The sequence below is a fragment of the Pleurodeles waltl genome, chromosome 7 (genome assembly GCF_031143425.1).
Source record: "Pleurodeles waltl isolate 20211129_DDA chromosome 7, aPleWal1.hap1.20221129, whole genome shotgun sequence".
Lineage (NCBI taxonomy): Eukaryota > Metazoa > Chordata > Amphibia > Caudata > Salamandridae > Pleurodeles > Pleurodeles waltl.
The window spans coordinates 1,435,324,514-1,435,612,871 of NC_090446.1; the positions used below are offsets into that span (position 1 = coordinate 1,435,324,514).

A 288,358-nucleotide genomic window follows, 5' to 3' on the forward strand; every position below is an offset into this window, starting at 1 on the left:
GTGACCTTGCACTCCCCAAGATCTGCATCACAGGGCACGATGCCCCCCCACCAGAACCAGTGGGGATGACACCCACTCACCCCATCCTCCCCAGGATGAAGATCACTGGGCACGATGGCCCCCCCTGAACCAGTGGAGATGCCATCCACTCACCCCATCCTACCCAGAATGAAGCTCACTGTGCACAATCCCCCCTCCAGAACCAGTGGAAAAGCCATCCACTCACCCCATCCTACCCAGGATAAAGCTCACTGGGCACGATGCCCCCTCCAGAGCATGTGGGCAAGTCACCCACTTGAGAGACTGTGGCATTGCGCTCCCCAGGACAGAGTAATGGGCATGTTGCCCCCTCCAGAGCATGTGGGCAAGACACCCACTTGAGAGACTGTGGCCTTGCACTCCCCAGGACAAAGCACAGGGCATGTTGCCCCCTCCAGGACCAGTGGCATTGTACCATGTACCGGCTGAGGTGCCCCCCGTTACCCGTCCCCCGGAGGTGCCTGCCTATATTCAACCTGATGCCCCTGCAGTGTTCTCTCCGTGTTGTTACAGGAGTAAAGTGGGGCCTTGGACTTTGTAATGTGGCCCTGTGGCCAACGAGCATTGAGGACTGGGCAGTGTCCCTAAATTTGTATATATGTATATACTTTATGATTTGGATGCATGTATTGCTACTATTTTATGTTATTACACTCCTTTTAATCTATTGTAGTAGTCCTTGCATTATTCCTGAAGGGTACGGGGTAAATATGTTATGTTGCTGCATCTGCTTGTGTGTATGGTGTTTGGGGGTGGGGGTGTTGCGTGTGTGTGTCACTCCCTTTTTCCTCCCCCCTCCCCTGTGTGCTAGGTGACTGTACTCACCGTGGTTGTCTTCGCCATCGTTGGTGTTCGCAGTGGAGCAGGAAGTAGAAAATCATGGGGAAGATCTGCAGTTCTGGTTCCATGGCGGCATGGTTCTTCCTTGAGTCTCCACAGGTGAATCCATTAACTTCTGAGCTCTGTTTCTGCCAGGCTTTTGATGTTGTTGGTACTGTCCTGGAAAAGGTGGCGATTGGACTGTCTTAATACAGTGGGCGGAACAATATCTTCCGCCTGGCTGTAGGCAGTTACCGCCGTAGTGCCTGTTGATTCCACCCTGGCGGTCAGTGTGTTTAAGTGGCCGTCTGTCTGAGCTCTTTCCGCCATGCTCATAATTTGGAGGTATTTATCGCCAGCCTTTTGGTGGTATTACCACCAACTTATCACCAACCGCCAGGGTTGTAATTACCCCCTAAGTCTATTTGGCCCTGAGACTTCAGAAAACCGGAGGCAAGCTCAATCCAAGCCCTTGGAGAGCACTTCTCAGCAAAGTTAGAGGGCAGCAAGGTATCTGGGCAACAGCAGGGCAGCAGTCCTTCTCAGCAGTGCAGTCCAGAGGAGTCCTCTGGGCAGCCAGGCAGTTCCTCTTGACAGGTTGCAGGTTCAGGGTCAGGCCCAGAAGTGTCTGGGTTGGTGGGGGCAGGGACCCAGCTTACATACCCAAAAATGCCTTTGAATTAGGGGGGACTTCAAAGAGAGGTTTTGAAGTGCACAAGTTCCACTTTCAGTACAAGTCTGTCTGCCAGGGTCCCAGTAGGAGAGTTGGCAGTCCATTGTGTGAGGGCAGGCCACTAGCCTTTGAAATGTAAGTGTCAGGCCCTCCACCCTTCCAGCCCAGGAAGACCCATTCAGTATACAGTGCAGGTGTAACTGAGTATTTTGTGTTTGTGGTTGTCTGGGTGAAATGCACAAGGAAGCTGTCAACCAGCTCAGCCCAGATGTTGACTGGAGACAGGCTGTAAGGCACAGATGTTTTTTTAAGTGCAGAGAAAAGCTCACTTTCTAAAAGTGGCATTTCTAAAATAGTAATATAAACTCCACCCTCAACAATAAGCAGGATTTTCTGGCCATACTAAATATGACCTGTTTACCCCTTTCTGATCAGAATCTAACACTCAAACAATATATGAGTGCAGCCATAATGCTAGGCTATGAAAGAAGCAGTCCTCACAGTAGTGGAAAACAAATTTAGGGTTTTTTTCACTACCAGGACATATAAAACTCACATGTACATGCACATATCCTGCATTTTACTTACATAGCACCCTGCTCTATGGTTTACAGAGGGCCTACCTTGGGGGTGACTTATATGTAGAAAAAGGGGAGTTTGAGGCTTGGCAAGTACTTTTAAATGCCAAGTTGAAGTGGCAGTGAAACTACACACACAGGCCTTGTAATGGCAGGCTTGAGACATGGTTAAAGGGCTGCTTATGTGGGTGGCACAATCAGTGCTGCAGGCCCACTAGAAGCATTTAATTTACAGGCCCTGGGCACATGTAGTGCACTTAACTAGGGGAAAAGTAAATCAAATATGCCAATTGGGAATGAATCAATGTTACTATGTTAAGGGAGAGAGCATATGCACTTAATCACTGGTTATAAAGTGTGCAAAGTCCTAAAACCAGCTAAAACAGTGTCAGAAAATTGGAGGGGGCAGACAAAAGCTGTGGGATGACCATCCTAAGGTTGTCAGGTCTAACAGGAGCTTATCTAAGTATTGTGCATTTTGGAAGTGTTATGTATTTTTATGTCAGATAGCTGAAGATAGATGCTGGGCATATATGCTTTGGGAATATAACAAAAATACTAGTAGCAATGCGGAAAATGTTCTATGTGTTTACTTCAATGAATGAAGCTAATGGTATTCTATACTTCCAGTGTGTCAAGGCCATTACCTCCCGTCCCTCCCTCGCCTTCCTTTAAACCAATGAGGCTTCCTGCCTCCCACTAGACCCTCCCTTCCCCTTTTAAAACCCCACCCACCTCTATCCCCTCCTGTTCTTTTTGTCTAGCCCACGCTAGACTTACCTTTTCTCTTGCTTCCACGGCGGGGCCTGGGGGACATCGTTTTCTGCACTCCTTGGTGCGCGGAGCTCCGCAAGGTGTGCTTCGGCCGGGCGCGTCTTTTTGGAGCAGGCGGGGCTGCTCGTCAGACGGGTCCTGGGATTCGGCTGATGGGGTCAGCCGGATCTTTGAGGCTGGGGCGTCAAGTTCCGGTTTCCTCCACCGCGGAGCCGCGTAGAGGTGCCGAGGAGGATTTTTTGAGTCTCTGGACGGGTAGGACGGGCGTTCTGCCCGCATATTTGATTGCATTCTTCGATTTTGACCTTCGTGAGGATTGGTTAATGGTTGTGTTGTGGGAGGACCTGGGCCCTGTATATTTGGGGTGTTTTAGGGTTGGTGATAGTGTGTTCTTGATTCTACCATGCCTAAGGTGCCTGCTAAGAGACGGAGGATTGTTTCTTCCTCCTCCTCAGAGGAGGAGGGTGCTGCTGACATTTCGAACCCTGGGGGCCCCCAGGTTCAGGGTGGTGGTGCTGCGCCTCTCATGTCCAGGGTGGAGGTGCAAGAGATGATCGAAGTGGCTGTTTCCAGAGCTCTTCAAGCGGGGATGGCCAGGCCTAGTCGGTCTAAGGCTACCCATACACCTGCGTCTGCAGGGAAGTCCTCCTCAGAGAGTGAGGAAGGGGAAGCTCCATCTACGTCCTCTGGGGGGAAATATGTCTCCAGGGAGGAGATGTGGGATGTGATGGCACATGTACGGGACAATTTAGGGTTTCCAGTGTTTCAACCTACGAACTCGGACTCTCACTTATTTCTGCAGTATCAGACGCCTTCTAAGTTTGCCATGCCTTTTCAGGGACCTGTGAAGGATATGGTGTTTCGAGAATGGAAGGATGTGGATAAGGCTCAGATTCCACGATTCCTTCAGAAACTTTATTTACTTGAGGGTGAGGAGGTATTACCTTCCTCGGTCCACCTGGATTCAATTTTGGCTACTCTGATTGGCAAAACAGCAGTCAATCCGGAGGATTGTGTGCCTACTGATGCCACGGACCGTAAGGTGGATTCTGGGCTCAAGAGGGCTTTTGCGGCTGAGAATCTGGCTCTGATAGCAGGTATATATTCTGCTTATGCGGCCCAGTCGTTGGTGCAGGACTTTGATAAGCTGGCAGTAGCTGTTCAGGAAGGGGCGGAGTGTTCAGAGCTCCTGGCTGGTATAGAGCAGCAGGCCAGATTGTTGGCTGATGTGTCGTCTGATGTGGTCCGTACTTCGGTTCTGGCGTCTGGAGCTTTGAATGGGGCCCGTAGGTCCCTCTGGTTGCGTTCCTGGAAGGCCGACCCTGGGGAGAAGTCTGCCTTACTGTGACTGCCTTTTGAAGGTCGTAGCTTGTTTGGGGATCAATTGCCTTCCATGCTTTCCAATGCGTTTAAGGAAAGGAAGCATGCCTTGCCTTATAAAGGGGGATCTGCTTCAGGAAAAGGGTGGTAGAAACATTCCCGTTCTTCTCCCAAGATGGATGCAAAATCTTTTTCTTTTAGGAAATGTTGTTTTCAGCCTCGTTTTTCTCCTAAGAAAGCTGCTCCTTCGAACTGGGGTGGGTTCACGAAGGGGTCCTGGCAATCACTGTGGGCCTGGCATAGGGCAGGTTGGGGGAAGGCTGAGGCACTTTCTTTCAACTTGGCAGGAGAGTGTCAGCGATAATTGGGTGCTGGACACTGTGGCCAATGGTTACAGATTCAGGGGTACGTCCCACTCCTCTGCCTACAGGAGGGGCACGGAAAAAGGCATTGTTGGACGGAGGCCGGGACTTGCTGTTAAAAGGGGCCATTTCCCGCGTTCCCCTGGAAGAAAGGGGTCATGGCACTTATTCTGTCTTGTTTCTGGTTCAGAAGGTATCAGGGTGGTTTCGGCCTGTGCTCAATCTGAAAGAAGTGAATGCTTGGATCAAGACGGTGCATTTCCGCATGCTGTCAATTCAGACTATCTTCCCATTGGTCAGTCAGGGGGACTTTCTGGTGTCACTGGATCTGCAGGATGCTTACCTGCATGTGCCAGTGGCAAAGACTTCTCAGAGGTTCCTGATGTTTGCTGTGGATCAGGAGCATTATCAGTTTTGTGTACTGCTTTTCGGCCTCAAGTCTTCTCCTCTGATTTTTACAAAGGTACTGTCCCCCCTGGTGGCTTTGCTGCATTCAGAAGGGGTGTTTATTCATCCATATCTGGATGACATCCTACTTCATGCACCCTCGCGGGACCTGTTGCAGAGGCAGGTGGCCCGGGTTCTGGTGGTCCTGCAAAACCACAGGTTTTTGATCAACTGGGGGAAATCAGGTTTAGTCCCATCCCAGGATCTGGTTTTTCTAGGGGCTCGGTTTCGGACTCTTCTAGGTTTGGTGACAGTGTCAGAAAAGAGGTTAGGTGTCCTCCAGTCCATGGTGACAGAGGTTGTGTTACGGACTGCCCCGTGCTCTTCTATAGTTGCATTTGCAAGGTCATTTGGCGTCTGTGATATTTCTGGTCCCTTGGGCGCGTTTCCATCTGCTTTGCTTGATGACCTGGTTCCTGAGAAGGTGGGCACCAGGGTACGGTTCTCTGATGACCAGGATTCCGGGGTCAGGGTTGACTCACAGAGAGTTGAGATGGTGGTTGGATTCCAATCATCTTCGGGTAGGGGTGTCTTTGTCTCCTCTGAGCCCGGTGGTGGTGACTATGGATGCCAGCCTCTCCGAATGGGGTGCTTGGATGGGGTCGGCACAGATTCAGGGGTTCTGGTCCCCGCTGGAGGCCAATCGGTCGTCGAATTGGCGCGAGTTGAGGGCTGTATTGTTGGCTCTGATACATTTCCAGGGGTCCCTGAAGGGAGCTGCGGTTCTTGTTCGAACGGACAACTTAGTAGCCAAGGCTTATGTCAACCGACAGGGGGGGACCAGGTCAAGGGCTTTGTTCAGTCTGGCCAGGAGGATTTTTTTGTGGGCTCAGGAGTGGGTTCCTTCTCTCAGGGCTATGTAGCTGAGCAGGGTGATTCCTTCCTCTCAACTTTTCAACTTTTCTCCCTCCGGAAGTCACTGTTTCTTCATCTGGTTCGTCTCTGGGGTCTTCCAGTGCTGGATGTGTTTGCTTCTGCGGAAAATGCGAAGCTCCATCGATTCTGCTCCCGGTTTCGTTGTCCTCAGGCTTGGGAGGTGGACGGGATGTCGTGTCCTTGGCCGAGGGGCCTTTTGTATGCTTTCCCGCCGTTTCAGCTGATCAGGTCTTTTCTGTTGAGGGTGCGGCATCTGGGGGCCAAGGTTGTCTTGATTGCGCCCCATTGGCCGAGGGCGAATTGGTTCCCATTGCTGCAGCTGATGGCATCCGGCTGGATGTGGCCTCTTCCTCTTTGTCTGTTGCCCCTGGAGGTTCCCTGCCTCTCGATGGGGTCATTGAGGAGGTTACACTTGACGGTCTGGAAGTTGAAAGCCGGGGTTTGACGGGTCTGGGGGTACCAGTGGCTTTGAGTGCTACTTTACTGGCTTCCAGGCGGCGTTCCACTTTGCTTTCATATGGTAGGCAGTGGAAGGTTTTTTCTTCTTGGTGCTTATGGCATGAATTGGATCCTACCTGCGCGTCTATCTTTGATGTGATGCAGTACTTACCGGATGGGGCACATTTGGGGTTGTCAGTGGCATCTCTGCAGGTGCAGTGGGCGGCCATTTAGGCGTTTAGAGGTCCGTGGCGTAATCTTCCAGATGAGGGTCATTTGATGCCTAGATTTTTTCAGGGGCTTCTTAATTTGTTTCCTCGCCCTGTATGTTCTTTTCCTTCATGGGATCTTTCTTTGGTTTTGGAAGCATTAACTGCTGCCCCTTTTGAACCACTGGGGGACTGTGATTTACGCCATCTTTCATTGAAAACGTTCTTTTTGGTGGCCATTACTTCGGCCCGCCGTTTAGGGGAATTGGGGGCCTTGGCCTGTTCTTTTCCTTTTTGTAAAGTTTTTAAGGATCGGGTGGTTCTTGTTCCGGTGCCTTCTTTTATCCCGAAGGTTAATTCTTCTTTCAATGCTCGCCAGGAGGTCATCCTTCCTTCCTTTTGTCCGAATCCCTCCTCGGTGGAGGAGGTTCGTTTACATTCTTTGGATGTGCGCAGGGCTTTGGTGGAGTATCTGCGTGTGGTGGCTCCTTTCCGTAAGGGTGATTTGCTTTTTGTGAATTTCGATCCGGCCCATAAAGGGGAGAAGCCTTCCACAGCTTCCTTGAGTCGGTGGGTGAGATCATTGATTCTGTTGGCTTATTCCTTGAAAGGGGTGGTTCCTCCGCAGGGGATTCAGGGTCGTTCTATCAGGGGTATGGCGGCTATGGTGGCTGAGCTTCAGGGGACTTCAGTGGTGGAAATTTGCAGGGCCGCCACTTGGACCTCTCCTTCGACGTTTGTTCGGCATTATAGACTGTCGGACTTGGGTGGTTTGGAGTCGGTATTGGGTCACCGAGTCTTATCCTCTATGAGGTAATAGGGGTAGGGTATTGGTGGCCTGTGTGCATTGTAATAAACTTCTTGCAACTCAGTGTCCATCTCCTGTGTGTTTCTTGCTATGTCTCATTGGTTTAAAGGAAGGCGAGGAAAGGACGGGAGGTAATGCGTCCATTTTCTGACGATAATGGCATTACTCCTACTCCTACTCCCTCGCCTTCCTTTCCGTTCCCTCCCGCCCTCCCGGTACGGACTGTCTGAGTTGCTACTTGGGCTTGTTTTTTGTACAGGAGGGGATAGGGTGGGGGGTGGTTAAAGGGGAATGGAGGGTCTAGTGGGAGGCAGGAAGCCTCATTGGTTTAAAGGAAGGCGAGGGAGTAGGACTAGGAGTAATGCCATTATCGTAAGAAAATGGACGCATTGTCCGTTATGTTGCAATGTATATCAACTTGCTTCCCATTCGATTCAGGATACGTTACAAATCATGTCCTTGGAGGGTTTTCAGTGCATTCAATAACTTGCTCAGCCACAGTGGTCCATTACTCTTTTAAGTATTTATCCCATGCTCTAATAATTCGCCACCAGGACATTGACAATGCTATTCTGGAAAGTATTATTCACTCGTCACCTTAATCACTCAAAGCCATCCCAGATTCTACAACCAGACGGCTCCTCTCTTCCATATGTTTGAAAATTGACTGTCTGGCATTTCTGTCTGCCCTCTGCCCCGACAGTGGTTGTCAGTCATTTAGCAGAAGTGATGCCAATCGGTTTCGTGCACTGAGCGATACAGGAGACTCGTGTCCAGTAGCCAAAGGATCCCGTTCTATTTGTCTTTCAAGCCTGAGAGCACCCGAAGGCGATGATGGCTGTCTCACTTCGTGTCATCGGGGCACTGCTTTCAGTCCCGGGCTTTTAACCTACAATTCATTGTAAAGTAACCTACAAAGGGCTTCTACTACGTGTCAGTATGATTAGTTAATTGTATGCAAACCAGGACAACACCCAGATACATTAGGATGTCCAATAAAAGCCCTGGACTAGTGTTCGGGCTGACATGGAGTGAGGTGTTCACGTTATTGAAAGGGGTCTTCAAGATTAAGAAGTTCGAAAGTTGGGTATTTCCCAGCGACACCGCCTAAGAATGGAATGCCACTCCTCTCATCCTCAAGTAGCGAAGATCAATTGTCCTTCCAAAAAAAAAAATGAACATCTCGCTCTTCCAGTCCTAACCCCGTCTGATTTACCACTAAGACCTGAACTGATGTGTGAGCTGGTAAGTTCGGTTTCGTAATGCCGAGAGGGCTGAAACGGTTCTGTGTTAGTTTCTCACATCCTGTTGGATAACTCACTAAACAAGCACTAGCCTGAGTAACAGTATTTCAGCGCCTGTCAGTCATGTATATAAAATACTGCTATCCTCCGGATCCTCACCTCAAAGGATAAGGGCGTGTGTAAGAGGCAAGATGCCATCTTCAGCGTCTACAACGGGGTGTAACAACTAAACAGAGGTTCATGTTCTCATCCATCACTGACACAATTATGAAAATGATGCCTTTATGGTTGTTATGGAAACTAATGATCTAAACATCTATTGGTCTTATAAAAGATCCTGTCTGTGCCTTGACAGACTCACTGCCGTCCTTCAGTCGGACTCCACTGCTTCGTACGCAGGGCAGCTCTCTGGGCATTAAGGCGCTGCCTTTCATCGACTCACTTTCCATCCATCATTTCAGCGTCTGCTGGTCAAGCAGGACATCGCAACTGCAACAGTAAATTGTACTTTTCTCATTTGTTCCCTGCTACAGAATTACTAATCGTGCAGCTGTATTTTGACTGTGTGGTATATAGGTTTTTTGTCGATACTGTATTTTATGCGCCGGATAGTACAGTTGTGGAATCTGTACTGATCTGTATTTATTCTTGTGATGTTATGTATTGCTGCATTATTGTTTAACCAGCTTGTAGATCGTTGAAATGCATAAACTAACCTGATTGTTTCATAGCAGAGGATACGATGTAAGGAGGTGCTTTTCGGTCAATGAATAATGTTTTAATGATGAAATTTGTGTTCACAATTGAAAAGCAATGAATATCTAAGGGAAATCACTTGCTGTAGGTGAGACATGACAGATTGCAGTAGGCCTCACATTTGGCCTCATCTCTGGTGACTTGATAGTGATGCATGTTATATCTATTTTGTTAGTATTAGTTTTATTGAGCTCGCAAGTACCTGAAGTCTCTTGTTGGTACCAAAGTTATACACTATACAAAGCAACTCGCAAACTCAACGGTGCCGGGCAAAGTCCAGGTAAACAAATGGGTTCTAAGATCCCTGCGGAATTTTAAGATATTTGGCGCCAAGCGTAACTCTGGGAGCAGCATTCTCCATGCCATTGCTCTAATCAGTGAAAAAGCCCGTCCTCTTAATCTTGCTCTCCGATATTTAGGTACTGTGATCAGGCAAGTGCAAATAGAGCAAAGCAGTCTGGGAGGAATGAATTATTTACACACATCATACATAGGAAGACCATGCTAATGGGTAACTGTTGAGGATGTCTAGGAATAAAAGGGGGATCTTCTTTAGTTGTTTCATTAGCAGGAAGCACATAGACATTCATTTATTAATCTGATACTCTGATACTCAAATCCGAGTTTTCTAGCAAATAGCACACCCTGATTGCGGACATTGAATGCTGTTCCAGACACTCTCCCAACAATTGAGGCCACCACATAGAGGACCAGATTGAGGGATTACCAAATATCATAATCTCAGTTTCACCTGAATTTAGCTGGAGAGAATTAACATTCAGCCAGCTAGCTACATGGATCAAACAGCATTTGAACTCTCTCCTGGAGTTGGGAAATGTTGCCTTCTCTGTAGCTGATTATTTGGACATCATCCGCAGAGCCACATAATCGACAGACAAAAAAAAGCAATCAAATCTGCCTGGGGTGGAACATATATATTAAAAAGAGTGTGACTGAGACAACATCCCTGATGAACACCACATGCAATATCTTTAAAATCGGAGAGAGAAGTAGCCATTTGGACGGCCTGAGTTCCGTTTCCTAGAAAGGATTGAACCATCTGAGTGCCTTGTCTTTCAGGCCAATAGCAAATAACCTTTTTTTGTAATATAGAATGACAAACCGTATTGAAGGTGGCTGACAAATCACGGAGGATGAGTTCCACCCAACTTCCTCCATCTAAGATCATACGGATGTCATTGGTACCCAACATAATTACGGTTTCAGTACTAAGGCAGGATTGTAAACCAAATTAGTGCTTATTAAATACACCTTTTCCTACATTAAGAAGCTAGTTGTGTATTTCTCCAGCTCTCCAGGATTTTTGCAAACAAACGGAAGAAGAGAAATAGGCTGATAATTAGAGGAAATGCTAGGATCTAGAGTCTCCTTCTTAAGAGGGTAGTGACTAATGCTGATTTACAAAAAGCAGGTACCACGCTCCTCTCACCTCTGTTAACCATGGTCGAATAACGTGGTTACCCTTCATTAGTATCTTGAGGTAGGTTGCTCTTGAGGTCTGGCTGTAGACCAAACTTCCATTTACGTGGATAGTGCATTGATGGTGGTGCTTGCTAAGCATTGAACAAGACGTGAGGTCTAAAAGGTTAGGCTTTCTGATTCAAGAATGGTGAGTTGATTCTCCTGCCTGTTTTACATGCCTGAAAGCTGTGCATACTCTTGAAAGAGGGGTTGCCGTAGACCAGATAGGGCAGCCCAAGAATAATGCTTTCATGATGATTTACATTATGCATTTTGGAAAGCCTTGCATACCTCTGAGTAGAGTGGGTGCTCCTGCAATGTTTTTACAAGCTGAGGTGTAAAGTTTAATAATAGTCGATTAACTGACTTAGCATTGCCAAATCATGTTTACCCCTGATTTGTCCCCTACAATGGGTTGGCAAAAGGCTCATCTCACACATTTTTATTTGATGGCCCTGATGACAATTTCCCGCAACAGGCACATTCATGGTTCTGTTTTTTTTAGAACGAATAGTGAAGACTTTAACATAGTGGTTTCATAATGATTGCTTGGTACAAGTGTTGAACCTTGTTTAACTTAGGTAGGTTTTTCCACAACTAGTGAGATAATTCTGGCTGGAAAACATCACAAGAGTAATGGACTGCAGCATCAGCCATGCCTTATTCCATATTTAATTTTTGTGTATGTTCTAGAAAGTCTTGCAATCTCAAACGATTGTTAATCACTTTGCAGACTTCATTTAAATCTTCTTATTTAATGCAATGAGTGATTCAGAACAAGTGTTAATTGTTCATTTACCAAAGAAATAAGCCCTACTTGCCTTTCAGACATGTTGAATCATCCAACATCCAATTTGAGTGGCCACCTCACGTCATACCATCAGGGACACTGTCCCCAGTCCTAGGCGTTTAAATTATAAATGATTGTTAGGAGTAATTGAGCAAGTCACAAATCAGTGACGTGTATGTTAGTCAGATTAGTTCAATGGAAGCACACCAGTGACCATAATACATAAATCCTGTGGGGGTGCAAAAGGTGTAGTGCCAGCACTATCTGGAGATGGCATTCCTTCATTTGAATGGAATCTCTTTGCCTTTGCACCTGTGCCGTATTATGGATGTGAGTGCAAAGAAACTTGTGAAAAGCTCACTGACAGTGGGACCTGAAAATCTGGTGTACTGTCGGGGTGCACCGTGGAGGCAGCCCTCCGGAGGGGACAAAAGGATCCCATTGACCCCCAGACAACCTTCAGAAAGTTGGTGCAGTTTCTCACTGCACCCGCCAGCAAAGGGATCTCTGTCCCTTCTCTAAAGTGGAGGTGGGTGCCACCTGCACGGTGAAACACGGAGCGACTGATTATAGCAGCTGCTCAATATTTCACTGGCTGCGTGGCCCCAAGGGCAGTCCTGAGCTCATTCATTGTAATCCAACATACTTGTGATGTTTGAGCATGGTGCACAGGTGTAAAGGTGCGCTGTGGTGCAAAAATATTCTATGCTCCAATACGGGCTCATGATTACAACACGTAGAATGTATTAGGCTGTTGAATAAAATGCAATGACTTAAACTAGTGTCCAGGTTAGGTAGGGTGGAATGGTCAACCTACTGAGAGCAAGATCTAAAAGTCCACATTAATAAGCTGTGCATTTCCTAGTTACACCACCCAACGTAGGAATGTCTCAATGCAGTAGAATAACATTTCCAGAAAAATTTGAAAACCTCGCTCTTTCAAGATAAAACAACTTCTGGTGTACCACTTTGACCTGATGAATTTATTCTGTAAGTTTGGTTTCTTGATGGAAAGAGGGCCTCAACCTGCGCTTTGCAGAGCAAGAAAATAACATCAACTTCTCGTAACCTGTTGAAAAACTCACAAAACAAGTACTAGCTTGTGGAACACCTCAATTCATCACCCTCTCACTGCAAAGAAATTCCATTTAAATCACACAGAAGTACAATTATATTTTTTAAAATGAATGAAGATTTGTCCCTTAAGATCAATACATAAGTCAAAAGCATTTGTATGTAAACTGCCTCAGAAATAAGACACCATGACCATGATTCATCAGCTTGGATGCCAACGCCAAGCATTTGCGCAAGTTCCTGTCTTATGCCCTTATTGTTGCGTCTCTGGCTTTAGGGTTGTTCTGCAAATTAATCGTGCAAACATTTCATAATACAAATCCGGTCTCTATCTGTACCCTTCCAGGCACACTGCCTTCCCTCAGTTAGGCTCCAGCGAGCTGCACGCAGGAGATCTCTCTGAGCACTAAGGAGCTGCCTTCATCGACTTTCCACCCACCAGCGCAGCGGCCGCTCATCATGCAGGAAGACGCACCCACTGCAACAGTAAGCTGTACTTTTTATGTGTTTCCTTCTCTAGAATTACGACTGATGCAGCTGTTTTTAAACTGTGGGGCAGTAGACGTGTTTCAGCAGGAAGATTGTCCTCTGTGCACATCAGCAGAGAATATCAATTGGGAACCCTCATGCTTGGATATCAACATTTATAGCACACAGTTTTGCTCCATATCCGAATATAAAATGAACACAATTACTGTATTTCTTAAAATGAATTACACTGGAATATACGATATTTGATGCTGTGGGCTCTCAAAATATAGAGGAAACTATCAAGATGAATAATTATTCCCAGGGATCCATTTCACCTCCGTCTGCAGAGTGCTGTGGATCATTCTACAGGTGTAGTAAATGAAACACATTAAATGCTGTACTCCATACAATTTCATTATCACTTTGCAAAGCGAAGATTGCACCATTACCCTGCCTTATAGTTGAGATTATCATGTCATAGTCCACTGCACTTCATTCCTTCAAAAGCACTTGCATGTGAATCGGGTCATGTTAGGCCAATGGTCTCCCTCAGAATTAGGGGTTTCAATGCACTATTCCTATGTGTGTCCTTATGTTGCCAAATGCACACTCTGCCCTAATCGAGAGCATTTCAATATTTTAATACAGTGAGGGTAAAATGATCCTTAGGGCATGTGGCTCCAACCCCGTATCTCTATGTGAGGAACGTTTTTCCAGTATTACAACAGTGATAGGCGGTGGGCTAAAATATTCATAAGAGTTTACTCCTTTATGAATTTCGCCCGGAAATATAATGTGTTATTAAGGTTGGCGGTGCAGGGGTTACAATATTGTGTTTGAAGTATCAAGCTGCAACATTTTCTCAATCCACAATAATAACTTTCATGCCATTTATTTGCAGCGTTATAGTGCTAGTAAATATTGTGAATGATGTATTGTTGTTGCCGTTAGAAAGCCATCCTTTTGGCCAACATAACCCACATTTAACTGATACTGGTGGTTACTGACTCTGACTGTGCCCTGGGCTCTGTTACCCTGGCCCAAGGCAAGTTCTTTGTTAAAAAGGTATCAGTAAATAGACAGAATTACAATTGGTTCTGACAACTTGCCTGTAAATCCATAGTATATGGCAATGCATGTAGGTTTAGGCACCACAGAAGGGTTAAGGCACTTGTGGGTGCACTGCTGAGGTGTCCTGTTGTAGTGAATCCTATTTGGTTTTATTGGGAATCAGGAGATAGCTTAGCCTTCTGGCTTGCAGGCCTGTGCCCCTGTCACCTAGTGACTATAAACCTACTTAGCCTGTTCTATTTAAGAACATTTGTTTAAATATTTCTTCCAAAATGGCTGCTATGTTTTGAGTTAGGAAGATGTTTTGATTTCACGTTATCAGTGCCACTCTGTGAAAGCGTCACTGTCAGGGTAAAAAACAAACGAGACCGATAGGTATCCACATCATGTACTGTTCCACTTATGTGTGGCAGTAAAATAATGTTCCTTTTCAGGGGATTGTTTATATAAGTTTTGCCCCAAGCATGCCTTCTAATCTTTTGTTTGGGAACATACCTGCTTCTGGGGGTCCTACAAGATCTGTACAAATACATCTCACACAGAAAAGGCTATCAGGGCGATTTCTACCAGATGTCATCAACTCTATCTATGCTACACGTCGCCTTGATCTAGAGACCTCATTCCATAGTAACTAGGGTTGGGGGACTCTTCAACTAGTAATGGTACTGGCAGATTAGGGTTATCACACCTAGCTCTCTTTAGGTTAAAGAATAGGCTCATCACGTTAGGGAATTAGGGCCTATTTCACATCTATTTCAAATCTGATGTTATTGCAAGATTTGTATTCAAGACTTTCATTTTTACAATTCTGTTTCTTGCATTGTTCATTATCCTAATCATTGCAGCCCATGCATTTTACAGTAGATTGTTATCAAAACCTATTGAAAACTTTACTGCATCTCCTTCATTGCCTGTGTGTGACTGCGACTTGTGGCTCATTTGAGAAAAGGGTAATCTCCGTTTAACCATGACTCTCCTGAGATGTTGCATTCTTGAGTCCATGCGTAAAGGCTGACACAATTCACCATGTACTATTTGGGTTTTTAGTGAGTGCTTGAAATGGGGTCTTTGGTTGACAGTCAGATTGCCCCCTGCTCAAGCAAGGACCCTCACTCTAGTCAGGGTAAAAGAGAATCACCCTCAGCTAACCACTGCTTACACCCTTGGTAGCTTGGCAGAGCAGTAGGCTTAACTTCAGAGTGCTAGGTGTAAAGTATTTGTGCCAACACACACAGTAACTTAATGAAAACACTACAAAATGACACAACACCAGTTTAGAAAAATAGGAAATATTTATCTAAACAAAACAAGACCAAAATGACATAAATCCGACATACACAAGTCAAGTTATGAATTTTTAAAGATTAAACTAAAAAATAGCACTTAGAAACACAAAATGCTTCGATGAGGTGTTAACACAGCATCATGACGGAGTCGTTCCCAAAAAGTTGACACCAGCGGCGCCAGACACGGAGTCGCGCAGACCCCCAAGTACAGTACCTTTGGTGAAGAGAGAAAACAGGTCGATGCACGAAGTCGGGGATCACCGCTTCTGTGCGAAACGTTGAATCCGTGCACTTCGATTGGAGTCGGTCACAACGTGGTGCGGAGACTTCCACAGAGTCGCGGACTTCAGCGGGGCTGCAGTTGTGTTGGGCCTGCGAAGGTTGTCGCGTTCCAGCGAAGATCACGGAGTCGGTTGCAGGCGGTATCGACGGATTCAGCAGCAACCAGCCCAACTACCAAAATGACCCAGACAGGGAATCTACAAACAGGCAGAGTCACAGAAATGCTATAAGCAAGAAAATGCTCACTTTCTAAAAGTGGCATTTTCAAACACACAATCTTAAAATCAACTTGTTGGACTTTTGCTTATGCAGGGTCATCCCCAGTCTTTTTGCCTCCTGCCTCCTATTTTTTCTGACCTGTTGCTGTTGGCTTTTCAACTCTGAGCACTTTACCACTGCTAACCAGTGCTAAAGTGCCTATGCTCTCCGTGTAAAATGTGTACGTAATTGGTTCTCCATGATTGGCATATTTGTTTTACTGTTAAGTCCCTAGTAAAGTGCACTAGAGGTGCCCTGGGCCTGTAAATCAAATGTTACTAGTGGGCCTGCAGCACTGGTTGTGCCACCCACACAAGTAACCCGGTAATCATGTCTCAGACCTGCCACTGCAGTGTCTGTAAGTGTATTTTTACACTGTAAATTCGACTTGGCAAGTGTACCCACTTGCCAGGCCTAAACCTTCCTTTTTCTTACATGTAAGGCACCCCTAAGGTAGGCCCTAGGTAGCCCCAAGGGCAGGGTGCAGTGTATGGATAACGTGGGACATATAGTAATGTGGTTTATATGTCCTGACAGTGAAATACTGCCAATTTCGTTTTTCACTGTTGCAAGGCCTGTCTCTCTCATAGGATAACATGGGGGCTACCTTTAAATATGATTAAAGTGTAGATTCCCCTAGAGAGTAGATGGACATGTGGAGTTTGGGGTCCCTGAACTCACAATTTATAAATACATCTTTTAGTAAAGTTGATTTTGAGATTGTGCGTTTGAAAATGCCACTTTTAGAAAGTAGGCATTTTCTGGCTTAAACCATTCTGTGACTCTGCCTTGTTTGTGGATTTCCTGTCTGGGTCAGTTTGACACTTGGGCTGTTTTTCACCTCGCACTAGACAGTGACACAAAGGGGGCTGGGGTGTAACCTGCATTTCCTGATTAGCCATCTCTGCTAGGAGGGAGAGGTGGAGTGGTCACTCTCATCTGAAAGGACTGTGCCTGCCTCTGACAATGCCGGCTCCAACCCCCTGCTGTGTGTCTGATGCCTTGCCTGGGCAAGGCAGGATTTCACAAGTAGGTGTGAGTCCCCTTTGAAGAAAGGTGACTTCAAAGACTAAAATGGGTATAAGAAGGGCACCCAAATCTATAGACTTTAGAAACACTTCTGGAACCAAGAGGAACCTCTGCCTGGAGAAGAGCTGATAGCTGAGGAAGAAGTGCTGCCCTGCCTGTGACTGTGCTTTGTGGAGCTTTCCTGCAGTGCTGCTTCTGCCAGAGTAAGAGGGCAAAGACTGGACTTTGTGTGCCTTCCATCTTGTGAAGAAATCTCCAAGGGCTTGATTTAGAGCTTGCCTCCTGTTGTTTGAAGTCTCAGGGACAGCAAAGACTTCTCTCTGCCAGCACCTGGAGTCTCTAGAGAGACTCCTGCCCCGACAAGTGGTGCCCTATCCAGTCCCTGGGCCCTTGAAAGGAAAGTTGGTGGAATCCAAGGAAATCGACTTCGGACGACTCCAGACCGACGCCGCTGCTGAATCCGGTAACGCCGCCTGCACCCGACGCCGTGACCTTCGCTGGAACGCGACGCTCTTCGCAGCCCCGACGCCGCAGCAGCCCCGCTGAAGTCCGTGACTCCGTGGATTTCGCTGCACCACGTCGTGACCGTTGCCGCTCGAAGTGCACAAATTCAACGTTTCGCACAGACGCCGTGATCCCCGACTTCGCGCATCGGCTTGTTTTCACTCTTCACCAAAGGTACTGTACTTGGGGGTCTACACGACTCCGTGTCCGGCACGGCTGGTGTCGGCTTGTTGGGAACGACTCCGTCACGACACTGTGTTAACATCTCATCGAAGCATTTTTGTTTGTAAGCGCTATTTTTGAGTTTAATCTCTAAAAATTCATAACTTGACTGGTGTATGTCCGATTTTTGTCATTTTGGTCTTGTTTTGTTTAGATAAATATTTCCTATTTTTCTAAACCGGTGTTGTGTCATTTTGTAGTGTTTTCATTAAGTTACTGTGTGTGTTAGTACAAATACTTTACACCGAGCGCTCTGAAGTTAAGCCTACTGCTCTGCCAAGCTACCAAGGGGGTAAGCAGGGGTTAGCTGAGGGTGATTCTCTTTTACCCTGACTAGAGTGACGGTCCTTGCTTGAACAGGGGGTAACCTGACTGTCAACAAAAGACCCCATTCCTAACACAACTTTACTAAAATATGTATTTTTAAATTGTGAGCTCTGAGACCCCAAACTCCACATGTCCATCCGCTCCCAAAGGGAATCTACACTTTAATCAGATTTAAAGGTAACCCCCATGTTAACCTGTGAGAGGGACAGGCCTTGCAACAGTGAAAAACGAGTTTAGCAATATTTCACTATCAGGACATATAAACCACATTACTGTATGTCCTATCTTAACCATACGCTGCACCATGCCCTTGGGGCTACCTAGGGCCTACCTTAGGGGTGTCTGGCATGTAAGAAAAGCGAAGGTTTAGGCCTGGCAAGTGGGTACACTTGCCAAGTCGAATTTACAGTTAAAACTTGCACACACAGACACTGTAATGGCAGGTCTGAGTCATGATTACAGAGCTACTTATGTGGGTGGCACAACCAGTGCTGCAGGCCCACTAGTCACATTTGACTTACAGGCCCTGGCACCTCTAGTGCACTTTACTAGGCACTTACTAGTAAACCAAATATGCCAATCATGAATAAGCCAATTACATACACATTTTGTAATGGAGCAGTTGCACATTATCACTGGTTAGCAGCGGTAAAGTGCCCAGAGTAACAAAAACAGCAAAATCTCAGTCCAGCACACATCAACAACCTGGGGAACAGAGGCAAAAAGTTAAGGGAGACCACGCCAAGGGTGAACAGTCTAACAGTGAGGTACTGCTTGTGAGCCAGGAGGGCTGGACTGACAGTTGCGACTTGTTGTAGGATTGAGCTAGTCGCCTACAAATAAAAGTGCTGTCATCCCTAAACCAGCAGTCTTGCCTAGAGCAAGGGTCCAACTACTACATGGCGCCGCCAATGACAGTGTGATGGCACTAATTTATGGATGCCCTGAGTATCACTGTCTCACTCATAACAGCTACCCTGAGTACCATTATACAGAGACATCCATGGTCTGTGGGAAGATCCTCCTCAGCTGAACAGGGAGCGCCTAACTAGGATGTAGGTTGTTCGAGCTCAAACTCTTAAAAGGACTTTTACTCCCCATTTGGTGTTCCATCTCTTTACCCATTTCATAATATGTCTAATGCCATAGGCATGCCTGAGAATTTCAGACATGCATTAACACTCCATCTGATAGCTCATAGCTTGCCAGATGAGGGTTGTGATTACATTCATTTTAGAAGCTAATGAAACTTACCAAACAGAAACATTCTATTCCTGGGTTCCCTTTCCTGAGGAGGATAACACTACATTTACATTCCACCCGTACAGAGTTGCAAGCGTACCACTACGGTACCAAGCATACCAGTATCTTGAAATACGGATTACTTATGAAGAACATCAGAACTGGTTTAATGGCGCCCTACCACATGTAATACAACACGTAAGAATAGATCCTTTAGTTAATGACCGACCACTGTGGCCTTTGTTTGCCACATATACACCACACCCCGGTGTACAAAACATACAGGCAGCTGATCTGCGCAATTTATATCTTGAACTAGTAAAAATATATGGATGACTCATTCAGTTCATAATGTGAACTGTGAAGACCATACCAGGGCGTTCAGCACCGCTGGATATCAATTGGTTACTACTGGGATTAACCCCCCAACAGTCCATTCTATTATGGGAAAGTGCCCACAGAACAAGTTGTTCTTGATAGCTCAGAAAACTAATCAGCAGGAAGCTGTGTTTCCCCATATTCGACCACAGGACAAGCATAGAATTCTCACGATGTGCTTGCCATTCAGAATAGTTCCTTCAGAGGGTGATTGTGCCACATTGGGTAGATACTACCACACATGGTACCCAGACACTTGCCAATTTAACGGAAGTGTTAAAACATTCAGAATGAGCACAGGAGTGTTAGCTGCTCTAGCCCCAGATTTGGGGATGAAATTAATGAGTAACTTCGATGCAGTCTCCTCAAGATACTTAGTAATATTAAAGTGAAAGAAGTAGTGTTGGCTATACAGCAGCGGCTCCAAGAGATTCCACACTTGAACAGGAGAAACAGCTACCGAAAATAATTTCCGATACCTAAACTAGTATAGGATGGGATGGTTTGGGAGACAACCCAAAAAAGCCTGAAATGCAGAGTACCACCCCCAAGCAAAGTACCAAACAAGCACAGGAGGGTTCTAAAAAGTGATGGGATAAAAAAAAGCAAATTAGACACAGGAGAAGTCAGAGAGCAGACTTTCCACATCCGGAGAATTCCAAAAGGAGATATAGGCCCTCATTTTGACTTCAGCAGACAGAAAGCCCGTCTGCCAAAGGCCCCTATTACTAGTTTGTCGCTAGGTCATGGGGCGGAAACAAATTTCCCGCCCGGTGGCACAGCGGGAAACAGCCCACAACATTGACGCCGGCTCATAATTGAGTTGGCGGCAAGATAGAGGTGCGTAGGGTGCACCAGCCCTGTTGCGATTTTCACTGTCCGCAAAGCAGACAAGGTCAAGTGTGACAGGGCTGGTCATGGGGGCCCCTGCACTGTCCATGGCCTTGGGAACCCCTGCACCCTGTCTCTGCCAGCAATTACATGGCAGTGCAACTGCTATGCAAACGCCGGCAGAGAGAGGGATCGTAATCCCCAGGGCACTGCTGCTCTGGCGGTTTGAGACTGCCGGCACCGTCAGGCCATCGGCTGGCGGAAACGTTGTGGTGCCAGTGGTCCGACAGTGGTGCGTTTGCCACAGTGGTAATGTGGAGGCCGCCGCCACCCTCATAATTAGGGCTATAATCTCAGGAATAGAGAAAACATAAAAGCTCTTGACAGATATACTGATTCACATCCGTCTCGTTCCTTTCAGGAAGCAATGGATAGACGTAGCAAGAGAGTGGGATGGTCAGGGCAACGTCCTGACTACATGAAACAGAAGAAAGATTCACCACCGTCTTCAGACAAAAAAGAAGACAAATCCCCACAACAAAAGCCACAGTTTAAAAAGAGAAAAGGTGGCAGCACTGTCAATTAAAAATGCCAGTACTCTTGAAAACGTTGCTGAAGAACAAGACACGGGCAGTGACACTGTCAGACAGCGCGGCAGAAGTCACAATATGTTGCCAGGGTCTGAAACATCATCTTGATGCGACTGCAACTAGCAACTCTATTGCAGTTGAGAATGCAAACGGGCGTGTTCTTCCACTTACACGGGTTTATGATCCAAATATCCAGATTTAGGGAGACATAGAGCGCACCATTAGTGTGATATTCTGGGATGAACATAGTTGTGATATCCTACTGGCCAAAAGGGACAGGCCACCTGAGCAGGTCCGTAAGCTCCCACATGGTGAATATGTAATTATGCCTTCTTTCTCTGATCTTGTTCCAGAAGCAGTAAAACAAGCCTACGCTGTCAACTAGGCTTCAGCACAGGCACCTGCATTATACCTTAACCATGTAGGTTGGGATAAGGATTCTTCTTCCCATATAATACCGATCAGGTCTACACCCCAGCCTCAGCCTCAATTTCCTGTTAAACACAAAGCCAAAGCTCAAATGAGGGAGATCCTTACTCAGCTTGAGTACTAGGGTGTAACTGAGCCCTGTGTCTCTGCCATGAATAACTCATTATTCCCCATTGCAAAACCAAACCATTCATATAGAATAGTCTTAGACTATAGACATTTAAACAGTCATATACGCACATACACAATCCAAAATTCACACAGCACCGCACTAATAAACAACACAATGCGTAAAAAATACAAAACAACCTTGTATATCTCCAATGGTTTCTTCTGCCAGAACTCAGCACATGAAAGTCGGGACCTGAGTGCATTCTCATTAGACTCACAAACGTGCTTCTGTTGTTTGCCCCAAGGCTATAAGAACAGCCCAGGGCTGTTCTCAGCCTATGTAAGATCAATATTGCGTTATATTGACCCCGAGACGTTGTCCTATGTGGATGATATCTATCTCACAGATGATGACCTCAACGTTAATCTTGCCAGGGTCTATCCGATTGTTCTAGAATTTGCAGCCCTTGGCTACAAATTGAATTTTAGGAATACTAAAATAGCCTTTCTCAGTGGATTGTTTCAGGGATACGAGCTATCAAATGATGGCAAGAGCTTGACCTGCGCTCCAACCACCAAACACTATTTGGAAACTACTGTCTTTACTAGGTTTCTTCAACTTTGGCAGAACTTACATTGCTGATTATGCAAAACGCAGGTTTGCTGAGGATTCTAGGTAAGAAAACACTGGGGGAGCCACGCAAGTCACACGTCCCTGGACTCCCTCAGGTGTCTAGTTTTCAGAAATGTCCCAGGACCAAAAATGCAGGTGCCGCCCTTGATAAAACAGAAAGTTTTGTAATAGATCATTTTGATGTGTCCATGTCGTGTTTTGGACCCTTCCCTGTCGCAGGCAATATTTCTACCCACACAAGTGAGATACTATTTTTATCAGGAGTTGTGGAGGAATGCTGGGTGGAAGGGAGTTTGTGGCTGTCCTCATATTCCAGAACTTTCAGCACTGAAATATGAGGAAAAAGTGTTTTTGGCCACATTTTGAAGTTTGCAAAGCATTCTGGGTAAGAGAAATCAGTGAGAACCCTACAAGTCACCCCATCCTCGATTCCGCTATGTGTCTAGGTTTAAAAAATGGACAGGTTTGCTAGGTTTCCCTAGGTGCCGGATGAGCTAGAAGCCAAAATCCACAGCTAGGCACATTGCAAAAAACAGGTCAGTTTTCATTAGAAAAATTTGATGTGTCCACGTTGTGTTTAGGGGCATTTCCTGTCGCGGGCACTAGGCCTATCAACACAAGTGAGGTACCATTTTTATTGGGAGACTTGGGGGATGCTGGGTGGGAGGATATTTCTTGCTCCTCTCAGATTCCAGAATTTTCCATCTCTGAAATGTGAGGAAAAAGTGTTTTTTTTTGCCAAATTTTGAGTTTTGCAAATGATTCTGGGTAACAGAACCTGGTGAGATCGCCACAAGTAGCCCCATCCTGGGTTCCCCATAGGTGTCTAGTTTTAAAAATTCACAGGTTTGGTAGATTTTCTTAGGTGCCGGCTGGGATAGAGGAAAAAATACACAGCTAGGCACTTACCAAAACAACATCAGTTTTCAATGTAAAAATGTTATGTGTCCATGTTGTGTTTTGGGTTGTTTCCTGACACGGGCACTAGGCCTACCAACACAAGCGAGGTACCATTTTTATCAGGAGACGTGGGGTAATGCTGGGATGAAGGAAGTTTGTGCTCCTCTCAGATTCCAGAATCTTTCCAAAAAAATTCCAGGGACATTTCCTAGGACTTTGTGAGTGCGGGGACACCATTACACGCGTGCACTACATATAGGTCAATACCTGTATGTAGCTTCACAATGGTAACTCTGAATATGGCCATGTAACGTGTCTAAGATCATGGAATTGTCCCCCCATTCCAAATCTGTTATTGGGGTGCCAATTCCATGCATCCCTGGGGCTCCACTATGGACCCGGGTCCTGCCAAATCAGCTCTCTGGGGTTTTCTCTGCAGCTACCACTGCTGCCACCCCATAGACAGGGTTCTGCCCTCCTGGGGTCTGGGCAGCCAAGTCCCAGGAAGGCAGAACAAAGAATTTCCTCTGGGAGAGGGTGTTACACCCTCTCCCTTTGGAAATAGGTGTTAAAGGCTGGGGAGGGGTAGCCTCTACCAGCCTCTGGAAATGCTTTGAAGGGCACGGATGGTGCCCTCCTTGCAAAAACCAGTCTACACTGGGTCAGGGAACCCCCAGTACCTGCTCTGGCATGAAACTGGACAAAGGAAAGGGGAGTGACCACTTCTCTGTCCATCACCACCCCAGGGGTGGTGCTCAGAGCTCCTCCAGTGTGTCCCAGACCTCTGCCGTCTTGGATCCAGAGGTGTGAGGGCACGCTGGAGGCCTCTGAGTGGCTAGTGCCAGCAGGTGATGTCAGAGACCCCCCCTGAAAGGTGCTTACCTGACTGGGTGGCCAATCCTACTCTGAGGGCTATTTAGGGTCTCTCCCGTGGGCTTTTCCTCAGATAGCGACTTGCAAGAATCCACCAGAGTTCCTCTGCACCTCTCTCTTTGACTTCTTCCAAGTATCAGCTGGTGACTGCTCCAGGACACCTGCAAAACTGCAACAAAGTAGCAAGAAGACTACCAGCGACATTGTATCACCTAATCCTGCCGGCTTTCTCTACTGTTTCCTGATGATGCATGCTTTGGGGGCTGCCTACCTTCATCCTGCACTGGAAGCCACGAAGAAATCTCCCGTGGGTTGACGGAATCTTCCCCCTGCTTCAGCAGGCACCAAACTTCAGCATCACTGGTACTTTGGGACCCCTCTCATCCTGACGAGCATGGCCCCTGGAACACAGGTGGTGCACCCAAGTGACTCAGACTGTGACTTGTTGCAGGATCTTCAGCTTCTTCCATCCAAAGGCAGCCATTGCGCACCTTCATCCGGGGTATAATGGGCTCCTGCCCCCATGGACACTTTCACGACTCTTGGACTTGGTCCCCTTCCTTTGCAGGTCCTCAGGTCCAGAAATCTATCTTCAGTGCTTTGCAGTCTGTTGTGGTCTTTGCAAAATCCTCTATCACGACTTTAGTGTGTTTCTGGTGAAATAGTAGTACTTTACTCTTACTTTCCAGAGTCTTGGGGTGGGGTAACTTGGACATCCTTGGTGTTTTCTTACACTCCCAGTGACCCTCTACACACTACACTAGCCTAGGGGTCCATTCGTGGTTCGCATTCCACTTTCTTAGTATATGGTTTGTGTTGCCCCTAGGCCTATAGCATCCTATTGTATTCTACAGTGTTTGCACTACCTTCTGACTGTTTTACTTACCTGATTTTGGTTTGTGTGTGTAATTTGTGTATTTTACTTACCTCCTAAGGGAGTATATCCTCTGAGATATTTTTGGCACATTGTCACTAAAATAAAGTACCTTTATTTTTAGTAACTCTGAGTATTGTCTTTCTTATGCTATAGTACCTATATGATATACGTGCTCTGGTGCAGCTACCTCTATCAGACTAAGCTGCTAGAACACTACTAATCTACTAATAAGGGACAACTGGACCTGGCACAAGGTGTAAGTACCATCAGGTACCCACTATAAGCAAGGCCAGCCTCCTACACTCCGTGACAGTAGGAGGGGTATGATGTGTCTCAATGGGGCATCAACTGGCAGGATGGGGGGCAGAATTGAGCATAGCCCCACTTGCACATGTGGTGTGTCCTGTCTCCTCACAATAGACCTATAAACCCTGTATTGTCACTGCAGCCAGCTTGGAGTCACTGCCGGGGAATCAAAGAACCTTTACAGAAACTTCTATCACCATCCAGGAGAAGGGCACTGTTAGACTTTTCATCCTTGGCGTGGTCTCCCTTAACTTTTTGCCTCTGTTCCCCAGGTTGTTGATGTGTGCTGGACTCTGATTTTGCTGTTTTTGTTACTCTGGGCACTTTACCACTGCTAACCAGTGCTAAAGTGCAAGTGCTCCTGTTTAAATTGTATGTAAGTGGTTCATCCATGATTGGCATATTTGAATTACTAGTAAGTCCCTAGTAATGTGCACTAGAGGTGCCAGGGCCTGTAAATCAAATGCTACTAGTGGGCCTGCAGCACTGGTTGTGCCACCCACATAAGTAGCTCTGTAATCATGTCTCAGACCTGCCCCTGCAGTGTCTGTTTGTGTATTTTTACACTGTAAATTCGACTTGGCAAGTGTACCCACTTGCCAGGCCTAAACCTTCCCTTTCCTTACATGTAAGGCACCCCTAAGGTAGGCCCTAGGTAGCCCCAAGGGCAGGGTGCAGTGTATGGATAAGGTAGGACATATAGTAATGTGGTTTATATGTCCTGACAGTGAAATACTGCCAATTTCGTTTTCACTGTTGCAAGGTCTGTCTCTCTCTCATAGGATAATATGGGGGCTACCTTTAAATATGATTAAAGTGTAGATTCCCCTAGAGAGTAGATGGACATGTGGAGTTTGGGATCCCTGAACTCACAATTTAAAAATACATCTTTTAGTAAAGTTGATTTTAAGATTGAGCGTTTGGAAATGCCACTTTTAGAAAGTGAGCATTTTCTTGCTTAAACCATTCTGTGACTCTGCCTGGTTTGTGGATTCCCTGTCTGGGTCAGTTTGACAGTTGGGTTGTTTTTCACCTCACACCAGACAGTGACACAAAGGGAGCTGGGGTGTGATCTGCATTTCCTGATTAGCCATCTCTGCTAGGAGGGAGGGGTGGAGTGGTCACTCTCATCTGAAAGGACTGTGCCTGCCTCTGACAATGCTGTCTCCAGCCCCCTGGTGTGTGTCTGAGGCCTTGCCTGGGCAAGGCAGGATTTCACAAGAAGGTGTGAGTCCCCTTTGAAGAAAGGTGACTTCAAAGACTAAAATGGGTATAAGAAGGGCACCCAAACTTACAAGCTTTAGAAACACTTCTGGAACCAAGAGGAACCTCTGCCTGGAGAAGAGCTGATAGCTGAGGAAAACGTGCTGCCCTGCCTGTGACTGTGCTTTGTGGAGCTTTCCTGCAGTGCTGCTTCTGCCAGAGTAAGAGGGCAAAGACTGGACTTTGTGTGCCTTCCATCTTGAAGAAGAAATCTCCAAGGGCTTGATGTAGAGCTTGCCTCCTGTTGTTGAAGTCTCAGGGATAGCAAAGACTTCTTCCTGCCAGCACCTGGAGTCTCTGGAGAGACCCCTACTCTGCTCTGTGGTGCCCTTCCAGTTCCTGGGACCCTGAAAGGAGAGGCTGGCAGCCTAAGGACAAAAATACACGCACCGAGCGCCGTGCGGAGAAAAGATCGACACGAATCCGATCGCGGCTGAGAAAACGACGCGACGCCGGTTCCGCAGCTGAGAAACGACGCCGCAGGAAACGCGACCGAAAAAACCGACGCCCGGAGCAGGAGAAACAACGCGCAGCATCGCTGACGGAGGCTGAGAGATCGCACCCTGCGCCGCGGGACTTTCGGATCGTCGTGTGGCTGGCTTTCTCAACACGCACCGCCGTGCCGAGTGGTTTTCGACGCACACAGCCGTGCAGGGGTTACTTTCGACGCACACCGCCCGTGCGGGGTTATTTTTGACGCAAACCAGGTACATTTACACGCTAGCAGCGCTAGTGTGTTGTTACAACTACCTAAAGACTCTTTTTATTTTTAAACCTTTAAAAAATCATAACTTGACTTGTGTATGTTGGATTTTTTGTCGTTTTGGTCTTGTTTTGTCTAGATAAATATTTCCTATTTTTCTAAACTGGTGTTGTGTCATTTTGTAGTGTTTTCATTAAGTTACTGTGTGTGTTGGTACAAATACTTTACGCCCAGCACTCTGAGGTTAAGCCTACTGCTCTGCCAAGCTACCAAGGGGGTAAGCAGGGGTTAGCTGAGGGTGATTCTCTTTTATCCTAACTAGAGTGAGGGTCCTTGCTTGAACAGGGGGTAACCTGACTGTCAACCAGAGACCCCATTTCTAACATTGGTGACCAGCGGTCGGGATTTGAACTTGTATTTGTACTTGACATACAGTAATTAAGTGTACACTACTGTTTTGATCTCAGACCACTACGTGACCACATACTACTAGTCTTGTGATTTTTGTTTTTTTACTTGGACTGTTTTTCTCTGCATTCAGTTTCTTTTTTTTCGCTGATCCCGTGATTGACTTTTCTGGAACTTCATTTGAGAACTTGCTTTTCTGTTTTTGGAACTGTGCATATTTTTTTAACCTCTCATCATGTCTCAGTCTGGAGATGCCCTAGCTGAAGCTGCTTTTGACTTGGAGAAATTGGAGAGCTACAAAGTGGCTCAGTTGAAGCAGTTTTGTAGTAATGTTGGCTGTCCCATTAAGAGCTCATCCAAGAAGGATGAGCTGCAAAAGGCGCTGAGGGCCTGGGTGACAGCCAAAGCAGCTGAGGGGCACACAGATGAGGAGCCAGAGGGGGAAGAGGAGTTGCAAGTCACTCACACTGATGTAGTGGGTGGGCCTGCTATGTCTCAGGGGAGAATCTCCAGGGCAGGTAGCAGTGTGTCCTCCAAGAGTCTGACACCTGGAGAGTTACAGGACAGACAGGCAGAGAGGGAGTACCAGTTGGAGCTGAAAAAGCTCAGTCTAGAGGTGGAACAGAGAAAGCTGGCCCTTGAGGAAAGGAAGATAAACATGGCTCATGAGCTCAGTTTAAAAGAGATTGATCAGAGGAGTCAGTCCAGTAGGGATGGTGGCAGCAATTCTACAGTGCAGCCTGAGAGAAGGGTACACATCCCAAAAGACCTTGTGAGGGATTATAAGAGGGAGGATGATATCTACTTGTGGTTCAAGGGTTATGAGTCAGCTCTCCACATGAACCTGGTCCCTGAAGCTCATTGGGGGGCAGCCCTGTGGAAGCATTTTGAGGCAGAGGGGAGGGACACACTGACGGCCTTAGGGGATGCTCAGAGTCTCACCTACCCTGCCATGAAGGAGGCCTTACTTACCAGGTATGGTCTCACCCCTGAGCAGTACAAGGAGAAGTTTAGATCCTACAAGAGAAAGGAATCCCAAACATGGTTGGAATGTGTTGATTCTTGTTGCAGGTCACTGGATGGTTGGGTGAAGGGCAGTAAGGTAAACACGTATGAGGGGCTTTACAATTTAATTGCTTGGGAGCACTTGTACAGTTTATGTTTTCCAGAGCTGCGCCAGCACCTCATTGACAGCAAGCTGACTGACCCCAGGAAGCTTGCACAGGAAGCGGACCGCTGGGAGAGCACCAGGGTCCAAAAGAGGTATGGGGGAGACCACGCCAAGGGTGGGCAGGGTCCCTCTCAGAAGAAAGGGGGGGGTAAGGGCAAACAGGATGAGTTCTCTAAAGGGCCCCAAACTGATTCCCAGGGTAAGGATTCCCAACCCCCCAGTGAAAAGAAGCCATGGTTCTCCAAGGGGAAGCCAATGGCTGGTGGTCCCCTACGTAAGTGCTATTCATGTGACCAGGTGGGTCATGTGAGGGGGGACCCCAAATGCCCCAAAAGTACACCGGCACCCACTGGTGCACCGTCCCAGGGTTTGGCCAGTGTAGCGCTTGGGGAGGAGTTGGTTTCAGGTGGGGGGGAACCAGCAGAAATGACCCTTGTCTCACTAGGGGACAGTGAGATGGTCCAGAGAAACCTAGTGCCTGATAACACTAAGAAGTACAGGCAATGGGTGACCATCAATGGACAGAGGGTGGAGGCTCTAAGAGACACAGGAGCCAGTGTGACTACAGTGAGGAGTCACCTGGTGTCTGAAGAGCAGATTGATCCCCGGGTACTTCACCAAGTAGTTGCAGTAGACAATTCTGAGCGCCTCTGCAGAGTGGCGCAGGTTCCCTTTGAATGGGGGGGGGTCTCAGGTTCCTGGAAAGTAGCTGTGAGTCCAACCATGCCCGTTGATTGTTTGCTAGGCAACGACCTGGAAGATTCCCCTTGGAAGGAGGTGGAACACAGGTCTCACTTGGAGATGTTGGGTCTGCCTGGGTGGGTATGCGTATCCACCCGGTCTATGGCAGCCAATCAGGGTAGTCAAGAGCCCCTGGAGCCTGAAACAGTGGCCCAGGGGACCGCCAAGAAGAGGAAAGGCAGGAGGCGCGGGAAACCCGCCCCAGAAGTTCCCACGGTCCGGGAGGAGGCAGAGCCTGAGGGTGATGCCCCGGAACCTACAGGGGAACAGGTGGCTGAACTGGGGGAGGTCCCTGAGCTGTCGCAGTGGCAGCAGGAAGGGGGACCCACCAGGGAAGTATTCTGCACAGCGCAGAAGGAGTGCCCTACTCTTGAGGGACTGCGGCAGCAGGCTGCAGCCCAGGCGGCTGGCGGGGCGCCAGGTACTCACCTGATTTATTGGGAGGATGGCCTCCTGTATAGTGAGCCTAAGGTTCCTGAGCCGGGGTCAGCTCGTATGCTGGTGGTACCCCAGGGCTTCAGGACCTTCCTACTGGGTTTGGCTCATGATGTGCCTTTGGCAGGACATCTAGGGCAGGACAAGACCTATAAGAGGCTTGTCTCCCACTTTTACTGGCCCTTGATGAACAAGCAGTCAGCTGCTTATTGTAGATCTTGTCAGACTTGTCAGGCAAGTGGCAAGAGTGGGGGGAAATGCAAAGCTCCCCTCCAACCTTTACCGGTAGTCAGTACTCCCTTTGAAAGGGTAGGAATTGACATTGTGGGGCCTCTGGATCCCAAGACAGCCATGGGCAACAGGTTCATCCTGGTCTTGGTGGACCATGCCACACGGTACCCAGAAGCTATTCCTCTAAGGACGGTCACCGCCCCCGTGGTGGGACGTGCCTTGATGGGGGTTTTTACCCGCATGGGGTTCCCCAAGGAGGTAGTATCTGATAGGGGTACAAACTTCATATCCACTTATATGAAGTCTCTGTGGAAGGTGTGTGGGGTAACCTACAAGTTCACCACCCCTTACCACCCCCAAAGTAATGGTCTGGTTGAGAGATTCAACCGCACCTTGAAAGGCATGATTCAGGGCCTGTCAGAGCCCTTGAGGCGTAAGTGGGACGTCCTCTTGCCATGCCTTCTGTTCGCTTACAGGGAGGTGCCTCAAAAGGGACTTGGCTTTAGCCCCTTTGAGCTCATCTATGGCCACCCTGTGAGGGGACCGCTCAGTCTGGTGAAGGAGGCTTTGGAGAAAGCTCCTAGTAAACCACCCCAGGAGGTATTTAGCTACATGCTGGCACTAAGAAACCAGACTGCCCGCTTCAGGAGTCTCGCTCAGGAGAACCTGGAAGCAAGCCAGGAGGATATGAAACGGTGGTACGACCAGAATGCCACTCTGGTTGAGTTTCAGCCTGGACAAAAAGTGTGGGTCATGGCACCAGTGGAGCCTAGGGCTCTCCAAGATAGGTGGACTGGGCCTTTTGAGGTGGTGGAAAGAAAGAGCGAGGTCACCTATCTGGTAGACTTGCAATCCCCCAGGAACCCCTTGAGGGTCCTACATGTCAACCGCCTCAAACCACACTTTGAGCGAACTGAGCTATCCATGCTCCTAGCGACAGATGACGGGGTGGAGGAAGAGAGTGAACCTCTTCCTGACCTCCTGTCTGCAGGAGAGAAAGATGGGTCTGTGGAGGGAGTGATCCTCTCCCCCTCCCTGACTGAGGAACAGCAGAGGGACTGTCGCCACGTGCTGGGACAGTTCGCCTCGCTGTTTTCCCTGATCCCAGGAGTCACACACCTGTGCACACATGATGTGGACACTGGGGACAGTACACCTGTTAAACATAAGGTTTACAGGGTGACTGACAGGGTGAGGGCTTGCATTAAGGAGGAAGTCTCCAAAATGTTAGCCCTCAGGGTTATTGAGCACTCCAGCAGTCCTTGGGCCTGCCCAGTGGTCTTGGTTCCAAAGGCTGCTGCTCCTGGTGCCACTCCAGAACTTAGGTTCTGTGTGGACTACCGGGGTCTCAATGCGGTCAGCAAGACTGACGCACACCCCATCCCCCGAGCTGATGAGCTCATTGATCGGTTAGGAGCTGCCAAGTACCTCAGTACGTTCGATTTAACATCTGGGTACTGGCAGATTGCCTTAACTGAAGGGGCAAAGGAGAGGTCAGCATTCTCTACCCCCGATGGGCACTTCCACTTCAATGTGATGCCCTTTGGGATGAAGAATGCCCCTGCCACCTTTCAGAGGTTGGTCAACCAGGTGTTGGCAGGACTGGATGAGTTCAGTGCCGCCTACCTGGATGACATTGCTGTGTTTAGTTCCACATGGGAGGAACACCTGCAACACCTCTGGAGAGTGTTAGAGGCCCTGCAGAAGGCAGGCCTCACTATTAAGGCGAGCAAGTGCCAAATAGGGCAGGGTTCTGTTGTGTACTTAGGACACCAGGTGGGGAGTGGCCAGGTGGCACCCCTACAGCCTAAGATTGACACGATTCTGGCTTGGGAGCCTCCCAAGACCCAGACTGAAGTGAGAGCCTTTTTAGGTCTCACAGGATACTATCGGAGGTTCGTTAAGGGATATGGTACCATTGTTACCCCCTTAACTGAGTTGACTTCTAAGAAGCAACCCAAGAAAGTGATCTGGACAGAGGCTTGCCAGAACGCTTTTGATGCCCTGAAGGCTGCCATGTGCACAGCACCTGTGCTGAAGGCACCTGACTACTCCACGGAGTTTGTTGTACAGACAGACGCCTCAGAGCATGGTATTGGAGCAGTACTCTCACAGCTGAATGAAGAGGGCCTAGATCAACCCGTAGCCTTCATTAGCAGGAGGTTACTACCCAGGGAACGTAGGTGGAGTGCCATAGAACGTGAAGCGTTTGCTGTGGTCTGGGCACTGAAGAAGCTAAGACCCTACTTGTTTGGGACTCATTTCCGAGTTCAGACCGACCACAGACCCCTCAGATGGTTAATGCAGATGAGGGGTGAGAACCCAAAACTGTTGAGGTGGTCCATTTCCCTACAGGGGATGGACTTTACGGTGGAACATCGACCCGGTACAGAGCACGCCAATGCTGATGGTCTGTCCAGGTTCTTCCGCCTTAGTGATGAGAACTCCCATGAGGTTGGGTAGTTGCTCCCCACTTTTAGCTGGGGGGGACACGTGTTAGACTTTTCATCCTTGGCGTGGTCTCCCTTAACTTTTTGCCTCTGTTCCCCAGGTTGTTGATGTGTGCTGGACTCTGATTTTGCTGTTTTTGTTACTCTGGGCACTTTACCACTGCTAACCAGTGCTAAAGTGCAAGTGCTCCTGTTTAAATTGTATGTAAGTGGTTCATCCATGATTGGCATATTTGAATTACTAGTAAGTCCCTAGTAATGTGCACTAGAGGTGCCAGGGCCTGTAAATCAAATGCTACTAGTGGGCCTGCAGCACTGGTTGTGCCACCCACATAAGTAGCTCTGTAATCATGTCTCAGACCTGCCCCTGCAGTGTCTGTATGTGTATTTTTACACTGTAAATTCGACTTGGCAAGTGTACCCACTTGCCAGGCCTAAACCTTCCCTTTCCTTACATGTAAGGCACCCCTAAGGTAGGCCCTAGGTAGCCCCAAGGGCAGGGTGCAGTGTATGGATAAGGTAGGACATATAGTAATGTGGTTTATATGTCCTGACAGTGAAATACTGCCAATTTCGTTTTCACTGTTGCAAGGTCTGTCTCTCTCTCATAGGATAATATGGGGGCTACCTTTAAATATGATTAAAGTGTAGATTCCCCTAGAGAGTAGATGGACATGTGGAGTTTGGGATCCCTGAACTCACAATTTAAAAATACATCTTTTAGTAAAGTTGATTTTAAGATTGTGCGTTTGGAAATGCCACTTTTAGAAAGTGAGCATTTTCTTGCTTAAACCATTCTGTGACTCTGCCTGGTTTGTGGATTCCCTGTCTGGGTCAGTTTGACAGTTGGGTTGTTTTTCACCTCACACCAGACAGTGACACAAAGGGAGCTGGGGTGTGATCTGCATTTCCTGATTAGCCATCTCTGCTAGGAGGGAGGGGTGGAGTGGTCACTCTCATCTGAAAGGACTGTGCCTGCCTCTGACAATGCTGTCTCCAGCCCCCTGGTGTGTGTCTGAGGCCTTGCCTGGGCAAGGCAGGATTTCACAAGAAGGTGTGAGTCCCCTTTGAAGAAAGGTGACTTCAAAGACTAAAATGGGTATAAGAAGGGCACCCAAACTTACAAGCTTTAGAAACACTTCTGGAACCAAGAGGAACCTCTGCCTGGAGAAGAGCTGATAGCTGAGGAAAACGTGCTGCCCTGCCTGTGACTGTGCTTTGTGGAGCTTTCCTGCAGTGCTGCTTCTGCCAGAGTAAGAGGGCAAAGACTGGACTTTGTGTGCCTTCCATCTTGAAGAAGAAATCTCCAAGGGCTTGATGTAGAGCTTGCCTCCTGTTGTTGAAGTCTCAGGGATAGCAAAGACTTCTTCCTGCCAGCACCTGGAGTCTCTGGAGAGACCCCTACTCTGCTCTGTGGTGCCCTTCCAGTTCCTGGGACCCTGAAAGGAGAGGCTGGCAGCCTAAGGACAAAAATACACGCACCGAGCGCCGTGCGGAGAAAAGATCGACACGAATCCGATCGCGGCTGAGAAAACGACGCGACGCCGGTTCCGCAGCTGAGAAACGACGCCGCAGGAAACGCGACCGAAAAAACCGACGCCCGGAGCAGGAGAAACAACGCGCAGCATCGCTGACGGAGGCTGAGAGATCGCACCCTGCGCCGCGGGACTTTCGGATCGTCGTGTGGCTGGCTTTCTCAACACGCACCGCCGTGCCGAGTGGTTTTCGACGCACACAGCCGTGCAGGGGTTACTTTCGACGCACACCGCCCGTGCGGGGTTATTTTTGACGCAAACCAGGTACATTTACACGCTAGCAGCGCTAGTGTGTTGTTACAACTACCTAAATACTCTTTTTATTTTTAAACCTTTAAAAAATCATAACTTGACTTGTGTATGTTGGATTTTTTGTCGTTTTGGTCTTGTTTTGTCTAGATAAATATTTCCTATTTTTCTAAACTGGTGTTGTGTCATTTTGTAGTGTTTTCATTAAGTTACTGTGTGTGTTGGTACAAATACTTTACGCCCAGCACTCTGAGGTTAAGCCTACTGCTCTGCCAAGCTACCAAGGGGGTAAGCAGGGGTTAGCTGAGGGTGATTCTCTTTTATCCTAACTAGAGTGAGGGTCCTTGCTTGAACAGGGGGTAACCTGACTGTCAACCAGAGACCCCATTTCTAACAGGCACCATGTTATAAAAATAGGACCTTCAGACCCATTCTTCAGTTCACTAATGGACCTGTGGAAGGACTCTCAGAGGACTGCCTGCAGCTGTGATCTGCTGTGCACTTGCCAACTGCTGCTGTAGCTGGAAGGACTGCTTTGCTTCCTGGAGGCTGCTTTAAACCCTTAGAGTCTGAATCTGCTGTTGAGCCCTGCAACTACACCTACACCCAGGTCTATAAGAAGTGACTCCAAGGGCTAGTGTGCTGGCATCCTGTTAAGAGCCACAGGGAAATATCAGGCTCTCACCAACTGGACCGGGTCTGAGTGAGTCCTGAACCTCCAAGAGGTCTCCATCCACTCCTGGACCTTAGGATGTGGTGCTAACAGTGCCAAGATGGCCATTTTCCAACACTGAGGAAATTTGGTCAAAAACGCTCTGAGAACCAGGAGAGGACTGGGACCAACCTGTTCGCCTATACACCTGGAATGCAGCACCACTTGGATTCACTTTGTGGCTTCTCCCACTACATTCTTCTCCACAGCAGCAAATTGGTTAAATAGTCTTTCACCAAGGCGGTATCTGACCTTGTGGAAAAGTTTTCAGCTACAGCCCACTGCTTTATCCCACTAGAGATTTTCGATTTCCTTTTAGATTACTAAGTCCAAAGATTAAAATCTTCACAATGGTTTTGCTCCACGGCCATCGAAGATGAACATCCTTCCTCAGCCATTCCTGCAGCTTTGCCTCACTGAACTTCTACCTTCTCAGACATTTTTCTTTCAAAATGTTTCTAGTCCTGAAGGTATTCGCTGGTTGGGCCCTAATCACTTCTTATATCCAAAAACTTCTCCATCAAAGTCGGTCTTAACTTTCAACTTTGACCCAGTCTTGCATGAGCAAGAAGTTGGGGCTCTTATCCTATAGGAGCTATTTTGAACCTTAATCTTTAAATATTCATAACTCTGGTTCTACAAATTAGATTTTTGTTGTTTTGGTGTCAAACAATTTATTCAAATGTACTCTATTGTCCTAAATTGGTTTGGGATTTTTCTTGTGCCATATTTTCACTTCATAACTGTTTGTATGCTGCACAAATATTTCACACACTACATTTAAGTTAAGCCTGACTGCTTTTTGTGCAAAGCTGCCCAGGGTTAAGCACAAGTTAATTTAGTGATGTTTTGTGGTTCACCCTGCAGGGGGTTGTGGCTGGTGCTTGACCTGGTATCACACCCCAGTCAACCAACAATCCAATTCCTCACACCTAGAAACTGATCTATTCCAAAGCATTCAGTGAGCTTGCTTTACTACAAATTTTGAGGAAAGATTGTCCGCACCAAAGATGCCACACACTAGCTTCTCTATACAGTACCTGAGTTGTTTCATTGCTTTTAACTCAGGAATCTTGGCTATAGAAAATCTTCTTCTTCGAGGGCACACTTTGAGATCTTCATTTTTATGCTGAACGTTTGCCATCTCCACTTCCCGATCTTTTTGCAGATTTGCTTGCATTTTAGTCACATCTTCCACATCTGATATCCTCTATTCAGATAGGTCCAGTTGCATCTGCTGTTACTCCAGGTCATCATAACATGAAGGTGCATTGCGTCTATTGTAGGTAGGCAGCCTTTGATTTCTAGCAGAAATGTCCTTACAGTAGCTCTGAGGAGGTGTTTCTGACCATCTAATTTGTCCAGTTTTTCTTTTCTTTTTGATTACCTGGTTTTAGACCTTTTACTGTGGTACAGACCCATAACCGGGGACTCACCCCCCATAATAAACTCATGGTATATGGATTGCACATGTTTACTGCCAGCGTCCACCTTTTAAGATAATGCTGCTGTGACGCACCGAAGGATAAGAGGCACGTGGCTGGTGACATGTGAACATGTGTGCACGTGTACACGGGTGTGAAAGCTATACGTGGGAGACTCCTGACGTGCACAGCCTGAGAACTGTGTGCAGGTAGCCTGGCACAGAAGGGGCTATGCAAGGTTGAGTATAGACCTGGGATAGATCTTATAATGTGGGTCTACACAGACAGAGAAAGTCAGTGTGGTTTACTATCCTGAGTGACACTCCATTATACACTTATGGGAAGGCTGCCATAGGGCGCAGCTCCACTCACCTTTGGACTACATACTCCAAAGTTGTAGTAATGTACATTGTAACTTTTGTGAAAAGAACAATTCTGTAAAGTCCAAAGACATATCTGTACCACGTGTGGGTCAACCAGGGATGCCATATTTCTCTGGCTCAGCTCAGGATCCGAGCCCAGGCCTTTTGTGACCCTGCTTGGCTGGATTAGTTACTATTCTTTCTAGCTGAGGGAACATAGCCTCCCCCCTCCACAAAAGGAGCAACTAAGACTCAATCAAGGCAAATGTGGTGCCTGGCGGGGCCTCAGCTATCAGCAAGCCTGAAGGACAGATACCATGACTGAAGCTGGGCTGAAAAATTCACACAAATAAGGTGCAGCCCGGGCAGCTCATATATAGAAATAAAGTGAAAAATCGATTCTCTTTCGGGCCCGCTCACCCTCTTGGATACTTTGTAAGTGCTGATCTCTCTTTTCTCCAGCAGCACTGGGTTCAGTGCTAACTCTGATGTTATAATGATCAATAATGATGGTTTTATTTCTACATGCTCCACTGCACATTAACTTAATGTGATCTGCAGGTGAAATAAAACAAGCATTAACAAATCCAATTAGTATAGCTTTCCTTAGTCAAACACTTTGAAACTCAGTGGGGTATATTTTCTGTATTTGTGTGTTAATGGGTCAGTGAATGATCTTGAGTGGTCTTGAAGGTTGACTAATTGGGTGTGTAAGTGACTTGAGTAATGACATGAGGAAACAATCTAGATGGATGAATATGAGTATGTAGGTGAACGGAGGCAGTTGAGTGAAAGTGAGTGAATTGTTGAATGCAGGTGGGTGAATGTCGCTAGGTAGGTGAATGCCAGTAAGTGCTTAGGTGAGTATGAATAGATGGGTGGGTGTATGTGGGCATGTCAAAGTGGGCTGGCAAAAGTGAGGTTAAGCACCATGAAGTGACTGAAATGCAGCACACAACCCATAAATTAAGTATCCTAATAAAGAGAAATGCAACAGTTAGGGGGGGTGAATGTGCTTCAAGAGAATGTGTAGGAGGGTGGGGGAATGAGACTGTGTAGTTGGGTGTGTGAGTAGACCTAAAAATGATAATGTTGAATATAGAATGGGAATATGGTTAGTCAAATCCTAGTCCCTATTAGCAGGGTCTCTGAATGCTCACTGGACCAATGCATCCGCCCCAGAGATTTGTGATTCAATCAATGGTTACGGGTTTGAATCCTGGCAGCTCTAGTCATCCTTTTATGCTGCAATGGTCAATAAAATAACAACTGTTGACCTTGTTGTAAGAATTAATATATGTTACTCTGATCCAACTTTTCCAAGGATAAACTTGTTCTCCACACACACATATTTTGGGTCGAAAAAACCCTCAATCTTTCTGATGCTAGCTTTTTTCTCTCATTGGGACCATGACTCCAACTTCTGCTACTGGTACTGGTAAATAATAAAGATGCTTGATCTTCAATTTAAAATTAATTGAAGAAGGCATTCTCATCGCAGAGCACTGTTGTGCCTCTGCAATTATAACATACATTGTCACAAAACAGACAAATGGAGTCACAGCCATTCACAGTCAGATATACATAGGAGTAGGCAAGCAAACAAACATTTAGACCTAAATAGACTCACACAAATATTTGCACATTCACACATCAACATAGACAGAGAGGCGCACATAGAGAAAAAAAAAACAGGCACAGACATATGTACATAAACACATCTAAGAGAATTGGCAAGGCATTCCACTTATTTCATTCTCAGACTATAAATAAGTGCATGAAAAAATGCCTGACATTGTGCCTGAATCATGACTGGGAAAGGCGTATCAGTGGTCCAAGATAGCTAAATCGCTGATCATTTAATGTTGCATATGCAGATACTACATGCCAGCAATGATCACTTCCTTCACTGATGTGTAAAGAGTGAAACTGGTTTTCAAGCGGATGGTTGAAGGTCAGTTTGCAGTGAGGCCTGTTCTGCTTCTGAAAAGTGGACATTTAAGAGTGGAATGACTTATGATCTTGCAGGTCCTCTTGTCTGGTGCACACACCCTTAATGGTGGTCCTATTCACTTGGCCAACCAGGAATTCATTAAAATAATTAATGCAGTTTCCTTCAGAAATGCTTATTAAAAGTAAGGCATTTTGATAAATTTCTTAGTTTAGTACTGCAGGAAAATGCCCAATTTTACCCAAAATTTAAAAAAAAGGAATCTCAGGGCAGACCCTCCCCAAACCCTTCTTAGGACTAGCATTTTTGCTCGTTATACTCACTCACACAGTGCAATTCCATACATGGACTTATGCCCCACCACTTTTTTAAATCACCAGCCGCCAGAGTTCAGTGTTCCGAAACCCTATCCTACTAACATCCTCAAACAACTCATCAATAAATGACTGGCAGCTCACTTCAGTGACAACCACTTACTGGACCTAAATGAGCCCACAGGTCCCCTAACGCCTGCCCTGACCCAGTCATTATTTAGCGCAATTGTTTATGCCCGCCTACCTCCCGTGCCCCATTTTTGTACGGGAGAATAAATCAGGCGCTAGGGCCATAGAATCATTTTTTGCTCAGGAACGCCTACCTTGCATCTCATTGACACCAGGTAGGTTTTCACAGTAAAAAAAATGACTTTAACTCTATAACTTTGGCGCCAGACGTGTCTAGCTCCAAGGTATAAATTACGCTAATTCAGTGCAAACAGAGTATAAATTTGTCCCTAAATGTCTGCAGCGCAACTCAGACAAGACAGAGGTGGGTAGTTTCCAGAAAATACGTCTTGCTGTGGATGTGTCCTGGTCGCCACAACTGGGACAGACACAAAATCAATCAGTAAGTAAATGGAGTATGAGTTGAGACTGTAACTAGTTCATTCATTCATCATTCTTTTGCAGGTCAGGAAGATTTATATCCTATATAAACTCTCAAATCAGGCCAAAATCTCCTGCTAGTAAATCCTGTGATAACTCCATCATGGAGATAAGGATTTCCTGACTGGTTGGCCCACACCTAAAAGTATGCAGGCAGATAAGAATTGAGGCCTTTTCAGCCGATGAAGCATGCCAGAGACCGGTGAAAGTAAAATAGCACTGATGGTTGATGCTCAGCTATTTAAAAATCCATGCCCATATTTGTGGGTTTTTCACACAGGGCAGCACAGCAAGCCATCTTGCTACACTGCCCTGCATGAAAGGGAAGGAGTAGGTATGTGCAGTATCTATTGCATGCAGAGCTTTCCTGTTCTTTTCTACTGCACTGGCACCATTGTAGCAGTCTAGCACCAACACAGGCACCCTTGCACCGTGCTGCAAGGGTGTCTGCATTGTAGGCAGGATTGTTTTAGGCAGGAAGGGACACCTTCCTGCACAAAAACAATCCTGGGAGGCTTGTTCCCCTTTCTATTTGTGCTGCATAACGCAGCACAAATAGAAAGAGGAAACAACAAGGAAAAATAAAGATATTTCTTCTTGTTGAGCCTTCTTTGGGGAGGTGTACGACTTAGCTGCATCTTCAGGTTCATCCCCAGGTTGACGCAACTGTGGCACAAAGGGCTCATAATATGCCCTTCAGTAAGCAGGAACGGGTTACTGGATGGTCTGGTCTATAACACATTTTAGAGTGCACTAGAGTGCAGCGAAAGATGGGGTTTGTAAAGCAAGTTAGAACAAGACTAGCAATCTAATAAACATAGAAGTTGCGATAGCATGCAGACAACAGGACAATAAACCAGATAGTATTTACTCCTGTGTTCCCAAGCATGTCATAGGCGAAAAAACATTAAGTAAATCAATGAGTTTGTTACTGTTCTACTGGTGAAGCAAAATTAAATGTTCTAAAAAAGCATTCAGCATAAAAACAAACTAAAAACATTTATTGATATAATCTGTACTCAATGCAATGAATAAGGAAGTACTCCTGTCGTAATACATTTTGTTTCCTGAGGAAGTAAACTCTAGTTCTTGGAACTATAGGATAGGTGTTTTTTTTAGATGGGCAACAATCTTTGTAAGGTCAAGACAAATCTCAAACAGTGATGACTGTGAGAAGGAGTACTAGGACTCGCAGTAATGAAGATTACCAGTAAGTAACCAGGTCATCAGGTAGTCACTACTGGAGACATAAATCGCTGCAGACAAACTCAAGGCATTTAGATGTAGAAGGGTTTCATCCATCAATGTATTAAAACAGAATGAAGTCTGATTGTTCACTTGAAACCTCTGCCACCTCGGAGTAACTGGTAGTGTGTGCAATAGTTTTTATGAGCAAAGTTCAAATGCTTTAATCTTGCCATACTATGAGTGAACATATGTAAAGAATATTCTAGTATTTAAAAGACATGTAATGGCACTTATTGGTGGATTTAGCGAAGAGAATAGACTCTGGAGAGATGAATTCTAACAAGGGAAGTGTTCTCCAGAGTTAGTAAATAGTATTATAGAAGTGAAACTTTTTCTTCTGTATTTAATGAGGGATCTATTTATTGATAATTGATGATAGAAAGTGACTGAACTATTGTTATTGGTACCCTAGACCAAATCCATCATCTGCCACATAATCCGCAGATTTTAACAAAAACAAATGTTTCTACCTCAAACGGTTCAAGTTACTAAAAGTGCAGCAACACATTTTGTCTCATAGTGGAGGGCCCTTTGCAAATCTGGACCCATCACCTTTTTGTTGCTCATCGCTACGTTTGGGTATTAAAATGGTACTAACAAGGTGCAACCAATGCCCATACAGTTTTATGTAGTTTAAGAATGTTGAGATAATGTTATATTACTTCAAAATGTGCCATATTATGCTGCATGATTTGCTGTTTCCCACCGCATAATTTACTAAATGCTGCCGAATAACTTGACCCTCTCAAGGCGCATAATTCCAGTGACCCTGCTAATATCTGTGACATGGCATACACCTCTTCACTTTGAACATACCCCACTTTGTCTAACAAGCTAAGATCAATGTACACTTCTCTGCCTCTGAGCAAAGTTCTCTGCGGCAGACTGTGCAAAGTAAAAGTAGTGGATTCAGATATCTAACCCAGCTCCTGTGAAGACGGGAGTAGCAAGCCTTAGCCTTTATTACATACCCTCAACTCACTAAGCAGTGTCATAACAAAGGCCTCTGAAGCCCCTGCAGTGCGGGTCCCCCTTCCGAGCTCTAGGGGGCCCCCTCAGCACACAACACTGTGCAGGGGCAGCAGGTCTCTGATTGCATCCCTAGGGGAGGGGGCCCCCGCCTGCTCCTTTGCAGGGGCCCCCCCTCACCTTTCGTTACGCCACTGCTACTAATAGGTGTGCATTGACAAATCCCTCCAGTTTATTTCTGACACAGCACAGTGCTGCTCAGCAGCCAAGCGCACGGCTAAGCTATGGCCTGGAAGTCCTGAAACCCATGTACACAGTGGAGTTAGGGCTAAACATATCACCGATCCACACTACAGTACCATCATATAAGCAGAGAGCTCTGCCAAAACTCTTACTTGCATGTACCCAAAAGGGCTAGAACTAGTGGCTTAAATATTGCCTTTTTTCTTTGCACTGCAGATGCCTCGTCGATTCTTTGAAACAAAAGAGCACGCGTCCCTCTATCAGAAATACATGATTTGGGCGCCCGAGGAGGTCATTAGTCTGATCCTCTCCTACCTGGAGACGAAGGTAAGAAGAACATTTAGAAACCCTAATTTAGTCTAGAGGTTGACCCTCACATTGGTTGTGGCCGTAAATAGTCACGAAAAAGTCATTTTCATCTGGATTATGCTGCCTAAGAATTCTGAAATCAAAAAGCAAATGCATGTACAAATTAAAAAACTTTGATATCTGATACTACAATAGATGTTTTAGAACTCAGGGACAGTAATGTCCCATGAATGGTGTGCATCCGTATTCCCTTCTCGGAGTGCGCATCTGATTGTATCTGGAATCCTGGTTTTTGTTTTTTTAGCCCCAGCCTCATGCTACTCTAGTGTGTGTGTAAACGCCTAGACCTGTTTATTGATGTGACTGTGGTCCTGGATCCGTCCTGGACCTAGAGCACGTGTACTCGCAAAAATGTTCCTAGGGGCCACAAAGTTTGGTCTGTGATGTGACCGAGGGCCGATTGCTGGCAGCAGTGGAGTTGGGCTAGTTTTTTTTTGCCAGAAAGGTGGGTGCAGAGGAAATAAAGCATATACATCTTGTGGCAGAATTGAACAATGAAAAACCAGAAAACCTAGGATTAATCCGGGCTTCCTCAGTTTACCAAATTGTGTGGCCCTAGGCAATTGCTTTATTTTGCTTTCCCTCCTTTTTATAAAATTATCATATATAAAAGAACCTCAAAACTGCAGGATGGATGCTGTACGAATCTTTTCATGTGTTTGCTTTAACAAAGTTTAATGTTGTTCATGGATAATAAGAATCCAGGCCATCCAAAGAGTGCACATCACAACTAACTTGCCTTTTATTGCACTCTTGGCATTGATGCCTGGGTGGGGAGAAACATTTATGTTTCTAATATCATGCTTAAAAGCTATCACTTTTAATTAGTACTTCTCAATGCACTCATATAATCTAATGCACTAAGATGAAATGATTCTCCTTGCTAATGAAATACACTTTTTGAATTCTATAGAGACTTCACCACATTTTTAAACTTTACCTGCAAGATAGCTTGAGAAATGAAGGTGTTCCTTAAGTAAAGCGGTGCACAACTCTCTGGTCACTTTCTCTATTTTTAACATTAGATAGTGTTTAAATAAAAGCATGCCGGTTTATTTAACAATCTTTTTAACATTTAGTGCTGAATCGAATATAGAGCAGTCCTGTTCTGCTGTTGACTAAGGTGCCACATTTTAAGGTCAGGAGGCCACGCGTACGTCCAGGCCGTACTTTCAGTATCAATGAGCTAGAGGGTGCACCAAGTGTGCTCTTTTTAATGACAGTGGACTACCATTCTTGTTACGGATACGACCATATGAAGTGATGGTTGCAGGATACTGTGTTTCAGTGGAGATACAGTCATAGCCAGACATGTTCCTCTGCTTCAAGCTAGACCCGGACCCTTTCACTAACATCACAGTGCATGTGCTAATATGTATGTGGATAGTTAATGTGGTAAACGCAAAATGTGTGTCTGAATGAACCAGAGTGAAGAAGGCCTGTGAGTTCTCTTTTGCAAACCCTTGACTTGTTCATGTGCACAAGATGGAGGTGATGTTACTTTCCCAGACATTGGAAGTGTATTCCAGACTGGAACGAGGGAGCATAAACATTGAATTGGGAAAGAAAAGACAAGCTTTCTCTTGGTAATTCAATGAGATATTGATTAGTCTTTCTACATACAGCAATTCTGTGTAGAGAACAGCAGCAGCTCCAGTATTATTTCCTGAAAGTGTCAAGAGTCCTTTAGAAAAGGCCAGCCATTTCTATTGCCTCCTGTTCACTCTCAGTGAGGAACTAAATTACCAGATAAAAAAGGCTTCCATCTCTTTTTGCTTATGTTGTGGGTTAACCAGCCTGGAAACAACCCCCTATGGAAATCAGCCTGAGAAGAACACATGAAAGGATAATTGATCCAAATCAATTTTGAAAGTGAAGATGGAGGAAACACATCTGTGGTCCATGTATATGTATAAAAGTGGAAGCTATTGAAACACATTTTGCTCTAGTTTTCCCTAACCGAACAGATGGTATCCCAGAGTTCTACTGTTCAACCTGGGCTGGTTTTTGCCAGACAGCCAGCTTCTCAGAGATGGGGGGACATCACCTGGAGTGTGATCTAAAGGAAGAACTGCCTTGCCTCCCTGCTGTGGAACACTTGGAGATTACATACCTAAGGGAAGAAGAAAAGATCAACTAAGTATTCAGTATTTGATAACTGTAAGCATGTAGATGAGTGGTTGCTGAGGGTCTGACCACTAGAAACTCGCAAGAACGTGACCGAAATGCTTACATCTCAGAACCTGTCAACCCAATTGAAGTGGAAGCTGTGCAGAAGGGGTCACCCTGGCAAAACATGTCTATGGCACTTACCTAAAGTGTGCACTATTGTACACCAATTGACATAGCCCATACCATTTACCCAAGGGTACCCTAGCAACGTATGCAGCTGAAGAATTACCTATCACCAAGGCCCTGGACCTTGTCCAGGTGTATCAGAATGGACTTAGAGTGGTTAGCCAATGGCACTTGCCTAGAAGTTAGACCGAGCAAAAGATGTCAATGTATTTGAAGCTGCTACATCGAAGAACGTTTCTAATATGTGCCTGACTGACCATGCAGCTGCCTGAGATGTGGCTGTTTGAAAATTATTGCTGCAGCTGAACTGTTAAGCAGCTGAAAGAGGCCTCAAATGTTGCAACCCAGTACCTGGACCAAAAGAAAATTACATTGTCATCCAGACCCACTGGAGGTCTTCCTAACAAACGAATTCACCAATGTCTCACCAATGACTCACCAATGTTTAGCCAACTCACAATGTGAAGAGACTCGGAGGACTTCTTATCCAAAGACTGGGAGGTGCCTGACGAGTTGAGGGGATACTCTAAAAGTGCAGAGGCAGACTTCAGATACCTTGGAATCAAGGTTACAGCCACCAGCAAGACATTCCAGAGACAGACCCTAAACAGGTTGCTAGAGGTACTGCGGGGTCATGTGGGTAGATGGCGTACTTTGTCACTCAATCTTCTGGGCAGGGCTGTCCTATATAAAATGACAGCTCTTCCAAATTTTTTATATGTACTGCAAAATATCCCCCTGGAGGTGCTGGAGGCGTACATAGGCAACATAGATGAGGAGTTGCAATGATTGCTGTGGAACAGCGAAACCGCTAGGATAGCACTACAGTCACTCTATAAGTTGTTGGACAATGTCAACATTGCCCTCCTAGACCTTAGATTGTACTGTAGAACAACTCAACTTCAATTAATTAATGAGTGCGGATGTGCCCCACACAGCATGCTCGCTAACTGATTAGAGAGAGCCAGGATGACACCAGGGGCATACATTCACTATTTTATGGTGTAAGAAAGTCAGTTTTTTGGCCTTGATCACCCACAAATTTTTTGATTGATACTGGTGGTTGCTGACTCTGGCTCTGCCCTGGGCACTGCTAACAAGTCCCAGGGCAAAAGGTATATGTAAATCAGGCATAATTATAATTGCCTTTGACAACCTACCTATAAGTTACTAATATATGGTAGGGCATGGAGGTAGGGTACTCATGTGTGCACTGCTGTGGTGTCTCAAATTAACCCCAAATTCAGCTTTGGAATAAAAAATACTTCCAAAGTCTCAAACTACCTTATTTTTACATATAATTCACCCCTAAAGGTCTACCCTAGGATCCCCTAAGGATTGGATGCAGAGTAAATATAAGCAGGGACATTTGAAAAGATGTTTGTTAAGCCCTGGTGAGCGAAAAATAGCAAAATTCATTTTTCCCCATTGTAGTACATTATCTCCATAGGGTAACATTGGGAGGCTTTAGTTAAAAATAATAAAGTCTCATTTCCGCTAGAAACTAGCTAAATATTTCATGTTTGGTATCAAATTACTCGCTAGATTAAATCCAATAACTTGGCAATGTTCGAGCTATTATAACTAGTAAAGGGAAAGAGGTTTAGAACTCTTTCTGAAATATGCCAAAATCAGCCATGTAGTGCACTTTCCTGACTGGTCAGCCGCTGAGGTGTGAAGTGGCCTGGGCTAAAACAAAGGAAGCATCTTGTGGGAGGAGAACCGCTGTAGCAGATGCCAGGGAAGGAAAGGGTAGGGTGGACAAATTGATTTTCAAAGGAGGAAAAGCCCTCTGGGACAGAAACCAGTCTGCTCCTCTAGCCAGATGACAGCCCCAGTAATTAGATTAGGAGAGGGGCTGAAGGCGGTGTGTTAGGAAAACGTAGCCACACCAGTGGGTGGGCTCAGCCAGATTTAACTTCCAAAGAGAGATTTATGAAGAGTGTTGCTTCCTGGGATTGATGTATGCCACACTTTGTATGAAATGGTTACCCTAGAGTCACCCCAGAGGGTGGCACCCTCCATTGTACTGGTCAGGAGTACCCCCCTGCTTGCTAACCCAGGAGCAAGGATACATCTGGAGTAGCTGCACAACAACTCAGATCCCTGCCTGTAAGAAGAATAAGGACTGCTGTTGGACTGCACAAGAGAGGCCTGCACTTATAAGGACTGCACCTGCAGCACCCCCAAGGCTTCACAACAAAAGGACTTTGCCTGTCTTAAAGGATAAGGTGTGGACTCCCTAATAAGCAACAGGTAGAAAAGTGCCATAGGGGCTACCTGCAACATCAATAACAAGGACAACTCCAGCTGACAAGCTTCGCTTGGATTTTACTTACATTGACTAGATGCAATGTGGGAGTTGTAGTCCCAGACTCCAAAGGGCAAACCAGAACTTCTGAACCTTGGGGTGGGGTCGTGGACCACTTTCCTGCTTCAAGAAACACTTCTGGTGGTAAGTGTAAAAGTGTTACATTGCTGGCTGCTGGAACTCTTAACTTTGTCCCGGTCCAGCTTTAATGTTACTTTTACTCTTGAAAAATTCATATCCCTGGTTCCCTACATTGAATGTTTGTCAATTTGGTGTCATTTTAAAGATAAAAATGGTTCCTATCTTTATAAATTAGGGTTGGATTTTTATTGTGTGTTGTGCTTTACTTATTCACTGTTTTGTTGATATAAGATGCTTTACACGCCTGTGTCCTAAGCTAAGCCTAACTGCTCGCGGGCCAAGCTACCCAGGGTTGAGCAGGGATCACTTTATTGAGACCTTGCCTGGACCTAATGTGAGATTGTGACATATTACTAAGTGTAGGTACTTACCGGCCCTTACTAATAATCCACCTTCCAACATATGGGCGATCAGCCAGGAAGGTTCTTCCCATTCTTCTAGGGCCACGCTGAAAGGGTGGGATGACACCACCAAAGCAATGGGATGGAGAGGGAAGATAACTCTAGTGACACCCGTATGGAAGGGTGAAGGACTCAAAGAGGTCAGCAGATTGCCTGGGTTTGCCTAATGGGAACTTGGAGGTATAGAAACATTAGATGGGGTGGAAATAAGTGTTCAAATTCCTCTAGGAAGAATTCAACCTGGCACACACCCAACAATATTATTAATATTTACAATTGACCCATGCACTGCAAGCTGAATCTGAAAAACAGCCCCCTGAAGCATTAGGTTCTGAGGGGAAAGACCACCTGGTCTCACAACATTATCGAACCAACAATACACCAGAGAACCTGCACGCACTGAGGGCTAGATGGGAGAGAGTGGTAGGCACTCTGGAAAATATAAAGTGGGAGGCAGCCCTTATGCACCAAAGTGAAGTGGCAATTCAAGCAAAGTTGAGGCTGAGCATCTGAAAATACTTAATCAAATCTACCATAACAGAGTTGTACTTTATAAAATGGGATGGGCTGAGAACCCCAATACCAAATGCTTTATCACAGGGAAGGGCACATACCTAGATACTATCTGGATGCCCCAAACTTGCAGGGTGTTCGTTGAGGACATAGAGATCCATGGAACACCCCAACTGGTGATATTGTGAATGCTCAACGAAGCTGACTTGCCTAGGGCAACACTGAGCTTTTGCATGTTGGGCTTTATAATGACAAAGAGGGACATAATACAAATGTGGGGAAAGCTGCAGGTTCCTACATTAGACAAATGGAATGTAGGAATGAATATGTCCATGGAACTATGGCATGGGTAAGGGGTCTGTCGATCCAGAGAAAGCAAAGACTCTTGAGTGACATTGGTTGGGAAGTTGGGAAGAAGGCGATGACTGGAAGAGACAAGATGGGTAGAGTGTTCAGAAATGACAGGTCAGGAGCCGGTGAGAGAAGGAAAGACCTCTATTTGATGATTGTATTTAATGTATCTAAGGGAATTGGATGCAATGTTATGTGCAATTTAAAATCAAGAAAAATATGTTATAAAAAATAAACACCAAAAAGTGTTGACCAATACCTTGGTGCACAATAAGGCTGACCGCAATGGAGCACAAGTCAGATAAAGAAACCAAGTTCAACCCAGTCAGACGTTTCAACTTTGGACTTAGTCTATGGAATCGCAGTCTAAAATCCTCAGCAAGGCAAAGTATAAGGCTGTGACCAAAGAGGGTTCCACGTCAACAGATAACAGTTGGATGAGGTCTCAGTGAAGCTGAGCTGAAATTTGACAGGCAACCTCAGAGCAGGAGAAATTTATATTTTCTCCACCTGCAGTGGTTCATATTTGCGCTTTTGCCTGGTGATTAGGTCTACCTTTGGACTTGGTCACTTTTATGGAGCTCGGATTCTTCTAGTGGGGCAAGACTGGAAGTTGTAGACGAAGAGGGCTCCAAAAGAAGGTTATACCATATCCACAAGGTACCACAGAATCAGATTTGCTGCTGCAGTGAAGATAATCTTACAGTTACATGGACCTCTGGCCGAAAGGTAAAGCATCCTCACTGTGTCAGCTAGGCAGGTTAATCCCTGTCCCCTAATGGTTATCAGAAGAAAAAGTTGGTGAAATGTTTCAAAGTCCCAGGCTTCACAATTCATAAGGTAATGTACACTTTGATACCAGCCAAGAGTCATTGACCTTGTGGACAGTAGATGGGGTTCAAGACTCACTCCAGCAGAGGCAAACAGCAGGGTCAAAGGCAGGTCCAGTTGTAACTGGTCAGCTGGGTATGCAGGAAAAAGACCTCTGGAAGCTTTTTTGTTTCCCTGTAACTAAATCAGGTCAGCCTTATGACCCTTTGAGTCACTTCTTTTTCCTGGATTTAAAAGGTAGAGCATCTTTAGTCATCAGGGTTCTTCTCAGGTCACAGACAGGAGGCACAGTGGTCTTCTTTTCTTCCACCAATCCAGAAAGTGTTCTGAGGATGGTTCCGACTATTCAACATTGATGCCCAGTGTCAGTCTGCAGGTGGGGAAACTCCTAGCCACTCTCTAACTAGTAGAATAAAGGTTCCCAGGGATGCTTCTACCCAGGTTTGCAGCACTTCCTTTTGGTTTTACTGCAAACAATCCCAGTGCCACTCTCTGCCTAAACCCATAATGACAAAAGCTTATTTCCCCTACGAAAAGCTAAAAGCTTATCTGCGCGCCCCAGAGCTATATCCAGGGAAATGAGCAATAAATCCCCTGTAGTCAATCTAAACGAGTTCTGGGGCAGCTCTTCACCCACTGAGCCTGATGCCGGATTAGCTAGAGCCACAAAGAAAAGGTACAGGCGTATGTGTTACCTACATCGGTCTGTGAAATGGTAGGCCTCCTTGAGGTTAATTAACTTCCTCTGTACAGATGGTCGTCTTACCAAAGGATCAGGACACTTCCCCACAAGCTACAAATAGCAGGCCTGCAGCCAAGTTTGTATAGTCACTGCAGTGGGTGATACAATGAGTGTTGCAGCCCACTGGTAACATTTAAAGGCACTGGGCCTGCTTTGGGCACCATTACTAGGGATTCAACTATCAAACTATCCACGTTAAATGCAGTTCGGAAATGCAATAATTTTGTCTGCAAATTCAACTATGCACATTCATTGTCTTGTTCATAGATCAGGTACACCATTAAAGCTGTTTGATTGAGGGTGTATGTAAGCTTGAGGCCATGCGAATGGCTTGGCTTGTTTGCACCTCACAGTGAAACTGAGCATTGCATTCTTAGGCAATGGACAGGAAGTACAAAAGCTCATCTGCAGAGCTTCACATTGATGTACTGGCCTGACTTCATGACTGTCTAGTACTTACTGGCAGGTTTCCAGCTAATAGTAGGTCATGAGATACACGTTGAAGACACACTCTTAGTATGTCAACTTAATAGATGAGTATTTTAAAGATAGTTAATGCCATTAGTGACTACATAAAAAGAGTCATATTTGACAACAATATGGGGAGTGTGATCATGCTTATAACAGAGTCAGTAGGTGTTCTTGATTTCTCCCTTGTTTTCTTTTTTATACACTCTCACTTTACCGTGTGACTCTGCTTATCCTATTCATAAATGCCTCTGAGGTATCAGAAGCTAAGGCAATGCAACTGTGGTCATCAGTGAATCTTCTGAATGATGTGGATCAGCCAGTTCTACTTTCTGGGTGCAATTCACAAAGGAGAAGCAAAAAACACATTACAGTATGACACTGGTCTACTGTTGTTCTCCTTGTAGGAGGCTGGCCTGGTTTGTAGTGTGTACCTTGGGTATAGCAGAGCAGCTTAAGCTGAACTAGGATACATGCAAAGCTCATTCAATACCACTTATAGTTACTTATGCACAAGTAAAGACAATACTCTGTGTTACTGTAAGGAAATGCCTCCTTGGCATGGTTGCCCCCTGACTTTTTGCCTTTGCTGATGCTATGTTTACAATTGAAAGTGTGCTGAGGCCTGCTAACCAGGCCCCAGCACCAGTGTTCTTTCCCTAACCTGTACTTTTGTATCCACAATTGGCAGACCCTGGCATCCAGATAAGTCCCTTGTAACTGGTACTTCTAGTACCAAGGGCCCTGATGCCAAGGAAGGTCTCTAAGGGCTGCAGCATGTCTTATGCCACCATGGAGACCTCTCACTCAGCACAGACACACTGCTTGCCAGCTTGTGTGTGCTAGTGAGAACAAAACGAGTAAGTCGACATGGCACTCCCCTCAGGGTGCCATGCCAGCCTCTCACTGCCTATGCAAGTATAGGTCAGTCACCCCTCTAGCAGGCCTTACAGCCCTAAGGCAGGGTGCACTATACCATAGGTGAGGGTACCAGTGCATGAGCATGGTACCCCTACAGTGTCTAAACAAAACCTTAGACATTGTAAGTGCAGGGTAGCCATAAGAGTATATGGTCTGGGAGGTTGTCAAACACGAACTCCACAGCACCATAATGGCTACACTGAAAACTGGGAAGTTTGGTATCAAACTTCTCAGCACAATAAATGCACACTGATGCCAGTGTACATTTTATTGTAAAATACACCCCAGAGGGCACCTTAGAGGTGCCCCCTGAAACTTAACCGACTGTCTGTGTAGGCTGACTAGTTCCAGCAGCCTGCCACACTAGAGACATGTTGCTGGCCCCATGGGGAGAGTGCCTTTGTCACTCTGAGGCCAGTAACAAAGCCTGCACTGGGTGGAGATGCTAACACCTCCCCCAGGCAGGAGCTGTAACACCTGGCGGTGAGCCTCAAAGGCTCACCCCTTTGTCACAGCCCAGCAGGGCACTCCAGCTTAGTGGAGTTGCCCGCCCCCTCCGGCCACGGCCCCCACTTTTGGCGGCAAGGCTGGAGGGAACAAAGAAAGCAACAAGGAGGAGTCACTGGCCAGTCAGGACAGCCCCTAAGGTGTCCTGAGCTGAGGTGACTCTAACTTTTAGAAATCCTCCATCTTGCAGATGGAGGATTCCCCCAATAGGGTTAGGATTGTGACCCCCTCCCCTTGGGAGGAGGCACAAAGAGGGTGTACCCACCCTCAGTGCTAGTAGCCATTGGCTACTAACCCCCCAGACCTAAACACGCCCTTAAATTTAGTATTTAAGGGCTACCCTGAACCCTAGAAAATTAGATTCCTGCAACTACAAGAAGAAGGACTGCCTAGCTGAAAACCCCTGCAGAGGAAGACCAGAAGACAACAACTGCCTTGGCTCCAGAAACTCACCGGCCTGTCTCCTGCCTTCCAAAGAACTCTGCTCCAGCGACACCTTCCAAAGGGACCAGCGACCTCTGAACCCTCTGAGGACTGCCCTGCTTCGACGACGACAAGAAACTCCCGAGGACAGCGGACCTGCTCCAAAAAGACTGCAACTTTGTTTCAAGAAGCAGCTTTAAAGAACCCTGCAACTCCCCGCAAGAAGCGTGAGACTTGCAACACTGCACCCGGCGACCCCGACTCGGCTGGTGGAGAACCAACACCTCAGGGAGGACCCCCGGACTACTCTACGACTGTGAGTACCAAAACCTGTCCCCCCTGAGCCCCCACAGCGCCGCCTGCAGAGGGAATCCCGAGGCTTCCCCTGACCGCGACTCTCTGAAACCTAAGTCCCGACGCCTGGAAAAGACCCTGCACCCGCAGCCCCCAGGACCTGAAGGACCGGACTTTCACTGCAGAAGTGACCCCCAGGAGTCCCTCTCCCTTGCCCAAGTGGAGGTTTCCCCGAGGAAGCCCCCCTTGCCTGCCTGCAGCGCTGAAGAGATCCCTTGATCTCTCATTGACTTACATTGCGAACCCGACGCTTGTTCTAACACTGCACCCGGCCGCCCCCGCGCCGCTGAGGGTGAAAATTCTGTGTGGGCTTGTGTCCCCCCCAGTGCCCTACAAAACCCCCCTGGTCTGCCCTCCGAAGACGCGGGTACTTACCTGCAAGCAGACCGGAACCGGGGCACCCCCTTCTCTCCATTCTAGCCTATGCGTTTTGGGCACCACTTTGAACTCTGCACCTGACCGGCCCTGAGCTGCTGGTGTGGTAACTTTGGGGTTGCTCTGAACCCCCAACGGTGGGCTACCTTGGACCAAGAACTGAACCCTGTAAGTGTCTTACTTACCTGGTAAAACTAACAAAAACTTACCTCCCCAGGAACTGTGAAAATTGCACTGTGTCCACTTTTAAAATAGCTATTTGTGAATAACTTGAAAAGTATACATGTAATTGAAATGATTCAAAGTTCCTAATGTACTTACCTGCAATACCTTTCAAACAAGATATTACATGTTAAATTTGAACCTGTGGTTCTTAAAATAAACTAAGAAAAGATACTTTTCTATAACAAAACCTATTGGCTGGATTTGTCTCTGAGTGTGTGTACCTCATTTATTGTCTATGTGTATGTACAACAAATGCTTAACACTACTCCTTGGATAAGCCTACTGCTCGACCACACTACTACAAAATAGAGCATTAGTATTATCTCTTTTTACCACTATTTTACCTCTAAGGGGAACCCTTGGACTCTGTGCATGCTATTCCTTACTTTGAAATAGCACATACAGAGCCAACTTCCTACATTGGTGGATCAGCGGTGGGGTACAAGACTTTGCATTTGCTGGACTACTCAGCCAATACCTGATCACACGACAAATTCCAAAATTGTCATTAGAAATTGATTTTTGCAATTTGAAAAGTTTTCTAAATTCTTAAAAGTCCTGCTAGGGCCTTGTGTTAGTCCCTGTTAGCATTCCTTTTTAGAGTTTAAAAGTTTGTTAAAAGTTTGAATTAGATTCTAGAACTAGTTTTAGTGTCTTAAAAAGTATTCCAACTTTTAGAAGCAAAATGTCTAGCACAGATGTGACTGTGGTGGAACTCGACACCACACCTTACCTCCATCTACAGATGAGAGAGCTAAGGTCACTCTGTAAACTAAAGAAAATAGCAATGGGCCCCAAACCTACCAAAGTACAGCTCCAGGAGCTTTTGGCAGAGTTTGAAAAGGCCAACCCCTCTGAGGATGGCAACTCAGAGGATGAAGATAGTGACTTGGAGGGAAATTCCCCCCCTCCAGTCCTACTTAGGGAGAGCAGGGCTTCTCAAGCCCTGACTCCACAAATAATAGTCAGAGATGCTGGTTCCCTCACAGGAGGGACCAACAACTCTGAAATCACTGAGGATAACTCCAGTGAAGAGGACATCCAGTTAGCCAGGATGGCCAAAAGATTGGCTTTGGAAAGACAGATCCTAGCCATAGAGAGGGAAAGACAAGAGATGGGCCTAGGACCCATCAATGGTGGCAGCAACATAAATAGGGTCAGAGATTCTCCTGACATGTTGAAAATCCCTAAAGGGATTGTAACTAAATATGAAGATGGTGATGACATCACCAAATGGTTCACAGCTTTTGAGAGGGCTTGTGTAACCAGAAAAGTGAACAAATCTCACTGGGGTGCTCTCCTTTGGGAAATGTTCACAGGAAAGTGTAGGGATAGACTCCTCACACTCTCTGGAAAAGATGCAGAATCTTATGACCTCATGAAGGGTACCCTGATTGAGGGCTTTGGATTCTCCACTGAGGAGTATAGGATTAGATTCAGGGGGGCTCAAAAAACCTCGAGCCAGACCTGGGTTGACTTTGTAGACTACTCAGTAAAAACACTAGATGGTTGGATTCAAGGCAGTGGTGTAAGTAATTATGATGGGCTGTACAATTTATTTGTGAAAGAACACCTGTTAAGTAATTGTTTCAATGATAAACTGCATCAGCATCTGGTAGACCTAGGACCAATTTCTCCCCAAGAATTGGGAAAGAAGGCGGACCATTGGGTCAAGACTAGGGTGTCCAAAACTTCCACAGGGGGTGACCAAAAGAAAGGGGTCACAAAACCTCCCCAGGGGAAAGGTGGTGAGACAGCCAAAAATAAAAATAGTAAAGAGGCTTCTACAGGCCCCCAAAAACCTGCACAGGAGGGTGGGCCCAGAGCCTCTTCACAAAACAATCCTGGGTACAAGGGTAAAAACTTTGATCCCAAAAAGGCCTGGTGTCGTAGCTGTAATCAGCCTGGACACCAAACTGGAGACAAGGCCTGTCCCAAGAAAGGTTCCACTCCAAACTCCAATCCAGGTAACACTGGAATGGCCAGTCTCCAAGTGGGATCAACAGTGTGCCCAGAGCAAATCAGGGTCCACACTGAAGCTACTCTAGTCTCTGAGGGTGGGGTGGATTTAGCCACACTAGCTGCCTGGCCGCCTAACATGCAAAAATACAGGCAGCAGCTCTTTATTAATGGGACAAGTGTAGAGGGCCTGAGGGATACAGGTGCCAGTGTCACCATGGTGACAGAGAAACTGGTTTCCCCTGGCCAATACCTGACTGGAAAAACTTATACAGTCACCAACGCTGACAATCAGACTAAAGCACATCCCATGGCAATGGTAACTTTAGAATGGGGAGGGGTCAATGGCCTGAAACAGGTGGTGGTCTCCTCAAACATCCCAGTAGACTGTCTGCTTGGAAATGACCTTGAGTCCTCAGCTTGGGCTGAGGTAGAACTAAAAACCCATGCAGCCATGCTGGGTATCCCTGAACTGGTGTGTGTAAAAACAAGAGCACAATGCAAGGCACAGGGTGAAAAAGTAGAGCTGGAGTCTGGAAAAATGGCCCAGCCTACCAAGAGAAAAGGAAAGTCAGTTGGGAAACCAACTGCAACACAGTCAGAAAAAGAGAACCTCTCTTCTCAGGAAGAAGTTCTGCCCTCTGAGGGAACTGAGCCTTTGGAGCTTGAACCTTATCAGGTTGAGCTCTTAGGCCCAGGGGGACCCTCAAGGGAGGAGCTGTGTAAGGGACAAGAAACCTGTCCCTCTCTTGAAGGCCTTAGGCAGCAAGCTGCTGAAGAGTCCAAGGGCAAGAAAAATGGAACACATAGGGTCTATTGGGAAGATGGACTCCTGTACACTGAGGCCAGAGACCCCAAACCTGGTGCCACTAGGAGAGTGGTAGTGCCTCAGTCGTTCAGAGAGTTTATTCTGACCTTAGCCCATGATATTCCCCTTGCTGGGCATTTGGGACAAACCAAGACGTGGGAGAGGTTAGTCAACCACTTCTACTGGCCCAATATGTCCCAGAAGGTTAAGGAGTTTTGCCTCTCCTGCCCCACCTGTCAATCCAGTGGTAAGACAGGTGGACACCCAAAGGCCCCCCTCATTCCACTTCCAGTGGTGGGGGTCCCCTTTGAAAGAGTGGGTGTGGACATAGTTGGTCCACTGGAACCTCCCACAGCCTCAGGAAATATGTACATCCTAGTAGTAGTGGATCATGCTACTAGGTATCCTGAAGCTATTCCCCTTAGGTCGACTACTGCCCCTGCAGTAGCCAAGGCCCTCATTGGTATCTTTACCAGAGTGGGTTTCCCTAAGGAGGTGGTGTCTGACAGAGGTACCAACTTCATGTCAGCATACCTAAAACACATGTGGAATGAGTGTGGAGTGACTTACAAATTCACTACACCATACCATCCACAAACTAATGGCTTAGTTGAGAGATTCAACAAGACATTAAAAGGCATGATCATGGGGCTCCCAGAAAAACTCAAAAGGAGATGGGATGTCCTCTTGCCATGTCTGCATTTTGCTTACAGAGAGGTGCCACAGAAGGGAGTAGGATTCTCACCCTTTGAACTTCTGTTTGGTCACCCTGTAAGGGGACCACTTGCTCTTGTTAAAGAAGGCTGGGAGAGACCTCTTCATGAGCCTAAACAAGACATAGTGGACTATGTACTTGGCCTTCGCTCTAGAATGGCAGAGTACATGGAAAAGGCAACCAAAAACCTTGAGGCCAGCCAACAGCTCCAGAAGTTTTGGTATGACCAAAAGGCTGCACTGGTTGAATTCCAACCAGGACAGAAAGTCTGGGTTCTGGAGCCTGTGGCTCCCAGGGCACTCCAGGACAAATGGAGTGGCCCTTACCCAGTGCTAGAAAGGAAGAGTCAGGTCACCTACCTGGTGGACCTGGGCACAAGCAGGAGCCCCAAGAGGGTGATCCATGTGAACCGCCTTAAGCTCTTCCATGACAGGGCTGATGTGAATCTGTTGATGGTAACAGATGAGGATCAGGAGGCAGAGAGTGAACCTCTCCCTGATCTTCTGTCATCAGGCCCAAAAGATGGCTCAGTAGATGGAGTGATCTACTCAGACACCCTCTCTGGCCAACAGCAAGCTGATTGTAGGAGAGTCCTACAACAGTTTCCTGAACTCTTCTCCCTAACCCCTGGTCAGACACACCTGTGTACCCATGATGTGGACACAGGAGACAGCATGCCTGTCAAAAACAAAATCTTTAGACAGTCTGACCATGTTAAGGAAAGCATCAAGGTGGAAGTCCACAAGATGCTGGAATTGGGAGTAATTGAGCGCTCTGACAGCCCCTGGGCTAGCCCAGTGGTCTTAGTCCCCAAACCTCACACCAAAGATGGAAAGAAAGAGATGAGGTTTTGTGTGGACTACAGAGGGCTCAACTCTGTCACCAAGACAGATGCTCATCCAATTCCTAGAGCTGATGAGCTCATAGACAAATTAGGTGCTGCCAAATTCTTAAGTACCTTTGACTTGACAGCAGGATACTGGCAAATAAAAATGGCACCTGGAGCAAAAGAGAAAACAGCATTCTCCACACCTGATGGGCATTATCAGTTTACTGTTATGCCCTTTGGTTTAAAGAATGTCCCTGCCACCTTCCAAAGGTTGGTGAATCAAGTCCTTGCTGGTTTGGAGTCCTTTAGCACAGCTTATCTTGATGATATTGCTGTCTTTAGCTCTACCTGGCAGGATCACCTGGTCCACCTGAAGAAGGTTTTGAAGGCTCTGCAATCTGCAGGCCTCTCTATCAAGGCATCCAAATGCCAGATAGGGCAGGGAACTGTGGTTTACTTGGGCCACCTTGTAGGTGGAGGCCAAGTTCAGCCACTCCAACCCAAGATCCAGACTATTCTGGACTGGGTAGCTCCAAAAACCCAGACTCAAGTCAGGGCATTCCTTGGCTTGACTGGGTATTACAGGAGGTTTGTGAAGGGATATGGATCCATTGTGACAGCCCTCACTGAACTCACCTCCAAGAAAATGCCCAAGAAAGTGAACTGGACTGTGGAATGCCAACAGGCCTTTGACACCCTGAAACAAGCAATGTGCTCAGCACCAGTTCTAAAAGCTCCAGATTATTCTAAGCAGTTCATTGTGCAGACAGATGCCTCTGAACATGGGATAGGGGCAGTTTTGTCCCAAACAAATGATGATGGCCTTGACCAGCCTGTTGCTTTCATTAGCAGGAGGTTACTCCCCAGGGAGCAGCGTTGGAGTGCCATTGAGAGGGAGGCCTTTGCTGTGGTTTGGTCCCTGAAGAAGCTGAGACCATACCTCTTTGGGACTCACTTCCTAGTTCAAACTGACCACAGACCTCTCAAATGGCTGATGCAAATGAAAGGTGAAAATCCTAAACTGTTGAGGTGGTACATCTCCCTACAGGGAATGGACTTTATAGTGGAACACAGACCTGGGACTGCCCATGCCAATGCAGATGGCCTTTCCAGGTTCTTCCACTTAGAAAATGAAGACTCTCTTGGGAAAGGTTAGTCTCATCCTCTTTCGTTTGGGGGGGGTTGTGTAAGGAAATGCCTCCTTGGCATGGTTGCCCCCTGACTTTTTGCCTTTGCTGATGCTATGTTTACAATTGAAAGTGTGCTGAGGCCTGCTAACCAGGCCCCAGCACCAGTGTTCTTTCCCTAACCTGTACTTTTGTATCCACAATTGGCAGACCCTGGCATCCAGATAAGTCCCTTGTAACTGGTACTTCTAGTACCAAGGGCCCTGATGCCAAGGAAGGTCTCTAAGGGCTGCAGCATGTCTTATGCCACCCTGGAGACCTCTCACTCAGCACAGACACACTGCTTGCCAGCTTGTGTGTGCTAGTGAGAACAAAACGAGTAAGTCGACATGGCACTCCCCTCAGGGTGCCATGCCAGCCTCTCACTGCCTATGCAAGTATAGGTCAGTCACCCCTCTAGCAGGCCTTACAGCCCTAAGGCAGGGTGCACTACACCATAGGTGAGGGTACCAGTGCATGAGCATGGTACCCCTACAGTGTCTAAACAAAACCTTAGACATTGTAAGTGCAGGGTAGCCATAAGAGTATATTGTCTGGGAGGTTGTCAAACACGAACTCCACAGCACCATAATGGCTACACTGAAAACTGGGAAGTTTGGTATCAAACTTCTCAGCACAATAAATGCACACTGATGCCAGTGTACATTTTATTGTAAAATACACCCCAGAGGGCACCTTAGAGGTGCCCCCTGAAACTTAACCGACTGTCTGTGTAGGCTGACTAGTTCCAGCAGCCTGCCACACTAGAGACATGTTGCTGGCCCCATGGGGAGAGTGCCTTTGTCACTCTGAGGCCAGTAACAAAGCCTGCACTGGGTGGAGATGCTAACACCTCCCCCAGGCAGGAGCTGTAACACCTGGCGGTGAGCCTCAAAGGCTCACCCCTTTGTCACAGCCCAGCAGGGCACTCCAGCTTAGTGGAGTTGCCCGCCCCCTCCGGCCACGGCCCCCACTTTTGGCGGCAAGGCTGGAGGGAACAAAGAAAGCAACAAGGAGGAGTCACTGGCCAGTCAGGACAGCCCCTAAGGTGTCCTGAGCTGAGGTGACTCTAACTTTTAGAAATCCTCCATCTTGCAGATGGAGGATTCCCCCAATAGGGTTAGGATTGTGACCCCCTCCCCTTGGGAGGAGGCACAAAGAGGGTGTACCCACCCTCAGGGCTAGTAGCCATTGGCTACTAACCCCCCAGACCTAAACACGCCCTTAAATTTAGTATTTAAGGGCTACCCTGAACCCTAGAAAATTAGATTCCTACAAGAAGAAGGACTGCCTAGCTGAAAACCCCTGCAGAGGAAGACCAGAAGACAACAACTGCCTTGGCTCCAGAAACTCACCGGCCTGTCTCCTGCCTTCCAAAGAACTCTGCTCCAGCGACGCCTTCCAAAGGGACCAGCGACCTCTGAACCCTCTGAGGACTGCCCTGCTTCGACGACGACAAGAAACTCCCGAGGACAGCGGACCTGCTCCAAAAAGACTGCAACTTTGTTTCAAGAAGCAGCTTTAAAGAACCCTGCAACTCCCCGCAAGAAGCGTGAGACTTGCAACACTGCACCCGGCGACCCCGACTCGGCTGGTTGAGAACCAACACCTCAGGGAGGACCCCCGGACTACTCTACGACTGTGAGTACCAAAACCTGTCCCCCCTGAGCCCCCACAGCGCCGCCTGCAGAGGGAATCCCGAGGCTTCCCCTGACCGCGACTCTCTGAAACCTAAGTCCCGACGCCTGGAAAAGACCCTGCACCCGCAGCCCCCAGGACCTGAAGGACCAGACTTTCACTGCAGAAGTGACCCCCAGGAGTCCCTCTCCCTTGTCCAAGTGGAGGTTTCCCCGAGGAAGCCCCCCCTTGCCTGCCTGCAGCGCTGAAGAGATCCCTTGATCTCTCATTGACTTACATTGCGAACCCGACGCTTGTTCTAACACTGCACCCGGCCGCCCCCGCGCCGCTGAGGGTGAAAATTCTGTGTGGGCTTGTGTCCCCCCCGGTGCCCTACAAAACCCCCCTGGTCTGCCCTCCGAAGACGCGGGTACTTACCTGCAAGCAGACCGGAACCGGGGCACCCCCTTCTCTCCATTCTAGCCTATGCGTTTTGGGCACCACTTTGAACTCTGCACCTGACCGGCCCTGAGCTGCTGGTGTGGTAACTTTGGGGTTGCTCTGAACCCCCAACGGTGGGCTACCTTGGACCAAGAACTGAACCCTGTAAGTGTCTTACTTACCTGGTAAAACTAACAAAAACTTACCTCCCACAGGAACTGTGAAAATTGCACTGTGTCCACTTTTAAAATAGCTATTTGTGAATAACTTGAAAAGTATACATGCAATTGAAATGATTCAAAGTTCCTAATGTACTTACCTGCAATACCTTTCAAACAAGATATTACATGTTAAATTTGAACCTGTGGTTCTTAAAATAAACTAAGAAAATATATTTTTCTATAACAAAACCTATTGGCTGGATTTGTCTCTGAGTGTGTGTACCTCATTTATTGTCTATGTGTATGTACAACAAATGCTTAACACTACTCCTTGGATAAGCCTACTGCTCGACCACACTACCACAAAATAGAGCATTAGTATTATCTCTTTTTACCACTATTTTACCTCTAAGGGGAACCCTTGGACTCTGTGCATGCTATTCCTTACTTTGAAATAGCAGATACAGAGCCAACTTCCTACAGTTACCAAAAATAAAGGTATTTATTTGGGTGACAGAGTACCAAAAATATCTTAGAGACAATACTCCTTCTGGAGATAAGTATTATACACAATATAGACACTAGACATCAAAATTAGACAAGTAAATAGTCATAGAACAATGCAAACAGTAGGAAAATAGGTCTAGGGGCAACACAAACCATATACTAAAAAAGTGGAATGTGAATCACGAATTCCCCCCTAGACAACTGTAGTGTGTGCAGAATCGCTGGGAGAGTAAGAATGCAGTAAAGGTAAGTAAATGACCCTACCCCGGAGCCCAGAAAAGCAGGAGTAAAGTACTGGAAGTTTCCTTAGGACACACTACACCTCGTTTTTGGGATTTTGCAGCAGCCAACCAAGTCTGCAAAGAACAACTGCTGGATTATTGGACCTGAAGACCTACAAAGGAAGGGAAACAAGTCCATAAGTCGAAATAAGTTCCAAGAAGGACAAGAGCCCCTTTCAACTCAGAAGAGGGTGCAAAAGAAGAGTCTCTTGTTAGTAGAATACTGTAGAAATGCACCCTAGGAAGATGCCAGCGGGTTTCTGCATGATGCAAAAGACGTCCCATGGCTAGAAGATCATTGCAGATGAGACTTTATGTTGGAAGGCGCCAACAAGCCTTGGCTATGGCAAAAATGCATTTTTCATCAAAATGGTGCTGGATGGATCCAGGAAGGACCTGCGGGTGTAAACTCTGTGTGATGAAGAAGAGGGGGCTCTCAGCACTTCAAAGAGCCCTCAGGATGCCAGCCAGCACCCCAAGAAGCCACAGAATCTGGGTTCAAAGGAGGTGCAAAATGCAGTTGATGCAGCACAACAAAAGAAGGTCCCACGCCTCCGGACAACAATTCAGTGAGTTGAGCGTCACAGTGTGGATTGCTAGGGACCTGGGCCAGGCTGTGCATGAAAGAATTTTGCAAAGAGTGCACAGAGGCCTCAGGAGGCGAAGAAGACACAAAACACAGGAATACCATCGTTCTCAGGGAAGGCAAGGTCCTACCTCCTCCAAATTACATCAGCAAGATCTCAGGATAGTCTACATTGATGATGTTCACCCTCTGTGTCCTTAGGAGCATGCTCGTTGCAGTGAGAGGAGTCCCAGTGTACAAGTCATCACCTTGGAAGGTGACTTCTTGGAGCAGGGGAGTGACTCCATCACTCCACAGGAGATTTCTTCGGTCTGGATGAAGACATGGAGTCCCCAGAGCATGCACACCGTCAAAACTGTTGCAGTTGCTGACTTGGAGCTGAGGTTGCAGAAGAAACGTGTCTCTTATAGACACTTTGTTGCAGTTACAGTGTTTCTTGGAGCAGGCTGCGGTTGATCTGAGGTCAGAGGATGCTGAAGGAAACTTGTAAGCTGAATCTGAAGAGAACCCACAGGAGAGACCCTAAGTAGCTCTGAGAGGGGGATAAAAAAAAATCTAGCTATCGCGTCAAGAATTTTCAATTCTATTAAGGACACGGAGGCGAGGATTATGCTTTCTCTTTCTTTACTAACTTAAACAGCAGCCAATGAAATACAAGTAACAACAAAAACTACACCACCCAGGATACCTAACATCTTATCACATGGTCCAATCACCATCCATGTCCTCTGCCATGAGTCCTTTGACTTATGAAGTCACTTCCTCTTTCTCTGGTCAGAACAGATAAGATCAACTTGAAAACTAAACTTCCTACAACATCCCGAAATCCGGAGTCATGAACTTCTTCTCCTTACTGAAGAACCGAATCTTGGATAGCTCCATGCCGGAGAAACAACCGGGTAGAACATTAAAACCAAACTTCCTTGAGGTTACGAATTTCAGGAGTTCTTCTGATCAGAAGCTGTAACAACAGGTAGGTAATATCCCCATAAAATAGAAATGTCTCAAACTTTACAATTGACAATAAATGGGAGGGTTAAATGACAATGTATCATAAATATGCACAATAATTGATATTCAATATTTATTGTAAATATAAGGGGGGGATAATCCTCGCCTCCGTGTCCTTAATAGAATTGAAAATTCTTGACGCAATAGCTAGAAACATTTTTATTCTATGTCAGGACCGGAGGCTCCGATTATGCTGGTTTAAAGCTGTTTCATCACAACAGTAGCTACATCCAATACCGGTTTATAATAAAACTTACGAAAAGTATTCTCTGAAGACCAATCTGCCGTCTTCATTATGTCCTCTAATCGGGAACCTAAGGCAAACGATTTTGAAGCCATAGCCCTTCTAGCAGAATGGGCCCCAAATACAGAGGTGTCAATACCTGCTTCACTCATCAACCATGTCATCCATCTAGCTAAAGTAGCTGAGGAAACTGGTTTAAAAGATTTTTGCAAAGCAATTAACAATTGACCTTTAACATCCTGTCGAAATTCTTCTGTGACAACTTCATAATCCTTTAAACACTGAACAACACATAATTTCGAATTTTCAGTATAAACTGGATAGGATACTGACCTGTAATTTGTTTTGATTCTTTTTGTCACCAAAAAGGTGACTCTTTCTGGTGAAAAGGTTCTACCTGCTAAATCTAAGGCTCTGGCGTCAGAAACTCTTTTACAAGAGATAAGACATAAAAGCACGGTCAGCTTGGCTGAAAGTTGCTTGTGAGACAAATACCTGTTGGTAGGTCAAGAATCTAGGAATTTTAACATAATGCTAACATCCCATAACACAGTATATTTAGCTTGAGGGGGATTTGAAAGACGTATTCCCCTCAAAAGCTTGCAAATTAGTGGATGTTCTCCAACGGGCTTACCTTCTAAATCGGAATGTTCTGCTGAAATAGCAGATCTAAAATTGTTGATCGTCCGATAAGCTAAACCCAAACTAGCTAGTTCTGCTAGAAAGTTAACAATCATACCAATATGTGCTTCCACTGGATTGGCACCCCTTCCATCACACCAACTAGACCATCTGCGCCAGGCTGAATCATATCTCTTATGGGTACTACCGGCCCAGGCCTGTTTTATGTACTCCGCAGCTTGTTTCGAAACATCCGGGGTACTCCATCTAGACCTGAAATTAACCAGACTAGAAGAGTTAACTTCCCCGACAAGACCAGTGGATGTTGAAGGCCCTCTGGACTCAAGAGAAGATTCGGACGAGGAGGAATCAGAAGAGGAGAGGCACAGGCTAAATGAGGAGCAATGGGGAACCAAGGCTGTGCTCTCCAAAAAGGAGTCACCAGAACAATCTCTTTTTTCTGACTCCACACTTGAGACAAAACCCTGGCAATCATCAGAAAAGGAGGAAATGCATAACCTCGAAATTGGGACCAGTCCTGAAGAAAGGCATCTGTCTTTAATGCATAAGGGTCTGGACGCCAACTGTAAACTTTTTGAATTTGACAATTGAGCCGGGAGGCAAACAGGTCCACTTCGCTATTGCCCCATTCCCTGACTATCTGAGCAAATATCAGGGATCCAACTTCCAGTCGCTGGAGTCTGATAGGTATCTGGAATTCCAGTCTGCTATGATGTTCTGGTCCCCAGATAGGTAGTCCGCTATGACTACTAAACGTTGAGTTAGGCAATAATGCCAGAAATACTTGGCAATCTCCGCCAGGATTCTGGATTGCGTACCTCCCAATTTGTTGACATACCTCACTGCTGATACAATGTCCATCCGTAAGAGTATGCAACAATCTGTTTTCTGTGGGGAGAGGCTCTTTATGGCAAAGGAACCCGTTAGAAGTTCCAAGCAATTGATGTGAAGGGATTGTTCCCATTCTGACCATCTGCCCCCCGTCACTAGGGAGTTGCAACGAGCTCCCCAACCCCATCTGCTGGCATCAGATTCTATCACTACCTCCGGGTGAGATCCGAAAATCGACCTGCCATTCCAAGCTTCCATGTGATGAATCCACCACTGAACTTCTGATCTTACTTCAGTGGTCAATGGGATTTGTTCTAAGTAACTCAGACCCTGTTGTAAATGCCTGATCTTGAGTCTTTGAAGTGCTCGATAATGTAGGGGTGCAGGGAATATCGCCTGAATAGATGAAGCTAGTAAGCCCACTACTCTGGCTATATTCCTCAATGAGACGGTCTGGCAGGCTAAAACCGATCTCATTTCCCTCTTGATGTTGCGTATCTTCTGAGAGGGAAGAAGAAGTTGACATAAAATGGAATTTATCTAGAATCCCAGGAACTCTATCACCTACGAAGGTTTCAACAATGACTTCTGTACATTGATCAGGAAACCTAAGTCTTGCAGGAGACTGATGGTCCAATCCAAGTGCAAGATTAGGACTTGAGGGGACTGAGCCATCAGCAGAATTTCGTCCAGATATATAATCAATCTGACTCCCTTGGCTCTGAGGCATTCCATCACAGGTCTCAGGAGCTTCGTGAAGCACCAAGGGGCTGACAATAGACCGAATGGGAGTGCCAGAAACTCCAGACACTGGCCTCTCCACTGGAATTGTAGGAATCTCCTGTGGGGAGGAAAAATTGGAATTGACAAATAGGCATCTTTTAGATCCAGACAAACCATCCAACCCCCTTCTAACAGGATGTCCCTTAGCATGTGGATACCCTCCATCTTGAAGTGTCTGTATAGGATCCACTGATTGAAATCCTTTAGGTTCAAGACTAAGCGGTGACCTCCTCCTTTCTTGTCTACTACAAAAATAGGACTGAGGAAACCGAAAGGATGAGGGGAAGCAAATTGTACGGCTCCTTTGTCTAAGAGAGCTTGAACTTCTTTGTCTATAAAATCTTGATTTGCTGCTTGGGAAAAACACATTAGTAACGGAGGGGAGAGTTGTTTGGGAGTACTGACGAACTCCAGTCGAAATCCTTCTACTGTTTGGAGAACCCATGAATCTCCGGATATCCGTTTCCAATTTGCCAAGCAAGATGCAACCCTGCCCCCAAGTTTGACCTGAGAAAAATGAATAATGCTCACCTGTGAAACCTGAGTCTTGAATCGCTCCTTGTTGTCCTCTGCGATGACCCCTGCAGGAACAGGGTTGACCTCCTCTGGGTCGTGTGGGTTAGAAGGTGGAGTCCTGATCTCCGTACCAGCCACCTCTGCCTCTCGGGTAGTAGTTTTGGGGACTGTTAAAGGAGCTGCGGCCGGATATACGTCCCCCGTAACGACCGGCCCTGACAAAAAGGCCTCGTTTAAAAACCTTCTTCAGTGGCATTTGTGCTTTGTCAAGGGAAGAAAAAGTGGAGCAGAACTTGGCTAAGTCTTTGATAAATGAGGATCCAAAGAGAAGTCCTTCAGCCGAAGGGCCCGCTACTGAGGACGCAAGATCCTATAATTTGGGATCAATGCGCATAAGCACAGATTTCCTGCATTCTGCCAAAATGGCGCAGTTAGAGTTTCCTAACAGGCACACAGCTCTTTGTGCCCATCCGATAAGGACATCGGTGTCCACCGGAGAGCCAGATTCCTTGGCTACATACGACAACTCAAGGATCTCAGTCAAAGGTCCTGAAAGATCCAACTGTTTGTCTTGGCAACTACGCCAGGGGCGGTCCAAACCTTTTTTGGGGTCCTTAGCGAATTGTTTCATAAATGTGACCATTGTGGGGTCTATTTCTGGAGTATCAGAGACCTTGCTCTCCAGGTCAGGTCTGGGGCACTCAGCTTTCAAGTGTGACCTAACTTCTTTATCAAAACTTTTTCGTAAATTGGCTTGAACATATTGAGCTACTTCGGGAGGGGGAACCCAATTGGAGGACCTGGGGTGAATGATTTCTGTGGGATCAAAGTCTAGAACCTGGAAGGGAGGGGGCTCTTTCTTACTTTTCTTACCAGGTATAGGAACGTCGGAATCATCTGAATCGTCAGAGGAGGAATTTTTATCAGAGGAAGAGATAGAAAGGGAAGTTTCAGTTTTTGAACTGTAATTATGTTCACCACTGCGTTTTTTACACAGTTTCTCGAAAGCGTCAGCATGGACACCACTGACCTCTGCTCCGGTTTCCAGGTTTTTTGCTTTGTCTTTTACTTTTTTAGGTTTGTGTTGAGGTTGTTGTCCCTGAGTCCAACCCTGTGATCGAGTGAAGTCAAATATTTGCCCTAAAAAGGGGCCCAGAGCTCTCACTAGAGCATCATTTACTGATTGTTGGACCCTGGTATCAAGGACTTCCACCAGATCAACTTCAAGTTGATTGCCCAACTCCTCTGTATAGTACTCTGCTTCTTGTTCATCCCATTGAGCCATGACTAATATAAAGTAACAAAAGTACGGAAGAGAAAATTTAAACAGGGATCCAACAGGGGGAGTGCAAAACCCCAAGTTCAGGCAAGGAAAAAAGGAGCCCTTAAATTAAAATGTGGAGGAAGCAGCCTGAAAGGCACTCTAGGCAGCAGCCTGATTGATATTTTACAACCCAGTCAGAAAACTGCTGGACGTCAGGGAGCAAGATTTAACTGCAAGGAGGAAAGGCACAGACGAGCATGCAGCATACACGAGCCGATCATTTCCAAAACTGGAAGGAGATCGGCTTGATAAGGCGCACGCGTGCGTGTGTCAAAAATAGAAAAGGAGACTGCCCGAGAGCAGCTCCGCTCCCGCTCCACAAAACAAAATCGGGCTGAATTTTGGCAAAACGCCAAAAACACGAAGCGCGAGGGCGCTTAAACAAACATATTGAAAGCGCGCTGAATCGCGATGCATAGCTAGGCAATTTTTATAAGTTTTAACAATAATATATATCATGGAGAGAATAAAAACGTGTACTTATCTGCTGCGAAGTAGCAAAGAAAGAGGAAGTGAATTCATAGGTCAAAGGACTCATGGCAGAGGACATGGATGGTGATTGGACCATGTGACAGGATGTTAGGCATCCTGGGTGGTGTAGTTTTTTCTGTTACTTGTATTTGATTGGCTGCTGTTTAAGTCAGTAAAGAAAGAGAAAGCATAATGGGAGCCTCCGGTCCTGACATAGAATTAGCTACCTTAATAGGTATGGACCTATCAATAGGGGTCTCTGACATCCCCTGGTGGCACTGTTCACTCAGAGCCCTCCAGCGTGCCCCCACACCTTGCAGAGCAAGATGGCTGAAGTCTGGGACACACTGGAGGAGCTCTGGACACCACCCCTCCACCCCTGGGGTGGTGATGGACAGGGGAGTGGTTACTCCCCTTTCCTTTGTCCAGTTTCCCTCCAGTGCAGGGGAGAAGGGGTCCCTGAACCAGTGTAGAATGGGTTATGCAAGGAGGGCACCATCTGTGCCCTTCAAAGCATTTCCAGAGGATGGGGGAGGCTACCCCTCCCCATCCTGTAACACCTATTTTCAAAGGGAGAGGGTGTAACACCCTGCTCTCAGAGGAAATTCTTTGTTTTGCCTTCCTGTGACGGGGCTGCCCAGACCGCAGGAGGGCAGGACCCTGTCTGTAAGGTGCCAGCACCTGTAGCTGCAGTGCAGGCCTCAGAGAGCTGGTTTGGCAGTACTGGGGGTCCATGGTGGAGCCCCCAGGATGCATGGAATTGGCTCCCCAATACCATATTTGGAATGGGGGGACAATTCCATGATCTTAGACATGTTATATGGCCATATTCGGAGTTACCATTGTGAAGCTACATATAGGTATTGTACGATATGTAGTTCACGTGTGTAATGGTGTCCCCGCACTCACAAAGTCTGGGGAAATGGCCCTGAACTCTGTGGGGGCACCTTTGCTAGTGCAAGGGTGCCCTCACACTTAGTAACTTTGCACCTAACCTTCAGCAGTGAAGCTTAGACATATAGGTGACTTATAAGTTACTTAAGTGCAGTGAAAATGGCTGTGTGCACTATTTCACGCAGGCTGCAATGGCAGTCCTGTGTAAGGGTTTGTCTGAGCTCCCTATGGGTGGCAAAAGAGATGCTGCAGCCCATATGGATCTCCTTGAACCCCAATTCCCTGGGTGCCTAGGTACCATATACTAGGGACTTATAAGTGGGGTCCAGTGTGCCAATTAAAATTGGTATATGTAGTCACTGGCCTACAGTGACAAATTTAAAAGCAGAGAGAGCATAAGCACTGAGGTTCTGATTAGCAGAGCCTCAGTGACACAGGTAGGCACTACACAGGCATACACATTAGGCCACAACTATGGGCACTGTGGTCCTGACCATCAGGATCCCAGTGAGACACGCAAAACACAGACATATACATTTTTATCTATGAGCACTGGGGTCCTGGTTAGCAGGATCACAGTGACACAGTAAAAACACACTGACACACACTCACAAACAGGCCAAAAGTGGGGGTAACCATGATAGAAAGAGGCTACTTTCAGGGCATACTCATTCAAGTTAGACCTGTATTCTAAAATAAAGGGGGCTCAGTTTATTTAACCCTGATTGGTCCTTCTGAAATCTGGGGATCCCTGTATCAAAACATTTGCTTTTAGTATTCACCTTTCTTTATGAATCCACATTCCACAGTAATCTGCTTCTCTCTAATTCCCATTTCTGTGCAAAGAAGTATTGTTACAATCTTTAATATCTGGTGTCATCCATTTACTGTTTTGTTCACTTTCAGCAAAATCTGAGCTTTAGTTAGTTTGAGCATCTAATGTGTCATATAATATGCATTTTTTTATTTTTTTAAAAATGTTGTCTGTAGCTCAAATGAATAAACATATAACTTCCAAAGAATATGCATCATAATTTGCTTTTTTCCTACATAGTTCAGATAACTTTGTGGCATAATTTGGCCCTTCATGCCACATAGTTGTGGTAGTCATGACAGTGACAAAACTGCACATTGGTTTGGGACTATTATTATGATGAGAAAATTCATATTTTTGAAAGAGCAGTGAAATCAGTTACCCCTCTAAAAATGGACTTTGTATCACTTCATTCTGTGCAGTAATATAATTGCAATGCCCATTGCACATTAGCCCCACCCCTATCAGCATCTATGAAAAAGAAGTTAAGCCCAAACCAGTTAAATGCAGATAGCTATTTATACAAGCGCAGGGAAATTAATCAATGGTGCAGAAGCCTTAGATGTTTTGGCCCGTGAAATGTACCTTGATCATTATTGTGAGGTCCTTTTAAGTTATGATTGACCTCAAAAGTAGCATTCCTGAAAATCAACAACAAAAACTTTGGCCTGAAGACATGCTTTTCATTGTTATTTTATTGTTGGCACACTAGGTGATGCAACTTATATGCCCTAGGTACACTGGGTACCATATACTAGGGACGTATGGGCAAGTTAAATGGGTCAGTTTGAATCTGTAACCAATCTGACAAGTTTGTAGGGGTTGGAACCCATACACTGGGTCCTGGTTAACAGGGTCCCAGAGTCCAAAGACCTACATCATCTGTTAGAAAAATGGGGTGAATTATGCAAAAAGAGACATGATCTTATATGTCTCCCCCAGATAAAAGGTGAGGAGCAAATAACCTTTCCCCTGGTAGTTCTCATCTTTGAACAACCTGGAAAGGCCACCTGCTTTGCATGATCAGCCCTAGGTCGATGTTTCACTTTAAAGTCTATTCCCTGTAGCAAAATGGACCAGTTTAACAGTTTTGGGCTTCATCAGCATTAAACTTTTGAGAGACCTGTGGTTGGTTTGAACATTGAAATGAGTTCCAGAAGGGTAGGATCTCAATTTCGTCAGGGACAAAAGCACAGAAAAGATTTCTCTATCATTGATACTCCAACATTGTTCTCTAAGGAGGAGTTGCTTACTAATACAGACAAATGGTTTATCCTGGCCCTCATCAATCAACTGTGATAACACTGCCTGCCCCCATCCTATGCCCCAAAGCATCTGTTTGGACCTCAAACCTTCTGCTATATACAGGTGATTTGAGTAAAGGTGTTGTGCACAGGGCCTCTTTCACCTTGTCAAACACATTCTGACACTCTTCAGTCCAAATAACTTTCTTGGGCTGTTTCATTGTGGTGAGTTCTCTCAGGGTAAGCAATAGTTCTATGCCCTTTCACAAATGTCCTGTAGGAGATTCCCAAGCCATTATATTTTGGCTCTTTGGTTGTACATGCTGTATATATTCTACACCAACAAGGTGGCTAGGTGCACCACAGAGTCTTGCCCTATCTGGCCCTTGCTGAACTTGGCAGTCAGGCCTGCCTGTTGCAGAGGGCCAAAAGCACTTTCCTGAGGTGGATCAAGTGGTCCTACCAGGTGGAACTAAAGACAGCTGTAGCATAATGATATCCTTCACCAAAGGCCACCAATCCAGACAGCAGCCTCTGAAATGTGGCAGGGGCATAATATTAAAATTAAAGTGGCCCTCAGGAGTGGAGAATGCTGACTTCACATTTGCTCCCTTAACGGTAATTTGCAAATGAGAATAAGTGCACTAAGGTATTGGAAGCCTCTACTTCTTCTAAAAACTAATCAGGTCTGGGAACACGGTAAGCATCAGTCTTGATGTCAGCAGTGAGTCCCCTAAACTTTAAACAGAATCTCAGTTCTTACTTAAAAGGACCTCACAATAATGATCAAGGTACATTTCACGGGCCAAAACATCTAAGGCTTCTGGGCTCCTCTTTCAGGTTGGCCTTAGGCACCAGCTCAACAGGATAAGCTCATGGTCTACTAGAGGGCTCAATCACTCCCAGGACCAATATCTTCTCAACTTCTTTCTTAATGCTGGTGTAACCTTATCTGACAACCTGCAGATCTCACTTTTCACAGGCAAACTGTCACTAGTGTCTATGTCATGAACGCACCACTGTCTTTTTCCAGGTGTCAGAGAGAACAGCTCAGCAAACTGTTTCAGTAATTGGCAACACTCCTTTTGCTGCTGTTCAGTCAGTGTGGGAGGACAACTCCCTACATTGACCCTTCCTTGGCATTACTGGACAAGAGGTCTGAGAAAGGTTCACTCTCATCCTCCTCTTCATCAGTCACCATGAGCAAGGTCTTGTCAGCCCTGTCCTAGTGTGGTTTAATTAGTTTACATGGATCATCATCTAGGGGTGTCTGGGAATGCCCAGGACAACTAGGCAGGTGTTCACTTCCAACTTCTCCAACGCTGTTCAACTCCAAGTCAACTTGTACTGAAGTGCCTTGGGAACCACATGCTCCAGCACCCACACTTTTATGCCCTGGCTTATACCCCACCAAGGAAGCTTTTTCACATACCAATGCTTAACAAACTTCCGATTGTCCTCTTGGTTTTTAATTAGTCTTCTTAATGCACTCTGCCATGGGGGAAGCCTGGCCTAGTATGTTGGACTTGGCCCTTTAAGCAGGGTCATCCCCAAACCTTTTGCCCTGCTTGGTTTCTGAACTCATTTAGTTAGCTTTTGGGCTTCTGTGCACTTTACCACTGCTATTAGTGCTAAAATGGTTGTGCTTTCTCCTTAAAACATGGGGGAACCTATTAATACCTAATTGGCAAATGTAATGCCCTTGTAAGTCCCTAGTAAAGTGGAACTACATATGCCCAAGGTCTGTAAGTCAAATGCTACTAGTGGGTTTGCAGCACTGCTAATGCCACCCACTTAAGTGGCCTGTTCAAACATGTCTCAGGCCTACCATAGCAGTCTGCATGTGCAGTTGTAAGCTGACAATTTGACCTCTCCAATCCTTCCTTTTTATTACATAAACATCACCTGTAGGTAAGACCCTGGACAGCCCAGTGGGCAGGATGCAATTCCGTTTTCACTACTGCAAGGCCTGCCTCTCCCATAGAATAGCATTAGAGTTACCTTATTACATTTAATAAGCTGTAACTTCCACCTGGGACCAGGTAGACAGGTTGACAAGGGGGTTAAAGAATTGTAATTAAAAGCACTCTTTAATGGTAAAGTTGGATTTTTTATAGGGGTGAACAATATAGTCTGCGCCACCTGTGGAGGTGGTTGAGTTTTGGCCACTCCTTTTTACCACTGTAACATAGAGTTCTGGCCAAATTCTGCCAATTGCTATGTGGCAGAGTTTTTTTAAATGCACAGCTCATGTACAGTAAGTCAGTGAGCGCAAGGGAGATTTGGCATTCCCTATTTTCAGTTGCTAAGATGGCACTCGCTGAGATTTCTCTAATTTGGGCGGTCGCAGGAGGTTGCGACCGTTCGTGGTAAGAAAGCTGATGATCGAGTAGAAAAGCTACCTGAGTGGCAGTAAAATCAACTTGAGAAGTTGCACCCTCTGACGCTCTACTTTAATGCCATTCATGCTGATTTTGCAGCTTAAAGGGCTCCTTGTGCTAAATCACGGTGCAAGTAGATCAACATGCCTATTTCTGCCTGTTCACAGAATTCTACAGTACTCAGCGAAAGCTTGCAAACTTCTTTTGTAACTCCATTGAATTCCACAGAGTTAAACTCCACAAGTTCCGCTCAGACCTATTTCTTAATCAAAATTCTTAAAACGTCACTTTGAGAAAGTTGGCATTTTCCTTTCCTAGCCATTTGGTGCCTGCAGCCTGATCCTTGGTCACATGACCAAGTGCAGCTGGTGGCTCATCTTTGTGTATTGCAGTCAAACATTAAGACATAAGGAAGATAGGTGTTGGCAGGATGGGCCGATCTGAGTTAACAAGAGGGAGGAGCTATCACATACCACACTTGCATATCACAAAAGCTATGTAGAGCACTCCAGCACAGCTGGTGCAAGAACAGGGAGGGAGAGGATCCCTCTCATCATAGGGGGGTGGGAACGTCCAGACACGTCTCCACCTTCAAAGTTGGCACTGGGCATATATATTGGACCTCATACACCAACTCTGCAGTACATGTTTGAGCCTGTGGGTATTCTGCCAGGAAGAAAGACTGCTGCACTGCTAAAAGGAATGCCACTCTGCTGGATTGCTGACATGGAGGAACTGCTGCCCTGCTGCCCGCTTGCCTGGGTTAGAAAAAAACATAATCATCAAGGACATAGAAGGCTTGCAACAACCCTACTTCTATACCTGGCTCTGCCATCTGTAAGTCTTCAATGTCAAGTGGTGCCTCCCCAGATTTGGATCTTTGGAAGTGGGCCTAAGGAGCATGTCGGCCTCTGTGGATCCAGCAGAAATGATGCATCCCTTCTATTGCGAGGCACAACCCCGAGCAGAACTGATGCATTGGTGATACTAAGTGGATTGGACCAATCGCAAAGACCTGCATCACCTCCGGAACCTCTTCAGAACCACCACTGCACAATGTATCCTTGGTGCAGGCCCTTGCATTCCTCATGTATGGCTGTGTCAATTCATCATCTGCTCTGAATTTTCTTTTGCAAGCTCTTGCCAACAGAATCATCTACGATGGTGCACAACCTTGCATTGTGGCATCGCTGCACCATGAAACTGACTTGTTGCCTTGGCTGCGTGTTACATCTTCAACATGGGTCTTCAACCACACCACAAACCAGCCTGATCATGTGACTTTGACCCAGTTCAGTGAGACCAGATGTCCACAGTTCCCTAAAATTGTTAAAATTGCAGATATCCGGTTCTACTGTTTGGATTTTTGTTGTTTTGCCTTACTTTATTTCCAAACGTTCATTGAGCTGAGTCCTGCTCTCTTTTGGGGTACCTCCCTGTAGGCAATTAAAGGTATGGGAGTAAAGCATTCCACTTCCTATGGTGTTTCTCAGATCCCATAACCAGGCCTTTTAATGTCTTGCGATACAATTTGCTTGGTGAACGTTTAGGTCACCCCATACACATCCCACATAACATTGAAATATGTAGACATGCTGTTTGTGCCTCTGTTGAATATTTCCTCTTTGGCCCTGGCCACTGAAGATGTAGTCACTTTCATCTGAGGTTTTCCTTCGTGATATCTGTGAGAAGGTAGCCTCTTTCTAGCATTATTACCCCCACTTTTGGCCTGTTTGTGAGTATATGTCAGGGTGTTTTTACTGTCTCACTGGGATCCTGCTAGCCAGGACCCCAGTGCTCATAGTGAAAACCCTGTTTTTCAGTGTTTTTTATATGTCTCACTGAGACCCTGCTATCCAGGACCCCAGTGCTCATAGTTTGTGGCCTGTATGTGTATTCCTGTGTAGTGCCTAACTGTGTCCCTGAGGCTCTGCTAATCGGAACCTCAGTGCTTATGCTCTCTCTGCCTTTAAAATGGTCACTGTAGGCTAGTGACCACTTTTACCAATTTCAATTGGCACACTGGAACAGCCTTATAATTCCCTAGTATGTGGTACCTAGGTTCCCAGGGTATTGGAGTTCCAGGAGATCCCTATGGTCTGCAGCATTTCTGTTGCCATCCATAGGGAGCTCAGACAAATCTTTACACAGACTGCCACTGCAACCTGAGTGAAATAATGCACATGTCATGTCACAGCCATTTTACACTGCACGTAAGTAACTTGAAAGTCACCTATATGTCTAACCCCCACTTAGTGAAGGTTAGGTGCAAAGTTACTAAGTGTGACGGCACCCTGGCACTAGCCAAGGTGCCCCCACATAGTTCAGGGCAATTTCCCCAGACTTTGTGAGTGCGGGTACACCATTACACGCGTGCACTACTTACAGGTGAATACTTATATGTAGCTTCACAATGGTAGCTCTGAATATGGCCATGTAACATGTCTAAGATCATGGATTTGTCCCCCCATGCCAACTCTGGTATTGGGGTGCCAAATCCATGCATCCCTGGGGCTCCACTATGGACCCCGGGTACTGCCAAACCAGCTCTCTGGGGTTTTCTCTGCAGCTACCGCTGCTGTCAACCCACAGACAGGGTTCTGCCCTCCTGGAGGCTGGGAAGCCCGGTCCCAGGAAGTCAGAACAAAGAATTTCCTCTGAGAGAGGGTGTTACACCCTCTCCCTTTGGAAATAGATGTTAAGGGCTGGGGAGGAGTAGCCTCCCCCAACCTCTGGAAATGCTTTGAAGGGCACAGATGGTGCCCTCCTTGCATAAGTCAGTATACACCGGTTCAGGGATCCCCAGCCCCTGCTCTGGCTCGAAACTGGACAAAGGAAAGGCGAGTGGCCAATCCCCTGTCCATCACCACCCCAGGGGTGATGCCCAGAGCTCCTCCAGTGTGTCCCAGACCTCTGCCATCTTGAATCCAGAGGTGTGAGGGCACAATGGAGGACTCTGAGTGGCCAGTGCAAGCAGGGGACGTCAGAGACCCCTCCTGATAGGTGCTTACCTCTCTAGGTGGCTAATCCTCCTCTGAGGGCTATTTAGGGTCTCTCTTGTGGGCTAATCCTCAGATAACGACCTGCAAGAATTCACCAGAGTTCCTCTGCATCTCCCTTTTCGACTTCTGCCAAGGATCGACCTCTGACTGTTCCAGGACACCTGCAAAACTGAACAAAGTAGCAAGAAGACTACCAGCGACATTTTAGCGCCTAATCATGCCTGGCTTTCTTGACTGTTTTCTGGTGGTGCATGCTCTGGGGGCTGCCTGCCTTCACCCTGCACTGGAAACTCCGAAGAAAACTCCTGTGGGTTGACAGAGTCTTCCCCCTGCTACCACAGGCACCAAACTTCTGCTTCACCGGTCCTCTGGGTCCCCTCTCATAGAGACGAGTGTGGTCCCTGGAACACAGGTGGTGGATCTAAGCGACCCCGACAGTCCAGTGGTCCATCTATCCAAATTTGGAGGAGGTAAGTCCTTGCCTCCCCTCTCCAGACAGTAGTCCTGTGTACTGCGTGAACTGCAGCTGCTAAGTCTTCTGTGCACTTTTGCAAGGAATCCTTCATGCACAGCCAAGCCCAGGTCCCCAGCACTCTGTCCTGCATTGCTCAACTCACTGAGTTGACCACCGGCTTCATGGGACCCTCTTTTGTAGTGTTGAGACGAAGTTTTCTTGAACCCGTGCTCAAGTACTTCTGCGGGAGCTGCTTCTTGAGCATGGGCTTTCGGTGTTGCTGAGGGCCCCCTCTGTCTCCTCTTCCAAGTGGCGACATCCTGGTCCTTCCTGGGCCCGGGCAGCACCCTTTTTCTTCAAACGCGACCTTTGCATCTAGCAAGGTTTGTTTGCAGTCGTTCTCCAAAGAAACAATGCTGCACCCTCCAGCACTCCATGGGACATCTTCTGCACAAAGGAGAAGTTCCTGGCACTTTTCGTTGTTGCAGAATCTTCAGCTTCTTCCTCCCGGAGGCAGCCATTTTGCACCTTAATCCGGGGTTTAGTGGGCTCCTGCTCCCCCGGACACTTTCATGACTCTTGGACTTGGTCCCCTTCCTTTGCAGGTCCTCAGGTTCAGGAATCCGTCTTGCAGTCTGTTGTGATCTTTGCAGAATCTCCTATCACGAGATTAGTGTGTTTTTGGGGAAGTAGTATCACTTTACTCCTACTTTTCAGGGTCTTGGGGTGGGATATCGTGGACACCTTTAGTGTTTCCTTACACTCCCAGCGACCCTCTACACACTACACTAGAATAGGGTTTCCTAAGTGGTTTGCATTCCACTTTCTTAGTATATGGTTTGTGTTGCCCCCTGGGCCTATTGCATCCTAATGTATTCCACAGTGTTTGCACTACGTTTCTAACTGTTTACTTACCTGATTTTGGTTTGTGTGTATATTTTGTGTATTTTACTTACCTCCTAAGGGAGTATATCCTCTGTGATATTTGTGGCACATTGTCACTAAAATAAAGTACCTTGATTTTTAGTAACTCTGAGTATTGTGATTCTTATTATGTAGTGCTATATGATATACATGTATGGAAGGAGCTTTGCATGTCTCCTAGTTCAGCCTAAGCTGCTCTGCTATAGCTACCTCTATCAGCCTAAGCTGCTAGAACACTACTAATCTACTAATAAGGGATAACTGATCCTGGCACAAGGTGTAAGTACCATCAGGTACCCACTATAAGTCAGGCCAGCCTCCTACAATATCTTATGGCATGGTCCCTCACCACTAAAATGTACTTATTTTCTTATCCAGTTGGAAGGTCCAGGGGATCAACAATGTCAATCCCCACCTTCTCAAAGGCATCACAAAGACAGGCAGTGGTATTAACAGAGCCTTAGGTTGCCCTTCAGGATTGTCATTGGCTTGACAGGTGGTGAAAGAGTCACAGAACTCCTTTAACATCTCAGACATCTGGAGCCTTTAAAATAGTTGACAGCCTGTCCCAGGTTGTGGCATGCCCCAAATTCCCAGCCATGGGGATATAATAGGCTATATTCAGAATGGATGCCCATATACTTTTGGGGAAGTACCAATATCTTGATGCTCCAGATTTTGGGTCCCTAGTATTAATGTATTGGGCTCTGTCCTCCCAGTATATCCTGTGGGTTCCACTACTATGCCACTGTGCATGTGCTTTACCTTGGCATTGAAGGCCTTTAGGAGTAGAAATTATTTTCTTTTTCTTGGCTGAAGTCTGTTCCGTAGAGGGCTCTCCTGTCTTTTGCAGTACAGCAAGCTCTGTCTGGCCTCTGAGGATGGGCTTCTTCTACCTTAGGGTCTTGATCCAGTCACTAAGGGTCAGGTTCCTTCAGGGTTGTGGGAACATTTGAGGAGTTTCTCTCACATCTCTTGCCCTACTTTTGGGTATGGGAGTGTGAGAAAACATGGCTGATTGCAGAGGCCCCCTAACTTTTTGCCCCCATTTTCAACTTTATGCTGGTGTTTTCCTGACTCTGATGGTGCCTGGGTACTGCTAACCAGTCCCAGGGCCTGTGCTCTGTGTAAAATGGATATGCAAATTAGGCTAATTATAATTGGCTAAGTTAACCTACCTATAAGTCCCTAGTATATGGTAGGGCATGTAGGTTTAGGGACCACAGCATAGGTGGTGCACACCTAGGTGCACTGCTGAGGTGCCCAGTGTCATTTTAAAGGCAGGCCTGCCTTGCTGGCTGCTTTTAAATTAAAGTTATATGCAAATTCGACTTTGGAATTAAAAGTACTTCCAAAGTCTTAAACTATCTTATTTTTACATATAAGTCACCCCTAAGGTGTGCCCTATGTGCCCCTAGGGCTGGGTGCCATGTAACTATAAGCAGGGACTTTATAAAAATAGATTTATAAACCCTGGTGAGGTAAAAACAGCCAAAATCGTTTTTCCCTCATTGAAGTAAATGGCCTTCATAGGCTAGAATGGGGAGACTTTGTTTTAAATTTTAAAGTCTCCTTAAATGTTGCATACCAAGAATTTGGTATCAAATTAATTGTTGTAATAAATCCCACAACTTCCAGTTGTGGGATTTAATATAACTTGTTCAGGTAAAGAGTTATAGACTTTACCTAAAAAGTTGCCAATTTCAGCCCTTCATTGTTTTTGCTGCTGTGCTCTGATTGGCCAGCCTGCAGCAGCTTAGTCAAAGCTGCCTTGATGAGGTGTGAAGTGGCCTGGCTTCACACAAAGGAATGTGCTTGGGGGAGAGAATCTCCTCTCAGCAGATGGTGAGGCAGGAAGGGGGAGGGCTGCCAAACTGGTCTTCAAAGGCAGAGAAGGACATTTGCAGCACCCAGCAACACCCCCACATCCTGCAACCCCAGACAATTAGGTCCCCCCTTGATTAGATTAGGAGAGGGCAGGAGAGGGGTGTGTTTATGATTTTTAGCCACACCAGTGGGTGGGCTCAGCCAGATGTAACCTCCAAAAATCAGATTCATCCATGTTGGATTTTTAGAGACTGTTGCCTACTGGGATGGATTTTTGCCACACTTCCCAGGAAGTGGTCATCACAGGGGGACGACCCTGTCCCTGATTGGAGAACCAGGGCCCCCCTGCTTTTCACCCAGGAGCAAGGATAAAACTGGCAGACCTGCCCCCACACCTCAGATCCCCACTAAATTTCAAGAAGAAAGAACTTAAGGAGAAGAAGGACTGCCCTGCTGGACCCCTGGCCTGCACCTGGAACCTGCACTCAGAATGACTGCACCAGCTGCACACTTGGGCTTCACCACAAGAAGGACTTTGCCTGGCTTCAACTGGTTCAAGGAGGGACTCCCTGTTTGCTACAGGTGAAAAATTGCTAAACCAGGGTCCCCTGCACCAACTCCTGAAAAAAAGCGACCAGCTGACCACTGTCCAGTGGCCAAAAAGGAGTTTGCGCCAGGTGCATTCTGGGAGTTGAAGTCGGCACCCCCCAAGGACCATCACAGAACTTCTGGACCCTTGGGGTGAGCTGAGGACCCCAAAAGAACCTTAAAAGAACATCTGGGTGAAGCCCCAGAAGTTTGGAAAAGATTTGAGAATTTTTGGAAAAAAGCTCCAGAGAGGGACCGACCCGCCGCCGAAATTCTAGCCGGCTTGCCTCAACCGCGACCCGGCCTGACTTCGTGGTTCGTCCCGGTAAAGAAAAACATCCAAAAAAGAGACTAAGTCCGAAGGTAAAAAGTTGACTAGGACCTCCCAGCCATCGTATCCGAGAAGGGCTCCATGGACGTCGGATCAAGATCTAGGTTTACCCCGGTCGAAAGATTTTCATCTCGAAAAAACGACTAAGTCCGAAGGTAAAAGTCTCCACCGAGGAAACCCACATCGCGTATCCGGACAAGGGCTCCAGGAGGTCGGATTCAACTGGCAGGTTCGTCCCGGTGAAGAAAAACTTCAAAATAAAGACTAAGGCCCTCATTCGGACCTTGGCGGGCGGCGGAGGCCGCCCGCCAAAGTCCCGCCGTCAAAATACCGTACCGCGGTCGCAAGACCGCGGCGGGTATTTTGACTTTTCCCCTGGGCTGACGGGCGGCCGCCGAAAGGCCGCCCGCCAGCCCAGGGGAAAACGACCTTCCCACCATGAAGCCGGCTCGTAATCGAGCCGGCGGAGTGGGAAGGTGCGACGGGTGCTACGGCACCCGTCGCGTATTTCACTGTCTGCTATGCAGACAGTGAAATACTAGCGGGGCCCTCTTACGGGGGCCCCTGCAGTGCCCATGCCATTGGCATGGGCACTGCAGGGGCCCCCAGGGGCCCCGCGACCCCCCCTACCGCCATCCGGTTCCCGGCGGGAGAACCGCCGGGAACTGGATGGTGGTAGGGGGGGTCGGAATCCCCTCGGCGGCGCAGCTAGCTGCTCCGCCTTGGAGGATTCCAATGGGCGGCGGTACACTGGCGGGAGACCGCCAGTGTTGCCGGTCCGACCGCGGCTTTACAGCCGCGGTCGGAATGCCCATTGGAGCACCGCCGGCTTGTCGGCGGTGCTCCTGCGTGCCGCGGCCCTGGCGGTTCTATACCGCCAGGGTCGTAATGAGGGCCTAAGTCAGAAGGTAACTTTTTAACCGAGGCCTCCCGCGACCTGTAGCCGAGCAGGGCTCCATCGCGGTCGGCCTGAAAGTTTGACTTTGCCCCGGTCGAGGTGCAACCAGATGACCCGATTGGCGCTTTTTGTTTCTAAGCGCTAGAAAAGTAATAATTCTTTAAAAAATCATATCTCCGGTTCCCCTCAACCGATTTTAATCGTTTTTGTGTCATTTTAAAGATAAAAATATAAACTATTTTTATAAATTGGTTTTGGATTTTTAAACTGTTTCCTGTGTTTTATTTAATTACTGTTTTGTGATATTTGAATGCTTTACACTTTGTCTCCTAAGTTAAGCCTTGACGCTCGTTGCCAAGCTACCAAGGGTTGAGCTGGGATTAATTTACTGAGACCTAACTGTACCTAGGTGGAGGTTAGTGGCTTGTTGCTAGGTGTAGGTACCTACCTGCCCTACCAATAACCCATTTTCCAACAGGGAGCCTAGGTCACTGTTCCAGACTCCATGCTACCCCCATTACCCTGCGATGCTGTCTGGGCCCCTACTGTCTAGGCCCTTGTGTTTCAAGGACTTTTTCCTACAGACACTCCATTGGGATGGCAGGGCTCACAGTTACCTTCTTCAGGCCAGTTAGTAACCCCTTGCTCATTCCGCAGGCTCTCTCAAAGGAGGAAAACCATTTAACTAAATCATTCACCAACACAACGCTAGGCACAATGCCCTTAGGCAGACAAGGGTTGTGTGAATCCCCTAAAGACGTCTCTTCTTTGCTACCACCAATGGCAGTGGACCTCAAGCCAAATCTCTCCTTCTTCTCCTCTAAGGCCAGTTTCTTTTCTTCCATCGTAAGTAACTGCTCTTTAGATCGGTGACATCAGCATCTAGTGAGCGTCAGAAAGCTTGGTAAGACAGCTGATGAGTGGGCGCGCACATTTTTATCCAAAAAGTCCCCTGGTGGTGATCCTAAGAAAGTGGGTCAGGCCTCCCAATAGGGGAAAAAGAGGAAAACCTGGCTTATGACAGGAGCCAGTGGAGAGATTTTAGCCATGATTCAGCTGAAAATAGCATGATTGACACACAAAGCCCTGTACCATGTTGAACCCAGATCCGTGGCAGAGCTCACAATGCAGAAGACAGCTGCTCCCTCCAAGCCCCAGCATCCTTCAGCTGGAATCGCAAAGATTAAAAAAAGAAAACCTATGCCTGCACATTCACTTAATCTGCTCAAGGATATGGAAATCCCTCCTTATCAAGGTTTGGTCAAATCCATCAAGCTCCATTTTCAAGAATGAAATCAAATTCCATGAAACAGGTTCCTAACTTAAAGATCTGGTCTAGAGAACACTTCCATATGGTTTGTCACCTGTGGCCCTTTTCACTGTGAAGTAACTTTCGCTAGTGTCATACATTGGCCAGCCAGGATAATAACCAATAAAAAAAAACGATTGTTTTACACGTCTATTGTTAAATAATGTTAGACCTGACAGCCTTAGGGTGGTCATCCCCCAACTTGTATCCTGCCTCCCTCCAGTTTTCTGATCCTGTTTTTGCTGGTTTTAGGACTCTGTGCACTTTAGCACTGCTGACCAGTGCTAATGTGCATGTGCTTACTCCACTAAACATGGTAACACTGGTTCCTACCCAATTGGTATTTAATTTACCTGTAAGTCCCTTGTATAGTGCGCTAGAGGTGCCCAGGGCCTGTAAATGAAATGCTACTAGTGGGCCTGTAGCACTGATTGTGCCACCCATGTTAGTAGCCCCGTAAAAATGGCTCAGGCCTGCCATTGCAAGGGCTGTGTGTGCAGTTTCGCTGTCATTTCAACTTGGCATTTAAAACTACTTGCCAAGGTTTAAACTCCCTTTTTCCACATGCAAGCCACCCCTAAGGTTTCTCTCTACTGCGAGCCCTTCTCCTTTCATAGGCTAGCATTAAAACTGCCTATATATACTTTTAAGTGGTAGATTTTGATCTGAAAGGAATAGCCCTGTCATACTTAGTCTGGCCAGAATGGTAATAGAACATACTGCTTGCTGGTGAAGTTGACTTTAATATTAGAAAAGCCACTTTTAGAAAGTGGGCATTTCTCTGCACTTACTGCCATGTGTGCCTTACAGCCTGTCTCCAATCCACGTCTGGCCTATGCTGGTTGACAGCTCCCCCTATGCAATCCACACAGACAGCCATAAACACAGGACACTCAGTCACATCTGCATTCATCTGCATACTGAATGGATGTGTCGCCTTGTAGCATGGAAAGAAATGACGCATTGTCTGTGCCGTGCCGGAAATCCAACACAGTGCCTTTGTTTTCAATGAATCTCCTCAGAACCAAGGCTGCGCTGCTGTAAACTGAAGCATCACCTTGCAGTGTGGGAAGAAACAATGCATCATCTGTGCCGCACCAGAAAATCTGATTCAGTGCCTTTTTTTTTACACATCTCCTCCTGTGCGACTCCATGTGACGTTATTTTTGGCGCATCCTAGGTACTGTGTGTTGCAAGGATACAACCACTGATTCTTAAGGATTAAGACTCATTTAAACCTTTAAAAAGTGCTATCTTGACTTGTGCATAAAGGATTTTTGTCATTTTGTATTATTTTATTCAGCTAAATATTATCTATTTATCTGAACTGGTGTGGAGTACTTGTTGTGGTGTTTTCACTGTGTTACAGTATGAGTTATTGCACACATACCTTACACATTGCCTTCTAAGTTACGCCTGCCTGGTCTCTGCCAAGCTACCAGAGGGAGAGCACAGGATACTTTATGTTGTGTAGTTACTTACCCTGACTAGGATTGTGGTCCCTACTTTGACATGGGTGTATTCCTATGCCAACTAGTGACCCAATTTCTAACAAATATGTTATGGATATTTTGACTGTATATGATTTTTCTATGTACAGCTTCTGATAGAGGTTGGGTCATTTTTGTTCTATATAAAACTCTCCAAATAAAAAAAAATGCAACTTATATCAGTGGATCTTCAATTATTTAGTAATATTTCATTTATGTACATCCATTACAATCCTATTCCCTTACTTTGGAGCTTAAATGTATATGACTAAGATCCACTCATTCGTATATTTTGGCTCATGTCTTGAGAATGCAGAAAAATGTTAAGCTCTTAAATACATGTATTGGTTCTTGAGAAATGTGAATGTGGATTTGTGACAAAATCATTAACTTGAGGAGTACATTAGGTGTCTACTAAACTCTAAAGATATTGTAAGGTCTATGAAACGTTCTTTCGTAAATACACGTTAACACTTTATGTTTTCATATGTAAGAAGTAAAAGCTATACATAATAATCTTGTATAAATGCAGTTAATTCATGTTATTAGTGCCTCACAAGCAAGGCAAGCCGTCATTTTTTTTCACAACCTTCACCAGTGGCTTGCAGATGTTCCGTGCTCTCCAATACAAAAGTGAAAATACAAAGAAAATAATATATCACCAGAATTCGGCAACATGCTATGAAATCATAGAGAAGCTGTCTGAAATTTGCTCGCATTTCATTGTAGGAGGTTGAGAGAGATCACATTGAAACTAAAATATGAATCTTGACATAAACCTACTGAAATGTGACCCCGCTGTATATGCATTCTGCATAGAATGAACCTGCCTCACATAATGTTCTTTAATCTGTCATTGTTTAACAGAAAGGGAAGCCGTTTGAGCTGGCAGTGGATGTTGGCTGTGGCACTGGATCGAGCACTCGTGTATTGGCCTCACATTTCCAAAAGGTGGTTGGGATGGACATCAGTGAGGCTCAGCTCCAAGAAGCTAAAAATGTTGGCTTTTCCCCCAATGTGTCATATGTGTAAGTTGAACATAAACATAACTAGATAGTAACTTTTTTCAGATTAACAAAATGCCATAATGAACTTTTCTCACAGAAATTATATGTGGAGAATATATTGTTTTTATACACAGAACAATTTCATTTCAGACATTAAACATAGACTTCTTAGAGTTCATTAGTACTACAAAAACTGTTTGAGGGCCTTGTTAAAATCATTTATGTACACTGGAAATAGTACTGCATAGGCATTCCTTTACCTACTCTTCCATCTTTTACATACCTTTGTTAATCAGTCCTGAAATGTCAAACTCCCTACTAGTAAAAGTGCCAGAGGCAACAGTATTTTCTGTCTGTGAAAATTGTATATGATAAAGTCCCATTTTAGATGCTCTGGGGACACATCACAAAGGGATTTAGGAGTGTGTAGAACACTATATGATTACGACTTTCCAAACTAAAAAATGCCTTTGTGAATAGGTTCCATTGAATCCATATAGAAAACGATCTGTATCAAAGGACATTTTTGTACGTTTAGATGAAAAGGCCATATTTAGCAACTGTAGTAATGGATTGTGACACAGAATAATTATTCATTCCTATAGTGATATAAACTGTGATGAGTAAAGGATCATGAGAGGTGCACAGGGAGCATAAAGATAACCATCTATTATTGCAAATCTGTATGGCCCTTATATCGCTCATGAAATAATATTCACTTTAGGAAATCGTAAATTGAAGAAAATAATACATCTCAATGTGTTTTCTTAAATAGAATGTATGAATAAGCATTCCGTAGAAGTACTGGCAATTTGCACACTGACCTACTGAATGCATTAATATTTTGCACACTGACCTGTATACTAATATGTTGGTTCTTAAAATATAGAATAGTAGTGGGTCGCAATTCGAACTACCTCATTAGTATTCATTGGCTTCATTTATAAGCATAGTAGCCTGCTGGGGTAAGCAGACCACTTTGTCTATGATGGCTTTTAAATAATATATATGTTTTTAAAAATGCAGCCCATGTACTCTTAAAAAACTTCCCATGGGGACCCCATCAATTTTGGAATAACTTACCACCATCTTTAAGGAGGTGGTAAATTATTAACCTGATTTTTGCGTCAGAACATTAATTCATACTGCAAGGAATGTATGCCCATACTACATACCTCAAGGAATGAACATTTAACACGCCCCTTTCAAATACCAATATGGTATGTATTCCCTAACCCAAATTCTGATTCAGTGACCTGTTACTGAATTACAATTTGAGTTATGTAAATACAAGAATGCCTTTTGTGGATGCAAAGGCTCTAATTTTATGAATCAGAACCTTTCCAACCATAAAATAGCTTTGTACATAAGGTCCTAGGTGCTTGTAAGGTGAGTGAGTTTGCATGTCATTGTTGATCCTCTGTATTAGATGCCTGAAAACAGTTTGGATACTACTGGAACTCAATATATACTTCATTGCAAGTCTCTTTTTCAATGCAGGACTCGGATGAAGGAAATTACAACAATTTCCATTTTTACAGAAATTCTCAATGATGTCAGTTGTGCCAGTGATATGAGAATTAACCTTTGCAGTCAAGATGTGCTATTTATTATGTTATCTGTGATTCACATTTTATCCGGAGGAGTGGGCTAAGAACTAGATTGTAATGTTTGTCTCAGCACCACAAACCAAATTCATATATGCAATTTTATAAAGTTAAACTGCACAGTCTCATGTTTTAATGCCCTAGTCTCAAGATATCACCTGCTTCCACTCACACCCTGGTTACTACAGTATGGTCTCAACCATCCCTTTCACAGTAGAATGTTCCATGTTGAAGCACCTGACATTTGAGATGATACTGCTCATGTAATGATTTCTGAAAATGAAAGCACTGCATTGAAAGGAAAGGAAGGTCTGCACTACATCAAATGCCAAAGCAATGTGTGATGTCAGGAGCAATGCAGTGGCATAATTAGGGTTGCATAGCTTATCACTACTTGGAAATTCTTGTACAGAGCCATTATTTACCTTAAGACTTGATGTATGTCTATGCAGAGGCAGCAATATGAATAATCTTCATTGAACCTGTAGCAATTCAATTAATTCACCCAAATATTTTAAGAGTTCTTTGCTCGCACCACATTATATACATTCACCATGACTGTCACAGGAATCCCTAGCATGACTTTGGAAGTAATTGAGGAACTAAAGGTCTCATTATGAGTTTGGCGGTCGGATAAGCTCACCGCCAAACTCAAGGGGGTGAGGAACCTGTCAACCCGGCTGCCTCACCCAATGGTGTATAACGATGTCCCCACCTGGCTGACCGGCAGGAACATCGTATTATGACATTCCTGCCAGTCAGCATGGCGGGAACACTACTTAAGGGATCCAAGGCCAATACCGTATCACACCAGCACCCTCGGAATATGCACTGTCGGCAAAGCACTGTTCCAGAGATGCTGGGCAGGGGGGCCAGAGGGGCCAGAGGGTCCAGGGGGTCAAGAGTGTTGGCAGTGCAAGGGCCCCCCTGTGGCCGCCTGCACTGTGTTTCAGCAGGCCTTTTCATGACAGGGTTCCAGCCAGGAAAAGTCTGGGGGAAACTGGACTTGTGATCAGAGCGGTGGCGCTGAACTCAGCCACACTTTGACCGCAGACCACCAACTCTGACCGCTGTCAGCCCGTCAGTAACCATGTTCCTGGCGTGGATGGTGGTCACCCGGCAGTCCAACAACCAGGATGATAATGTGGTGGTCGGACTGCCAGGAGTGTGGCGGTCCCACCGCCACTGCAGCATTGGCGGACCTAGGACTGCAAATGTCGTAATAAGGCTCTAATTCATTAAAAGACACCAAAATAAAATAGAAAAATACACGCCCGTACTAGCCAACCAAATCTCAAATCTGTACCAGAAGGCTTCCTGCAATCTAGCACAGAGAGGCACTCACTATTCTGAACTATATTTTGCCATATACATCACTCATCTTTAATTACCACAGGGACTATACAACACACATACAGTGAACAGATTTTGTTGCAGAAAGCAAACTATGATCAAGTATTTGGCTTTTGGCAACTCAGTAAACAAACCTAACATTCCCTTCAAGCTGAGCAAGCCAAACTATCCAGGGCAGACTCTTGAATGAAAATGTCAGTTCATTTCCATAACCAGTTATAAACAGTACATTAATTCATGTTGTTTTAACAAATGTGCATCCAAATTATGCATGAATTATGCATGAAACACTTCTTTGCACAGCACATTTAGCAAAAAGTGTAATTTACTAGTTTCTGTAATATTTTAGTGGCACAAGAGGGACCTAAATAACCTTGAACAGTCCTCCCCATAAAAATATGAAGGGGCATATTTATAATGCCCTAGTGCCACCTTGTGCCACATGAACGGCATTATTTTTTATTTTAATGTGGCCCAACGAGGCCGAAATCCCTGTGCAGTAATGCATGCATTGCGCCACTCTGTAACCCTTTGCGCTACATTATGCCTGCGGCATGCATAATGTATGCAAAGGGGGCGTTCCCCCATTAGGGGAGCCAGGAAAATGACATAAGAAAATCTCTGAGATTTCCTTTTGCCATTTTTTACGGCACTTTTATTGCATACTCAAGAGCAGGCATTAAAAGGGGGCTTCCATTTTTTAGAATGGGGCCCTATAGACTCTGCATGAGTAGCGCCAATATTTTGGCACTACTCCTGCAGAGTACATCAATAGCGTCATTAGAAATTATGCTATTGCCCCCTACCCTGCGCCATGGCACACACATGGTGGCGGTAAGGGGATGCTAAGGGACGACGGGAAAGTGGTGCTGCACTTGGTGCAGCAACACTTTCCATAAATCTCCCCCGAAGTCTCTTCTGTTGTGAAGAATAGAAACTCTTTTTGTATCTGCACTTAGTTAATTACTTTTGAAAGTGGACTATTGTTAGGGGCAGATAGGTACTAAACTTAGCAATAGTCCACAATCCTCCCCTACATCCAGTCAATGCCTTAATAAATTAATCCTTGCTCAACCCTTGGTAGCATGGCCCACGAGCAATTAGGCTTAATTTAGGAGACAGGTGTGTATAGAATTTAATATCAAACAGTAAATAAGTAAAACACAACACACATTAAAAATCCAACACCACTTTATAAAAACAGGACATATTGTTATCTTTAAAATGACACCAAAATAGTCAATGTAGAGAATCAGAGATATGAATTTTCAAAGATTAAAAGTAAAACTAGTGCTTTGACGCAAATAGCAATAGCGCTCAAAGGGATTAAAAAAGGTCTCACTGGACATGGACAAAGTCCAGAGTTGAGTCCACCCACGATGTAACACTTTTACACTTACTTTCAAAAGAGGTTCTTGATTTAGGAACATGGTCCACAGCACCAGTCAAGGGTTCAGAGGCTCTGGTTTGCCTCTACAGCTCCCACATTTCACTTCTTCAACTTATGGATCTTCTTACAACAGTTGCTCCAAACGTCTGCATTTTCTTCAAGAGGTTTTTTGGGTCCTTGAAGCATCCACAAACTTGATCCCAGGTTCCAAAACCTCTGATTTGATCTATGGGATTTGGGACTACAGTTCCGAGGATGCACTTGGTGAGAATCCTCGAATGACTACTCTTCTTGCAGGAGTTAATGCAAGGAACACTGGTCAGCTCCTTTGTACCTGAAGCTTACAGAGACTCCACTCCTGGAGTTGCAGAAGCAAGGCAAAGTCCTTTTCTTGGTGAAGCCCAAAGTGTGCAGCTGATGCAGTCCATGTGGGTACAGTCCTTCAGGTGCCGACCAGGGGTTCAGCAGGACAGTCCTTCTTCTCCATTATCTTTTTCCAGCAAAGATGTTATGGGTGACATATGTAAAAATAAGATTGTTTAGGTCTTTGGAAGTGCTTTTAGTTCCAAAGTCGAATTGGCAGAAGTTGAGGGGGCATGAGGCATCCTTTTGTTGGAGTATCCTGGCTGGGAGCTATCAGGAGCCTTACACGTAATTGCAATGCAGGGAAAACAAAGGCGCACAGCTTATATCTTCACAGGCACTTAAGAAAGGCATGCCTTTGGCTTTGTTGAATCCATGTATATAAGACATATGCATGCGCTGTAAGAATGTCAGATATGTTGGTCTTTACCAGTATTTACATAAATAACATTATAACTACCACTGTTTAATTCTTTTATAGCTCTGTAGCCCTATTAATCCCATTGCAGGGTATCAAGGCAGTTTACATAACATATACATATTGTAGACTGACAATAAAATATATGTTTGTCAATCAATGTACAGGATGTGTTGAATAACACAGTGAGGGTTAGAAGATGTAGGAGTCGCATGTCCTTCATAGCTCAATGTGCTATAAAAGAGGGATTACAATTTATTATGCCAAGTAAAAAAAAGAAGGATCTTTGTGTTAAAAGCAGTAACCCTCAAACCCATTTACATAAAATTAAAAATATGTTATTTGTGTGTTACATAACATGCTTTGCAAGATAAATATTAGCCCTGTAGAGTGCTGTGGTTCAAAAAGTGGGACTAGACAAAACACAGATCTCTCAGGAAATACCTTAACCTCCAGAATTGTTTTACCGTTTTTATTATTACCTGAGATTTAATTGCCACACAAAGATCTCTGGAACAGGTACCTTAACCCATAAGATATTTTTTAATGCAGACTTTGCAACCAATACAGCAACCAATACAGCATATCAGATTTACTGCCACATTTCTCCTTGTTGCCAGTTTCTTTTTGACAGAGTTTTAAAAATGAAATGTAAAAGTTGAGGCCCAAATTGTGCATCAGGGTTGAGTAATGATTTTGTCACAACCCCGATGCAAAATCTCATTTGATACATTTTGTAATGTGCTCAAATGTACTCATGATAGGTTTGCTAAACATATGTGTGAGGTCTTAATATCTGATGTCACTTCTTGCATGTCAGTGCCTGTGATGGTTTGTGATGGCACTTTCTGTGATTCCACGTGCAATGTCACACGCTGTGATATTATGCACCACGATGTCACTTGCATACTGTCTAACATGGATAATCCCTAATTCTTTTTTAGAACTTGTGCCCTGCAAATAATACAAGTCTAAATAAATATATGGTCTATTTACTGTCAAAAATAAACTGGAAGGTTCCAGGTAAAGTTCCACCTAAGGGTTCCTACTGGGATTGGATAAACATGTTGTTTTTATATTATGCTTGTTAAAATTGTAAAAAAAATTTTTTTTTTAACCTTTTTTACCTTCTGTACTTTAACATACATAATGGCTTTGCTGTTGGACCTCACGGTGTGGATAACAGCCTTGGTCCTTTGAGCCCGGTAAAATTCCTTGCAAAATCTTTGGTCCCAAACATACACTCCCCCACCATCCCAGCCCAGCAGTCCATTAGTCCAGTAGCTTCAGGCGTGGAGCAGGCCTAGTGCTCACGTGGGGCATACAGAGGGGGCATCGGAGCAGCAGAGCATGCATTGCAGTAAGGGCTCAGGCACTTGGGGTTTTCCACCATGAATGGCAGCAGCCAGCAGTGGGTTGGTGCAGCTTGTTTGCTCAGAGTCAGCTGCCCACCTACTATTTTTTTCCCTTCCTACATGTCACGCCCACTGTCCATCACCCCCATCCCATGCTCAACTATTTGTCTGCGGCCCAACCCAGTACTGAGCCCATTTTTCCATCACTCCTTTCTCTAATCTTGCGACAGACTCAGTGCTTCATTATTCAATCGTCTCTGCGGGACTCCGGGAAGAATTAACAAGTGGAACTAGCCACCTACTAAGAATTTTTTTTAGCATTTAGTGAGCAGGAAAATACTCTTTTACAAGGTGTTGTGCCCCCTGCATCTATCGGATCTTACTATAAACTTCATTCGGCCCCATAATGCATGCCAAGCTAGCAGCGGACTACTAAAGTGAGGCGGCATTCGCAACACCACACAATACCCAAATTAACAAGCAATAGGTCTTGCATTTTCTTGAGTTAGAGCTCCTGGCATTCTTAATTCATAACTGGACTTTTCTATTCACATAAATTGGTCAACCCTGCCTCATAATTTCGTCTTTTTCTTTCATGTAATTCCAGAGACCCATCATTTAACTAAAGCACTTCCATTTACCTTCTTCCTCTATCTTAAAACATATACAATTATCATATAAACCTTTATCAGAAATACGTTTTTGACATTAGAGTGTAATGCTCAAAACACCATAACAAAAATATAATTTGATACGGATTGGAGGGTGAAAGGAAAGAGGGAGTCGGGAGTAAAGATGGAGAGGACAAGTGGTGTGGTAACGGTGTCATGGGCCCTGGAGTAAGAAAGTAAAATGGTTGACTGGAATTTTGGTTGGAAAATACAGCAGTAATTAGAGTTGAATGAGGTCCATAGGTCTCTGTGCCCTACTGACACTGCACCTGTTGCTCCATTGATAACTAGACTTCAGGAGAGAATGTGGATGGGGCAGAAAAAGAGAAGCAAAAGGAATGCAACAGACAAAAGGAAAAGAGGGAAGGGGGCGCAAAGAAATATAAGAAAGAAGGGAAAGAAAGAACGAGAAAATTAAAACACAACTAAGAGAAGTAATAGTGCAAACGTGTGAGACAAAGAAAAAAGGGAAGCAAACAAAAGCTAAAGAGGAAAAATAATGAAAGAAGTGTAAAAAAAAAGAGAAAAATGAACATTAGAGAAAAAAGAGAGATAAAGAGAGAAATAAGCAGTGAAGGAAATAGGGCATGTATGTACTGACACATTTCCCACAGACACAGAATGGAAAAAGCACTTTGACACTTCGGGTCCCAACAAGTCACTTGTGGCTTCCACATATACACGGGGAAAAGAGGGATTTATAGTAAAATATGAATTGACCGATAAAGATAAGAAAAACACCAGAGAAAGGAAGGAAGAAGGATCTAAAAAAAGGTGAAAGTACACATATCGACTCAATGGAAAGAACAAATAAAAAATACAAAGAAGGGAAGAGAAAAAATAGTGATAGAATGACCGCCTGATGAAGAAAAAAGAGAGGAACGAAACAAGGAAATAAATATTTAAGTTTTTGCAATTTTGAAAGAGGAGGTACCAAGAGGAAGAGGGAAATAAAAAGGGGAGGAGTAAAACTAAACAGTTGACAGAAAGAGCAAAGCTGTTAATCTGTGGAATTTAAGAGCTGGAAAGAGAAAAGTGGGGGAGAAAGAAAACATTGAGAGTAAACACAGTAAAGTAAAGAACGGAGTGAGATAGGTGAAACAGACCTTCCCAAATAAAGATGGAAGCTAATAATAGATTTAATTGGCTCCCCCACATCCCCAAACAGACATCAGATTGTGAAACAGCAGAGAGCACTGCAGAATAGCAGGAGGTGCATTAGCAGGAGGTGCATTATGTGAACCCCAATACAGAAATATTGGGGTGCTTCAGATCAGGATTGGGGGTATAGACAGAGCTGTGTCCAGGCCCATTGCTGGAATAACAGAAATGCAGCGGGTGAGGAATGACAAACGGAGCCCTGTGTAATTCCTGGTATTAAAATAATTGGGTGATGCAGGTTAGAGTTGAGGTGCACCAACAGAGTTGTATGTGGGCTTCAGTAGTGGAATAGTAACAGATACACAAAGTCAGAAGTGAAGTATGTTAAAGGAGCTATGTGTGGACCTAGTATTGGCGTGCCAGTGTTGCTGAGTGTTAGCTTGGAGGTGCCCTGGTGAAGCTGCAAGTGGAGCCCAGCATGGGAGTGGCATTGCCTCTGAACCCCAGAAGTGAGGAGCCCTGAAGGGCATGTGTGTGAGCCTTAGTACTGAGAAGAAATGTGCACTGAATGTTAGAAGTGATGGATTCTGGTAGAGCTATGGTGGTTCCCATCAACAGTGGTGTTGAATGTTAGACTTGAGGTACACTGGCTGAGCTGTGTTTTGATCTTTTGGGTCCAGTATTGGCTTGGCAGTGGGACTCAATATTAGAATTGAGCTGCTGTAATAGAACTGTATGTGAGTGGGGTCCCATCATAGGAAAGGAAGTGATCTTGCTGGAGTAGAACTGAGGTGCAATGATGGACCTGGGCCCATGGTCCCAGTACTGGAATAGAAGAGTGTACTGACTGTAAGAACTGAGGTGCTCTGGCCGACAGCATGTGTGGGGTTCTGGCATGGGCATTGCTGAGGGCTTGGAGTGTGTGCACTGAGGTGCACTGATGGAGCAGCACCTGAGATCCCAGTACTGAAACAGCAGAGTGTACCAACTGTGAGAACTGAGGTCCTCTGGCAGATGGTGTGTATGAGGTTCTGGCACAGCTGAGGGGCTTCGAGTGTGTGAACTGAGGTGCACTGATGGAGCTGTGCGTGAGGTCCCACTACTGGAACAGAAGAGTGTACTGACTGTAAGAACTGAGGTGTTCTGGCAGCAGCATGTGTGGTTCTGGCACTGGCACAGAAGAGGGCTTAGAGTGTGAGAAGTGAGGTGCAGAGTGTACTGACTGTAAGAACTGAGGTGTTCTGGCAGACAGCATGTGGGGTTCTAGCACTGGCAAAGCTGAGGGTTTGGAGTGTGTGAATTGAGGTGCACTTTTGGAGCTGTGCGTGAGGTCCCAGTACCGGAAAAGCAGTGGGTATTGACAGTAAGAATTGAGGTGCTCCTGCTAACAGTGTGTGGGGTTCTGGCACTGGCACAGCTGTGTGCTTGGAGTGTGTGTATGGAGGTGGACTTCTGGAGCTGTGACTGGGACCTCAGTATGGAACAGAAGTGGGCACTATTACTAAGGATTGGGGAGCAGCAGTGTTTACTGACTGCAGGGACAGATGTGCTCTGGCAGACAGCATGTGTGGGGTTCCAGGCACTGGCACGGCTAAGGGCTTGGAGTGTGTGAATTGTGGTGCACTGATGAAGCTCTGCCCGAGGTCCCAGTACTGGAGCAGCAGAGTACACTGACTGCAAGAACTGAGGTGCTCTGGCAGATGTGTGCACTGAGGTGAACTTATGGAGCTGCACCCGAGGTCCCATTACTGGAGCGGCAGAGTTTACTGACTGCAAGAACCGAGGTGCCCTGGCAGACGGCATGAGTGGAGTTCCTGACACTGGCATGGATGGGAGCTTGGAGTGTGTGAACTGAGGTGCACTGATGGAGCTGCACCCAGGGTCCCCGTACTGGAGCAGCAGAGTGTACTGACTGCAAGAACTGAGGTGCTCCGGCAGACAGCGTGTGTGGGGTTCCTGGCATGGGCACAGCTGAGGTTTTGGAGTGTGTGAACTAAGGTCCACTAATGGAGCTGCACCCGAATTCCCAGTCCTGGCGCAGCAGAGTGTACTGACTGCAATAACTTAGGTGCCCTGGAAGACAGTGTGTGTTGGGTTCTGGCATGGCTGAGGACTTGGAGTATGTGAACTGAGGTGCACCCGAGTTCCTAGTACTAGAGAAACAGAATGTATTGACTGGAAGAACTGAGGTGCTCTAGCAGACTGCATGTGTGGGATTCCTTGCACAGGCACGGCTGAGGACTTGGATTATGTGAACAGAGGTACACTGATGGAGCTGTGCCTGAGATCCGAGTACAGGAGCAGCAGAGTGTACTGACTGCAAGAACTGAGGTGCAGTGGCAGACAACATGTGTGGGGTTCCTGGCAGTGGCACAGCTGGGGGCTTAGAGTGTGTGAACTGAGGTGCACTGATGGAACTGTGACGAGGTCCCAGTACTGGAGCAGCAGAGTTTACTGACTGCAAGGACAGATGTGCTCTTGCAGACAGCATGTGTGGGGTTCCAGGCACTGGCACGGCTAAGGGCTCGGAGTGTGTGAATTGTGGTGCACTGATGGAGCTCTGCCCGAGGTCCCAGTACTGGAGCAGCAGAGTACACTGATTGCAAGAACTGAGGTGCTCTGGCAGATGTGTGCACTGAGGTGAACTTATGGAGCTGCACCCGAGGTCCCATTACTGGAGCGGCAGAGTTTACTGACTGCAAGAACCGAGGTGCTCTGGCAGACAGCATGAGTGGAGTTCCTGGCACTGGCATGGATGAGAGCTTGGAGTGTGTGAACTGAGGTGCACTGATGGAGCTGCACCCAAGGTCCCTGTACTGGAGCAGCAGAGTGTACTGACTGCAAGAACTGAGGTGCTCTGGCAGACAGCGTGTGTGGGGTTCCTGGCATTGGCACAGCTGAGGTCTTGGAGTGTGTGAACTAAGGTCCACTAATGGAGCTGCACCCGAAGTCCCAGTCCTGGCGCAGCAGAGTGTACTGACTGCAATAACTTAGGAGCCCTGGAAGACAGTGTGTGTTGGGTTCTGGCATGGCTGAGGACTTGGAGTATGTGAACTGAGGTGCACCCGAGTTCCTAGTACTAGAGAAACAGAATGTATTGACTGGAAGAACTGAGGTGCTCTAGCAGACTGCATGTGTGGGATTCCTTGCACAGGCACAGCTGAGGACTTGGATTGTGTGAACAGAGGTACACTGATGGAGCTGTGCCTGAGATCCGAGTACAGGAGCAGCAGAGTGTACTGACTGCAAGAACTGAGGTGCAGTGGCAGACAACATGTGTGGGGTTCCTGGCAGTGGCACGGCTGAGGGGTTGAAGTGTGTGAAATGAGGTGCACTGATGGAGCTGTGTCTGAGGTCCCAGTTACTGGAGCAGCAGAGTGTATTGACTGCAAGAACTGAGGTGTTCTGGTAGACAGTGTGTATGGGGTTCCTGGTATGGCTGAAGGCTGGGAGTGTGTGAACTGAGGTGCACTGATGGAGCTGCGTCTAAGGTCCTGGTACTGGAGCAGCAGAGGGTACTGAATGCAAGAACTGAGGTGATCTGACAGACAGCAGCCGGGTAAGTTGTTATCTGCCACAATGCCAACAGTTATCACTATCAACATCCAGGTGCAGAACAGCTCTCAGAAAGAACATAAACATCAGCCCCCTCAATACATTAGCAAATCATCAGGAAAGCCAGCTCTATAACCAGGTCATGGCCGGAAGGTCACCAACAGAAACAACCAGGGACATTCATTCAAGCACTACCTAAGAGAAATTAAGAGAACGGAAAAGAACAGTAAGCCAAGCTTACAGTTTATGCAGACCAGCTGAAGAGAAAAGAGGAAGACTGGAGCTAGTTAAAAGCCATGTTGGCGGGTACATCCAGATATACCATTAGCACTGCTGGAAAAACAAAGACCCTGCACTATAACAATTATGAAAGATTGGGCAGCAGACATGACCGACTGCAAGGAGACATGTAATTGCAGAGACAAACCCTCAGTGCCAAATGTTAAGGAGCTGGGAAGGATGAGATTAACCTCTACCATCACTACACAGGTTAATGAGAGGACACAGAAGACCTTGCACTAGTATCATGGAATGTTGTAGGCCTCTGGCATACATCGGCTCTACCCGACACACATGAGCAGGGACAACATATGTGTGCAGGAAACCAGGGTGGTCAATTCAGTTCCTTTATTGGGCTACCACGATTTTGAGAAATTAGAAACAAAGCCTAAGCACTAAAAGTGACACTCTGGTGGCGAAAGGACCTTTTAAATTTGGCACTTTGTGTGCCCATCAGAAGGTTTCTCCATATATGTTTCCACAGCTCTGATTCGCAGGATAATAGAAGTAGACCATAACAACTTATTGGTACAGGCAATTGGTACAGGCAATACTTATTAATGGATGCCACATTGATTGCAGACTGACAATACTTCAGGTAACGTCTACATAAATATGCACGGGCAATAGGGAAATCAAACTGAATGACTACTGCGATGTCTTGGATGATCTTTTTTGACAATACTCAAACACTGAGATTATCTAACCAGATACTTCAACCTTCATTACCTTGTCCAGCCTCACTCAGCAGACCAACAATGAACCTTAAATGAAAATTCAAGGAGGATGACTGACTTGCTGTCAATAAACTGTCTAATCCCGCTGCAATGATGCATGTACCCCTCAAGTTGACACCATGCCTCTCCCTATCTTCAGAGGTATCTCCACACTAAATTACACTTTTGTAACCATAGCAATACAGAGTACTCATAATGACTTAAATAATGCAAGTTTTGGCTAGCAATCATCTTCTACAGTATATCATTTTTTGGCTATCAACCCATGCAGCCACCCAGTTGAACTCTACAGGGACCACACAAGATAATGAGTGACATGACCTATTAAAATGGCTCAGATTTGGTAAGATCAGCTTAACCAGACTTACTCAGTGGACGTCAACCTTCAGATGTCCCAAAAACGTAAAGTATTCTGCAAGGTTGATGTTTATCATTCTGGGATAATACTTTGGAAATCATGTATCAGACTTTAAAAGAAAGACAGAAAATTAATGAACCAAACAAAATCTACCTGGGTCAACCAAAAACACCATGAAATACTGTAAGGAAATGCCTCCTTGGCATGGTTACCCCCTGACTTTTTGCCTTTTGCTGATGCCAAGTTATGATTGAAAGTCTGCTGGGGCCCTGCTAACCAGGCCCCAGCACCAGTGTTCTTTCCTTAAACTGTGCCTTTGCTTCCACAATTGGCACAGCCCTGGCACTCAGATAAGTACCTTTTAAATGGTACCTCTGGTACCAAGGGCCCTGATACCAGGGAAGGTCCCTAAGGGCTGCAGCATGTCTTATGCCACCCTGGGGACCCCTCACTCAGCACATGCACACTGCCTCACAGCTTGTGTGTGCTGGTGGGGAGAAAATGACTAAGTCGACATGGCACTCCCCTCAGAGTGCCATGCCAACTTCACACTGCCTGTGGTATAGGTAAGTCACCCCTCTAGCAGGCCTCCCAGTCCTAAGGCGGGTGCACTATACCACAGGTGAGGGCATATGTGCATGAGCACTATGTCCCTACAGTGTCTAAGCAAAACCTTAGACACTGTAAGTGCAGGATAGCCATAAGAGTATATGTTCCGGGAGTTTGTCAAACACGAACTCCACAGTTCCATAATGGCTACACTGAAATCTGGGAAGTTTGGTATCAAACTTCCGGCACAATAAATTAACACTGATGCCAGTGTGGAATTTATTGTAAAATGCACCCAGAGGGCATCTTAGAGATGCCCCCTGAATACCAATCTGACTTCTAGTGTGGGGCTGACCAGTTTCTGCCAGCGTGCCACAACCAGACGAGTTGCTGGCCACATGGGGAGAGCGCCTTTGTCACTCTGTGGCCAGGAACAAAGCCTGCACTGGGTGGAGGTCCGGCTCACCCCCCCGCAGGAACTGTAACACCTGGCGGTAAGCCTCAAAGGCCACTGCCCCCACTTTTGGCGGCAAGGCTGGAGGAGATAATGAGGAAAACAAGGAGGAGTCACCCACCAGTCAGGACAGCCCCTAAGGTGCCCTGAGCTGAGGTGACCCCTGCCTTTAGAAATCCTCCATCTTAGTTTTGGAGGATTCCCCCAATAGGATTAGGGATGTGCCGCCCTCCCCTCAGGGAGGAGGCACAAATAGGGTGTAGCCACCCTCCAGGACAGTAGCCATTGGCTACTGCCCCCCAGACCTAAATACACCCCTAAATTTAGTATTTAGGGCCACTCCAGAACCCAGGAAATCAGATTCCTGCAACCTGAACTAAGAAGAAGGACTGCTGACCTGAAAGGCCTGCAGAGATGACGGAAACAACAACTGCTTTGGCCCCAGCCCTACCGGCCTGTCTCCTGACTCGAACACCTGCAACATCAACGCATCCGACAGGGACCAATGACCTCTGAAGCCTCAGAGGACTGCCCTTAACCAAAGGACCAAGAAACTCCCGTAAGCAGCGGCTCTGCTCAACAAACAGCAACAATAATGCAACTTTTCTGCAACTTGGAAAGATCTCACTCTTCCTGCCGTAAGCATGAGACTTCACCCTCTGCACGTGATTCCCCCAGCTCGAGATCCAGAGAACCTACACCACAGGGAGGACTACCAGGCGACTGCAACCCCGTGAGTAGCCCGAGATCACCCCCCTGGACTCCCACAGCGATGCATGCAGAGAGAATCCAGGTGCTCCCCCTGACTGCAACTACTTGTAACAAGGAACCCGACGCCTGGACCAAGCACTGCACCCGCAGCCCCCAGGACAAGAAGGAACTGATCCTCAGTACAGGAGTGACCCCCAGGTGACCCTCTGCCTAGCCCAGTTGGTGGCTTGCCGGAGAAGCCCCCCTATGTCCTGCCTGCACCGCTAGAGTGACCCCCGGGTCCTTCCATTGTTTCCTATACAAAAGCCAACCCCTGCTTTGCACATTGCAGCCGGCCGCCTCTGTGCCGCTGAAGGTGTGTTTTATATGCCTACTTGTGTCCCCCCCAGTGCTCTACAAAACCCCCCTGGTCTGCCCTCCGAGGACGCGGGTATTTACCTGCTGGCAGACTGGAACTGGAGTACCTCCGTTCTTCATAGGTGCCTATGTGTTTTGGGCTCCTCTTTGACCTCTGCACCTGACCGGCCCTGTGCTGCTGGTGTGGTAACTTTGGGGTTGCCTTAAACCCCCAACTGGTGGCTGCCTATGCCAAGGAACTTAGACTTGTAAGTGCCTTACTTACCTGACAAACTAACCATTACTTACCTCCCCCAGGAACTGTTAATTTTTGCACTGTGTCCACTTTTAAAATAGTTTATTACCATTTTGTCTAAAACTTTATATGTTACTGCTCTAATCCAAAGTTCCTTACTTACCTGTGTGGAGTACCTTGCATTTAGGTATTTACTTCAAATCTTGACCTTGTGGTTCTAAAAATAAATTAAGAAAATATATTTATCTCTATAAAAACTATTGGCCTGGAGTTAAGTTTTTGAGTGTGTGTTCCTCATTATTGCTTGAGTGCACAACAAATGCTTAACACTACCCCCTGATAAGCCTACTGCTCGACCACACTACCACAAAATAGAGCATTAGAATTATCTTACTTCTAAGGGGAACCCTTGGACTCTATGCACACACTCTCTCACTTTGAGATAGTATGTGCAGAGCCAACTTCCTACATTGGTGGATCAGCAGACTAAATTCCAAAAATTCTCATTAGAAACTGATTTTAGAAATGTGAGCTATTTTTCTATATTGCAACTTTTCTGCAACTTTTAAAGACCTCACTCTTCCCGCCGGAAGCGTGAGACTTCACCCTCTGCACCCGATGCTCCCGGCTCGAGATCCAGAGAACCAACACCACAGGGAGGACTCCCAGGTGACTGCGACCCCGTGAGTAGCCAGTGGTGACCCCCCTGGACTCCAACAGCAACGCATGCAGAGAGAATCCAGAGGCTCCCCCTGACTGCGACTGCCTGTAACAGGGAACCCGACGCCTGGACCAAGCACTGCACCTGCAGCCCCCAGGACCAGCAGGAACCGAACCTCAGTGCAAGAGTAACCCCCAGGCGACACTCTGCCTAGCCCTGTTGGTTCCTTGCCGGAGAAGCACCCCTGTGCCTGCACCGGTAGAGTGACCCCCGGGTCCCTCCATTGTCTGCTATACAGAACCCGACGCCTGCTTTGCACACTGCACACGGCCGTCCCTGTGCCGCTGAGGGTGTGTTTAGTGTGCCTACTTGTGTCCCCCCCAGTGCTCTACAACACCCCCCTGGACGGCCCTCCGAGGATGCGGGTACTTATCTGCTGGCAGACTGGAACCGGAGCACCCCTGTTCTTCATAGGCGCCTATGTGTTTTGGGCTCCTTTTTGACCTCTGCACCTGACCGGCCCTGTGCTGCAGGTGTGGTAACTTTGGGGTTGCCTTGAACCCCTAACAGTGGGCTGCCTATGCCCAGGAACTTAGACTTGTAAGTGCCTAACTTATCTGACAAAATAACCATTACTTACCTCCCCCAGGAACTGTTGATTTTTGCAGTGTGTCCACTTTTAAAATAGCTTATTGTCATGTTATCTAAAACTGTGTATGTTACTGCTCTAATCCAAAGTTCTTACTTACCTGTGTGGAGTACCTTGCATTTTATGTATTTACTTCAAATCTTGACCTTGTGGTTCTAAAAAAAAATTAAGAAAATATATTTTTCTATATAAAACCTATTGGCCTGGAGTTAAGTCTTTGAGTGTGTGTTCCTCATTGTTGCCTGTGTGTGTACAACAAATGCTTAACACTAACCTCTGATAAGCCTACTACTCGTTCACACTACCACAAAATAGAGCATTCGAATTATCTAATTTTGCTACTATTTTACCTGTAGGGGAACCCTTGGTCTATGTGCACACTATCTCTCACTTTGAGATAGTATATACAGAGCCAACTTCCTACACATACCTTTGAAATAGTGAAAATCAGCAGAGTATTAAGATATGCCACGAGATGCTACAACAAAAATAGATATAACAAAGCACTGCAGCAATGTTGTCAGACATTAGGAAAACTACATTGCAAGCTGCTATGGTCCACCAAACCTAAATATCTTGAAACCGAAAGGGTTTATATTCCCTCCCTTCTAGGTCCAAACAATCAGGCAAAATTCTGGCAGTTCATAAAAAAAAAAAGACAACAAGGTCAGCAAAAGGGGGAATAGTTATCATGGAGAAATGGATCAACTATGTTGAAGCCTTATAAAATGATCAAGTAGAAGAGAGTAAGTTGTTGGAAAACCAAAAAATAAAAGGAAAAGAATCAGCACCCCTATATGTTGCATCATATTACGCGCCTAGTGAACACCTCAGGGTGATCCTGAATGATTCATGAGATACTGGTAACCTAGATATTACACAAAACTATTGCCTTAACCACAGTGAGACCATGTTCTGCGGTGCGGCTATTTGCAAGGCACTAAACATCATCAGAGAGAATGGAGCACCTGGTGTCTGAATCTATATTTAAGGTAGATATGGAGCTCTGGGAAACTATAGAAAGCCTGCTTTATTGTCACTGCTTTCAATCATGCCAAATACCACACTCTTGGTGAGGTTCAATACTACATCCAATCCATAAAAATCTTCCCAGTCAGACCCATGAAACTACTGACTGATTGCAATGATAGAAGTGGAGGCAAAACCATACGCCAAAATCTATTCAAGCCATGGTCTACTGAAGAAAATGTCATTCCTTACTATCAAACCAGGTTTTAACCAAAATCATCAACAAAAGACAACACACTGGAATTTGGCTCATTGTACCACGCTGCCTCTCAGCCCCTCCTTCACTTACTTCATAGACTATTCAGCCACAATTGTCCATGTGGACAGAAATATACTGGTCCACTGAAATATTCTCTTTACTTTTTGAAGGCAATTATCTCCTTATACTCTAACACATGTATAAGCATAAAGATTGGTAGCAGGAACATGGCTACACCACAAATTCTGACAAACCATGGCCTGAAACACGGCTGTGGGTCACAACAAGTTATATCTAAAGCCAAAACTATGCCTCCATGGATCCCCACCCACAGCCTCAGTACTCCAATGTGTGGATGACTAGATCATCCTGTACCATACAATAATTGGAATGCAGCAAGACCTTGATCAGCTGAGCCTATATAATGCCGGTAATATGCCTACTGCTAAAGCCTGAAGTAAAAAGGTTATGATATTTGGTAAATACAAACATAAACCCAAACAGACCTGCAGACAAGGTAAACTGAAGATTGATAATACCTAGGTGTCTGGTTCACAGTGAACCTTACCATCATCACACATCTGCAGTACCACATCAAAAAATTTCCACAGTCATATTCGGGCTGTGTAATTTAAACACACATTTACACAGTGCATTGCCCAAAGCAATCAGAAAAGGAGTCAGAGTAAAACTATTGCCTATTTTTTCTTATGGGCATTTTTTTTTAACGCTAATTCAACACAAACTTAACTCCATATCTATATATTGACACTAGACCAGTCGAACGTCAAAATATTGGAGTTAGAGTGATTTTTTGGATGCGTGAACCCACCTTGCGTCAGTGAGATGCAGGGTGGGCGTTCCCATTAAAAAAATGACTCTAAGGCCCTTGAGCATTATTTATCCACCCGTACAAAAATGGTGCACGGGAGGGAGACGGGCCTAAATAATAGCGCTAAATCAGCTTAGTGCCATTATTTAATGCCTGAGTCAGGGCATGGCGTTAGGGGACCTGTGAACCTGTTTCCATGGTCAAACACCATGGTAAGAGCCTACAGGTGCCCTCCCTAAGCCCCAGGAACACCCCACCCACACCAGAGTGTTACCACAGGATGGGGGACCCCATCCTAGATAAGTATAGGTAAGTATTTTTATATTTTTTTCAAAGTACCATTGGGGGGCCCTGAAACTGGCATTGGGTGCAATGACCATGTCCAGAGGACCCTTGTCCCCTGTGCTGACCACTGGGGTGGTGGGCATGACTCCTGTCTTTCATAAGACAGGAGTCATGTGGTATGGATGGTTTTGCGTCATGAAATGATGCTAGGCTGGTTAGAGTCATTTTTCTTTTTACTCTAACCAGCCTAACGTAATTTTTTGGTGCAAAACCCCCTTCTCCCATACCACCAGCCCCACCCCGCTAGCATCATTTTCTTTGATGCTATCCCACCCTTTGCACCGGCTTGCGGGATTCCATAAATATGGAGCCCGGCTGAGGCCCTGGAATCACGCAAGCCGCCGCGATAATTTTTGATGAAAAACTGCATTTGCGCTGTTTTGCGTCAAAAAGTATGAATCTGGCCCTAAGTTTGCCCAGGGAAGCTGTCAACTTCATCACACACAGAATAGTGCAGTGTCTATAGGTGAATCTTCAACATACCAAATTAAACAATGCAGTCACTCTTATGCCTGGGGTTTGCACTGACTAAGCAAGGCCTTCAAAATGGAATACAAGACGTCACATATCAAAAATCATTCACTAGTCATCGCTGATTCAGTAACCTTAAAACAGGTATAATTGGAGATCTTTAATGCCCCAAATAACCACTGGGGAGCATATTTTAACCAACGCAACTGTCGCGTAGGCTCTCATTATCCTAATAGACTACTGGATTTTTGGCCGGCAAGATCGTTCGCAGTGTGGGGAACTAAGTCTGACCCATGGTGAAGGACCCTTATCACCCCAAATCCGGTTTTTGCTCCAGCCAACTAGCAGTGCCTCATCTCTCCCGAAGGGAAGAGACAATTGGGCTGCCGAGCGCATGACATCTTAGTACTTCCCAGGGAAGTTGTGGTCACTCAGGTCACAACCGGTTCTCTCATACACAGTACGGTCTCATGTAGAAATGACAAAGGCAGTTTAAGTTTTAAAGATTGGTTAATAAAACGACTACATTTTAGATAACAAAGCGTGAGCTGCAATAACCTGAACTACACAACACAGTAGGATTAAAATAGTAACGATGAGAGTGAAGCACAAGAATAAGGCTATCATAGTGCAACTAGATTATGTTCTCTCTAAGTTATATTCTGAGCACAGCCTGTGAAGCTCTAAGCCTGCCTTTCAGGTTCCCCCGGGAGGACATCAACCCTCATACCTGAGCAAAGGCCTGTAATCTGCATCAGCATCTGCAACGGGCAGTCAGCATCTAGTTGTAGGTTCCTGGTCGGAATCTCCCTCTAACGTGTACTAGGACTAGAAAGTGTTTTTATAACTAACACGCAGATGTCCTAAGAAAAGTCCCTACGTAAGGATGTGTACTTTCTACGAACACTAGAAACTAAACTTCTACCATGTTTACCTGCAATGTACCAGACTGTAGCCTTGACTGAAGCACAGAGCGAGCAAGAATGTATTCTTTGAGAACACGGTGCTGAAATAAGCTAAACAGTGTGATAGAATGAAATAAAAACAAGACCATGAAACTGGTTATCATAAAATAACAGTGCAAGGTTGAATAAAATGCATCTAGGGCAAATTGCACAGAAGCCTAATACGTTAAGCTAACGCGCATAAAACTACATTATAAATGGCTACACTACACAACCAATGACCTAACGTTCATCCTAGAGTCCATGACACCCTCAGCATTAAAGTCCATTTTGAAAAAAACTGGTGTAGACCATTTCTGTAAAAACATGCATGGAGACCATTCAGGACACACCGAATTCACACTCTCATGGAACCACTTTTGAAACAACCAAGATGTAGACTCATCTAAAAAGGGGCCCTAAGCAGAACAGTCAGACATTTTGTATTATGTGCCATATTAATGACCTTGCTAATATTGGAAACCAGGCTCAATTGGGAAAACCTGGATTGCAGGCCGAGTTGCAGGTTTTGCGACTTTAGGCAAGAATCCTTGCTTCATTGTCCAATATTTTTAACCATATGTCATACTGTAATGATATCAGCGTTTTTAGCACAGGGTACCTCTACATGTAAAGAAGCTTAGACCTACTGTCTAAGGACTGATAGTCTGAGGAATCCCGCATGGATTCTCGCCAGTTCAAATACATCTTGTATACCGACATAAAAAATAAATACATTTAAAAAAAATAAACAGTCTATCCTAGTGCAACAGTGGCGCACACAGATACTTTGTTTTATTAGATGAAAAATATTACTGTTTCATTTTTATTCCTTTATCAGTACAACTAGTTTTTAAAAGTGTTTGTAGATCATTAATGTTTGTAATTTCATATGGTATTACTGTAGATTGTATATTGTGCTACAATATGTAATTGTTAAAAATTCTCATGCATGAAAAACATTTTTTATTTTGAAAGTACACAAATATGTGTAGATAATTTCTATATGTATAACCTATATGAAGTTATGCACACATTTTTGCTAAAATACGCATGAACATAATCAATTGACATCCATCATATGAGGTATTACAAGGACTGTAAGAAAAATATGAAATTCTGATATTCAACTGAACATATATGTGTGGAACAATGAACAATTTAATCCTAGCAAGTATTGTTCAATCAAGTGCAAGCACCTTAAAAAAAATACAGGCTCACATATTGAACACTATGACAGAAATCATTTCCTCCTTTATAGTGCCACTAGTACTTCTGCACTGTCTAAGATAGGTTGTAACAGCTTTAAATTTTCTGAACAAGCATGATAAGTGATCAGGGAGGTGTAGATCTGCTACATTTAGATATTGGCGGATAGTTTATTCACAGCAGTAACTGATATTCGGTCCTCTCAAATCTAAATCCAAAAGGACATAATGGGACTAAGGGGCAAATTTATGAGACCCTAGCCTCACCTTGCGCCCCATAAGCATCATTACTTTTTTACGCTAATGTGGCCCAATGAGGCCAAAATCCCCACACTATATTTGCAGAGATGCATGCATTGCACCACTTTGTAACTCTTTGCGCTACATTATGCCTGCGCCAGGCATAATGTATGCAAGAAGGGCATTACCCCTTTAGGGGGCTGAAAAAATGGTGCAAGGAAATCTAAGGAATTTCCTTGTGTCATTTTTTCCAGCACTTTTAAGGCCTGCTCAGAGCCTTATTTGTTATTGACAGCAATGATAGCGAGGTCAGGCTTTGCAGATCTCCCAGGTTTGTGTCTTTGAAAGTCCAAGGATAATGTGACTGCTAAGATTATGGTCTCATATATTCATATTTCTGGTATTATTTTTAGAGTTGCCCCTGCAGAGAAGATTCCATTTGAAGATGGCTCTGTGGACCTGATAACTGCTTCTGTTGCAGCTCACTGGTTTGAAGTTGACAAGTTTTTAAGGGAAGTAGATCGTGTCCTTAAACCCAATGGATGCCTTGCATTGTACTGCCTGTGTCTCCACTATGATCTTCACTACAAAGATTGCTCCAAATCTTTGACTGATACATTTATGGAGGTAAGGGCAGTTGGGGATATCGCTTTGTGATTATTTGGGATATGTTTTGCACGGACTGCAGCCCATTAGGAACCATTAAAATGTTAAGCTTTGCACACAGCAAATATGTGTTTTGTTGATGGTATCTATGTATTAGAGATAAAAGTAAACCATGCTCAATCCTCTCTAAGACTTAATGAACAGCGTATGTGAGACATGAGAGAGTCCACTTTAACATACTATGCAGAAATCTGTACATATGACCGTTGATCTTAAACTATATTTTCTTTGAGGCAGGCAGACAATGATAGAAAACCAGATGTCCTTGCTGTGTCTTTCAGGCCACACATTAAAGGTAATTCATGGCTGTAAGCACCTTGGAGTGCAATTATAAAATGTACAGTCACAGGTTTGGCAGGCATACTTGCATTGATAGAATCATCATAGTGTGTGTGGCCCCGAGATGGCATCTTTTGTTACAACTGTCATTCTGCCTCCTTGGTCAGGAAACAATATGGTATGTTTTTAGGGGACAGAGTTGAAAAGTGTGACACCACAAGCACAAGTATATTTAATATAATACTGGGGCTAAAAATGCTTCCTGGAATGTTTATTGTGGATGATGTAGAGAATGGGTCTCTGTGGAGTGGTGGCTATCTGAGGTTTGCCCTGGAAACAAAAAAGTATAAAAGAATATGTCATTGGTGTTAAACTTGAGCAAAATTGCTTCCATTGGCTTTTGTGTGGTGTGGCCATGGGGCTAGAAAGAGACTTCAAATGTGAATGTCAGATTTGGCATAACAATATACAACTGCACACGTTGTTTTACCAAGCAAGAAGGAGGGTAATTTAGAGTGATGCTATATGCCTTTTCTCTCATGTTTGTGAATTCTTATATGACCAAAAACTAGATGGAGGAAACTGACATATTACTAGTATGTCTGTTTTGGCCAAAGAGACAGTGGTTTTTATTGTTGAGAAAGATGATGGTACTGAAAGTGTGGACTCTTCCAGGACTACCATGTCCAAGTCTCACAGTTCTACATTAAGTGCCAGTTCTACATTAAGTGACCCTTCCATGTCTAATACTATCTGTCGGTCAGTATGTGTGTATGTGGTATTTTTATAGTGTAAACAATTCTGGATGTTAAAGGGGAAGGGGTTGTAAGTTTAAGTCTATGCGTGCAGTGAGAAATGTCCTCTTTTTACATTGACAAATACCAATTTTTAAACTGATGCTTCTGGTTATATACCTCTGCCTACTGTGGCACTACTGCCCAGTCCTTAGTATATATGCGTTGACCACTGAAACAGGTGAAAATAGGTTAACTCCTAACTGGCTTTTTTCGCTTCAAAGTAAGGCCACAGTATATAGTGCTGCAAATATGTAGGTGACATGAGAAAGTTGAATGTCACATGTGGACTACAACACCTGTTGTGCCATCCATTAGGCTGACAAAGGAAAAATGGCTATAGGCTTACAGTTATAGCCTGACTCCTCCAGCTTTTTAAACTGCCGGTGAAACTATCAATATAGCCTTTTTTGACAAGTGGTACCTTACTTTTACCTATGCAGTAATTCATCACTAAGTAGACCTTGTACTGTATAAGGTAGGATGTCTGGTATATAATAGTGGTGCCTGCAAGAGTTTAATGTTGGTATGAACCTATAATGACTAATCCCCAAAAGCTATTTTCACTATAAAGAGCTGTAGATATCCTGTGAGAGAAACTGGAGTTCAGAATCATATCATAAACCTGCTATCTCTAGTTAGTCAAAAACTACAAGTTTCATTCAAAGATTATTTTTAATATTTACTAAAACCTGATTTTTAATACATATGTAGGAAGCCTAGCAGACTGAACCTCCAGTGGGCCAATTAGCTTTAGGCTTCTGGCCGATGGCCGTGCCAGCCTCTCCTTGTAATGAGGCATGAAAAATGCTCCCAGAGCAGCAACAATGATTGAAGGTGAGGTAAGTGACAGATTTCAGCTCTGGAAGGAAGGCTGGGTAGGGTCTAGTAATTTCATTATATTGAAAGGGATCAGAGTAGGGTCTGTTTATTTGTAGTGTAGAGTTAGACCTGGGCAAAATAAAGCCATTTGATCTATAGTTGCTCAGTAGTCCAGTGCAACGGGGAGCTGGCACCAAAACCAGATTGGTGTATCTCAAGAGAAGAGGGACTGCTCATTTCCAAAAAACGCACCTGCCTAGCATACAAGCTCTATTCAGGGACAGAAAGATTCTGCCATGTTGGATTTACCACAAAATAATTCACTGTTGAATAGTTTGCAGTAGAGCAAAGAATATGTACTAGATAAATTGGAATGATTGTCCTTAGGGACCTTTTGTTTTCTAGGGAGTGACCAGGGATCACCCTACCCACAAACTACAAAGCTGGCACCTCACTCACAGCTCATACTACTCTCTGGACCAGTAGAAAAAAGAAGTGTACATTTTCTGTTTAAGACCTATGTGGAAACCTGAATGGATGAACCTCCCACAAGAGGCCTTTTTCCTAATGCTCCCAGCTGGTAGGTAGCAACTGGAACCTCCTTGTGACCTTTGCTGGAGTGAGTCCAATCCCCTAAGTGCTGTCACTCTGGTGCTGGGTGCCACAGAACTGACCGAGAGGAGCTTCAGTAGAAAATCTCAAAAGATGGGACTTAGGCACTTTTTGATCTTTTAAGACCTCCAGATCATCAGAGGGACCACGTGGCAAAGCTGTCAATTGTGATGTATCTTCATTGTTTCAGATTCCGGCTTTCCCTGCATGATGATTTAGAGTGCCTTAAAAAGACTAAGCCTGAAGTTAGAAGTGTTGACTTGGTAAAGGCACAATAAGTATCCATCTGACACAAGGGCCTCACCAGCTGCAAAATTTGAATTTGTTCTGCTCATAGCTTTTTTGCCAAAATGAATGGCTTCAGTGAGACCTCATCCAGCAGCTATCCAGCTTTGAGAGAATTTTAGTGAAGGCAGACTGCAACCTTGATGTTGGAAATTGTCCTTTTGGTAAGTGACCCTGTCTAATTCCTGTCTAATTCCTGTCTATTCCTTGTGCACATATATTCAGTGGAGCAGAGAGGAAGCTGTTATAGCTAATCAATGCTGCAGAAGCATGGTATAGCCAGCAAGACATGCCAGGACACTCAGACTAATGCCCAATTTATCCATTCTCTATTGCAGTGTTGTATGCAAAGAGCCCACTGTGTACTAGAAAGCGTATTGTTTTAGTCTACTTGCCAGATAGTTGTCTAGAACCTTCACGTCTGAAATAATAAAAGAGATGTGGCTAAATTTCTCACAGTACAGATGGTCTCTCCCTGACTTTGGAATTAAAGAGATCATAACCTGGGTAAATTCCAGTAGCAGAAACCTCTGAGAGATAGCATCAAAGAACTGTTGTACCAGGAGTGGGATGGAGCATTTAACAGTGATCTTAAAAAATTTAATCGGGAGTCCATCATCTCCCAGCATCCTGCCAAAATCAATGCTTTTTTATTGCTTTGCCATTTCTCTGTCCTCAATGCCTCTGTCAATATAGTTTTGGGTATCCAATGTTAGGAATGGTATAGGAACATTCCTGAGGAATTGAACTTCTTGGGCCATATCATCTAGGGGCAACGTGTAGAGAGTAGAGTAGTAAGCAGCAAATTCCTCAAGGTTAACTCCTGGGCACATAAGAAGTCGTCCTGATCCTCCTCCTCATAACTCAGGAATGAACAATTCCACTGACTTTTGCGATAGTTGGAAAGCAAGTAGTTTGCCAGTGGTTTAAAATAACTCACATCAAGCAGCCTATTTAAAATATGTTAACCCTTGTTAAACTGCTGTTTTAATACAGCAGAAGGAACTTTGGAAATTCTTATATGGTGTATGCTATACACCAACAACACATAGCCGACACCTACATCTTTGCTTTAAAAATCACGCAATAAGCACTGTAGAACACATAGGCATACAACATGGCACCTCTGCAGAGGATGATCAGCATTTACTATTATTTTTCCTAAACCTGTTAATTTTCATATTGATTTCATATCCCAACAACAAAAGAATGTAAATTCACATTGCTGATCCAAGAGTTTAGTTATTCCTGTTAAGTGTGCCTTATTCTAAATACTTTTCTAATGCCTAAAACTCTAGTATTAGATTTTGGTATAGTTAATTGTAGTACACTTGTAAATTAAGAGTGAACAATGATGTCTACTCCCTTCTTGGCCACACAATGCTTAACTGTATGTTAAATTAATATTATAGTAGAAATATCTTCTGTCACAAACTGCATACATATATGAAACTGTGTTGTGTTTTACCTGAGCCCAGGAAACTTGTTAATGCAGAACAAAAACATTGTGTGGATTGTAATAAATACAGATCAACTGATCCTTGCACACAGAGTTATTCTTGAATGTAAACATGTATAACATGTTCAATACATCTACACAGCTATGGTACATGAGGAACACATGATTTGTAAACATGTAAACCCATTAGCTGAACACAGGCTGTACAAAATTAGGTAGAAAGTATTATAGTAGTTACCTTCTATCATGTATGAAACTACTGTATTTCTGTGTTTTGTTTAGTTCCAAAATTTAAAGTTGTCACAGGGAAATTCGCCTTACTATAAAGTTACTTTAATCTTTGTTTCAGTGAATTTCTAAGGTTTTTTTTTAAACCCAAAAAGATATTTCATTACACTTTGAGCTATAATGCTACTTTAACCTTTGATTTTTTTCAGTGAATCTGTACATGTGTGTGTGTGTTTGTGTGTGTGTCTGTGTGTGTATTTGTTTATATGGACACAAAACACTGCATCCCAAACCGCTAAATGGACTTATACCAAATTTGGCAGAAAGCTAGATCTTGGTCCAGAAAGATCTCTTTTTGTTTTCTGGTGTAAATCTGTTGAGTTGCTTTGTAGTTATTAAAGAAATTATATCTAGGAATGCAAATCCTTTGCAGATCCACAGGTATCTGCAGGGGCTCTGTGGGTCCGCATGGGTACCTGCAGATCTGGACAAAAAGCAAGGCCCTGATTGGCTGGCTTAAACCTGAATGGAAAGCTGCAGCCCCATTCTGTTTCTTGACAGGGCACCCAAGGAGAACACATAAACACACACATAAGGGTTCAGGATAGAGGTATCCTGAACCCATAGGACACAGTGAGGTGTCTCTGAGAGACTTTTGTTTTCTACTGTCTGATCCGCGGATCCATGGATCCACTGCAGTACACAGTGCCATCCCCAGTGTAAATCTGCGATGGATCCATGGAACTGAAGCCACACAGAACAATAACATCTCACCCACTCACACACAAATACCCTAGCCGCACATGGCTGCAGGCCGCGCTAAGAGTAGGGTTGTGTGCATGTGGGGTTTGGCCGCAGAGCTTGGCTGCAGGCCAGACCCTGCAGCCAACTGCTGCAGCTCAGGGTCCTGTATTAACATACGATAATTATATATTATTTTCCTTTAAAAAAAAAAAATCACTGAAAGAGCAAAGGGTACAGGAAGGTTATAGTTGGGTTCTCATTTTACCCACATAAAACCCTAGAAATTCATCAGTTAAAAGTATGCTTATAGTTTTACTTATCTTAGGAAACTATAACTTGTGCCGTTAAGTAACTTTAGGCCACAAGTTTTAGTTTCTTAACATAAATATAACTAAAACTGTTGAATTTCTATGGTTTTGTGTGGGCAACATGTAAATCTAACTATAAAACCCATGTAGCCTTGTTTTTCTTTAGTGAATATATATATGTGTATGTACAATATGCCTTACAAACAATTATACAAAGAGCGGCCACCTCCACCTATCAGTAACGGGCTTGGCATCAGCTACAATCCCATTAAATATAGAAAACACAAAATCCACATAGGTAACTAAGCTAGCACTTGAGGAAACACTGGGACAGATTTAAAAGCCCCTTGCGCTATAATATTGCCACATTAGCGTAATTCTTTTTATGTTAATGTGGCGATAGTATGCCAGAAATGCCGCACCAGATTTACAAAATGGCGCAATGCATGCATTACTACACATCATGTCCACTTATCCATATTATCCAGGGTTTAACGACCTTTGTTGTTCATTTTCTGATTTTTTTGGAAACAGATGCTGCATTACAAGTGGCAAGAATAATTACATAAGAAACATTGGGCCAGATGTAGCAAAACGCCAATTTGCGAGGTGCAAAGTGCGAGTCCATGCGAATCGCAATTTGCACCTCGCAAATTGGTATGCAGTACGGTGTCTCAGACACCGACTGCAACTCGCTATGGGGTCGCAATGACCCACCTCATTAATATTCATGAGGTGGGTCGCAAATTGCGGCCCCATAGCGAGTATAGGCACTCGCAAACATGGAGGCCTGCTGTCGTCAGCAGACCTCCATGTTCGTGACTGCTTTAAATAAAGCAGTTTTTTTTTTTTTAAAGTGTAGCCCGTTTTCCTTAAAGGAAAACGAGCTGCACTTAAAAAAAAAAACGAAACCTTTAGTTTCGGTATTTTTTCAGGGCAGGGAGTGGTCTCTTGGACCACTCCCTGCCCTGAAAAAATGTTTTTGGGTCCATTCACAAAGTGGAAGGGGTCCCATGGGGACCCCTTCCAATTTGCGAGTGGGTTACCATCCACTTCAAGTGGATGGTAACTGCGACTCCATTTGCGACCGCGTACGCGGTCGCAAATGGAATTGCATCCCACTGCGAGTCGCAAATAGGAAGAGAACACCCCTTCCTATTTGCGAGTCGGAAATGCATTTTGTGAGTCGGTTCCGACTCCCAAAATGCATTTCTGCATAGGAAACTCCGGTTTGCGTTGCCGTTTGCGAGTCGCAAACTGTTTCCTACATCTGGCCCATTGTTCACTATAAATTGGGAAGGTTGTTGTTTATCTAATCTTCAGCAGATGATACTCTAATGAGCCACTGGAGAGGTGTGTTGGTGACGGAGTTAGTGCAGCCTCTCCTGTTGAAATAGCTTTCATCCACCCTGCAGATTTAGGAGACTCACCAACTAAGGCACCTTGTGCCACAGTAAAATGGTGTCTGAGTTGTGATCAGGGCAGTGTTTGTGTAGTAAAATGTTTCTTCTTGAACAAAAACTATTTTTGAGGCATTTTCATCTTTGTATGTGTGCTGCAGAAAGCAACATATAATGAACTCGTATGTCCCTATACATATTTAACTCATATTTCCCTAAACCAACACCAATACTATACTCATATTTCCCTAAACTAATCCACCACTGATCTGGAGTAGTGTGGTACTCACCAAAAGCGTGTTGATGACTCGTTAGGGGTAGTAAGCACTATATAAATACAATTGCAATAACATTAACACACATTCACAAAGGAAATAACAAGGAGAAATAAAGATGCTCCTCTTTATTATGCCAGCCTCAGGCAGGTTCAGCATTTTTATACACAAATCCATGTCTTTGTAGTATGGGTTTGCATCAAAATCTGAGTGGATGCACAGGAATGCTCATGAACTACCCAGGGATCACCTACCTGATGCAAAGTAACGTAAGGTAGTGCTATACACTTCTTACCTTGTTTTATTTTTTACGAAGTTATGCACATAACCATAGTGTGGCTTTCTAAATACCACACATGATTTTATTGTTGGTTCTGTGGCAAATAGGTGACCCAATGCAAATTCTTGGTAAATCGGTTCCTTAGTGTTCTTTATCCAGAACCTCTTAGGAGCATTAGAGAATATAACATTTATTTGAGTACTTGAGAGTTACCCATTGTGAAATAAACTCATTATTCATTCATTGAGTGGAGACTGACGGTAATAGATAATTTTTAGGCTGGAACTTGGAAACGTTTCAAGCAAGAAAGATTTTGTTAAGGTTTTTCATTTTTCATGCCCTTGGAACAGTTAGCTAAGAGTGAGATCACTGCTCCTAGGGTACATATAGTACTGTACCACTTGAGAAGTAGTGGACACTGGGGAAATATTGGCCAGGATGTTATCACTGGGACCCTACATTATCCTGTAATATGGATTGGGTAAAATTAAACATCTGTAAATATGCTCCAAGATTTTTGTGCATACTATTTTAGACACAAAATAGGCAGGTCCATGCATTCACTTACTGCTTGTATCTTTGCAGGCATATAACTTTCTCTTACGCGAACATGGCGATGAAAAGGTTGAACTAATGAAATCTGAATACAAAGATATATTTGATGCGGTGCCTTTTGCTGATAAAACAAGGTAAGTCAAAAATAAGCGTGCTGTTACTATGTGAGGAGGGTTGCAATGTTTTCAAGCCAGTCTCTAAATTAATATTGACCGAATTAAATAGGAAGTCCTTCGACCTGAAATATAACAGTGGTAATTATCTACGAGAAACAGGTGTATTCATGGTCATTGTTTGCAGTGATGAAGATGATTGAAGAGTTTTAGTGTGGAAGAAAACAATATACTATGGGACTCATTTACAAGAAATTGAAGCATCATCATCGATGCATCAGATTTCTTGCACCTGCCGCACATCCCCTAATAATGCCATGGATGCGCTGTATTAATGATGCAGAGCTCCATGGCACACATTTTCACAAATATATCATTAATTCTGACGCATCTGCTGGCACTAAAGTGATGCATTGCTGAAGTTGCATTGTTAAACTGATGCAACTCCAACAATGCAAGGGGAGTCCCATTGGAAAAAGCCTTGTCGCAAGTTTGCGCCTTGTCTGAGCAGGTGGTAAAATTTTGACCCAGTGAAGTCTTAGAGTGATGCAATGAAAAGTTGTAAATTTCACTACGTCATTTCTAAGTGGCTTTTTCTGTGAAAATGCCTACCCTGCATACATTATACCTGGCACAGTTATAATGTGACAGAGGGCTTTACAAACTGATGTTTTGGGGCCAATGTGTCAGTTTCTAATTATGGAGCAGTGTAGCGCAAGGGGCTTGTAAATGAAGCCCAATGTGTTTTCCCTTCTATTTTGTACAAAGTATTGCTTTAATTTCATTTATATGACAAAGCAAATGTATAGGCAAATAAAATCAGTGAATAGAATCGTGAGTTTAATATATGTATGTGAGCCCACACAAGCATTTAGATGAATATGAAATGGGCAAGATATGTATGTTATGCAAAGGGATATATAAGGTAAATGCATTCATTGGAACAAAAAAAGGGTAATGAATTCTCTGAGGTATACCAACCCATCAGAGGTAAAGGTTGTGTTAGTAGAATTGTGGGTCTGAAGTGTTTGTAGAAATTACATGGATGGGTCCAAATAAGGAGTTTTAGAAAGCCGCAGTATTATTAACACTTTATTGGTTTCTTGTTAGTGTGATACAAGTCCTCTCTACTAAGACAGTATGCACAGTTTCATTTGAACTTATCTGACTAATTTTTCAAGCTCAATCAATCAATCAATCATGGATTTGTAAAGCGCGGCTACTCACCTGTGAGGGTCTCAAGGCGCTGGGGGAGGCAGTGGGGTGTTGAGAATCAGTCGAGGAGCTACATATTGAGGTCCTTCCTGAACTGTGACAGGGTGGGGGACTACCTGAGGTGGATGAGGAGGGTGGTCCAGGTCTTGGCGGTGATGTGGGAGAAGGATCTTCATCCAGCTGTGGTTTTCCAGATGCGGGCGACGTTGGCGAGGGCCTGGCCAGCAGAGGGGAGTTGTCTGGCAGGATTGTAGAAGGAGAGTCTGTGGTTGAGGTAGGCTGGTCCCGTATTGTGTAGGGCCTTGCAGGAATGGGTCAGTAGCTTGAAGGTGATTCTCTTGTCGATAGACAGCAAGTGTAGGTCTCTCAGAAGGGCAGAGGTGTAGCTGTGTCATGGGGAGTTCTTGATGAGACGGGCGGAGGCCTTCTGGATGCACTGTAGTCTTTTCCGGGTCTTGGTGGTGGTTCAGATGTAGAGTGCATTGCCGTAGTCGAGGTGGCTGCTGACGAGAGCCTGGGTGACTGTCCTTCTGACTTCGGTAGGGATCCACTTGCAGATTTTTCGAAGCATGCACAGGGTGTGGAAGCAGCCCGATGAGACGGCGCTCACCTGTCGGTCCATTTTGAGAGATGAGTCTAAGATCATGCAGAGGTTACGGGCTTGGTCGGTGGGGGTGGGGGCATTTTTGGGGTTCGGTGAGCCACCAGGAATCGCTCCAGGCAGAGGGTGTGGAGACGAGGGTGTGGACTTCTATTTTGTCCGAGTTCAGTTTGAGGCAACCGGCTTTCATCCAGGTGGCGAATGCTTTCATTCCTTCATGGAAATTGTTCTTGGCAGTGGTCGGAATGTTGATGAGGGTGTTGTCGGCATAGGGGGGGGGCATGATGACACTTCGGTCAACAGGCTGGTGGTGAGAGTAGTGGGGGGACCCTGGGTGGTGAAGCTGTCATAAATGTCTGCGATCTTGCGGTGGAAGTAGTTGGCTAGGTTTTTGCAGAGTTCTTGTGACAGGGGATGTCGGTGGAGTTGGAGTTCGGGTTGGTGAACTCTTTGATGACGGTGAAAAGTTCCTTGCTCTTGTGGGCTTTTTTATTGATGTGTTGTTGCAGGGCAAGTTTTTTGGTGGTCCTAATGAGCTGGTGGTGATGTTTGACAGCATTTTTGAAGGTTGTGTGATTTGCGGGGTCTTGTCGATGCGCCATTTCCTCTCTAGGCGTCTGCAGGCCGGCTTCGATTCTTTGAGTGTGGGGGTGAACCAGTTTGCTTTCTTGGCTGTGCCTCCTTAGTAGGGTGTCTTGAGGGGGGCAAGGGTGTTGGCGCAGGTGGTGATCCATTTGTTGGGGGTTGTGTGCGGCAGTGTGGACGTCGTCGATGGGTTGTGGGGGTGTTGCATTGAGGCTGGCGGTGAGCTGGGCTTCAGTGACCTTGTTCCAATTTCTGCGGAGAAGCTGGGGAGTGTGGTAGTGACCGATGGGTTTCTTGAAGGTGAAGTGAATGCAGCAGTGGTCAGTCCATTGGAGTTTGGTGGTGTGGCTGACAGAGACATGGTTGCTGGCAAAGAAGATGAGGTCCAGTGTGTGACCGGCCAAGTGAGTGGGCGCGGTGACAAGTTGCTTGAGTCCGAGGTTGGTGGTGGAGTTGTTGTCATTGTCATTATGAATGGGTCTAAAATTCTGTCAAGTTGAAGGAAGACTGATGTAAGTGTAGGGTGGACAAAGCCATGAGCTGACTTTAAACATGCATACAATGGGCCTCATTTACAAGGCCTTTGCACCACCGTTGCAACATTTTTTTTGATGCAGCAGTGGTGATAGGTAGTACTTTTTACTGCTCCAGATTTACAAGCTGATGCATTGGCCCCAAAGCATCAATTTGTAAAGCCTTATGTAACATTATACCTGCGCCAGATATAATGTATGCAAGGTAGGTGTTCCCAGCCAAAAAGCCACCCAAAACTGACACAGTGAAATTTACAACATTTCACTTCGTCATTCTGCAACTTCACTACATCAAAACTTTAATGCCTGCTCAGAGCAGGAGTTAAATGACTCAGGGATTTTGTCTATGGGCACCTTCCTCGCATTGCTGGAGCAGTGTTTTTTTTTACGCTAGTCCAGCAATGCGTCAGTTTACTGCCACAGATGCATCAGAATTTCTGACGCAATTGGAAAAATGTGCGCCCTGGAGGACTGTGTTATAAATACAGTGCATCCATAATGTCGTAAGGGAATCGTTGGGCAGTGCAAGACATTTGACACATCGAGGCCTATGCGTCATATTCTTGTAACTGAGGCCCAATTTACCTTATTTACAGAAGTCAGGAGATTTAAATCTGCTGTGAGAGAGAGGAAACTTGATTCAAACAAGGTGTCATCTATGAACTGTCCGACTTCAAGCACTCTGGCCTATAGGATCGGATGGACCTCTCAAGTAAAACTGGAGACAGGTGCGATGTTAGCCCAGGTGAAATTTCATTTACTCTGACATAATTTTCAGTATCTGGCTTTATGATTATTATCATAAGATATCTAGAAATATAGCATTATGCCATATTGTGCAATTGAGATTAATAAATTCTATAAGGGGAGCACAGGAACAACACAAATGTACTGAACCTGAGCATTTGTTTCCTGCATGATTTTGAGTTACGTTTTTAGCATGAATGTGGTCCCCACATTCAGAATTGATGTGAGGAAGCATTCTCAGTTAAAATACTGTGAGATGCCAGGTCAGCATTTCACGTAATAATGCATCATCTTGCAAAATATGTTTGTGCTTTTTGCGTAATTTCTGCAGAGCAAATTATGCACATTTCTTTATTGTGGATTTGATACTCTACTTCAAGACTGAGAGCTCATGATGTAATCACAGTGGGGACGCATGACAGGGAATTCCTTTTCCTCGCTAGTAATCAAAAAACAAGTTTCATGTTTTTGTTGTGGAATCAAATCTGGTCTTCTGGAAAAGAAATGATTGGTTAGTCGTAATGTAATGCATGTCAGATGAGCATGATGAGGCATGTAGTTTTCATGCTAGTAATGTCTTCAGGATCATGCCCTGCCAAACACCACGCATAAGGGGTTAGGCTAACGCATTTTAGTGCTGGTGTGTGCATGACTGTACTCTGGGCTGGCTTTAGCGCTGGTGGTGCCCTGTGTGACAGTCTTTTTTGGCACCCCTCCCACCCGATGACCACCTCCTTGGATTCCCACACTACCACCACCCAAATGTGCCCCTCATCTCTCAAAAGCCCCCCTTTCACATACATTAATTTTAAAGCGCTTGCAAAAGCTGGATTCAGTAATACACTCAGCTATCCTCATAAAATATAGTTCTGTTCTTTGCAGCAGGCACTTTAACCCTCTGCACTACTTTATCGCGAGTCAGAACTGCACTGGACAAAACTCCGATCTCTCTCTCTCATAGTACATTAATCACAAAAGGGATCTTAACATTTTAATTGCTCCCTAAGGGCTGGACGCACAAGAAACTTTACAGCAGGTGCTTTTAAATTGAAAGTTTTGTAAGTTATTGCTAAACACTGTGCCCCCCTGAGGCCACCGCTCGCAATCCAGGCCAGCACCTGGTGTGGCCGCACCTCTTGCATCGCCCTAAAGCCGTCCCTGACTGTACTAAAATGCAGCATTCACACATTTATAGAGCCCCTGGACGGCCACAAGGCGTGATGAACAAGGCTGCAGTCCAATGTGGGACATTTATGCAGGCAGCCCGCACTCCCACTAGTGTAACCACCTACATCTGCCTCTCAGAATAATCTCATGGGGCAGGAGATGAATTCTCCTACGAGTATGACCCAGTTAACCAGTTTTTCCCCCCTCACAAGTACTCTGATTGGGAATTTTCTTGCTAATATCAAATCGGGTTCTCCCTTGGACCCGGCCCCTCCTTCTATTCTTTTGAAGGCAGCAGATATTGTTGTTGGTCCTTTGACAGAAATATTTAATAATTCCTTGTCCTCTGGTATTCTTCCAAGTTCCCTCAAACATGCAATCATAAAGCCTCTCTTAAAAAAACCTAAGCTGGATCCCTCTGTCTTGGATAATTATCGACCCATTGCCCTTCTTCCTATATTGGCAAAAATTCTGGAGAAGCACGTGAACCTGCAATTGACCAGGCATCTTGTGAGCCACGATCATTTACATCCTTCTCAAATGGGTTTCAGAACCCATCACAATACAGAATTGGAACTCCTTACTGTAACTGAATCTGCTCGGCAACTTCAAGATCAAGGTGGTCATGCTGCTATTATCCTCCTTGATCTTAGTGCGGCATTTGACACTGTCGATCATACTCTTCTCCTTGATAGACTTTCCAAGATAGGGTTAGGAGGTCCAGCCCTTGCCTGGCTCTCCTCCTTCCTCACGGGAAGATCCTTTCAAGTTGTGGATCGCTCTTTTTTGTCTGACGTCAGGTCTCTATCTTGTGGAGTCCCGCAGGGTTCATCTTTAAGCCCCACCTTGTTTAACATCTATCTGTCATCCTTGGCCACAGTAGTCGCTCCTTATAAACTCTCTATGGTCACTTATGCTGATGACACCCAATTGGTGGTTTCCCTCTCTCGTAGTAGGGACTCCCCCTCTGCCAACCTGGCCGACTGCATGAAAGATATTGGGGACTGGATGACCCTGTTGAAACTGAAATTTAATGACAGCAAATCAGAGGTAATGATTATAGGTAATGGCGCCCCTACCGCCCCTCTGGCTATGTACTCTGAGGCTTTTAACAGCCTGCCTCCTCCAATAACAAAAGTAACAAGCCTCGGCTTTCTGCTTGACCCACGCTTAACCATGGAGCCACAAGCTAAAAGAATCTCCTCGATCTGCTTCGGCTTAATTAGAAGTGTCAGGAAGATTCTTGGACTTCTGCCATTCGCTGCCAGAAGAATTCTTGTATAAGCCTTAGTTCTCCCCCGTCTGGACTACGGGAACTCTCTATATCTTAGTTCTCCAGATTATGTAATAAAGAGGCTGCAGGTTACACAGAACGCGGCAGCTAGACTTCTCATGAATACCTCAAGGCATACTGTATTTCCGCTAAACCAGCACTTGCTGCTCTTCATTGGCTCCCGATTAAGCAGCGCATTCAGTTTAAAGCACTGTGTCTTGTTCCCAGAGCCTTACACAATAAGTGTCCCCTTTCCCTTAGAAAACGGATCTTTCTTTCCTCGCCCCTTAGACCTCCTAGATCTCGTTCCTCTCGACAGGTTTGCATCCCTTCGGTCAAGAGATCATGGGGAGGTAATTCGTTCTCCATCAGGGCTGCTCGGCGCTGGAATGCCCTGCCCTTTGAATCCCGTCAGGAATCCTCTGAACTTCTCTTTAGGAGGAAGTTGAAAACCATGCTCTTTCCCAGTTAATCTGCCTCCCCTGGCTCTTCCGACATTCATGGTGTACTTTAGCGCTGGGATGCCCCCGGGTAGCCATGCGCTCTACAAATCTATAAACTAAACTAAACTAACTGCTGCCCAGAGCAGAGGCTGCTGTGGTCTCTCAGCACTTGGTGATAAAAGACAATTACATTTGGAGTATTCTGGCAATGCCCACACACAATCTTTCATCCCTGTTTGGAAAGAGAAGAATATTTACATTCATAGATGTTGCTTCAATTCTCAGAAAAAAAAGAAAAAAAACATGCACACACATGTATGCCTCGTGTCCCAGAGGAAATAATGTATGTGAAGGTTGTGCATGTTCTCAAAGCTGCAAAACTGCAGCTTTTTACTTTTTCCTTAAATCCACTTCAGTGTGTTCTACTGCCCTGAAACAATAATTTTCTCTAGAGATTAATCTGAAGGAATGATATTATCCTTAAGCCATTGAGAGAAAACTTTGTAAACTTTTGATGATGTAACGCTTCAAGAGGCAACATGTGCTGCCCAAACATAACTGTGGACATATACTTTGAAAATATGCGGAGGTTGCTGCCCTCCAGTCATATCTTTGCATTCATGATGCAGCACTGACAGACAGGTGTTCCCTATTTATCACACATATCTATTTCCTAGGATGCTTTTATGCGCAAACAGTGTCATCTACCCAGTAAGATGAAGCATATCATTTGCACAGTAACAGTGCCAGGGGCCGGCAGGCAAGCAAGTGAACTGAGCATCACTCACCCTCTGGGTGCAGAAGGCACCTTATTCCCCTGGCCCAGTGCTTTGCACCTAATGCTCCATTCTTAGCCCCATCCCTGAGCAGGCCCCCCTAAATAGAACAATAAAGTTTTCTTGCCCTCATACTTGTGAAGCTGACAATTGTTTTGGCAACTTTTGTGTGCCATTTCAAAGATTTCAGTGTACCTTTGTGTGACATGTCAATGGAAAATGTGCGACACCCTGAGTAGCAATTTTTACCATTAGAACAGAGCAGTAACTTATGAAATTAGTTTTCTGTGAAATGTAATAAACTAAATTGGCCTTAAACATTTTCACAGTGCCCTAAGTGTTTATGCAATGTGTAATATTCTCTGTGTTCTGAACGCAGAGAATCAGAATGTCGAGCGGAGTTCCGACCGAGTCAGCTGGTGTTGGCTGGCTCGGAAGGAAGTTGCGTTGCTTGCTTCACCAAATAAACCTTGTTTTCACATTACCAAGACTCCGTGTGTGTGGCTCCGTTACCACATTTGGCGATGAGGGTGCCAGCCACACTTACAGAGGTGAGCGAGGACGTGATCAGAAGCGGACGCGTGCTGCGTGTGTACTCGCTGCGCGCATTTGCTCAGGGCGCGCTACAGCTTGGCACAGGAACTCGACGGTTGGGTCTCCTTCTCTCACACTGGGGAGCTGGCACTCTACTGAAGGAAGGAGGAAGCAGGAAATAAAAAATAAATATATATATACAATTCCTCTGTGATTGGAGAGTCGGCTTGGTGGTAGAGGAAAGGCCCTTAGCAACCACCCTGGAAAGCACGTTTTTTGTTTTGTTTTTCCTCAATGTGGCAGAAGTAGAGGAATGAACCTTAGCAACCTCCTAGAGACAATATTACTAAAGGTTTTGAAGTGTTATCTTTTAGTATTTGGAGATGTCTTCTGCTATTAACATTCCAGCTCAATTTTTGGACCAAAAAAGTCAATCATTTGTCCAATGGGAAGAATGGATAGATATTTTTGAGAACTATGTTGTAGCTTTAGATGGACAAAACTTCTCTGTACACAGGAACAAGACATTATTGTTAACTACTATTGGCAAGGAAGCTCATCATATATTTAAATATTTGCTGGAGATCTGCAATGATGATGGTCAACCGCTAGGAGATGTTTATGAGGAAGCAAAGCTATGGTTGGAGAAAAGGTTTGCTAAAGAGGAAAACATTGTAATGTTGCGATATAAATTTTACACCAGACCACAAAAAGAGGGAGAGTCGTTAGAAGACTTTATTTTGAGTCTACGTGAATTATCTGTAAAGTGCAAATTCGGTCAAATGACTGATGAGTTGATTCGTGATCAACTCATTGTGCAATGCAGGAGCAAGAAAACTCAGGAACGCTTGTGGGTAGCTAAGAATCCCTCTCTCAAGGATGCCATTACTATTGCAAAAATAGTTGCAGAATCAGCAATTTGTATGCAAGAGATTAACAAGAAAGGAAGTAGTAGCCCGGGAAGCGAAGAAGAAGTTGCAGTTGTCACAAAGAAATCAAATTCTTTTAAACAGGGTGGTGCTACATCAAGTAAACAAGGGATCAAGAGCCCTGCTTTGCCTAAATTGATATTTTGTGCAAGATGTGGGAGTTCAGCTCATACTAGTGATGCTAAATGGTGCTTCGCTGTGAAGAGTGCACAAAATGTGCTCTCAAGGGTCACTTTGCTCGGATGTGCAAGGATGTCTTCAATTTAAGAGTTGCAGTGGCGGATTTGGCTGAAGAAAACGGTGTTAGTGACTGCATCTTAGTTGTCAAGACTTCTGTTTCAGAAAGAGGAAGGGAGAACAGGCCTAAAGGATTGTTTACTATCGCTGATAAGGTAGTGGAACTGATGGTGGATTTGGGATCACTATATACTATTGTACCTAAGTCACTGTTGATCGAGTTATGGCATAAAGTTCCTTTGCTACCTAAAGACATAAATCCCACTGGATATCAAGGGGTAGAGATTGATGTGTTAGGGTATTTTATTTCTCAAATAGAGTTTCGCAATTGTTGCGTTGAGGGAAAAATCTACGTGGCTGAGTCTGGACCACCTATTTTAGGGTGGGGGCATCAATTTGACTTGCATATTATCATTGATCCTCATTCTGACAGCAAGATTCTAATGGTTGAGGATGAGAGTCTGGAGACAATTCTTGAAGACGCTAAAGTTGTCTTTGATGAGAAGCTGGAAGAACTAAAACACTATGGCGGTCATTCTGACCTTGGCGGGCAGCGGAGGCCGCCCGCCAAAGTCCCGCCGTCAGGTTACCGTTCCGCGGTCGAAAGACCGCGGCGGTAATTCTGACTTTCCCGCTGGGCTGGCGGGCGGTCGCCTTCAGACCGCCCGCCAGCCCCGCGGGAAAGAGGCTTCCACGATGAAGCCGGCTCGGAATCGAGCCGGCGATGTGGAAGCTGTGCGACGGGTGCAGTTGCACCCGTCGCGTATTTCACTGTCTGCGCAGCAGACAGTGAAATACATGTAGGGGCCCTCTTACGGGGGCCCCTGCAATGCCCATGCCAGTGGCATGGGCACTGCAGGGGCCCCCAGGGGCCCCGCGACCCCCCCTACCGCCATCCGGATCCCGGCGGTCGGACCGCCGGGATCTGGATGGCGGTAGGGGGGGTCGGAATCCCCGCGGCGGTGCAGCAAGCTGCGCCGCCGTGGAGGATTCAATGGGGCGGCGGTACACTGGCGGGAGCCCGCCAGTGGTGCCGGTCCGACCGCGGCTTTACCGCCGCGGTCGGAATCCCCATTGGAGCACCGCCGGCCTGTCGGCGGTGCTCCCGCGGTCCTCCGCCCTGGCGGTCTTTGACCGCCAGGGTCAGAATGACCGCCTATGTCTATAAATTTGTACTTAAAAAAAATGCAGTCCCCATGAAACACAAAGTGAGGAGGGTGCCTCTGGTGGTTAGGGATGAGGTAAAAAAAATGGTGCAGGATTTGATGGACCAAGGTATTATTGAACCGGTTGAGGCCTCTCCATGGGTGTCACCAGTCGTCATCACAAAAAAAAAAAATGATTGCAAGCTCCGTTTTTGTGTGGATTTGCGTAGCCTAAATCAATTTGTCGTCACAGACTCATTTCCTCTTCCTAACATTAATGAACTCTTGTCTCTACACAAGGGGGGGGATGTACTTTTCAAAGCTGGATATGAGGAGTGCATATCACCAGATCAAGTTACACAACAAGTCTAGAGCACTCACTGCCTTTATTACAATGGAGGGTACATTCCAGTTCACTCGGATGCCCTTTGGGTTGTCCTCAGCAGCGAGTGTATTTCAAAGAATCATGTCAAATTTGTTTTATGGAATGCAGAATGTAACGTACTTTCAGGGTGACATATTGATTTTTGGTCAGACAGTAAGAGAACATAACACTGTTCTTAAGTCAGTTTTGAACAAGTTGGGAGAGGCTGGTCTGACCTTGAGGAGAGACAAGTGTACATTTTTTTTGGGAAGAAATAGATTACTTAGGTCATACTGTTTCGGGAGATGGTTTCAGACCTAAAGAAGATTTGCTGAATGCCATTCGCTCCACACCCATTCCATGCAACAAAAAACAATTACGTTCTTTTATGGGGCTGATAGAGTATTATAACAAGTTCGTCGAAAATTTTGCACAAAAAACTGAAAGTTTAAAGTTATTACTCAGGAAAGGGTCAAATTTCAGGTGGGGAAGAGAACAACAACTTGCCTTCGAAGCAGTCAATAGAGACATTTGTGAGGCAGGTATTTTGTCTCCTTTTGATACTCGCATGAAGACAGTGTTGACTGTGGATGCCAATGCCTGTGGTCTAGGAGCGGTGCTTGCTCAAGTATGTAGAGGAAAAGAGATCACAGTAGTGTTTGCTTCCCGCTCTCTGACGGCTTGTGAACGGAACTATTCAGTGATAGAACGTGAGGCATTGGCCTCTGTATGTGCTGTGGAGCATTTCAGAACGTTTCTGTGGGGTATCGATTTTAGTTTGCGCTCTGATCACAAGCCTTTACTTAAAGTCATGAGTCCGGGTGGGTCAGGTAAAGGGTCTGCTAGACTAGCTAGGTTAGCAGCCAGACTACAAGAGTATTGATTTACCATGTGTTACATTCCAGGATGGGAGAATGCTCGAGCAGATTGTCTATCTAGGCTACCTTTAGACTCTGAGTCTGAAGGTACGTCAGAAGATTCTCTCAAAGAACAGGATGGTGCCGTAGCATGGTTGGATAACATTGAGGACTGGGGCGAAGGTACATTTTCGGCTGATAAATGGACTATGTCTATGCAAAAGGATTTGGTTCTCAAAGGGGTTGTGCGAATGATTGTAGAGGGGAAAAGGAGAGACAGTACCGTTGGCCTGTCATTGAGACCCTATCTAAAAGTGTTGGATGAGTTGTCCGTGGTGGACCTGAACCTAATTATGAGAAATGACAAATTTATTCCACCAGAGGGCTTATGGAAAAAATAATTGTTTTGGCACATGAAGGCCACCTTGGCCAAACCTTGACCAAGAAGAGAGTTAGAGAGTACTTTTGGTGGTCAGGTATGGACAACATGATTGCTAAATGGGTCAAAGATTGTACAACTTGTAAAGAGAGTGAAAAAGGTTGAAAGTTGGTGTACAAGGAGTTCAGGGACATATTGAAGATCCTGGTCTACCCTGGAGTACAGTGTGTTTGGATTTTATAGGTCCTATGCAAAGCGTGGAGAACTTGTACAGCAATGCTGTTGTCATGGTGGATGTAAACTCGAGATGGGTAGTGGTAAAGTTTATTCAGGAAATTAGTACTAAGAGTACCATAGGAGTGTTGAAGAAGTATTCATGGAAGAAGGTTTTCCTAGGGTTCTTATAACTGATAATGGTACCCAGCAAGCCTCACGTGAGATGAGGAAATCCTTGGAGACCTGTGGGATTATTCACAGGTGCACAGCCCTTCACAATCACACAAGCCAATGGAATGGTCAAGAGAATGAATCAACCATGTTAATGGGTATTCAGAGTGGGAAAGATGTCAAAAGATTGGTGGAAGAGATGGTTTGGGCTCATCGTACCACTGTGAATAGAGCTACGGGGACTTCTCCGTTTGAGAGGATGAGAGGCATGAAGCCAGGTTCTAAGCTCATACCGGCATGATTGACGAGTGGTGATGTATGTGATTCGAATAGAATGAATAAACCTGGGAGGGAGAAAGACATAACGGAGGGTGATTGGGTTAAGTTCAGGCATGGTAGAGTTGTCCATGGGCTTTCAAAATTTTGGGGTCCTTTTAGAGTTAAAAAGGTTGGTGTGAGTCATGTGGAGTTGGAGAACGGTGATAAGTGTAATAAAAGAAAAGTGGCACTGTACCAAAGGAAGGAGGATGGGGGAGTGTCAGGGTTGACTCTAATTCAGAGTGGTACAACACCAACAGTTTTATGATGATGAGTGATGATGATTTAGTTTCTAAGTCGGTCGGAAAGGGGAGGGCGGAGCATCAGTTGCTTGTTCCGGGAGTCAGATGTTCGGAATTGGAGAACGTGAGTTCTGAGTCTGTTTCTCATGAAGGCATTTCAAATAGTGGTCGTAGTCAGAGGACACGTAAACCACCATGTTATCTGCAAGACTATGTACAATTTACGTAAATGAGTTTTAATCCTGTCGGGTTGCATTTCCCCAGGAAGATTGTACCCCTTTCTCTGTTGGTACATTTAGTTACATTTCTTTATTGTTACATTTAGTCAAATGTTTGTCTAGTTCCCTTGGCATCGCCTTTATTCATCTTTATGAAAATTTTATCCCTTTCTGCATTAGTACATTTCTGTTACATTCATATTTCTATCCATGTGTGTCATCGTCAGACGTAGCTATGTTTTATTAGTGAAATGTGAAAGGAGGAGGATGTGTAATATTCTCTGTGTTCCGAACGCAGAGAATCAGAATGTCGAGCGTAGTTCCGACCGAGTCAGTTGGTGTTGGCTGGCTCGGGAGGAAGTAAGTTGCTCGCTTCACCAAATAAACCTTGTTTTCACATTACCAAGACACCGTGTGTGTGGCTCCGTTACCACACAATGCCACTGCCTTGCTTCCTTGAATGCAAAATGGTGATGGTTAGTTGTTTTACAAAGAAAGCTAGATTTGGGCCACTTGACAGATATGTTTAGGAGTTACCCTCATACTCACTTAGCACACATGCAAATGTACTCACTGATGGTGAGTACATTTGCATGTGTGTTACATTGTAAATTATTTTATAAGCTTTTATTTAATTTTCGTTTCTTTTATTTTTATTTATTTTATTTGTCAGATGAAATTTAAAATGGTAAATAAATATTGTATTTAATGAAATTATTTTTGAGGTAAACATTAGGTGCTGCAATAAAATCTTGATTACTACTCTCAAACGTATTTTCTCATTGTGGCATGTGAGATCCAGAGACTACTTGGACATGCACTCCAGGGCTAAATGTGCACAAGCCAGCAAACTGCCTGAATGACTGTTAAGAGGCCGTATTATGTGTCACACGTTGAGCTAGGACTGGTGTTTTTGCACATATAAGTATTGCATTATGGGACTTGTAGTTTAGGTTGTTTACATTGTTTAGAATGTGAAATGGTGGGAAGAGTACCTAAAAAGAAAATTGAATTATTTGTGAGAAAAACTATTAAGAAGGTTTATTTTGGATGCACAAGACTGGTGACTGTAAATGTTTAACAATAAAGCAGACATTTTACACAGTTGACACCCATGGTGCCTTCGGTCGTAACCTTTTATGCCCCCTGGTCTTCCTTCTTGCCATTGTAGCCCAACCACATGTCAAGGAAAGCAGCACCATACGCCTGAGCTGCACAGTTGGTTATAAGTGGCTTCAGTGGCTGATGACAATGCCCACTGCCCTATGTCTTTCTCCCACCTGATTGTAAAAAGCCCTCCTCTGTCTAGCCCACTAAGTGTAAGAATCCATCACTGGGAACTCCTGCCACTCAGTCTTTCTTGCTTCAAATGCTAGTTAGTAGAGCCACATAGCACTAACATTGTTATTTTAACACTTTGAAAGGCACAAGGTCTGCCCATCCCAGTCTCCTAGGCGAGAGTGCATGTCAATAGGGCATGAGAGCTTCATGACACTGCACTTTTACAAAATATTTTGCTCACTTGTCTTCAGTAAGCCCGCTGTGTCTGGTGAAAAAATGAGTTTAATATCCTCTGCTAATTTTAACACCACAGCCCTGCCAGTTGCTATAATTTTTTCAGACAACATTCAATCCATGCATCAAAAAAGACAAAAACACAACATAATAAAAAATCACACTCCAATTTCGAATAATGGACAATAATGTAATGAACAAAATGATACAAAAATGACAAAAAGATTTTTAGTAAAAAATAGCACCAATTAACTTTAAGCTCCAATTGTAATCAACGATCACAGTAGGTTGAGACCTGTGGGCAATTTGGAACCAACAACAATATTGGCCAAGTTTGGCTTGGAAAGAGGTTTTACCTCTTAGCTTAGTGGTTTAGTCTTTTTTGTATGGTGATGCAAGATAGGCTGTATTTGAGGAGGTCCTCAAAAGGATAGACATTGGATGCGGTATCATGAAGCTGTTGGTCTTGGTGAAAAATGATCTATGATGTGGTAGGAATCTAAATTTCAAGCCTGAGGAAGTCCTTTCACAGTCAGATACTTCTGGCACTCTCGTCCTATCAAGATTTCTACTTTCTAACTTAATTTCTTTATTGGAACTCTGATACTCCCATAGGGAAAAGCAGTGGGCTGGGTTCGACTGGGGCTCACAAGGCCAGATACTTTTGCAGAGGTCCCGTTGAAATGGTTTGGCTGTTGCAGAAAAGTTCTTATTGAGGGAAACCAGTTTCTTCAGTCCACTAAGGTTGCAACTTGAGCAGATCAGGTTTGGTAGGTTGTACTGGTCATCTAAAGATTTTGAAGTCAATTGTTTTGTTAAGTCTCAAGTTCTCAGAGATGTTAGGAGAAGTCAACTTAGGCACAACCAATTGTCCTAGAACCTCAGGAGCGCCAGGTTCCACTCTGCAAGAAGCCAATGAACAAGGTCAAGGTGATGGCCAGTTGGAATCGGTCAGCTGGGAGTTGCAGGAAAAGTCCTTGTGTAGCCTTTTGTGTCCTTGTAGCGCAACAAGAGGTCAACTAACCCGACCTTGGAGTCCACTCTTTGTGTTGGGTAGAAGAAGGAGCAGGTCCCATCCTTCAGGGCCCTTTCAGGTCAGAGATAGCAAGTCAAGTCCTCTTCTCTTTTTCCTCAGGTCCAGCAGTATTCTGAAGCAGGTATTTTAAAGGGCCAGTTTTATGCCAGCCACTAGCTTGTGGTGACGGTGTCTCCTAACCCCTCCCAAACAAAATTGGGTAAACTTTCCCAGGGGTAACTATACCTACTTTTGCGCAAGTTCCTGTGCACCCTATAGCAAATGATCCCACCGTGCCCTCTGCATCTACACTACATATAAGATGGTCACACTCATCCCTTCATATGTAGAACCTGTGTGCTCATCCAGAGATGTGGCCAGGGTAATGAGCAGCCCCTTCTCTGGGGGCACTGCAAACTCGTTCTAGGGACAGCTCTCACCCTACTGGGTTTGGTGCCTGCTTTATTGGAATATATATGTGGTCACTGGGTAGTTATAGTAAGGACCACGTTTCCATAGAAGAATAATTTTTTGGTTTGCTTGTAACTTTATAGCAAAACTTTCTTCAAAAGTCTCATCCACCTCGTCTCCTTTCTGGAAACTGTCAGGGTGATCCATCAAGAAGGGGCTGAGAAAGGGGAGTCAAAACTCCTTTTCCCTATTCAGTTTTCCAAAGTTAATCAGATACAGCCAATACAGCTGCTTGGAATTACATTTTTGGTTCATAAAGAATGCTTTTTGTGATCAGGTGTAATTGCATTCAATGATATTTGAGAAGTTGAGGATAAAAAAATGAGATATTTTATGCCATTAAGGATCCGCGGAGCTCACAGATCATGAGAAAAGATCTGATTAGCTGCCAACACATCAGAAAAGATGCAGTCACTGGCGGTTTAGGACTTGGGGAATGAGTCATCTGTCCTAGAAATAAATCTAAATAAGATATAAGGGGTAGGGTAGGGATACCATGCTCCCCTAGGCTTGTTGAGTGGGTCTCTGAGGGACTCTCGCTGGGGTAAACAATAACAGTCCACAGATCCACACAGGGTAAAAAAAATATTGATCTCCTGACTTCTATAACCCTTCCCTAGGTTGAGCTGTGGTGCGAGAGTGGTACCCACCTCCCCAAGCCTTTGTGAGACTGAAGAGACCTCATCCCCTGAGCTGTAACATTATAATTAGGGGAAGGGTGTACTGCCCCTCTCGGAACCTTCAACAGGCCCTGATCAATAATCAGTCGAATGAGGCACGCAGCCCTCTCCACCAGCCTTGAACAGGTCTTTGGTACCCCATCCGGTGGGGCTCATAATTCACAAAAGGTTAGGGGGGTTGTGTGGCTCCCTACCCCTGATGATGGGAACCAGAGAACCCATTCTCCCAGGGCCAGATATGGTTGCAGTTTCTGGTGTATCACATCTCCTAGGACACTGCTTTTTTTTCTGACTGGGAGAGTACGGGCACAACCTGCCTCCACTGTCTGGGGCAGGAAACAGAAGATTGCTTCAGCCTGGTGGAAGCACCAAAAAATGCTGCTCCCGTCCTGGTGGGAGCAAACATAGTAAGCCAGCTCCTGCCAGTATTCTGTCTGATGCTGGCCAGGGCACTGGCTGGGGCAACAGGGGACCTGGGACTCCCCCTGCAGCCTCCAATGGACCTAGGCACCCAATCCCCCACTAAAAATGTAAAGCTACCCGGCTTTAGCCAGGGGAGGCATCAGGGCTTGTTGAGACTCTGGGGCTCCCCCACTATCTCAAAACAAAATTAAAGATGTGGGGGTTCTGGGTTGGCACCTGGGCATCCACAAATGTATTTAAAAAAACAATAAATTACTAACAGAAGAAGCTAATTTATTATCCACTGCTCCAGCAAGGAATGCTCCATTATGTAGTGGAACATTTATACATTTTTGTTTGCTGGTGGCTTCCTTAGAATAGTCAAGGACCCCACCAAACATTTGTTTAATGTTGTAGGGACTGCATGGAATACAGGAGTTGCCAAACATTAAATAAACAGTAGGCCTTTTGGGTCATTGAATTGATGACCCCAGGAGAGCTTCCCATATAATTATTAAAGCACTAATTACCTCACATATTACATTACTAATGACACATTTTTTAACAACATTGATTACATCACTACAACATCGTAAATGACAACACTGTGTATAGTAGCGGTTCCCTACAGCGTCTTGTCCAATACTCCTGATTGCCAATGGACCCTTCATTGCCTCGCACCATTCCTTTGCCAGAATATTGCATAGTCTAAAGTACCAAAGCATCAATTGTGCTTTGCCTTTTTTATTCCAATAGGCTGCTAAGCTAATTTTAGCTCTGCAAAGACACTTCCATTATTAGACATTCTAATTGTGTTTGATACTTTAATTTGGGAATGTGGAAGGCGAATGGAGCAAAAGATGGGGTAGACACTGCGGGGTACGTGGTGTTGTTTTCATTTTGGCCAAAAATTTACAGTAAAGCTTTATCTGAGGGCGATTTTACCAAATGTGTTTGAAATCTTTAAGTACCCCAAATCCCCTCAAGCATAATGTGCTTGTGCATGGCTAAAATTTGTCAAGCATGGAGGATAAAAGTAACAACATATAACCTCATAATGTGTGCTCCTGCCTGCTATGCTATGCTTTAATTACCTTGCCATAGGTGGTATCATTAATTCTTTCTTACTTCAAATCAAAACAAGTTATTCCAGTGTGACTTATAATGGCAATGCATCTAGTAGGAGATCCTACGTGGAGGTTTTAAAACATTTAGGTGGTCATTACAACCCCAGCGGTAAAATCCACCTACTGCCATGGAGACGGCTGCCAAAAGACCGTTGCCGCGGCTACCAGCCATACGCCCATTTATGCAGGCAGATTGCGGTAAGATGATGCTGCTGCCAGCAGCAGCGCCACGCCAGTAGACCTCAGTAGACCGTATCATGACCCATGATACGGCCTGGCGGTGTTCTGATGGCGGACCTTGCTGCTGCCAGCAGCGCCCCATCCCGTCTCCTGCCAGAGGACCCCCTGACATCAGGTAAGTAGGGTGCTCCGACAGGGGAGGGGGTTGGGGGGAGTTGTGTGTATGGGTATGTGTGTGTATGTTTGTGCATGCGTGTCTGCGGGTGTGTGATGCGTGTTGTATGTGTGTGCATGTATGGATGCCTGAGTATGTGTTTGTTGTGTTGTGTGAATGCGTGTGTGTTTGTATGTATGTCAGTGTGTATGGATGTGTGTGTGAATGGATGTATGCATGCGTGAATGAATGTGGGTATGAGTGTGTGCATGCATGTGTTTGTGTGTGCATGAAGTTGCGTGTATGTAGTGGGAGGGGTCTGGGGAGAAGGGTGAGTGGGAGGGAAACCAGGGGAGGGGGGCAGGGAAGACCCCTATCAGTGACAGGGAAGGGATTCCCTGTCACTGATAGTGCCTACCACCATGGTTTTCGTGGTGGTACGGTTGCCACGAAAACCATAGCGGTAGGCAGGGTAATAATCCAGCAGGTAGGCAAGTGACGGCTGCCGGGCTGGAGACTGGCGGTCGGTGAGGTACATTGGCGCTATCGCCAGCCTGTTGGCAATACCTTCCTCCATATTAACGCCATCCGCCGGGGTCATTATGACCCACTTAGTGTCACCAGTATTCATTCCACATTGTGTGATTGGAAGAAGTTCTCTGGTTGCATCTTTCTTGATTTGTAGTGCTTGACTAAGTGTCCTATTTGCACATCTTTCAGGTTCCTCAAGTGGGGACCATTGTCTACAAATAGTAAAGCAGTAGTCTAATAGTAGCCTAATTTCAATTTATCAAACCGTGCTGGCCCTAGTCCTTGTAAGAAGGCTATGTTATAGTAAATGTGTCATGTGAGGAAGTAAGGGCTGTCAAATTAATGTTTCTACTGCATCCCAAACTTTTAATGCTGTTTTGTGGATATGTCTTATAGAAGTATTACATGGTCTGCCTGCTTTTGGTTTCCATATTGAATCCCAAATGGTGCAGCCTGTCACTGTTCAGTCCATCAGTAACCAGTGGTTGTCCATTTCTCTGAGTAATCAGTTGGAGATAATTTAACGTTGTGAGATACTGCAGAAGGTTGCAAAGCCTTTTTTTTTTGCATTTCATGACTCTCATCAGATACATGTACCTATTCAGATACTCATTGTAATAGACAAAGAGTGCTTAAAGATGCTCAGTTGTTGTAGAACAGTGTTGTTAGAGTATTACCAATGGAAAATGGCATCTGAGCTTGAGAGTCAGTCTCCACCATCTCCTCTACTAGACTGACAGACCTTTACCTCTTTCAGGACAAAATTAAAAAAGGTGACACTACATATAGTTGTTTTGTTTTCTTTTTCCGAATCAGCAAAACACCTTATTGGCATGCAATATCATCAGTTGGTCCTTGGTTTTCAGTTTCAATATGGTCCATAAAGGGGGCTTGTAGGTTTGCCACCCACTCTGTTCAATAGGTTTAAAAACCCTAACATGCAGAGTAATGCCAGATAAAAGGTAGCAGTTAGCTGAAGGAGTCACATAGGCTCAGCAGCTATGGCTAATATGCTTCTCTGTTGCACCTCCCTGCTTGAAGGCGTGTGCTGGTGGTCCAGTGGGAGGGACCTATATTACAATACTGCAGGTTGGACCTTTGGTGAGGACCCCAACCTGTAAAAGATACACCTTGACATGTTCCTAGGAAAAGCCTATGGACACTGTTGGACTAGTGCTGTAGTTTGGTGATGCTGAGCAATGGTGTTAGTGGGAACTGTGGCAGTCTTGTTTGCAGTCTTTTTACCTCAAGGCGGGCCAGCTACTCGCCCTACCTGTATAGTATATCTTTGTGTGATATATTGCCTGCTGCTGACTACTATCTGTGTGGCGTGACTAAGTTCTAATTTTAGAATGAGAGTGTGAATCACTCACTGTGCTGCACCAAAAATGGATTCTTGAGATGTGTGCCCTCTGTGTGCGACTTCATATTGTGCCCATCAGAAAGCTGAGGTGAATTACTGCCTATCAATAAAACATATACAAAGCACTCGCCAAAAGCTCCATTGGCACTTTTGCTGTGGTAGGGGCAGGTAAATCCTCTACCAACAGTAGCCGCTGGTGGAATTTGATAGTGGTGGGGCACAAGACCAATGAACAATATTTTTACATGAGAGCACGGGAAGCAAGGGAGTCCAACCGTTCTGAGTGAGGCTGATGGGAGCTCCCCCTACCCCCAGGACATTTTTTTAAATGGTGCATCGTGGTGCAAATTGAAGCACTACTTCTTCACTAAATAGACCAAAAATGCAGTTTCTTATTATTTATGAATGAAAACTCATAAATATTTGGGAAAAGAGAATCAGCACCATATTTTAGTAGATATGGTGCTGTCCTTCTATCTCCCTTTCATGCAACATAGAACATCACAGCAATTTTGCTTCCTGCTTTGCATGAAGCAATAGGATAGTTGTCTCAATATGTCTGATCTTTAAGTTTAGCAGTCCAAAGTGCTTATGTACACCAGTCATTTAGCACCACAATCACGGAAGAAAGCAGCAAGCCCATGACCATGTATTATAGGAAGTAATATTGTAGGGTAAAAGAATCTTGCAGGTTACCTCAGTATTCAGTAACCTTGTAATGTTTTGCAATTATTAAAAAAAGTAGTGATTATTGATATCATTCATACCCAAATTAGGTAGCTCTGACCATCACTGTCTGCTGGCTACAGGCCAGCAGATAGGGGGCGTCAGCGTTACAGCACTTCACAAGCTTGCCTGAAGCAATTATTTCTTGATTAACTGATTAATTGGTGTTGATGTCTTTCGGGGTCACATATTGGAGCCTGTCCCTTCCTGGTTAAATTATGCCAGTGAAAGGGTTTGACACATTGGAGATTAACCTCATGCTAAGGGTTTGTAACTTACACCGCAGAGTAAGTATATTTGTTCTTTCTTAATTACCACTGGTGGCCACATCCACTGTGGTGCTGCATCTTTACCTTTGGAGCAGCTTACATATCACAGATAGTTATCTAGCCACCACAGATACATCAATATCAACAATGTCCTTATGTGACCACCATATATTGGTGAGGCTTGAAATCATAGATAACTGAATCACAAAATGTTGTTCGCTATAAACACACACATATTCACACCACTGTCACTATTTGTCTTTACTGCTTCTTGGTTGTGTTTTTTTTCTTTTCTGCTTTGGGGACATATTTCACACACTTTTTGTATGATAAATGGACAGTGTTATTTGGTGAAGATTCTATGATAACAAAGTATCCTTTTATAATATCAAGAGTTGGTCTTCTGTTCAGCTATGAATGTTAGCCTTAATTGCATATATTTCATTAATTATTATAATTTGGTTATGAATTATATCAATAAGAACTAGTGGGCATATTTAACAAAGTTTTACATTACCGCTGTCCACACAAGATAGTGCAAGTGTGAAACAAAACCTAGATGACATTTATCAAGCCAATCCCGACCACCACGAGTGGCACTGTAGTGCTTGCCAAATCTGGAGTGACATAAGGCAGCGCTATTCAGACTCATGAAGGAATTCCATAGGTGGAGCACGGATTTTCTCACACATCCGCCCATGAATTTTGGAGCATTCCCAGATTTATCAATAGTGGCAGACCTGGGAATGCTACACCTTCCCAGGGCATGCGTAGTAAGGAGAAATATCTTTGTACTTGTTTTTTCCTTTCTCAAAGGATTTTTTGTGTGCAGAAAGGTGACTGTAGGAGGCTGGCCTGGTATGTGGTGTGTGCATATGGTACTTACACCGTATACCAGGTCAAGGTATCCCTTATTAGTGTAGTGCAGTCAGTGCCTAGAAGCCAGGCTCTCTAGAGGTAGCTGTGGATGAGCAGCCAAGGCTTATCTAGGAGACATGCAAATCTCATTAAATACTAATATAGTCACACCGTACTTACACACATGAAAGAAAACACTCAGTGTTAGAAAAATAGAGGTACTTTATTTTGGTGACACAAATACCAAAAATACCATAGAGATTGTACTCCCTTAGGAGGTAAGTGATACACAAATTATTTATGCTAGTATGCAGAAATAGGCATAAAAACAGCTAGAAAACACTGTAATTAGTGAAAATCACAACTGTTAGAAATAGTCCTAGGGGGAGCACAAACCATATACTAAGAAAGTGGAATGCGAAAGTCGGTCCCCCACCTAGGTAAGTGTAGTGTGTAGAGGGGAGCTGGGACTACTAGGAAAGCCCAAAGGTAAGTACCACAACCCACCACAGCAACCATTAAAGCAGGAGTAAATCAATGAAAATTCCCCAGATCACACACAGAGTAGAGAAGAAGAGTTATGCAAAGCCCAGAAGAGACTGCAAGACACCAACAGTGGATTCCTGGACAAGAGGACCTGTGGAAGAAGGGGACCAAGTCCAAGAAGCACAGCAGAGTCCAGGAAGGGAAGAAGCCCACACCCACCAGCCTGAAGGTATAAGAGGTGAGCCACCGGTGAAGAAGAAGAGTCAGCATTGCTCCCAAGAAGATGAAGTCGGGTTCCTGGAGGATGCAGGTGATGTCCCATGCCAGAAGGAGTATTGTAGTTGGGTTTGCGTCTTTGGGTTTCCGCCAAGAACCCGTAAAACCCACGGTTACTTCAAAGTAGAACTACGGGAGACCAGGAAGGACCAGGTGGACTCTACACAGGAGGGGGAGTCACAGGGGGCCCTCATCAACACAGAGAGCCCACAGATGCCCAGGCAGCAACCTCAGGAGTTGCACAGGATGGGGACAGGAAATTTGCAGAAGAGGCCAATACAGCAGGACGAAAAAGACTCCCATGCCACTGGAGAACCAGTCAGGGAGCTGTGTGTTGCAGGAAAGGTTTTTGGTGGCTCGAGTTTAAGATGCCTGAAGATCTTGTGAAAGGATATCAACAAGCCTTGGTAGCTGCATGGGATGTGGGTCACGGCGGTACTGTCCTGCGTGGGCAGGCAAAGGCTTACCTCCACCCAAGTTGGACAGCTGGAAGAAAGGACCAGTTCACCACCTGTGATGCAGGATCCATGCTGCTAAGCAGGAGAGAGGATCCACATAGCTGGTCGTTGTTGCAGTTGGTTCCTGCAAAAGCAGGGGAGTGACCCCTTCACCCCAAGGGAAATTCCTTCTTCCTTCTGATGAAGACTGAAGATGGGCTGTCCTCCTCGGATGCACTACTGGGGAAGTGTTGCAGTTGCTAGAAGAAGCCAGAGATACAATGTTGCAGGAGGTGTCTTGCTTCTTTGTTGCAGCTTGTAGGGTCCTGAAGAGTCCAGATGCAGTTTCTTCAGTCAGAAGTCGAAGTGGAGGTTGCTGAGGATTCCTGCTGGAGTCTTGCAATCTGAATCTGAGGATGCACCTAAGAGAGCAACTCTAAATAGCCCAGAAAGGGGGATTGGTCACCTAGCTGGGTGACCACCTATCAGAAGGGGGCTCTGATGTCACCTGCTGGCACTGGCCACTCAGATGCTCCCGGAGTTACCTGCAACCTTGAATCCAAGATAACAAAACCCAGGCACCCTCTGGTGGAGCTCTGAGCACCCCTGGGGTGGTGATGGATAGGGAAGTGGTCACTCCACTTTCCTTTGACAGTTTCGTGACAGAGCAGGGACTGGGGGTCCCTGACCCTGTGTAAGCTGGTTTATGCATGGAGGGCACCAAATGTGTCCTTCAAAGCATTGTCAGTGGCTTGGGGAGTTTACCCCCCAATCCTGTTACTCCTTTTTCCAACGGGAGAGAGTGTAACACCCCTCTCCTAAAGGAAATCCTCTGTTATGCCTTCTTGGGCTCAAGCTTCTCAAGCAACAAAAGGGCAGAAACCTGTCTGGAAGTTGGCAGCTTCTTGGGCTGCCTGGAAACCCTCGGAATACTATAATGGCAATACTGGGGGTCCTCGAAGGAGCCCCCGAGTGCATGGATTCATACAACCAATACTTGCAAAAGCATTGAGGTATAATTCCAACATGTTTTATAAAAAAACACTATGTAGCTGGACATTAGTGTTGACCTATGTCCAGTACATGTGTAAAATGGCGTCCCCACACTCACAAAGTCTAGAAAAATGGGCCTGTAGTTCGTGGAGGGACCTCTGCTAGTGCAGGGGTGCCCTCACACACAGGTACTTTGCACCCTGCCCTCTGGGCTAGAAAGCCTGCCATAGGGGTGACGTATATGTGACCTGGTGCAGTGGAAAATGGCAGTGAAAGGGTGCTTGCACCTTTTCACGCAGGCTGCAATGGCAGTCCTGCCAAACCCTTTGCATGGACTCCCTATGGGTGGCAGAATAACTGCTGCAGCCCATAGGGATCCCCTGGAACCTCATTGCCCTGGGTACCTAGGTACGATATACTAGGGGCTTACATGGGGGCACCAATATGCCAATTGTACGATGAAATACAGTGATAACAGTTACCAACAACTATATTTAAGGGAGAGAGCATAACTACTGGGGTCCTGGTTAGCAGGATCCCAGTATACACAGTCGAAAACACTGACAAACAGGCAAAAAGTGGAGGTAAACAAGTTAGAAAGAGGCTACTTTCTTACATTGTCCCTCTGCAAAAAAACAATCCTGTCTAAAAGACAGGCACTCTTGCACTATGGAGCAGCAGTGGCTGCGTTGGTGCTAGGAAGCCAAAAGTGCACCACTGCAAGGAGAGAGCGTGAATGAGCATTGTTAGAAATGGGGTCTGTGTTTGGCAGTCAGGTTAACCCCATCCAAGCAAGGACCCTCACACAAGTCAGGATAAAGGAGAATCACCCTCAGTTAACCCCCGCTCACCCCATGGGTTGCTTGAGATGAGCAGGCAGGTGCAATGTGTAAAGTATTTGTACCAACACACACAGTAATACAGTGAAAACACAACAAAATGGACACCACACCACCTTAGAAAAATAGGTAATATTTATCAAAATCAAACAAAACCCAAACAGCAAAAATCCAACATACACAAGTCAAGATATGAATTTTTGAAAGAATAAGAGTCTTAGGGTCAGATGTATCAAAGGATTTTACATATTGGGAACCTCTCCCGGAACCCACCCATCAACATCACCGACACTGGTGCAGCTACCCCCAACTTCAGGCAATGGGTCAACACCTGTGCCAATACTCTTGCCCCAATCAAGAATCCCTCCAACAGATGCACCGACAGAAAGGCCTTCTGGTTTACCGCCGACCTCCATGAATCTCAGCAAACCTGCTGAAGACTCGAAAGAATGTGCTGCTAAGATCAGACTCTGTACAACCACACAGCCTTAAAAAACGTCATCCGCAAAATCCACCAACTCATCTGAGCCACCAAGAGAACCGCCTTCTAAGAGCCGAATCAACAGCAATGCACACAGCCACAAGGAGCTCTTCAATGTCGTGAAGGAACTCTCCAACCCCAGCTCCAACGCCAACGACATCCCGCCACCCCAAGACCTCTGCGACTCCCTAGCCTCCTACTTCCACCGCAAGATTTCAGACATTCATGACAGCTTCAGCACCAAGACCCCCCCGGCAACCACCAACACCACAGATTCACCTCCAACCAACCTCCTGCTCTCCTGGACCCCTGTCAACAACACCATCAAATCATGAACACCATCCACTCTGGCACTCCATCTGACCCCTGCCACCACCCCATCCTGAACAAAGCAAGCTCCATCATCGCACCCCAACTACGGAAGATCATCAACAGCTCCTTCAAGTCTGCCGCCTTCCCGGAGAGCTGGAAACATGCCCAGATCAACGCACTCCTCAAAAAACCCAAAGTGGCCCGAAAGGACCATAAGAACTTCTGTCCTATCTCCCTGCTCCTGTTCCCGGCAAAAGTCAATGAAAAGCTGTCAACAGACAACTAACCCACTTCCTCGAGGAGAACTGCACCCTGGACCCTTCCCAATCCGGATTCCGAAGCAACCCCCGTACCGAAACCACCCTCATCGCCACCACCGATGACAGCAGAACCATACTGATAATTAATACACCAAGCACTCGTCTTCAATATAATAATCAAAATCACAAATGAGTCCCAAATTTAATCCAGATATTCTTTTTTATTGCTTCCACTCCAGCTAAGCCAACTCACGTTTTATCTGGGTTATATCTCCCCTCGACTTCCTCAGAGCTTCCTATGGCTGTCAATAAGATACATTATATATATACTTTTCAGTCTACTCACCAAAATATATCTATATGTGCCAACCATAAAACTTGTGCATTATACTTTCTTAAATATTGGTCAATTGGTGGGAACCATTCTACTTTAATATGTGTTTTAACTATGATCCATAAACTTAGAATTTTACATTTTAAATACCCCTTATACGTTCCAAAATTATTTATCTATATGTTCTTAGTATTGTGTCACAACTCATTTGTGCTTCAAACATGCACACACAAGTGAAATTCCCAATCCCATAATTGTGTATTAATTTTGTCTATCTGTGTGAAATCCATGTCTCATATAAGCCATAGTACCTGTTTTGTTATTCTTATATCTCCAAGTGTTTCCTTTTTTCTATATGTTGAATTCCTCCCAAATTTCCGTTCAAATTGTACAAGTCTAATTTCTGTACGTCAATAAAACCATATTGAATAGTTGTTAACTTTTCCTAGACTTATCTCTATAATTAATAACTTATCAAATAAAAGCCTCTCCTCCATTTGTTTACCTCCTTTTCACTTACTTGTTAAATTATCTTCCTTATTAAGAATGCTTCCTAAACAATGTTCAAAGCGTATCCTAAAAATAAATAGTATATACCTCAATAAAAATACGAACCCCGTCTGATAATTATTTTCAATAACTTCACCTTTCTTCCTCATGAACACCGTTACACCCACCTCTATCCTCTAACGAGTTTACTTCTGCACCACGAATACGTTAATGGATAATCAAACAGGGTCCGTTTACTTCCTGATTGTTTAAATAACCGCTCCTACTTGAAATAGAAAGCGGACTTCAGTGTAACCGTGACTACTTTAATAGACTTCCCAATGGAGTCCGTCTTCTTCCTTCTCAAATAACAACTCGCTCCTGCCGAAAATAGAAAGAGGACTACCTATCTCATATGGTTAAATATATAAAGCTCCACACTGTACCTTTTCTTTATAATTCTTATTGTAAATACTTGTCTCATATAAAATCTTCCGCCACAACCACTATTAAGTCAATCTTTACCTATTACGACATATCTCAAATAGATACCCGCTCCTACTAATAGTAGAGGGAGGGCTATCTATCTCATATGGCTGAATATATTATATTCCACACTGTACCTTTTCTTATAATTAATGCCATAAATGCTTGTCTATTCAAATCATTGTCAATTATTATTATTATGATAAATAATTCAATATTATACACTAGATGCTCAGTTCAAATGTCTACTATATATATTTTATTCAACTTCTAAAGGTAATTTATTTATCGTCTGTCCTTCTAAACTAACCCTTCTGATAAGAGTTATTGTAGTTTTATAAAAGGATGATCTATATGAGTTAATAGCTGAATCTCAACATTAATATCTCATATAAAGGTAAACTACACTCTCTTCCCTATATCAGACTGTTAATAATCTCATCAACAATTGTTTTTAAAGCTAGATATTGTCTACCATCTTATAATAATTCCATAATTGAATACTCTCTATATTCTCTTATTATTCTCTTCTTCCCTAATCATTTTTATTAACAATGATCCATTATATTATATTTATAATTCAACTTGTGTGTGCATTTCTTGTTACAAAAATTACTTACAAATCCAACCCCAATGCAGCCTATTATCTTCTCCTAAAACATAAAGACTAAAGTTCACAATCTGTGTTCAATCCACATTCTACTGCTCTTAATCGCATAATCCATAAGGACTCTTTCCACCTTAATGCTAATTCTCTGTTTCCTCCTCGGTGATTTATCCCTACATATTCAAATCCAAAAAAATGTAATTCTTTATGCACATTTTGTGCAGTACAATACTCATATGCATTGCAATAGGATATTGTTCATCCTCTTGTCTAATTGCTCTCCATTGTTCTGCAATTCTAACCCTGAGAGGGTGAATTGTACTAGCTATATACATTTGTTCACATTTGCAGACCAGCATGTATATTACATGAGTCATGTTACAATTTATGTATGTTTGAATTGTATACCTCTTATTTCCATATCCATGAAAATCCTTTTTTGCCCATTTACATACCCCGCAACTTCCACATTTGAAGAAACCTTTATTATGTGTGTCCAACCAATTTGTCCCCATTCTTTTATTTGGATAGCTGGGGCAAAGAAAATTACCCATTTGTTTCCCTTTACGATATGTAGCTATTGGTTTCCTCATTATATATTTTCTCAGTATCTGATCTTGCATTAGAATATCCCAATGTTTTCTCATGCTTTTCAACAATCCAATTTGTTTTCTGTATAATTCAAAATTATTCTTATTTTCTTTTCTCTGTCTATCAAATTCATGTTTGTTTTTAATCCTAAAGTGTGTTCCCGGGAGATCCGAGTTGCTTTTCCCAAGAGATCTTCACAATCTCCTCTTTATATCCTCAAGCTAAAAAGTGTTTTCCCATATCCTGTATACATTCGCAAAATTATTTATCTCTACTGCAATTCCTTCTCGCTCTTATCATTTCTCCATATGGTATTGCTTCTATCTGGCACATTAGATGTGCACTTGTGGCATACAATATTGAGTTGCACGATGTTGGTTTCCTATATAGTTTACTTTCTATCTTATTATTCTCCACGTACAACTCTACATCTAACAATCCTATACGGGTTAAACTTTATTGATATGTAAATTTCAGATTCACCCTATTGTTATTTAGATATTCACAAAACTCCTTTAATTTCTCTAAAGTACCAGTCCATATTATAAAGCAATCATCTATATATCTTCCCCAATAAAGGATATATGTATTCCATTCTGCTGCTCCACGTCCCCATATCCAGGTCTCCTCGAACCAGCCCATGAATAAATTTGCATACGAGTGAGAAAATCTCGACCCCATCGCCACTCCTTGTTTATGCCTAAACCATTCATCATTAAAGACGAAATAGTTATGATTAAGAATAAGTTCCATCATTTCTATCAACATATTTGTATGTTCCATTAAACTTGCTGACCTCTTATTCAACATGAATTTGATCAGAACCATAGTGGACAAAGGCGAAACCACGGCCCTCATCCTCCTGGATCTCTCAGCTGCATTCGACACCGTCTGCCACCACACCCTACACTCGCGCCTCAGCAATGCAGGAATCTGGGACAGAGCCCTTGACTGAGTCACCTCCTTTCTCACCGGCAGAACCCAGAGAGTCCTCCTCCCCCCATTCTGCTCGGAGGCCACCAAAATCATCTGCGGCGTACCCCAGGGTTCGTCCCTCAGCCCCACCCTCTTCAATGTCTACACGGCCTGCTCGCTAACATTGCCCGATCCCACAACCTCAACATCATCTCATACGCCAACGACACCCAGCTGATCCTCTCCCTTACCAAGGACTCCGCCAAGACCAACCTCCACAAAGGAATGAAGGCCATCGCCAAATGGATGAAGAGTAGCCGCCTCAAACTCAATTCTGACAAGACGGAAGGCCTCATCTTCAGCTCCACTCCCTCCGCATGGGATGACTCCTGGTGGCCTGCCACTCTCTGAGCCGGTCCGGCTCCCACCAACCACGACTGCAACCTAGGATTCAACTTGGACTCCTCATTATCCATGACCCAGCAAGTCAACGCCATCTCCTCTTTCTGCTTCAACACCCTCTGCATGCTCCGAAAGATCTACAAATGGATTGCCACCGAAACCGGAACAGTCACCCAAGCCCTCGTAAGCAGCAAACTGGACTACAGCAATGCCCTCTACGCAGGAACCATAGCCAAACTCCAGTAGAGGCTGCAACGCATCCAGAATGCCTCTGCACGCCTCATCCTTGACATCCCCTGCCACTGCCACATCACAGAGCACCTGAGAAACCTGCACTTGCTCCCAGTCAACAAGAGAATCACCCTGAAGCTCCTCACCCACACTCACAGAGCACTGCACAACACCAGACCAGAATACCTCAACAGACGGCTCTCCTTCTACAACCCACCCAGGCATTTCCACTCTACCGACCTCACCCTTGCAACCGTCCTATGCGTCCGCAGAACTACAACCGGCGGTAGCTCATTCTTGCACCTCACAGCCAAAACGTGAAACACTCTTCCCACGCACCTGCACCAGACCAAAGATCTCCTTACCTGCAGGAAACTTCTCAAGACCTGGATGTTTGAGCAGTAGCAGCACCTCCCCCCTTCCCCCGTCCCCCTTTCAGCGCCTTGAGACCCTCATGGTTGAGTAGTGCACTTTACAAATACGAATCAGTAAATTCCACCATTTGGGAATGCAAAATCGCCTTTCATGATGTATAAAAGGAATTTGCAGTGCAATTTTAAGGAATCGCAAAAATAGCGAATTGGGCATTTAGGAAATGCAATTACCACCAAATCCAATTTGGTGGTAGCCATGTGCAATTTAAAAAATGCATTGAAAATTAATTTTAAAAAATTACATGTGGTGCACACATGCCCCTATGGCATCTGTGCGCCTCACATGTCCACTGATATTTTTTGGGGGTGCATCAAAGGGGGTCTCAGATTAACAGGAATTTGCAAATTCAGAAATGCTAAACCATTCACACCTATGGGCCTACAGGCCGATACTGATGAATGGAGTCCCATTCTTTAATTGCGATTCGGTAGTAGGGATTGTGACATTCAAGAAATTGTTATTACCGAATCGCAATTTTCATACATCCCATTTTACATTTCTTAAATAACGATTTCTTAAAATTAGCTATTTAAGAAATGCAAACCGGGAGCTTGATATGTCTGGCCCTTAATCCTTAGAAAACTGTGCGAATGCTGTTGTTACACAAAGTACATGGTTAGTGTAAAAAATAAAGGCGAGCGTGCGTGCATCGGGAAAGGGTAGTGATGCATCAACTCCTTGTGCACAAGTGAGGCCGTGTATCGTTTCCTTCTCCGGTTGGAGATGCATCGTTTTTCTCCATTGCAAGAGAGCAATGTATTGATTTGCAGACTGGGCACCTCAGGTACGCACAGGGCCAGGTTGACTTTGACGCCCAGGCACGATGCTTAGAAAATCCTTTTGCACGGTGTTAGAAAATCATGCTGCGTGGGGTTTGCGTAGTTATCAGCAGCCGCAACCAGGTGTTGCATGTCGTTTCTCCAGCTGCGATGAGTTGATCTCCCAGTGGTGATGCAGGTGGAGCGTTGATTTTAGCCGCGAAGCTGGCAGCACCTTGTTTATCAGCAGCATTGCAGATGGTGCATTGAAAATTTCCCTGTAGGGCATTCTGTGCGTTTTCAGCTATTGTTCTGCCAACTTCACCTTTCAAGGGCCCAGGGACAGGATAGGGCACCACTTGGCAGAGCAGGAGTCTCAGAAGAGAGTCCAGGTGCTGGCAAAGGTAATCTTTGATGACCCTGACACTTCAAAACAGGATGCAAGCTCAGTTCAAGCCCTTGGAAATTCTTCACAAGCAGGAATATACCACAATGTCCAGTCTTTGGCCCCTTTCACAGGCAGAAGCAGCAACTGCAGTATATCCCAACAAAGCACAGCCACAGGCAGCGGCAGCACTTCTTCTCAGCTCTTCTCCTTGGCAGAGGTTCCTCTTGGTTCCAGAAGTGATCTAATTTTCAGGGGTTTTAGGTCCACTACATATGTCCTTTTCGGCCTTTGAAGTAGGCAAACTTCAAAGGAAGGTCTCTCTTACTTGTGAGATGCTGTCTTGCCCAGGCCAGACAGCATCTGACACATTCCAGGGGGTTGGAGACGGCATTGTGTGAGGGCAGGCATAGCCCATTAAGGTGTAAGTGACCACTCCTCCCCTCCCCTCAGCACAGATGGCCCATCAGGATATGAAGGCTACACCCTAGCTCCCTTTGTGTCACTGTCTAGAGGAGAGGTGCAAACAGCCCAACTGCAAAACTGACCTAGACAGGGAATCCACAAACAGGCAGAGTCACGGAATGGTTTCAGCAAAAAAATGCCTACTTTCTAAAAGTGGCATTTTCAAACACACAATCTAAATACAAACATTACTAAAAGATGTATTTTTAAATTGAGAGTTCAGAGGCCCTAAACTCTATATTTCTATCTACTTCCAAAGGGAATCTGCACTTTAATAATATTTAAAGGCAGCCCTATGTTAACCTCTGAGAAAGATAGGCCTTGCACAGTGAAAACCAAATTTGGCAGTATTTCACTATTAGGACATGTAAAACACATTAGTATATGTCCTGCCTTTAACATGCACTGCACCATAGGGCCTACATCAGGGGTGCATTACATGTAAGAAAAGGGAAGGTTTAATTCTGGCAAGTGGGTACAATTGGCAGTTTAATATTGCACACACAGAGACTGCAGTGCGAGGTCTGAGCCATGTTTACAGGGCAACGCACATGGGTGGCAAAACCAGGGCTGCGGGCCCAGTAGTAGCATTTAATTTACAGGCCCCGGGCACCTCTAGTACACTGTACGAGGGACTTACTAGTATATCAGATATGCCAATCATGGAAAGCCAGTTACACATACATTTTACATAGGAGCACTCGCACTTTAGCACTGGATACCAGTGGTAAAGTGCCCGGAGTACCAAAAACAGCCAAAACAGTCCAGCACAAATCATCAACCTGGGAAACAGAGGCAAAGAATTAGAAGACGCCAAAGATGTCAAGTCTAACATGCATATCTTGATAGATATGGTGCATTCCTGTCCTTTCACACAGCGCAGTGCAGCAAGTACCTTGCTGCACTGTGTGTGAAAAAATGATAAATATGGCTCTCAGTTTTTTTGTTAATAATTGCTAATCATCCTGGACCAATGGGTATAAGGACTGCTCTTGTTGCATGAATATCTTATCATGTTTTTTGGACTCTTAGCTCTGTATTTTCAAGGGTAATATCCTATGTTTAATATGAAGCATGTTAAAATGTGTAGCAGCTCCACTTTGGATTCTTCTTAAATTCTTGTATTTACTTAATGCTAAGTGACCTTCCTTGTCATATTGCAATATTTTTTTTACAGAGTTACAAATATCTTGCTAAAGTGTTCCATGTCTCTTACTGCATTCCTGGGGTTTCTGGAATCACATTTCATGTTCCAGCTCTTCTCAAAGAGGGATCCAGAAAACGCAAACGCTTTCCTTAAAAAATTACAAGAAAGGTAAAAACAATCTACATTTTGTAAGATTACAGTATGAAAATATTTTTAAAATAATTTAAGTGAATCTGTAAGCTTGATTTGTTCAAATTAACCAGATATCAAAACTATTACTTCGAAAGAAGGAAGGTGCATCCCTTATGTAAGCAAAAACGTCCTTCAAGATAGTTTTTATAATTCTGAATTGAATTTTTCACAATACTAGACTGCCTCTCTGCATCATGATTCCACAATAATCCTTCTCCAAATCCTATCTCTGGGCCTTAATACCAGCGCTAAAAGTTCTTGTTACAAGTTCGAATGGTAACTCCCTCCAGTGAGTCGGAAAATTGCACCATTATGAAGACCACCCTGAGGAACAACTGAGAAATGAATATTAACTGCGTGAACTGCAGTAATTTGGCCTTATTGTTTCCCATTCCCAGCAACATGTTAGAGATATTAGCTCCTTTTAGTGGACATGGCCTCAGAGGAAACTGTCTGGACTTGCAAGTTGACCTTTTTTTTAGTGATCACATGTCCACACTGGAGTTACTGGGATCATCAGATAACTCACGATAATTCATAATCGGATTCTCTTTCTGCATTTGTAATAATCTGTCACATGTCAGATATTTCTAGAGCTATGCACACCTTTATTATACAAGTTTAATCACTAACATATTTTCAAGAACAACATTTTTATCTATTATGTGCAATTCTCTTTTTACTTGGCATCATCACTCGTACTTGACTTTCATGTAAGGGGCGATAATCAGTCTACTTAAAAAATATTCCAGTTCTCTTCTTTTTTTGCAAATAGGTAAATACTTAGAGCAGGACTCACAAAGCCAATTTATATATTTACACCTGCACATGTACTCCTACCTAAGAGCGTGGAGTTTCCATTTTACCGGTAGTACACTTGGAAAAAGTCAACAGCTGCAGCTTTTCAGAAGTGCTGCACGAAATGACGAACAATTGGATGGCCCAGTAGTGTCAGCGCACTCCGATCCAAATTGTTACAAACTGGACCAACAATAAATAATGGCCATGATTGAGAGCTAAGCAAAGGAGGCAGCAGCCACCGAAACGTTTCCCAAATAGAGGAAATTAAAATCCCTAAAATTACAACTGCATTATTGAGCAGTCCCAAATGTATCACCGGTGAGTCATCATAGTCCATCAGAATAACTCTTCTTTTATTCTGAAGATTTTCTGGCAGGGCATGTTCCAGGCTACCAATGTGTTTCGCCACCTGGTAATCACACAAATGAATGACAGCCCGGGATAGAGAAAATATTATCAAATGTGAAATAATTCCTGTAAGGATGAATACTATCGATAATCTTAATTACTTTCATCAAGGAAAGCAAGTGTGTGTCCACACAACTATCAACCACAGCTTTGGAAAGAACCTAGAAAACACAGTAGGTGTGTGGGATACAGTGAAGTGAGCTAAGCTAAATACAGAAATAGTACTTGTTGGTCCAGTTGTCCATCTCCTATGTATATTACAGTCTCATAAATCAACAGAACATCATAAACTACAGGAAGGATCTAAAATATCATAAATAATAAAACAGATCTAACCGCTCAATTGAGGCGAAAATCATCCATCAATTTAATTTGTAGAGCGACCAACATTGTGAGGCAGAACATATTCCTACATCAGATCGAAAGAGAGTGTGTGGGGGAGGGGTAGTGGATATTGGGGAAAGAAGAGGAAAGAGAAAAAGGTATCCCAGATGCTCAGGGGAGATTGGTATGCGACAATTGCTATGGTGACCTTGAATAAACTAAGTGTTCAAAAATGTACAAAATATAAATGAGAAACTCCTCCAATCCCGATTATGCTAGAAAATCTGAAAGTATAGAGGATGCATAGTATGAACTACTGCTAACAGAGGTATACTAGTGTCCTGGATAATAAACAGCCTTAAAATAACACATTGTCTCTACAAACTCTTGGTGTAAGGGGCAAGAACATGTAACCAAAAGTCTATGTGATCAGTGAGATAAAAAAATACTTGGGGGACTTATATCTTTGCCCAAAATATTCTAGGACTGTAGTTAGAATTGTAAATACGCCTTCTGAATATTCCCCACTATTCTGGGACTGGAGTTAGAATAATACATTTGATGTACCAATGTCCACCACACCTACTGCTGACATTGGGGAGCAGTTCAGGACAAGAAATAAAATAAGAAATATGCTGGCTGTTTTAAGAACACATGCAATAGTAAAAGAAAGAGGACTGGTTGTACACAGTGACAGGACACCTAAGAAAAGGAGGCACCCTTTTGGAAAGAAGTGAATGGAAAAAACTTGTTACTTAAAATTGTCTTTAGAGCTCTCTATCCTGACAGGAAAATATGTATTTGATGAGAGGGCGGAACAAGCAAATAGCAAAAATTGAGGGAAGACATCGTACAAATATTAGAGTTAAAAATGTGTCAGTCAGGTAAATCTAAAGAAAATGAGTCATGCACGCATCAATCAATCAATCAAGCAGTGCTTGTAAAGCGCAGCTACTCACCCGTTAGGGTCTCAAGGTGCTTGGGGGGTGGATGGTAGCGTATATCGGTGAGGTGGTTTAAAAAAGCCATGTCTTCAGTTCCTTCGTGAAGCTGAGGAGGGAGGTGGTTTGTCTGATGTGGATAGGTAGGGCGTTCCAGGCGGTGGCTGCGAGGTGGGAGACGGAGCATCCTCCTGTTCTGGTTTACCTTATGGGGGATATTTCTGTGAGAGAGAGCTGGGCTGAGCGTAGAGCCATGTGGGGTACGTGGAAGTTGAGTCAGTGGTCGAGGTAGGCTGGTCAGGTGTTGTGGATGGCTCTGTGTGCCTGGGTGAGGATCTTGAAAGTGATTATTTTCTCTATGGGGAGCCAGTGCAGTGTACGTAGGTGTTGCAAGATGTGGCAGTGTCCCGGTAGGTCGAGGACCAGTCTGGTGGCAGTGTTCTGGATGTTTTACAATTTGTGGGTGAGTTTTTTGTTCATTCCAGTGTAGAGTGTGTTGCCGTAGTCCAGTCTGCTGGTGATGAGGGAGTTTCTGATGGTCTTTCTATGTTGGAGGGTGATCCACGTGAAGGACTTGCGTAGGAGGCGGAGGGTGCGGAAGCAGGTGGAGGTGACTGAGTTGATTTGATGGTTCATGATGAGGTGATTCCGAGGTTGCGGGCTTGGTTGGCGGGTGGTGGGAGGGATTCCGAGGGTGGGTGGCCACCAGGAGTCATTCCATGCATTGGGTTGAGGGCCCATCATGAGTACTTATGTCCTGTTGGTGTTGAGTTGAAGGCAACTGTTTCTCATCCAGTTGGTGACTGCTTCTATGCCTTTGTGGAAGTTGTGTCTGGCCTTGTTGGGTTCGTTGGAGAGGGAGAGGATGAGTTGGGTGTCGTTGGCGTAGGAGATGATGTTTATTCCGTAGCCTCTGACCAGGGTAGTTAGCAGGGCCATGTAGACGTTGAACAGCGTGGGGATGAGGGAGGATCTCTGGGGCACTCCGCAGGTGTGGGATTTGCAAGGAAGGGAGCGAGTCTCACTCATTGCGTTCTACCAGAGAGGAAGGATTGGATCCAGTCGAGGGCCTTGTCTCTGATGCCGGATTCATGGAGTCTTCTTATCAGGGTGTTATGAGAGACTGTGTCGAAAGCCACCGAGAGGTCTAGTAGGATGAGTGCCGCCGTCTCTCCTTTGTCCAGTAGGGAGCGGATGTCATCTGTTGCATCCAGGAGGGCTGTTTTGGTGCTGTGGTTTGACCTGAATCCTGATTGGGAGATGTTGAGGATGTTGTGGTCTTCTATAAACATGGCGAGTTGACTGTTGACTGCTTTTTCAATTACTTTTGAAGGAAATGGAAGTAGGGAGATGGGCCTGAAGTTTTAAAGGTCGGTGGGGTCTGCCGTGGATTTCTTGAGGAGGGGGTTGATCTCATCGTGCTTCCAGTCATCGGGAAGGTGGCGGCAGCCAGTGAGTGGTTGAAGGTGAGGCGCATCTTGGGGGCGATGGTGTCTGTAGCTCTGTTGAAGATGTGATGAGGGCATGGGTCCGTGGGGGCCTCGGAGTTTGTGGAGTTCATTGTTTTCAGCATATCTTCGGTGGTGAGGGGTGTCCAGGTGGAAATTGTTGGTTTGTTGGTATAAGGGTTTGGTAGAGGGAGTTCTGCGCATAGGTTGTCCTTGCTGAAACTGTCGTAGATGTTCTTGATTTTGAGGTGGAAGTAGGTTTTGAGTCTGTCACAGAGGTCCTGTGAGGGTGGGATGTCCGTTGTTTCACTGTTGGGTTGGTCAGTGAACTGCTCTGCCACCTCGTAGCTCCACTGAATGGAGTTGTGAAGATTTTAACCTTCAGTGGGACAACACTGCAGGTTTTTAGCTGATGAGGGTGCCATGAGGCATGATTCATTCACCTAGAGGTACCGCTAAACAGGATCTGATGCTGCAGAGAAGAACGTAGCAGGAACAACAGTGAAGTCAGACCGACCAGTGATGGACCTTGGGGGGTCAGGCTGGCAAGTAGGTCTTCTGCCTGTAGTCAGGGAACATTTTGATGATAAACTTTCTAAGTCCCATCTTTTAGGCTTAGGCATGAGCAGCACCTATATCACCAATTCCAACGATCCTGGACCTGGGAGGTACAACTTGGGGGGGGTTAGGACTCACACCAGCAAAGTCCATGTGCACAATGCAACATCTCTGGAGCTCTTTATGTCGCTCTAGCTCACACAGGGGCCAGTCAACTAGATCTTGGTGTCACTTCTGGTGGGCCTGGGTTCAAGGAGATGGTCTAGTTCTTCTCAAGCAGCAAGGCAGTCCTCTGAGGTACAGTGCTTGTGAAGTCTTCCAAAGGTCCACAAGTGTACTTAAGAATGGTTCAGGAGGTCCAATATCTGTGCCTGCTGTAGATCTTTGAAGTGGGGGAAACCTTTAGGCGAGCCTCACATCTGTTTCTTGAAAGTATTTCCCTTTCCCTGCCAAGGCTCCAAGAAGTCAGTAGTGAACAAGAACAGTGTTGGGTTCCTTTGTGTGTACTGGAGGCAAACACTTGGAAGTGTAAGTGGGGCAGGGAATAGCTATGTCCCCATCAATCCTGACAAGACTGCTCATACCACAACAATTAGTCCCTCTTTATCTCATTGTTAGAGGAATACACAAAACTCAATAGCAGAGCCATTCAAAGTTCTGTGACTCAGAATGCAGACAGCAGACACCAAATGTTAAAGACAACACATTTTTTAGAAGTAGCATTTTCGGAGTTCTGAATTAAAATTCAACTTTGCTGTAAAAAATGTGGTTGCTGGTAGACTGGGGTGTGAACATTGGTCAAGCAGCAACCGCACTTTTTGTCAGGATAACCCCAAATTAACCTGTGCTCAACCCCTTGTAGCCTGGCACAGAACAGTCGGGCAATGTGTAAAGTATTTGCTCAACACTTCAAACAGTAAAATAATCGAAACACACCACAAAAAGGAGCCCACAACAAAGTTAGGAAAATAGAATAGATTTTAATAAACTAAACAAGACCAAAATGACAAAAATCCAATTAGTAGAACAGAAGATATTGAATTTTAATGCACCGAGGCCCTCATTATGACCCTGGCGGTCGGCGGTAATATGGTGGAAAGTACTGCAACAGGCTGCTGGTACTTTCCACCATGTACCACACCCACCGCCACAGCGGTAACGGCATGCGTGCTGGAGACACTGTACCGCTGGTGGAATTATGACCCCGCCTACAGCCATGGTTTTCGTGGCTTTCTTACCAATGTGGAATCGATGGTTTTGCGTCAGAAAATGACACTAGCCTGGTTTCATTGTGAAAAGAACTATGAAAACAATGATTTATAATCCCATGTTAAAAAATTCTAAATTTAAAACTGCAAGTGCCAGAATGCATAGTGATGTTGAATAAAAAGCTATAACCAGCTTGGGGTTTCTCAGATGATGGTGGATGAGTGTAGATGTATGCGCAAATGTGCACACCACTTGGTCAAATGTACCATGATATAACTCTAAATGTGATAAAGTATAGAATTTCAAAGTGCTGCCAGGTGCATTTGAATAATGTTAATGTACTTAAGATGAATATATTTAATCTGATAGCCATGATTTGAGAGTTATATAGGTTGCTGAAAAAACCTGCAGTATCAAAAATGCTTTTAGAAGACCAAGTATTTTTATTTTACCAACTGATGCAATGCACATTGTGCCTGGGATCCCTTTCACTAAAATTGTAGTGGTGTCGGAATATGTTTTTTCACCTGTCTAGAATAATTCATAGACATCTGTGTTAAGAGGTGTGCCCAGGGACTCTACACCATGGAAAACAAGATGTGGATTGGTCACTGGCCAAATTTCTCACTTTCTGAGTCTGAGGCAGATAACACAAGCACCCAGGGCCAGTTTTAGCATTGGTGGCACCTCCATAGATTTCCTCACTACCATTCCCCATTGGTGCCCCCCATCTGTCCATAGCCCCCTCTCATATTTCATTTCTTTCATAGCACTACCCATCCCTGTATGAGAATGCTTTAAATCACACACACACATACTACACATGTGGGTAGTGCCTTGGTGGCAATCATTGTGGACGCACCCACCCCATCACTGCCATCAAGGATTCCCTCACTATTACTCTCTGTGAGAAACTAGGGCTGATTGCAGAGGCCCCATAACTTTTTGCCCCCATTTTCCACTTTATGCTGGTGTTTTCCTGACTCTGATGGTGCCCTGGGTACTGCTAACCAGTCCCAGGGCCTGTGCTCTGTGTAAAATGGATATGCAAATTAGGCTAATTATAATTGGCTAAGTTAACCTACCTATAAGTCCCTAGTACATGGTAGGGCATGTAGGTTTAGGGACCACAGCATAGGTGGTGCACACCTAGGTGCATTGCTGAGGTGCCCAGTGTCATTTTAAAAGCAAGCCTGCCTTGCTGGCTGCTTTTAAATTAAAGTTATATGCAAATTCGACTTTGGAATTAAAGGTATTTCCAAAGTCTTAAACTACCTTATTTTTACATATAAGTCACCCCTAAGGTGTGCCCTATGTGCCCCTAGGGCTGGGTGCCATGTAACTATAAGCAGGGACTTTATAAAAATAGATTTATAAGCCCTGGTGAGGTAAAAACAGCCAAATTCGTTTTTCCCTCATTGAAGTAAATGGCCTTCATAGGCTAGAATGGGCAGACTTTATTTTAAATTTTAAAGTCTCCTTAAATGTTACATACCAAGAATTTGGTATCAAATTGATTGTTGTAATAAATCCCACAACTTCCAGTTGTTGGATTTAATATAACTTGTCCAGGTAAAAAGTTTAGACTTTACCTAAAAAGTTGCCAATTTCAGCTCTGCATTGTTTTTGCTGCTGTGCTCTGATTGGCCAGCCTGCAGCAGCTTCTGCCAGGCTACCTTGATGAGGTGTGAAGTGGCCTGACTTCACACAAAGGAATGTGCTTGGGGGAGAGAATCTCCCCTCAGCAGATGGTGAGGCAGGAAGGGGGAGGGCTGCCAAACTGGTCTTCAAAGGCAGAGAAGGACATTTGCAGCACCCAGCAACACCCCCACATCCTGCAACCCCAGACAACTAGGTGCCCCCTTTATTAGATTAGGAGAGGGCAGGAGAGGGGTGTGTTTATGATTTTTAGCCACACCAGTGGGTGGGCTCAGCCAGATGTAACCTCCAAAAATCAGATTCATCCATGTTGGATTTTTAGAGACTGTTGCCTTCTGGGATGGATTTTTGCCACACTTCCCAGGAAGTGGTCATCACAGGGGGACGACCCTGTCCCTGATTGGAGAACCAGGGCCCCCCTGCTTTTTACCCAGGAGCAAGGATAAAACTGGCAGACCTGCACCCACGCCTCAGATCCCCTCCAGAATTCAACAAGAAAGGAACTAAAGAAGAAGAAGGACTGCCCTGCTGGACCCCTGGCCTGCACCTGGACCCTGCACTCAGAAGGACTGCACCAGCTGCACACTTGGGCTTCACCACAAGAAGGACTTTGCCTGGCTTTAACTGGTTCAAGAAGGGACTCCATGTTTGCTACAGGTGAAAAATTGCTAAACCAGAGTCCCCTGCACCAACTCCTGAAGAAAGCGACCAGCTGACCACTGTCCAGTGGCCAAAAAGGAGTTTGCGCCAGGTGCATTCTGGGAGTTGAAGTCCGCACCCCCCAAGGACCATCACAGAACTTCTGGACCCTTGGGGTGAGCTGTGGACCCCAAAAAAACCTTAAAAGAACATCTGGGTGAAGCCCCAGAAGTTTGGAAAAGATTGGAGAATTTTTGAAAAAAAGCTCCATAAAGTGACCGACCCGACGCGGAAATTCTAGCCGGCTTGCCTCAACCGCGACCCGGCCTGACTTCGTGGTTCGTCCCGGTAAAGAAAAACATCCAAAAAAGAGACTAAGTCCGAACGTAAAAAGTTGACCGGGACCTTCCAGCCATCGTATCCGAGAATGGCTCCACGGACGTCGGATCAAGATCCAGGTTTACCCCGGTCGAAGGATTTTCATCTCGAAAAAACGACTAAGTCCGAAGGTAAAAATCACCACCGAGGAAACCGACTTCGCGTATCCGGACAAGGGCTCCAGGAGGTCGGATTCAACTGGCAGGTTCGTCCCGGGGAAGAAAAACATCAAAAAAGAGACTAAGTCAGAAGGTAACTTTTTAACCGAGGCCTCCCGCGACTTGTAGCCGAGTAGGGCTCCATCGCGGTCGGCCTGAAAGTTTGACTTTGCCCCGGTCCTGGTGCAACCAGATGACCCGATTGGCGCTTTTTGTTTCTAAGCGCTAGAAAATAATAATACTTTAAAAATTCATATCTCTGGTTCCCCTGAACCGATTTTAATCGTTTTTGTGTCATTTTAAAGATAAAAATATAAGCTATTATCATAAATTGGTTTTGGATTTTTAAACTGTTTCCTGTGTTTTATTTAATTACTGTTTTGTGATATTTGAATGCTTTACACTTTGTCTCCTAAGTTAAGCCTTGACGCTCGATGCCAAGCTACCAAGGGTAGAGCTGGGATTAATTTACTGAGACCTAACTGTACCTATGTGGAGGTTAGTGACTTGTTGCTAGGTGTAGGTACCTTCCTGCCCTACCAATAACCCATTTTCCAACATAATTGGAAGCAGCGACGGGATCCTGTACTTGTGTTCAATATCACATTACAGTTTTGAGTAAAACAAATTAAAAATCCTTTAAATTGTCCTAGTGCAAAAATTGTTTTTTTTTATTTGGATTAATTTCAATTATTGAATTTTTGTAATTTTTCTAAATTCTTGTTTCCAATTTTTGCAAAACGTTTTTGTTGACACAAAACTAGGGAACCATGGAGCTTGATCTGGCTAGCCTACCCACACTGACAGTAGTCCAGCTTAGGGGGTTGTGTATTGAAAGAGGGTTGCCTGCAACCACTGATCTCAGGAAGCAAATCCTGATCACATCCCTGACAGCATGGGCTGAGGCCCAAGAGGTAGAGTCAGAAGAAGCTCCAGAGGAGGGAGAAAGAAGGGAGGATGCAAGCTCTAACCACTCAGGGGAGGGAAGGCATCTGAGCCCAAGTGAGGATGAGGAAGAACGGTCCTCAGTAAATACAGTCACTAGGGGCAGGCCCAAAGCTAGTGGTAGGAAGGGGGTCCTTTCAGGTGGAGAGAACCCATCCATCAGAGAAAGAGAGCTGGAGGCCCAGCTAGCATACATAGCTTTGGAAGCAGAGAAGCTGGCCCTAGAAAAGAAAAAGTGGGCATACAAAGAGAAAAGAGATGGAAGCAGCGATAAAGAAGCTGAGGTGTCCATGGGTGGGGGAGTTTGCCCAAGATTACCCAAGGTGGTAGTTCCTGCTTATGTAGAGGGGGATGACATAGATAAGTGGCTAGGGGCCTTTGAGAGGGCACTCCAAATGAGAAGGGTTAGGCCTCAATACTGGGGTTCCCTTTTGTGGGAGTTGGTCCCCAACTCAGGGAGGGATAGGCTTCTGACCTTAAGGGGGGAGGAGGCAGATTCATACCCTAGTATGAAGAGGTGCTTAGCCAAGAAGTTTGGTCTGACCCCAGAGCAATATAGAATGAAGTTCAGGGACACCCAGAAGGTCAGTACCCAGTCTTGGGTTGACTTTGTGGACATTTCACTAAAGGCACTAGAGGGCTGGATTATTGGTAACAAAGTAGATACTTATGAGGGGTTATACAATCTGATCATGAGAGAGCACATCTTGACCAATTGTATCCAAGAAAGGTTACGCCAGCATCTAGTGGACTCTAAGCAGACCAACCCTAGAGAGCTAGGGGAGGCAGCTGATGAGTGGTTGAGAACCAGGGTGGTTGTCAAGTCCCAGGGGGGAGACTCCAAGAAGGGGGGGTCAGGTCCCCAAAAACCTAAGGAGGGAGGTGGTAAGCCCACCACAGAGACTCCCTCTGTACCCCAGAACCGTAAGAAGGAGGAGAGTAAATCCCACTCCCACTCTGACAAGCAGAGACAGGGAGACCCAGGGTTAAAAAAACTCTTGGACAGTAGGGCTTGCTTTGACTGTCAGCAGACAGGTCACTTCAGAGGAGATGCAGCCTGTCCAAGGAAGGTGGTTAGCACTGGGCTGTCCAGTGTAACCATAGAGGAGGATTCCTCAGATGATGAAGTCCTCCTAGCATTGTGCTGGGAGACAGGACCAGATGGTAAGCTGGTGATCCCTGAGGGTGGGAGTAGGCACTTCCACCACATTCAAGTGAATGGGATCCCTACCACTGGCCTGAGAGACACCTGTGCCAGTCACACTATAGTGAGTGACCGGTTAGTGACCCCAGACATGTATGTCCCAGGAAAGACAAAGAACGTCAGGATAGCCACAGGGGAGGTCACCTCCAAACCTGTAGCCATAGTGCCCCTAGAGAGGGAGGGTATCCTTGACTGGATTAGGGTGGTAGTCAGTGCTGACCTTCCCCTACATTGTATCCTGGGCAATGACCTCCCAGAGGTGAGTCTGGTCACAGATGGGGTGGTCGCCCAGGGCGCCCCCCCCCAACCCAAAGTCCTGGGGAGTCAGTCCCTCCAGTTAGGAGACAGGGGTCCCCAAGAAAAGGAAAGAAGAAAAGGAAGGGTAGGCCACTCTTAAAGAGAGTTCCAGGGAGCCAAGGGCCTTCTGCCCCAGTAAGGGGGGAGCCCAGAGTTGGCACTGGTGAGGCCTCACCTGACCCCAAGGAAGTCCTGAGTAGTCAGGCAGCTGTCCAGATGCAGGGTGTTGCCCCTGCACTGACAGAAGGGAGAGTGGAAAGAGGGTGTCTGCCACAGGAGGTGGTAGCCCCCCACTCTAGACAGCAAGAGGGGTGCCAGGACCCCAAAGATGCCCCTAAAGCAGCTCAGCCACCTGTCAGTGGAGAGCTTACGGTGTGGTTCTGGGTACTGACAGCTGTCAGTAGCTTCTGCTGGGTGCTAGCCTTCCTGGCAGCACTGTACTTGGCCTGGGAGGCAGACCCCAAGGCCAATAGCAAAGTAGGCCCCCTGACCCTGTTGGTCATGGTGGGGTTGCTCAAGTGTTGGGTGACCTCTTTGGGTAAGCTAGGTGTTGCCCTAGCAAAGTTAGGAGTAGGGGAGGTGGGCACCTCACTACCCAAGTTGACAGAGAGAGAGGAGGAAGACCCCCCTAGAGGGAAGTTTCAGTTTGAGTTGGGTCCTTTTACTGTTGGGATGGCTTCACTACCCAGAGGGAGTGACCCTGACAGGAGGATATAAGGCAGAGTAGGCCCTGCAAAGGGACAGCCAGTTTTCTTCACTGTCTTCCTCGCCTAACAAGCCAGGAAGACTCTCCCAGGGTTGGGCTGAGTCTCCTGGGCGTGTGGGCTGGGGGGGGTTGTGTGAGAAACTAGGGCTGATTGCAGAGGCCCCATAACTTTTTGCCGCCATTTTCCACTTTATGCTGGTGTTTTCCTGACTCTGATGGTGCCCTGGGTACTGCTAACCAGTCCCAGGGCCTGTGCTCTGTGTAAAATGGATATGCAAATTAGGCTAATTATAATTGGCTAAGTTAACCTACCTATAAGTCCCTAGTATATGGTAGGGCATGTAGGTTTAGGGACCACAGCATAGGTGGTGCACACCTAGGTGCATTGCTGAGGTGCCCAGTGTCATTTTAAAAGCAAGCCTGCCTTGCTGGCTGCTTTTAAATTAAAGTTATATGCAAATTTGACTTTGGAATTAAAGGTACTTCCAAAGTCTTAAACTACCTTATTTTTACATATAAGTCACCCCTAAGGTGTGCCCTATGTGCCCCTAGGGCTGGGTGCCATGTAACTATAAGCAGGGACTTTATAAAAATAGATTTATAAGCCCTGGTGAGGTAAAAACAGCCAAATTCGTTTTTCCCTCATTGAAGTAAATGGCCTTCATAGGCTAGAATGGGCAGACTTTATTTTAAATTTTAAAGTCTCCTTAAATGTTACATACCAAGAATTTGGTATCAAATTGATTGTTGTAATAAATCCCACAACTTCCAGTTGTTGGATTTAATATAACTTGTCCAGGTAAAAAGTTTAGACTTTACCTAAAAAGTTGCCAATTTCAGCTCTGCATTGTTTTTGCTGCTGTGCTCTGATTGGCCAGCCTGCAGCAGCTTCTGCCAGGCTACCTTGATGAGGTGTGAAGTGGCCTGACTTCACACAAAGGAATGTGCTTGGGGGAGAGAATCTCCCCTCAGCAGATGGTGAGGCAGGAAGGGGGAGGGCTGCCAAACTGGTCTTCAAAGGCAGAGAAGGACATTTGCAGCACCCAGCAACACCCCCACATCCTGCAACCCCAGACAACTAGGTGCCCCCTTGATTAGATTAGGAGAGGGCAGGAGAGGGGTGTGTTTATGATTTTTAGCCACACCAGTGTGTGGGCTCAGCCAGATGTAACCTCCAAAAATCAGATTCATCCATGTTGGATTTTTAGAGACTGTTGCCTTCTGGGATGGATTTTTGCCACACTTCCCAGGAAGTTGTCATCACAGGGGGACGACCCTGTCCCTGATTGGAGAACCAGGGCCCCCCTGCTTTTCACCCAGGAGCAAGGATAAAACTGGCAGACCTGCACCCACGCCTCAGATCCCCTCCAGAATTCAACAAGAAAGGAACTAAAGAAGAAGAAGGACTGCCCTGCCACTGCCCTGGCCTGCACCTGGACCCTGCACTCAGAAGGACTGCACCAGCTACACACTTGGGCTTCACCACAAGAAGGACTTTGCCTGGCTTCAACTGGTTCAAGGAGGGACTCCATGTTTGCTACAGGTGAAAAATTGCTAAACCAGAGTCCCCTGCACCAACTCCTGAAGAAAGCGACCAGCTGACCACTGTCCAGTGGCCAAAAAGGAGTTTGCGCCAGGTGCATTCTGGGAGTTGAAGTCCGCACCCCCCAAGGACCATCACAGAACTTCTGGACCCTTGGGGTGAGCTGTGGACCCCAAAAGAACCTTAAAAGAACATCTGGGTGAAGCCCCAGAAGTTTGGAAAAGATTGGAGAATTTTTGAAAAAAAGCTCCATAAAGTCACCGACCCGACGCGGAAATTCTAGCCGGCTTGCCTCAACCGCGACCCGGCCTGACTTCGTGGTTCGTCCCGGTAAAGAAAAACATCCAAAAAAGAGACTAAGGCCCTCATTCTGATTCTGGCGGGCGGCGGAGGCCGCCCGCCAGAATTCCGCCATCCAAAATACCGCGCCGCGGTCAAAAGACCGCGGCGGGTATTTCAAGTTTTCCCCTGGGCTGGCGGGCGGCCGCCAAAAGACCGCCCGCCAGCCCAGGGGAAAACGACCTTCCCACGAGGATGCCGGCTCGTAATCGAGCCGGCGGAGTGGGAAGGTGCGACGGGTGCATTTGCACCCGTCGCGTATTTCACTGTCTGCCAAGCAGACAGTGAAATACTTGTAGGGGCCCTCTTACGGGGGCCCCTGCAGTGCCCATGCCATTGGCATGGGCACTGCAGGGGCCCCCAGGGGCCCCGAGACTCCCCCTCCCGCCATCCGGTTCCCGGCGGGAGAACCGCCAGGAACTGGATGGCGGGAGGGGGAGTCGGAATCCCCAAGCCGGCGCAGCAAGCTGCGCCGGCTTGGAGGATTCCTGGGGGCAGCGGGAAACCGGCGGGAGACCGCCGGTTTCCCTTCTCTGACCGCGGCTAAGCCGCCGCGGTCAGAATGCCCCGCGGGGCACCGCCGGCCTGTCGGCGGTGCCACCGCGTCCCGCGGCCCTGGCGGTTCTATACCGCCAGGGTCGTAATGAGGGCCTAAGTCCGAACGTCAAAAGTTGTCCGGGACCTTCCAGCCATCGTATCCGAGAAGGGCTCCACGGACGTCGGATCAAGATCCAGGTTTACCCCGGTCGAAGGATTTTCATCTCGAAAAAACGACTAAGTCCGAAGGTAAAAATCACCACTGAGGAAACCGACTTCGCGTATCCGGACAAGGGCTCCAGGAGGTCGGATTCAACTGGCAGGTTCGTCCCGGGGAAGAAAAACATCAAAAAAGAGACTAAGGCGGTCATTCTGACCTTGGCGGGCGGCGGAGGCCGCCCGCCAAAGTCCCGCCGTCAGGTTACCGTTCCGCGGTCGAAAGACCGCGGCGGTAATTCTGACTTTCCCGCTGGGCTGGCGGGCGGTCGCCTTCAGACCGCCCGCCAGCCCCGCGGGAAAGAGGCTTCCACGATGAAGCCGGCTCGGAATCGAGCCGGCGGAGTGGAAGCTGTGCGACGGGTGCAGTTGCACCCGTCGCGTATTTCACTGTCTGCGCAGCAGACAGTGAAATACATGTAGGGGCCCTCTTACGGGGGCCCCTGCAATGCCCATGCCAGTGGCATGGGCACTGCAGGGGCCCCCAGGGGCCCCGCGACCCCCCCTACCGCCATCCGGATCCCGGCGGTCGGACCGCCGGGATCTGGATGGCGGTAGGGGGGGTCGGAATCCCTGCGGCGGTGCAGCAAGCTGCGCCGCCGTGGAGGATTCAATGGGGCGGCGGTACACTGGCGGGAGCCCGCCAGTGGTGCCGGTCCGACCGCGGCTTTACCGCCGCGGTCGGAATCCCCATTGGAGCACCGCCGGCCTGTCGGCGGTGCTCCCGCGGTCCTCCGCCCTGGCGGTCTTTGACCGCCAGGGTCAGAATGACCGCCTAAGTCAGAAGGTAACTTTTTAGCCGAGCAGGGCTCCATCGCGGTCGGCCTGAAAGTTTGACTTTGCCCCGGTCCTGGTGCAACCAGATGACCCGATTGGCGCTTTTTGTTTCTAAGCGCTAGAAAATAATAATACTTTAAAAATTCATATCTCCGGTTCCCCTGAACCGATTTTAATAGTTTTTGTGTCATTTTGTGTCATTTTAAAGATAAAAATATAAGCTATTTTTATAAATTGGTTTTGGATTTTTAAACTGTTTCCTGTGTTTTATTTAATTACTGTTTTGTGATATTTGAATGCTTTACACTTTGTCTCCTAAGTTAAGCCTTGACGCTCGATGCCAAGCTACCAAGGGTAGAGCTGGGATTAATTTACTGAGACCTAACTGTACCTATGTGGAGGTTAGTGACTTGTTGCTAGGTGTAGGTACCTACCTGCCCTACCAATAACCCATTTTCCAACACTCTCAATTTGTGCCCTTTATCTCTCCATAACCCCTCTTTCATAACTACTCTTCCCAATGTAGGGCGTGGGAGTGTGTTACAACCCACACACAGATTAGACAGAGACATGAATCATACAAGTGTGTAATGCAATGCATAGGAAATGTTACATTAGACAAGGAGGGCTATGAGTCACATGTCACACATAACGATACTCATTACATATTAAAAGTTCTTGGTCTTGAGAAACACAGACTCAGAATTCAAAGACATTGGCAAGGATAGTCATTACTAACAAAATGATCTCTGTGTCAAGAGCAGTAACCCAATGAGGTATCTACATAAAGATACAAGTCTGTGAACTGCTAGTTGTTTGAGGCTGGTTATTAGTAGAGGCAAGTATGCACTTACCACTAACAGCAATGCCCCCAGATAGTGTTAGGTGCAGTCAAGGTCTGAAAACATTAGCCCCTGGCTCAGCCACCAGTAGTTTGGCAAAGAGCGGGCAGAAATAATGTAGGAGACAGGCATGTGAAGCATTTAAATACACCAATACAGTAGATAATTAAGACACAACACACAATAAAAATACCACACTGATTTAGAACAATAGTAAACAAGTTTATCTCTACAATTACACTAAAATAACAAAAATCCAATATCGGGAACCAGAGATATACATTTTTAGAGATTTTTTACAAAGTGCTTTCTAGTGCTTAGTATTCAACAGCCCCAAGTGGGGACATCTGGTTATGCTTGATTGGGACAAAGTCAAACTTGGGGGTAACCGCAATGGAGTCAGGCTCGGACACAATGAGTGGGAGACCTTGGTCAAAATTTTACCTTTTGCACTTAGAAATGTTTCTGGAGCTTTTCTCTCTCGATGTTGTGCAGTCCTCCAGAGTAAGGTGGTTTCAAAGTGAAGTTCTCGCACTGCTTTTGTTTGTGACTCGCAAATTGCGAGTCAGAGTGACTCATAATTTGCGAGTTGCAAAACCATATGTAGTATAGTGTCATTGCCACTATTTGCAACTCGCAAGGGGGTCGCAAATGCCCACCTCATGATTATTCATGAGGTAGGTCGCAATACGCGCCCCCCTTGGGAATGGCAGCTGTCACAAGGATGGTGGCCTGCTGGAGACTGTGGACCACTATGTCTGTGACTGCTTTTAAATAAAGCAGTTTTTTTTGTAATGCAGCCTGTTTTCCTTAAAGAAAAATTAGATGCATTACAAAAACAAAACAGGAAACGTTTTTGTTTCATTTTTTCAGAGCATGCAATTCCCGTTAGCGAATGTGTTAGCACCAGTGTGACACTGGTGCTAACTGCAATTGTTTTGCAACCACATTCGCGGTCACCAAAAAATCGTACGTGGGACAGCGAGTCGCAATTAGGAAGGGAACACCCCTTCCTAATTGCGAGTCACAATCCTGTTTTGCGATTCGGTAAAAAGTTTACTGAATCACAAAACTGGGTTTGTGCATCGGGAAGTGCATTTTGCACGTCGCAAACAGCCAGATTCGCTGTTTGCGATGTGCAAAATCGTTAGTACATGTGGCCCTAAGTACCTAAAATGCAGAAAAAGTGCAGTTTTTCCATCACTCTGGCATATAAAACATATTTTATAATTTCCCTACTTAAAGTTACATAGCACCCCACCTCTGTGGCATTAGGGGAGACCTTGGGAATGATTTATATGTAACAATAAGGTAGATTATAACTTTGGAGGTACCTTACATTCAAAGTCAAATTTGCGCACATTTTACTTTTTAAAGACAGTTTGCAAGGCAGTGCTGCCTTAAAAATGACAGCACACTCCAGTGCAAGAAATATACTGGGCCTCTAAACCTCCCTGCCCTATTATATACTATGGACTTATAGGGAGAATCCCCCTTTCCCTATTATCTACTAGGGAGTTACAGGGGTCTGTCGTTGCCAATTGTAATTGTGCTATTTTACCATATAACTTTTATTCAGACCACTGGCCCTGGGCTTGTTTAGCAAAGCCCAGGGCACAGTCAAGGCCAGTAACCACTAGTATCAGTCATAAACAGTGGGGTGAAAATGCTTAAATGCTGGAGGTGGATTAATAATCCCTCACCTCAAAGCCTCAGGTGATAGATGGCAACATTGTTAATTCTGACTGGGAATTATGTCTGAAGACTATATAGGGAACAAGCAGAAGTCACCATCACAAATGGAAATGTTAACGCTAATCGTGGCAGGACCTTGCATCTATCTTCAAAATCATTAAGTTCTGCGGTTGGTGAATTGGCAACAATCAGCCCGGCGTAAGTAACAAAAAGCGATTAAAGCAATGCATCCAAGGGGAGCCCCTAGTTTAAGTGGCATCCCCACTGCGGTATATAAATGGGATCCTAAGAGAACGTCCTCAGTTGTGGCCCCCCTTTTCCAACAGTACCTGCTGGGATCAGTCATCCGTGAGTCATGAAGGGGCTCGCTACTTGTACCAATACACAGAAAGGGACCCAGGTTATTCCCAGCGGATGAAAGGCTAATTGTACTCCTTGACATGCTTGGGCTGAGGGCATCAATGTAATCCTGTTTAGCCAAACAGGCTTTCAAAGTAGAAGCCATATTGAGGGCAATCTCTTCTGTCTGGCCCATCTGAGTGAATCAACTTTGGCCACAAAGGCAAAGGCTCTATTTGCAGGATCTCCAAACTGCTTTTGACAGTGTTTCAAGATCAAGACTCTGGGAAAAAAAATGCAGGCCTGAGAAATTCCAACTAATGTATTAAATGCCATCATTGCACTTTATACAGACACATGGGTAAAAATAAAGGTCAGCACCAGATGGACTACCACAGTAAAATCAGGACTGAAAAGGACCTAAAACAAGGAAGCATAATGGCACTGTTGGTGGATTTGCCAATCCATCTAGAAAGGATGAGGGCATCCCCCCAAAAAGGTGGGCATTAGAGTTCAATTGTAACAATACATAGATGATACTGTACTCCTGGATCAGACATCTATTGGGCTGCAGCGTCTCTTTAATACACTTGCGGTCTATTTCCGGAAAAACAGCCTAAAAAAAAATCACAAAAACAAGTCTTCATAATCTCAGCAAAACTGAAGAATTGCAGGGCTTGATTTATTGAGGGGAGCCTCGTGGAAGTAGTGGAAGCCTACAAATATTTGGAGGTTTGGTTGGACCACAGGGGCTGTACTTCAGCCCATATCCAGGCAAGCAACTGAAAACTCATTGGAGTGGGCCTTCATTAAATTAAGCAAATAATTGGTGAACTCTGACTTAAGTCCACTGCTAAAGGTAATGGGCTGTAAACTACTTCCAACTACAACTCATGGCACAATCATAGATAGACAGAAAATCGCTAATTGGCTTGACAAGACACAATAAATCTGCTACCACAAAGTATTCTCTCTACCAAATTGCACAGCGCACGTCCAAATCCATCAGGAGTTCTGTCCAATTTCCCAGCACTGCGCTCTTAAAGGCAAATTTTTAATATACTGTGCAAAAGCCAAAAAGACAAAAGAAGGCAGATTAAAAAGCATAATTTGGAAAACAATAAATAACCATCAGACCAATTGGCATAAGTATTTTAGTCAAGCACTGGGTACCCTTGAGGCCAGGGAGATCTAGGTAAGTGGCCCCCTAGTGCCAACAGTCTGTAGATTACGGAAGAGGTAATCTCCACGGAGTAGGACTGCAAGGCAATCATTAAACTTGCTCTCATGGAAGGTGGGCGGCCCCTCTTTACAATCTACGGTCTTTGCCGATTTATCTTTTCTTGCCGTTCAACGTGGCTCTCAAGCAGGTGTTAATGAGACAGTGTTTGGGGCTAGTTCCACTAAAAATATATGGGTATGGCTGGTTATATATTTGAAGCTCAGGATAGGTATTGTAGATACTATGCTAGGCATGTGGAATCATTAGACCATAATTTTATGTTTATGCAAGAAGATGCTTCTACTCTCGACCAATATAGCGCGCTCTACATACTTGTACTTGCAGCGCGGCCATGGAAGCATGCCTAAAAAGTGAGTGAAGGTCATGAAGACTGGACAACCAGCAAAAAGAAAGTGAAGCTATTTATTAAGCACTGTGCACAGCTCCCGTGTGGGACCCTACTAGACCTATGTTCACCCCACCTCGAAGAGGCTCTCCCATTCAAATGTGAGAAACTTTTAGTGTTATTTTTTTTAATTATTTAAATTATTTGAAACTGATCTGAAAAAGCTGTGTGGCCTCCTCTGACATGTACGGTGTGCCCCACACTACGGGAATGGCGAAGGTCTCAATTACACCCCTGCTCTGCCTTGTGTGTATTTAACAGTTGAGCAGTATCTCAGCCATTGCATACAGTGTGCATGTGCCCTGTTTCTGCTATGTATGTAAGGCTGCATAACCCTGGTAACATCTAGCTTCATATTTCACTGCTGACCAGCTCTATGGTGAAGGCTAATTGCTGCCAGATGGAATGACTATCCAATCTCCTATTACTGAGACCAACCAGCCTCAGGGCAAGTACCAAGGCTCACCATGGGCTAGGTTCGGACTGGGCTCTCAAATGCTGGAGAATGAAGAATGGGATTTGGTGATGAAGGCAGTCACATCTAGTCTCCTGTGCTTCGGCCTCCTAGGTAAATGACTGTCGACCTCTATTCTCAATCCAGCACTGTTTCTGAGTGCACTTGAGATTCTCCTCTGTGCACAGAAGGGGAGGTGCATGCTGAAGAGTGACAGAAAAAACTGAAACCCACAAACAAGGTGGATGGCGGGTCCATTAACTCTGGCTGAACAGGCATTTGGCAGTCCACTGAGCTCATGATGTCTGTATGTCTCATGTATCATATCTGTTAAAAGGCCATGAAATGCACTCCACTAATTGCTGCGCATATCAAAAACTGTGCACACTCACAAGAGGACTGGACTATGATGTTATTGGTTATGTGATATGTGGTGTAATCACTAACTTTGCAAATATTGTAATTTTTAATATCATCTATTATGTTCTGTGTGAGGTCATGAAAATCTTTTTAGAGGGATGGGTTGCTGCGTATCCTGGTAAATTTAAATGGTTTAGGTTTTATCTCATTGCTGCTGCATCAGGATAAATAGGGTTAAATTTTTCCAGCGCAATCATAACTCAAACTTTGCTCATTGTTTGTTATTTTTTTTCTTGATTTCTTAAAAAATACATTTGACTAATTTATGGGCTCAAGTTACATCATTTTCATGCCATTTGCTGCAGATCTCATCAATTAACATACAATCAACACAGCCAATCCAAGAATATTTTTATTGTTCACATTCCTTAGATGAATACGGGCATTATAGCTTAATTTGTGTCCCACATAACAGAAACAATCACACCCTCATTGAATCAAATTTAAAAGGTAAGATGACACGTTTTTCTCATTTGCATCTGGAGGTGTTAATAAAGACAAGGGTCCTCATTTACAATGTTTTGATGCAGGGCAACACAGGCACGCTTGTATCATGGTGCAAAGGTGCCTGCATTGTGGGGATGATTGTTTTTGTGCAAGATGGGCCACCTTGCTGCACAAAAACAATCACAGGAGGCGTTTTCCTACAAAATGCAGCCCACAGGAAAAACCTGGGAGTGCCCTAGGTGCCCCCAGGGTTGGGTGCAGTGCAAGTATAAAATGGGACCGGATACATTGGGGGTTATTCTAACTTTGGAGGAGGTGTTAATCCGTCCCAAAAGTGACGGAAAAGTGACGGATTTACCACCAGCCGTATTACGAGTCCATTATATCCTATGGAACTCGTAATACGGCTGGTGGTATATCTGACACTTTACCGTCACTTTTGGGACGGATTAACACTCCTCCAAAGTTAGAATAACCCCCATTATGTTTTATAAGCTCTGGGTAGGCAAATAGCTAAATTTGTTTTTCCCTCATTGTAGTAAATAAGCTACATAGGTTAAAATGGGGAGACTTCATTTTAATTAATAAAGTCTCCAAAGGAGCTAGATATGGCAAGTTTGGTCTCAAACTGATTGTTATAATAAATGCAACAACTTGCCATTGTTGGATTCAATACAGTTCTGTAGTGCCCTTCCCTGATTGGCCAACCCCTGGTAGCCTGACCAGGTTGCCTTGATGAGGTGTGAAGTGGCCTGGGCTGAACACAAAGGAAGTGCCTGGGGGAAGAGATCTGCCTCAGCAGATGGTGAAACAGGATGGGGCAGAACAGCCAAACAAATCTTCAAAGGAGAGAAGGACATTTAGAGTTGCTCAGGACCTCCCCAATTACTGCAAACCCTGACAACCAGGTGCCCTCTTGATTAGAATAGGAGAGGGCAGAAGAGGGGTATGTTAAGGATTTTTAGCCACACCCGTGAGTGGTCACAGCCAGACCTAACCTCCATAATTCAGTTTCTGCTATTTTGGATTTTTCAGGAATGTTGCTCTCTGGGATTTATTTTACCACACTTCCCAGGAATTGATCATCCAAGAGGGTAGTGGCCTGCCTGTGATAGTTGACCCTCCTGCTTTTCACCCCAGGAGCAAGGATAAATTTGGCAGGGCTGCACCCACACCTCAGATCCCTACAAGGAAAAATATCAGAAGAAGAAGGACTGCCTTGCTGGACCCCAGACCTGCACATGGACACTGCATTCTGAAGGAATGCACCAGCTGCTCACTTGGGCTTCACCAGTAAACTTTGCCTGTCTTCAATGGATTCAGAAGGAACTCCCTGCTTGCAAAAGGTGAAAAATAGCTAACAAACCTGAAGGAACTGACCAGCTGACCAGTGGGTATTGGTCATTTTTGGATTTGAACCAGATGCATTTTTGGAGTTGGAGTCCTAACCCTCAAGGAGCAACTCAGAGCTTCTGGAACTTTGGGATGAGCTGTGGACCCCAAAGGGACCTTAAAAGACCATCTGGAAGAAGATCCAGAAGTTTGGAGAACTTTTGGAAAAAAGCTCCATAAAGGGACTGACCCGTCGTGGTGAGTCAAGCTGGCTTACCTCAACCGCAACCCAGCCTGACTTGCAGGTTCATCCTGCTAAAACACTCCAGTGCCCCAGACTTCCAGGATTTCATTGGGGGCTCTTGGAAAGGTAATCCCACGACATTGCATCAAAATCAGCTTGCTGAGGAAGGTTGATCCCCTTCAGAAGGAAAAAGCTCCAAAAAAGTGACAAAGTCCGAATGTATAAAGTTGACCAGGACTTCTCACACAGCGTATCCGAGGACGGCTCAAGGGATGTTGGATCAAGATTCAGCTCTGGCGAGACGAAGATTTCCATCCTGAAAAGTCATCTAACTCCAAAGGTAGAATTCTTCACCTAAGTTTCCTGCTACGCCTATCTGAAGAGGGCTCCAGGGAGGTCAGATCGGATTGGTGACTTTGTCCTGCTGAAGAAAATCTTCAAGAAAAAGACTAAGTTGGAAAGTAAGCTTTTGACCAAGGACTCCCGCTTGCTGTAGCCGATCAGGTCAGCCTCAAACTTTGAGTCTGCCCCAGTCTAGTGTGACCAGATTGGCGCTTTTAGTTTTTATGCCCTAGAAAACATGAATTCTTTAAACATTCATGTCTCCAGTTTCCCTTATCCGATATAACTATATAATCATGTTGTATTTTTATTGTGTTTTGTGTTTTACTTATTTACAGTTTTGTCATTTTTAAATGCTTTACACACAAGTCTCCTAAATTAAGCCTTGACACTCGTTGCCAAGCTACCAAGGGTTGACATGAGTTTAATTTATTGAGACCTAACTGGACCTAAGTGCCTATAGCTAAGTGTAGGTACTTTCCTACCCTTACCAGTAATCCATATTCCAACAGTAGGCTTTTGACACATTCCCAGGTTTAAAAAACCTTATAAATCTGGGAAAGCATCAAAATCCATGGATGTTGCTTGGGAATACCCACGCAACACCCATGGAAATGCCTCCCCGAAACAAAGTAAGGAAACACAGCACTAGTCGCTCCATAGTTACAAGTCCATGAAAAGCCACACAAAATGGCTTTGCGTGGCCCTTTCGATATGGATCAGCAGTCTGCTCTGCCGGTGCAACACAGAAAGTGAAGGGACGCTTGTAAAAGAACCCTGAGATGTGCAAAGGTGAATTTTTTGTATCTCAAACCAGATATTTCTTGCAAAATATAAAAAACTGCAAAAATAGTGTTGTCCCATGCAAGTTTGAGTTTCACAATAAAATTATGACTTCTGCCATTATTTTGTATGCAAGTGTGCTTTGTTTTAAGTCACTCACAAGGAATAAATAGGCAAGATACACACTTGCATGCAAAATATTTGACAGTCACAAGCACAATAGAACACTTATGAGATAAAAGTCGACAAATTTGTGGAGAAGTGAAAAACTATGAATTCTGGAAACTGCAATAATCGGAAACACCATGAAAGTGGGCTTGCACAACTAACACGTTACACCCAAAATCCTGAACCACAGCAGATTCAGTCATTGAGTTAGGGGAGGGATTCTTATATGCTTTAATGTGTGTTTATTAAAACCCATCTCTCTCCCACTCTCCTATACACTACCCCCTGACCAACTCCTGACTCATCAATTACAGCCAAATCTGATCTGCAAATCTTATTATAACAGCAACTGGGAAAGTGAGCCATTGCCGGAGACTTAACAAAGGGGGAGACAGTGCACCATCAGTGTCTACATTGAAAGATAGCTAACAGCATGACGTTCTTGTCAGACAGGACACAATGTTGGTGTGAAATATAGATGGGACAAGTGCAGTGCACCAATTTTTGCAAATATAACTTTTGCAGATTCCATTAAATACAATACTCCATAGAAGCTGGTCTGGTGTGTGGTGGGTACCAATGGTACTGTTACGGCGTCTGACCTTAATAAGTAAACTTATAAGGGGACACAAATAGGTCGATTAACCTTTTGACTCGCAATTAAGATGTTCTTACCATAGTTCCAATACATGCAGATCAATAATCAATAAGCAATACCAATAATCAGCAACAATCAATAACATCATTGATCAATGGAGTCAGTAATTATCACGCACCATGACCTTCCAATCATGAATAATCACACCTTTTAGTAAAAGTTTGAATATTTATTTCCCTGTATTAATAATGCTAAGGTAGTAGATTAATCTAAAAATCAAATAAAACACATACAGAAACAATACTGGTTGTCCAAAGCGGCGGAAGAAATGTAATCTAATCAAAGCTTGTACTACAACACATTCTAAGGTTATGGTACAGATTAATAGCAAAGTTAGCTGTGACAAAGTGATTACATACATTCTAATTCAGCAGAGAAATTCATCAAGCATTTTCCTTAATTGCACAATTTCATTAGTAAGGATCCCTAAATAAATTCATATTAGCATCAGCATGTTGGGCTTCATGCAAAATAATTTAGTGACACAAATTTGGAACTATGGCTCTATCGAAACAGTGCAGTTGTTACCTGGAAAGGAAAAGCAAATATGCATAATAATCAACAGTCTAATTCATAATACCTATCGTCAGTGAGGATCAGCAAGGAGAGTCAGTCTTCGTCCTCAGGACATCAGTCGAACAGCAAGGCAATCAGGATTCAGCATCAAAGTTCAGAAAATGCAAAGTCTATACGCAGTAAAGTTAAGCACGTCTCTTGTCGAGAAGCACAAGAAAAGATTGACCGTTCGGTCCACAAGAAAATGAGCAATGAACCCCTCTTCTTTCAGTGCAGTGTTATTAAATCAAAACTAGTAAAACTACTTTCCAAATCCCTATTGGTCAGTTAATCGCATGTTCACATTTTGTCCAATAAAACTAAAACTCCAAATCTATGAATTCTATCATTATTTCGTTCACATTTCATTAATTGGATGTCCTCAATGTCCTCATCATCTGGCTTGTCAGGTAACAATATTGTTGCAGCTTCTACTCCAGTCAGTATCTCCATTGTTCTCCTCCTGAGAAAGCCAGTCTCACATGCATTACACACAAAATGTTACATTAGCAAGAACAGCATCTTCTAGCAGTCGGTTCTCATGAGAACCTTCTGTTGTGAGCACATTTAAACAATAAAAAAGAGGAAAATCACAGTTTAACTCTCTTGGACAGTCATTTATTAAACGTTAAGTAATACAGCTTTGACGTGAGGCCTGGCCATTAGGCCAAGAAAGCTAGAGCATAACGCATGACCCCTAATATGAAATATTACTACATCAGTCAAACATATATTCAACATTTCACAATATTAATCTACTAGTAAGTACACTTCGTGAACATTGGCGGCCACTCTTCGTAATCTCATTTTCAAATGCATGCATTATTTTTCTACATTATTATTTCTTCTACTCAAACCCTTTATTCAGAATACGTGAACACTCATTAATAATTCTACTAAAACACCTGCGCTAGCAGTACTTACAGCTTATACCAGGTATCCGCCCCTCATAGTGAAGTGTAGGCAGTGTCTAGAAGCCATGCTCTCTAGAGACTGCTATGGATGAGCACCCAGGGCGTATGTAGGAGCCATGCAAAGCTCATGCAATACCATTGTAGTCACACAGCACTTACACACATGAAAGAAAACACTCAGTTGTAAAAAAGTAAAGGTACTTTGTTTTTGGGACAAATCCGACCACAAAATACTAGACATGTAACCCACCCTTAGGAGGTAAGTAATACACTAAATATATACACTAGCAATCAGAAAGAGGCATAGAAAATGTTAGAGAACAGTGCAATTAGCAATAACCAATAGTGACCCTAGGGGAAGCACAAACCATATACTAAAAAAATGGAATGCAAACAAGGTACCCCGACATAAGGTAGTAAAATGTGTAGAGGGGAGCTCGGGGTATCAGAAAACCACAAAGGTAAGTAACACAGTACCCCCCAGCGACCAGGAACGCAGGAGGAAAAGAAGAAAAAGAAGACACCCAGAGAAGACTGCAAGAAAACCAGTGGTGGATTCCTGAAGAATGAAGACCTGTGAAGAGAGGGAACCAAGTCAGTCCAAGAGTCACAGTGGAGTCCAGGAGGAGTAGGAGCTACTACCTACCCAGCTGTGGATGCAGGAGGTGATTGATGGTGATGAAGAACAGGTCAGCACTGCAGCCATGGAGCTGGAGAAGAGTTCCTGATGGATGCAGATGAAGCCCTGTGCTGGAAGTAAGATTGCAGATGGGTGTCAGTGCAGGAATTCCACCAACAAGCCTTGGCAAAGGCAAACTCACTGTTAGTGGAAAAGAGGTGCTGCTGGGGACCAGCAAGGCCCATGAGGACTCAACCCAGGAGGGAGAGTCACAGGGGACCCTCAGCGTTAAGAGAGTCCACAGGAGCAGAGGCAGCACCAACAGGAGTCCCAGAGGACGGGGACACAGGAGTCACAGAAGGAGCCCATGCACCACTACAAAAGAGGAACCACGCCACAGAAGAACCACACAGGAGGCTGTGCTTTGCAGGATAGAGTGCTGGGGGCTGGAGCTACATGTCACCTGAAGATCCTTTGGAGGAGATGCAAACAAGCCTTGACAGCTGCAAGAGACAGGGTGCACATGGGTACTGTCCTGCGTGGGAAGGCAAGGACTTACCTCCACCAAAGTTAGACAGCTGGCAGAGAGGACCAAGGGGACTATCCTGGACTACCACCCATGATGCAGGATCCATGCAGGTCAGCCGGAGAGGGGATCCACGCAGCAGGTCGTTGCTTGTTGTAGGTGCATGTGGTTGCAGGGAAGTGACTCCTTCACTCCAAGGGAGATTCCTTCTTCTTCTTGTGCAGGTTGAAGAGTTTCAGTCTTCTGAAAATGAACAGTGAGGGAAATCTTGCAAGGCTGGCAGGAGCCCTGGAAACAATGTCGCTGAAGAGTCATTTCTTCTTGGAAGCAGCTTGTCGGGTCCTGTAGGTTCCAGTCTCAGTTTCGGAGGCCAGACATTGAAGCAGAGGTTGCAGAGTAGTCCTGCTGGAATCCTGAATCTGAGGACCCACCCAAGAGAGAGACCCTAAATAGCCCTGAAAGGGGGATCGGTTACCTGACAAGGTAAGCACCTATCAGGAGAGGGCTCTGACGTCACCTGCCTGGCCTGACCACTCAGATGCTCCCAGAGTTTCCTTCCAACTTTGGAAACAAGATGGCAGAACCCAGGGACCCTCTGGAGGAGCTCTGACCACCACCCCTAGGGTGGTGATGGACAAGGGAATGGTCACTCCCCTTTCCATTGTCCAGTTTCACACCAGAGCACGGACTGGGAGTCCCTGAACCGGTGTGGACTGATTTATGCATGTAGTGCACTAAATGTGCCCTTCAAAGCAAACCAGTGGCTTGGGGAGGCTACCCCTCCCAAGCCAGTCACACCTATTTCCAAAGGGAGAGAGTGTTTCTTCCCTCTCCCAAAGGACATCCTTTCTTAGGATTTCCTGGGCTTGATCAAATCAAGCAGCAGGAGGGCAGAAATCTGTCTGAGGGGCGGCAGCTGTTAGGACTCGCACACACACACACGCTTCTTGCTGCAACCTCACAAAATAAATCAGCATTTATGAAGAACGATGAAACATGTCATATTTTTACAGCACATCACTTCCCTGTAACTTGTGAGGAAAACTACATTGCATGTTTATTTTTGTATAATTATTGTTATTTTGCTGAAAGACTCTGTGATATTTTTAGTTCTTTTGTTTTTGATTTGTTTTTGGTCTTAGGAAATTCCTGCACCAAACCCTGAGGCAACTTTCTTAGAACAACAGTGACACTCTTTTGTGAACCAGTGTTTTTGTTTCTCTTCCCTTCCCAAATCTCTGTTCCATATCCTTTTCGCCCAGAGACTATTCGCTCATTACCAGTTCAGTTCAGATATGAGAGAATAGTGTTTAGGGGTGAGGGTTTTATTCTCTTTGCTCTCGCAGAACCTGGAATCAAGTGAGTGGACATGTTCTTGTCAGAAAGCCAAGCCCACGAAAATTAAGTCCGCCGGAGCGTAGCTGTCTCAGACAGAGGTCAACATGGAGAATCTTGCACAGGCTCTGACGCAGGTTCAGGCTGAGGTAGCACAATTAAGGGAGGAAAATTATTCCTTTAGAGAACAACTTGAGAGATACAAGATTAGAGGGGAACCATGGTTAGGTGCAATTCCTAGAACAGACAAACCCTTTCTCAAACCACCAACCTTTGTTCCTAATCAACCTGAAGAAGCAACACCCATGAAGCTCACTGTAGTGACCAGTACACCAGTTCCATTGGCTCGGCCAGAAAGATTCACTGGAAATAGTAGTACATTTGATATATTCATGAACTAATGTCACTTGCAGTTTTGGTGCAGGCCCGCAGCTTTTCCGGATGATGCCGCAAAAGTTGCTATTGTCCTTTCGTACCTTGCTGGGAATCCTGCCAATTGGTCTATCCCCTTAGTCCAAAACTATTACCTTCTTTTGTATAATTTCCCAGAGTTTCAAGCCCAAATGAATAAACATTTTTTCTCAACACACCTTTATGCAATCCAGTGTTTCTGAGTTATTGAATTTGAAACAACGGAATCAAGTCCTCTTCACATAAGTAACCAGTTTCAATAGATTAGTATCAGAAACCCATTGGCCAGAGAGTAAAAAAAAAACTCATTATTTTATCGGGGACTCCGAGATGAGTTGAAAGACGTTTTGTCTCAGATAGTAGAACCGCCTGAAGATTGTGGCAACTTTATCGATTTAGTCATCGATTGAATGAAAGAAAAGGCAAAAAAGGTAGAAGAGATAAAACCCGTCTTATTGTTGTACGTGCTGAGAAAAAAAAAAAAGGACTAAGAATCAGGAAAGTAGTGAACCAATGCAAATGGAGGTATCCGTTCTCCGTTATCCACAGAAGAAAAAGATAGGAGACGTTCTTTGAAATTATGTCTCTATTGTGGCAAAGCAGGTCATTTTGCATGAGAATGTCCTGTGAGACCCAAGATCAAGGTACCAATATCCAAAAAGACAGTAGCTTCAGTAAACCTTTAGAAATGAAAATTCAGAAAAACTAGATAGCCCAAGGAAAAGTAAGGTCTATCCTTTGGGCGAAAGACAAAAGACCTCAAAGTGTTCCAGATATACTCTTCTTAGACCTCCACATCATTTCCTAATAACAGTGACCATGATTTTCCAAACCCAATTACTAGAAGTCCAATCTCTTTTTCTTGATTCTGGGGCAACATGTAATTTTTTGGATATTTCATTCGCCAAAAGATTAGGGATCACTTTTCTCCCCAAACAAGAACCTGAGGCCGCTTGGGCCGTCAATGGTCCTGAATTATCCTCAGGATTAATAACTTATTATTCCAAACCTATTATAATAGTCTGTAACAATGGTCACTCTGAATCTATTAGCTTTGATTTAATTGACACTCCTACTTTTGTAGTTATCTTAGGAGTACCCTGGCCTCAATAACATAACCCAAGGATAGATTGGGATAGCAGGACTGTGACACTAAATTCTCCATTTTGTCTTCAGAATTGTTACAAAGAGACAACAAGCTGGGATTCTCCCTTGTTATGTCTCATTATCCACTAGTGACAGTTCACTTCCAGAACAATATCAGGAGTTTGCAGATGTGTTTGATACGGTTAAAGCAACCAGTTTACCACCTCATCGTAGTTTTGATTGTAGAATTAGTTTGGTTCCAGGTGCCACATTACCTTGTAGTAGGATATATGCTCTATCGGAGCCAGAAACAAAGTATTTAAAAGACTATCTAGACAAACTCTTGGCAATTGGCTTCATTCGCCATGATACTTCCCCTGTTTCATCTCCTTTGTTTTTTGTCACAAAGAAGAATGGGCATTTTAGGGTTGGTATTGATTATAGAGCCCTTAATAAGGTGACCATAAAAAACAAGTACCTGCTTCCCTTGATTCTGTTCCTTCTTAACCAACTTCACAAAGCCACAATATTTACCAAACTTGAGCTTTGTGTAGCTTACCACATCATCAGAATCCGTGAGGGTAAGAAATGGAAAATGGCTTTTTGCACAAAATACAGTCTTTTTGAGTATTGTGTGATGCCGTTTGGTTTGTGTAATGCCCCGTGGCATTTCAATTCTTTATAAACAACATTCTTAGTGAATTTTTGGATCGCTTTGTCATGGTCTATATAGACAATATTTTAATCTACTTACACAATAAAAAGAACATGAGATATGTTTCCGCTGTGTTACGCAAAGTATGTGAACATAATTTGTATGCCAAGTTAGAAAAATTTCAATTTCATGTTCCTCAAGTTGAATTTCTAGGGTTTGTTTTGTCAAAAAAAAGGGGTCCAAATGGATTAAACAAAGATTAATGCTATTTTACAATGGCCACAACCCACAAACGTAAAAGAAATCCAGATTATACTTTGCTTTGCTAACTTCTATTGAAGGTTTATCTCCCACTTTTCTGACACTGTGGCCCGCTTAATTGATTACGTAAAGGAGTATCTTTTAAGTGGACTCCTGAAGCACAACAAGCTTTTGACTCTTTGAAAGAGAGTTTTACTACTGCACCCAATTAAGGCATCCTGACCCCTCTCTACCTTACTAGGTAGAAGCAGATGCTCCACAAGTGGCAGTAGGTGGAATCCTTTCTCAGCGAGATTCGGAAACTGGTAATATGGATCCAATAGGCTTCTTCTCTAAAAAACTGTTACCTGCAGACCAAAACTATACAGTGGCTGAAAGAGAACTTATAGCAATAAAAGTGGCCTTTCAAGAATGGAGACATCATTTTTGGGGAGCACGTTTTCCCATCACTTTTTATTCAGATCAGAAGAACTTACAGTTGTTTAGATTTGCAAAAGCAGTTACCACACGACAAATGAGATAGGTTTCTTTCTTTAATAAATTTGATTTCATAAATACTTATCAACCCGGTATCAACCATGTAACATCTCCAAAACACCACAATACAATCAGATACATGACAAATAACACAGATTCCAATGATTCCCCCAGAAAAAAATTATAGGTGGTTGTTCGGACGAGCTCCCATTTCTGGACAAATTAAATCAAGAATTGCAGAAGGAAAATATGGAACAATGGTTAGCACATCCAATCCAATCAATTTCTGACAATATATTTTATCATGATCAGGCTTTGTTTATCCTTAAGAATCTGAGGGGGCTGGTTATTCAATGGTGTCATTCAGGAGAGCGTAAGATTAAGGACATGTGCTCACAACGGTTCTGGTAGAATTCCCTAGATGCAGAAGTTCAAACATGTCCCGTATGTGCTTGTAACAAATCCTCACACACCACCGAGTAGGAAAACTCATTCCTCTACCAGTACTTCCAGCTCCTTGGCATAATATTAGTATGGATTTTGTAACCGAATTGCCAAAGGATAAGGGGAATACATGTATACTAGTGGTAGTGGATTTATTCTAAAAAATGTCCCATTTCATTCCTCTCACTAAAATCCCAACTGCTTAAGAACTAGTTGAACCTTTTATAATGCATATTGTCCGGCTTCATGGCCTGCCAACTGTAATCATCTCTGCTCGAGAGACACAATTTGTGTCTAAATTTTGGCAGGAACTATGTTCTTCTCTTAATATTGACCATCAGTTATCCTCTGCACATCATCTTCAAACTGATGGTCAAACAGAGAGAACTAACCAAACCATGGAACAGTTTCTATGTTGTTTATTTATCACCTTAACTAGCAGTTGGTTGCTAGCACTTCCCTTAGCTGAATTTGCACATAACAACGGTATTCATTCGGCTCGTAACATGTCACCTTTTTATTGTAATCTAGGCTATCATTCCAGGTGCATACCATTCCTACCATCCCAAAAGGTACCTACAGTACATGCACATTTATCTGAATTACAAAACATCTGGTATAAGACCCAAAAAACCCTAATTGACACCACACAAAAGATGAAAGAATAAGCAGACAAAAACCGTACATCTGCACCAACATATGCAGAAGGTGATCAAGTATGGCTAAACACCTGTTATTTATCCATACCAAGGGTTCATAAACTAGAGCCTCGCTCATAGGTCCCTTCACTATCGCCAAAGTTATCAACCCTGCAGCTATGAAATTGAACCTTCCCAGGAAACATAATATGCATTCAGTATTTCATGTCTCGTTGCTCAAACCATTTCTCCCCACCACTCATCCTAGTCCCCCACCACCTTCCATACTTAGGGATAATTATGAAGAATTTGAAGTCCATCACATTGTTGATTCTTGTAGATGACAAGGACGTCTCTTTTATCTAATAGACTGGAAAGGTTACCCACCTGGAGAGCAGTCGTGGGAACCAGCTGCCCATGTCCATGCCCCACAGTTGGTACGTTCTTTTCATGCACAATACCCCTCCAAACATGGCCAGTGAAAAGGCCTTTGGGGGGAGGCACTGTTAGGACTTGCACTCAGACATGCATGCTTCTTGCTGCACCCTCACAAAATAAATCAGCATGTATGAAGAACGATTAAACATGTCATGAATGTGTTTACAGCACATCACTTCCCTGTACTTTGTGAGGAAAACTAAATTACATGTTTGTTTATATTGATAAAAGCAAGTGTTGTTCCATTTGTGAACTGTGTGCCAAGTGGTTTATGGAGACATTGAATTCCTTTATATGAATCATCATAATTGATTGATGACTCATCACCGGCATGTCTCTGATGACTCATCACCAGTCTATAAATAGAACTGCAAAGGTGTTTCCTCTGCTTGGCTTCGAGTCTTCCTTCGCTCGCAGGTATTCCCGGTTCAGATGAAGTTTCTGTGATTCTTTCTGGAGTCGTCATTTCAGTGCGAGGCTCCATGGGAGCTTCCCTCTCTGGAGCGGATTACTTTCGCAGTGGCTGGAGAATTTACAAACAGCGTTCCATCTCCCACAAATAATCAAAAACATTCCAAGAGAAGTCGGTTTGTGAGTAATCCCGCTCTCGTTCCCCTGTTTTCAACCTTCTCGAGGTTAGTGACCTTTTGGTGCATTATGAAAAACATTAGTCGATCCTGAGAAAACCGTGATACAAGACTGTTTTCCAAAGACAGCTTGAGAAGTATTTTTAAAGACAGCTTTGAAGTTAAGTGTTGTGAACTCCTGAAAGCATCGCTCGATATCGATTATACATTTATTCTAATTATTTGTGGAGCGAGTCTATTGTGTGAAAAGGACTAACAAATGACAAGTTCATAAGTTTGATTTTAAAACGATTTTGTTGTGAGTTACAAAAGCGTGTTCAATAGTCAAGCATTCCAACGCTAATAATTATTGTGATTTTGCTGAAAGGCTCATTGATTGCTCAATCGAATGATATAATTATTGTTATGTTGCTATAAAACTCTATGATATTTGTAGTTCTTGTGTGTTTGATTTGTTTTTAGTCTTAGAAATTCCTGCACCAAACCCTGAGGCAACTTTCTTAGAACAACAGTGATGCTCTTTTGCGAACCAGTATTTTTGTTTCTCTTCCCTTCCCACATCCCTGTTCCCTATCCCTTTTCCACAGAGACTACTCGCTTGTTTCCTGTTCAGTTCAGATACGAGAGAATAGTGTTTAGTGGTGAGGGTTTTATTCTCTTCACTCCCGTTGAACCTGGAATTCAGGTGAGTGGACATGGTCTTGTCAGCAGCAGCTGGGCTGGCCAGAAAACTCGTAAGACTGGTTGTAGCAATGATTGGGGTCCTCTAAGGAGCCCCCAGAGTGCATGGAATCATACTTCGAATACTTGCAACACTATTGGGGTATGATTCCAACATGTTTGATACCAGGTTTGGTGTTAAAATTACATTGCTGGACATAGGTAGTGACCTATGTCTAGTACATGAGTAAAATGGTGTCCCCGCACTTACAAAATTCAGGAAAATGGATCTGGAGTTTGTGGGGGCACCTCTGCTAGTGCAGGGGTGCCCTCACACACAGGTATCTGCACCCAGCCCTCTGAGATGAGAGGGCCTACCGGAGGGTGACTTGGGGCCATATGTATGAAAAAATAGGCTTGCGAATCGCAAAAAGCGATTTTTAAGAAATCGCTATTTCTGAGTCCCAATTGGCTATGTAACAAAATTGCGATTCGGTAATAGCGATTTCTTAAAAATCGCTATTTGTGGTTTGCGAGGCCCATTCACTGAATCGCGATTTGCATTTTCGCAAATTGCGATTTTTTTGCGATTTTGGAAAAAATCGCAAATTGCGAGAAATTTCTAGAAAGTACACCTGGAGGAGCCTGATGACATCACCAGAAGGAAATGAGTCATCCCAGGCAGTTTCAGGTGCCACACCCAAACCAGCATCCTGATAGAGAGCAGCCCAGCCACACAGAGCAGCAATCAGAAGGAACCAGCACACCTGAGCAAGGATGGGCACCCCAGGCCAAGCACAGGAGAAGGGAGAAAGAAAGCGCAAGCTAAAATTCAGCAAGCAGGGGCTTGAGGTGCTGACTGAGGAGGTGGTCAGGAGCCATGACCGCCTTTTTGGAAAATGCTCACTTCAGGTGCCTGAGAGTGAGAAGAGGAGACTATGGGCAGATATACAGTCAAAAATCTGTGCAAATGGAGTGGCACAGCACTCCATTGAAGAGATCAAAAAGAGGTGGTATTACCTGCGGTCCCGTGCGAAGGAGAGGGTGGCAAGGAGACTTGCGGAGGCCAGGGGCACAGGAGGCGGTCCACCCACAGAGGCAGCATCCACACCATTGGAGGACATAGTCGAGTTCACACTCCTCCCTGAAGTTGTGACTGGGGTCACAGAGATCAACACCTCCGGCACACCAAGTACCAGCCAAGGTAAGTGCAATATTGATTTGTAACCCCATATGTGTATGCACAAAAGCCCCTTAGGAATTAGCAAGTAATGTTAAACAGTGTGAGAAGTAGTCCAGTCCACATCTTAGAAGCAGCACAACAATGCATTATGAGAGTGGCAGTCCACAACCCAGAGCTGAAAGTAGCACATACAATGTATTTAAGTAGAGTGACACCCAGAGAAACACAACACACACAACACAGTGTAGAGAAGTACCTGTACCTTTATTAGCATTGTCTGACCTTAAATGTAACATACATAACTGACATGCTGCATATTGTTGTTGAAGGTGGGCCAGGCCCAGCAGCCACAGCATCAGCACGGGTAGGCGGGACTGACACCCATCTGGCCTCCGATTCAAACACCAGTGTGTCCCTCAACATTGCGACTGTCTGACGCAGGCTCAGGGCACTGCCACTGCCAGAGCTCAGCAACGACTCAGATGAGCAGCAGGAAGGGCCAATTACCCCATCTGCAACAGGCAGGCGCAGCCAGATGCAAGAGGTCAGGTGTCATCAGACCACAGCACCACGCAGGATGGCGATAGATTCCGGGCACAGCAGCATGAGGCAGGTGAGGGTCACTCCTTCTTTGGTGGGCTGGAAGCTGCTATGTTGCAGCAGCAGTGCGTACAAAATAAGAGGATCCTCGGATTAGAAAAGAACTTGCGCAAACATAACCGCAACATGGTGGGCCTGCATCGCCAACTTGACTCCCTCAATAACAACATTGTACAGCTGCGTGAGGGACAGGTGCAGGCATCACAGGACACCAGGGACCTCACAAGTGCTGTCCGTGAACTCTGCCAGGAGCTGCGCCATGAGAGGGTGAGCCAGCGCAGACAGGAGCGCAGATTTCGGAACATGTTTGGCAGCTTCTGTCGTTCATCTAACAGGGTGGCAAATTCAAGAGCACTGATTGCCCATCGTGCAGTGGCTGCGCAGGTGGAGGCAGCACACAGCAGCAGGGATGTTGTGAATGGACTTGTGCAGCTCACCAATGTGATCGAACACATTATGGGACCAAGGTCAGCCACTCCGAGTGAGGTTGCACTGGGGGACACTGAGGACAGTTCCAGCCTCAGCAGTGTAGCTGTACCAGCATCGGACACCAGACGGTGCAGTGCCAGGCACAGAACTGTCACTGAGAGTGACAATAGAGGTGCCAGTGATGTAACTGGGCACCCGAGTGGTGTGCGTAGGTGCAAAAAATGACTATAGCTGCCAGTGGACTTCTGTTTTCACTATGAAGTAATAGTGCATTACTCAGGTCCTTCATTGTTTTGAGTTTCTCACATAACCTTTTTTTGTTATTACTCACACAAATACTACCTGACTTAAGGTAATACATTTATTTCACTACAGATACAGTTGTCAGAGGATTTGTGTCATTTATACTCATGTCTGAAATGGTTGTGTGTGATGTCGGCACGCCTTTGCCTTCCCATTGCTGGACTGGTCCTGTCTGCTGGATGTAGGGGTGGTATGGGATCACCATCCTCATCAGATTCAGTATCACATATTTCTACAGGTATGCCCCTGGTGGTAGCTATATTGTGCAAGATAGCACAAGTAGCCACTATTCTAAATGTGGTCTCTGGACTGTACTGTATTGACCCTCCACTTTTGTGGAGGCACCGAAAGCGACTCTTCAGCAGTCCAAATGTGCACTCCAGCACATTGCGGGTTGCCCCGTGTGCTGCATTGTATCTCCGTTCAGCTGGTGTGGCAGGATTGAGGTAGGGTGTCATCATGTAGGTACGCACTGCATAAGCACTGTCTCCTGGAAGGGACAGAGGGTATATTGAGTAACTGAGCCATCTGACATCAGAACGCCATCAATGCACCAGTGTACAGAGGGACAATACCTAGTAGATATCCTTCACCAAACTCCCCAGCTAGCAGTCGTGTGTGAATCCCGCTGTGGCGAAAGATGTATGAATCATGTGTGCTCCCTGGGTACCTAGCCACGAGATCAGTAATGATGTAGAAGGCATTGCATATCACCTGTATATTCATTGAATGTTGGTATTTTCTGTTGCGGTACACATACTCTGTGGTGGATGGTGGACATATTGCCACTTGTGTCCCATCTATGGCACCTAGGACGTGGGGGAACTGTGCTATCTGAGAAAGTTCAATTTTAGTCTGCTGTATTTCCTGTGGGGTGTGGGGGAATCTGATGTACTGGTGTAGTTTGCTCAGCATGGCGTATATAAATGCTTTGAAAAATCTCGAGAGGGTACTCTGTGACACCCCTCCAGCTGCTGCTATGACCCCTTGATAGCTCCCTGAGGCGAGTAGGTGGAGGGAGCATAATACCTGCACATGGGTGGGTATAAAGTGAGTCCTTAGTTTTCTGCGCTGCAGTATGGGTTGTAGCTCAGCTATCAGATCAAGTATCATGGCTGCGTTCAACCTATACCTCTCATATATTTCCTCCTCTGTTAGGTTAAAAAGTGCGCTCCTGTCTCCTCCTCCCTCTCCTCAAACCTGCTAAGATCCTCATCCTCCTCGCCATGACGTAGAGTGCAGCCATTGTTGAAAAGAATCTGAGGCATTCTGGGCCTCTTTATTTAGGTTGCACCTGGTTACCACCTGGTTTCACTTAGTGCAAAATGCCATTCTGCGAAAAGTCGCAATTTGTGATTTTTTGATGCATCTCTTTGCGACTTGGATTTTGCGACTTTCAATTTGCGATTTGCAATTTCCTACTGGAAATACCGAATCGCAAAATGACTCTCAAAACCAGGTCACAACGCAAAAAATCGCAATTTTTGCGATTTCTTATTTTTGGTCTGCGAATGCTTTTCATGCATCGCAGGCCATTTTTTTGCACTCGCAAACGGACGATTTTTGAGATTCGCACCGTTTGCGAGTGCAAAAAAGTTTCATACATCTGGCCCTTGGTGTAGTAAACGGGTGCATGCACCCGTTTGACACAGGCTGCAATGTCATGTCTGCAGAACCCTTTGCATGGGCTCCCTATGGGTGGCAGAATAACTGCTGCAGCCCAGAGGGATCCCTGGAAACCCAATGTTCTGGGTACCTAGGTACCATATATGAGGGACTTACATGTGGGGGACCAGTATGACAATTGTGGGAAGCAAAAAGGTACAATTTAGAGGAGAGAGCAAAACTACTGGGGTCCTGGTTAGCAGGAGCCCAGGGTCACAGTCAAACATACTGACAACAGGCAGAAAATGGGGGTAACCATGCCAAGAAAGAGGGTATTTTCCTACACTATCCTTGCTCAAGACTGGATGATTTGTGTGTCAGTCTCACTTTCTTTGCTATTATTTCTGGATTTCCTTGCTTGCTCTGTTAGACTTATACAGAGGAGCATTTTGGTTTCACCATTAGTAGATTCTTCATTCTTCCTGCTCCATATGCAGCACTTCACCTGTGAAAACACAGCCACACTTAAACAACAACATTTGTATTGCAACCTAGTGGCCACTAGAAAATAACTTCAGCATAAATGTGGAGGATGCAACTTAGATCTCAACAAATACTGAAGATTACAATAAACAAATATTCGTAATGCCAAGCAGTATCACTTGTATGGAAAGGTAAGAGACCGATTGGCATTCCCAGTGGTTGTTATGCTTCAACAGAACTGAGGCAAGAGATGTCCAAGGTAGTTATAGTTAGGTTGTGTTGTGTTTATATAGATACCTAGATAGAAATGGATATGAAAAAAAGAGCAGAGACTGAAGATATACATGGTTATTCACTTTGATATAGGTACTAACTGAGATATGCTCTACACTTCATCTTTTTTCTGTCTCTTTCATACTACAGGCTCCTACAGATCATGGGAGTGTCTTCTCCAGACACTGAATTGGAGATCCACAACAAATATATCTGTGTTTTGGCCTGCAAGTCAAACTGATACCTGAGAAGACTTGGAAAACGTTGTAAGAGTGTGCTTAATCTAAAGAAACATCAGACAGTTACTCACACAATTTCAACATAATCTATCTTCATTAGTTATACTCATTAATACTGGTGAATGTACATCCAGATACAAGTATATGTAAACTACTGCAGCATGGAATTAATTAGTTATTGTGAGAAAGATGGTTTTTTAACAGGACAGAGGCCTGGAAGAGTAGGTCTGATGTACAAAGACTTTCTTGCACCTGGAACGAATACTGCTTGTATCTGTATTATCATATGTATCTTGAAAGTCAAAAAAGAAACCATTGCACAAGAAATGCCATCATAAAACAATTTGAGCCTCATTATGAGTTTGGTGGACCAACGACCGCCACACCCAAGGTGACAGTTGGACAGCGGCACTCCTGGGGGTCCCACCACCAGATTACAACCCTGGCAGTTGGATACCAGCGGGTTGGAGGTAGTCGGAGTCGTGGTGAGCCACAGCAGCACTGAGTTCAGAGTCGCCATGCTTATCATGAGTCCTCTTTCTGCCAGCCTTTTCATTGCGGGGTCCCTTCCATGAAAAGATTGGTGGAAAGCCAATGCTGGAGGACACATGTGACCCCCTGCACTGCCTATGCCAAGGTAGTGCAGCCCCCCTCTGCTAGCACCCTCAAAATGCACACTGTCTGCTCTTCAGACAGTGCACTTTCTGAGGCTGCTTTTGTGCCATGACTTGGCCTCAGCTCCCTTAAGGGAGCTGCGGCCAATGCCATGGCACTGCTATTGCCAGTCTGACTAGCAGAAATGTTGTAATGCAATGTTTCCACCGGTCAGCACAGTGGAAACATCGTAATATCACTGGGGAGGGGGCACTGGTATGAGGACAGGCTCCTCCCCACGGCTTTGGTAGTTGGGTCATTCCGACCGCCAAAATCGTAATAACGCCCTCAGTGCCTGACCTAAAGAAAAATGCTTCTTTGAAGCTATTTTTTCTACCATGGAGAAATCCACTTTCCTGCTGGCAAAATACTCATTTGGCCATTCTATGAACTATTTCTTTAATTATTAAATGGTTCACATTCTTGCTCTACCTAATGTTTTAATTTGTTATCCTACTGCCTGAACTCATATTTTTCACGTATTTCCATTGAATTGTTTTAGGGAAAGTAGTTTTAGAGAAATTTACTTTTCATACAGATAAGAAAAATAAGTCCAAAAAGATATCCTAAATGTTCCTGCTTTTCAAGTTTGTTTGGCGATTTTAATTTTCTAATCTCAAATGTGTTGGTGATGTGTGCTAGCATTACTAATTTAAGGTGATGGCAATGTTGACTATGAAAGCAATAAAAATATTTAAAAAACACCTTTACCAAGTGGCTGAACAATGTTACCTGATGTATAAGCCTGAGAATGGATTTGTAAATTGAGAATGTTAGGCCACTAATTTTATACATGCCACAGTCACCTGCAGGATAACTTCATAAAAAGTCAGTAAATATTGGAATACCCATATTTATTTTTTATTCCCACTTCTGATACTTTTCTTGAGAATACTGACTATTTTGTTGCCTCTGAGCTCTGGGGTCTCTTGCTAATTTATTCCATTTTTACCTTGTCTTGTGTTTGTCTATTAAATCACCAATTTGTCTTGTGAGATTCATGCTAATATGTCTCATGGTGAATCTACATAAAGGTAATTTGTTCATCAAATTGAGTGCCTTAATTATTACTGGACTTATTCTGTGCAATATTTTCTCTGCTTTTCCAGATTAGTATTTTCCTTTGTTGATGACCAGGGTTTTTTTTCAATGTACATTTAATGATTTATGTTCAAATTCAGAAATTGAGTGACCTGTAGTTTTACTTGTACATTCATGGTTTAATTACTGACTGAAGTGTCAATTAATGATGATGTTCAGCATTGTCCCTCGTGGAGCCTACACTATTATGTTCTATCTAATTCTATTTTTGCATAGATCCCCCACTCTCTCACTGTAGACAATCATTGTCCACTTCTGCTCATTCTGTATAGAACTCCAATATATCGTGCTCATATCTGAAGTTAATTTCTGAAGTTCACATACATCAACAATATGTTAGCATGTACTCTAGCAATAAAAACAGTCACTCGTATTTATTTCCAACCATTCCTCTTTGTTGAAGGTTTGAAAAAAAAGCCATGGATGTTTGTTTTGGATACAATAGACAAGAGTGCTGGATTGAACAATGTTGAATCTCCCAACATTATTTTGCCAAGATTTAGATGCTAGTATAGCCACAGAGGTGAAGATTAAAACATAGCTTCTTCATAAAGAAACACCACACACCCAACATGGGTACCAAAAAAGCAAACAGGTAAACATTCAGACATAACAGTCTAGTATTTTGACCCCTTATTTCACCCCTCCTGATATCATCCATTACACCACTGCACATACAGGCTTCCCTACAAATAGGCTTAGAAGTTCTTACAATGAAGCCTCTCAAGGAAAGCAGTCTGATTACTTGATTATGCAATGAGGCAGGTAAAAGTCCTAATTCCCTTTAAAAAGAAGAAATCACCTTCAGCCTGGTCTTAGAAGGATTTAGAGCAGTCCAGCAACTGCACGATGAAACTGAAGAAGAAAACAGGACAGGTTGGGAGGGATAATCTTTTCCTCGGCCTTCTTAATGGAGCCTAAACCTTGTAGCATGATAGTGTGGGAGGTGTTACCGTAGGTACACAGAAACTCTAAAAGCTTACACCCTTAATATTATGTTACCAGTACTCCCATTGGTGGGTTAATTTTGTGATGGTGTTAAATCTCAATTTCATGAGGAAATATGTCCCAGGGTAAGGTACAAAACAGCACATTAATAGTACAGTCAATTAAGTAAAGACTGACTCAGTAAGTGAGTTCTAGGACAGAATTAGAAAATTCAGAAAATGTTACTACAAAAATGCAAACAAAATTGTAAGTGCATGTGCATAAAGTCATTGACATGAAGGCAAATCAGCAATGAGGCAGTACAGAAATAAAGGCAAAAAGAAGATTATTCTAAGTCCCAAATGAGCACTAGCCTTATTCACATTGGAAAGTCATCTGGCTCAGCCCCAAATTTGAGGGTTTGTATAGCAATTATTCTCATAGGATGTAATAAAAACTGCAGATTCATCATGGTGTGGGCAAAATAATGTAATTTCAGCACAGCAGAGAACAGACGTAATAAGCAGCATACAACCTTACCACCTAAACACTATCCCACTGTATGAATATTGATTCAGCTGGCTGAAATCATCCGCAGGTGGCAAAACAAACTGTTTACAAAACAACAGTGCCATAGTATTGAGTATCTAGGTTTAGGAGGAACCTTAATGTATATAGACTGAAAAGCTCTATGATCCAAGAAATGCTTTCCTAATGTCTCACCCTTCACCAAAACATGGCACACTGAGATGGACAATCTATAGGCACTAGCAACCCTATAAGTTGTCACACAAAAAAAAAAAAATAGAAAGATTACCACTATTATGGGAGAGGCACAAATGGGATAAATGTGGTGTTCCAAGCACCAACCTATACAGGTTGACCAGACATACATGTAGTTCACCTAAATACATGAAACTCAGGTGTCCCTAATGACTGGAAGTGCCTCTTGAAAATAGCCTAGAACATTGCAATATTCCCTGACATTCTCTGAGCCATAAATTGAAGACGGCCCTGTAATCCTAAAGTGTGCTGGAGTCGCATTGGATTCAGAGGAAGATGCAGACGACGAGGTACTAAACTGCCAGAATGGAGTTATCAGAACTAAAAATACCTTCCCTCTCCTGACATAAAGCTGAGTTCTGACTAATACTGAAAAAGAAGGGAAAGCATATCCGGAATGGACCTGTATGACTGAAAAAAGTCATCAATGCCTCTTGTTCCAGATCCAGCCTCCAACTGAATAAACCTTTCTGACTGAGAGGGGAGGAAAACACATCAATTTGAAATGGACCCTAAAGAAACTACAACTGGAACTGACCACAGTTTCCCTGATTCAAAAGATTGATTTTGTTTTAAAGGAATCTCGACCATCCGTCATTTTTGGAATATGCTTTGGAATATGCTGTTTGGACAAAAGTGCCAAAAGTTACAAGCAAGATTTGCCAGACATTTCGAGCAAGCTCCCCAAGCTTGTTGATATACCTGACTGTACTGACATTCTCTATCCATGGGAGAACACAGTGATCTGACCTACCTTGAACAAGGAACCAGAGATCAGGTCCAAGGGGTTTATATTATCCTGGCTTTCATCTGATGACCCTCTTTTGATAAACAACCTCACGACATGTCCTGGAATGTGATTCAAACATGGTATCTGTAGACTGGCTATCACTAGATCTTGCATTACATGCTTCCATATGGAAAAGGTTTCAATTCAAATCCTCTCATGCATCTAGAGAGAGGGAATCTAATGTTGAGTAAGGGAGCTCCCTTTGCAAATGAAAAGCCTTCAGCCACTGAAGATGAGTTGCCAAAATTGCCTGAATGGATGCAGTCAGTACAGCAAAAATCCTGGCTAGCCTGCAAATGGATAATCTATCTATCCTTACCATTGTCTGAATTTCCTTCTTTGGAATTTTGGAAAAAATAAAGATACCCTCACTGAATATATTATGAAACCAAGAAGCTGCATCTTCTGAGAGAGAATGGTTATTGGCCTGTTCTGATTGAAAAATAACACCAGGTTATACAAATCTGTGAATGCCATTTGAGGGTAATGCTGTAGTACTGTCTGGTACTGAGATAGCAACATGCCCAGGTACAAGGTCAGTTTTACTAGTTTCAACCACAGATGAGTGGCTACTAACATTAGGGGCTTTGAAACCACTAAGGGGAAAAAGACAGACTGGTGGACTTGGTCCTCTCTGCAGAATCACTTCCAAACTTTTTGCCTTCACCCCTCCTATTCTCTGAACTTAATTTTTGCTGGCCTTAGGACTCGAGAGACTTTACCATTGATAACCAGTGTTAAAGTGTTTGTGCTCTCTCCTTAAAATATGTGAAAACTGGCTTACACCCAACTGTCATGTTTAATATTCTTAGAAGACCGTACCAAAGTAATACTGCATGAACCCAGGGCCTGTAAATTAAATGCTACTAGTAGGCCTGCATCACATTTTATCTTACACACTCAAGCAGTCCTGTATACCATATATCAGGTCTGCCATTGCTGCCTGTTGGCAGTATTAAACTGCCAGTTTTGCCTGGCAAATAAATTCATTGACAGGCCTAAAACACCCTTTTTTATACATAGCATTCTTAGTTTAGGTCCATAGAGTAGGGAGAAGTATATTTAACAAGTTGGACGTGTAATGTTATGGTTTACATGTTCTGGTAGTGAAAGAAATCCTAGATTTGTTTTTTTATTACCAGAAGATCAACCTCTACCATAAGGGTAATCTAAATACATTGAGCAAGTTACACCTTTTGTTTTTTGCCAGGTAGAAATGTCATGTTTGGTGTCTAGAGAGTTGTAATTAAAAGCCCTCTTTAATGGTAAAGTCAGATTTGTAATCGCTAATCTGAAAATGGGACGTTGGCATTTTCTTGTCCTAACCATTTGGTGCCTGCAACCCCTAAAGAGGAGTTGCAAACATTACCTGAATGGATGCAGACAGTACAACCACAATCCTGGCCAGCCTTTGAATGAAGAACTTATCCACTGGCCTATTGTGACCCAGGAAAACCTGTGCCAGGACAGGGAAGATGAGGATGCCTGACACCTTAGAGGGGTGGAAACCTTTAGAAGCTTCGTCCACTTAAAAGTGGGCACCAGATATAAATATTGGAACTTGGACCTCCACATCTTCAGTATACTTCTGGGCATGTGGACTGTGCAAGGAAGAACGACTGCTGTGTTGCTCAAAGGACTGCCAAAAGGACTGCTTTGTTGCTTAAAAGACTGCCACTTGGCTGGTCTGCTGTTCTGAATGACTCCTGCCCTGCCCTGCCCTGATGATGTGCTGCCCTGCTACCCCCGTGCCAGGGTGAGAAGAAATAGACATGCAACTCTAACCCCAGGACCCCAGAGTGACTCAAAGGGCTAGTTGGCTGGCCTCCTGAACATGGATATAACAGTCTTCCAACAACCTGGAACTCAGCACCTGAACTCGCCATCTGTGAGTCCTACCCTGCCAAGTAGTGCCACACCAGTCCTGGACCCATAGAAGTGGGAGTGAATGTGCTCTGTGATTCTAGCAGAACTGACACATCTCCTCTACTGCCTGGTGCAACCCCAAGCAGAACCGATGCATCTCTTCTACTGAGTGGACTTTCCTGGTGCAAAGACTGCATCACCCTCACAGTATGCAGTCTCCTCAGAGGCACCACTGTGCGATGCATCATCGACATAGGCCCTCACACCTCATGCCTTTCATTGATGTCAGCTTCAACAGCTACCGACGAGTCCACATTGTAAGCCCTGTAGCTTCTTTGGAATCCACCAGTGCGCAGCATATCCTCAACACAGGACTTCGTAGAACGAGCCTCCTCATCAACAGCTTCCTTCACGACAAAGCAGGACCTCACACCACAGCTTCACAGCTCCTCAGAACTGACACAGAGTGATACATCTCTGACCCAGACCTTGTATTGCCTCAGCTGGATGATGCATCCTCAATGGAGAACTGTGCAGCTCTTCACAAGCAGGATTTCACGTACAACTGGCCTGGCTGGGTCCCTGTAGGTGGGCCCCATCCAATACATATGGTCTGAACTTGGGACTTTGTCCTGGTCTAGTGTGACTAGATATCCACAGGTGGTACTTTGTGGTTTTTGGTGCTAGTTTCACTTAAAACTTTAAACTTGCATATTTCTGGTTCTACTGATTGGATTCTTGTCATTTGCTCTTCTTTTATTCATTAAAATTTACCCTGTCTTCCTAAATTGGTATGTATTTTTCTTCTGTTGTGTTTTTACTGTAATACTGTTTTAAGTGTTGTAAAATACTTTACAGGTTGTGTTTTAGGTAAGCCTGACTGCTCTGTGCCAAGCTACCAGTGGGCTGAACATAGGTTAATTTTGGGTTTTCTTGTGCTTTCCCCTGACAAGGATTGTGGTTGCTGCTTGAGAAGGTTTTTACCTCCATCAACCAGTAGCTCAATTTATTACAGTTTCCTTCTATATCATAATTTCACCTAACAGAGACTCAAATGTTCACTCTACCATCACAAAATATATCTCAGGATGAAACATCTGGGAACTGGGAGACGTTTCTAGACAATTACCTTTGATGTGTGTGAAGTTCCCTGCTTCCCCTACCCTGTCTCCAAGCTGCATGAACAATGCAGTGGTGACATGTCCTTTCAGGTAATGAATGGCACAGCCTATTCAGTTGCAAGTGATTCTGTGTCTACCTCACCCCCCGTCCTGCCAGTGATGGCATTTCCAGTCATACCTAATCCCTCTATTGTTGGGATGTCTGGGAGGAAGCAAACCTATGCCCAAGAGAGTGACAAGGACCTTGCAGAGGCAGAACAGTTCTAGACGTGGAACAGTTTAAAGAACAAAAATACTTGAGAAATAAGTATGATGCCTTTGTTCATCCAAGCGTACCCTGTTTCTTTAGTAGATTGTCGTTCCATATAGGACTGTTGAGGATTTGGTTGGTAAGTGGTGGCTTCAAAATACTACAGGCATGAGAAACAGTTCTAGGTAACTAAAATTTTGGGCGGTGGGACATAAAAAGCATATGTTGATGACAAACGTGTGAAAGAAGACCACATTCCAGATAGAGCCATAACTTTTGAGGTACATTATTGGTTTAGACATGTAGGGCTGTATTTGATTGATACCAAATGCCTTATGGTAATTAAGAAAGTCTGGTAAATTTGCACCACCTAGGGAATTAGGAAGTTTTAATTTTGAGAGAGAGATTCAAAAAGACTTACCTTGCCATAGAAATTTGGACAGAATTGTCATCATGAGCAATAAGTTGATAAGGAGAAGAAGCACAATTTTTATTATATCAAAATCCCCTACCACAAGGTACAATGGAGATCATTTCAGGGACCAAGTTCAGAGCGTGTCAGATAAAAAATCGGAGTTACCCTTAACTGTGTCCTTGAAGGCACCAATGTGCCATATACCTAAACATTTAATTTTGAAAGAGCTCCAGGATAGGTCTGCATCAACAAAAACAGATCTGGAACAGTGCATGTTAAGAGATAAAGCTTCAGTTTTAGTGGCATTAAGTTTATAGCCTGAAACATCAGACTATGTATGAAGTTCATGAAATGAGGCAGGAAGCGGATGATCTGGGTGTGACATAAATAAAACAATATTGTTCGCATACGGTGTAAATTTGTTGTGTGCATCATTAATTTGAAAACCAGTAAAGTCCTCTGAAAGTCCATAATTCATGAAGAAAGAGTTCAAAAGCCATAATGAAAAGTATTGGTAAATAGTGGGCATCCCTGGTGAGTACCTCTATTAAGAGGAAAGAAAGGGGATCAAATACTATTTGTAATAAATGAAGAGTATGGTGAGGAATGTAGTAATGATATAAGGTGTTGAAAATTAGGGCCAAAGCCTTACCATTCCAAGCTTTTGAAACACCAGTTAACTTTAAGGCCTCTTCTGCATCTCATGATAAACCACCAAAGGATCTTAGTGTTAAAGGCCTTATTAATGGTATTAAGGAAAGCACAGGAATTATCTGCAACATTCCTATTAGGAATAAATCCAGACCGGTGTACATCTACTAGATCAGATATATAGGGAAGCAAGCGAAGGGCTAAGATTTTTCCATTGATTTTACAGTATGTGTTAATTAAAGATATGGGTCTGTAGTTTGTTGTATTAAGTCAAGTCCTGATCTTTTTTAGGAATCAAAAGTGAAAGATACAGAAGCAGAGTTTGAAATTATGAAGTGAGTAAGTAATGTGAACAGTTTGGGGAAGGGGATTTTGGCATATTTGATATAGAATTTGAACGTGAAGTCATCTGGACCTGGTGCCTTAACCATAGGGAGTGATGATGTAATGAGTCCTGCAAGCTTAAGTGGTTAGTGTAATGACGAGAGATCAATTGTTGACAATATTCTAGGTCTGAGGTGGGAAACATAATTATTGAGGGATTCTTCTAATGGAATATGTTTTGGAGTATATAAATCCTTATAATAAGAAGCAAAACATGTTGCAATAGCTTTATCCTGTTGTCTGTGATGGATTTTATGGTTGTTTTTCTCTTCTATGTTTTAAATACTGAGCTAAGAGGCATACAGCCCTATTGTTACCTCCATAATATCTTTAAGAAAGATGCCACATGCTTGCTCAGTGGTATATGTCTTAAATTCTAATTTGGCTTTAACCAAGGCCTCAAGGTGAATTTTACAATATTTCTGAGCATAGTAATCATGCTCAAGGGATTTTATACGTGCAAGGATGTGAGCAGACTTTTGTTGTGCAGACATATTTTTGCAATGCACATAGCCTATAATAAACCCTCTTGATACTGTCCTGAAGGCATCCAACGCTGTGTGAAATGGTAATTGGTTAGTATAATTAATTTGAAAGTACTCCTCAATAAAAACTGTAGAAGAGGCGATGAATTTTTACATTTCTGGGATGGACATTTCTGTGCACCTGCAAAGATATCCAAGTCTGTTATTACTGGTGAATGATCTGATGTCAGTATAGAACCAATTTCAGAATGAACCATTTGCTGCAGTAGATCTTTATTAAGAAATACGTAATCTATTCTAGATTGAGAGTGGTAAGTGGGAGAATAAAAGGAGTATTCCAAGCAATCAGGGTTGAAAATTGTCCAAGAATCTGACAGAGAAATCAAGTTTTTAAATGTTTTATGAGAGGCATGAGGAGCAAAGTGTGAGGTGGAATGTCTGTCCAAATAGGGATCAAATATTTGAGTACAATCTCCTGGTAGAATTATATTATCCGAAGCATGTTCAGAAATGGTGAGTAAAAGGTTCGGTCAGAAACATGGGTCTGGATGAGAAGGGCCATATATATTTAGGATGGAAAGAACAATATTGTCAATTGTAAATGTAGCAAGAGCCCAGTGACATTCCTTATCTTGGAGTTATGAGAGTGTGGTAGGATTTAAAAATATATGGCATAATATAACAACCACATTTTTATTTGTACTAGAGGGAGAAGAGAAGATTTTGCCTACCCAACTTCTGCAGCTGTAAGGTGTGTCTCTTGCAGTGATGCTCCATGGCATTTCAATATAGCTAAGTGAGATAAAACACGCTGACCTTGGAAGGCTTGGATGAACAAAGGCATCTTACTTATTTTTCAATTATACCATTTAGGCTCCTTCATCTCTTTTTCTGATCTTTCATCAATATATAGTCTCCCAACTCGTAGGCTGCTCCAATATCGTGTTCTTTGATTCAACATGCTCATAAACAGCTTATCTATTCTGATGCTTCTCATCAAAGCTACTCACCTCATTTGTTTTTTACCTGCATCCACCCCAAAACTGCATCTATATATAAACTTTTGAGAACGTCTTGTTCAGCTAGGGTCAAAACACATATTGAGACAATGTGGGAATTAGATTATGTATAGTATTGCCAATCACAGTATGGGATAAACTCAGGGATGAACTCTGGGATAAACTCAAAGGTAAAGTACTTCCACTGCTCCTACAGCTAGCCTCACTCAAACCATATTTTTCTTTTATAACAGACTTTTATATACCCCTGCTCATCTTTTTAAACTTAAACCTCTGCCTCATGACACTTGCTGGTGATGCCATACCCAAAAAGAACAAGTGATGGACGGAATGCTGAACAATGTCAAACACTCACCCCCAGTACAGAGATATGGGCCTAAATCCATTGTTTTTTTTGCCACCCATGCCTTTCTAGTTTGGACCCAGCCATTTGCAAATCAGCCTTGACCCTGTTCCCCATGGGAACAGTCCAGCCCGAAATGCCAAGCCAGGTAATCCCTAGACTGGAAACAAGCATCCTAGGACCGGTTTCAGGGTATCACCCTTCATCAGCCAGGCTAGCTTGACTCCAGTAACATGGGGAGCAAGGGACCCATGTCTGGGCATACCCTTCCCACTTGGGGCAGCAAATGCAAAAAGAACAAGTGATGGACGGAATGCTAAACAATGTCAAACATTCACCCCCAGTACAGAGATCTTGGCCTAAATCCATTGTTTGTTTTGCCACCCATGCCTTTCCAGTTTGGACCCAGCCATATGCAAATCAGTCTTGACCCTGTTCCCCATGGGAACAGTCCAGCCCGAACTGCCAAGCCAGGTCCTCCCTGGACTGGAAAAAAGTATCCTAGGACCGGTTTCAGGGTATCACCCTTCATCGGCCAGGGTAGCTTGATTCCAGTGTCATGGGGCCACTGGCTGTGGCCATGCTGGCGGTATGACCCATAATACGGCCTGGCAGTGTTCTGCTGGTGGACACTGCTGGTGGCAGCAGCAGCCCATCTCCTGGCGGAGGACCCCCTAAACACAGGTAAGTGGGTGGTCCGACAGGGAAGTGGGGTGTTGTGTGTGTGTGTGGGGGTGAATGTTTGTGCATGCTTGTATGCTGGTGTGTGTTTCATGTTGAATGTGTGTGCATATATGGAGGTGTGAGTGCATGTATGTTGTGTTCTGTGAATGCGTGTCTGCGTGTATGTATGTAAGAGTATGCAGATGTGTGTGTGAATGGATGTATACATGCGTAGATGAATGTGTAAATGTAAATGTAAATGTAAAAATGTAATGTGGGACTGGGTGTGTGTATGCGGGTGTGCGTGTGTGAAGATGGGGCATGAATGTAGGGGGTATTGGAGAGGAAGGAGCATGGGGGGAATCTGGGGAGGGGCTGGGTGTGGGGAAGACCTCTATCAGTGACAGGGAAGAGATTCCCTATCACTGATAGTGCCTACCGCCAGGGTTTTCGTGGCGGTAAGGGAGCCACAGAAACCATGACGGTAGGCGGGGTCATGATCCCACACGCAGTCTCTTCTTCCTTGGAGCGCAGCAATCCCCACTGAGTTCCAGCAGCTGCACTTTGCTTGAAAAACTGCTGCAGCAGTTTAGGGTCACTGGTGATCTTGGTTGTCTCATCCACTAATACTCACAGGGTAGAGCATAGCATAGTCCAATTTCAGTTTTTGCAACTTGTGCTTGGCTGGAAAGAACTGCCTGTGCACCTCTTGGAGCTGCTACATGAACTATGGTTAAAGAGGTAGCTCAGTGGCTTCATGGCTAAGCACAGGAAGTTCCCGGTACCAACAGAGTGCAATGTAACGGTACCTGTAGTTCAACAGTCTTGTAATAATTGAGCAAGACTTCACCCTCAGCACCCCAGCACCAGACACCATGCAAGGGAACAATGGGCATGCTCCAAAACAAAATTATCAGATAGTGTCCCATAATATCATTGAGCAATTTTTTCACGCACCTCTCTATGTTGCCTATGTTGGTGGATTCAGCAAGTCCTATGATACGAAGGTTGTTTATCTGAGATTCAGCTTCTAAATCCTCCGTCTTGGCCTGCAGGGACAAGAGTATGTTCTCTATCTGATACTGAGATGCCAAGGCAATAACCTGCTCAATCCTCTGAAATGCACCTCTCGAACATGTCCAAGCATTCTGTATGTTTATCCAAGCACTCCGACATCCGGTCCACTGGAAAGGTCTGGTAGTTAATCTTGTTGAGTTGCATGGTAGTCAATATTTGGCGCAGTTCTCCACCCAACTCTGGCCCTGAAACTTCCTGACCAGTCTCCAGAGCAGTTGTGCCCTCATCACTAGATCTAGGGTTATTCAACAACTCAAATTGTAGTTTGGATTGTGTCTTGGTCATTTTGCAATGATGAATGGGTGAAATAACCCCTTATGAACCTCTCAGTGCAGTCTGTTAACACTGGCACAAACCAGGCCAGGTGGTAAAGAAAATAGCCAGTAACAGCAAAACGTGGTTCACCAATATCATGGGGGTCCCACTAAAGTCCAGTTCAGGCCACCTAGAGCTAATCAGTATAGCCTGTGACTCCGGCATCACAACTGAAATGGGCAGGCTGCCCAAACAAAATCTGCGGCAATAGGTGAATTGATTCCTTCACACCCGCCCACCAGCCAAGTGCGCTAGTGCATCCGAGCCCCATAAAGCATATCACATCTTGGCCCTAAAATACAAAGATACACAACAGGAAAGTTAAATGAGGAAGTAACTCAGAGGTTAGACATAAAAACAATCAGAATAAATAGTAGTCAGGTTTTAGCAGTGGCACCAGTTTTCATGTCCACATGCTGATGTTGACGAAGGAAATTCTATAGCTGAGCCGAGTTTTCAAAAGTATTAGAGTCCTCTGTACGTAACTTTGTAAAAGCACAAATGGACTGGACTGTATCAAAATTTGAAGATTTTAGTTGTGGATGAAATTCAAAAAAGCCTTTTCCGCCTGGAAGCTGTAGCATTGGAGACGTCCTGCAAAAAGTATACTTTGTGACCAGACCATTTCAAGGATCCCACTTGTTTGGCTGCAGAGAGAACTTGCATCAAGTCGGTAAACTGCAAAAAGAGAATAATTATTCTCTTTGGTCACATGTGAGATGCTGATGCAGATGGCATGGGTTTTTTGGGATTCTGAGAGGGCTCTGACCTTGTAAATGGGAAATTGAAGGGAAGGCCCTTTACAGAAAGGAAATCATGTTGGGTCCCCCTAAATATTGTGGAATACTACTATCATGAGGACTCCCGCAAAGTAACGAGACAGCAACTGTCAGCCCAACCCTCTCAGCTCACTAGCAGTATCTCACCAAAACCCAACCGGTAAGGGTGATTTGTGGCAGCCTTGCATGAACTCTGAAAACCACTCAGGGAAATCGTGGTGGAAACAAGTCTTCCCCTTTTCTCTCCACATACACGTCTCTTACACACACACATAGGCACAAAAAGATGCAGGACAGTTTTCAATACATTTATTGAAAGGACAGCAATCTATGATAAAATGCATGAACTGCAATAATTAGGATAATGAGGAGTAACAACATTAGGAATGTGAAAATCAGAGATATAAATGTAAACAACCCCAACAAATTTGTAATAACAAGAATATACAATTCTCACCTAAAAGCCTAATCTCTAACCCCTACATGAGAGCATGACAATGTAAGCCAAATCGGCCCATACAGTGTCCATGAGAAGTACAGCCCATCTTCGTTACCTTGGTACAAGGTCAGGCTGCCAGTCTCCAGATCAGGATCAATGGAGACCCAAACGCTGAGGTCAGCCGTAAATAAGTATGCAGCATGGATGGAAATTCTGGCTGGAACCCACTCTAATGCCCTTTGTACTACAAGATGTTTTTATAGGGTAAATGGTTATGTTCATGCACAGAAGCCCGACGTGGGTATGTACCTAAGCGCTGGACTGTTTATGCAGTCTTGGGGCCTGCAATACAAAATATTATTCTGTGCGCCTCACATTCTGTTCTTGTAATTCTGAGGAAAGAACATGTTGCAAAGTATGTCATCCATATCACTGATAATGATGCTTTTGAAGAATGGCAGTTGATAATGGAATTAAATCAATGCCAGTAAATAAGCAATAATAAAATAATAAAATTGAATACAGAAATATAGAGCATGAATACTGGTTAAAAGGGGACAGGCCGAAAGCCTAAGCTAAGCTATCACTGAGCACAAACCACCAACTAAAGTTGTCCCACAACGCAATACAACAAAAAATGAATCCTCTGGTTCCTGTTTTCCAAATCTTCAGTAACCTTTTTGAGTTGTTCAATTTCCTTTGTCAGCTGGGTTACATCAGGAATAGAGTCCTCCACATCACAAATCTGTCGTTCGACAGCTGTGATACATTGATCATGAGTTGACAATTTCTCCTCAATGTGTTGAAGGGATTCATTGGTTTCCACAACAAAATATTTTAAGGCTCTTATTTTTTCCACAATGTCCTCTAAAGTAGAAGGCGATGTTAATATGGAAGAAGAGTCCAAGCCTTTCTTAGGTCCTTAGATTGAACTAGAAGGTTTTTTTAGAAACAGAACCAGAATCTGAGAAGGCATCCCAAAGGCACTGGTGCCTTCCATGAGGATTGAGATGGTCTCAGGGTTAGGTCCTGTTGGATGCTTTTATGTCATATGAGTTTGTTGGAGGATGGAAGGTGTATGGACTTCTCCCTCTGCTTCAGAGATCTGCCTATGAAGGAAGTTGGGGTTGGCAGGTTAGTCCTATAGCATGTGAATAGAAGGACTATAATTGTATGTTATGATGAACGCAGAAACAGGAAAAAGCAATGAGGCCGATAGAGCTTTTGCAAGGTTTAGAAGCAGAATATACATGTTGTATCCAAGCAACCTGATGCTAAGGATATCTTAGCAACCAATGCCTCTTCACAGGATTCCAGATTGTGGATTCCTGGGACAGAGAGCAGACAGTTCCTGAGCAAGGAGGACTAGCATAGGTTGTTGTCCTACACTTAATTAAATACTTAAACATTGAGGTAAGGAGTCCTTCGTTCTTAAAAATGGCGACGAGGGTGGGGTTGAGGCCAGTGGTACAAGTTAACTTTTGAAGAATATAATTAAAGAGGACAATGTGAAAGAATAAAGAAGAGCAACCCCATGGTCCCTGTGAAGGAAAATGTATGATATGTCGGGCTGTTGGCTTAGCAGATATCGACTAGCACGCTTATGAAGGTGGAGAAACTGGAGTTGTGTTATTGTAAAGTCAACGTGTTACACCATACTGTGAGTGGAACCTACATGTCACAGCACCATCACAGTATCATCCCCAGGTAAAAGTGCATACGAGTAAATTAAATTTTGAGCAGCAGAACAAGGAGCGTTATAGAGTACAATTGGCTTTGTACCTTTTAGAGCACAAGAGTCAAGCCTCAGTAACGCACGGTAACAATATAGCACAGGAATGCTGTAGTGACATTGTCTACATTTAAATATTGCTGCATCACTTACCGGAGGCAGGAATCGATGCACAGAGCGACTGTACCCCACAGGTACCTCATCCGGGATGTTCAGACTGCACCGATTCTCCATTGTTAATGTTTAAGTTATGGTGGCTTCTTTTGAGGTGACGTGGACCGTACGATCTGACGTGTAGTACTACACGGTGGAGTTCAGTATGCACTCCGCAACAACGTAAACAGGAAGTGAAATACTTATGAGCTACAAGTAAAGCAAAATAACAAGGTGTTCCGCAACAGCACACTTAAACAAAAAATATTTATTGGAAATGCAAACAAAATAAAAAAAAATATTTATCTAAGCAAGTAAATCAATCCTGCTCAGAGGTGACAAGAAGGCAAGGCGGCCATTGAGGTAACTGTTATAAACATGATTTAGAGTGACCATTGTGGAACATTTGTCTTTATAACATAAAGTGAACGTGCAGACAGGGGTGACCACATCATTTATTTTAGTTAATTGTTTTGTAGGGGAAGTGTTTCCTTTACATGACTTTTCAAGCACCATAAAATAATAATTTAGTTAGATATATAGTTATAAGATAGTGAATTTCATTTAAAAATTGATGTTTATTGCCCCTCCTAAATTTTTACAGAATCCAGGTACTCCTAATATGGTATGGGAAGATTGGTGTGAATCTTTTGAAACTTACTTGGAAGTGATAGGAGGGGGAGCATTTGAAATTTCATGCAAATTAGCATTTTTAAAGCACAATTTGGGGGTAGAGGGACAAAAAGTTTAAAAAACTTTACCTAAAACTGCCCAAGCAACATCTAATAACATAGAAAGAGAAGGAGACGAGGAGTCAAAGTCAGAAAATGTAATAGCAGCTGAAAATACTGAAGCGATGAAGGCATTAGATGACAATTATGGGAGGAAGATTAGTGTAGTAGTGGAAAGGCATAAAATATTCCCCGAAACCAGTTACCTGGTGAAACTGTAAAATATTACGTACCGGAACTGAGAATGTTAGCTGGCTCCTGCAAATTCAAGGAATTGCAAGAGGAAATAATAAGAGATCAAATCCTTAACAGGCTAAGTAATACCAAAATACAGGACAGACAATTAGAATTAAAGGACCCACCTTTGCAAAAAAAAAACATAAACATAGCGAGACATATATAGAATTTATCAAAGTATTTGAAGGAGCTGAGTATAGACCAGGGCCAGAACGGCAATGAGCATAACAAGGTAAATGTAGATAATAAATCAAAAAAAGAATTCAATAGTACTGGTAAGGTGCAATTAAGTAAAGATAAACGCATGTGTTACAGGTGTGGAAGTATCAACCATACTACAGATGCTGTGAGATGCCCTGCAGTATCTGTGAAATGTTTTAATTCTAAAAATGTGGGGTAGTTTCACACATGTGTAAATCAGAGGGACAACAAGGAAGATAGCAATCAGTGAAGGTAGTTAGAGAGCAGGTTGAGTAATATTTTGATGATGATAAAGATGAAGAAGACAGGATTGAAGTCTTGGCTCTATATGGCGATGATGAAGTAGGAGATATCACAGAAGGGTATTGTCCTCCAAGATGCATAATGAAAGTCAATGACAAAGAGGTAACAGTTTGGGCAGATTCATGTTCACCATACACCGTAATTATTGAACAAATGTGGAGTGAAGTAGGGAAATATAAATTGTCTATACCTAGCATATAACCTGAAGGATATTTTGGAGTTAAGCTACTTTTAATTGGATATTTTAATTGCAAACTAGGTTACAAAAGAAAGCATGCTGAATCACGTGTATATGTATTGAAGCAAGGGAGAGCTCTACTGGGGTGGACAGAACAAAAAGCATTAGGAATTATTTTGGATCTTGATCACCCAAATCAGGTATTATTAATGAGTGAATGTGAAAGAGATAAATGGAGCACAAGATTTCCAAATTGTTTGCAAACAATATGGGATGTTTAAGGAAATTTGAACATTGCATAATTTTGAGAACAGGGAGCATACAGAAAGTATATAAGGTAAGAAATGTGCCGTTTGCATTGATAGCACAATTAGAACAAGTATTAGACAGGTTATTTGGACCCAAAGTTATTGAGCCTATAGAGTCACCAGAGTGGCTCAGTCCCATTATTTTGGCATGCAAATCTAATGGCAAATTGCGCATGTGCATCGATTTGAGAGATCTCAATAAGAGTATTTGGGAAGATCGATATCCCTTAGCACATATAAATGAACTAATATCCAGTGTAAAAAATGCAAATTATTTTTCTTCTATAGACTTATCCAATGCCTATCACCAGATTCTATTACATCCTAAATCAAGACACCTCACATCTTTTATCACACCAGAGGTGCATTTCAATTTAAACGAATGCCATTAGGATTAGCATCTGCATCAGTAGTATTCCAAGCTGACCTTTTGGTTTGGAGAGCAGATATGGCAGGTCATGATGATGTATTGAACAAAGTACTGCAAAAACTGCAAGATGCAGGACTTAGTGTAAGTGCTGAAAAATGAAGGTTTGGGGTGAAATAAATTGAGTATTTGGGACACATGTTGTCAGGGGTAGGAGTGAAACCTAAGAGAAACGTATTAGAAGCCATCAAACTATCTCCAATACCATCTGACAAAGAGCAGTTGCGTTCTTTTCTCGGTCTTGCAGAATATTATTCAAAGTGTTTAACAATTTGCAGAGGAAGTTCACGTGTTGAGAAATCTGACGAAGGCCAGAGTAAAACTTGACATTCAACTTTATAAAAAAGGAAATTGTGAATGAGGTGCCATTAAAGCCATCCAATCCCCAAGATCAGGTAATCATTGTGGTTGATGGTAGTGCATATGGTTTGGGGGCAACGCTATTACAAAAATAAATCGTCAGGAGCTGGTGGTAGCGTTTGCCTCGTGGATGCTTAAAGAAGTGGAACCTACATTGTCTATAGTTGAAAAAGAGGCTTTAGCATCCTGGTGGGGTGTCAATTATTTTAAAACATATATATCGAGAAATAAATTTGAATTGAGGACAGATCATAAACCATTGACAGATGTGTGTTGTATCTTAGCAACTGGATGATTTCTCTACTGGATTCTAGACTGTGGAATCTCAGGAGCAGAGAGCAGGCAGTTGCTGAGAAGGAACGACATGTAAGGGGCTTTTGCTCTTGGCTAATAAAAGTATCATGACTTAAGTAAATTGGATTCTGGGTCTTAAAAATGGCGACGAGGATGGGATCCTGATGCCTAAGAGGAAGTCATGACCTGCGGATTATCATCATTAAGTCACTAAGGGTTCATGGAAGAGTTGGTCTACGAACAACCCCTAGTCCTCAATCAGTGATCGTGAGGCAGCTGGAAAGTGTCTGCCTTGACGTGTGAGTTTCAGCTTTGGAGAGTTATGTCAGAGGAATTGGAGGAAAGCGTGCATGTAATGGTGTGGAACAGTATGGATGACATTGGGTGTGATTCCGTTAGTTGTCCTGAACACGCTTGTATACTCACGTGCAGCCCTGACAACTGACATGAGAAGAATCCTGGCCATCTGTGATCGGCTTTGTGTGTCCGCGTCATAATGCACATCTGCGAGAGATGATAGCGTGTTATTGGACGTAGGCGACGCAGTGACGGCAGTGAAACCAGAAAATACAAAACACATAACCTAGAAACCCGGCAAGCAAAGTCTGTGCAATGGCAACTTTTTGTGAGAACTCATTCCAGGCAACACCGGCAGTGCAGAGGATTTGTGCTTGATCAAAACGGAACAGTTACCAGGAAAGGCAGGATTGCGAAATGGATATACCAGTTACAGGAATATAATTTTAAACTAGAATATGTACCAGGCAACAGGAACAAACATGCTGATTGCTTATCTTGGTTACTATTACAATTAAACAAAAAAGAAGGGGATGAAGACAATGAAGATGTGGCGAGTATGAATGTGTCATGTAAGGGGGCTGTAACGGAAGAAGAATGGAAACAGGCAATTGAGCAAGATGAGGTACTGTGGCAATTGATGTCGGATCTGCCCAAGGGTACATATCAGACTAGAAGTGAGATGAAGGAATATGGAGACTACAAAATGATATTGTTGGAACTGTCCTCAGTGGATAGCATACTAAGGAGGAATGGAAGATTGATAGTGCCCATGGGTTTAAGGACAAGGATGTTAAGTTTATTTCATGAAGGACATTGTGGCATGTCGGGTATGAAAAGGAGGGCCTGTGTCGAATTTCGGTGGACGGGAATTGTGAGAAAGTAGGCTCTTTCTAGCCTTGTTACCCCCACATTTGGCCTGTTTGTGAGTGTATGTCAGGGTGTTTTCACTGTCTCACTGGGATCCTGCTAGCCAGGGCCCAGTGCTCATAGTGAAAACACTATGTTTTCAGTATGTTTGTTATGTGTCACTGGGACCCTGCTAGTCAGGACCCCAGTGCTCATAAGTTTGTGGCCTATATGTATGTGTTCCCTGTGTAGTGCCTAACTGTCTCACTGAGGCTCTGCTAATCAGAACCTCAGTGGTTATGCTCTCTCATTTCTTACAAATTGTCACTAACAGGCTAGTGACCAATTTTACCAATTTATATTGGCTTACTGGAACACCCTTATAATTCCCTAGTATATGGTACTGAGGTGCCCAGGGTATTGGGGTTCCAGGATATCCCTATGGGCTGCAGCAATTCTTTTGCCACCCATAGGGAGCTCTGACAATTCTTACACAGGCCTGCCACTGCAGCCTGAGTGAAATAACGTCCACGTTATTTCACAGCCATTTTACACTGCACTTAAGTAACTTATAAGTCACCTATATGTCTAACCTTTACCTGGTAAAGGTTAGGTGCAAAGTTACTTAGTGTGAGGGCACCCTGGCACTAGCCAAGGTGCCCCCACATTGTTCAGGGCCAATTCCCCGGACTTTGTGAGTGCGGGGACACCATTACACGAGTGCACTACATATAGGTCACTACCTATATGTAGCTTCACAATGGTAACTCCGAATATGGCCATGTAACATGTCTATGATCATGGAATTGCCCCCTCTATGCCATCCTGGCATAGTTGGCACAATCCCATGATCCCAGTGGTCTGTAGCACAGACCCTGGTACTGCCAAACTGCCCTTCCAGGGGTTTCACTGCAGCTGCTGCTGCCAACCCCTCAGACAGGCATCTGCCCTCCTGGGGTCCAGCCAGGCCTGGCCCAGGATGGCAGAACAAAGAACTTCCTCTGAGAGAGGGTGTGACACCCTCTCCCTTTGGAAAATGGTGTGAAGGCAGGAGAGGAGTAGCCTCCCCCAGCCTCTGGAAATGCTTTCTTGGGCACAGATGTGCCCAATTCTGCATAAGCCAGTCTACACCAGTTCAGGGGACCCCTTAGCCCTGCTCTGGCACGAAACTGGACAAACGAAAGGGGAGTGACCACTCCCCTGACCTGCACCTCCCCTGGGAGGTGTCCAGAGCTCCTCCAGTGTGCTCCAGACCTCTGCCATCTTGGAAACAGAGGTGCTGCTGGCACACTGGACTGCTCTGAGTGGCCAGTGCCACCAGGTGACGTCAGAGACTCCTTGTGATAGGCTCCTTCAGGTGTTGCTAGCCTATCCTCTCTCCTAAGTAGCCAAACCCTCTTTTCTGGCTATTTAGGGTCTCTGTCTCTGGGGAAACTTTAGATAACGAATGCAAGAGCTCAGCCGAGTTCCTCTGCATCTCTCTCTTCACCTTCTGCCAAGGAATCGACTGCTGACCGCGCTGGAAGCCTGCAACACTGCAACAAAGTAGCAAAGATGACTACTGCAACTCTGTAATGCTGATCCTGCCGCCTTCTCGACTGTTTTCCTGGTGGTGCATGCTGTGGGGGTAGTCTGCCTCCTCTCTGCACAAGAAGCTCCGAAGAAATCTCCTGTGGGTCGACGGAATCTTCCCCCTGCAACCGCAGGCACCAAAAAGCTGCATTACCGGTCCCTTGGGTCTCCTCTCAGCACGACGAGCAAGGTCCCTCAAATCCAGCAACTCTGTCCAAGTGACCCCCACAGTCCAGTGACTCTTCAGTCCAAGTTTGGTGGAGGTAAGTCCTTGCCTCATCTCGCTAGACTGCATTGCTGGGAACCGCGACTTTTGCAGCTACTCCAGCCTCCGTGCACTTCCGGCGGAAATCCTTTGTGCACAGTCCAGCCTGGGTCCACGGCACTCTAACTTGCATTGCACGACCTCCTAAGTTGTTCTCCGGCGACGTGGGACTTCTTTGTGCGACTTCGGGTGAGCACCGTTTCACGCATCCTTGTAGTGCCTGTTTCTGGCACTTCTCCGGGTGCTACCTGCTGCTGAGAGGGCCCCTTGTTTTGCTCGACGTCCCCTCTCTCTCCTGGTCCGATTTGCGACCTCCTGGTCCCTCCAGTGCCACAGCAGCGTCCAAAAAGCTAACCGCACGATTTGCAGCTAGCAAGGCTTGTTGGCGTTCTTTCGGCGGGAAAACACATCTGCACGACTCTACAAGGCGAGAGGGATCCGTCCTCCAAAGGGGAAGTCTCTAGCCCTTGCGTTCCTGCAGAAACCGCAGCTTCTTCTGTCCAGTAGAAGCTTCTTTGCACCCGCAGCTGGCATTTCCTGGGCATCTGCCCATCTCCGACTTGCTTGTGACTTTTTGACTTGGTCCCCTTGTTCCACAGGTACCCTAGATTGGAAATCCACAGTTGTTGCATTGTTGGTTTGTGTCTTTCCTGCATTATTCCTCTAACACGACTTCTTTATCCTTAGGGGAACTTTAGTGCACTTTGCACTCACTTTTCAGGGTCTTGGGGAGGGTTATTTTTCTAACTCTCACTATTTTCTAATAGTCCCAGCGACCCTCTACAAGGTCACATAGGTTTGGGGTCCATTCGTGGTTCGCATTCCACTTTTGGAGTATATGGTTTGTGTTGCCCCTATCCCTATGTTTCCCATTGCATCCTATTGTAACTATACATTGTTTGCACTGTTTTCTAAGACTATACTGCATATTTTTGCTATTGTGTATATATATCTTGTGTATATTTCCTATCCTCTCACTGAGGGTACACCCTAAGATACTTTGGCATATTGTCATAAAAATAAAGTACCTTTATTTTTATTATAACTGTGTATTGTGTTTTCTTATGATATTGTGCATATGACACTAAGTGGTACTGTAGTAGCTTCACACGTCTCCTAGTTCAGCCTAAGCTGCTCTGCTAAGCTACCATTATCTATCAGCCTAAGCTGCTAGACACCCTATACACTAATAAGGGATAACTGGGCCTGGTGCAAGGTGCAAGTACCCCTTGGTACTCACTACAAGCCAGTCCAGCCTCGTACAGGAATGGACATGGAAATAGAAAGATTTGTGCAGAATTGTGAAGCATGTATGTGCAGTGATAAGTCTCACAAATCTCACCCACCAAATTACCAGAGAAGCCATGGCATAAAGTGGCCATAAACATATGTTGACTTTCAACAGCAAATAGAAGGGAAATATGCCTAGTTATTGGTGGATTATTTTTCCAAACGGCCTGAAGTGGCTTTTGTGAAGGACATAAAGTCATCTAGTGTTGAGTATTTCTGTGAAGAGGTATTCAGAAGAGAGGGCTATCCCAAACACATTGTAACAGACAATGGCCCACAATTTGCGGTGAAGGAATTTCAGAAGTATTTCAAAAAAGCGGGGATATCACACTTTAGAACCGCTGTATATCATCCAAGGGAAAATGGTCTTGTTGAGAGATTTAATTGTGTCATAAAAGAGTATGTACAGTTGAATGCTGAGCGTGGTGATGACTGCAGATTGGCCGTCAGGGATATGTTGTGGAATTATCATAATACGGCACATTCAGCCATGGAAGAAACTCCTTTTTGTTTGCTTAAAGGAAGACATGCTGGTACCAAAGTGATTCCTGCATGGAGAAATAGGTTAGTCAGCAAGAAACCCAACTTAGAGAATTTAGAACGTCTGGAGGTCAAAGTGGTCTAAACCAAAAAAAAGTGAAGATGGTGATTGGAAATAGCGTATGGTTGGACGACAACAAAAGAAGGAACATTAGGAAAATCAGGATGTGTAATGAGCTACAGTGTATGAAAAACAAGGGTTATGATGAGGATCAAATTGTACCTGACGGAAGTGTTAAGCTGAAGTCCAAAGCTGTGCAAAATACAAAAAGTCAAATCAAAAGGAACGACTATGTATGTACATGAAGAGGTCATTCTAAAAATAGTAGAAAAAAAATACTTTTTTTGTTGTTGTTTTATTGAGTTCAAAATTTTATGTTGTATTGTAATATAGTTGTTTTGTTGTAAAGAAGGGAGATGTGTTGTATCTTAGCAACTGGATGCTTTCTCTACTTGATTCTAGACTGTGGAATCTCAGGAGCAGAGAACAGGCAGTTGTTGAGAATGAAGGACATGCCAGTGGTTGTTGCTCTTGGCTAATAAAAGTATTGTAACTTAAGTAAATTGGATTCCAGTTCATAAAAAAAATTTCACCACTAAAGGCACTAGGGGGGTTATTCTAACTTTGGAGGAGGTGTTAATCCGTCCCAAAAGTGACGGAAAAGTGACGGATTTACCACCAGCCGTATTACGAGTCCATTATATCCTATGGAACTCGTAATACGGCTGGTGGTATATCCGTCACTTTTCCGTCACTTTTGGGACGGATTAACACTCCTCCAAAGTTAGAATAACACCCTTGGAAAGCTACTCCGAGGATAGCCAAGTGCTTGTACCAGTTACAAGAATATGATTTTGAGCTAAAATATTTTCAAGGTAACAAGAACAGAACTGCGGACTGTTTATCTTGGCTTACTTTACAAAAGTCAGATGGTGATGACATGCAGGATGGTGAAGAGTGGTTAGTAGCCACTATAAATGAATCGTGTGGATGTGCCATTGATGTAGATGATGGAGGCAAGCCATGAGGGAAAATTACATATTGAGAGAAGTATGTGGATGTTTGTCTAACACAAACATTAGGACAGATAATGTAAAAAGGGAGCTTAGTGGTTACAAAATTATATGGCCTGAGTTGTCATGAACAGATGGAATATGAAGAAGAGGAGTAAGGTTAGTAGTCAATGTAAGTTTTAAGAGCAGATTGCTGGAGTTGCTACATAAGGGTCACAGTGGCATGTCTGTATGAAAAGAAGGGCCAAAATAGTTATTTGGTGGCCTGGGATGAAAAAAGAGATAGAGAGGTGTGTCCGTAATTGTATGGCATGCGTGTACAGTGAGAAATCACTTAAGTCAGAAGAATCCCCCACATCATCTACAAGATTGACAGAAAAACCTTGGTAGAGAGTAGCAATAGACATTTGTGGACCATTTGCTGTCAGTGGGAATGAAAATAAATATGCAATTGTATTAATGGATTATTGTTCTGAATGGCCAGAGGTAGCTTTTATGAGGGAAATAAAAGCAGGTAACATACATTTTTGTGAAGGGGCTTTTAGGAGGGAAGACTATCCAGAATGTATAGGTACAAATAATGGGCCACAGTTTATTGTTGAGGAGTTCAAAGGGTACTTAAAAGAGACAGGAGTGGAACAGCAGACCATTGCAGTATATAATTCTAGAGAGAATGATCTTGTTGAGACGTTCAATCATGTGTTGAAGGAGTGTGTGCAATTAGCTGAGGAGCTGGGGAGTGAATGCAAGAAAGCTGTCAAGGAAATTGTCTGGAGTTATCATAATACACCCCTGTTGGCAATGGCCTTTCTGCAGGGTCATCCCCAAACTTTTTGCCTTCCTCCTTCTCTTTTTTCTGACCTCATTTTTGCTGCTTTTAGGACTTTTCACACTTTACTACTGCTAATCAGTGCTAAAGTGCATATGCTCTCTCCTTAAAACATGGTGACATTGGTTCATACCCAATTGGATTATTTAATTTACTTATAAGTCCCTAGTAAAGTGCACTATATGTGCCCAGGGTCTGTAGATGAAATGCTACTAGTGGCCCTGCAGCACTGATTGTGCCACCCACTTAAGTAGCTCCTTAACCATGTCCCAGGCCTGCCATTGCAAGGCTTGTGTGTGCAGTTTCACTGCCAATTCAACTTGGGATTTAAGGGTACTTGCCAAGCCTAAAACTCACCTTTTCCTACATATATGTTACCCCTAAGGTAGGCCCTAGGTAACCCATAGGGCAGGGTGCTGTGTAGGCAAAAGGCATGACATGTACCTGTGTAGTTTACATGTCCTGGTAGTGTAAAACTCCTAAATTCGTGTTTGCACTGCTGTGAAGCCTGCTCCGTTCATAGGCTAGCATTAGGGCTAACCTCATATACTGTTTGAGTGGTAGATCCTGATCTGAAAGGAGTAGCCAGGTCATATTTGGTATGGCCAGAATGGTGATACAAAATCCTGCTTAATGTTGAAGTTGGATTTTACATTACTATTTTAGAAATGCTACTTTTAGAAAGTGAGCATTTCTCTACACTTAAATCCTTCTGTGCCTTCCAATCCTCATCTGGCTAGGTTTAGTTGACAGCTCCCTTTTGCATTCACTCGGACAACCACAAACACAGGACACAAGCCCCACTTGCATGCATCTGCATTTTGAATGGGTCTTCCTGGGCTGGGAGGAGGGAGGGCTCGACACTTATGAGAGAGCGTAGCTTATAGAATCTATATTAACATGCAATGTTTATGAATTAATGTGTGATAATGCTGCATAGAAACAGATTAAATTTTTGCTTAAACGTGCACTTGAAATGTGACCACGAGGAGTGGCTGCCAATGTATACGTGGACTGATAATGATGACTAAAATGATAGTAAAATATTGTACTAAATAAGTTTTATGCTAACTATTAATAATTGCGTTATTGAATTTGTGCTGAAATCTTTGTAGGCCTTAAGTTAGCATGAGTCGAAGCTTAGCTGCTTGGCTCTCGTAATAAATGTATTTTTCCTATCTTGCAGTGTGCTGACTCACAAAAGGACATGACCTCTTGTTTTTCTTGAAACTAGTAGCTGAAATGTAACCATACTAGACCCTTTCCCATGAATTCCGCATTGCTGGTAGAAAATATTAACAGTGTAGATTAATGTAATGTACAAGGTCATTCAAACTGGTGAAGACAATGAAGTTACTAACCAAAAGATGTGCAAAGAATTACAGAAGGATGAAATCATACCGGATATGCCACCTCTGAAGACGTCAATTATGAGGACCAATAAAATGTCTGTAAAATAATATGGGGTGAAAGATTAATGACATCATTTGTTTTCCCATTGGATAAAGATAGTGGGGTATAACCAATGACCAATGAAATTTTGGGGGGATGTACAACGAAAAAGGGATAAAAACCCATGACATGGGGAGCCATTTAGGTGGGTTAGGGAATGCCATCGATTTTATCCAGAAACTTTGTCACTCTGTTTGGTGACTTATTAGTTTGCTTAAAACCATCCTCGTCTTTAGATTTGCCCATTTTACACTTTACCTCCTTATGAGGGAAGTGCCCATTTTGCCCCGGAGCTGAGTTCTGACTGATGGCGATTTGACTGATGTCCTGAAGACGAAGACTGAGCCTGTGCGCTGATCTAAACCTTGGAGGGTATTTATGCCAATGCATTTGTTATTTGTCTGTTTGCTTTTCCTTTCTAGATACAAACTGCTTACTTTTGACAGAGACCATAGATAGATGTTTTCCAAATTGGTGTTCTAAATTGTTTTACATGAAGCCCAACATGCCAATGCCAATCAGTGGTTAGGACAGGTGTTCACTAAACCGACGCAAATAGACAAACGACTGAAACTATGCTTTGTTGAACTGACTTATTATTGTCACTCTGCTAAACTGATCTATGTTCACGCCGTCTTATGTTTTAATGTTTGTGATTCTCGCCTTAGTGAAATCTTATCAAAGTTGCCATATTGTGACTATGCTATTATGTTTCTTGGTTTTGAGATTAACGCATCTACTTTTAGAATTGTAACCAATAGGGAATAAAACTCATAAAAATTCTACTAAACTGGTGTGGTTATTCATGACTGCAGGTCGTGGCAGTGTTTTGAATTGATGACTGACTTTGACTAAAGTGAAATGTATTGTTGTGATAAATATTGATGACATTATTGACTTATTGATTGACATATTGATTAGCCATCTCGTCCTAAGGTGTCTCTCAACTGGGTCAAAAGATTCATTGGCCTAAAACGAGTCCTGATGTGTAATAAATTATCATAAAGGGACGCGTTAGCACTTACATGCCAAAGAACAGTAGCCTGCCCTCACACAAAGGACTGCCACACCCCCTACTGGGACCCTAGCAGACAGGATGGAACTGAAAGGGGACCTTGTGCACTTCTAAGCCACTCTTTGAAGTCTCCCCCACTTCGAAGGCACATTTGGGTATTTAGGAAGGGTCTCTGACCCTACCAATTTAGACACTTCTGAGGTAGACACTCTACCTGACAAGACACTTCCTGGAGAAGAGAACCTGAACCAGAACCTGTATTGTCCCAAGAAGAACTGCCTGGCTGCCCAAAGGGCTCACCTGACTGCTTTCTGTGAAGGACTGCTGCCTTGCTAATGCCCTGCTGCCTTGATGCTCTCTGGCTGTGGTGAGAAGTGCTTTCCAAGGACTTGGATAGAGCTTGCCCCGGCGCACGGCCCACTGGATTGACGCACAGCCGAACCGGAACGACGCAGCCCGACTTCCAGAGAGGAATCAATGCAGCGCCTGCCGTGCTGTAGAAATTTCCACGCAACGCCCACTGGATCGACACAGCCCCTGTGACTTCATCCTGTTAGCTGGAGAAATCCACGCATTGTCCCCGGGGCATCCAAAAACCCCACAACCCGAAGAGGATCCACGATCGAGCGCCGGAAAACAAAGCACAGCCGTCCCTGCGTCAAAACTAAATGACGCATCGCCTTGTGCGGCCCAAGAAATCAGCACACACCTCCCTGTTTTCCATACATCTCCTCCTCTGCAGCTCTTTGCGGAGATTTTGAATGCAAACCAGGTACTTTGTTCTTGAAAGAGACATATATTGCTTTTAAAAGACTAAAGACAATTTATATCACTTTTACAGTGATATCTCAACATATACTTATTGCATCTGAATCGTTTTGACCTGCATTTTATCGGATACATATTACATATTTTTCTAAACACTGTGTGGTGTATTTTTGTAGTGTTCTACTGTGTTATTGCATGCGTTATTGCACAAATACTTTATACATTGCCTTCTAAGTTAAGCCTGACTGCTCAGTGCCAAGCTACCAGAGGGTGGGCACAGGATAATTTGGATTGTGTGTGACTTACTCTGACTAGAGTGAGGGTCCTTGTTTGGACATGGGGTGACCTGACTGCCAACCAAAGACCCCATTTCTAACAACCCCACTCAGTTACCAAAGAAACTCCTTTTTGTTTGTTAGAGGGTAGATTAGCAAGCACCATGTTGACCCCTGCATGGATGAACAGATCATATATAAAAAAAGGGAAGATATTGAGCTGAGAGTAACATCAAGATAAATATGTGAACAGTCATAATGACAGACTAAGGAACAAAGCACACAGGTTCAAATGTGGTGATTGGTTAAGACCTTTTCCATTGCATAGTCAAAGATGTAGTTTATCAAAATGGTCCAAGCCAAAACTAATCAAGAAAATAGTCAGTATTAATGGATGGCTTGACGATGGTAAGAAATGGAATGTTTGTAAGATAACATTGTGTAATGATATGGAGTATAAGAAGGGTATTGAAGAAAGATCCAATATCCATGTAAAAAATACAAACAGAATGGAACGGATCAAGACTAAACCTATGTGTCAGAACGATTACATTTGCAATTGAAACATATATATATATATATATATATATATATATATATATATATATATATATATATATATATATATATAAATAAATATTGTATAAACATGACATAATATTACTGTTAAATTTATTCCATGTTATTTTGGTTATAAGCATAATTGTTCTACAAAAAGAGATGTGTTGTATCTACGGAACCTGAGGCCAAGGATATCTTAGCAACAGATTCCTCTTCACAGGATTCAAAATTGTGGATTCCTGGGACAGAAAGCAGATAGTTGCTGAGCAGGGAGGACTAGCAGGGAGTTTTGTCCTACACTTAAATAAATACTCAAACATAGAGGTAAGGAGTCATTCGTTCCTAAAAATACCCAACAGGGAATGCGCCTCCTGCCGTCAAATTTAATAAACCAAGTGGGTGAAAGAAGGACTCGTGTAGTATTAGAAAAAAATAAGTCAGTCAGAGCATAATGTTAATTAAGTGAAGGAAGCACTACTGTGAAAGATTCAACTGCTACAGGAAATATCCAATGAGAAAGGATTTAACCATAAGGAAAGCAAAAAGGCCCATTTTTCCTACGAAATCACTGCAACATCAAAGTCACAAATGTAGGAAAGTACTGTCTTGTTACGCTCTGTGGCGCAGCATTGTGTTTCCCTCAGAAGGGCAGGAAGGTCCAAATGGCAGCTTCTTCTGACGTGTGCAGCATAGCATAAGGAAAAATAAGCTGACCCTGCAAGCAAAAGAGATACAACAAATCTTGAAATGTGGTGCACTCCTTCCGGCCACTGATGGCAGGTAAGGGAGAGCAGCCAGTGTCTTGAAAAGCCGTGCTGCAGAGGTTTCACCGGGGCCACATGGGAGTGTTATGAAGCTGTGGCCATCTTGTGCGGCGTTTGCATTGCACCCCATCTTTAATAATAATAAAAACAGATAGTTATATAGCACTTGTAAACACCGAACTTCTCTATTACGAATAACCTGTAGAAATAAGAGCTGTTTAGTTCCAGGGCTCTCCAGAACCAAGAGCACATTTTACTATAAATGTCCATTCTTTCCTCGGCCTCTCTGAAGAGGAGTACATAAAATAGATATTGGTTCTGTCAGAGTTAACACAAAGTACATTTCTTGTATTGCAAGGTATTCTGATGAAGTCATCACCCAGATTACATTTTGATAAATACAAATGTTTGTCAAGCACACAAAAAGAATTCCAAAGTAAAGTTACTCTTTCAGATGGTATATTTATTTGTGGTAGTTTAATTCACTACGTACTCAAAAACATAAAAACTGAGGGTGCTCCTTGCACAGTGTGAAAAGCGCTAATGCATAAATTGAATGCAGGCCGAAACCATAAGAACATAATATTCTGAGAGTAGATGTTTATTTCTTAATTGTATGCAGGTAATTAAAATCATTACAACTATTCAAAACACATGTACACAATAAAACCTTTTAAATCATAATACTAAACACACACAGGTTAAAACCTTGTGCTAATGAAAAGTGCAAATGTAGAAATCAAGGCCAGATTTACCATAAAGTGGGGCAGCCCTGCACCAAAATTGCCAGCGCCGCGCTGCATCACTTTGGAAACGCAGGGATGCGCTGTATTTATTAGAATACGGTGCAGCCCTGCATTTTACCCTGCGCTAGCGCTATATTTAGCTGCCAACGCAGGCATCCTTGCACCATCGTGCAAGGATGTCTGTGTTGAGGGGTTTGATTGTTTATGTGAGGGAAGGTCCTGCACAGAAACAATCTCTAATAGCAGTTTGGCACTTCTGCGTGTGCTGCAGACTGCAGCACACACAGATGTGCCAAAGCATCATTTTGAAAGATTGTTTATGTGCAGGAAGGAACACCTTCCCGCACATAAACAATAATTTCTGGCAATTTGCTCTTTCTGTGCGTGCTGCAGAATGCGGCAAACATAGAAAAAACAAAAATCAGGAGGAATAAAAGTAGATAGGGAGATGTGTTTGGGTGGGATTAGATTTTGGTGCTGCCTCAGGTTTACGAAAAGTCATATGTGTGGGGCAGTGTCAAAATGCAATGGGTGTTGCTGTGGCGTGCCCACAGCAACACCCATTGCATGCCCCTTACATGCAAAGTGCTAATTCTGAAGGGGCCATATTTGCAAGGTGGCGTTAAGCCACAAAAAGTGGCTCAACACCACCTTGTGAATATGGCGCAGGGCATAGCGCCACCGGGGCGCCACGTGAAGTGACGCTCCGGTGGCACTAAGGGCTCATAAAGATGCACACAAATTAGCAGGATTATCTCCATCAAACAGCAGTGTCAAAAGATTACAAAAGGGTGCCTCGGTCATCTGCAAAGTGCTAGTTCAAAACCAGGTAGCAGCAGTGGATGGTTAGACTCATCTGTATATGGTTTTACCCTCATCTAACAGAGCTAGTCAGAGGCAAACAACGTGTTTAAGTGATTCCTCGCTCTTGCCGGAGCCCCTGCAGGTTGATCCTTCTGTGAGGTGTTTTGGGAACAGCCACTCTCCGAGCCTGAAAGTGATAAAGGCTGCCGTCAGATGGCTGGAGTATGTGCAGGCAAGGCAAGCTGAAGGAGATGTTGGCTGGTGAGCACCCAGGCAAGCTTACGCTTAGCTAGGGTAGACCTATCAGAGTGATAGGACTAAAAGGGAACACATTTTTTAATGTTCAATTTAAAGGCCGATTGGCTCAAGTCGGTAAACCAAAGATCATTCACATCCAAGAGTCACTAGAAGTGCTTAAGGAACTGATGATGAGATTGCCTTGGGCTGTTGGCTTTGATTTCAGCCCTCAATAGAGCCTCTAGGCTGTCACCCCTGACAGTCCTTAATTTATGACACAGGTTGAGAAAAGTGCCAGCACTAACTGTTTGCTGGTCCGGGAGGCTTAGTTCCAGCCTGGTCTGGGAGGCAGAAAAAGACCTTGGCAAACAGAGAACATATTTGTATAGCCTGATAATCAGTTTATTCAGCATGCTGCTTTCTTTGCCCAGTAATATGTTGCTGCCATAGGACCATGATGACAGCATTGTTGCTCTCAAGTCACCTGCAGGGCCAAGGCCTTTGTTTCAACTTCCTTCCTTTGTCTTATAAAAGACCTTCTTGAATCGATAAGGACCCCCAAATACTTGCATGATTGGTCTTTTGTGATCCTGTCACCATTATAAAACCAGCTACCCACTGGTACAATTTACTTCCAATTGTTACTACTTTAGTCTTTTTCAGGTTAACTTTCAGGTGTATGTGAAGGTGTGCAGCTGATTTAACAAGCTCTGTAGCCTTACTTTTGTACAACTAAATAAAGCAAAGTCCTCAGCGTATAACAGGTTACTCATTCATTCACTCCCAATCTTGAGGGGGTGACTATTAATGGCAATGAGGGATTGTAACACATTGGCAATGAACAGGTTAAAGAGAACGGGGGGTAGCATGCAGCCCTGATTTACATCCTGCATGGTTGAAACGTCTCTGGAAACACAAGCACCATCACCTAATTAGATATTGATGTACAGCTCAATTATGGGATCTAAGATCTTTGGGAGGATACCCATTTTGTTAGTTTGAACGAGAGTGCCCCACTTGGTACATGATCAAACTCTGCCTTAAAGCCAACAAAATGCAGCACAGCAGGGAGTGCACATAGGTTGCTTTGTCTGCTAGGATTGATATTGCTAACAGGTTGGATAATGTACCAGTTTTGCCATGAAGCCTGTAGGGTTCTTTGGAATGAGCCCCTTTGCCTCCACTCACAGCTGTAGGTCCTTCAGGAGTAAGCTGGCATAGAATTTGGCTTAATTATCAAGAAGGGCACTTTATCTATAGTTGCTTGAGTCTGATCTAGAGCCCTCTTCATAGATAGGATGTAGTGTTACCCCATGAGTCAGGAATTGTCAAGCTCCTCGGGTAATGGTGAGGCAATAGTCAAAGAGCAAGGATAGCCTTCCAGCCCAAATGGAAATGTCCTGCTTTGAAGAAGGGCCTGGGGAAGGCCATAGGCCTATGGGCCCTGTTCATCCTGGCCTTCCACATTACATGTTCTTGTCAGCTCGTCAGTGGAGGTGAATCAGATGTGTTGGAGAGAAAACTGTCATGATCTTTGGGCGTGGCTAGGATGTCGATTGCACAAGGGCTAGGAGGGCTCCCGTCTGATGTACATTCTGCAGCCCCACTTGCCTTGAATTGCCTGGAGAGAAAAGATGCCAATTCCAGTTTGCGTAACCAAGTCTACTGAGTTTATTTCTCTATTCACTAATGATCAAACAGCAGCTTCAAAAGATTACAAAAGGTTGCAGCAGACACCGGACCACCTTTTTAGGATGAACACGAGGTGTGCACTGTCTGCTTTCTTCGTCCTTAGGTGAGATGGGCCTTGCTCTTTTACTTACGGCAATGGGAATTGGTTGCGAGCAGAGGAGAGGTTGCTATTTGTCTTGTTTTGTTACATCTGGAGTCACTTTCTTTTCCTCTTGCTAAGTGGATGGGGTGGCTGAGTTCCATCTGAAGCATTATTTCAAGGGTCTGGCTGTATTGCTGTGGTGAAAGTCACTGCTGTGGGAGGGAGAAATAATGTGCCTGTCTGCTCAGCACTTAAACTTGTTGGCTGGGTGTGCACATCAGTTGGGTGGCAGTCGAGGCCTTTGCAAGCCCAGATGGTGGTTATGTTAGTAGTCAGCCGAGAGCTTACAAGTTCAGGGCAAGAGCCAATGGACATAATGTGCACATCTTGGGATTGGATGTTATTAACTTCCAGAACTTGTAGAGGAGTTGCACTTTCAGTTAGTTTACGCTGTCTGGGACCTACTGTGAACCCCATGTTTTCTGATAATAGATTGTTGAGAAAGGTTGGAAGTGAGGACAAGCTGCCTATGATGTGTGAAGCAAGAACAAACTCACTGAACAAGGTTGGCGGTGGATTGCACTCTAAGAATTTGTTTATTTTAAGTTGTCAAGCTTGCTGTAGAACCCTGATCTAAAGACAGTGAGCAAATGGTTAGAGAGCCCTGTCAAGAGTAGATGGAAAATGTGGTACGTTGGAAAAAGGCTTGAGGGTAAGAGCTGTCGTCAGGCTCCTGACTGCTGTTTACAGAAGGCTGCCAAATGTTACATTGCCGCTATGGGGTAGCCACTGCAAGGTTTTAAGGTACAAGCCTGTGAGGGAGCAGGTTGGCACCAGCCACATCACTGCATGCTAGCTGCTCTGGCCTAACGCCTGCTGCTATTCCGCACAGTGGGTGGTTATGCCTGTGTCCTATCACTTGAGGTACCTACCTCAAGTTAGTGCAACTTAGGGCAATGGTTGTTATAAACTGGAAAAGGACATCACCCACCACACCCAGATGCCTGCTTCTAGTCCGGTCGTGGAGCCAACACATGAAGTCAACACGTGGAATGTAAGGCTGTGTAGACAATGTGGTTAGACTGTTACTTCACCCTCTGTGGGGGATCGCCACACTAAGTAGGCCTTACAGAAGTGATAGGGGTGAACTGCATACCTCAGCTGTGGCCGAGGCCATGGGCCCTGAGGGCAAACATATAAGTGGCAGCAAAGAGCCACACGTCACGTTCCTCACCACTTTGACCAAAGCTTGATACGGAGTAAGAGCTCAGAGTCAAGGGCTCTTAGGAGGCCTTTACCCTATCTCGGTCCAGGAGCTAAGAAGCTGGGGAGCTGAGGAGTTGAAGCCAGGAACCATGACCTCCTCATCCTCCTCCAGCAACAACAGGAACTGTGCGTGACAACAGCACATATCTGCCGTCAACCACTAGGTGGGAGAGCCATAGGCAGCCTGTGAAAAAAAAAATCAATCTGTTAATTTTCTCAATAGTCATTCCACTGATAAGTGTAATCTCATTGGTGCTGGATTGATTTCAAGAGTTCGCTATTCCATTCAAATAATTTGAAGCAATACCAACTCAACATTGTGTCAACATTTTGGCCCCCAGAATTCAGTGTGCTCTTACATGATCAAATGGGCCTTCCTAAGGACATGGAGACACCCTAGTCCCTTGAGTATATTTGCAAAGCAGATATGTGGCAAAGACTTTAAACTGACCAAGTGAGGGTAGAAAATAAAATATTAGGAGCTTCCTGAATCCCACTCCAAAGATAGTGGAATTTGCATCTCTGTCTGCAAAACTAGGATGGATACTGGATAGAAACTGTTGGAAAATGGGTTATTGGTAGGGCAGGTAGGTACCTACACCTAGCAACAAGCCACTAACCTCCACATAGGTACAGTTAGGTCTCAGTAAATTAATCCCATCTCTACCCTTGGTAGCTTGGCATCGAGCGTCAAGGCTTAACTTAGGAGACAAAGTGTAAAGCATTCAAATATCACAAAACAGTAATTAAATAAAACACAGGAAACAGTTTAAAAATCCAGAACCAATTTATAAAAATAGCTTATATTTTTATCTTTAAAATGACACAAAAACGATTAAAATCGGTTCAGGGGAACCGGAGATATGAATTTTTAAAGTATTATTATTTTCTAGCGCTTAGAAACAAAAAGCGCCAATCGGGTCATCTGGTTGCACCAGGACCGGGGCAAAGTCAAACTTTCAGGCCGACCGCGATGGAGCCCTGCTCGGCTACAAGTCGCGGGAGGCCTCGGTTAAAAAGTTACCTTCTGACTTAGTCTCTTTTTTGATGTTTTTCTTCCCCAGGACGAACCTGCCAGTTGAATCCGACCTCCTGGAGCCCTTGTCCGGATACGCGAAGTCGGTTTCCTCAGTGGTGATTTTTACCTTCGGACTTAGTCGTTTTTTCGAGATGAAAATCCTTTGACCGGGGTAAACCTGGATCTTGATCCGACGTCCGTGGAGCCCTTCTCGGATACGATGGCTGGGAGGTCCCGGTCAACTTTTTACCTTCGGACTTAGTCTCTTTTTTGGATGTTTTTCTTTACCGGGACGAACCACGAAGTCAGGCCGGGTCGCGGTTGAGGCAAGCCGGTTAGAATTTCCGCGTCGGGTCGGTCACTTTATGGAGCTTTTTTTCAAAAATTCTCCAATCTTTTCCAAACTTCTGGGGCTTCACCCAGATGTTCTTTTAAGGTTCTTTTGGGGTCCACAGCTCACCCCAAGGGTCCAGAAGTTCTGTGATGGTCCTTGGGAAGTGCGGACTTCAACTCCCAGAATGCACCTGGCGCAAACTCCTTTTTGGCCATTGGACAGTGGTCAGCTGGTCACTTTTTCAGGAGTTGGTGCAGGGGACTCTGGATAGCAATTTTTCACCTGTAGCAAACAGGGAGTCCCTCCTTGAACCAGCTGAAGCCAGGCAAAGTCCTTCTTGTGGTGAAGCCCAAGTGTGCAGCTGGTGCAGTCTTTCTGAGTGCAGGGTCCAGGTGCAGGCCAGGGGTCCAGCAGGGCAGTCCTTCTTCTCCTTGTAGTTCCTTCTTCTTGAAATTTGGTGGGGATCTGAGGTGTGGGGGCAGGTCTGCCAGTTTTATCCTTGCTCCTGGGTGAAAAGCAGGGGGGCCCTGGTTCTCCAATCAGGGACAGGGTCGTCCCCCTGTGATGACAACTTCCTGGGAAGTGTGGCAAAAATCCATCCCAGAAGGCAACAGTCTCTAAAAATCCAAAATGGATGAATCTGATTTTTGGAGGATAGATCTGGCTGAGCCCACCCACTGGTGTGGCTAAAAATCATAAACACACCCCTCTCCTGCCCTCTCCTAATCTAATTAAGGGGGCACCTAATTGTCTGGGGTTGCAGGATGTGGGGGTGTTGCTGGGTGCTCCAAATGTCCTTCTCTGCCTTTGAAGACCAGTTTGGCCGCCCTCCCCCTTCCTGCCTCACCATCTGCTGAGGGGAGAGTTCTCTCCCCCAAGCACATTCCTTTGTGTGAAGTCAGGCCACTTCACACCTCATCAAGGTAGCCTGGCAGAAGCTGCTGCAGGCTGGCCAATCAGAGCACAGCAGCAAAAACAATGCAGAGCTGAAATTGGCAACTTTTTAGGTAAAGTCTAAACTTTTTACCTGAACTAGTTATAATAAATCCAACAACTGGAAGTTGTAGGATTTATTACAACAATTAATTTGATACCACATTCTTGGTATGTAACATTTAAGGAGACTTTAAAATTTAAAATAAAGTCTGCCCATTCTAGCCTATGAAGGCCATTTACTTCAATGAGGGAAAAACGAATTTGGCTGTTTTTACCTCACCAGGGCTTATAAATCTATTTTTATAAAGTCCCTGCTTATAGTTACATGGCACCCAGCCCTAGGGGCACATAGGGCACACCTTAGGGGTGACTTATATGTAAAAATAAGGTAGTTTAAGACTTTGGAAGTACCTTTAATTCCAAAGTCGAATTTGCATATAACTTTAATTTAAAAGCAGCCAGCAAGGCAGGCTTGCTTTTAAAATGACACTGGGCACCTCAGCAGTGCACCTAGGTGTGCACCACCTATGCTGTGGTCCCTAAACCTACATGCCCTACCATATACTAGGGACTTATAGGTAGGTTAACTTAGCCAATTATAATTAGCCTAATTTGCATATCCATTTTACACAGAGCACTGGCCCTGGGACTGGTAAGCAGTACCCAGGGCACAGCCAAGAGTCAGTAACCACCAGTACCTATCCAGAAAGAGTGGGGGTGATCAGGCAAAAAAAAAGGACTTTCCTACACTGCCCCCCCCAGATGAAAGGTGATGGGTACTAACCTACACCCTGGTAGTCCTCATCAGCTAAGTGGAAAAACCTGGAAAGGCCATCTGCATTGGCATGAGCAGTCCCAGGTCTGTGCTCCACTGTGAAGTCCATCCCCTGTAGGGAAATGGACCACCTTAACAGTTTTGGGTTCTCCCCCCTCATCTGCATCAACCATCTGAGAGGTCTGTGGTCAGTTTGTAAATGGAAGTGAGTGCCGAACAAGTAAGGCCTCAACTTCTTCAGGGACCAAACCACAGCAAAGGCCTCCCTCTCAATGGCACTCCATTTTTTCTCTCTGGGGAGTAGTCGCCTGCTGATGAAGGCAACTGGGTGATCATGGCCCTCTTCATTAACTTGTGCTAACACTGCCCCAATCCCTTCCTCTGAAGCATCTGTTTGCACTACAAATTCCTTGCTATAGTCAGGGGCCAGTAACACTGGTGCTGAACACATAGCCTGTTTTAGGGTGTCAAAAGCTTTTTGACACTGTGGGGTCCAAATGACCTTCTTGGGCTGTTTCTTGGAGGTAAGCTCAGTTAGAGGGGCCACTATGGTCCCAAATTTTTTAACAAACCTCCTGTAATACCCAGTCAGGCCAAGAAAGGCCCTGACCTGAGTCTGGGTTTTTAGAGCCTCCCAATCCAGGATAGTCTGGATCTTGGGCTGGAGAGGTTGTACATGGCCTCCACCAACAAGGTGGCCCAGGTACACAACAGAACTTTGCCCTATCTGGCACTTGCTTGCCTTGATAGTGAGGCCTGCTTGAAGCAGGGCCTGAAGCACTTTCTTCAGGTGGACCAGGTGGTCCCTCCAGGTGGAACTAAATACAGCTATATCATCCAGATAAGCTGCACTAAAAGATTCCAACCCAGATAGGACTCTATTCACCAACCGTTGGAAGGTGGCAGGAGCATTTTTCATCCCGAAGGGCATCACCTTGAACTGAAAGTGGCCCTCTGGTGTGGCAAATGCTGACCTCTCCTCTCCTTAGCTCTTGGACTTAAGGCAATCTGCCAATATCCTGAGGTCAGATCAAATGTGCTCAGGAATTTGGCAGCCCCCAACCTGTCAATGAGCTCATCAGCTCTAGGTATGGGGTGAGCATCAGTCCTAGTGACTGCATTTAGACCTCTGTAGTCCACACAGAATCTTAATTCTTTCTTCCCACCTTGGGGATTAGCTTTGGGCACCAGTACCACTGGACTGGACCAAGGACTATCAGAGGGCTCAATTACCTTCAGGTCCAACATCTTAGCCACTTCAGCTTTGATGTTGGCCTTGACCTGGTCAGACAGCCTGTACAGCTTGTTCTTGACAGGCAAGCTGTCACCAGTGTCAACATCATGGACACACCAATTGGTGAGTCCAGGGGTCAGGGAGAACAGACTAGCAAACTGTCCCAAGACTTGCTTACAGTCTTGTTGTTGCTGATCTGTCAATTTGGGAGAGAGTACCACTCCCTCCACTGACCCATCTTTTGCCTTTGAGGACAGGAGGTCTGGCAGAGGTTCACCCTCCTCCTCCTTCCCTTCATCAGTGACCATCAGCATGGTCATGTCTGCCCTGTCCTGGTGGGGTTTCATCCTGTTTACATGTAGGATCCTGTGAGGATTCCTGGGGGTGCCAAGGTCCACCAAGTAGGTGACCTCACCTTTTTTCTCTAGGATTGGATAGGGCCCAGTCCATTTGGCCTGTAGTGCCCTAGGAGCCATGGGCTCCAAAACCCACACCAGCTGTCCTGGGTGATACTCAGGCATGGTAGCCTTTTGATCATGCCAGAGCTTCATGAGCTCCTGACTGGCCTACAGGTTTCGCTTGCCTTCTTCATATACTCAGCCATGCGAGACCGCAGGCCTAGTACATAATCCAGCACATTCTCCTTGGATTCCTTGAGAGGCTTTTCCCAAGACTCTCTCACCAAGCACAATGGGCCTCTTACAGGGTGCCCAAACAGTAACTCAAAGGGGCTGAATCCAACCCCCTTCTGTGGCACCTCCCTGTAGGCAAACAGCAGGCATGGGAGGAGGACATCCCATCTCCTCCTGAGTTTGTCAGACAAACCCATGATCATGCCCTTCAGGGTCTTATTGAATCTTTCCACCAGGCCATTGGTCTGTGGATGGTAGGGTGTGCTGAACTTATAAGTAACACCACACTCCTCCCACATGGCTTTCAGATAGGCTGACATAAAGTTTGTGCCCCTATCTGAGACCACCTCCTTTGGGAATCCCACTCTGGTGAACACACCAAGTAGGGCCCTAGCCACTGTGGGAGCAGTGACTGTCCGGAGGGGTATTGCCTCAGGGTACCTGGTGGCATGGTCCACTACCACCACAATGTACCTGTTACCTGAAGCAGTTGGTGGGTCTAGGGGACCAACAATGTCAATGCCCACCCTCTCAAAGGGAGTCTCAACCACTGGCAGTGGAATCAAGGGAGCCTTTGGCTTGCCCCCTGTCTTGCCACTGGCTTGACAGGTGACACAGGAGCTGCAAAACTCCCTGACTTTTTCTGACATTTCGGGCCAATAAAAATGGTTGACCAGCCTGCTCCAGGTCTTGGTCTGTCCCAAATGACCAGCTAAGGGGATATCATGGCTTAAGGTAAGGAGGAATTCTCTATACTTTTGGGGGACCACTACTCTCCTAGTAGCCCCTTCTTTAAGGGCCCTTGCCTCAGTGTAGAGAACTCCATCCTCCCAGTAAACCTTGTGGGTACCACTGGTATCCCCTTGTTCTTGCCTGGCAGCAGTCTGCCTCAGGCCCTCAAGAGTGGGACACTCTCTTTGTCCCTGGCACAAGTCTGCTCTGGTGGGCCCACCTGCCCCTTGCAGTTCTGCCAAGTCAGGCAGAGTTTGCAGGGAAGGTGTCCCTCCCTCAGAGTTCAGATCCTCCCCCTCAGGGTTGGATTCTTCCTGACCCTCTGTACTTGTTGGGGCTGGCAAGCCAGACCCAGTGCCTTTTCTCTTTTTCTTGGAGGCTTGGCCCATTGTTCCAGGGTCCAAGTGTCCAGCATTCCCCTGTTGTGCCGCCTGTGACCTGGTCACAGCACACACCCATTCAGGGAGGTCCAGCATCTGTGCATGGACCCTTCTTTCCACTTCTGACCACTCAGATGCTTCAAGATCATTCCCCAGTAGACACTCTACTGGGAGGGCAGGAGCTACAGCTACTTTTTTAGGGCCAGTCACACCTCCCCATTCCAGACTCACCATAGCCATGGGATGGAGTTTGGTTCTGGTATCTGCATAAGTCACCTGGTGGAAGACACCAGGTAAGACCTGCTCTGGAGAAACCAGATTTTCTGCGACCATTGTCACACTGGCTCCTGTATCTCTCAGAGCTTCCACTTCAGTCCCATTGACTTTAGGCCTCTGCCTATACCTCTCCATGATGGGAGGTAAGGTGGCCATAGTTGCAATGTCCACCCCACCCACGGATACTAAGGTGACCTCAGTGTACCCTGATTCCACCCCTGGGCCAACTTCCACCCCCAACCCTACACTAGCAATCCCCTGGGATTGCCCACCAGTGGGGGGCTTCTTGGAGCAGATAGCATCTCCTCTTTTATGTCCTGGCTGATGACAGTCAAAACACTTGCCGGCCTTAGCAAGCTCCTGAAACTTTCCTGCTTTAGCAGGATCATAATTCTTTCCCTGATACCCTTTCCCTTTAAAAGTGAATTGGCTCGGGGCTCCCCCTCCCTGAGAAGTTTTTGGGGACTCTTGTGAGGACTCTTTGGGTTTTTTGTCATCTTTCCCCTGGTTCTTCCCCTGAGAAGAACCATGTCCTCCCTTTTTCTGATCACCCCCTGGGGGTTTCTGGTTAACCCTAGTTCTTAACCAGTCATCTGCTGCCTCCCCCAGCTCTCTGGGGTTGGTCAACCTAGAGTCTACTAGATACCGGCGGAGCCTCTCTTGGACACAATTAGTTAGAAGGTGCTCCCTCATAATCAAATTGTACAGCCCCTCAAAGGTACTTACCCTGTTGCCCTGTATCCAGCCCTCCAGTGCTTTTACTGAAATGTCCACAAAGTCCACCCAGGACTGGGTGCTTGTCTTTTGGGTGTCCCTAAACTTAAGCCTATGCTGCTCTGGGGTTAGACCAAACTTTTTAGTCAAGCAACTCTTCATACTGGGGTATGAGTCTGCATCCTCCCCACTCATGGTTAGGAGCCTATCCCTCCCAGAGTTGGGAACTAACTCCCAAAGGAGTGAACCCCAGTACTGAGGCTTGACTTTCCTCATCTGGAGGGCCCTCTCAAAGGCCCCCAGCCACTTATCTATGTCATCCCCCTCTACATAGGCAGGAACCACCCCTTTGGGTAATCTGGGGGCAAAACCCCCACCCAGGGACACCTCAGTTTCTTTCTCGCTGCCTCCATCTTTTTTTTCTTTGCTTGCCCACTTTTTCTTTTCTAGGGCAAGCTTATCTGCTTCCAAAGCTATGTAGGCTAGCTGGGCTTCCAGCTCTCTTTCTCTGATGGATGGGTTCTCTCCTCCTGAAAGGACCCCCTTCCTACCACTAGCTTTGGGTCTGCCCCTAGTGACTGTATCCACTGAGGACCGTTCCTCCTCTTCCTCACTTGGGGTCTGATGCCTTCCCTCCCCTGAAAGGTTAGAGCTAGCATCTTCCCCTTTTTCTTCCTCCTCTGGAGCTTCCTCTGTCTCTACCTCTTGGGCCTCAGCCCATGCTGTCAGGGATTTAATCAGGATTTCCTTCCTGAGATTAGTGGTTGCAGGCAACCCTCTTTCAATACACAACCCCCTAAGCTGGACTACTGTCAGTGTGGGTAGGCTAGCCAGATCAAGCTCCATGGTTCCCTAGTTTTGTGTCAACAAAAACTTTTTGCAAAAATTGGAAACAAGAATTTAGAAAAATTACAAAAATTCTATAATTGAAATTAATCCAAATTTAAAAATTAAAAACAATTTTTGCACTAGGACAATTTAAAGGATTTTTAATTTGTTTTACCTAAAACTGTAACGTGATATTGAACACAAGTACAGGATCCCGTCGCTGCTTCCAATTATGTTGGAAAATGGGTTATTGGTAGGGCAGGTAGGTACCTACACCTAGCAACAAGCCACTAACCTCCACATAGGTACAGTTAGGTCTCAGTAAATTAATCCTGTCTCTACCCTTGGTAGCTTGGCATCGAGCGTCAAGGCTTAACTTAGGAAACAAAGTGTAAAGCATTCAAATATCACAAAACAGTAATTAAATAAAACACAGGAAACAGTTTAAAAATCCAGAACCAATTTATAAAAATAGCTTTTATTTTTTTCTTTAAAATGACACAAAAACGATTAAAATCGGTTCAGGGGAACCGGAGATATGAATTTTTAAATTATTATTATTTTCTAGCGCTTAGAAACAAAAAGCGCCAATCGGGTCATCTGGTTGCACCAGGACCGGGGCAAAGTCAAACTTTCAGGCCGACCGCGATGGAGCCCTGCTCGGCTACAAGTCGCGGGAGGCCTCGGTTAAAAAGTTACCTTCTGACTTAGTCTCTTTTTTGATGTTTTTCTTCCCCGGGACGAACCTGCCAGTTGAATCCGACCTCCTGGAGCCCTTGTCCGGATACGCGAAGTCGGTTTCCTCGGTGGTGATTTTTACCTTCGGACTTAGTCGTTTTTTCGAGATGAAAATCCTTCGACCGGGGTAAACCTGGATCTTGATCCGACGTCCGTGGAGCCCTTCTCGGATACGATGGCTGGGAGGTCCCGGTCACCTTTTTACCTTCGGACTTAGTCTCTTTTTTGGATGTTTTTCTTTACCGGGACGAACCACGAAGTCAGGCCGGGTCGCGGTTGAGGCATGCCGGCTAGAATTTCCGCGTCGGGTCGGTCACTTTATGGAGCTTTTTTTCAAAAATTCTCCAATCTTTTCCAAACTTCTGGGGCTTCACCCAGATGTTCTTTTAAGGTTCTTTTGGGGTCCACAGCTCAACCCAAGGGTCCAGAAGTTCTGTGATGGTCCTTGGGAAGTGAGGACTTCAACTCCCAGAATGCACCTGGCGCAAACTCCTTTTTGGCCACTGGACAGTGGTCAGCTGGTCACTTTTTCAGGAGTTGGTGCAGGGGACTCTGGATAGCAATTTTTCACCTGTAGCAAACAGGGAGTCCCTCCTTGAACGAGTTGAAGCCAGGCAAAGTCCTTCTTGTGGTGAAGCCCAAGTGTGCAGCTGGTGCACTCTTTCTGAGTGCAGGGTCCAGGTGCAGGCCAGGGGTCCAGCAGGGCAGTCCTTCTTCTCCTTGTAGTTCCTTCTTCTTGAAATTTGGTGGGGATCTGAGGTGTGGGGGCAGGTCTGCCAGTTTTATCCTTGCTCCTGGGTGAAAAGCAGGGGGGCCCTGGTTCTCCAATCAGGGACAGGGTCGTCCCCCTGTGATGACCACTTCCTGGGAAGTGTGGCAAAAATCCATCCCAGAAGGCAACAGTCTCTAAAAATCCAAAATGGATGAATCTGATTTTTGGAGGATAGATCTGGCTGAGCCCACCCACTGGTGTGGCTAAAAATCATAAACACACCCCTCTCCTGCCCTCTCCTAATCTAATTAAGGGGGCACCTAATTGTCTGGGGTTGCAGGATGTGGGGGTGTTGCTGGGTGCTCCAAATGTCCTTCTCTGCCTTTGAAGACCAGTTTGGCCGCCCTCCCCCTTCCTGCCTCACCATCTGCTGAGGGGAGAGTTCTCTCCACCAAGCACATTCCTTTGTGTGAAGTCAGGCCACTTCACACCTCATCAAGGTAGCCTGGCACAAGCTGCTGCAGGCTGGCCAATCAGAGCACAGCAGCAAAAACAATGCAGAGCTGAAATTGGCAACTTTTTAGGTAAAGTCTAAACTTTTTACCTGAACTAGTTATAATAAATCCAACAACTGGAAGTTGTAGGATTTATTACAACAATTAATTTGATACCAAATTCTTGGTATGTAACATTTAAGGAGACTTTAACATTTAAAATAAAGTCTGCCCATTCTAGCCTATGAAGGCCATTTACTTCAATGAGGGAAAAACGAATTTGGCTGTTTTTACCTCACCAGGGCTTATAAATCTATTTTTATAAAGTCCCTGCTTATAGTTACATGGCACCCAGCCCTAGGGGCACATAGGGCACACCTTAGGGGTGACTTATATGTAAAAATAAGGTAGTTTAAGACTTTGGAAGTACCTTTAATTCCAAAGTCGAATTTGCATATAACTTTAATTTAAAAGCAGCCAGCAAGGCAGGCTTGCTTTTAAAATGACACTGGGCACCTCAGCAGTGCACCTAGGTGTGCACCACCTATGCTGTGGTCCCTAAACCTACATGCCCTACCATATACTAGGGACTTATAGGTAGGTTAACTTAGCCAATTATAATTAGCCTAATTTGCATATCCATTTTACACAGAGCACTGGCCCTGGGACTGGTAAGCAGTACCCAGGGCACAGCCAAGAGTCAGTAACCACCAGTACCTATCCAGAAAGAGTGGGGGTGATCAGGCAAAAAAAAAGGACTTTCCTACAGAAACCATGATCAGTATGCCAGGATTCTTATTGACTAGATGTAAGACAGACGCAACAGTGCTAGTGATAAATACTTGAGCTCCATTGCTAGGATCCATGATTGCTGGATTCCATCCCAGGTAGGGACATCCTAGACAAGACCCCTACAATACTAGCTGTAGACTGTCTGGAGAAAAAGGAACCATCTACTGGAGAAAGAAAGTAACTGATAGAGCCTGTCTTGTGGAATAATTATTCCAAGTTAAGTAGCTCAGCAAATGACTTGTGTCCTAACCCTGCTAGAGGGGCTTCACCTGCTTTGAGGAAAGGGACCTACATTATGTGAGACGGTTAATACAAATGTGCCACTGCAGGAGAATGTTGTCTAGAAAAGGATACTATAGCTATGCAAAAAGGTCAAAGAACTATCTATCTGGAGTCACCTCTAAAGGGCTGCTCTGCTGAGTGAAGTGCTACTTCCTGCATAAAAATCAAGGAATAATTGTGGATAAACATGCATTTCAAGTTTATGATTTTGTTTTTGTTCAGATTTACTACATATGCCTGGGGGGCTAGGAGCACCATAGGAAAAATAAAAACGTAACCATTAGTAGATCTCCTAGAAAATTGTAAGTATTTATGCATTTTTACCCCAATTTAGATGTGTGCGAAATAAAGCTGTGTACTTTGCCAATGCAAGAGACTAGAATTAACTATTTTCTGTAGTAGGGAGTGCCCAGGCCTCTCTAGCATAGCCCTCTGCATGAGAAACAGGTGCAAATAGGCAGCAGTGCACTCCAAAATGCCCCAACAACGGAAGGTACCGGCCTCATCGTGGTTCGGGATGATGGCACTATTGACTCTGCTGAACTGGGGTTCCAGTGAGTGGCACAGTGGAACAAGTGATGCTCCCTCTCCAATCAGTGACTTTGTTCATGACACTGTGTTGCCTTGAAGTATCTGTGTGCTCTCCAGGGTAATAGTGGGGCACTCCAGTCTTCTGTGTAGAGAGTGCAGTATTTGACAGTGGCTGCTCCTGGTCGCTGATCCTGAGTGGGCCACGAGTACAACTGGACTATCTGACAAGTCCTATGTGTTAATGTTGTTTATTTTCCACTGCATAGCTCATCCTTGGGTTGGGAACCAAGTGATAAATAGACGAGTCTGACGACAGGGGGTGGCTGTGTTCTGCATAGAATGTTGTTTAATATTCGGTTTATTGCTTGTGTGTATCTTGGGCAGCATCTTTGCTACTACAGCGGGGAGGGAGAGGGGGCTAATGGGTTGGGTTGGTTTTTTGAGGTTGGAGTGGAGATGCGGAGAGCCCTGAGGCATCGATCTGTGTGGGCTTGTATTCACTTATGGTTTGTTATTACTTGTCCGGGGTGGCATGTTGGTTATTGTTTTTGTTCTATATTTCTATGGTTCTACTCCCATCTTCTCATAGAGAGGCTGGTGGGACATGCCCAGTGAGTGTTGTACTATCATGAATATGACAGAATCTTTTAAGTATCTTACAGGAAATATCAGGGGTCATATCACTTGATGTTCTCTGAAGGATTGATTATCTGGATTGCCCCTCGAGTCCCTGCGTATTTTCCTATATGATGGCGGATGTTGAGTTTTGTTATTCAGGGCAGAGTAGATAGAGGGGAGGTGGTCTTGGCCAATAGGTATGGGCCCTGTATGGACAAGAAGGCCTTCTACCTGAAAGTGCAAGACATTATCTCACAAGCAGGAGAATCCCTGATTCTATCGGTAGGGGCATAAAGAATGGTACCTTAGACAGACACCTCCCACATCAGAACACCCAGCCTAGAATTACTTTTGCACTTTGGGATGTTACTGCGTTTTTAGGACTTTGTGACATTTAGAGAGCTCTCCACCCCTTGCCAAAAGAAAATCCCTGCTATTCACCGACGCATGTTTCCCATATTTTGTTTACCGCAGCTTTGGGATCCAGCATTCTAACTGTGTCACATCTCTCCTGCTATATGTCTGATTATGCCCCTGTTTACTCTGAGATCGAGTTGGGGGTGGGGGCTTCACAGTCACCAATGACCTGGAGGCTATCTCTGCACATCCTACTGGATCCAGAGGGCATGGAGTTTTGGATGGGGGTGAGGGCCAGAAGGAGGAATTAATAGCACAGTGATTGGTTTCTGAAGTGAGGTATAGACTTGAGAAGTACATGCTAAAATTGGACCGCCAGCTTCTGCATAGGCAGGGAGACAGTTCTGGATGGCTTTGGCAGGAGATGCTTCTCTCTCTTGTTCTTCACCTTTGGTCACCTCGGTACTGGTTTGTTTACATGCAGGGGACCATAGAAGCTATCTTAAAATCACATCTGAAGCAGTTGTATCGAAACAGATACCTACCCCCGGAGGAGATCTTTGATGTCTATCTGATCTCCATGCCTCTCCCTTGGCTGGAAGCAGTAGGTATGCTGTATTAGATGCTGACTGTTGGACTTTTGCTTATGCAGGGTCATCCCCAGTCTTTTTCGCCTCCTGCCTCCTATTTTTTTCTGACATGTTGCTGTTGGCTTTTCAACTCTGAGCACTTTACCACTGCTAACCAGTGCTAAAGTGCATATGCTCTCCTGTTTAAATTGTATGTAAGTGGTTTATCCATGATTGGCATATTTGATTTACTAGTAAGTCCCTAGTAAGGTGCACTAGAGGTGCCAGGGCCTGTAAACCAAATGCTACTAGTGGGCCTGCAGCACTGGTTGTGCCACCCACATAAGTAGCTCTGTAATCATATCTCAGACCTGCCCCTGCAGTGTCTGTATGTGTATTTTTACACTGTAAATTCGACTTGGCAAGTGTACCCACTTACCAGGCCTAAACCTTCCCTTTCCTTACATGTAAGGCACCCCTAAGGTAGGCCCTAGGTAGCCCCAAGGGCAGGGTGCAGTGTATGGATAAGGTAGGACATATAGTAATGTGGTTTATATGTCCTGACAGTGAAATACTGCCAATTTCGTTTTCACTGTTGCAAGGTCTGTCTCTCTCTCATAGGATAATATGGGGGCTACCTTTAAATATGATTAAAGTGTAGATTCCCCTAGAGAGTAGATGGACATGTGGAGTTTGGGATCCCTGAACTCACAATTTAAAAATACATCTTTTTAGTAAAGTTGATTTTAAGATTGTGCGTTTGGAAATGCCACTTTTAGAAAGTGAGCATTTTCTTGCTTAAACCATTCTGTGACTCTGCCTGGTTTGTGGATTCCCTGTCTGGGTCAGTTTGACAGTTGGGTTGTTTTTCACCTCACACCAGATAGTGACACAAAGGGAGCTGGGGTGTGATCTGCATTTCCTGATTAGCCATCTCTGCTAGGAGGGAGGGGTGGAGTGGTCACTCTCATCTGAAAGGACTGTGCCTGCCTCTGACAATGCTGTCTCCAGCCCCCTGGTGTGTGTCTGAGGCCTTGCCTGGGCAAGGCAGGATTTCACAAGAAGGTGTGAGTCCCCTTTGAAGAAAGGTGACTTCAAAGACTAAAATGGGTATAAGAAGGGCACCCAAACTTACAAACTTTAGAAACACTTCTGGAATCAAGAGGAACCTCTGCCTGGAGAAGAGCTGATCGCTGAGGAACAAGTGCTGCCCTGCCTGTGACTGTGCTTTGTGGAGCTTTCCTGCAGTGCTGCTTCTGCCAGAGTAAGAGGGCAAAGACTGGACTTTGTGTGCCTTCCATCTTGAAGAAGAAATCTCCAAGGGCTTGATGTAGAGCTTGCCTCCTGTTGTTGAAGTCTCAGGGATAGCAAAGACTTCTTCCTGCCAGCACCTGGAGTCTCTGGAGAGACCCCTACTCTGCTCTGTGGTGCCCTTCCAGTTCCTGGGACCCTGAAAGGAGAGGCTGGCAGCCTAAGGACAAAAATACACGCACCGAGCGCCGTGCGGAGAAAAGATCGACGCGAATCCGATCGCGGCTGAGAAAACGACGCGACGCCGGCTCCGCAGCTGAGAAACGACGCCGCAGGAAACGCGACCGAAGAATCGACGCCCAGAGCAGGAGAAACGACGCGCAGCATCGCTGACGAAGGCTGAGAGATCGCAACCTGCGCCGCGGGACTTTCGGACCGTCGCGGGGCTGGCTTTTTCGACGCGCATCGCCGTGCCGAGCTGTTTTCGACGCATATAACCGTGCAGGGTTATTTTCGACGCACACCGCCCGTGCGGGGTTATTTTTGACGCAAACCAGGTACATTTTCACGCTAGCAGCGCTAGTGTGTTGTTACAACTACCTAAAGACTCTTTTTATTTTAAACCTTTAAAAAATCATAACTTGACTTGTGTATGTTGGATTTTTGTCGTTTTGGTCTTGTTTTGTCTAGATAAATATTTCCTATTTTTCTAAACTGGTGTTGTGTCATTTTGTAGTGTTTTCATTAAGTTACTGTGTGTGTTGGTACAAATACTTTACGCCCAGCACTCTGAGGTTAAGCCTACTGCTCTGCCAAGCTACCAAGGGGGTAAGCAGGGGTTAGCTGAGGGTGATTCTCTTTTATCCTAACTAGAGTGAGGGTCCTTGCTTGAACAGGGGGTAACCTGACTGTCAACCAAAGACCCCATTTCTAACATTGGAGGCAGCGACGGGATTGGACTTGTATTTGTACTTGACATACAGTAATTAAGTGTACACTACTGTTTTCATCTCAGACCACTACGTGACCACATACTACTTGTTTGGTGATCTTTTGATTTTTCTCTTAAGGACTCTTTTTATTCTACTTCCATGATTTTGCTGATCCCTTGACTGATTCTTTTTACTTCATTGGGAAATTATTTTTTTCTGCCTTTTGGAACTTTGCACTTGTGACCATCATGTCTCAATCTGGAGATGCAACAGCTGGAGCTGTGTTTGAAATGGAGAAACTGAAGGAGTACTCAGTTGCTCAATTGAAACAGTTCCTTAAAGATCTTGACTGTCCCACTGAGAGCTCCACCAGGGAGGGGGAGCTGCAACAGGCACAGAGGGCCTGGGTGACAATCAAGAAGGCTGGAAGGCACACAGAGGAGGAGAATATGGGGGGGGGAGTGCAGAGGATACACAGTGGTGTAGTGGAGGAACCTGTTACGCCTGGGGGGAGGGTCCCCAGGAGGGATGGCAGGGTGTCACCCAAGGGTCTGACTCCTGAAGAGTTACAGGACAGACAGGCAGAGAGGGAGTACCAATGGGAGCTGAAAAAGCTCGATTGGGAGTTGGAAGAAAGGAGGAGGAACTTAGAGATTAAAAAAATGATTTATGCTTACGAGCTTAAATTGAAAGAGCTGGAAGTCATGAGGGCTGAGTCCAGCTGGAATGGTGGCAGCAACAATTGTATATCCAGTGATGCTGCAGAAGTGCACATGCCCAGAGAGGTGGTGCCCTACTTGAAGGAGGGAGTTAACACACGCCAGGAGGTTCAGGGGTATGAGGTAGCTCCAGTGATGCACAGGGTCCCTGAGGTGGATTGGGGAACTGGCATGGGGAGTCATATTCCTACTGGTGGGAGGGACACTCTACTGACTCTAGGTGAGAGTGACAGGGAGAGGGGTTCCCCCCAGGTAGAAGTCCTGGTTATGGAGTGTGAAAACATCCCAGAAGAGTGTGGGTTGAGTGTCAGGGACAGTCAGGTACTGTCTCACCAGTCTCAGGAGGGTGATGTGGGGTGCTTTTTCAAAGCAGAGTCACTGGATGGTTGGGTGAAGGGTACTTTGGTTAATTCATGTGAGGGGCTGAGTGATGTAATTGCTGGAGAGCATATGTCTAGTCCTTATTTTCCAGAGCTATGCCAACACCAGGTGGAGTGTGAGTTCTCTGACCCCAGGGAGCTTACAATGGAGGCAGACTTCTGGGTGAGTACCAGAGAGTCTGAAAAGGCATTTGGGGGTGCTCCTGAGAGGAGTGGTCTAGGTAGTTCCCAACCAGGTGAGGTAGGGAAGGATTGTAGTGTCCCAGGTAGGTCCCAGTGTAGTGGGATGGGTGAGGGACCCCATGTCCAGTCTCAGAGGAGAGGGAATGGGGATGGGTTGAGGCCCAAGGTGCCCGAGATCCGGTCCCAGGTCCTGGAGGGTTCCCTGCGGGAACACCAGGAGGGGAGCCTAGCCTGTACCATAGGGCCATCTGTTGAGGGAGACCCCACAGTGTCAGGAGAACTTGGGGGGGCGGCTGTAGCCAGCGTCCCACCAGTTCTGGTGTCTGGCAGTACCACTCCTAGTGAGGGGGTGCAGAAATCCAGACAGAGGGTTGAGAGGGGGTTGCGGACCCCAGTGGAGAACCTGGAGGGTCAGGGGTCAGCTCTGAGAGCAGAGCCCCCCATGAATGACCTTGGTAAGACCATTTCTGGGTTGGGGGGAATCCAGACTCTGTCAGATGGGCAGAGGTCAGGAGACCTGCGCCAGCCAGACTCTTGTGTGGCCCTTCGGGACAGTGTGTCCCTTGAGGGGGGTAAGTGTGCCCCCCTGGAAGTCCTGGTGTGCCAGGCAATGGTTCAACCGCAGGGTGGTGACTCTGGGTTGAATGATCAGGTTCAGGGGGTAAACTCTGACCTGATGGGGGGTAAGTGTGCTCCCAAGGAAGTCCTGGTGTGCCAGGCAGTGGTTCAACCGCAGGGTGGTGACCCTGGGTTGGATGACCAGGTTCAGAGGGTAAACTCTGACCTGGTAGGGGGTAGGTATGCCCCCCAGGAAGTCCTGGTTTGCCAGGCAGTGATCCAGTCTGTGGGTACAGACCCTGGATTGGGAGGCCAGGTTAAGGGTGTCCCCCATGACCTGGAGGAAGGGGCTACTGCTAACAGTGCCCCTACCATGTTGTCTTCTGGGGGGGCCACTCCTAGTTGGGTGGTTCAGGACCCCAGAGGAGAGGGCAGGGGGAGGGAAGCCTCACCCCTGGCCCTGGTCCAACCTGAAGGTACAGACCCCAGGTTGGAGGATCAGTTGCAGGTTAACATCCCTGCACTGGTGGAAGAATTGTGCAGGACTGCTTCTACAAGCACCCTGACAGTTTTTGACTCTAGGGGTGCCGCTTCTGCAGGGAGGTTACAGAGCCCCAGAGGGGAGGACCAGGGTCAGGTTGTCATCCCTGACCTGGTGGAAGAGAGAGTGGTCAAAGGGTGCCAGGCACCTGGGGCTACCACCCCCCACTCTCCACAGTCACAGTGGTTAGAGAGGCCTGAGGTCGGGCTCTCATCCCTGACAGTTGTCTGGGGCCACTGTGGCTTGCTGTCCTGGTGGACAGAGTTGCCCCTGGGGGGGGGAGGACGAGAGTCACACCCCGGGGGTGGAGTGGGCCACACCACTGTGTTGGCCCTGGTGGTACTATCTGCCCATTGCAATACATCTGTGAGCAAAGTAAAGTTAGGTGTTGCACAGATGGTGTCTGTAGATGTGGAGAAGGGTTCCCCATGGGTTAGCTTAGTGGGCCCTGAGAGTATGGACAGAGGGATCCAACTGGAGTCAGGAAGGCGTAGAACTGGAACATGCCCCTGCTGTTGTGGGCCTGGGTCCCTGTTCTATCGCCCCAATCAGGGAAGTACATCAAGGTATTGATTGTTCTCCCCTGGCTTTAGGCTGGTAGGGGGTCGTGTTGGACTTTTGCTTATGCAGGGTCATCCCCAGTCTTTTTCGCCTCCTGCCTCCTATTTTTTTCTGACATGTTGCTGTTGGCTTTTCAACTCTGAGCACTTTACCACTGCTAACCAGTGCTAAAGTGCATATGCTCTCCTGTTTAAATTGTATGTAAGTGGTTTATCCATGATTGGCATATTTGATTTACTAGTAAGTCCCTAGTAAGGTGCACTAGAGGTGCCAGGGCCTGTAAACCAAATGCTACTAGTGGGCCTGCAGCACTGGTTGTGCCACCCACATAAGTAGCTCTGTAATCATATCTCAGACCTGCCCCTGCAGTGTCTGTATGTGTATTTTTACACTGTAAATTCGACTTGGCAAGTGTACCCACTTACCAGGCCTAAACCTTCCCTTTCCTTACATGTAAGGCACCCCTAAGGTAGGCCCTAGGTAGCCCCAAGGGCAGGGTGCAGTGTATGGATAAGGTAGGACATATAGTAATGTGGTTTATATGTCCTGACAGTGAAATACTGCCAATTTCGTTTTCACTGTTGCAAGGTCTGTCTCTCTCTCATAGGATAATATGGGGGCTACCTTTAAATATGATTAAAGTGTAGATTCCCCTAGAGAGTAGATAGACATGTGGAGTTTGGGATCCCTGAACTCACAATTTAAAAATACATCTTTTAGTAAAGTTGATTTTAAGATTGTGCGTTTGGAAATGCCACTTTTAGAAAGTGAGCATTTTCTTGCTTAAACCATTCTGTGACTCTGCCTGGTTTGTGGATTCCCTGTCTGGGTCAGTTTGACAGTTGGGTTGTTTTTCACCTCACACCAGATAGTGACACAAAGGGAGCTGGGGTGTGATCTGCATTTCCTGATTAGCCATCTCTGCTAGGAGGGAGGGGTGGAGTGGTCACTCTCATCTGAAAGGACTGTGCCTGCCTCTGACAATGCTGTCTCCAGCCCCCTGGTGTGTGTCTGAGGCCTTGCCTGGGCAAGGCAGGATTTCACAAGAAGGTGTGAGTCCCCTTTGAAGAAAGGTGACTTCAAAGACTAAAATGGGTATAAGAAGGGCACCCAAACTTACAAACTTTAGAAACACTTCTGGAATCAAGAGGAACCTCTGCCTGGAGAAGAGCTGATCGCTGAGGAACAAGTGCTGCCCTGCCTGTGACTGTGCTTTGTGGAGCTTTCCTGCAGTGCTGCTTCTGCCAGAGTAAGAGGGCAAAGACTGGACTTTGTGTGCCTTCCATCTTGAAGAAGAAATCTCCAAGGGCTTGATGTAGAGCTTGCCTCCTGTTGTTGAAGTCTCAGGGATAGCAAAGACTTCTTCCTGCCAGCACCTGGAGTCTCTGGAGAGACCCCTACTCTGCTCTGTGGTGCCCTTCCAGTTCCTGGGACCCTGAAAGGAGAGGCTGGCAGCCTAAGGACAAAAATACACGCACCGAGCGCCGTGCGGAGAAAAGATCGACGCGAATCCGATCGCGGCTGAGAAAACGACGCGACGCCGGCTCCGCAGCTGAGAAACGACGCCGCAGGAAACGCGACCGAAGAATCGACGCCCGGAGCAGGAGAAACGACGCGCAGCATCGCTGACGAAGGCTGAGAGATCGCAACATGCGCCGCGGGACTTTCGGACCGTCGCGGGGCTGGCTTTTTCGACGCGCATCGCCGTGCCGAGCTGTTTTCGACGCATATAACCGTGCAGGGTTATTTTCGACGCACACCGCCCGTGCGGGGTTATTTTTGACGCAAACCAGGTACATTTTCACGCTAGCAGCGCTAGTGTGTTGTTACAACTACCTAAAGACTCTTTTTATTTTAAACCTTTAAAAAATCATAACTTGACTTGTGTATGTTGGATTTTTGTCGTTTTGGTCTTGTTTTGTCTAGATAAATATTTCCTATTTTTCTAAACTGGTGTTGTGTCATTTTGTAGTGTTTTCATTAAGTTACTGTGTGTGTTGGTACAAATACTTTACGCCCAGCACTCTGAGGTTAAGCCTACTGCTCTGCCAAGCTACCAAGGGGGTAAGCAGGGGTTAGCTGAGGGTGATTCTCTTTTATCCTAACTAGAGTGAGGGTCCTTGCTTGAACAGGGGGTAACCTGACTGTCAACCAAAGACCCCATTTCTAACACTGACCTTACACTAGGGCAGCCCTGGGTGGGTCCCTGGTGTCAAGACTACGGAAGCAATGGCTTTCCTTCCAAGCTTTACTAGACTTTCATGCCTATTCTTGCCCAATGCTTTATGTAGGTGTACTTGGAGGCCAGGGAATCTGGGATCCGCCCCCCAACTATGCAGGAGTACTGCATCTCTATGATGATAAAGCCTGACACAGATTTTTCAGGTCCGTCAGCGTATAGCCCACCTATGATGAACAATATGGACGCTAAAGTAGTCTACAATACACTTGCCTTTTGACCAATAATTACACAATGATTAATGACAACCAATTTGGTTTCATACCCGGTCGTAGTACCTCTATGAACCTGTGATGCTTTAACCATGTAATACATGAGGTAGAGGGTTGGGAGGAGGAATTAGCTGTAGGCTCTTTAGAAATAGTCAAGGTTTTCATTGTTGAATGGTACCACCTCATGCACATGTTGGAGGCCATCTGGTTCTGAATGCAATTTTGATTCAAGGCATATCTTTTGTTCACAGGACCTACAGCTAAGCTTTGATTCTTGGGAAGTGGGCACGTGCACACACCAGAGCTGTCCACTGTCTCTCTTCCTCTTTGCAGTCACACTGGTGCCCCTACCTGTCCAGATCTAACATAACATAGCTGAGTGGGGGATTAAGTTGGGGATTGCTTCACACTTGTTATCTGTGTACGCTGATGACAAGATCTTCTGTCTTTCCACCGCCCGGCTCTCTTCCCATCCTGTTGACACAGTTCCATATTCAGGAGCTACTGGGCCTTCTATTCCACCATAGGAAATTATTACTGTTGCCGTCTGGATCCCAGGCCACTTGTGAACTGCCCATCGTCCCACCTATACCCATTCATTGGGAGACAGATACATTCAAGTATCTGGCCATGAGGTGGCCCACACACTGCAGAATAGTATGCAATATATTATAGGAGGAATCACAGATGACCATCATGTATCTGTCTAGTTTTGGAATTCTCTCTGTCATTCATGGATCTGTTGCTCGACTCCAAGATGGTTATTTTACCACAATGCTTGCATGTTTTCCAGCACTCATTTAATAATCTACCACATGTGTTGGAATTTTAAAGATTGCATTACCTTCTAACCTGTTTGAAATCAGCCAGGGAAGGACTAGTGTAGCCAGCACTCACATGTTTCTATCATTGGAGGAGGGAGGTCAGGTAGTATCTAATTTAGAACAGTATTACTTAGCTTCTCAAATCTCAAATCACACCCCTGCCATGCACAGTTTTTTCCTAAAAAATGTTAATGCAAAAATGACATTAATATTACCATGGATGTTATCAAAGATGTCATGGATGCCGTCATTTATGTGGTAATTAGCAGTGTATAATGAGGGCATGAGTTGTAGTTACTTTAGGTAACTCTAACTCTAACTGCTGAATTTCTATGGTTTTGTATGTTTGAAATGTAAGCCTCAATTTAACCTTCCTAACCTTTTTTTTTAGTGAGTTTCTATGGCTTTTTTAAAAATCTATTTCCTAACTGTAACGTCCCTGTAAACATTTATTTTTTCAATGAACTTCTATGTTTTTTTTTACATGTAGTAATTTTCATTACTATACATTAATCCAACCACCACCATGCACCCGTGCGCAGGGGCGGTTGCCCGCAAGACGTGGCCTGCAGCCAGACACTGCAGCCAACTACCCCTAACCACTCAACCCCATGCTGTACATAACCCTTTGGCCTCTCTGGGTGTGAGAATAGATGTGAGAGGGTGTATCTGATGGTGGCTGTCAGATTGTCCTTCCTGGTGTGAGAGTGAATACATAAGCTTTTTAGCGGGTGCATCAGTGTGTGTGCTGGTCTGTGAGTTGGTGCATGAGGGAGTGAGTGAGTCTGTGAGTAGGTGCATGTGTGTCTGAGCGAGTGTGAGCGGGTGTGTAAGTGTTTGATTGGGAAAAATTGATTACAGGAGAGAAAGAGAGAAAGAAAGTGAGAGGGAAAGAGAGAGAGTTTTTTTAGGCATCGATATCTCATATAGTTAAAATGAGACATTTGTGTTCAATTTAAAATAAAAAAATGCATTTATTATTTTAAATAAACTATTGTTTTATTTAAAAAGAAATAAGTCCTGCTGGACTTGGACCCCCAAAGCTCAATGTAAAGGTCTGCGACCTTCATACTGAGCTATGGGGATTGGATTGCTAAAAAAAAAAGTTAAAAAAATTAAGACCTTTATGGTGTTTCTGGGACTGTGAAGGGGACCTCAAGGGCTCCTCCGCAGTCCCTACATATTTTTTTTATTATAATAAAATGCCCATATGGGAAATTATACTAAAATGTCCATATGGCTTGCTGAGGCATTTAATCTCTGTCCCCCTACAGACGTGCAGCAGAGAGATGAAACTTCAGGTTTTCACAGCAGGACATGCTTAAAAGGTCCAGCTGTGAAAACCCAAAGTGTTTTCTGTGGCTTAAACAGCTATGTCCCGGGACTGGGCACTCCTGGGACATAGCAGGAGCTGGCCATGGGGAGTGGCAGTCCCCAGGACCGTCTGTTTCTCCAAGAGGGGAGTCACGTGCCCCCCACCACCAACATGAAGATTGTCTCGGGGGGAGGTGGTCCACAGGACTAATGAGGGTCCAAAACTGACCCCCTTTTCATTGTTTTCTATGTGCCCAGGGGAGTGGTGGTTCCCAGGAGATGGGGGTCCACAGGCCCACTGCAAATATCTGTATAGAAGCCTTTGAGGTGGTGGTTCCTAGGGCTCAGGTCCCATAGGGACCCCTATTCTTGGACTGCTGGGCTGACATTTGGAGAAGCTCAGGGCTTCCAGTATTTCACCCGGGCCCCTTTTAAGGCAATCCCATGTCGACTTGAAATTGGCTTGCTATGGAAGGTTGTCCTCCATCAGAGAAAAAGCTCCAAAAAAGTGACAAAGTCCGAACGTAAGAACTTGATCGGAACTTCCCGCGCAGCGCATCTAAGGAGGGCCACAAGGTTGTCAGATTCAAATTCAAATTCGTTCCATATTAAGATTTCCGTCCTGTAAAATAATCTACGTCTGAAGGTAGAATTCTTCACCGAGGTCTCTTGCGTCGGGTATCCGAAGAGAGCTCCAGGGGGGTCAGATTGTATTGGTGACTTCATCCAGGTGAGAAAAATCTTCAAGAAAAAGACCAGAGGTAAACATTTGACTGAGACCTCCCGCTTGGTGTAGCCGAGCAGGGCTCCATTGCGGTCAGACTCAAATTTTGACATTGCCCCGGTAGAGGTGCGACCAGATTTCCTGAGTGGCGATTTTAGTTTCTGTGCGCTAAAAAGCACCTGGACCTACTGGGGTTTAGTGGCCTATAGCTAATTGTAGGTACACTACCTGTAACTGTTGTATATTGGCAATTTTTTGTACACACACAACATACATTTGGGAAGGGGGTGATAGGGCGACACTCACAAGTAAGTGCACCCTGACACATACACTCACAGACAGCCACACACACACTTGCATACACACAACAAACATGGCACAGCCAACACACTCACACACACAAATGTCACAAACACACACAGGTACGCATGGACACACTGCACAGGTCCAAACTCACACACTACCACACAAAACCACAGCATGTCCCAAAAACAACACAACCACACAATCTCCAGTCACTTGGCAGGGAATCACAGGGGAGACTACTTAGGGACACATCACACAAACTTCACAATGTAACACCAACAGCCAAAACACACATACAAATACACAATCATACTACCTACAAATTGACCTATAAAAGAACTCTGTGTCCAACATCTGCTCACACAATCAATGCACACAAAGCCACAAAATACACAAACAAACACATCACAATACCAACAACACACAATACCAATCCCTTCAAAACACAAAAGTCCATCACATAACACATACCCAACCTCTGGATACAACCTCACATACTGCCTAAACAACACACTTAGCCCAAGCAGAACACACACACACACACACATACAGACACACAACTAATGTCGGCCAGGAACAACTACATACTAGTGAAAGAAATGCCTGACAAAGATGTAACAAGGAAACGTTATATATACGTTAATATTGAAATCATGATCATTGATAAACAAAGGCCATATTTAAAAAACAGGGTCTTTGGTTGGCAGTCAGGTTGCCCACTGTCCAAACAAGGACCCTCACTCTAGTCAGGGTAAGTCACACACAATCAAAATTATCCTGTGACCACCCTCTGGTAGCTTGGCACTGAGCAGTCAGACTTAACTTAGAAGCCAATTTGTAAAGGATTTGTGCAATAAATCATGCAATAACACAGTGCAAACACCGCAAAAATACACCACAAAGGATTAGAAAAATATAGAATATTTATTTGAGTAGATTAAGGTCAAGATGATCAAGATCTGATAAACACAAGTTCAAATCACTGTTGTAATAATAAATGGAGTCTTTACTCTTTAAAAACAACAGTGGTCTCTTGTGAGCACAAATGCGTCTAAATTATTCACAAGGGACCGCAGAGGAGGCGATGCATGGAAAACGGGGAGGTGTGCGTCAATTTATCCGGGCACACACAGACAATGAGTTGATGCTTTTCCACACAGCAAGGGCTTTGCGACGATTTCCAGCAAGCAGGCTTGGATAATCTTCGGGTTGTGTGGTATTTGGATGCCCCGGGGATGATGCAGAGAAATCCTGGGCGTGAAGGATGAAGTCACAGGAGCTGCGTCGATCCAGTGGGCGATGCGGGTAAATTTCTGGCACTGCGTCGATTCCTCTTGCAGGAAGTCGGGCTGCGTCATTCCAGCTCACAATGCGTCGATCCGGTGGGCCGTGTGTATGTGTAGAAGTTCCAGTCGCAGTGCTGGCTCTGCATCAATCTCAACTCAGAGAGCCAGGCTACGTTGTTCTAGTTTGGCGATGTAGTGATTTTCTCACTGCAGGGCAGGCTGTGTGTCGATTCCGGCAGGCTGTGCTTTGATTTTCCTTGCACAAGGAGTTTTTTGCAGAGATGAAGTCTTTTTGGCCCTGAGACTTCAGGAAACAGGAGGCAAGCTCAATCCAAGCCCTTGGAGAGCACTTCTCAGCAGAGGGCAGAGAGGCACCAGGGCAACAGCAAGGCAGCAGGCCTTTACAGCAAAGCAGGCAGGTGAGTCCTTTGGGCAGCCAGACAGCTTCTCTTAGCGGGTTGCAGGTTCTGGTTCAGAGTTTCTTTCCCAGGACATACCTTGTCAAGAAGTGTCTGAATTGGTAGGGTCAGGGACCCAGTTTATATACCCAAATGTGCCTTTGAAGTGGGGGAGACTTCAAAGATTGGCTTAGAAGTAAACAAGGTCCCCTTTCAGTTCCATCCTGTCTGCCAGGGTCCCAGTAGGGGGGTTGGCAGTCCATTTAGTGAGAGCAGGCCACTGTCCTTTCAAATGTAAGTGTCAGGCCCGCCACCCTCCCAGCCCAGGACGACCCATTCAGTATGCAGATGAGTGCAGGTGTGACTGAGCATGATGTGTTTGGAGTTGTCTGAGTGAAATGCACAAAGGAGCTGTCAAGTAACCCAGCCAGATGTGGATTGTAAGCTCAGAAGGATTTAAGCGCAGAGAAATGCTCACTTTCTAAAAGTGGCATTTCTAAAATAGAAATATTAAATCCAACTTCGCCAGACAGCAGGATTTTGTATTACCATTCTGACCATACTAAATATGACCCTATTACTCCTTTCAGATCGGAACATGTAAACTACACAGGTATATGTCCTGCCTTTTACCTACATAGCACCCTGCCACACGAGTTACCCAGGGCCTACCTAAGGGGTGACTTATGTGTAGAAAAAGGGGAGTTTAAGGCTTGGCAATTACTTTGAAATGCCAAGTGGAAATGGCAGTGAAACTGCACACACAGGCCTTGCAATGGCAAGCCTGAGGCTTGGTTAAAGGGCTACTTATGTGGGTGGCACAATCAGTCCTGCAGGACCACTAGTAGCATTTAATCTACAGGCCATGTAGTGCACCTTGCTTTTGGACTTACAAGTAAATTAAATAAACAAATTGGGTAGGAGCGAATGTCACCATGAGAGAGTATATGCACTTTAGCACTGGTTAGCAGTGGTAAAGTGTGCATAGTCCTAAAACCAGCAAAAAACTGTGTCAAAAAGTGGAGGGAGGTAGGCAAAAAGTTAGAGGTGTCTACCCTAAGGCTGTCAGGTCGAACACCATTGGCCAGTCCTTCCAGAAAAATTCACAATGCACACATGCACATATGTGTGCCCCGAACTTGACTCCTGTAACCTCCATAGGTAGGGGTATCTTTGGGGCAGGCAGGCACCTTAGGGTTATCTGGAGGGGCATAGAGTTGGTTGGGGTTGGATTTTGGAGGTGGGCCTTTGGAATCGGGCTTTAAAGGGGGGCGTTTGGCTTGGACGTTGGTTTAGTAGAGATATGGCTTTTAGGTGGAGCGGTAGACTTCTTGGCAGGGGGAAGGGCATAGGAACTTGCGGTGGGAACAGGAGGTCTTGCAGGTAAAAGGGCTGGACTTAGGGTGGGACACAGCACATTTAGGGGTACCACGTGATGGGAGAGGAGTAGGGAAAAGGGTAAACTCTGAAAGGAAATCTTTCTTAGACACACAGGGATGGTCCTAGCAAAAGGGTTTGGAAGCAGAGGGAGAGAGAGGGAGTGGTTGTCTGAGGTGTTGGTGTGGATGTCTTGGGTGCATGTTTGTGCAAGGTATGCTTGTGGGTGTCTGTTGGCTGGGTGAGTGCAGGAGTTTATGCGTCTTGGGAGGTGTGGTAGGTTTGCTGGGGGATGTGGTGGGTAGATGAGTGTCTGTTGGGGTAGTGACTGCAGATATGGTGGATGTGCTGCATATAGGAGCGTCTGTGGTTGTGATGTCTGCGGATGTGGTGACTGGGGTGGATGTCTGAGGGTTTGCTCTGGTGCTCTCTGTGGGTAAAATAGTTATAGTGGTTGGATATGTAAATGTTGGGGTAGTGCCTGTAGGTGTTGTGTCTGTGATGCCGGGGGGATGGGGTGTCAGGCCATATTGTGACTATTGATGTGTGTGCAGTTGTATGTTGCTTGTGTGTATGCTGGTGGTATGTCTTGTGGTGCCTGTGTCTGTCTGAGCTACCGTTGGATGTTGAGGTGGATTCATGCTTGTCTGTCTGTGTGCTTTGGCTGGGCTGGTGAAGAGGGGTTTGGGATTGAGAAGAGAAAGGTGGAGGGGTAACCGAAGACAGTGGCTGCCGTCAGTGTGGAGGCCAGAGCCTGAAAGGATCTCTGTAGGACAGCCAGTGCACCGTGAATGCTCACCTGGAACACATTGCTCTGTTGTTTCTGAATTGCCAGCCCCTGGATGGCATTCACGATGGTTGACTGACTCACAGAGATAAACCTCAGGTGGTCAATAGCCTCCTCACTGAGGGTAGCAGGGCTGACGGGCAGACAGAGGTTCCTGCAGCAAAGGAGGGCGGTGGTAGTAAGGGGGGTGGCAGACAGAGATGGTGCTGGGGTGGGGCCAGATGAGTCCGACACCACCAGGTCCACTGGAGGAGGATTCCAATGATGATGAGTTGGATCTGTCGCATAGGTTATCATTATCCTAATGAGACTACTGCATTTGGGTGGCAGAATCACCTGTAGTGCTGGAGACTGGGTTTGAACTCACACCATGTGACACCTGTCGGCCTAATCCGGGTTTTGTTCCACCTAACTAGCAGTGCCTCATCTCCAGCCAAAAGCAGGGATGATTGGGCAACCGGGCGCATGACACAAAATAACTCCTCAGGGAAATCGTAATCACACAGATCTCATCCGTTTCTCTCAGTTCCATTACTCTCACATATGCACATATGCACACAATGAAGAACCGGTCTGAATGACAGAGACCAGTCACACTTGCTTCAGGAGTGTTGGAAAATGGGTTATTGGTAAGGGCAGGTAAGCACCTACACTTAGCAATAGGCACCTAACCTCCACTTAGGTCTCAGTAAATTAAACCCAGCTCAACCCTTGGTAGCTTGGCAACGAGCGACAAGGCTTAACTTAGGAGACAGAGTGTAAAGCATTCAAATATCACAAAACAGTAATTAAATAAAACACAGGAAACAGTTTAAAAATCCAAAAACAATTTATAAAAATAGATTATATTTTTATCTTCAAAGTGACACAAACATGAATACAATTGGATAAGGGGAACTGAAGATATGATTTTTGGTTTTCTACCAACTAGAAACAAAAATCACCAATCTGGTCATCTGGTTGCACCTCGACCGGGGCAAAGTCAAAGTTTAAGGCCGACCGCGATGGAACCCGGCTCGGCTACAGCCCGTGGCAGGCCTTGGTCAAATGTTTACCTTAGGACTTAGTCGTTTTTCTGAATATTTTCTTCAGCGGGACGAACCTGCCAGTCCAATCCGACCTCCTGGAAGTCTTCTTCAGATACGCGTCGCGGGAGCCCTCAGTAGAGATTTTTACCTTCGGACTTAGTCATTTTTTCGAGGTGAATATCCTTCAACTGGGGCAAACCTGGATCTTGATCCTTGGAGCCCTCCTCGGATATGCTGGCTGGGAGGTCCCGGTCAACTTCCTATGTTCGGACTTAGTCTCTCTTTTGGCGATTTTCTTCACCGGGACGAACCTGCAAGTCAGGGCGGGTCGCGGTTGAGGCAAGCCGGCTAGAGTTGCCGCGGCGGGTCGGTCCCTCTGTAGAGCTTTTTTCCAAAAGTTCTCCAAAGTTTTCCAAACTTCTGGATCTTCTTCCAGATGTTCTTTTAAGGTTCTTTTGGGGTCGGCAGCTCATCCCAAGGTTCCAGAAGCTCTGAGATACTCCTTGAGGACTACAACTCACAGAATGCACCTGGTGCAAACTCCTTTTTGGCCAGTGGGCACTGGTCAGCTGGTTGGTTTCTTCAGGAGTTGGTGCAGGGGACTCTGGTTAGCAATTTTACACCTGCAGGAAACGGGGAGTCCCTCCTTGAACCAGGCGAAGCCAGGCAAAGTCCTTCTTGTGGTGAAGCTCAAGTGGGCAGCTGGTGCAGTCCTTCAGAGTGCAGGGTCAAGGTGCAGACCAGGGATCCAGCAGGGAAGTCCTTCTTCTCCTATAGTTCTTCCTTGTTGGAATCTGTTGGGGATCTGAGGTGTGGGTGCAGGTCTGCCAGTTTTATCCTTGCTCCTGGTTGAAAAACAGGGGGGTCCTGGTTCTCCAATCAGGGGCAGGATCCCCCTATGATGACCACTTCCTTGGAAGTGTGGCAAAAACCAATCCCAGGGAGCAACATTCCTCAAATACCAGAATATGTACGAATCCGCAAAGTGCACTTAAAATGAAGAGTGTGCGAATTACTGTGCACCTGTCCGCGTGATAGTGGATTCTTATTTTCTGGTGCAGAAAGTCCTGCACATGTTCTGTTTGTTTATGTGTATAGACACAGTAGAGGCACACAGAATTCCTCTGTCGATTTGAAGATTTATATATCACTGTTTGTTAACCAAAACTTAGAACGTGTCCCGAACATAAACTACAGGAACCAGAATTTGCTCCACGTTGTTTAAAAATATGTAGATTTCAATCTCTGTAAAGAAAATATTCTTGCATGTCTTAAACCAATGTCGCATTAACCACAGCAACAAGGAAGAGTTAAACCGGTTCCTCTGACTAGAATGTTTGTTGATCAGGCGTAACTAGGCAACAGGAACTGAAACCAGAGGACTGTGCCGGGCGCGCGCAGCCAAAGGCCCTTAGCGAAATACCTGAACGAAGAAGGATGAGGAACACAAACAGATTGTAATCTGCTCCAAAATAGATTTAAAAACACCGGCAAACTCTGTCAGCTGAAAGATTTCCGCTTAGTATAACAACGAAGTAAACAAGTGTGAGGACATGAAATAAATATCAGAACCGTTACTTGGGTCCGGATGGTGTTGATAGAAGCTCGTCGACAATTTATGTTGTATCCAAAAGAAAGGAAAAACGGAGAAGGAATATTCCTGAACACAAAGTTTATTTCCACATCAACACCAACGTCCTCACAGCTCCGAGTACAGCAACTGACTACGGGAGCCGATGCAGTCATCAGAACTCCACTTACCCAGCCTTCCATAAAGGTACAATGCCTACACCAAACAACTAATCACAATAGCATATTTTAAAACACAACACAGAGTCCGTGCATTACTGTTTCCACCACATAGTCTTGGTCCAGATACTGCCATTTGCAGAGTCTAGTGGCTGCTGCAGCACGCTGTGTGTGCATTGTCTTTATTTCATGGCATTGGTCCCAAGTATCTTTATGGCAGCCATCTTGGGCACTTTGGGCGTGGCACATTGGGCGGGGCACTTTGGGTATGGCACTTGGGGAGGGCACTTTGGGTGTGGCACATGGGGCCGGGCACAAGTCTATTTAAGTGACCCTGCCCAGTTCTCACTGCTCACTATTGTGAGGATCTTGTGAGGGCTGGAGCTTTTTCTGTTTGAAGTTGGGTGTTTCCATGTTCCTGCTTGTTCATCTGGGATTTCCCCGTGTTGAGGCATTTGAAGCAGCGAGTAGCAGACACTCGGGCGGTAAGACAGCTTCCATCCTCTGTTTGATAAAACTGTTTAAAGGTTGATATTCTTTTTTTGTTGGAGAAAGTAGTAATCTTTGGCAATCAGCTGTAAATATTTAAGTTGGTGACAGGCTAGGCGAATGTTTTGCTGTTGCAGCGTTGCCGCTTTTTCGCAGTCGCTTTTCAGCTTTAGGTGCTTGCTTGTGGAGTCTCTCGGTGGCGACAGAGATACATTGTATAAGCGCGGGTATTCAGAAAAGGTTTAACTGGTTATGAAAAAATGCTAAGGCAATAATTTGAACTCAAGGGAATATTTGATTATGGTTAATGTAAAATACGGACACAGACTGAAATCGTGTCTCTTGGAAAGTTTTTGAAATGTGAAGTAACATTTCTTTGAGTGAATACTGTGTTAACTTTTCATTTTTTGAAACTTATGAAAGGCGCTATGATTTACTATTGTTCCAAGCGAATGCTGGATTTATAGTTGACAGATTCCGAAGAGTTCTGTGATTGATATTTCTCTGTAGTATCTGTGATTCTTGTTTCCGCAGGTCTCCTTCCCCACTGTACCCTTCCTTAACTCCCTACCCCCCACTTGGCCACTCTAAGACTCTGCGCTGTTAAGGCTTGTAGAGTTGGAGCTGCCAGGAGGTGGGCCTATTGACAACACGTGTACCCTGAGGATTTTGTCTCGCTGACAGTTGTTTATGGTGTATATTTGGTCAGACAGGGTTTTAATCCCATTATCTACAACAGCTAATGCCTTCTGTAGGTTTTCCTGATCTATTTGTCTAAACCGGGCAGCAGCTTCTTGTTGAGAAAGCTTCCAAATTTCATTATATACTGCATATAAGAAGCGCTTTCTGTATTGTTTTCTGGGGCCTAACAGGAAATCCTGTAGGTCAATATTATTAGGCAGGAGACTGAGGTGTTCTTTACCAGCATCTAGTGAGGAACTCTTAAACCATTGCTGGCATAGCTTCCCTACACTGAATGTTGTTACTATTCCTGGATGTACAGATGACACATAGTGAGGGTCAGGCCTACTTGTTCTAAAAACCCCTGTGGGGTTTATAAAAAGTTTATGACACCCATTGGTATCTATTGGTCACAATAACCACCAGCCAGGACGCGAAAGTGAAGCCTTTTTGGACCCATTCATTGAGCTGGTTTTCAGTTGCATTTATATACTTTTGCCATTTGTTAAATTTAGCAGGGGCAGGAATTCTGGGCACATTCAAATCCTTAATTTTTGCTAGGCCTAAACAACTTGTCTGATGTACAGTTTCATTCAAAAACATCATTTGAACAGGTATTAGGCATGCACTGAATAAAGTTTCCTTTCCCCTTCTTTGCAAATTTTTGTGTTCCCCACACACTTTTTAAGTCAATCGACATCAACCAATATTCATAGCCTTCTATAGTCAACCGGGAAACAAAGGAATCCATCTAATTTAATTTTGCATCTGTCAATAATATATGTACATTTTCCATCAATGGCAATTTAAAATAATATGTCTCAGCATTTTTAACAGTGTGCCCAGAAACATATGCACATTTTTCAGAATATATTTTAGAACTCCCTTGCAGTGGAGTTGGACAATGTACCCATTTTGTGTAATTAAAAATAGTTATTGGGGTACTTGCTCTGTGAATGAAATGGTGTCCATAATAATTATAGCAAAACATGTCACCATAATTTTCATTGGATTATAAACCATCCTCACTTTCAAATACAATAAAATACTGTAATTCAGTCATCATAGAATCAACTGTTTTCACATTCCAGTCATCAGAAAAAACGCCAGGTATTATTACATTATTCATCGAAAATGTAAACATACATGGTATTTGAATGACCTCCGTCAGGACGTATATTTCAAATGTGACTTTATCCCAAACAATCCCATCAGGAATTGGTATAGTGGAAATGTTCACAAAAGACAAGTGTCTGCAGACCGTGTCAGAAGAAAAATGGGGTTTGAGGACCTCATCTACCAGTTCAACTGATGATAGTTCAGGAAGGTAATGACCATGTATTAATAGAAAGAAAGAAATAACGAAGCTAATCCGAAGGAGGAAAGCTAATACAGTAAAGGAAAGCCATGGATAGGTACATGGGAAAATAAAGTAATTTGTTTTAAGCCATTTTATCAGCTTCTGTGTTTTTGGCAGTTCAAGTGTAGAAGAGGCAAATGAGTTCGAAAAGGTGTGATTGATGACGGCAAACTATCCAGAAGCAGTTTGTGCAAAGACTGGATCCGTATTTGAAGGAGGAGAACTGGTAGGACCCCCCTGAGGTGGTTCTCTGTAAATGATGCCATCCATTTGTGTAGCGGTCGAGTCAAATCGATCATCAGTTTCCGTGTTGCTTGTTGCAATAGATGTTAGTGGAACTAATGCAAGATAATTTTTCACCTTCCCCAAGCTCGGAGAGGTCTCAACATTGCTGCTCATAACTTGTAGAGGGACATCTTGACCAGTATTGAGAGGGATTCGGGTACTACTGGTTGTTCCTCTTGGTCTGCTGTGCAGGATCGGCCACATGGTGTAACTTGACATTGTCAATGGAGACAAAGCAGTTTTCTTTAGAACCAGGCAGCAGGGGTAGAATGACAATTCTGGTAACGTGAATTCCCAGGACTGGAACCAGTATATGTCAGGAAGTACCAAACTCCTTTTCGCAGCAAGCTTCTCACATACTAGATCCCCGACCTTTGGAATCCAGCTGGTAGATGTTATTGGTACATCCTTAATTCCTATGGAGGCAGCACTGGCAGAAGCACTGTCGTCACAAAACTGTTGTAATTCCTGCAAGACAGTGACACGTTCATTTGTGTCAAAAGGGGTTTCTGCCGCCTCCACACCAGGACCATCAAGATCTGGAACATACATTTGAGTTCCAAACAGGCACTTGTATGAAGTACGACCCCCCCAGGGACCTTCTAGGCAGATTATTAGGTGCTCTCTGGACTCCATACAGGTGTTTAGGCCAACTACGACCCGTACCTAGTACTCTGGCTGTTAAGGACTGTTTTAAATCTCAGTTTCGTCCATCCACAACACTATTTCCCTCAGGATGAAATGGAGATGAGTAATGAAGTTGGACCACTAACGAAGCCATGGCGTCCCTGAATGCTCTTGAGGTGAAAGCAGGGCCCTGGTCCAAGTGGAAAGCCGCAACTGCATATTTGCTGATAAAGACTTGCAAATCTTTGAGCGTCAGACGAGCGTTGTGGCCCCACCTATAGAAACCTGGAGCAGGAGTCAACAGCGACTAAGATGTATTTGTATGCACTGTCAGATGTCAGAGGACCACAATGGCCCAAGTGCACACATTGTAATGGTTTGTTAGAAATTAGGAGGGGTGTCTGCGGTTGACATTTAATGGTGGACCCCTTAATTTGCTGGCAGATATCACAACAGAGTACTTACTGCTTGGTCTGTTTGTGAAGACCTGGCCACCAATAACGTGCTTGCAATAATATTGTAGCCCCCACACCAGCATAGGCAGAGGCAACTGCCTCATGCAGTGCTTTGATCAATTCTGATCTTAGGTCTTTATTGGGAATTACTCGAACTCTCATGCCTGGTATCTTTAGTTCTGCATCAAGGAAGCCTCGTATCCGGTAGGAATATTTAGCAGGAAATGTTTTAGGTAAGGGCGTGCCTTCAGCCGTGGCTTTCATGGCAGCCCATATGTCATCGTCCGGTTTCGTCCTTGAACGGTTACTGCAGCAACGGAAGCCATAGCTACTGCTGATTTGGCTGCTTTATCAGCCAGCCTATTCCCAGCAACGTGTATTCCAATGCGCTGGTGTTCAAGTGTATGTACTACATGGACATCTGGTAGCGTTTCCTTCCAATCTGCTACATTCCCGACACAGAAGTTTGTTTTTAATGGTGTTACCTTTAGAATTTATGAACCCATTCTGGCGCCAGTAATGCAGATATTCATTGAAGGACTGGACACAATAGTAGGAATCACAGACAATCAGGGCCATATTTATACTTTTTGACGCAAAACTGCGCCAATGCAGTTTTGCGCCAAAAAATTGGGCATAGTGGCATGTAGGGGGGCACAAATCAGGCCCCCCTATGCCACAAAAAAAAAAAAAAAAAATACTTACCACAACTTACCTTTTCTTCCCTGGGATGGGTCACTCCATCCTTGGGTGTCCTCCTGGCGTGAGCAAGGGTGGCAGGGGGTGTCCCTGGGGGCATGGGAGGGCACCTGTGGGCTCATTCTGAGCCCACAGGTCCCTTAACGCCTGCCCTGACCCAGGCGTTAAAAAGAGGCGCAAATGCGGGGTTTTTTGCCCCGCCCACTCCCAGGCGTCATTTTTGCCCAGGAGTATAAATACCACGCACATGCCTGGGAGTAATTTTTTAAGACGGGAATGCCTACCTTGCATCTCATTAACGCAAGGAAGGTGTTCACGCAAAAAAATGACGCTAACTCCATGAACTTTGGCGCTAGACGCGTCTAACGCCAAAGTATAAATATGGAGTTAGTTTTGCGTCGAATTTGCGTCGAAAAAAACTACGCAAATTTGGCGTAAACGGAGTATAAATATGCCCCTCAGTGTTAGCTGGTCAGGATCCGCATGTTCCCGTGCCATTACCAGAGCCTTTAGCTCTGCTAATTGTGCAGTGCAATCCCCTAGGGTTTGCGTAAAGGTATGTTGTGGATAGAATTTATTACCTTCCATATAGTCGCTTACGACTGTGCAAGCAGCATAGTCTTGATGCTTAGTGCCTATTGCAGGTTGTGCTGAGCCATCAGTGTACATGACTCTTTGATATTGATCAATAGGCAATGTATTTTCTGGAACTGAGTATTCTAGTTCATACTGCAAAAATTCTTGAGTTTGTAACTTTGGGTAAAAAAAAATAGTCAACACCAGTGGCTGTCAGAGGCTTTGCCCATTGGATCTAACGTGGATGTAATGCTTTAGCATTTGGAACACTGACTTTGGTTTGAGCCTCAAGGGCTGGGATTGGAAATACGACAACAATGCATTTCCCCCGGCCCAGTAGTTGTTCTTTAATGACAGCCATCTGAACAGCAGTGCGAATTTTCTCAGTGGGTGCAAAACGTTGCTCTGCTGTTGAATATAGATGTGATTTGTATGCAATCGGGACTGTCTCCCCCTCATTGAATGTTACATAGGTGAAACCAATGGCAACAGCAATTACTCTGATGACCAGATGTTTTTATTGACCCTTGTGTTTAAATGTTGTGCTGCAAGCATGTCTTATTGCAATGCTCTGAAAATACGTGTGTGTCCAACTGTCCAGAATTTACTGGAAAAGTCAGGACATATTAAGTCATATAAAGGTTTTATGCGTCATGCGTAATCTGGAATGTATGTTCTGCCAAAATCTGGAAAACTCAATAGGAATTGAAGTGTTTTAATGGTATTTGTAGTTTGTAATAGTGCACATTTTTCTAAGAATTGTGGCGCTAGGCTGTTTCCTTCACTTGATAATTTGTATCCCAGAAAAAGGACGCTAAGTAAGGCTATTTTTGTTTTCTTAAAGTTGAATTTATAGCCAAATTTGGCAAATCCCACAACAATGCGGGCTACCCATCTTAGATGTTGCAGGAATTCATCATCTGTAAGGTAGATATCATCTACATAGGACAATGCTTTAGGGTCAATGCCGTGCAATATTGAAGTTACACAAGCCCAGACAACCCTGGACTGTTCTTACCCTTTGGTAAACAACAGAATTTTGTGTGAGAGCCTGGTGCAATGAAGCTTGTTAGGTCCCTACTCGCTGGCACTATATTTTGGCAGAAGAAACCATTTGAAATATCTAGTGTTGTATTGTATTGTTTTTGCACTATGCTGTTCATAAGTGACGTGCTATGAGAGTTTTGTATAGCATATGTGTGCGTGTGACTGTTTAAATGTCTGTAATCTAAGACTATTCCGTCTGAATGGTCCGATTTAGCTACAGGGACTAAAGGATTATTCATTAGTAAGACACAGGGTTCAATTACACCCATGTTTTATTGGGTATTGGGGATGAGGTCGGGTTTGATTTTTAATTGGAAGAACATGATAGGGGAAATCTTTATCCCACCCAATATAACGTGGGTGCCTGCGCCAATGCCCAATAAATGGCATAGGACTCTGTAAACTCATTGGGAACAAGAGGTGAGAAAGAAGGTTGATAATCTCTTCCCCATATGGTAAGTATGGACAAATTCAGATGGCCAATTCCTTTTGGCCAGTAGAATGCTACATATGTTTACGACGCGGTCCCAAAAGATTGTGTCAATTGTGCATTTAATGTCTCCTTCTAACTGTGATGTTACGCTGTACACCCTATCAGGCGTTGAAACACTCATGTCCGCAGTTTCAACTTGTAAGAAGTCTCAGTTGCTTTCACCTCTAGATGCTCTTGATTCCGGTGAACTATTGTGACCTCTGCTGCGCTGTCTAGCAGAGCTATTGCCCGCTTCTTGTTCTTCAATAGAGCCATCTTCTTGAGTGGCATGATGAATCGCAAATGCTGCCACTTTTTACTTTTTAAATTGGGCTTTGTTTTGGGAAAGTTTCTCTTCTTTTTTAACAGAAACTTCTGTAGAGCGTTGCGATTCCTGTCTCGGTTTCATGTACTCAGTTCTTCGCTCTGACTGCCTACCTCTCTCACTGCATTTTTCCGGTGAGTCCTGAAGGAAACAAGATTGGCGTGTATCAGTATATTGACATCTGTCAGGCGTTTCAATATTATCTCTATTTTCTGAGATTGTATTTATTCTGTGGGGTCTCCGTATGCGTAGAGTCTTCCCTTTCTTTTTTAGGTGTTTGTTGTTTTTTATGCCAGCGTTTTTTTAGAACCCTCATGAGCTTGCTTGGTAGAATTTTTATTAGGTTTACCCTGAATCTGTGTTTTGTCAGTCTGGAGACCAGACTATCTCAACCAAACTAGAGTAGGTCTCCGCGATAACATGTAGGATTGTATGTGGTAGGGCGTCATCAAGCCAATTATTATTGTCTTGATAAGATAGAGTTGTTTCTAGATAGGCATATGCTCTATATTGTGCAGGTATGTTTGCAGGTATATAGTGATGAAATGTATTTGTGTTCAAATCAGCTGCTGGAAATGTGACCCAGGAACATAACATTTCTGTTCTATAGGCTGGATGAGCCTCAACAACAAATGTAACTGGACACCCCTGGGCCATTAGGCCTTGTGCCAATAAAGTGCAATAAAGGGGTGGTCGCATATTGACTGCAATTGCTACCCGTTGCGGGTTCACCATGATGAATGGTAAATTTTGTTCAGAGATAAGTACACCAAATGGGGATTATCCTTTTAGAGTTCAAGCTTGAACAACCTACAGCATTAGTTAGGTACTCCCTACTTAGCTGAGGAGGAAAAAAATGCTCAATACCACGGACATCTCCGAAAATAGTAGTGAGGTGTCTTTGCATGTAGTGAGACAGAAATACTCATGAGGACCAGAAAATTGGTGCCTGACCAAACGTTGGCAGCACCATGTCACATATGTTCTCATTATCAATCAATCAATCTATCAAAAAATGTATAAAGCGCGCTACTTACCCGTTAGAGTCTCAAGGTGCTGAGGGAGGGTGGGTCACTGATCGAACAGCCATGTCTTTAGTTTTTTTCTGAAGAGTCGGAGGTCCTGGGTCTTGCGGAGATGGTGGGGAGGGAGTTCCAGGCCTTGGGGGCGAGGTAGGAGAAGGATCTGCCTCCTATGGTGGTGCGTTTGATGCAGGGGATTGTGGCGAGTGGATGAGATCGGAGGTGGCGGATGGGAGTGTGGAAGATCACTCTTTGGTTGAGATAGGCTGGGCCGTCGTTGTGGAGGTATTTGTGCACGTGGATAAGGATTTTAAAGGTGATCCTCTTGCCGATGGGGAGCCAGTGAAGGGAGCTGAGGTGTGTTCTGGATTCTCTGGAGTTTGCGTTTGAGTTTGAGTGTGATGCTGGCGTAGAGGGCGTTACCGTAGTCTAGCCTGCTGCTGATGAGTGCGTGGGTGACGGTCTTTCTGATCTCTATGGGAATCCATTTGAAGTTTTTTTTCAGCGTGCGGTGTGTGTTGAAACAGGAGGAGGTGACGGCGTTGAATTGCTGGGTCATGGAGAGGGAGGGGTCCAGGATGATGCCAAGGTTGTGTGAGTGGTTTGCGAAGGGAGGGGCTGGGCCTAGTGAGTGGGCCACCAGGAGTCATCCCATATGGTTTTGTTGGGTCCAAAAATGATTATTTAGGTTTTGTTGGAGTTGAGCTTGAGGTGGTTGGCAGTCATCCAGGTGGCGGTGTCGAGGAGCGCAGCGTGGCGGTTAGTTTTGGCGGTAGTAGGGTTGCAGGTGAGGGAGATGATGAGTTGGGTGTCATCTGCGTAGAAGAGGATGGTGATTCTGTGTGGTTGGAGGATGTTGGCGTGCAGGGTTATGTAAATGTTGAAGAGGGTGGGTCTGAGGGAGGATCCCTGGGGGACACCGCAGGTGATTTAGGTGGCAGTGGATTGGAAAGGAGGGAAGCAGACTTTTTGGGTTCTATCGGTGAGGAAGGAGGTGAGCCAGTCTAGGGCTTTGTGTCGAATCCCTGCATTGTGGAGGCGTGTGCGGAGTGTGTGATGGCAGACAGTGTCAAAGGCCGCAGAGAGGTCTAGGAGGATGAGTGCGATGGTCTCACCCTTATCGACTCTGGTTCTGATGTTGTCAGTGCATGCGATGAGGGCGGTTTCCGTGCTGTGGTTCTTGCGGAAACGGGACTGCGAGGGGTCGAGTGTGTTGTTTTCCTCCAGGAAGTGGGATAGGCATGTGTTTACTAGTTTTTCCATGACCTTGGCTGGGAAAGGGAGGAGAGAGATGGGGCGGTAGTTGGAGAGGTCGTCCGGGTCAGCTTTGAGCTTTTTTAGGAGTGCAGTGATTTCTGCGTGCTTCCAGGGGTCCGGTAAGGTGGCGGGAAGGTGGCGGTGTGATTATGTCGCGAAGCTATGGGGGTGATGGTTGGGCTGGCTTTGTTGTAGATGCGGTGGGGGCAGGGGTCGGAGGGGGATCCAGAGTGGATGGAGTTCATAGTTGTTTCAGTTTCTTCGTCTGTGGTTGGGACCCAGGTGGTAAGTAGGTTGGTGGGTGTGAGGGGGGTCTGTGTTGGGCGGGTGGGGGTATGTGTGCGGTGGGTGAGTGCGGTGTGAAACTATTGTGTATGTCTAGGATTTTGCGGTGGAAGTGGTTTGAGAGGGAGTCGCAGAGGAGTTGTGTGTGCGTGGGGTCTATGTTGCTGGCTTTGGGTTTGGAGAGCTCTTTGATGATGGTAAAGAGTTATTTGCTGTTGTGGGAGTTTCTGTCCATGCGTTCCTTGAACTATGCTCTTTTGGGGTGCGTATGAGTTGGTGGTGAGTGCAGATGGTGGTTTTGAGGGTGGAGAAGTTAGTGGTTGAGTGTTCCTGCTGCCAGGCTTTCTCACCTTTGCGGCATTTGCGTTTGGAGTCTTGGATCTCAGTGGTGAACCATGGAGCATTCTTTATGTTGCAGGTGGTGATGTTTTTTCTGAGGGGGCGAGTGTGTCTGCACAGGTGGTGATCCAATTTGTGAGGTTGTGGGAAGCAGTGTTGGGGTTGTTAGTGTGGGCGGGTTCTGTGCCAGTTGGGAGTTCAGGTGTTCTGCGGGGATCTTGTGCCACAAGGGGTAGGGCGTGGTGTGTCATTGGTGGTGTGTAGGGGGTTTGGCGAAGGAGAAATGGACACAGTGGTGGTCGGTCCAGTGGATTTCGGTGGAGTGGGTGTAGGTTATGTGTTGGCTCGAAGTTAAGGTTGCGTCTAGTGTGTGTCCTGCTGACTGGATGGGTGAAGTGACCAGTTGTTTGAGTTCGAGGTTGTTGAGGTTGCTAGAAGGGAAGAGGAGTTGTGGTCTTGGGGGTTCTCCAGGTGAAAGTTAAAATTACCAAGGAGGATGTAGTCTGTGGATGTGAGTGCTTGAGGGCTGATGGTGTCGGCGGTGGTGACGCAGAAGGGGATCTGTATATGAGTGCCCCTCTGAGGGTGGTATTATTGTTTATGTGGATTAGGAAGTGCATGTGTTCTGCGTTGTCGAGGGTGTCATGTGTGTTGGTGGCGACCTTAATGGTGCCTCTGTGCAGGATGGCGATGCCACCTCCTGGTTTGTTTAGGCGGTCTTTGCGTTGGAGTTTGTATCCGTCAGGGGTGGCTGTGGCTATGTCGGGCTCAGATGAGTGGTTAGTCCAGGTTTTTGTGAGGAAGACGATGTCAGGTGAGTGCGATGGGATGAGGTCCCAGAGTTCTATGGCGTGCTTGTGTAGGGATCGGGTGTTGAGGAGTAGGCAGTTGAGATGGTTTTGGGGGGTGTTGTTGTTGTGTCGTGCAATGGTGTTGGTGTGGGTGCCTGTGTTGTTGTTGTGGGTTGTGAGGGTGTTGTAGTGGGGTGTGTTTGGGTTGGGTTTTTTTTTGTGGTGGGTCCTGTTGGGGTGTGTGGGGGTTGTGCGTGAGTCTGTTGTGTTGAGGTTGTGGTGTTTGGTGTGGGGGTCTCGCGAGTGGTGTGGGGCATGTGAGTGTTGGAGGTGTGAGAGGTGGACAATAAAAAACGGCAGGCATAGCAGGTGAAGGGTCCTTCTGTGTGTGTGGGGTTGGTTTGGGAGCAGACCGGCTTGCCTCTGGCGCACCTCTGGCACGCAAGCGGCGCATCCGTGCAGCGGCTGCCAGTAAGAGGGTGGGGTGGGAGGGTGGAGTAGCTGGGAGGAGGGAGGGGGCTAATGGGTGTGCGCGGGGGCGGGGCCGCAGTTGAGGCAGCGGCAGGGGAGCCAGAGACTGGCTGGAGCTGGTGGAGTGAAAATGGGTGGGAGAGCTCAGAACGGGGGGGTAGGGGCAGAAAAGCACACTGCAGAGGATAACAGAGGAAAACAGGAGGATTAAAGAAGCCAGAAGAAAAAGCGGCATAAACAGAATGCAAAGTACATAAACTGCAAATACGGCATACAAAAATTACAAAAACACCAAAGGAACACTTACCCGGTAACTGGAGAAGCCTACCAATCGGCACCAGGTATGAGGCGCAGGCGGGCCTTGAACTGCTGTCCACGAAGCAGTCGGGAGGTTCAGGGGCACGGGCAGGCTGGTGGAGCCAAGTGGACTCCTGGCCAGAACCAGGTCAGGGAGTCACACAGGGCTCCGCACAGCGGCTGCCATTAAGAGGGTGGGGTGGGAGGATGGAGCAGCTGGGAGGAGGGTGGGGGCCAATAGGTGTGCGCGGGGGCGGGGCCGCAGGGGAGGAAGCGGCAGGGGAGCCAGAGACCAGCCAGAGCCGGTGGAGTGAAAACGTGTGGGAGAGCTCAGAACAGGGGGGGGGCAGAAATGCGCACTGCAGAGGATAACAGAGGAAAACAGGAGGATTAAAGAAGCCAAAAGAAAAAGCGACATGAACAGAATACAAAGTACACTAATGGCAAATACGGCATACAAAAATTACATAAACACAAAAGGAACACTTACCCGGTAACCAGAGAAGCCTACCACTTGGCACCAGGGATGAGGCGCAGGCAGGTGCCTGCAGGTGGAGGAGGGCCTCGAACTGCTGTCCAGGCAGCAGTCAGGAGGTTTAGGGGCACGGGGTAGGCTGGTGGAGCCAAGTGGACTCCTGGCCAGAAGATTATCCTAATGAGACCACTGGATATGGGCAGCAGAATCCCCTGTACTGCAGGAGACTGGGTCTGAACCTGCACCATTTGCCACGTGTCATCTCAATCTGGGTTTTGTTCCGGCTAACTAGCAGTACCTCATCTCCACCCAAGAGCAGGGATGATTGGGCAACCGGACGCATGACAAAAATGACTCCTCAGGGAAATTGTGGTCACTCACATCTCATCTGTTTCTCTCAGTTACATTAGTCTCACATATGCAAGGGCAATCAGAGGCAGAGTATAGTTCAATAAGGTTTTATTGAAGTAAATGCATCTTAGATAATAAAGCATGTATTGCAATGACTAGGACGATGAAGCACAACAAGATTAAAATTGTGACAAAGAGAGTAAAATACAAAAATAACGCTACCATTGTGTCACTAGGATTGTGAAGGATAGTTCCTACCTAGGCTATGTTAGAGCACAGCATATTAAGCTCTAAATCTGCCCGTCAGGTTCCCCCTGGGAAGACATCATCCATCATACCTGAAGCACTCAGCAATCACCATGCAGTCGTGGTCATTTGACTGGAATCTCCCTCTCACGTACATGGGTCGAAGTAGTGTTTTTATAATAAAACAGCTGATGATCCAAGAAAGGATCCCCACGTAAGAGTCTTTATGTTTCTGGGAACATTGGAGACAAAGCGTACCACTTATGCCAGCAACCTATCTCACTGCAGCCTTGAGAAAAGCACAGAGTGAAATAAATGTCTTGTTTAAGAATGCAGTGTTGACTTAGGCAAAGAACAGCTAGATAGAGAAAATAAAACTAAACCGCAAATGTAGATATTGTTAAAATAATGAAAACAAAGCCGAATAAAATATATCCCAGGTAGGAACCATTTAGAGCCTACATCATGTCACAACTACATACTCCCAACATTCCTATATGACGACAGTGTCACCCACAACTTAAGCCAACCATCTGACTACTACATCACCATTCCATCAATTCAGTAGTAACTCAAAAATATCATGCACAAGATGAATTGGCTACAGCTAAAGTCCCTCTCCATACAGATCATCACTGTGTGTCAACAAATCATGCTTAGGAAATGCAGTTTACTGACAACACAATTTCATGCCTCACCCTACTCCACACTTGCCAAGTTCATCACCAGTAGTCATGTTCAATAAAAGTAACCTCATCTCACTTCAAATACAACACAGCATGTTGCTTTGAAACACATACCTTTCACAGTGTTAAACACCTCAGATGAAGACACAACCTATTGCATACGCAGTGTGTCTGACAAAATGACATGGCATGTCACTGAAACATTAACCAATATACAATAAAAAAATTATCAAGATTATCTGGACCCACTTATCTGACTCATTTACACATAGACAAAAATTCTATGTCCTGTAATAGGGCCCTACTTAGCAGGATACAACCACAGACTACCATAGGGAGCATTCCAACAACTCCAATACAATACACCAAACAATATGCATGAATGAGCAGTTTTAGACTGACTACTGTTACCACTACTATTGCTATTTTGAGGGGCACTAAAAGTAGAAGTGGTATTAGTAATGGTAGAGGGGCTTTGTGTATTTCTTAGGATACGTGCTGTCTCTTGCCCTTTGGCCTATATGCTTATACATGTAGCACCAATGTTTTTTAAAGGATGAGGAAGAGGATTTAGTCCCACCCACAGAACAGTTTTGTGGGCCTGATGACAGAACCTTTGTTTTATATTTATCCTGACCTTTTTCCTGATGCTTACCTGCTTCCTTCTTTTTGTGGTTACCCCTTGTGTTGAACTACTCACCCTGGTGTGGACCCTTTTGTCTGCCTTCTTTCCCAATTCTTCGGGAGACATCAGATCAGAGTCCACCAAGTATTGACGCAGCTGATCAAAAATGCAGTTATTCAAAATGTGTTCTGTTGTAAAATTGTGTAAGCCCTGGTAGTTACTCACTTTGCCCCCTGAGCAACCAGCCTTCCAAAGCATTAGCAGAACAGTCAACGAAATCTGTCCAGTCGTGGGAGGACCACCTTTTTGGTCCCCTTGAACTTGATTCTACATTGTTCAGTGGTTAGGTCAAAACCATGTAATAGTGCATTTTTGATGGCTGTATAATCATCTGCATCTTCTCTGACAATGAGGAGTTTGTCTGTCCTTTGTAAGAGTAGCAGAGCCACAAGATTTCTGCCCACTGTCTTTGAGGGACCTTCTGTACTTTGCAGGCCGTGTCCAAAGCAGTGAACCGTTTATGAATGTTATCTCCCACATTGTAAGGTGGAACTACCTTGCTCAGGTTCCTAGAATCGTAGGAGTTCTCCATTACCCTGGTGTCCCTAAAGCTAAGATTGCTGCAAACATAGGGATCTAACTCCAAATCCTTTCTCTCCCTTTCCACTGCTAATGCCTCTCTATCCAGGGCTAGCTGCTGCTGCTGCTGCTGCCTTAGCTTGGCCTCTTCTAATCTTAGTTTCCTAAGTTCCCTATCTGAGGAACCTTCCCCTGAGTTGGAGCAGTGGGTCCCCTCAGATACTGAGGAGACATGGGTATTGACAGAGGAGGACCTATCCCTCCTTCTGGGAACTCTCTGCACCAATCCGCAAGGAGTAAAGGTGGGCCTACTGGTATGACCCCCCCTTTTCAATACCTGAAGTGCTCCTGATACGGCTGTGTGGTTCTCCAGATTCTTCCTGATCCCCCTCAGTGTATCCTAAATCTACCCAGCCTAAGACGGAGGGTCAGTTTTTACTTCCTCCTCTTCCTGGCTACCTGCATTGTCCTGGTCAGCCAGGAGTAGTAACTGGAGGAACTAGGAACCCCAAGAGATGAGTACCGGAGTGACCCCCAGCGACCAGTAGAGGAAGGAAGTACCCGGTTTTCTCCAAAACCAATAGGAGGCCTTTTGAAAAGGATTATACAAGACCCAAACAAGACTGGAGGAACCCAAAGGTAGATCTTGGCAGAAGAGGACCTGCAAAGGAAGGAAACCAAGTCCAGTTTGTGATGGAGTGTCAGGTTGTGGCAGAAGCCACTACCCACCCTTCTGTGGATTCAGGACCAGGTTGACGAGGGAGGAAGAAGACCAGCAGTGCAGCAAAGGAGATGAAGAAGAGTCCCTGGAGTGATGCAGATTGTGTCCCACATCGTTTGTTGGGTTGCAGTTGATTAGTGATGCTGGAGAACCACCAACAAGCCTTAGCAAATGCAACAGAGGAAGAAGATGAGTTGCAAGGCTGAAGAGGACCAGCAAGGCCCAGGGGACTTGACCCATTATGGGGAGTCTCTGGTGACCCTCAGCCGTTGGGAGAGTCACAATAAGAGGAGGCAGCCCCCACAAGCAACCCACTGGCAGCAGGCACAGCAGTCACAGTGAGGCCCACCCAGCACACCTGGGGAGGAGTCCCACGTCGCTGGAGCAGCAGGATGGAGACTGTGCTTTGCAGGAAGAAGTGCTGGGGCCAGAGCTACACGAATCCTGAAGATTCCTTGGAGGAGGGGCAAACAAGCCTTGTTAGTTGCAAGAGTCGCAGTGCACAGTGGTACTGTCCTGCATGGAAAGGCAAGAGGTTACCATCTCCCAAGTTGGCAGCTGATAGAGAGGACCTAGGGGACCACTACAAACCTAAGCCAAAAAAGTGGGGGGAGGGACCGGGAGATTAGTGGTGCAGTGTACAGTCTCCCAGTACTGATATTCATAGAAAAAAGGGGTACACTGTTCCAAATCAGAAAACAAATCTAGAGGACCAATTCCTACAAGAGCGCGAACCCTCAAGCATCACAATGGATGACTGGCTTCATCATCGGGAACGCTCCTCATCTGGCCTGAGCTGCAATGCCTGACGGGCTCCCAAGTGGGGGCTCTTAACCGTAATGCTCCTATAGTGTCTCAATAGTCAGTCATTTAGACAAGGTGCCTTATTTTAGGCACCTAAACACAATGCGAGAGAGATAAAAATAAAATTGGTTATCCATCTCGAGAACACATTATCATTTTGATCAGTCTTAATGAGACGGAGACCAAGATTAAAACAAAAATGAGGGAGTAAGTACAGAGTGGTAATGCTCAATTACTCTCAACGATAGAACAAAGACACGAGAGGACTCAAACTAATTGTGATGCCTTTAATCGTGGGTCACGATTTTTGTTTTAACCCCTTCGCTGCCAGGCCATTTCCCCCTCCTGTGCCAGGCCTTTCTTTGGCTATTTGGGGCAGTTTGCGCTTAGGCCCTCATAAGTTTTTGTCCACATAAGATAGCCAAGCCAAATTTGCGTAATTTTTTTCCAACATCCTAAGGATTCTAGAGGTACCCAGACTTTGTGGGTTCCCCTGAAGGAGGACAAGAAATTAGCCAAGATAAAGTTTTTTTCAAAAATATGGGAAAAGGTGGCTGCAGAAAAAGGCTTGTGTTATTTTCCCTGAAAATGGCATCAACAAAGGGTTTGTAGTGCTAAAATCACCAGCTTCCCAGCTTTCAGGAACAGGCAGACTTGAATCAGAAAACCCAATTTTTCAACACAAATTTTGCATTTTACTGGGTCATACCCCATTTTTTTTATTTTTTTGTGCTTTCAGCCTCCTTCCAGTCAGTGACAGAAATGGGCATGAAACAAATGCTGGATCCCAGAAACCTAAACATTTATGAAAAGTAGATAAAATTCTGAATTCAGCAAGGGGACATTTGTGTAGATCCTACAAGAGTTTCCTACAGAAAATAACAACTGCAAAAGAAAAATATTGAAATTGAGGTCTACATTTTACTCTGTAACTTTTTCCTGCAATGTCAGATTTTTGAAAGCAATATACTGTTACGTCTGCTGGACTCCTCTGGTTGAGGGATATATAGGGATTGTTGGTTCATCAAGAACCCTAGGTACTCAGACCCAATAAATGAGCTGCACCCTGCAGTGCGTTTTCATTCTATACCTGGTATACAGCAATTCATTTGCTGAAATATAAAGAGTGAAAAATACCTATCAAGAAAACCTTTGTATTTCCTAAATGGGCACAAGATAAGGTGTTGAAGAGCAGTGGTTATTTGCACATCCCTGAATTCCGGGATGACCATACTAGCATGTGAATTACAGGGCATTTCTCAAATAGCTGTCTTTTTTACACACTCTCTTCAAATCAAATCAAATCATTAGCATTTATAAAGCGCGCTACTCACCCGTGCGGGTCTCAAGGCGCTAGGGACAAAGGGGGTGGTTATCGCTGCTCGAACAGCCAGGTCTTTAGGAGTCTCCGGAAAGCGGAGTGGTCCTGGGTGGTCCTGAGGCTGGTGGGGAGGGAGTTCCAGGTCTTGGCCGCCAGGAAGGAGAAAGATCTTCCACCCGCCGTGGAGCGTCGGATGCGAGGGACGGCGGCGAGTGCGAGGCCAGAGGAGCGGAGGGGGCGGGTGGGGACGTAGAAGTTGAGGCGTCTGTTGAGGTATTCCGGTCCCTTGTCGTGGAGGGCTTTGTGTGCGTGGGTGAGAAGTCGGAAGGTGATCCTTTTGCTGACTGGGAGCCAATGCAGGTGTCTCAGGTGTGCGGAGATGTGGCTGTTGCGGGGTACGTCGAGGATGAGGCGGGCTGAGGCGTTTTTAATGCGTTGCAGGCGATTTTGGAGTTTGGCGGTGGTCCCAGCGTAGAGGGTGTTGCCGTAGTCCAGGCGGCTCGTGACGAGGGCGTGGGTCACGGTTTTTCTGGTGTCGGCGGGGATCCAGCGGAAGATCTTGCGGAGCATGCAGAGGGTGAGGAAGCAGGCGGAGGACACGGTGTTGACTTGCTTGGTCATGGTGAGAAGGGGGTCCAAGATGAAGCCGAGGTTGCAGGCGTGGTCTGCTGGGGTCGGTGCGGTGCCGAGGGCCGTGGGCCACCAGGAGTCGTCCCAGGCGGACGGGGTGTTGCCGAGGATGAGGACTTCAGTTTTTTCAGAGTTCAGTTTTAGGCGGCTGAGCCTCATCCAATCTGCGACGTCCTTCATACCCTCTTGTAGGTTGGTCTTGGCGCTGGCGGGGTCCTTGGTGAGCGAGAGTATAAGTTGGGTGTCGTCGGTGTAGGAGGTGATGATGATGTCGTGCTTGCGTACGATGTTAGCGAGGGGGCTCATGTAGACATTTAAGAGTGTCGGGCTGAGTGATGAGCCTTGAGGTACGCCGCAGATGATCTCAGTGGGTTCTGAGCGAAACGGAGGGAGGTAGACTCTTTGGGAGCGGTTTACGAGGAAGGAGGCGACCCAGTCAGGGCCTGGTCTTGGATCCCGGTGGAGCGGAGGCGGGTGATTAGGGTGCGGTGACAGACGGTGTCAAAGGCAGCCGAGAGGTCGAGAAGAATGAGGGCGACTGTTTCACCGTTGTCCATCAGGGTTCTGATGTCGTCTGTGACTGAGATGAGGGCGGTTTCAGTGCTGTGGTTGGTTCGGAATCCGGTCTGTGAGGGGTCGAGCAGGTTGTTGTCTTCCAGGAAGGTGGTCAGCTGTTTGTTGACGGTCTTCTCTATTACTTTGGCTGGGAAAGGCAGAAGGGAGATGGGGCGGAAGTTTTTCAGGTCGCTCGGGTCAGCCGTAGGTTTCTTTAGTAGGGCGTTGACTTCGGCGTGTTTCCAGCATTCGGGGAAGGTAGCAGAAGAAAAAGAAGAGTTGATGACGGTCTGGAGGTGCGGGGCGATGATGTTGTCGGCTTTGTTAAAGATGAAGTGCGGGCAGGGGTCCGAAGGGGCGCCGGAGTGGATATAGTTCATGATGGATTTGGTTTCTTCCGTGCTGATGTGGGTCCAGTTGTTGAGGGTGATGGTCGGGGATGTGGGTTCGGTGGTGTTAGGTTGGGTCTGGTGTCCGAAGCTGTCGTGGAGGTCGCTGATCTTGCGATGGAAGAAAGTGGCGAGGGATTCGCATAGATCCTGTGAGGGCGTGACGGCGTTGGCGTTGGTGTTGGCGCTGGGGTTGGAGAACTCCTTGACGATGCTGAAGAGTTCTCTGCTGTTGTGGCTGTTTTTGTCCAGTCTGTCGGTGAAAAAATTCCTTTTGGCAGTGCGGATCAGGTGGTGGTGTTTGCGGGTAGCGTTCTTGAGGGCGGTCATGTTGTCAGCGGTGCGGTCCTTGCGCCAGGCTTTCTCAAGTGCGCGACAAGTTTTCTTTGATTCTTTGAGGGTGTCAGAGAACCAGAGGGGTTTCTTGGTGTTGTTCTGTCGCTGCGAGCGTTTGAGGGGAGCAAGGTTGTCTGCGCAGTTGGAGATCCAGTTTGTGAGGTTGAGGGCTGCGACGTTAGGGTCGGAGGTGAGGGTGGGTTGGTTGGCGGCGAGTGCGGCGAAGAGTTGCTCTTCAGGGATCTTGTTCCACTGTCGGCGAGGGATGGGTTGAGTGCGGAGGTGGCGGGTCTCGCGTCGGAATGTGAAGTGGACGCAGCTGTGGTCGGTCCAATGAAGGGCGGAGGCGTGGCTGAAGAAGACGTGTTTGCTGGCGGAGAAGATAGGGTCGAGTGTGTGTCTGGCGATGTGGGTGGCAGTGTTCACCAGTTGTTTGAGGCCGAGGTTGGCGAGGTTGTCGAGCAGGGTGGTGGTGTTGGGGTCGTTGTTTTGTTCCAGATGGAAGTTGAGGTCGCCTAGGAGGATGTAGTCCGGTGAGGCGAGGGCGTGCGGGGAGATGAAGTCGGCGATGGTGTCGCTGAAAGGGGCGCGAGGTCCGGGAGGACGGTAGACGAGGGATCCTCTGAGGGTGGTCCTCGGGTCGGTGCGAATCTGAAAATGCAGGTGTTCAGCGGCAAGAGGGGAGTCTTCAGTGGAGGTGGTGACGCTGATGGAGTCTTTGAAGACGATGGCGATACCTCCTCCTACTTGGTTGGTGCGGTCTTTCCTGGAGATCTTGTAGCCTTCGGGGATGGCGGTGGCGATGTCTGGAGCAGAGGAGGCGTTCATCCAGGTCTCCGTGATGAAGGCGACGTCCGGTGCTGTGGAGTCTAGGAGGTCCCAGAGTTCAACGGCGTGTTTGTGAACGGAGCGAGCGTTGACTAGGATGCACTTGAGGTGGTTGATGGCGCGTGGGCTTGTGGTCGTAATTGTTGCGTGGTGGAAGATGCGTTTACAGGAGTTGCAGGCGAAGGGTCCATGGGTGCGTTTGGGGTGAGCTTGGAAGCAGGTGTTGGAGCGTCCTGGGTTGAGGGCATGGAGGGTGGTTGGGTCATAGCGGATCATCGGGGCTTGGGAGCGCTGGGGACCAGGGGTCATGGCGCTGGGCGCGGGCCAGGCGTGGACGGGCGCAGACGGGCTCTCTTATATTTGGCAGGAAAATATGTAGAGAAAGACAAGGGGCAATAACTATTGTTTTGCTAATCTATGTTCCCACAAGTCTCCCGATAAAAATGATACCTCATTTGTGTGGGTAGGCCTAGTGCCCATGACAGGAAATGCCCCAAAACGCAACGTGGACACATCACATTTTTTTAAAGAAAACAGATTTTTTTTTTGCAAAGTGCCTACCTCTAGCTTTTGGCCCCTAGCTCAGCCAGCACCTAGGGAAACCTACCAAACCTGTGCATTTTTGAAAACTAGAGACCTAGGGGAATCCAAGATGGGGTGACTTGTGGGGCTCTGACCAGGTTCTGTTACCCAGAATCCTTTGCAAACCTCAAAATTTGGCTAAAAAAAACACATTTTCCTCATATTTTGGTGACAGAAAGTTCTGGAATCAGAGAGGAGCCACACATTTCCTTCCACCCAGCGTTCCCCCAAGTCTCCTGATAACAATGATACCTCACTTGTGTGGGTAGGCCTAGCGCCCGCGACAGGAAATGCCCCAAAACGCAATGTGGACACATCACATTTTTTTAAAGAAAACAGAGGTGTTTTTTGCAAAGTGCCTACCTGTAGATTTTGGTCTCTAGCTCAGCCGGCACCTAGGGAAACCTACCAAACCTGTGCATTTTTGAAAACTAGAGACCTAGGGGAATCCAAGATGGGGTGACTTGTGGGGCTCTTGGATTCCCCTAGGTCTCTAGTTTTAAAAAATGCACAGGTTTGGTAGGTTTCCCTAGGTGCTGACCAGGTTCTGTTACCCAGAATCCTTTGCAAACCTCAAACTTTGGCTAAATAAACACATTTTCCTCAAATTTTGGTGACAGAAAGTTCTGGAATCAGAGAGGAGCCACAAATTTCCTCACACCCAGCATTCCCCCAGGTCTCCTGATAAAAATGATACCTCACTTTTGTGGGTGCCTAGTGCCTGTGACAGGAAATGCCCCAAAACACAACGTGGACACATCACATTGTTTGAAAGAAAACAGAGGTGTTTTTTGCAAAGTGCCTACCTGTAGATTTTGGCCTCTAGCTCAGCCGGCACATAGGGAAACCTACCAGGCCTGTGCATTTTTTAAAACTAGAGACCTAGGGGAATCCAACATGGGGTGACTTGTGAGGCTCTGACCAGGTTCTGTTACCCGGAATCCTTTGCAAACCTCAAAATTTGACTAAAAAAACACATTTTCCTCACATTTCGGTGACAGAAAGTTCTGGAATCTGAGAAGAGCCACACATTTCCTTCCACCCAGCATTCCCCTAAGTCTCCCGATAAAAATGATACCTCACTTGTGTGGGTAGGCCTAGCGCCCACAACAGGAAATGGCCCAAAACAAAATGTGGACACATCACATTTTTTCATAGAAAACAGTGCCTACCTGTGGATTTTGGCCTCTAGCTCAGCCGGCACTTGGGGAAAACTAGCAAACCAGCGCATTTATGAAAACTAGAAACTCAGGGGAATCCAAGATGAGGTGACTTGTGGGGCTCTGACCAGGTTCTGTTACCCAGAATCCTTTGCAAACATCAACATTTGGCAAAAATAACACTTTTTTCCTCTCATTTCGGTGACAGAAAGTTCAGGAATCTGAGAGGATCCACAAATTTCCTTCCACCCAGCGTTCCCCCAAGTCTCTCGATAAAAATGGTACCTCACTTGTGTGGGTAGGCCTAGCGCCCACGAAAGGAAATGGCCCAAAACACAACGTGGACACATCACATTTTTTCACAGAAAACAGAGATGTTTTTTGCAAAGTGGATTTTGGCCTCTAGCTCAGCCGGCCCCAGGGGGAGCAGAAATGGCCTAAAATAAATGTGTCCCCCACCTCCCCAACTCCCTCCCCCGGAATGACCCTTGCCTACGGGGTCACTCCCCCTGTGTGACATTGGCGCCAAAAAAAAGTCCACGGTGCCTAGTGGTTTCTGCCCTCTTGTGGACAGATTGACCTAAAATCGTCCAATCTGCCCCCAAGGGGGTCAGAAATGGTCTAAATACAATTTGCCCCCCAGGGGAGCGACCCTTGTCTAATGGGTCGCTCCTCATCTCTAAAAAAACAAACAAACACAAAAAAAAACACAAAAAAAAAAAAATCCCTGGCGCCTACAGGTTTCTGCCCCCCCTGGGGGCAGATCGGCCTAATAACAATAGGCTGATCTGCCCCCGGGGGGGGCAGAAATGGCCCAAAATAAATTTCTAAAAAAAACCAAACAAACGAAAATAAAACACAATTTTTTTTTTTGCTCTGGCGTCAGCCTAATAACAATAGGCTGATCTGCCCCCGCCCTAACATAAATTTGTCCCCCCACACTCCCCAACCCCCCCCAGAAGCGAACCTTGCCTACAGGGTCGCTCACCCTGCATTACATTGGCGGCAAAAAAAAAATCCCCGGTGCCTAGTGGTTTCTGCCCCCCCTGGGGGCAGATTGGCGTAGCAAAAATTGGCCGATCTTCCCCCAAAGGGGGCTGAAATGGCCAAAATACAATTTTCCCCTCCAGGGGAGCGACCCTTGTCCAAGGGGTCGCTCCCCATCTGTACAACAAAAAAAACAAAAAATCCCTGGTGCCTAGTGGTTTCTGCCCCCCTTGGGGGCAGATCGGCCTAATCAAAATAGGCTGATCTACCCCCCAGGGGGGCAGAAATAGCCTAAAATAATCCCCCCCCCACCCGGGGAGCGACCCTTGACTAAGGGGTCGCTCCCCTTGCGTGAAATTCACGTTAAAAAAAAAAAAAACTCCCTGGTGTCTAGTGGTTTCTGTCCCCCTTGGGGGCAGATTGGCCTCATCAAAGTAGGCAAATGGCCTAAATATAATTTGCCCCCTAGGGGAGCGACCCTTGTCTAAGGGGTCGCTCCCCACACCTAAAACAAAAAAGTAAACAAAAAACAAACAATTTTTTTTTATCTCTGGTGCCTAGAGGTTTCTGCCCCCCCCCCCGGGGGCAGATCGGCCTAATAATAGGCTGATCTGCCCCCAGGGGGGGCAAAAAAGTCCTTCCAAAAAAATGGCCCCCTGGGAGCAACCCTTGCCCAGGGGTTCGCTCCCTTATGACACTTTAAAAAAAAAAGAAATCCCTGGTGTCTAGTGGGCGTTTCAAAAGCCGGATTGCAAGCAATCCGGCTTTTGAAACGCTCGGATAGACTTCAAAGGGAAGGAAATACATTCCCCGTCCATCCCTGCCTTGGTGGGGTGGGTGGGGAGCACTAGTGCTCCCCCCAGTTCCCGGGTGTAGGACGAGGTGACCTCATCCAAGGCACGGGAAAGGTTAATCTTGGTCTCCATCTCATTAAGACTGATTAAACTGATGATGTGTTCTCAAGATGGATAACCAATTTTATTTTTATCTCTCTCCCATTGTGTTTAGGTGCCTAAAATAAGTGACTGACTATTGAGACACTATAGGAGCATTACGGTTAAGAGCCCCCACTTGGGAGCCCGTCAGGCATTGCAGCACCGGCCAGACGAGGAGCGTTCCCGATGATAAAGCCAGTCATCCATTGTGATGCTTGAGGGTTCGCGCTCTTGTAGGAATTGGTCCTCTAGATTTGTTTTTCTCATTTGGAACAGTGTACCCCTTTTTTCTATGAAGACCACTACAGACCACCACCTGTGATGCAGGATCCATGCAGTTTTGGAGGAGAGCAGATCCACATAGCTGGTCATTGTTGCAGTTGGTGCCTGCAGATGCAGAGAAGTGACTCCTTCACTGTAAGGGTGATTCCATCTTAAATCTTGAGCAAACTGAAGACTCCCTGCCTTCAGAGGATGGACAGTTGGGAAAATGTTATAGAGCGGAGTTGTCACTGAAGTTGCAGATTGTCGGTACCTGGAGGTTCCAGTTGCAGTCCCAGTGGCCACAAGGTGAAGTGAATGATGCAGAGTATTCCTCGTGGAATCTTTAATATCTAATCTGAGGACCCAACCAAGAGGAAGACCCTAAATAGCCCAGGAAGTGGGATTGGTCATCTAGCAGGAATACCACCTATCAGGAGTGGGCTGTGTGTGGAGATGGCCAATGATCACACAGGAAAGCGATGACAGTGAAATGATAAGTTTAATAATGCAACGCCCCAGCCACCTCACATCATAGTCCTTGTCACCCTCAGATCTCTCCACAACAGTCTAAGCTCACCTCCTGGAATCCTGGTGGGAGAGCCCATTATGATAAGGGTCAGAGGGGACACCTGGGACAGGGATGAACCAACACAGGAAATACAAGATACCACAAACCCCCCTTTCATTACAGAAACAAGTTAGTTACCGATGATCACAGAGTAGGGAAAAGGGGTGAACAGGGGAAAGAACTGGAACTTAATTAAATCTAAAAGGAACATGTGACTCTTTTTAACCATATGTGTAATACATCAAATAACCACGGCTTTTAACATATAATGAAGAATGAAGGAAAACATACAATAGACACCCTGCACAAATCAGAGAATAATCTGAGGTTCTTTTTAGTTGCAAACATAGTCCATTAAATATTTCGGTGGTCGAACTGGTCGTGTTCGTACTCTACAGGGATAACTCCATGAGGTGCCTTCAATTTCACGCGGTGTTGACAAGGATTCCACAATTCCATGTGGTTTGTTTTTGTTTGATCCCCTCTACAGGCATTGTGGGTTGTATATCCAATTGAGGAAGGCTTGATTAATGCTATCCTCCCTAGGTTCCATATTCTGCCATCATCAGTTTTCACAGCATTGCGGAACAGTTTGACCACTCTCATTGCTCTTGTGAATTTCGAGTCCTTAGCACTTCCCGTGGGAGCCTTGACCTTTACCCAGTCACCTACCGAAACCTTATTGTCTTTTGTGTGATTATCTCTGTCATATTTCTCCTTTCTCCTCTCCTGTTTTCGGATTTCCTGCTGTCTCCATGGCTTTTTCGTGTTTATAGTGACCCATCCTTTTCCCCATTTCATCCACGATGGAAGTAGTTGTGAATGGGGATTTCTCTCTTTAAGTAGTTCAAAAGGTTTTTTCTGAGTGCTTTGGTGTGGAGTCAGGCGATATTCAATAATTCTTTTGGTTATTTCCATCTTCCAGTTGAGGGAATTTACTTTAGCAAGCTGAATGATCGCTTTTAAAGTTTTGTTAAATCGTTCAACGGCTCCATTGGTCTCTCGGTGGTATAAAGCTGAACGACAATGTGTTCTGCAATTCTCTTTCATGTATGTTTGCATTTCATTTGAGCAGAATTGGACACCATTGTCCATTTGTATTGATGATGGTAATCCTTCTCTTGCAAATAGTTAACTTAACATTTTTATGACTCGACTGGAGCTGATGTCGGCTGTGATTTTTATTTCAGGCCACCTAGAGTACAAATCGATTACAACTATGATATATGGTGTGGCCTGTTCACCTTGTAGGGGCCCTATAATGTCCAGTGCCAGTTCATCCCGGGGTGTTTTGGGAGTTTACGCAACTGCATTGGTGGTTTTCTTGTAATTAGAATTTTGTCACTCTCATTGCATCCCTTATGCATCTTTCAATTTGGATGTCCATTCCAGGCCACCAAAAGTCCATTCGTATTCTCTCTTTGGTTTTGGACACACCAAAATGACCCTCGTGATCTCTGTTTATAAGTTTCAGTCTTAGATTACTTGGGGGTATCAGTTTTGTACCTCTAAACAAGCAGTCATCATGTTGTGCTAATTCATTCCTCACACACCAAAATGCCTTCAGTTTGTCTTTGATTTGGGTTTTAGATGGCCATTTGCTGTTCAAGTACTGCCTGACTAAATTCAGATCCTCATCTTCTCTGAGGTTTGTTTTCCATTCTGCTTCTGTTATCACCCTTCAGATATTACGCAGACACTCGAGAGCACCACATCTTCCTCCTCTGAAAGTTGTTTGTCATCCCCAACACTATCTGTGCTGGGAGGTAATCTGGATAGGCAGTCTGCTGCTTTGTTTTTTACACCTGGGATGTAGTCAACTGTGAATGTGTACTCCTGCAGATTGATTATCCACTTCCTAATGCGACTTGATATAGCATCTAGACCTTTCTTCTCAAATATCTCCTTTAGCGGTTTGTGATCAGTTCTGACCTTGAATTCACTACCCCAAATGAAGTTTTTACATTTTTGGAGGGCCCAATATACAGCCAATGCCTCTCTTTCTATCACCGAGTAGTTGGCTTCTGCTCCTCTCAATGATCTTGAGGCAAACACTATGGTGACTTCTCCTTTACTATTAACTTGGGATAGGACAGCTCCCAGACCTTTTGTGCTGGCGTCTGTGGTCACTATCACTTTCCTCCCTGGTATAAAGGCCAGGGTTGGGTGAATTCCTGAGGCACTGTTTCACATCCTGGAATTCTTTATCACACAAGGAGTCCCACATAAATTCTGATTTGGATTTCAAAAGTGATCTCATGTGGAATGTTCTTTCATAGAAGTTAGAAATGAACTTACTGTTAAATTCCACCATCCCAAGAAATGATTGAAGTTCATCTTTGTTTGATGGAGTTGATAAATCTATTATTGATTTCACAAGATCTCCCTTCAGTTCGATCCCTTTGCCTGAAATTTTGTGTCCTAGGTAGGATATCTCTGGACATGCAAATTGACATTTGTCCGCTCTCACTGTGAGGCCAAATTTCTTAAATCTTTTGAGGACTTGTTCAACTCTAGCTCGATGTTTAATGTTGGTTGCTCCACAAGCTAGCACATCATCTTGGTAGTAGAAAACGCCTGGAATACCTTTTAGGATTTCCGTCATAGCTCTTTGGAAGACCGAGGATGCTGAAATTAATCCAAAATTCATACATTTGAATTTATATGCACCCATAGGTGTTGTTAGACTTTTCATCCTTGGCGTGGTCTCCCTTAACTTTTTGCCTCTGTTCCCCAGGTTGTTGATGGGTGCTGGACTCTGATTTTATTGTTTTTGTTACTCTGGGCACTTTACCACTGCTAACCAGTGCTAAAGTGCAAGTGCTCCTGTTTAAAATGTGTACGTAATTGGTTCTCCATGATTGGCATATTTGTTTTACTGTAAGTCCCTAGTAAAGTGCACTAGAGGTGCCCAGGGCCTGTAAATCAAATGTTACTAGTGGGCCTGCAGCACTGGTTGTGCCACCCACAAGTAACCCTGTAATCATGTCTCACACCTGCCACTGCAGTGTCTGTGTGTGTATTTTTACTCTGTAAATTCGACTTGGCAAGTGTACCCACTTGCCAGGCCTAAACCTTCCCTTTTCTTACATGTAAGGCACCCCTAAGGTAGGCCCTAGGTAGCCCCAAGGGCAGGGTGCAGTGTATGGTTAAGGTAGGACATATAGTAATGTGGTTTATATGTCCTGACAGTGAAATATTGTTAAATTCGTTTTTCACTGTTGCAAGGACTGTCTCTCTCATAGGATAATATGGGGGCTACCTTTAAATATGATTAAAGCGTAGATTCCCCTAGAGAGTAGATGGACATGTGGAGTTTGGGGTCTCTGAACTCACAATTTAAAAATACATCTTTTAGTAAAGTTGATTTTGAGATTGTGCGTTTGAAAATGCCACTTTTAGAAAGTGAGCATTTTCTTGCTTAAACCATTTTGTGACTCTGCCTTGTTTGTGGATTCCCTGTCTGGGTCAGTTTGACAGTTGGGTTGTTTTTCACCTCGCACTAGACAGTGACACAAAGGGGGCTGGGGTGTAACCTGCATTTCCTGATTAGCCATCTCTGCTAGGAGGGAGGGGTGGAGTGGTCACTATCATCTGAAAGGACTGTGCCTGCCTCTGACAATGCCGGCTCCAACCCCCTGCTGTGTGTCTGATGACTTGCCTGGGCAAGGCAGGATTTCACAAGTAGGTGTGAGTCCCCTTTGAAGAAAGGTGACTTCAAAGACTAAAATGGGTATAAGAAGGGCACCCAAATCTACAGACTTTAGAAACACTTCTGGAACCAAGAGGAACCTCTGCCTGGAGAAGAGCTGATAGCTGAGGAAGAAGTGCGGCCCTGCCTGTGACTGTGACTGTGCTTTGTGGAGCTTTCCTGTAGTGCTGCTTCTGCCAGAGTAAGAGGGCAAAGACTGGACTTTGTGTGCCTTCCATCTTGTGAAGAAATCTCCAAGGGCTTGATTTAGAGTTTGCCTCCTGTTGTTTGAAGTCTCAGGGACAGCAAAGACTTCTCTCTGCCAGCACCTGGAGTCTCTGGAGAGACTCCTGCTCTGACAAGTGGTGCCCTATCCAGTCCCTGGGCCCTTGAAAGGAAAGCTGGTGGAAATCCAAGGAAATCGACTTCGGACGACTCCGGACCGACGCCGCTGCTGAATCCGGTAACGCCGCCTGCACCTGACGCCGTGACCTTTGCTGGAACACAACACTCTTCGCAGGCCCGTCGCTGCAGCAGCCCCGCTGAAGTCCACGACTCCGTGGAAGTCACCGCACCACGTCGTGACCGACGCCGCTTGAAGTGCACGGATTCAACGTTTCGCACAGACGCCGCGATTCCTGACTTCGCGCCTCGGCTTGTTTTCACTCTTCACCAAAGGTACTGTACTTGGGGGTCTACACGACTCCGTCTCCGGCACTGCTGGTGTCGGCTTGTTGGGAACGACTCCGTCACAACGCCGTGTTAACATCTCATTGAAGCATTTTTGTTTCTAAGCGCTATTTTTGAGTTTAATCTTTATAAATTCATAACTTGACTTGTGTATGTCGGATTTTTGTCGTTTTGGTCTTGTTTTGTTTAGATAAATATTTCCTATTGTTCTAAATCGGTGTTGTGTCATTTTGTAGTGTTTTCATTGAGTTACTGTGTGTGTTGGTACAAATACTTTACACCTAGCACTCTGAGGTTAAGCCTACTGCTCTGCCAAGCTACCAAGGGGGTAAGCAGGGGTTAGCTGAGGGTGATTCTCTTTTACCCTGACTAGAGTGAGGGTCCTTGCTTGAACAGGGGGTAACCTGACTGTCAACCAAAGACCCCATTTCTAACAGGTGTGATAAAAAAGGTTAGGTCTTGGGAATCTGGGTGTAATCTGACTTGGTAATATGCTGAGGCCAGATCTAGGGTTGAAAAGACCTTTGATCCTTTTAGGGCGGTGAACATTTCTGCAATAGTAGGTAGGGGAAATCTGTCTACTGCCACTTCCTTGTTTAGTGCACGCAAGTCCACACATAATCTCACTTTATTATCCGCTTTGCGAGCCACTACAATCGGAGCAAGCCACTCCGTTGCTTCAACAGGTTCAATGAAATTTTGCTTACAAAGTTTCTCTAACTCATCCCTCACAGCATCTAGGATACTTATTGGTAGTCGTCAGACTTTAGAAACAACTGGGATTGTGTTCTGCTTCAGTTTTATTTTGTGGATGTATGTTTTGAGGCATCCCAGTTTCTCAGTGAAAACTTCTGGAAATGTATTTACAAAGTAATTTTCGCGTACTTCTTGAACTTTGATTTGAGGTGATGCATTAGGGTCCAAGATAACTCCTAAGTTTTTTGGAACAGACCAGCTTAAAATGTTGTCACCCCTTTCTGCTACATAGACTTTAGTTTGTGTTTCTGTTTCTCCATATTGAATAGTTCCCCAAAAGTATCCTCTCATGGCTATTGGCTGACCCCCATACCCGCCAGGTTGTATGTCCATTTCATACAATTTTACTTTGTTTGCAAAATTTCTACAAAACACCTGGTCAGAAATTATTGTTAGACGTGAACATCAATCAAACATTGCTTCAACCTCAGTGTTATCTATTTTTATGATATCTTTGGGATTACCTTTGCCTGAATCGTCCACTTGCAACACAATTTCATCATAAACCTCAGAAACTTTGACACTGTTATTTCTTTTATCATTTTTCTTATATCTACAACATGCGACAAAATGACCTTTCTTGCCACACCCTTTACATACTGCCCTCCATGCTGGGCACTCTTTCCAGTAGGCCATGTGACCTGTCATTCCGCATCTGAAACACTGTCCTCTAAATTCTTTATCAGGTGTATTGTGAGTTTCCTTCTTCTTCTCTTTCACCACGTTTACTTCTGCTTTATTCTCAGATGTTGCACTTTTACTCTCAACTCTAAGTTCTTTTACACACGAAAGCATATGTTCTACCTGTTTTGATACTATTAATACCTCATTGGGGGGGGGGGGGTCATCCTTGAGCCATAACTCTTCACAGACCCTCTCAATGTTGCATGTTAATAAGAACTGGTCACAAATGCGTTCTTCCAAGGTTGCACCAAATTTACAGGATGAAGCCAATCTCCTTAGCTCAGACACAAAGGGCCGTATTTATACTTTTTGACACAAAACTGCGCTAACGCAGTTTCGCGTAAAAAAAAATAGTGCCGGCTAACGCCATTCTGAAGCGCCATGCGGGCGCCGTATTTATTGAATGGCGTTAGCCGGCGTTAGCCGACCGGCGCTGCCTGGTGTGCGTAAAAAAAAACGACGTACACCAGGCAGCGCCGGCGTAGGGGAAAATGGTGTTTGGGCGTCCAAAAATGGGGCAAGTCAGGCTGAGGCAAAAAAATCGCCTTAACCCGATTTGCGCCATTTTTTTACGACGCCCAACCCCCATTAACATGACTCCTGTCTTAGCAAAGACAGGAGTCATGCCCCCTTGCCCAATGGCCATGCCCAGGGGACTTATGTCCCCTGGGCATGGTCATTGGGCATAGTGGCATGTAGGGGGGCACAATTCAGGCCCCCCTATGCCACAAAAAAAAATATATATATACTTACCTGAACTTACCTTAATGTCCCTGGGGTGGGTCCCTCCATCCTTGGGTGTCCTCCTGGGGTGGGCAAGGGTGGCAGGGGGTGTCCCTGGGGGCATGGGAGGGCACCTCTGGGCTCATTCTGAGCCCACAGGTCCCTTAACGCCTGCCCTGACCCAGGCGTTAAAATCCGGCGCAAATGCGGGTTTTTTTGCCCCGCCCACTCCCGGGCGTCATTTTTGCCCGGGAGTATAAATACCACGCACATGCCTGGGAGTCATTTTTTAAGACGGGAACGCCTACCTTGCATATCATTAACGCAAGGAAGGTGTTCACGCCAAAAAATTACGCAAACTCCATGAACTTTGGCGCTAGACGCGTCTAACGCCAAAGTATAAATATGGAGTTAGTTTTGTGTCGAATTTGCGTCGAAAAAAAACGACGCAAATTCGGCGCAAACGGAGTATAAATATGCCCCAAAGTCCTTTATGCTCTCCCCCTCCCTCTGTGAGCATTTGCCAAAATGATACCTCTCTAGAATTGTACTAATCCTGGGTAGGTAGTGTTTATCTAGCTTCTTTATACATATTTCATATGCATTCAAATTGGTTCCTTCCTCATCTGACAAACCTGGAAGGTGTTCTAAGACTTCCTGTCCTTCCACTCCCAAGCAGTGCGCTAGTAATGCAACTTTTCTCTCGACATTTATATTAGGACTACACACTATAAGGTAGTTATTAAAAACCTTTTTCCACTTATTCCATGTCATTGATGGTTCCCCTGGGGTGTTTAAGAAGAATGGAGGTTGTGTGATGTTTTGCATGGTGGAAGACTATGTGGTTAGATGCTATTCGAGTTATGTGCTTGGTCAAATCCCTGTGTACTAAACTATTTGACACATATACCTACAACCTCATATTTTATCCAATTGTAGCTCTTCACTTGATTTTAAATATATACTGATTACATGTATTTGCACTTCACATGAATATTCTATTATTAAATTCTGAAGAAATCAATACACACAGCATATGTAATTGTATTGTAATACATAAGGGTGCCTTCAATCTTATTATTTGTAATTTGAGTAACACTACTGTTGCAAAACATTTATTTCCTTTGTACTCTGAATATTTCTAGTGTGTGGATCACTGTATCTCTTTAGTGCCCACTGTTCTAATGTGATCGATTCAGACACAGAGGACTGCTGAAACCTATGTTATTTTCTTGCTGCCTGACACCTTTCAAGTTTGTCCACTAGTTGGTGCTAATACCACACAAATTCTATTATGGAGAAATGGCAGCTCTATCTTGAGAAAAACGACTCGATGTCCCTTATTAAGGTTCAGTTCTATAAAATGTTACACATTTTTGAAATACAGCAGTTGTTTAAGTCCTATTGGCATGAAGATTCCTTGAACTATTTGTGCTCTGCCTCAGCTGAGAGGAATTCCATGAGGTGATATGAACATCCTAAATGAAACGCCCAGAGCATGCTGCAGATTTATAGCTGCTGGCCTTTGTGGTGAATTCCCCGAGGCACAATTTTTTATATAATTGGCATGCCTCACAGCTGATTCGGACTTAAACCACTTTACACCTTTGATCTTTAGCTGGAGAGTTATTTCCACGATTTAGCTGCTAAATATAGAGACTTCCAGGTAACAAACAGTTGACATTTGTAGCCACTACACTTTTCCTCACACTCTGAGCTGGACAGAAATAGTAATGTCCCTTAATTAAATGTGGCAAGACTGCCTAAATGTTCCAGTGCGAGAGTGCTGGCTGAAAGGACAGATGTTAATTTGCTTCGTTACGCAAGCTTTCACATCCGATGACTTTACCTCTACACTGCAGGGTTACATTTAAATTTCACCATCCCTCGTGAAAAGTAAAAAACACTGCCTCACCAGAATCTGTCTCAGGACCACAGCGCTCAATGAATCCTTCTTCACAGTTCGTATGTGCTGTTCACAACTTGCCGTGTTGGGGCGTGTTCTCTTTTGCATCACAGGATCCCATCCTCGTCTCCAGTGTGGAGATGGCCAATGATCACACAGGAAAGCGATGACAGTGAAATGATAAGTTTAATAATGCAACGCCCCAGCCACCTCACATCACAGTCCTTGTCACCCTCAGATCTCCCCACAACAGTCTAAGCTCTCCTCCTAGAATCCTGTTGGGAGAGCCCATTATGATAAGGGTCAGAGGGGACACCTGGGCCAGGGATGAACCAAC

The 288,358-nt window shown here is 45.2% G+C and overlaps 1 protein-coding gene across 2 annotated transcripts; it reads left to right on the forward strand.

The window, feature by feature from the left end:
* Window positions 1-8,946: 8,946 nt before the first annotated feature.
* Window positions 8,947-191,131, forward strand: LOC138246450 (putative methyltransferase DDB_G0268948). 2 transcript variants are annotated; one of them, XM_069201064.1, is made up of 8 exons: window positions 8,947-9,084; window positions 13,036-13,175; window positions 42,545-42,655; window positions 85,474-85,634; window positions 108,098-108,311; window positions 116,422-116,525; window positions 150,105-150,242; window positions 189,338-191,131. In XM_069201064.1, exons 2-8 carry the CDS (start codon window positions 13,149-13,151, stop codon window positions 189,426-189,428), a joined length of 846 nt encoding a protein of 281 aa, XP_069057165.1. In that variant the 5' UTR covers window positions 8,947-9,084; window positions 13,036-13,148; the 3' UTR covers window positions 189,429-191,131. The 2 variants fall into 2 exon arrangements, with proteins under 2 accessions (XP_069057165.1, XP_069057166.1); XM_069201065.1 differs by having other exon boundaries at window positions 8,953-9,091.
* The last annotated feature ends 97,227 nt before the right edge of the window (window positions 191,132-288,358 follow it).

Coding starts and splice junctions, on each gene's coding strand:
- LOC138246450 (XM_069201064.1), top strand. CDS start 13,149: ATGCAGGAAGACGCACCCACTGCAACA. Junction 13,176..42,544: donor AAGACGCACCCACTGCAACA/GTAAGCTGTACT, acceptor TTTGCACTGCAG/ATGCCTCGTCGATTCTTTGA. Junction 85,635..108,097: donor TCCCCCAATGTGTCATATGT/GTAAGTTGAACA, acceptor TATTATTTTTAG/AGTTGCCCCTGCAGAGAAGA.